At 37.8% G+C, this 279436-nt stretch overlaps 1 protein-coding gene across 3 annotated transcripts; it reads right to left on the reverse strand.

The window, feature by feature from the left end:
* Positions 1–25554: 25554 nt before the first annotated feature.
* LOC149559894 (GTP-binding protein Era-like protein) lies at positions 25555–240602 on the reverse strand. 3 transcript variants are annotated; one of them, XM_089824352.1, is made up of 10 exons: positions 239904–240427; positions 209521–209666; positions 147736–147876; positions 147536–147661; positions 147209–147334; positions 108829–108927; positions 108403–108504; positions 86110–86190; positions 77459–77530; positions 25555–25965 (listed from the first exon to the last, which is right to left on the reverse strand). In XM_089824352.1, exons 1-10 carry the CDS (start codon positions 240253–240255, stop codon positions 25882–25884), a joined length of 1329 nt encoding a protein of 442 aa, XP_089680478.1. In that variant the 5' UTR covers positions 240256–240427; the 3' UTR covers positions 25555–25881. The 3 variants fall into 3 exon arrangements, with proteins under 3 accessions (XP_089680478.1, XP_089680480.1, XP_089680479.1); XM_089824354.1 differs by having other exon boundaries at positions 209521–209674; positions 239904–240413; XM_089824353.1 differs by lacking the exon at positions 77459–77530 and having other exon boundaries at positions 239904–240602.
* Positions 240603–279436: the final 38834 nt, after the last annotated feature.

Below are 279436 nucleotides of genomic sequence, written 5' to 3' on the forward strand. Positions count from 1 at the left end.
CACATGCAGCAACAACTCTAGCACAAGTAGCAACTATTGGGCCAGAGAGGATCGAGGCCATTATATCCTAAAGTAAATTTGTGCACTAAATGTGGAATGATAAACAGTGAGGTAGAAAGAGCTCATACGCAAACTGTACAAACCCTAGTAGAGCACATTTCACAGTTATTATTTGAAAGTTTTAATGTAGAATGCTTTCAATAAATGTAAAAAAATTGGACTAATCAAGAAGTGCTTAACTTGCTTTTTTATAGGAGGAACTACACAAGAGGATGAAGCATTAGGCACATGAAAAAATTGTTGACAGCCACCTTATAAAACTACAAAATGTGCATTCGAGACATTGCATAAATGATGCATTGTTATCTATTTATCATAAAATAGAATGTGAAGTATTTGAAAAGAAATGTGATTAATGGAATCTTTAAACAATTAAAATGTTAAATAGCTTTAAACAAACACCATGGTTGTATTAGAAACTTGCAAAAAAATGTAATTAATGCATATAAAAACAATCTATACTAACCATTTGATGGAATGTCTAAGACACCAACCATATGTAACAAAGATTGGTTTTAAAATGTCTCCACAAACCTGCAAGAAAAATAGAATTTCTTGCTTGCAAATGTAAACAAAATGTTTTTTACTTGGTGAAAATCAAACTAATAAAAGAAGAAAGAGGTGTTGAATTGGGCATGCCATATGTACACATGGAGGACAAATAAAGTAAACATATGCATACAAATTTTTGAGATTTTAATTCTAAATTTTGAAATTTCAACTCTAAGAGCACTGTGCACAAGAGGCTATGTAGAAAAAATAGATTTAGAAGTAGTGATTTGCACAAATCCATCTCTCATGACAATAAACTAGTACAGATATCTTAAATAAATCTATCTAAAGAAATGTCAATAGATATCCACTACAAAATAATTATAATTTAATTTACTACATCTAAAATTATTTATATTTCATTTATCTCTATTTATTTAATTTTTTACTAATTTAAGCTTTTTATTTTAAGCTCTTAAAAAATAGATGATTTATATCTACAAATATTCTTTTAAATGGATATTTTATGTTCTATTTATTAAATTATTATTAAAAGTATATTCTATTTATAATAAGATTTAAACTTTTGACATGTAGATGGTTGTCAAATTTAACCTAGAAGAATAAAAGTTAACATTAACATGCTCACACCATCCCACTCCCTATTCTACCATTGTAGAATGCCTATCAACATTAATGAAATACTTATAGTTATTCTTAAATAGAAAAAAAAAATTGTAAGGGACGTGAGATAAAGAAGGTAGTTGAAAATTATTTTATTTGGCATTTGATAAGTGGTTGAAATAGGTGGGTGAAAGAATTATAAATGGAGAAGTATGGCACATGAAAAATGTTTTCAATTTAGTTTATGATTTTAAGTAGATGAAGTACAATAAAAGTATGGGACAATTCATCAAAAAAAGTAGATGAAGTAAATAAAATGAGTTTAGTAAAAACAACCTATTTAGTGAATTATTTAAATTAATTATGATATCTGTTTAATTACTAGAAAAAAATGATTGATTATAAGGACATTTTCATGTATCTACACCAACAAGAACTATTGTGTCATTACTAATATTTTGAAACATGTTTAATATTTATTGTTTCAACAAAATGTAGTTCTACCATACATTTGATATTTCCAATTCATATAAGATGCAAACACATAGGAGAGTTAATTGAATATAACAACTATTTTCTCCAATAATAAACTTATGGAGGATTTGGGCTTAATGACATAAAGGTTCAAAGATATGATTCAACCTCTAAATGGACTTTTAATGCTATGAACATTAATGAGCCTTGAAAATTACTAATTAGAAATAATTTAGCTTTATCTAAGGCTAGTAACGCTACATATCTATGACATCATTTTTGGTTGAGGTTAGAATATTTGGTTTAGTTGTATTTAGCACTCTTTGGAAGGTTTGGTGTAAGGTTAGACAGTTACAAATGGAAAAACCATATGTTATTCTCTTCCATATTATATTGCTAACAAATCATTTTGGTGGAATATTTCTCTTAAGGGGAAGCCCTTGGCCTTATCTCAAGGATTTCTTTGTAGATTTTTGTGTTCCTTATTGGTTGAGATCGAGAATATTCAAGATGTTTTGGAAAATGACAAACTAATATATTGGGAATAACTATGGTCATGATATCCATATCTCTCAAGAAAACATATTCAATGTTACTCAAAGGGTTGGGAGACGGTTTACCTCGTAAAAATATTTTAATTGCAAATCATTTTGATTCAATAAGATGGAAAGATGGCTCTAAATTTTTTGATATACCCATGGATTAGATTTACATGATGTTTGTTACACAGGAGAGGTTTGTAAATGTCTTAGCCTATCTTGGAACTTGAATTGGTTAGAAAACATGTGGACCTATAGACCATCACATATTTGGCATCATTTTATTGAGCCTAAGAAATATAATTTTTGTTGGTTGCTCATTCTCAAAAAAATTTATCCAAGTCATGTGTTGCTTAAAATGACCTTTGTTTTAGAACCTGTAATGCCCCTCTTATATGAGCTTAGTCACTACTTATAAATTCACAATTCAACAAATATACAACAATTGTTATGTTATTCCTCATGGGAAAGTCTAATGATAGTTATCTACTTTTCAAAATAATTTTTAAATGACTAATGATAAAATTATAATAAATAAATAAAAAGAATATTCATAAGACATCATAGTCAAGAATTAACAACAACAATAATGACAACATTAAAATGAACAAATATATAGGGTGCATTAATTCAATAAAATATCAAAAGGTAATCAGCATCCATAAACACTAAGATGTACTAATAAACATTAGATGGGAGCTACAGTAGTGTTACAAACTCAAAACTCATCCCTAAACTATAGACATCACTACAATTGTGTATGTCAAGGCATGAAATCAAAATGAATTAAGAGTTGAAAAAGTAAACATATTTGTAAGATGAAGGGAGATCTAATAAGCTAGTAATAGAAGAGAGAAGATATTATTTTAACATCAACTACTTTCATACTATGAAGACTAAAATTATATTGGGGAATTGATCCATTATTACCATCACCAAAGACCAAAGGTAAGACAAATATGAGGTAGACAAATTAGTGTTTCTCATAAGAACTAAATAACATGATCATTGATCCCAAATAATTAGAGGACACTAATTAATTTTTCTTATTGTAAAGTAGTTAATGGTTTAGTGACTTATAAGATAAACAATTATCAATAACAATGTTGGAGATCCTAGCCATAAAAGAAAACATGTCTATACTTATCACTATCAAAGACTACTAATATGATCACTCAATGAGAAAGTAAGAAGTAGAGTAGCAAAAATAACAATAGTTCATACAGAGATTGACAAACAAGTGGTGAAATACTAATCATCATGTCTACTAATCATACTAACTAATATGATTATTCCCCCATACCCATAATGGTCAAAACACACTAATGAAGGGACACTAATGAAATGTTATCTTTCCTATATAATGGGCAACATGTGAATATGCAAGTCATTTTTGTATGTAGGCTATATAGTGGAACAAAATGTACCAGGGTTGTTGATATTATTATGCTTTGAATAATGGGACTCTGAATTATTTTTAATATAAATATGCTTCAAGTACATGATGTCATACCTTATTGATCTTTATGGAACTTACATCAATGATTGTCCAAGGCAACAAAGCTTTAAATATAGTGGTCCACAAAGGATATGATTTTTACTATATTCTTCTATTCAATACCTTTACCAAATGATGTGATCTTTAAAAAATATATGAACGATAAAAGGAAGAGAAGCATATAGAAAAGTCATATCTTATTACCATAATAATCATAATGATTATTAAGATAGTCAAATATTATTGATTATGCCATTAATCATGCTTCTAGTTGTTAGTTTGTGGTGACTGATCAGGGAAGTATAGTACATACTTCATAATTCTTTGGGGTTTGGGGCATTGGCCCAAAAAAAAAATTGGGCCCTATTTTGTGGAGCCTATTTTATTGCTAATATTTTATCGATCGTTTTGGGCCGACATATTTTAATTAACTATAACTGTAAAGAAGCAAAAATACTTTTATAAAAGGGCATAGGGTTAGGGATTTTTCATAAGGTATGATGCAAAAATTACTTCATACGGTAGTATTGAGTTGTAACAGATTATGGATTGTAGTTAGGTTCTAATCACTGGATCATATCAATATTGGACTTGTTTTTTGGTGGACGTAGCCCAGGGTTTGAGTGAACCACGTTAAATCTTGGTGTCTTTTGTTCTCTTCAGTGTGATTTATTATTTTCTAATATTGTTTATATTTGCATGTAATTGTTATTTCTGTTTGAGGTTAATCCTAACAAGTGTTATCAAAGCGAGGTTGTTTTCTTAAGCTATCCTCTGTAGGAAAGTCTCATGGTTGAGTGGGAGTCTCATAGTTGAGTAAGAGTGATGGCAGATGAGGGTATGCTAAAGTTTGACAAGTTTAATGGGTAGAACATTTAGTTATGGAAGATGCAAATGGAAGACTATCTTTATCAGAAGGATTTATGGAAGTCATTGGAAGGAAAAACCAAGAACCAAGGAACTATGTCAAATGAGGACTGGGATCTTTTAGATAGAAAGGCACTTGGAAGCATTCAATTATGGTTGGCACCATCAGTAACATTTAACATTACAAAAGTGAAGATGAAAAAATAGTTGATGAAAACCCTACCAACACTATATGAAAAGCCCTCCGCTTCAAATAACATATTTCTCATGAAGTGTTTATTTTATATGAAAATGGAAGAAGGTGGATCTATTACAGATAATTTAAATGAGTTTAATACTATTACTAGTCAGTTATCTTCTATGGGTATTAATTTTTATGAAGAAATTAGGGCTCTCTTCATTTTGTGTTCTTTCCTAAAAGTTGGAATGGCTTGGTAATGGTTGTGAGTAATTCTAACTCTAGATCTAATACCCTACAATATGATGATGCGATCAGTGTTATTTTGAGTGAGGAAACTCATAAGAAAACCTTAGGTGGATCTACATTAGGAGTTCTTTGGATGCACAAAGAAAAAGAAAAATGACTAAGGAGGAAATAATTCTAAAAATTGTGGGAAATCAAGAGGAAATTCGAAGGAAAAGAGGTCTCAATCTAGAGGACCAAGAGATTATTAGTACTATGGGAAACTAGGGCATAAGAAGAAATATTGTTGAAATCAAAAGAATGATGAAGGAGATAAACAAGAAGGGAACAAGGAGGAAAATGAGGTAAGTAACAAATTCAAAGCAGATGGTTTGCTTCTTTCTTTAGAAAGAGTTGATGATTTATAGGTTTTAGATTATGGTGCTTCATTTCATGCTATACCTCATAAAAGTTATTTCATTGATTATGTCTAAGGAGATTTTGGGCTTGTTTATTTGGAGGATAATGAACCCTCTCAAATTGTTGGAAAGAGAAAAGTTAAGATTATGTTATAGAATGGGAATCATCGGCTACTACATGAGGTAAGACATGTTCCAAGGGCTACTACATGAGGTAAGACATGTTCCAAGGCTAAGCGGGAATTTAATTTTCATAGGACAACTCGGTGATGAGGGTTGTGTAATTACTTTTAATGATGAAAATTGGAAGGTTTCAAAAGGTTACTTTATAGTAGAAAAAGGTGTGAAAGTATGCACCTTATATCTTTGTACAAGTCATATTGTTCCTTCTACTTTGATTGTTTCAGAGAAAAATAAATGTTCAGGAATAGTTGTTGTAGTTGAGCAAGGAGAACAATTAGTTTTTGTAGATTTTGACATAGTGTTGTGGCACATGAGTGAGAAAGGTTTGAAATTACTTCATTCAAAAAAAATTTTACTAGGTTTGAAATGTGTTAATATGAATTTCTATGAAATTTGTGTGTATGAAAAACAAAACAGGGTGAGCTTTGTGAAGACTAGAAATGAAAATAAAAGTGAGAGATTAGACATTGTGCATACAGATATATGTGGACTAGCTTATGTATCTTCCCTTGGTGGCTCTCATTAGTATGTTACATTTATTGATGATGCAACTAGAAAAATATGGATTTATTTTCTTAGACAAAAATCTGGTGTATTTCAAACTTTTAAGAAATTGAAATGCTTGGTTGAAAATGAGACTAGTAAGAAATTAAAATGTCTTAGATCTGATAATGGTGGTGAGTATTGCAGTCATGAATTTGAAGATTATTGCTCCACTAATGGTATTCATAGACATAAAACTATTCCAAGGACTCCATAAAAAAATGGAGTGGCTGAATGCATGAACAAGACAATAATGGAGTGTGCAAGGAGCATGAGGTTACATGATGGGTTGCCCTTAAACACGTGGGTGGAGGCTATCAATACTATTGTATATTTGATTAATAAAGGTCCCTCTACTCCATGGACTAGTAAGAAGGTGAGTATTATTTTCTTAGAACCTTCAATTGTGAAGCATTTACACATGTTGATTCTAAAAATATAACCAAGCTAGAAGCTAAGTCAAACAACTGTATATTTGTTGGATATGACATTGATAAATTTGGTTATAGGATTTGGGATTTCAAAATTTTTAAAATTGTAAGAAGCAGAGATGTCATATTCAATGAGAAAGTGTTGTACAAAGATCTGTTATAGCAACATGAGAAGAAAGAAGATGATTATGTAGTGTTGGATGATACTCCAAAAGATGATGTTCTAGCACTTCCTTATGATTTGAAACAACTACAAAAAAAATACCACATACACCAGCGAATGCTAGATAACCAACGAGGCTAAGTAGAGCTCCAAAAATATTTTCTCCCTCTTTGTATTCTATTTTACTTACTGATGCTTTTGAACTGAAATGTTATGATGAAGCTATGTAGGTGGATACTAAGATTCAGGGGAGTCTCCAATGGTAGATGAAATGGACTCCTTGCTAAAATATAAGACATGGAATTTATGCAATTTTCCTGCAGGTAAACAGGCTTTACAAAATAAAAGCATTTACAAGTTGAAAGAAGATGATGGAGGTAAGAAAATATTTGAAGCTAGGTTAGTGGTAAAGGGATTTGTACAAAAAGAAGGCATTGATGTTGATGACATATTCTCTCATGTTGTAATAATGACTTCTTTTCATACTATTTTAAGCATTGTAGCTACTGAAGATTTGCATTTGGAGTATCTTGATGTTAAAACAACCTTCATTCATGGTGATTTGGATGAAGATATATATATCGAATAGCCACAGGGATTTGAGGTCAACGGTAAGGAGAACTTAGTGTGCAGATTGAAGAAAAGTTTATATGGCTTAAAGCAAGCACCTCGGTAATAGTATCTAAAATTTGACAATTTTATGCATAAGCATGGATATAGTAGGTGTCATTCAGATCATTATATTTATTTTAAGAGGTTGGATGATGACAACTACATTATTTTATGTTTATAGTTGATGATATGCTTATAGTTGGGTCTAACATGGATCACATTAAGGGGTTGATATGCTAGTAAGCACATGCATTTGCTATGAAGGATTTGGGGGCAGCAAACCAAATCCTTGGTATGAAGATTTCCAGAGATGGGAAGAATAGGAAACTGGCGTTATCTCAGGCTGATTATATTACAAAGGTGTTGAAATGTTTCTCTATGGAAAATGCTAAAGCTATCAATACACTTTTACCTAGTCATTTGAAGTTGACCAAGGTGATGTCTCCAAAGACACAAGAAGAGGAGGATAAGATGTACAAGGTAGCTTATGATTCATTTTTAGGAAGCTTGATGTATGCTATGGTATGTACAAGGCTAGATATTGCACATGTAGTGGGATTCGTAAGCAGCTATATGAGTCATCTAGGGCTTGAGCATTGGAATGCATTTAAATGGATTCTCAGATATTTGAAGGAAACATTCAGTAAATGTCTACATTTGGGGGCTCTAATACTAATTTATAAGGATATATTGACTCAAATTTGGTAGGGGATATTGATACCAGGAGAAGTACTATAGGTTATGTATTTACTATTGGTGGGGCATCGGTGCACTAGGTTTCTAGGTTACAGAAGGTGAATGCTTTATCTACTATACAAGCAGAGTATGTTATTGCTACATAGGCAACCAAGGAGATGATATGGCTTTAGTTCTTCTTGAAAGAATTGGGACACCCTCAGAAGGATAATTATTTATTTATAGATAGTTAGAGTTTCATTCATCTTTTAAAGAATTCATTTCTGCATTTAAAGACAAAATACATATAGTTGTGATACCATTTCATTCGGTTAGGTTTGGATGATGGATTGTTAACGTTGGACAAGATACATACAAATGACAATCCAATAGATATGTTTACTAAGGTAGTGACAAGGGAGAATTTGAATTCCTCTTCAACTTTGGTTGGTCTTCTAGACTAAACAGAATAAAAGAACAGTTGAGTCCAAGATGGTTTGATCTAGTGGGAGCCCCATGTGGTAGCAGTATTGCTACAGGATTAGTCTCCAGGTGGGAGATTGTTGTCTAATGTGGAGCCTGATTAGTCCCCAAGTGGTAGATTGTTATTTTGTGGTGACTAATCATGGAAACACTATACATACTTCATATTTCTTTGGGGTAAAAAAAATTGGACCCTATTTTATCAAGGCCTATTTTATCACTAATATTGTATTGGTCATTTTGGGCTGACATATTGTAATTAACTATAACCCTAAAGTGACATAAATGCTTGTATAATAGGGCTAAGGGTTGGGAAACTTTTCATAAGGTGTGATATGAAAATTGCTTCTTGTAGCAATATTGAGTTGTACAAGATTATGGATTGTAATCGAGTTGTAATCTTTGGATCGTAATAATATTGGACTTGTTTGGTGGATGTAGCCCAGGGTTTGGGTGAACCACGTTAAATCTTGGTGTCTTGTGTTCTCTTCTATGTGATTTATTATTTCCTGATATTGTTTATATTTGCATGTAATTGTTATTTCTGTTTGAGGTTAATCATAACACTAGTTATGAAATTTGAGATGACTGCAAGCATAGTGTGATCTTTATAAATAATATGCTAAATGTGTATGCAATATGAATATGATAATATGATGCTTGGTGATTCAAATGTTTATGTGTTTATGATGTAACTCTAGCATGGTGCAGTCATATGCATCCTAGTCAATGACCAATATGAGTGTAATGGTGTGATAATATGTTATGAATCCAATCACATGATTTTGGATGTATTTATGTATGCCATGATTACACTACTATTTAATTTGTATGTAGGTTGTGATAATTGCAATGCATGTGTGCATGGAAAATATATGATGGTGTTATGGATGGATGCATGTAGGATGATGGAATTTATATATGTAACTTTACTAACTAAATGTAATGTATATGATAATGGTGATTACAAGATGATGGCTTCTATAACTAATTATCAATTCATCAGTCCATTAAACAACCAATGTGCTATGGTGGTGCTTACAAGCAATACGTTTTGGTCACTTGTTGATAACATCATAGCCATGTTGTTTGCATGGGGGATGGATTTCTAGGTGTTTTCCAAGCTCCATCTAACATCACATGTTTATTTATTTTCTATAAAAATGTAGATTATGTAAAAATGCAAGGTATGTCCACTCCTTGCCGAAACTATTTATTTCATCATAGTGGGATATCACATAATATGATTTATGTCATAAGCCTAAAAATTTTGTAACATTTTCTTTGATTGTAAATATGCTATCCATATATGTTTTTTGTTTTTTGATCAACTTGTGAAGAGGAAAGACAAGACAGGTATTTATTGGTAATGGTATTCAAGCTCATTGTGCTTTTTTTTATTAATGTTAAAACAAGCTTTGATGGGAGCCCAAAACCTAGTACAATAAATAATAAAAGATAATCCTTTAAAGCTCACTACATGAAATGAGAGAAAGCCTAAAATAGGGGGTTCTTACAAATAGGCTCCCTCAACCTGAAACAACAATTGCACATAGAACCTACATTCAACCAAAAGCCTAAGAAGGCCCACTAAGAAATAAGATTTCCCTTTAGACAGATTATTTTGGAAATTTAGGGTCATACCAAAGAAAGCAAAGAAGAATTTGACTTTTTTCCTTTCCTCGTAGTCTAGTCCTCTTCCACCTTAGCAGCTACAACTTGCCAAACTAGCAAGTCCAACCCTAAAATCCCAACACATAAGGGATCAAAGCAATGGAAACCAACACAAGGATGCCAACATCTCTAGAAAGAGGGCCAATGGAAGCCTAAGAACATCTAGGGGCAACAACATCTTGAGACAAAGTAGGGGATTGACTAGCAACAACTTGAGAGACAAGACTGGGAATAGAAAGAAACAACACCAACAACATCAGTCATATCAGTGGGAATAAGAAATTCTAAAGTAAAACACACCCCACCAAGAACCACATAATAATATGAGTAACCAACAGAGTGGAGGTCTTAGAGGAACCATTGTCAGATGCCAGACTAGCAATAGGAGACACAAGGAAATCCTAGGCAGCAACCTGTAAGAAGCTTTGATGGAAGAGTGTTGTGATATGGAGACTAATTAGACTCAAAGGTTTATTTGGTGTAGATTTCTACCCATATTATTTCTCAAGTTTGGGGGCAAAGCCAAAAATGCCCTTATATTCTAAAAGGCATTGGCTACTATTTTTCTATTATTCTAGCCCTAATTTTGTAAGTGGCAAAAGCTTGTATAAAAAGGCTTAGGGTTAGGGATTTCATGATGAATGGTGATATTGTAGCTTCTTGCGATAGTATTGAGCTATAAGGGATTACAGATCGTAATCAATTTGTAATCACTGGATAATAATAATATTGGACTTGTTGTTGGTGGACGTAGCCCAGGGATTGGGTGAAATGCGTTAAATCTTAGTGCCTTGTGTTCTCTTTTATGTGATCTACTATTTTCTAGTATTGGTTATATATGCATGTAATTGTTATTTCTATCTGAGGTTAATCCTAACAAGTGGTATCAAAGCTAGACGATCACCTTTTTTTTAGTGATCTTTCGCAAGAAGGTCTCACAGTTGAGTGGGAGTCTCACAGTTGGGTGGGAGAAATGGTAGATGAGGGTAAGCTAAGGGTTGACAAGTTTTACGAGAAAAACTTTCAGTTATGGAAGACTATTTTATCAAAAAGATTTATGGAAGCTGTTGGAAGGAAAAACTAAAAATTAGGGATCTATGTCAAATGATGAATGGGATCATTTAGACAAAAAGGTACTTGAAAGCATTTGATTATGTCTAGCACCATCAGTGACCTTTAATGTTACAAAAGTGAAGATGACGAAAGAATTGATGGAAAAACCCTAGCAAAATTGTATGAAAAGACCTCTGCTTCAAATAAGGTATTTCTCATGAAGCATTTATTTAATATAAAAATGGCAAAAGGTGGATCTGTTGTACATCATTTAAATGAGTTTAATACTATTACTAGTCAGTTATCTTTTGTGGGTACTAAGTTTGATGAAGAAATTAGGGCTCTCTTGATTTTGTGTTATTTACCTGAAAGTTGGAATGGCTTGGTAATGGTTGTAAGTAATTCTCTTTCTGGATCTAATATCCTAAAATATGATGATGTGAACGGTGTTATTTTGAGTGAGAAAACTTGTAGGAAAACCTCAGTTGGATCTACATCAGGAAGTGCTTTGAACGTACAAAGCAAAAGCAAAATGACTGAGAGAAGAAATAATTTTTCAAATTGTGGAAAATCAAGAGGAAATTCAAAGGGGAAGAGGTCTCAATCTAAAGGACAAAGAGATTGTTGGTATTGTGGAGGATTAGGGCATAAGAAAAAATATTGTCAAACTCGAAAGAACAATAAAGGAGATAAACCAGAAGGGAACAAGGAGGCAAATGTGGTAAGTAACAAATCCAAAGAGAATTTTTTGCTTTTGTCTTTAGAAAGTATTGATTATTCATGGGTTTTAGATTCTGGTGCTTCATTTCATACTACACCTCATAGAGGTTATTTCATTGATTATGTCCAAGGGGAATTTTGGGCTTGTTTATTTGGGGATAATGAACCCTGTCAGATTGCTGGAAAGGGAAAAGTTAAGATTAAGTTGCTGAATTGGAATCATTGACTACTACATGAGGTAAGACATGTTCTAAGGCTGAGTAGGAATTTAATTTTAGCAAGGCAACTCGGTGATGAGGGTTGTGTAGTTACTTTTAATGATAAAAATTGGCAGGTTTCAAAAGGTTTTGTTGTAGTAGAAAAAGGTGTGAAAGTAGGCACCTTATATCTTTGTACAGATCATATTGTTTTCTACTTTGATTGTTTCAGAGAAAAATGAATGTTCAGGAATAGTTGCTACAATTGAGCAAGGAGAACAAATAGCTGTTGTAGATTCTGATACAACATTGTGACACAACAAACTTTGGCATATGAGTGAGAAAGGTATGAGAGTACTTCATTCAAAGAAATTTTATCTCATCTGAAATGTGTTAATATGGATTTATGTGAAATTTGTATGGAAAACAAAGAGAGTGAGTTTTTTGAAGACTGGGAAGGAAAATAAGAGTGAGAAATTAGAGCTTGTGCATACAAATGTGTGGGGACCAACTTAGGTATCTTTCCTTGGTGGATCTCATTATTATGTTACATTTATTGATGATGCAACTAGAAAAGTATGAGTTTATTTCCTTAGACAAAAATTTGATGTATTCCAAACTTTTAAGAAATGGAAATGCTTGGTTGAAAATGAGATTGCATAGAAATTAAAATGTCTCAGATCCGATGTGGTGAGTATTATAGTCATGAATTTAAAGATTATTGCTCTGTTGATGGTATTCATAGATAGAAAATTGTTCCAAGGACTCCATGGGAAAATGGAGTGGTTGAACACATGACAAGACTATAATAGAGTGTGCAAGAAGCATGAGGTTGCATGCAGGGTTGCCCTAAACATGTGGTTGGAGGCTATTAATACTGTTGTATATTTGATTAATAGAGGTCCCTCTACTCCCTTGCATTGTGGTATTCTAGAGGAAACATGGATTGGTAAGAAGATGAGTTATTCTTTTCTCAAAACCTTTGGTTGTGAAACATTTGTTCATATAGAATCTAGAAATAGAACCAAGTTGAAAGCTAAGTCAAAGAAATGTGTATTTATTGGATATGGCATTAATGAATTTGGTTATAGGCTTTGGGATTTTAAAAATCGTATAATTATAAGAAGCAAGGATGTCATATTCAATGAGAAAGTGTTGTACAAAGATTTATTGTAGTAACATGAGAAGAAAGAAAATGATTATGTATTGTTGGATAATACTCCAAAAGCTGATGTTCTAGCAATTCCTCATAATGTGCAACAACTGCAACAAAAAATACCACACACCCCACTGAATGTTAGACGGTCAACAAGGATGAGTAGACCTCTAGAAAGATTTTCTCCTTCCTTGTATTCTATTTTACTTACTGATGCTATTGAACCTAAATGTTATGATGAAGTTGTACAGGTGGATACAAAGATTTAGTGGGAGTCTGCAATGAAAGAAAAAATGGACTCTTTGCTGAAAAATAAGACATGGGATTTATGTAAGTTGCCTACAGGTAAAAAGGCTTTACAGAATAAATAGGTTTATAGGTTGAAAGAAGAGGATGGAGGTAAGAAAATATCTAAATTCAGGTTAGTTGTAAAAGGATTTGCATAGAAAGAGGGCATTGATTTTGATAAGATATTCTCTCTTGTTGTTAAAATGACTTCTATTTGCACTATTTTAAGTATTGTAGCTACTAAAGATTTGCATTTGGAGTAACATAATGTTAAAACAACCTTCCTTCATGGTGATTTGGATGAAGAGATGCATATGGCACAGCCATAGGGATTTGAGGTCAAAGGTAAGGAGCACTTAGTTTGCAGATTGAAAAAAAGTTTGTATGGCTTGAAGCAAGCACCACGACAATGGTATTTGAAATTTGACATGTTTATGCATGAGCATAGATATAGTAGGTGTCATTTAGATCATTATGTTTATTTTAAGAGGTTGGATGATGAAAGCTACATTATTTTAGTTAGGAATAAGGTGTCTCAACCTTGGGTAATTCTTATTCTTATTATTTGTTTTGTAAATGTATTTTTTGCAAATAATGCAATTAAGTATGAGTGTACATGTCTAGTTGGCATGTTGATGTCTCACTCCACTTGCATGTCTTAGCATCTTGAACTATGATAGATTCCTATGACATGTAAGAGCTATCTTTGGAATATTTATTTGTGTGTAAGGAGATAATGACTAAAAATGGTTATGATGGATTCCTATGATGCATAAGAACTATCTTTGAAAGATTTGATTGTGTGTAAGGAAATAATGACTGAAACGGTTATGACGGATTCTTATGATACAGAAGAGCTATCTTTGGAAGATATCCTAAAAATGGAAAGCGCATTACATAAACAGTTTGAGGGCTATAGATATTGAGGAGGTGTGTGATTAGTGTATTGTTGGTTGCTACTGGATAAGTCTTCCATGTCTAGAAAGAGCTTGCACTGCAAGTATGTTGTAACCTTTGAGTTGAAGATAATACATTGTGCAAGTTTTGGAGGGGTGGGGTTGTTTTACTAAAAGGTTTTTCCCCACTGGCATATCTCTGTGCTTGTGTTTTATTTCTCTATCTGTTTTCTATATTCATGGTTGAATGCAAAATTATTGTCTACATAATATTGAATATATAATTGTAAGGATTTTAAAAGAATTTGCACAATACTTTCCTTAAGAGATTAGTGTATGAAGTTGTTTCCGCACCTAAATTTCCTTACAAGTGGTATCCGAGCTTGATCAACTTTTGATCCTTGTTGTTGGGTAGGGTTTTTTGAGCTAATCTCAAGTTTGAGTGGGAGTTTTATGCAGAGCATTCTAAGTCTTATTTGTAGATTGAGATGGCTAGTTCATCATACGAAAAAATGGAGGTGTAGAAATTTAATGTCAGTAATTTTGAGTGAAGATCATGATCTATGGGAGGTGACTTCACTTGATGTGAGACCCATAAGAATATCTTAGGCAGATTGGGATCTCAAGGATCAAAAAGCTAAGGGTCTCATTAGACTCTATCTAGCTAATTTAGTTCTCCTGAATGTTCTTGAGGAGAAGACCACAAATAGTACAGGGCAAATCTCTAGTGAATAGTTGTTCCTAAGGAAGTTGTATTCTCTAAGAATGGAGGAAGGATCGTTTCTTATAGATCATCTAAATGCTTTTAATTTACTAATTGCATAATTGACATCATCTAGTGTCAAGATAGAGGAGGAGGATTGATGTATGACCCTGTTATGTTCCTTGCCGAATTCATGGAACCATCTTGTGATGGCTCTTGGAAGTATTTTAGTCACTTTCAAAATGGATGATGTGGTGTCTTCGCTGTTATCTGAGGAGACACCCGAGAAAGCCTTCAAATTTGGCTAAAGAAGCTCTTGCTATTCATGGTAGATTTAATGACAGAGGGAAGCAAAATGACAAGAAGTTTGGAAAGGGTAGATCCAAATCCCGTGGAAAATCAAAGACTACTGGAAACTCCAAGGCGAAACACTGGAACTATGGTAAGACTGGACATTTCTATAAAGACTGTAAAGAGCCAAAGAAGAAGAAGAAGAAGGCCTCATATTCAAGTTCAGAAAAATCTCAAGAAAATGGTGATGCTTTCATTGCAGCCTTGGCAAGGCATGCATCTGATGATGTGTGGTTGATAGACTTAGGTGCTTCTTTCTACATGACCTCTCATTGAAGCTAGTTCTCAAAGTATGAATTTTTTGATGGTGGAAAGGTGTACTTGAGTGATGAGTCTCACCTAAAGATAGTTGGATGAGGATGGGTCACTATTAGATTCCCTGATGGACAAGTAAAGGGTATCAACGAGGTAATGCGCATCCCTGGTTCGGCACAAAACCTATTATCTATAAGTATGTTGAATGATGTAGGTGTGCAAGTTGTTTTTTCTAAAGATGGATGTAAGATGATGAGAGGAGCTATGGTGCTAGGAGAGGTACTCTATTTCAGCTTGATGCATGCATTTTGCAGTGCAATAGTTCTTCTTTTTCAAAGAAGAGAATAACTATCACTTCATCCCCACCATTTGAATGAGCAATAAAGAAGACTATAATTATTGATTCTGATGGTAGTGCAACATGTGTACCTAAGGGTGCAAACACATTAGAAGGAAAGCTTCCTACAGAAAAGACAATGTTGTGGCATATGAGATTTGGCCACATTGGTGAAAAGGGTCTCAGAACCCCAAAGAACAAGAACCTCATTGAGGGGTTAAATGATTGTAATCTTGAGTTCAAATTTTGTGAACATCATGTCTACAATAAACAAAATTGTGTTCAATTTTACTCTAGTTCTCACAAATCTTCTGGTGTATTTGGTCCTGTAAAACTTCCTTCAATCTCCACGTTTGTATTTTTTGTGTCTTTCATAGATGATTATAGTAGAAGGACATAGATTAATTTCTTGAAAAGTATGACACAAGTCTTTAGTCAGTTCAAGGAATTTAAAGCCCTTGTAGAGAATTAGACTAGTAAGAAGATTAAGTGTGTGAGAACTGACAATGGTGGTGAGTTTTGCTCAACAAAGTTTGAATAGTTCTATAAAGAACAAGGTATCAAGAGGCATAAGACAACTTTTTATACCCCATAGCAAAATGGAGTTGTAGAAAGAATGAATAGGACACTAATGGAGAAGGCTAGGAGTATGCTTAGTGGAGCTGGTCTTGAACAAATTTTTTGAGCTAAAGCTATGGCCATTGCTTGCTATCCGGTTAACAAATCTCCTACATCAGCTCTTGTTGGTAAGACACCCATGGAGGTGTGGTTTGGTAAGAAGCCTTCAATAAGACATCTTCTTGTTTTTGGTTGTGAAGCTTATGCACATGTTCCAAAGGAGAAAAGATCTAAGTTGGAAAACAAAGTTGTCAAATGTATTTTCATCAGATACGCTGTTGGTATGAAAGGATGCAAGCTTTGGGACCCTGTGACTACTAAGGTGTTGTATAGTAGAAATGTTATTTTTAGAGAGCTAAAATCTTCTCATATTGTGCTACAACCAGATGAAAAAGAAAAAGAAGGAACATATTGTTCAGTTTCCTCCTACCCCTAAGAAGACTGAACAGAAAGACCATGTTGGGTCTAGTGATGAGGAGAGCTCTAATAACTCTAACAATTCAGAAGAAGAGGAAGAACAATCTCAATCTCAGCCCTTGAGGAGATCCACAAGAGTAAGGAAGCAGCCAAAAAGGTTTGGTTATTCTATGCTAGATTCCAGTTGTGCCTTTGCTTTGATTACTAACACTAATGAGCCTAGATTTGTGAAAGAGGTTTTGGATATGGAAGATGCAGGTTCTTGCATTGAGGCCATGGATGATGAGATGGCTTGATTGGATAAAAATAAAACTTGGGACCTTGTACCTTTTCCTAAAGGACAAAAACCTATTGGTAGCAAATGGGTGGTCAAGAAGAAATTTTGTGCAGATGGTAGTGTTGAAAGGTACAAAGCTAGATTGGTTGCGAAGCAGTATTCATAGGTAGAGGGAATAGATTATGGTGAAATATTCTCTCCTATTGCAAAGTTGACATCCTTTAGATTTTTGTTATCTCTTGCTGCATCATATGATTAGAGATAGAACAGATGGATGTAAAGATAGCTTTCGTTCATGGTGATTTAGAGGAGATTTATATGTCATAGCCTAAGCACTACATTATTAAAGGTAAAGAATCTTTAGTTTGCATATTAAAGAAGTCTTTGTATGGTTTGAAACAATCTCCTAGGATGTGGTACCTTAAGTTTGATGCCTTTGTGTTGTCAATTGGATTTGTAAGATCGAAATCAGATCATTGTGTTTACTTCAAAGTTGAAAATGATCACCTCCTTATTGTTGCATTATATACTAATGATATGTTGTTGTTTGGGAAAGGTAAGGGTATGATTTTTGATTTTAAATATCAGTTGTTAGCATAGTTTGAGATGAAAGATCTTGGGGCAGAAGGTACATCTTGGGTATGGAAATTAGTAGAGATAGGTCTAATAGAAAACTTTGGTTGAGTCAGAGTAAGTATGTGAAGTCTGTGTTGGAAAGGTTTAGCATGGCAGATTGTAGACCATTGTGTGTTCCTATTTCTATGGGAACAAAGTTATATGTAGTTGATTGTCCAAAATCTCCTAGTGAGGTAGAGGACATGAATAGAGTACCTTATGCTAGTGTAGTTGGCAGTCTTATGTATGCTATGGTCTATACTAGACTAGACATTTCCCAAGAAATGGGAGTTTTGAGCCGATTTATGGCTAATCCTGGACAGGTACCCTGAGATGCAGTTAAACAAGTATTCAGATATTTGAGGGGTACATCAGATTACTCCATTTTTTATCATGGTAACTCTTTTGGAGCTCCGCATTCAGTTTGTATTCGTGGGTTTGTGGATTTAGATTGGGCAGATGATATTGACAGCAGGAGATGTGTTCACTATGTTTGGTGGTGCCATCAGTTGGATGAGTAAGTGACAACCTATGGTTGCTCTATCCAATATAGAAGTTGAGTACATGGCTACTGCTCATGCTTGTAAGGAAACCATTTGGCTTAGGAGATAGTGTTCTATTATTGGTGTTGATGCAGGACATATTATGACTTGTGACAATCAAAGTGCTATTTCCCTTGTAAAGAATCCAGCTTTCCATGCCAGAGCAAAGCATATTGATGTGCAATTTCACTTTGTGAGAGATATGGTGGAAGATGGAAAGGTAAATTTGGAGAAGGTAGATACTATAAAGAATGTTCTAGATGCATTGACGAAACTAGTAGGCACAGAGAAGTTCAAATGGTGTTTGAAGTCTATGGGCCTTTCGACCTATAGCAGTTAGTTCTTGTTATGTTCATGTTGCTCTTACAAGGTGTTCGACAAGTGGGAGAATGTTAGGAATAAGGTGTCTCAACCTTGGATAATTCCTATTCTTATTATTTTTTTTGTAAATGTATTTTTTACAAATAATGTAATTAAGTGTGAGTGTACATGTCTAGTTGGCATGTTGATGTGTCACTTCACTTGCATGTGTAGGCATCTTGAACTATGATGGATTCCTATGATGCATAAGAGCTATCTTTGGAATATTTAATTGTGTGTAAGGAGATCATGACTAAAAATGGTTATGATAGGTTCCTATGACATGTAAGAACTATCTTTGGAAGATTTAATTGTGTGTAAGAAAATCATGACTGAAACGGTTATGACGGATTTCTATTATGTGTAAGAGCTATCTTTGGAAGATGTCCTAAAAATGGAAAGCGCATTATATAAGCACTTTGAGGGTTGTAGATTGTGAGGTGTGTGAGTAGTGTATTGTTGGTCACTACTAAATAAGTCTTCCATGTCTTGAATGAGCTTGCACTGCAAGTGTGTTATAACCTTTGAGTTGAAGATAATACAATGTGTAGGTTTTGGAGGGGTGGGGTTGGTTTACCGAAAGGTTTTTTCCCACCAACATATCTTTGTGTTTGTGTTTTATTTCTCTATCTATTTTTTGTATTCATGGTTGATTGCAATATTATTGTCTACATAATATTGAATCTGTAATTGCAAGGATTTTAAAAGAATTTTTACAATATTTTCCTTAAGAAATTAGTGTAGGAAGTTGTTTCTGCACCTGAGTTTCCTTACAATTTTATGTTTATATGTTGATGATATACTTGTAGTTGGGTCTAACATAGATCACATTAATGGGTTAAAGGAACAATTAGCACATTCATTTGCTATGAAGGATTTGGGAGCATCAAAACAAATCCTTGGTATGAAGATTTACAAAGATAGGAAGAACAAGAAATTGACATTATCTTAGGCTGATTATATTGCAAAGGTGTTGCAATGTTTTTCTATGGAGAATGCTAAAGCTGTCAACACACATTTACCTGGTCATTTGAAGTTGACTAAGGAGATGGGTCCCAAGACACAAGAAGAAGAGCACAAGATGTTTAAGGTACCTTATGCTTCAGCTATAATAAGCTTGATGTATGCCATGGTAAGTACTAGGCTAGATATTGCATATGCAGTGGGAGTTGTTAGCAGGTATATGAGTCATCTAGGAATTGAGCACTGGAATGTAGTAAAATGGATTCTTAGATATTTGAGAGGTGCATCTAGTAAGTGTTTACACTTTGGGGGCTCTACTACTAATTTACAAGGCTATGTTGACTCGGATTTGGCAGGGGATATTGATATGAGGCGAAGTACTATAGGTTATGTATTTACTGTCGGTGGGGCAACTGTGAGCTGGGTTTCTAGATTACAGAAGGTTAATGCTTTATCAACTACAGACGTAGAGTATGTTGTTGCTACAGAGGTAGCCAAGGAGATGATATGGCTTCAGTTCTTCTTGGAAGAATTGGGACATCCACAGAAGGATAATTATTCATTTGCAGATAACCAAAGTGTCCTTCATCTTGCAAAGAATTCAGCTCTGCATCTAAAGATGAAACTCATTCAGTTGCGATACCATTTTCATTCGGTCAGTTTTGGATGATGGACAATTAAAGCTAGAGAAGATACATACAAATGACAATCCAACGGATATGTTTACAAAGCTAGTGATAAGGGAGAAGTTGAATTCCTCTTCAACTTCAATTGGTCTTCTCGACTGAACAGAATAAACGAACAACAAAGTCTAGGGTGGTTTGCTATATTCTAGTGAGAGCTACAGGTTTAGCAGTGCTATGATCAATATCCAAGTGGGAGGTTATTGTTGTGGAGTCTAATCAGTCTCCAAGTGGGAGATTTTTGTGAAATGGAGCCCAATCAAACTTTGAAGTTTATTCGGTGTAGTTTTCTCTCCATATTATTTCTACAGGGGTTTGGGGAGACGAGGTCCTGGGGTAGTGCCCTAAGTGTGCTCCTTGTTGTAGTATAGGGTGGGGTTGAGGGGAAACACCCCCACGAGGGTTTTCATGGGCAGTGCCCCTGAAGCCAAAAATGCCCTTATATTGTAAAAGGCATTGGCTACTATTTTTTAAAAAAATTCTAGCCCTAATTTTGTAAGTGGCAAAAGCTTGTATAAAAAGGCTTAGGGTTAGGGATTTCATGATGAATGGTGATATTGTAACTTCTTGTGATGGTATTGAGCTGTAAGAGATTACGGATTGTAATCAAGTTGTAATCATTGGATAATAATAATACTGGACTTGTTGGTGGACGTAGCCCAGGGAGTGGGTGAGCCACATTAAATATTGGTGCCTTGTGTTCTCTTTTATGTGATATGTTATTTTCTGGTATTGGTTATATTTGCATGTAACTGTTATTTCTCTCTGAGGTTAATCCTAAGAAAGAGGACTTCTCCACTATATAATGTTGCAAAGAACCACCATTCCACAATGAGGTAGATATATTTATTTTCTGAAGCTCATATTATTCTTCTACATGACCAATTCTAAAGCATCTTCTACACCTGAAGGGAATCCCTTCATAATCCAACTATCAGGTCCAACCACCCTTACAAGAACTAAGTTTAGTCTTCATTGGTAGCCCCTTAGAAACATCATCTTCCACTAAGATATAGGAAAATGTGAAATGAAACACATCAAAAGAGTCCTTGTCCACCATCATTATGTCCTGGATAGCATTACCCAAAATCTTAAGAAGGGTGCCAACCCAAAGATAAGGGGGAGATTAGGGAACCTAACCAAAATAGGCATCTTCTTGGAAGATTCCAAAAGGGGGAAGAAATCAAGATGCCATGGTTTCATCATTAGCATGAAATGATCATACCAGCTAGAACAAATGATTACACAAAATCACATTTCCATCCACATCATTTTGAAAATTAGCTACAAAGAATCCCTTAGCCATAGGAAAGATATGAGTTGTACTAGTGATGTTGTGCTCCCAGTGTTGGAAGATCGAAGAGTCAAGCTACGGTAAGCTAGGCTGAAACCCCCAAAATCTATAAATCAAACAATGGGAAGAGAAGACATAAGCAACACCTTCAATTTTGGCTATCATCCTCTCATCCAAATCCACACCAATATGATTATGGATACGATAGGCGCCACATGCCATAGTTTCCTACACGTCAACATTGTATACTCCTACCAACAGGCATCGACGTACATCAATGTAGCAAGATGAGAGATGACAGAACAATCACCACAAGATAAGTACATCAATATAGAAGCAATCATACTAGCATGCAGCTTAGAAACCTCTGACACAATCTCAAAAACTGATTGAGGAGGTTGGGCCACACCCCACCTAGTAGCTTACATTGAAAATGCTATGGTAGAAGTGTTAGTAATCAAAGTCCACACCTCACAATTGAGAGGGAAGGTGAAACAATTGTGAGTAATAATTATAAATTTCAAATCTCTTAAACTAATCGCCAATCACAAATATAAAAATGCATAACAATATGAAAGCCAACACTATAACACAAGGATTTTTGTTCTCGAGGAAAAACCTATCAAGGGAAAGGCCCTAGTGGGATTGATGCCCATAAGATCATGCACTAGTATGAAAAATGTCCCTTTTAGAGGACCTCACCCTCTTAAGAGACAAGACAATACATTTAGTACATTTGTCCCTATTAGAGGACTAAGCCCCTATTATCAGGAGTTGATGAGAACAAAAGAACAAATGGCTTACTATAATAGCACACTGCTTAAAGAGAAAAGATTTAATCCACCTTCAAGAAGACTCGTTATCTAAGATATGAACGTTAAAGCCACCCTCAAGAATTAACAAATCTTAATGATGAACTAACTAATGACAACACATTTGTCTTAACACTTCTAATGAAGCATATTATGAATGATGCCAAATTCCACTCATACATCTTTTGAAAGCATCTAACAATCCTTTAACTCTACTCATATATTTAACATACAGGTTTGCACATTTAATAATCATTCCATACTATACCATACAAGAAAATTGTTTTCCTTTATATAAGTTACAACCAAGCAATTAGGTCAACATATTATGACTTCCCCAATGCACAAATAAATAAAGAGACCCATGTTAAGGCTTACATGCTTTCTAAAACAAATATATGATAGCATAAATCAAAGTACATGCCATGATTTATAAATAATGCTTACTACATTAATCAACACTCTACACCATCTTGTAAGCTACCAAAACAATATTAAACATGCTATATGCTAGCAATCATTCCAACATAAACCAAATAATCCAAAAATCCCAGAACATTTACCAATCCAAATCTTTTGTCATGTATTATGCTCACAAACCTTAACTCCAACTCACCAACATGTTATACCCAAAATACAACAACTACCTCTGGCATAGTTATATGTCACTAGCGTGCAACCAATCTTCATTAAACCAACTATACCTTCCTCGAACCAACACATAAAGAGTTGTGACCATAGTTATAAGGTCTACACTCATCCTACAACATATATCTAAGCTGACATACAAAATAATGACGTGCATGTCTGTATTGCCTTGATCAATAGCTTGTAACACACAAACTCTAGTCTGTCTAACTTCATTATGATATTATAGAACATATGTTGACATCAATGACAAATCATACGATCAAATCATCATGTCAACAACAATTCCAAGTTAACAATACTCAACAATCTTCCATATCGCTAACAAGAAGCACTAACCACAAGGCTCGAAGGAGTAACCACCTCAAACACAAAAAGTCTAACAAGCACAACAATAAACAATGACATTGAAACAATCGACACAAAGTGAGAACATTTGGCAAGAGCGGACGGATTTCAAATTATAGTAGGGGCAGGAGCCATCTTTGTTTTGTCTACTATGTGCTATAAAAATTGGAAGTTGATTGTGTTTTAGCTCATTATGTTGATGCATTTTATTATGAGTTGAGTAAATTTGGTTGGATAATTTTACTAATGAGATTTTGTGGTGGTTTTAGTAAAAGAGGAATGATGAGATATTCCAAGGCAAGAGGAGACATCTTACTGAGTTGAATAGAAAACTCATGTATTTGACCATTATGTTTCAAGTCTCAACTATATTGAGAATTCCTAAAAGATAGATTCATGATCATGTTGAAGGAGGGTGTAACACTACTTCATTAAACACATTAAATTATCTCACAAAGAGATGAAGCTCCTTGAGCAAATACTTGCAAGATAAGATCACCAAACTTGTGGAAGATAGATGTCAAAAAGGCATCAAATTGACATACAATTTGTCCCTATGGAGATTTATCCTTACTTAATAGTGCTGCCTTTAAGCACTTGTCCATTTGACAATGCAAAATGCAGTAACAACACTATAGTATCTTGGGACTAGTTGTCAATTTAACAAAATAATGTATTCTTGTATTTGATGTAAAATAATACTCGTTCTTTTTGCTTTTCATTATTCAGTGATCTATCTAAGCATCTTAAGAAGCATCTCTATATAACATATCTCTATTTTATAAACTGTTTATAATAGATTAAAGAAACGTTATTTCCTAGGATCCAAAAAAAAATAAACACAACACACTAATATTGTAAAGTAAGGTCCTTATTCTCTATATTCTATCATTTGTAAAATACACATATAATTCTTCCAATTATATTAATCTTCAACTAATTTGGAATTTTCAGTTCTGTTCGTCTAATAATATATTTTCCCAATACACGAAATTACCTTGAAGTTTTCCATACCCAAACACAACTTAAGATTACTTATTCTTATGTGGAATCTATCATCACTTATTATACTTTGTTTCTTTCTCATAAAAATCAAATACAATGCAAGAAGGAATATAAAATGATTTAACTTAATTAAATGTTGCTAAAATAAAATGTGTTTAATTTAGGATGTGATTGTGATTGTTGTTTCTATCATTTGGAAGCTAAGCTTTACATGATCTTTCTCGACTCTTTACTCCTCTCACTTTGTTCTAATTCTGTTTTTCATTCAAAATGTAACGAACAAAAATTTCCGGTAAGCCACAAGGAAGCTGCAATACTTTAAAAACTTTGGCAAAACTTGCTTACTATAATTACTATTTCCAAATTCAATAAATGAATTAATCTGTTTGTACTCTTTAGGTAGCAGGAATTGGACGGGAATAGGAAAATCTAAATACCCACATTCGTAAATTTGACTTTTGTTTGTAAAATACAAACTGGAATTAGAATTCTTCTCTCCTAATTTTACCCAAAAATGGGCATAGCGCTGTTCCCACAAAAAGGTGGAATAAGAATAGCTTATTCTTACTTCACTTTTTAATAAACCCAATTTGATGGGTTGTCGGGTCTTCAGCTTACAACTGACTTTGCCGTGGTGATTGCATTTTGGGAGGCTTACTCGGCCATATTTCCTCCGTTATTCAGTTGGTCAATCTTCCATTCCAGTTTTGCAGAGCATGAATCCTCACCTTGTTTTGGTTGCAGAGTACATATTTTTCTGCTTGTTAAGAAGCCCATTTGAACCATTTGAAATTTATTGGGACTTTTTATTTTCTGAATCTGATGGAATTGGGGTTTTCTATATAATGCAGGAAACTCAAAAGTCGAGACATTAACTTATTTTGTAAAGTATTGAAGTTTACTACCATTAAACACTCTGTGAATGCATTACATTCGCATTTCTTACTCACACACAAAATTTCAATATGATGAGATACTGAAATACAAGAGCTTTTGCACAAACTTTTACTTTTGGTAATTCATACAATACAAATTCCTATTAACTTGCTCTTTACATGAAGAAAATAGGACTGATAACGAAACCTTTTGGTTAGTAGAAAACCAAATCTCTTTTCTTCTCCACCTATTGTTCCTATATCTGATAGGACTAGATTTTACAATCTTCTCTGTACATATCTTGTAATGAGTTTTGGTAACTCCTCACTATGCTCTAATATTTCCACCATAGCCACACTCTTCCAATAACTCTTTATCCTGGCGCCAGTTCGATTTCACTTTGACACTGACCTGTCAAAACAAGCCACAAATTTTATTTGCAAAAGGATCATCTTTGAAACTGAACAAACACGAATGCATGATGACATTGAAATTAAATTTGAAACATAGGTGAACTGGTTCTGCATTAGCTTTTTGCATTAAATTTGAAAAATATAATATTTGTGTTGCATGTAATAAATGGAGAATTGGGAGAGGAAAAGTTCCCCTTGATGTAATACAGTGCCTAGTACAGAAGGCTGGCTCATCCTAACATCGTATAATCTATAATTTTATCCTCTACACAAATGACATATGCCCACCAAATATCATAACATTACTTTAAAAGCAGCAAGCTTTATGTAGGCAAACACAGTTTGTTATATAATATTATACAGTTAGAGCTAGTAACACACGTACAACTGTGTACACAAATCAAATGTTGGCTTCTTTTCTAAAATCTTATGCAAGAGACATGCCTAAATAGTGAATTCTCTTCTACAGTCAACAAAAAAAAAAAAATTATGGGAATGATGCCTACCTGATAATATTAAAATAGACAGCATTTTACCTGTTTCTAGAATTGTAAATAACTTCATATTTATTTTGTTAAAATCTAAAATACTCGCATAAATATATTTGAACAATTCAAAGAGCCTTAAACCATTGCTTGAACCCACTAAATGTTATAAGCATGGACCTGTCAGTCTAACAAAACAAGTAATCAAATAAAACAACCAGACTAATAGTAGTTGACCCTCTACCCTGTGAGATATAACCCAAGATTGTGTAACTTGGTGTACATGGGAGATATACAAAACCCGAAACTGTTACAGTTTATCTCAAGCAGCAATAGCAAGCGAACATTATTTGACTTGACTGTGATACAAATGATATTATTGTGGCATTCAAATACATGATTAATAGGATAATATTAGTAATTAAAATAAGAGAATCCTATACACAGTGATGGATTGTTGTAGGTTCCTATTTAATAGGTTGAATATTTCAACATACCCTATATTTTGGTTTCATATCTCTTCTCAACTACGAGCTCTGTATGAGAATAACATAAATAAGATTGACTTGCTGTGGAAAATATCTCCTACTTATCAATAGATAAGATTCGTTTGAAGAATTTAAACCAAATGCTTACCAGCCCCTTATTAATTTATTCATTTACCACACCATAATGCTTTCGATCCTATATTCCCAAGTTCTAACATTCTCCATCTCATTACATCATCTAAGACTTGGAGAGAAGAGTCTTCACATGTGGAATGGGGTATACACCGTTCCACATGCTTAGATCAAATTCATGAATTTAGACACACTAAAACTTAATCAGAAAATATCCATAATGCCTAAACCGAGATGCATCACAATTTATCAACACACCTTGTCAAGATGCGTAATTGTTCACTACAAAAGAACTCAGAGTACAAATAGGGGCTGCAACTATTTGCGCTAAGCAATACCAGAAATGACTTAACTACTTATCTTTGGGTGGGAATGAGCCCCACCTTGACTACTTTGAGTAGACTGGACATCACCAAATAGTGACGAAAACACTAGTAATGAGATGGTCACTTTCTTTGGCCTTAGTCTCTTTTTTTGTTATCTTTCGACTGTAAATAGTGAGCTCAAAACTAAAAGTTGTACTCTGACCTCCAAACTTTGTCATTCAGACAGGTTTATCCAAAGGGTCTTGTAAACCACAAAATGCAACAGCTCTGAGAGTTGATGTACCAGTGATTTCCATGGCAACTACAAAATACTTTTGATGCTTGGATCAGTGAGTCACCTTTTTACCCCCTTGTCAAAATGTCTATTTGAGTGTCAAGTTTCACTGATGATGCTCCCAGTTAAAGAAATAAAAGGAAATGGAAAATTCCAATTTGATTTGTTCATTGTAACAAAATTCTGGATCAAAGTTATGAATATAATATTTATAGAAACACTAACATTTTAGCTCTCTAAAACCATAGAAGCTGGTGCAGAATCTTTTTACAATGTACTTCACAGTGACTGGGTCACTGGACAATCTTTTAGAAAACTTTGTAAACAAGCTCAACCCAATTAATTAAGATTAGTTTGATCTCAGACTCCCTAGCGAAGTAAATTCTCTAGAAACCACATACACTCTTTATCTTAATTGCTTTATAAACTTTGTTAATTTTTAAGAAGGCCAAAAACTAAATTTTAATAAAACTATAACTATTCAAACTTAATAATCACAGATCAATGATATATGTCAATTTTCTCGAATTCCAATTGCTGAGCCCTTCCTTATTCTGCTTGCAGCTGCATTTTCCAAGTTCAAAACCACAGTTACAAAGTCTTCCCAGTCCCAAGGTGGACAGTGCTAGCCGAGGCTGGAGGCCTGGGAATTGAGTAATCAGTGAGTCTGGTCAGACTTGCTGCCAGGTTTGCCAAACTCAGGAAGTCCTCCTAGGAAGATTCAACCCCTTGGCAATAATGTCAAAATCAGCCAAAAACAATTGAATTTAAGCAAAAACTAGCAAACTGAGTGAATGCAGCCAGAGCAGATTAGTATCAATCATCTTGTTGAAGTTAGCTTCAGGAGGCTTACATATCTAATTCACAATGATGTCTCAAGTAATACGAAGTATTATTTGAGACATTATATTATAATTTATCTGATACTGAAAATATAATTAAATTATAAATAATAATTATATTATATAATTACCATATTAGTAATTATATTATATTATATTCATTATTGATAATATAATTATTATACCATAATATGATTATTATGGAAAAGTGGTGTCTCTTGTTGAAGGGGCACCAACCACATATATGAAGGAATGGGTCCTCCTCCAAGGATTGAATAAAGAATTATAAAAATTATAAAATAATCTGAAATTTAACCAATCTATGCATCTAAAGAAGTATATGATGCATTTGAAAGACCTTGCAATTACATGGAGCAAGCCACAATCAATTTGAGGCTAATTTGATGAATCATTTTCCTATTTTCAATCTTTTTTTTCTTCATTTCTTCTCTTCTTTTTTTCCATTTCACATATTTTATTCATCTACCTTTGTTGTTCATTACATTTTAGATTCAAGGAACAAGAAAATAAAAGAATTGTCATTCCACTATAAAAAAATTTGTATTTTCTCTCTTTTTATGACCAAACTCCTAGCTGTTTTTTTCTTAATGTTTTATATATGTTTTGCCAAGTTTTCCTAGAAAACCTTATATTCATTTTGCCCTATTCTTGTTCCCTTATGTAGTTTTTCTATTCTTTTCTCTTTTTATGAACATACCCTAGCTGTTTTCTGATTTATATCTTTTTTTTAGTTGCAAGTCCTTCGTTTTTTCTAATTTTGTATCTATATTTTAGTTGGAAACTTTTAAAAAATACTAATTTCTAATCTTAGTTTTTTTAAAAATACTAATTTCTAATCTTAGTTTGTTAAAAACCTTATTTAGTTTTCCTTGATTTCTAATTGTGTCATACTTCAAATTTATAAATTGTTGTATGTCAAGTATGGAAAAGACCCCTATTGGAAACAAAATAAATGGGAGTTGGTTTACAAATATTGCATAATGGAAATTAGTAGGGGAAGAATTAATTGATTGAAATATCACCTCAAACAAAAGCGATGCCAAGATATTACTTCAAGTACAATTACACCTCTTGATGTTATGTGCATGATACAAAGTCAACTACAGACTTTTGAGCAACAAAAAGAACTAAAAAGGAGCAAAGAAAAGAGACAATATCCACTCATGCAGAGTCTCAATTGTTATTTTCATTGGTCTGTTAGTTGTGTGTATAAAAATGGATAATTAAGTAGAAGATTTACTCTTCCTTTATACCTATCGGTGGTGACCCTTCACCAAGGGTTGCAATGAATTGGCTCATATAAATATACAATAATCATATTATTAATATAATTAATATATTATTAATATAATTATACTATCACAATCTTTGTGTTATCTATGTCGACCTGAAAGAATCTAACTACAAATACAATAACATTAACACTCCCTCTTAGCTAGGGAGGAATCATTCTCGATATCTAAGTTACGTAGTGATATCCATCATGGCTACAATCAGGATGGGTCTATCATGGCTACTCCCATGAATGGAAATGCAAATGAATGCAAATAGGCATCATGGAATCACTCAGTGTGATATTGTCATCTCATCATGATGTTCGCCATGGCTACTCCCACAGGATGAACGAACACAAGTGCAAAGTCATGGATTCTCTCACATGACATCCACCATGGCTACTCCTCGAGGGTGGGACAAGGACTTTCACCTCAAACTTCTACCTCAAAAAGAAAAATGCATTAACAAGGGTTTACACCTCAAACTTCTCCCTCACATAGAAAAATGTATTAACAAGAGTTTGTTCCTCAAACTTATCCCTCACAAAGAAGAATGCATTACAGTACAACTCAAGAATTCACTAATGTTGAGACTCCCTCTTAGCAAGGGCTTTGCTATCCATAATTCCACACTTGTCTCAAAAATGCACAAACTTCACTCTAGCAAGGGGCTTGGTGAAAATATCATTTGTTTGATCATTATTGTTAATGTACTGCAACTGAATAGCATTCCTTTACACCATATCTCTAACAATGTTGGATCTCCATATGCTTTGATCATGAAATACAAGGCTGGAGTCTATATCACTCTTGATGAATACCAGGTTCACCAAGTGCCTTCCAACCTACATAGATGGGACTCTATCCCATGAATCATAGTCCTCAAATTGCTACAGTTTTCTACTCACTAGAGTAACTATATCAAAATGGTCTACTCTCTCTAAACCAATATACCAAGATCCTTGGAAATTAACTAAAGAAAATCATCCAATCACTCCATCTGTCACGGAAGCATACCATGCTCACATAGTCCCCAATCATGGAAGATATCTTGCTCCAAAAGACTATTATCATCTGGCAAGATCCACATACTGTTGAAAGTGCTAGATATAAGACCACCTTGGACATCATGTTGTAAAGATCAAGCCCTAGACCAAACACGAATATTACCATCCTGATATTGAACAAAATCCCCTTGCAGTCTTCTCCCTCTCACTAAGAGAGCCCTTTTGTCTCAACTTTCTTTTGTAATCCTATATGCTATCATCACCTGCACAAATGCCAAGACAACACATCATTCTTCTTTTCCTCACACCGATACTCTCTTCTACTAACAAATGTTTGTGAAACACTAATGCGATAAGAAGGCATGCAAGAAACATTACCACTTTTCATGGTTGCTTCTTCTAACTTATCAAGCCTTCTGCATTCAAGTGCAATTTCCAGATCCTGTTGAATCTTGTCATCCATTTGTCCAACATCCTTTCTACGATCAACTCTAGAAGCAGCTCTACAATTGTAAGCCCAATGGATTCATTGAAAATTCCTGTTGCATAGTGTAACATTGTATATCCATGTAACAACCAATTCCCAAGCCTTTGCTAACAACTATCATAATATTGACATAGTTAATTTCCAGATTCATGATCATGAGAAGACAGTAATAACAATTATTTTACATGTTCATATGAAAGAGATTAATGGTTAAAATCAATTTAACTGAAATATCTTAACTAAAAATTGAAGGAGTATTCAATCAACAAATATTATGAATATAATTGTTGTCATAACCAACTATTACTTAATGGTAAGAGAGACCTTTTCTACTAATAAAGATACATACCTTTCGTAATCACATGAAGACAGTTTTACAAATATTTTACAGATTTAGATGGAAGAGAACCAACCGCTATAACCATAGTTACACTGCCCTACGAGACAGGGGGACAACGGGACGGGGGGACAAGTTTCCAAGACAGGGGGACAAAGGGGCCTTGATTTGGGGACAGCGGGGTGACAGGGGGAGCAAGGGTGTATATACTATACATATGGTACTTAAAATTCTAGTTATGAAAATATGTACTACAATTATACAATATAACTTGATATAATCATATAAAGATGTAAAAAACAGTAAACTTAAACAATAAAAATTGAACATTGAACATTGCATTGAAGTTTTGAACTAGAACATCATGATTCATGATCAAATGACAAACAAACAATGAACATTGACATTGAACATCAGCAAATATTAGTCTATATATTAGTCTTCAGATCAATAGTATGAGTATCTAAATTCTACTATCTAAAAGTAATCAATGATCATATGAGTCATGACATAAAGATGATTACAATAAGTAGCATGTGTCATGAATCATGATATCAAAATAAGTATATAATATTATAATGCAAACAAACACTACAAGTCTCCCCGCACCCACAATAAAGGAGACTCTATCATGTCCCCCCGCAATAAAGGAGACTTTGTCGCATCCCCCACACCCACACACAAGAGACGTCTCATCGTCTCCGGCAAAGGTGGCCCTCTAAGTGGCGCCGCCCGAAATGTCAAGATGTTGTCCCCCCATCTTGGGGATGTCCCCATCTCCGAGATGGCCCAGTTTTTTTTTTTGGGGAGGGGGGGCATCCCCAGGTTACACTAGCTATAACCAAATAACTAAGAAGAAGATAACTAATTAAATGGTATCAACCATCTAATATATCTTGAACTTGACAATGCAAATTCATAAAGTAAAATACCCGTTATTAGAAGGTATTTGAATGCAGATCATATCTCTGTCTTGTGCAAGTCTTGGCACTTGGTGGAGAGGAGAAGCATTGCCAAGGGCTTAACCTCCCAACTGTGGACCCTTGAGTATCCCCACACCTAAGTCACAAGGTTCAAGTTCGAGTTCGAGTTCGATGACTATGAAGTTTGACAAGTCAAAAAAAAAAAAAAAAAATTGACATTAAATTCGCCTTATGTAATTTAAAAATATATATATTATTCTTATATGTTTGAGTTTCATTCAAAGAACTTTTCACTACAAAACTACAAGATAAAACATCTCTCCATATCCAACAATATATCCAATAAATAATCAAAATAGTTTGACATTACAAAATAGAGATAAATAATCATAATAATATTTATAGTTCACAAAAAAAAGACTAATAAATATTTTCAATTTAAAAATTATAAAATTTCAGTATATAATAATAAATATGTATCGTTTAGTATGTGGAAAAAGTAACAATTTTAAAATTCACAAAATTAAAAATAATATATAAAATTTGTATAATGTTTTAAAGTTTACAAAATAAAAATATATATATAATTTATATTATAACAAATTAAATTGAAGTAACATAATTAATCAGAAATGATAACATAAATTAAAATGTCTATAGATCTTATGGAAATATTTTGATTGTAATAATTTTATAAATCAAATAACAATAACGTAAATGAAAATGAATTATATTCATATTTTAAAAATAAAAAATAAAACAAAATGACAATCTTATTAAAATAAAACCTAAACCTAAAAACACATATAAGTTTATAATTAATAAAATCCCAATACAAGACAAAGGCGAAAGAAAGGAAGTTGCAAAGACAAGTCGCTACAGCAGATTGAGGAGTTGCAAAGACAATGGATCCAAAAATAGAGACACAATTTTGGCAAACAACCAAGCACAGCTGAAAGAGTTGTTGTCAATGCTAAGAAAACACAGATGAAGTCTAGGCACCGTTGCTCACCAAAGCATAGTCTAAAGCCCTAGCCATCGCTGCTCACGAAATCAAAGACAAAAGCCCTAGCCGTCGCTATCTGTAAACTATTGGTGCATTCTCAGTATGCACATGGCTTTATTTATAATGAAAAATTGATCAAAAATCCTAATCATGGGGTGATAAAATACTATTTTTGTAAGACGACATCATTTTACCTGTCCGTACGAATTTTGGACAAACTTTAATGAATTTCTTTTGGTTTTGTGGGGTTCGCCGAATTTCGAATTTGAAGCCAAAAATTCAGCGAACCCTGTGGCTTAGCCCCACACAATCTCTACAAAGAAAGGCCCTCCCTACCCTAGAATTAGGCCTAGGACACTATTATCTAAACACTGATGTAATGTTCTGAAGGCGATCTCTTTCAGGAGGTGATCTTCATCTAGAGGTGTTTTTGTCCGGAGGTTTCTTCTGTCTGTAGGTGTTTCTGTCCGAAGGTGTTTTCTATTTGGAGGTGACTTATGTCCGAAGGTGTTTTCATCTGGAGATGTCTTCTGTTCGAAGGTGACTTCTGTCCAAAGATGTTTTCATCTGGAGGTGTCTTCGGTCTAGAGGTGATTTCTATCCAAAGGTGTTTTCTTTTGTCTTGAGGTGAGGCAGCTTGTATTGTCTGTATGGTATAAATGCAACAATGTTGTATGGTGCACAAAATGGGAGGTGTTGCATGGAGAATGGAAAGAGAATACAAACTTATATGCAAATAATATTAGAAAACCAAATTCGTCAAATAAATGCCAAGCATGAAGAGATATTGAATATAGAGAACCTCCAATTAATACTCACAGACAAAGATGATTCTCCAATTTGCCAGATCCAAGCAAAGTATTACAAGCGACGAAATAGGGTGAGGGTTGAACCCCACTGAAAGCGAAATAGCCAAGTAGGGTGTAATATTCCTCAAGGTAGACTTTCCTTTTGAAAGTCAAAAAGGCAAAATAAAAATTAATTATTTTATATTAGTTTCAATTCATAAATCTATTGAACATGTATAAAATAATTAATAATTAATTACCCTTAGTAAGTATTTAATAACATTAAGTTTATTTTATAATAAGCTTTTTAATGAATAATCCAACTAAATTAGTTGACTATTTACGGGATTTCCATTGTTTAAATAAGGCAATGGCTTTTGGAGGATCATCGAAGACTTGGATGAGAAGAATTTAATTAATTGTTGTGATCAATAGAACTAAGTTCCTTTCCTCAGGACAACCAGCCTGGCCTAGTGGAAGCATAGGGAATAATTGTTGAATGTCGGGTTTGAAGTTGATGGACATGATGAAAAACAAATAGTAGTCGTAGTTCCAGTTTAATACGGCTATTGTAGATTGGGGAAGAAATTACGGCAACTATTTTGTCTAGTGTGACTAGAGACATCAGGATACCCGAGTATATCATTGGTTAGAAGTTACAAGGAAAACTCAAAGGTGGAAAATGCACGCTACAGAGAACACACGAAAATCATCTTTATTAGCCAGATTCATGGGCCGGAGGCAAAACAAATTATGGATACAGTTGAAGTTATTTGTAACAATTTAGGCACCATCCAAATAAGTCACATGTCTGCTTGAACATCCAAATCCAGCGGTGGTAATGGAAAGCCAACATTGAAAACTTAGAGCATGGCAAGGAAGCAGTAATTCACTATATTCGGGGCAAATCTTTTATAAATGAAGCAACTTCTTTAGTTCTGAATTACTATTCACTGTACAAGTGCAATACTAATTTGAATATTTTCCAATAATTTCTGATATTATATTTTACCAAGTTATGATGCTTTTGTTATACGCTTGAAGCATTCAATAGAGGCAAAGAATTTTCCTGGCTATAATTTACTTCAACAGTAAACTAGAAGCATTCAGAATAAAATATTGGTAATTTTTGTATGTCTACATAGCTGTTTATTTTCAAATATATGCTCGGGTTTTTTACATAGGGAAGATCTTCCCCTCCTGAAATGGAAAACAATCCAAAACTCCAACAAGAATTTGCAAATACAAAGAAATAATCCAAATTACATACTAACAACTGTTGAAGTACAACGACTGGAATGAGATCAAACCAGGCAAGTTCAAAATTAAATGGGTCGGGTCGTACCAGATTCGGGAACTGGGCGATAATGGAGCAATAAAACAATGGATGCTAGACAGAAAGGAAGTATTTGATGTAGTGAATAGGTCAAAGTTGAATGTCTGCCATGAAAGAAGTAACGCACCTCCGTGGACGAACAACTGAGAGAAGAAGACTGTAAGTGTTGTATATATGTAAATATTGTACATAGTTGTTAAAAAAGTGAAAAAAAAAAGAGTGAGAAGTCACCGTACGGACTTCCCAGGCCCGTACGGCTTTTACCAACTCTCCACCATACGGATTTTATCATATTGATGCACTGTACGATTTCTTTAGAAGGCTACCGTACGGTTTTAACAGAAGGATGCCACTATACGATTTTTAAAGGTGCCACCATACGGTTCTAAGAGACAATTGCTACGTAGTCCTATACGGATTTGTGGAGACATTGTACGATTTTCTAACAGCGTACGGATTTCTTGTTAGTAGGCATCGTACGGATTTCGGGTTCTAGCCACTGTACGGATTTTCAGTATAACTTTGTGTACAGGTTATGAGGTCATCATGGTGTACGGATTTTGCATATCATGGCATATGATTTTTGCATAATACGGTGTACGAGTTTTGCATAAATGATAAATATGGCATATGGATTTAGCATACGGCTTCTACATGACATTGCATTTGGATTTTGAAGTTAGAGGATATTGCGTACAGACTTTGAAGGTTATTGTTGCTATCACAGTGCGGATTTAGAGATTAAGCTGAAGAATAAGTAGTCTTAGTACAGATTCGAAGGATAAGTAAGAACAAGAAATACTTGATGTGTCCGACTTCTCCTGTAGCTTGGATAGGCAGCGCAGAAGAAAGGTGAGAGGAGGTTTTCTCCAAAAAAAAAAAACATCAACAAATCAAGAATGCTCAGAATGAATGATGGATGATGCCAAAGGAAAGAGGAAGCATTAGTAGTTGCTAGAAAGAGTGTAGAATCAGAAGTAAATCACAGAAATAGTGTGTTCCATGCAGTTTTGTGTGGGTTTCAGAGTGCTAATTTGGTCTTGGCGGTGAGGGGCACTGCCCCTTGACCTCGCCGGGGGCGTTGCCCCCTAGACTCTCAGTCGTTGCGGATATCAATCGTGGGAAGTGTGACCAGTTGATGAGACTTGGACTTGCTGCAAGCATAGTGTGCCAAAGGTGAAAAGATCTACGGAACAAGCATTTCGAGAGGGGTGTTACACTTGGAGTAGGTGTTGGCTATGAAGTTGTCTTAGTGGATGCAGGGAGAGCTCGGGAGGAGTTGATCATCAAGTTGAAGGCAGTACAGCGACACTTGGCTCAGGGTACCTAAGAGTTGGAAGCAGAGAAAGAAACACAGGTGGCTATCAAGGTCAGTTTGATTAATGGACAGTCTTGTGTTAGCAGAGGCTATAGATGCATATGGGTTGGAGACCAGTTTGCTGCAGGCACAGAACGAATGTGAAAGTGATGTGACAGAAGCAGATTTATCTTGTTGTAGTTAGTCAGTTAATGTATTTTGTTTTGTAATTGTCATCCGGAGACGACTTTTTCTTTGGGGGGGATGATGTCGTAGGTAAATAGTGTGTAGTCGACGGGTCTCGTTAGGAAGGTTCTTGTTATGTAGCCGACAGACCCCTTCGGGAAGGTTCTTGTATGTAGCCGACGAGTCCCTTCAAAAAGGTTTTTGTTATGTAGCTGACGGACCCCTTCGGGAAGGTTCTTCGGAAAGTATTTATACACCCTTCGGAATTATTGTAAATCATCATTCAAGCATAATGTAATGTCTTTGACAAATGCAAATAATCTAAAGAATTTTGCTATTCGTATTCCATTGTCTGTATGCGTTCATTTATTTTACCTGTACGGTAAACAACTACTTAAATGTTGCACATAAATCCCCCTTCTAATAAAACTCTTGAGGATTTACAAAAGAGTGCTGACACGGCCAACACCTATGGATAATTAATAAACAATGGGCCTCTTTATTAAATAATTAAAGGCCCAAATAATATTATTTAAATTTTTGGACCGTTAATTATTTAAAGTTTTTTATTGAAATTGGGGACATTACAACTGAGCATCCTGGGGTTAGAGTGTCAACCCACCACTCAACTTGACAACAAGACTTATATAGTGGACTGCCATGAGCTGACTCAGTTGATCTAGATTGATTACATTCTTTTCTTGTTTACTGATTCTATTCTCTTTGTCATGCAGGGTTAGCCTGCTTATTAATGGTTACAGATTCACTCCCTTCATCTTGATCTTACTAGTAATCCTTGATGAATCTCTATGCATAAAGATCAAAGCATAGTTTTATCACAGCCATTTACATCCTCCCAATCTAGGCTTATGACTTTTCAAAAAGATTCATGTTATCTGCAACTTAATTGCTAGTTCTCCTTGAGAGTGTTGTCCCTTATCTCAGAGACATATGGGGAATGTCCCTGTATAAGCTTGCACTGGAATGGAATTCCGTATGAAACACGGTTCTAATATGAAATCAGTAGTATGAAATTAATATTCTCCAATGAAATTAGCATTCTGATATGAAATCAGTATTCAAATATGATATCAATATTCTGATATGATATGAGAGCAATATTCTACTATGAATTCAGTATTCTGATAGGATAGTAGTCTTCAAATATGAAAATCAATATTTAAAAAATAAAAATCAACAGTTTAGGTTGGAACTTGATCTTCAATACTTATACTAATGTACAACCATCATGAGGAACAAAAGATACATCTTTCAGATTCAGTTTAAAGATTTCCCTTTTTCATTTCAGAAAAAAAATGCACAACCTAGCAATGATCACCGCCTCCTGGCTGTGCAATCATTTACTTGCACTTGCAGACTTTGAACTCGCAATAGTGGATACTCACAACACTTGCAGCTAATAAATACGCTTCTGTAAAGAGAGGTTATTGCACAATGTAATTATGGAATAGGGTTGCGATCAATGCAAATCACAAAGCTATTGTGGCCGAAAATTGGATGCAATAACAGAGCTATCACGACTGGGAAAATGAATGTGATAATAAAAATATCATGGCTGGGAAAATGAATGCAACAACAGAGCTATCGTGGTTGGGAAAGATGGCAACTCAGAGCTTCAATGCTTGGTAATTAATGTGGTATTGAGGGTGCCTTTGGTAATGAACTCACTGCATATATATTTGCTTCTTCAGCATACTTGGTTATGGTAAGAACAATGAAAGGGTGGTTGAGAGAGTTACAAATGAGAGAATAAGTCATCGGCACATGCGGCACATATAATATTAATCTTAGTCATTGTGGTGACATAAGGCTTGATGAGACAATTGGCAAAGTGGCCGCTCATGACATAATATTAAGAACATAGCCAAGGTTCAATGTTGAATCCAGAGCTCTATTACCATAAACCCCTTTTCCCGGGCCTTAGCTAACAACTATCATAACATTGACATAGTCACTTTCCAGATTCATGATCATGAGAAGGCAATTATATCAGATACTTTAAATGTTCATATGAAAGAGATTAATGTTTGTTAAAATCAGTTTAACTAAAATATCTTAATTAACAATTGAAGGAGTATTCAATCAACAAATATGATGAATCTAACTGCCATCATAACCAAACATTATTTTATGGTAAAAGAGACCTTCTCTGCTAATAAAGATACGTACCTATTATAATCACATGAAGACAGTTTTACAGCTGCTGTACATATTTAGATGGAAGAGAACCAATGGCTATAACTGAATAACTAATTAAACGATATGAACCATCTAATATATCTTCAACTTAAAATTGCAAATTCATAAAGTTAAATGTCCATTATTAGAAGCTATTTGAATGCAGATCATAATTTTGTCTAGTGCAAGTCTTGGCACCTTGTGGAGAGGAGAAGCATTGCCAAGGGCTTAACCTCCCAACCGTAGACCCTTAAGTATACCCGCACAATCTCTACTGAAAAGGCCCTCCCTACCCTGGGATTAGCCCTGGGACACCACTGTCCAGCCACTAAGCATGCTAATGCTAGAATGTCAACCCACTACTTGACTTGACTACAAGACCTACACAATGGACTACCATGAGCTGACTCAGTTGATCTAGATTGATTATATTCTTTTCTTGTTTAGGGATTCCATTCTCTTTGTCATCCAGGGTTCGCCTGCTTATTAATGGTTACCAATTCACTCCCTTCATCTCGACCTTACTAGTCATCCTTGATGAATCTCTGGGCATGACATTCTAGGCATTGTTTTATCACAGCCACTTACATCTCTGCGCAATCTGGGCTTATGACTTTCCAAGAAGATTCATGTTAGTTGTAACTTAATTACTAGTTCTCCATAAGAGTGTTGTCCCTTATCTCGGAGACATGTGGGGAATGTCTCGGTATAAGCTTCCACTGGAATGGAATTATTTATGAAACACAGTTCTAATATGAAATTAGTGTTATGAAATTAATATTCTACAAAGAAATTAGCACTCTTTAGGTTTGTCGAAAGTTTATTGGAAAAGTGAGATACTGAGAGGGGAGGGGGTGAATTAGGATCACTTAAACTTTTATCCTACAAAGCAAATAACAACTCAACTGCATTCACCACTTAATCCATCTCATATCTAGATGATGAATAGCATAACCTTAAACCTGAAATACTGAAATAAATCTAACTATTCATCACATCTATAACCTTAAAATTAAACACATAGCACAAGATTTTGGTTACCCAGCAACCCTCCAAGGTGAAGATAAAACTGAGGTGGGGATGACACCCACAAATCTTCACTACTGATTAACAAAGTTCGCTTATTAGGGCTACAAATTTGATCACTTCTAATGATCTACCTTGTGAGGAGTATGCCTTATTAAGAGCTTTACAAGACTATTAAATCTACCTTGATTAAAGGATTCAAAACTTACAATGAAGTAACCACTCTGTTAGGAGATTTACTTAGGCCTATTCGGACCACTCTGTTAAGAGATTTACCTAGATTCACTTGCTAAAATGTATCAATACCTGATCCTTTGGTTTGCACTCACAATGTTGATTACGGATCTTCTCTTTCCACTCCCTAATCTGATCTCCTATCTGATATATCTTTTCCCCGCTCTTCAGTCGGTCACTATGCTCTGTTACTTCAAAACTTCGCTTGTAGCCTCCAAAATGCAATTCCTTCACATATTCATTCACAACACTTCACATTATCTTGAAATAAGGTTTGGATCTGCCCGAAAATAGACATCAATAGAGTCTTCTAGAATATAATCAACAATCTGAATGCTTTCCTTTTGCCTCTTAATCTGATTGGTTAACTTTCCTTCATAGGGATCTGTGATCCATGCCACAACGCATAACAAACTTTGTAACAAACTCTACAATCATTAAATGTGGTTTACATGTTGTCCTAAAACGGTTTACCTCATAATTTATGCCATTTCAAACATTCTTGTTTAAACAGTGTTACTCGGCTAATACAATTTCTGATGCTCAGTATTAACTATTATGCTTGCTGACACTCTGCCTCAACTAGCTCAGCTCCTTCTATATGACCCAACACATTCACTCTACTTTACTCAGCATTCACTGAAGTCGGCTTCCATAGGGATACTTGGTGACCATAGACTTGCTTTGCTCATATAGAGTTCGGCATATACAAGATTATTTACAACTCTAGCAAATGCATAACTTGGCCTATATAGTGACTCGATCACAGTGATGATCGACCAACTCTGTCTTCTATGTGACTAATTGTATGACACTAATAGACAACAAAATTAAAGAGATCAACAATGAAATTAATATTCAGTAATGAAATTAGCACTCTCATATGAAATCAGTATTTGAATATGATATCTATATTTGATATGGGTTCATTATCTTGATATGAAAGCAATATTCTGCTATGAATTCACTATTTTGATAAGATATTAGTATTCAAATATGAAAATCAATTTTCAACAAAAATAAATTCAACCGTACACATTGTAACTTGATCTCCAATACTTACACTAGTGTACAACCATCATGAGGAACAAATTATATATCGTTCAGATTTATTTTGAAGATTTCCCTTTTTCATTTCAGAATTCAACGTCCTTTTATTTAATTGGAAGACCATTAAAAAAAAATGCATAACCTAGCAATGATCACCGCCTCCTGGTTGTGCAATCATTTCCTTGCACTTGCAGATTTGAACTCCCAACAGTGGAGACTAATGACACTTGCAATTAATAAATATGCTTCTATAAACAAAGGTTCTTGCACAATGTAACTATGGAATAGGGTTACGATCAATGCAAAATCACAAAGCTATTGTGGCCGAAAATTGGATGCAATAACAGAGCTATCGTAACTGGAAAAATGAATGCAATCAAAGAGCTATCATGGCTGGGAAAATGAATGCAGTAACATAGCTATCGTGGCTGGGAAAGATGGCATTTCAAATCTTCAATGCTTGGTAATTACTGTGGTATCGAGGGTGGCTTTGGTAATGAGATCACAACATATATATTATGCTTGGTTATTTTTTGAAGTCGAAACTACCATAGCATATAATCATCATAACAATTGACCAATATTCCATTTTTCATGAAATCATATCAAATAACCAACTCTTCATTTTCTTATGAAACGATAAGGAATAACTAATTTAACCAATCATTCAACTTCGCATGAAACCTCAACGACTATAAAGGAACATTTAAAATTGAGCCAAGAATTGGGATATAACAATCCATTTTTACAATTTGTTGCAGAGGGCCATACACCTCTATATGAGCCATTGAAACAAATTACATCGTCTACCGCTCAAACAAGACAGGCACTTAAAATATCAGGCTTGTCTTACAGTCGAGTAGGTGAAACCCTAAAATCTCATCAAATCACTTTAAATTGGAATGTAATTTTCCCAAGATGATCTTAGCCCAAAGGCAATGTCAGTCTGAAAAGGATCTCAATCTGAAGGGAAACTTGACCCGAAGGAGAACTTGATCCGAGGGAAAACTCGGCCCAAAAAGAACTCCGTCTGAAGGAGAACTCGATCCGAAGGAGAACTTTGTCTGAAGGAGAACCCGATCCGAAGGAGAACTCTGTCTGGAGGAGAAATCAATCCAAAGGAGGACTTGGTTCGAAGGAGGACTCCATCCAAAGGAGAACCCGGTCCAAAGGAGAACTCTATCCGAAGGAGAACCTATGCCAAGGGAGAGTTCAGTCCGAAGGAGAACTCGAATTGAAGGAAATTACTCGAGGGACAGCACCCCAGGGAAAGTACCCAAGGGAACGTACCCAAGGGAAAGTGCTTGAGGGAAAGTACCCAAGGGAACATATCTGAGGAGAACACCTAAGTGGCTGACGGAAAGCTCTGTTGCCACAGTACTATTTGAGGAATGTGTTGAAGGGAGTGATTTGGAGATGCCGAGGGATGATATGATTCACTAAATGCACCACATAATAGTCAGACATGGAAGCACACGCCAACACAGAGATGTAACAATTTATAGCCAAAACCCAAAATATTATATTTGCAAAACAAAGATGGTGCTCCAAATGTGTCTAATCCAAAGCAAAGAAATACAATGAATGGAATAGGGTGAGGGTCGATTCCCATGGAAACTGCAAGAGCCAAGTAGGGAAGATCTCTCACTTCTAAAATGGCGAACAACACGGAACTCCAATAGGAATTCGCATACAATAAAATAATCCAAATCGCATACCTAAAACAACCTATACAGTGGCCTTAAAATGGACTTTAGGGAAGCTTCCCGAAAGATTACAAAAATGTCGACAGGCTGACAAGTTACTAAAAATATAAAATAAAGAGTGGCCCCATTTATTAAGTAAATCGATTAATTAAATAAGTCCTTGTGATATTATTTTATTTTTAGGACCATTTAATTAATTAAACCTAATTATATATTTTATTAAAAAATTGGGATATTACAAATCCTCGTCATCCAAAGATTGCTTCTACTCAAGCAATTCGCTATCCAATCCACACCATCAATTCCTAGATCCCAAATCAAATGCACACATAGAGCATGTGAGTTGACATCAAACCTCTGTTGCAACACACACTCATCCAACTTTCACTACATCACTCTGATGTAAACATTGTCGTATTCTTCGCTATGATGCCAATGATGCTAATCAATGACATCCTTTACGTTGTCATGTTCAAAAATCAATCTTGGTATGGTCATAAGCACAAACGTTGATGCTGGCACAAACTTAACCACTAACACGACCATAGTAACCACTATTATACTCTTAATGGCAAATGCCCTTTGGATAAATTGTGTTGAATATTCCAAACGGATAAAGCCTCAACGAAGAGTACGTCAACAAAGGGAGCCTCAGGCGAGAGTATGTCGATGAAGGGGTCCTCGGTCATGCATGCCTTGGCAATAGGAGCGGTGAAGGGTGCCTCGTCGAAGGGGGCTTCAACAAAGAGTGACTCGACAAAGGGAATCTTGGCCTGAGTACCTCGGCAAATAGAGCCTCCACAACGCACATCTCCTCAGTGATGTACATGGTGAGAGAAGTAGCCACTACGATGGACGTAGCCATAAAGACAGACATACAATGGTGACAAAGACAACCACGATGACAACAGGCACAACTATGACTACGATAACTATGACAAACATAGCCATAGTGACGATAATGAACACAATGACAACAATGGAGATAGACTTGATGATGATGATGGACACAATGACAGTAATAAACACTTAGTGATGAACATAGTGATGATAATGGATACAATGACATTGATAGACACGGACTTGGCGACTGACATGTTGATGAACATAACTATGGCGATAGACATAGACTTGACAAAAGACACAAACTCAACGACGATGCCGAACACAATGACGACGACGGACACAACAATAGAAACAAACATAGACACGACAATGTACACAGCAACAAACACAATAATGGTGACAGATACACAACCTTGGTGATGGACATGACCAGGAAGATGGACATAGCTTCGGTGATAGACACATAGCCTTGACAACAAACACAACCTTCACACTTGATAGTGCCTTGAAGACGAGCACAACCAAAGGATAAACTCCATATTCAATCAATTGTGATTTCTCTTGCAAGGAATCATTTGTAGCATCTCCATGAACTTTAACAATTGCTAGTAGAGCTTGCTCCTTCTAAGGATCATCAATAGGGCCCGAATTTTCATTGAGTTGATCCACAAGTGCTAGTTTGATGAAATTAGTGCAAGCAACTTCTTCACCATTTTTGTCATCTTGAAGTTTTAGGTGCTTTCCACTCGTAGGCATAGCAACAGATTCTTGTGAATTGTCATGTGACTCCTCATTTTCCTCATATGCTTGTATGACTTCATCCTATAGAAACTTACCAACCTCCCACTTTAGACCATTGTTGAAGAGTTTATTGCACTGAGATGATGGATACTTCATTCACAATTCTATATAATCCTTTAGAAATATGTCTCTCTCCCATCCACCAATCACCCAATCTTGCTTGCTTTTCTTCAACATCTCAACCAACACATCACTCGGCACCATGATTTGAACTCAATACCCGATAGGCTGGCAAGATCACTAGTTCTGATACCACTATAATGTTCCCAAGATGGTCTTGGTTGTAGGCGATCTTACCCCAAAGACACTCTCAATCCGAAAAGGATCTCAATCTGAAAGGAAACTCAACCCAAAGGAGAACTTGATCCAAGGGAAAACTCCATTTGAAGGAAAACTCGACCAGAAGGAGAACTCTGTCTAAAGGAGAAGTCAGTCCAAAGGAGAACTCCTTCTGAAGGAGAACTCAATCCAAAGGAGAACTCTATTCAGTGGAGAAACCGGTCCGAAAGAGAACTCTGTATGAAGGAGAACCCGATCCAAGGGAGAACTTCGTCTGAAGGAGAGTACTCGAGAGACTGTACCTAAGGGAAAGTTCCTAAGGGGAAGTGCTTGAGAAAAACCCCTGAGGAAAAGTGGCTGAGGTAAAATTTTGTTGCCACGATACTATTTGAGGAATGTGTTGAAGAGAGCGATCTAGAGATGCCAAGGGAATGATATGATTCACTGAATGCACCACATATTAGTCAGAACAAAAGCACATACCAATACAAAGACCTAACAATTTATTGCCAAAACCCAAAATATTATATTTGCAAAACAAAGATGGCGCTCCAAATGTGCCAGATCCGAAGCAAAGAAATACAATGGATGAAATAGGGTGAGGATTGATTCCCACCGAAACCACAAGAGCCATGTAGGGAAGATCTCTCAATTCTAAAATGGTGAACAACACAGAACCTCAATAGGAATTTGCATACAATAAAATAATCCTAATTGCATACCTAAAACAACCTACAAGATGGCCTTATAAAGGACTTCGGGGGAGCTTCCCGAAGGATTACAAAAAAGCCGACAGGTCGACAAGTTATGAAAATATAAAATAAAGTGTGGGCCCTTGTATTAATTAAATCAATTAATTAAATAAGTCCTTGCGTTATTATTTGATTTTTAGGACCATTTAATTAATTAATCTAATTAAATATATCATTAAAAATTGGGGACATTACATGGCATTGACCTCTTTTGTTGTTGTCACTATTTCTTTTTGAATTTTCCCTAGGAAAACGTAGATGTAGTGAATCAGATTTGACTAAGATGAATCAAAATGCATCACCATAGTGTAGAAGATATTTGCCAAGCCATGTTTTCAGCCACAACATAAACCATTTAAGCAAAGAAATACAATGGATGGAATAGGGTGAGGGTTGATTCTCACCAAAACCGTAAGAGCGAAGTAGGGAAGATCTCTCACTTCCGAAATGGCGAACAACACAGAACTCCAATAGGAATTCGCATACAATAAAATAATCTTAATCGAATACCTAAAACAACCTACAAGATGGCCTTATAAAGGACTCCAGGGAAGCTTCCCGAAGGATTACAATAATGCCAATAGGCCAACAAGTTACGAAAATATAAAATAAAGACCCCTTTATTAATTAAATCAATTAATTAAATAAGTCCTTGTGATATTATTTGATTTTTAGGACCATTTAACTAATTAACCCAATTAAATATTTTATTAAAAATTGGGGCCATTACATGGCATTGACCTCTTTTGTTTTCGTTATTTCTTTTTGAGTTTTCCTAAGAAAACGTAGATGCGGTGAATCAGATTTGACAGAGATGAATCAAAATAAATCACCATAGTGTAGAATATATTTGCCAAGCCTTGTTTTCAACCACAACATCATAAACCATTAACGCAACCTTCAGTCCAAAGTCTTAAAACATCTCGGAATTCACTCTCAGGTCAACTTCATGGTTGATTTCTTTCAGAATCCCATCTTTAATCTTTCCTTGCTCTGGATTCATCCAAGGTTCTGCCAAAAAGCCTTTTCTCTACCACACCTGACCAAGGTTGTGTTACATTTTTTGTAAATAAGGCACCAAGAAGTGTGGTTACCAATGTCAATATCGCAAGCCTTTAAACAAGAAGTCGGGGAAAATGCAAAGGAATACTTCTAACAAACTTGGAAAAGGAATGTCTCTGAACAATATTGTAAACTACAAAGGAATATCAATGAACAACACTATAAACTCTTTTCATTGAAGAATCCATCACTTAATACTTTCCACTAAACAAGCTTAGGAAATATTCTACATCCTTTAGTTGCAACAAAGGATCATTAGGCCCGAGTTTTCTAACTTTCTTTCATAGCATCAGAGCCATTCAACCTACTGGCCACAAGTTTGTTTCATTCTCTACACACTTTTATCTCATCCGGACTCCATAATTACACCCAATGAGCAACACAAATAAATACTTGTTTCAACTTCTCATCATTTGGACCATGTCCATACATTCAAGTATGAGGCACAACACATATTCTTCCAATAAGAGCATAAGCCCATCCACGAACATTTATATCATTTATAGGCACAACATGGTATTCCTTCAACAGAAACTCAAGACCCACTGTGAGAAGGCAGTCATTAATACAAATTGCGATTTCTTCCTCTTTCGAATTTTTTCTATTTTAGAGATTTGTTATCTTTTAAAATCTAATATTTAAACTCAAAGATGTGCTGCAGTAATACTACCAACACCTTCAAATAGTGTTCCAGTAATTGCATAAGCATAAATTATATGGGAAACAGTTCAAATGCACATTCTTCCAAAAGGAAGTGCAATATTTAGGGGATAACATATCTTCAAAAGAAATAGCAGTAGACCTTTCAAAGATAAGAGGCCACAATCCATGAACTACAAAGTTTTATGGGATTGACAAGCTATTGTGAGAAAATTGTTATGATTTTTTCCCAGATAGTTTACCCTATCACCTCACTTCAAAGAAAGGAAAAGAGATTCGAGTGGACAGATAGTCAAATGATTCTCCCCTATCACCTCAATGATGCTTCCCCCTCTGGCAGATAATCAGATGTACTTGGAAATGCCTGAACAAGATTCAAAATTGTATCAAGTTTCTATCTTCACCTCAGTAGTTGCATTTATTATGACTATCAGTAGCAATAGTGATAAAAGTATGTTTCAAGTTAAAATTCTTATGAGTTGCTGCAATTATGAAATGTTGCTTAGTAAAAGTTTATAAGCTAATACACTTACTCTCTTTTTGAAACAATCGCTATTGCTTTCTATGTAGATTTAATTTACAGGTAATGCTGAGTTATATATTTTTGCATAGTAGTTCCATGTTACATTGAAGGTACCACCAACAATGAGCATCCTTCTTAAACCTTACAAAAAGAGTCGCCATTTAGACTTGTATATTAACAAAATCTATGAGCTCATTAGCAATGTCCCTTAATAATACTGAACCCAAAGTCTGCTACTTCTTCCCTCTTTAACATTTTGTCAAATGGTTTGCTTGCTTGTGATGCTGAATATGGTTTCAGTTTGCAGTGAACTGTTAATGTAATGTGTTCATAGATTTATACAATGAACTTTTTAAAATCACAAACAGTTCTGGACATTGCTTTCATAACCAAATTACATGGAGCAAATATCCCACTAAAAATGAAGCCTGATAAAAAAGACATGTACAAAAACTAAAATCAGACAAAGGCAGCAACAAATATATAGGGTAAAGGACACGAACACTGCAAGGGTGAGACTTCCAGCTTCCACATCATTCACAGAGATAAAGTAAAGAATGAGGGTCATCAACATATAAGGCGCCATGCAAGTAAGAACTACAACATCCTAATGTCAAACACAATGGCGATAATGATACTCGATACTAGTGACAGAGTCATAAAGAGTCACAAATCAACAGAACCACAATGGTCTTAAATATGATAGAGGCATGATGATACTATTGTTGTCGGCAAAGTCTAAACACAGCTGACGGGATTAGTTAGTAATCGAAAGGTTGTGTGACAGTTGAGTCACTCCCTCAGGAGATATATGTATATCGTCTGATTGAACTATGGATCATCATCATTGTACTCGTGATTGTATACTCTACTGATATGAATAAAGTACTATCTTGTTTTGTGTCATACTCTAGTCTCTTAATGCAATAACTATCTGTTTACCCTGTATGGTAAACATTTGGCATTGTTCCCTATCAAACCTGGTATCAAAGATGTCTTCCGAAGATTAATGTCGAACTTGCTCAATAAAGATCGAAATAAAATAAAATAAAAGGATGATGTGCGCACAGCACAGGAATCATTTATCCTCATGCAACAGGCAGAACGAAGGCAGAAATTTCAACAAATCACCAACAAGCACTAAGGTGGTGCCACAAGAGCACTGACTGATGAAGTGCATTCGCCTAATCAACCGAGAAGTATCGAGGACTTGCTCGAGGAGACACATAAAAGATTGAATTTGGTTGAAGAGACGAGGGAGGAGTTTTTAAAACTTGTATATGCCAAGGGAAGAGAATCCGAACGGAAGAGAAAGAACTAGCCTAGCTCGAGGTGCCGAAGAAGCACAAGCATGTGGTGAACTCTTCGTCCTCGATACACCAAACAAATAGATACAATTCGATAATCGAACAACCTTGCTTCTAGAAGAACTCTTCACACCACAGAGTAACATGGTTGTGCACAATAACGCAAGTACGCAAAACAATGCAGGTGCACAACAAACAAGGCAGAAGTTAACAATAGCAGAGCCAAAGGAGAAACTACCTAAATTTAATGGAGATAGGACAGTCGATCGAGTTCAACACTATAAAATGTGTGAAACGATATGGACTGCGAATGGCATAACGGACGAAAATAACTGGACCCATCAATTTCCAACTACCTAAGAGGTGTAGCAATCGATTGGTTTTCAAACATCAACCAGAAGAAGCTAGCCACATGGACGGAACTCAAGAAAGAATTTAAAGCAGAATTTTGACTATGGAAGGATAACAATGAGATCATAGCAGAAATTTACAATACAAAGCAGCGGAAGAATGAAACAGTTCGTGGGTACGCGAGACTAAAGGAGCTAGTGGGAAAGATGGAAAGCCCACAAGCTGATACATTGAAAAAAGATGGTTTGTCAAAGGGCTACGACCACCATTGCAAAAAAAGATGAAAATAGTACCTCCGGCATCGTACATTGATTCATATAACCACGCAATGGACATAGAGAGTGGACACAAAACTGGGAAAAAGAAGAAAGTCAAATCTTCGGATTCAAAAGACTCATCCTCCGACAGTAGTAATGAGGAATCAAATAAAAAGGTTCAAGCATTACAAAAAGATATGTTGCATATCATGAAAGAATTTTAAAATATGAAGAGGAACCCTAGCCAAAACAGAGAAGGGCAACTATGGTGTAAGGACTGCAAGGAGGGCCACACAAAGGGCTCTTGCCCTAAGAACCAATTTTGCGATATCTACTAGATTGCGGGACATTCCACCAAAGAATGCCCATTCAATATGAAAACAAAAGGTCACCAACAAGTACTACTAATGCAAGAAGTGTCCACCTCAGGAGCTACAAGAACAAATACAAACAATGAGGTATCAAAACAACAATCTACGTAGAAGAGGAGGCAACAACAATAACGAGGGTCATAGTTCAATACAATACGATCCAACCGGACGGCCAATGATACAATACTGCGCGTGCAACCTATGGGACCATTTTGCCAGGGATTGTACTACAACGGGAACACCACAACTATTGTGCAGATGGTGTGGTCCTGAAGACCACGATGACTTGAAATGCCCTAAGCCCAAGGTGAACCTGTTGAGTATAGAAAGATGTGAGGAGAAACATTAGCAATCACTCGTGCACAAGCAAAAAAGGCAACATACCCAGATCCTAAAGAGAAGAAGAAAAGGATGCAACAGGCAAAAGCAAAAATAGAAAAAGAGATGGTGGCTGAAAGAACGCAAATGAAGGACGCTGAGGGTAATGCAAGCTGAGGTTCCTATGAAATTAAATGGCAGGTAACGCAAGCTGAGGTTCCTATGAAATTAAATGAACTCCTTGCAATCCCTCAACTATGAACAGCAATCTTGAATATGATACCATCCTCAACGGCGGTGGATGAGCTAGAGAAGAACACCCACGGCAGAATCAAAGCTACCACGACAGACCCAATGCTACTCACACTAAACAAATGAAGACAACCTGCAATAGTTCATATGGGTATCTTCGAAACCATCCTAATGGACACCATCGTAGACGGAGGGTCGGACGTAAATGCATTACTTGAGGAAATGTCGAAGAAGTTGGGACAACAAACTCTAAGGGCACCTACATTCCAACTTCTTAGCATAGACCAACACGGAATCAAACCTCTTGGGACTTCAATGGTGCAAACTGTAACAATTGGGACACAACCCTTCCTACTTGACTTTGTGGTCATTCTGCTGAAAAGGAAAGATTACAATGCCATCCTCAGAAGGGACTGGCTGGTATAGGCAAAGGTGAAACATGACTGGAAAAGGAACACTCTTTCCATGGAAAGAGGGGGTCGCATGTTCATAATTGACCTACATATCCAGATGGTGGGAGAAGATGTGGCATCATCAGACTTCGAAAGCGAAGAAGGAAATGATAAAGGAAAGAAAAGGATGGAACCCAACGAAGAAGGAATACTGAAACTAGGAGGATCCAACAATGACTACTTAGACTCAGTGAATGGCCTACTCCATTGACAAATGGAGGACTATGAACTCTTCCCGAGTTGTCACATGCTAGGGGTGGAAGAAGGAAGGAAGATGAAAAGAACAAATTTCCAACCGAATACAAAGACGTCAATGAAGGGGAGGCACCAATACATGAAACATCTAAGCATACATTCAGTGATGAGAAACCTATTCAATATGAAGAACCCATGGTGAAGACTGTGAAATTAGGAGAGGAGGCCAACCCTAAAAACATTTTTGTGGGAGATGACTGGAATCCTATACCGAAAGCAGCAACTTTTAGTATATTCATGGAGTACAAGGATGTTTTCGCATCGATGTACAAAGACCTAAAGGGAATGCCACCAGAATTATGTGTCCACCAAATCCCACTGATACAACGAGTGGTGTTTGTACGGAAGTGACCATACCGCATGAATAAAAACTAAGTTGCATGGGTCACAAACAAGATTAACCGAATGCTCAATGCAAGCATTATCTTTCAAGTACAGACATGTGAGTGGGTGTCTCCACTTGTGATATCACTGAAAAAGGATAACACTCAAATAAGAATTTGCGTGGATTTTCGTTGTTTGAGCACAATAACAATCAAGGATCCATTCCCAATAACATTTACTAACAATATTTTGGAGGAAGTTGTCAGGGACAAAATATACTCATTCATGGACGGATTTTTTGGCTACAATCAGATATCCATCGCTAAGGAAGATAAGCTCAAAACAACCTTTGTGGTGGAAGATGGAGTCTACGCCTACAACTGGATGACGTTCGGTCTATGCAACACCCTGACAACATTTCAAAGAATCATATTGCACATCTTCGACAAGATGTCAGTAGGAAACTTCAAAGCTTTCCTGAACAATTAGTCAATTTTCAGCGTAGAGGACAAGCACTAGACTACACTCAAGTGTATGGAAAGATGCAAACGAGCACAACTAGCACTAAACCCTAAGAAGTGCAGATTCATGGTGCCCCAGGGAAAACTATTGGGACACATCGTGTGCAATGCAACCTTGAAGATAGACCCGGATAAGGTCCGAGTGATACTGGAAATGCCACCTTTGACAGATGTGACCGAAGTAAAATCATTTCTAGGACACGTTGGGTACTACAAAAGGTTCATGAAGAATTTTGCTAAAATATCTTACCCTCGACAAACTAACTTGTAAGGGAGAACCCTATAAGTGGGAAACAGAGCAAGATGAAGCCTTCCAGGGGTTGAAAACACAACTACCCACAACACCTATTTTGGCTTACCCCAATTGGTACAAGGAGTTCCACATACATGTTAATGCATCAAATTTCGCCATTGGAGCAACATTGGCACATACAGGTGATTATGGATTAGACCACTCGCTTTACTTTGCAAGTAGATTATCGTCAAAAGCCAAAAAGAACTACAGCATGACTGAGAGGGAAGCTCTTGGAATGGTATATGTTGTGCAAATGTTTAGGCACTACTTACTAGCAACTACATTCATGTTTTATGTAGACTATTAGGCTTTGCTATATTTGATGAACAAACCAATCATTCAGGGAAGGATAAGTAGAAGGTTACTTCTTCTATAGGAATTCACATTTAAGATTGTGGTATGGCTCGAGAAAAGCCATGTGAACGCAAACCACCTCTCCAGAATCAAGTCAAGGTAATCACCTGAGGGAGTCAATGATGACTTTCTAGACGCACAGCTGTTTTAGATTGTCGTACTTCCATCGTGGTACACAAGTATTGAAGAGTATCTTTCAACAGATCAGCTCCCTAGGGAAATGGAACCAAGTGAAAGACAAACTCATACTGAGAAGCCCAACATTCCAATTGATCAACGAGCTACTATACAGGGTGGGACCTGACCAAATCCTCTAGTGATGTGTCTTCGAGGAGGAAATATCGAGAGTATTGAAGGAAGCACATTAAGGGCCAGCAAGCGGACTTATGGGGCCAAACACAACTGCACGCAAGATACTTCTCGCAAGATTGTGGTGGCCTACTGTTCACAACGACACCAAGGAGTAGGTCAATGGATGTGACACATGTCAAAGAGTTGAGAAACCATTGAAAAGAGATTTTATGCCCCTAGAACCCTCACATGCACAGGAATTGTTCGAACGGTGTGGATTGGACTTTGTTAGACCCCTAAAGGTAAGAAAAGCCTGCAGATGTCAATACATGTCGTACCAACGAAGTACATCACAAAGTGGGTAGAGGCACAGGCCCTACCAAATAACTCCACTCAATACGGCAAGGTTCATCTATGAACAAATCATTACAAGGTACAACATACCAATTCAACTGACAATCAACCGCAGAAGGCACTTTGTCAACCATGTAATCAGAGTACTTACCACGGAATTTAAAATCTACCACTCACTTTCAAGCTCGTACTACCCGAGAGCGAATAAATAGGCAAAATCAACAAACAAAATCTTGGTTTCAGTGCTCTGTAAATTGTGCGGCGTTGAAGTGTAAATTGTGCAGTGTTGAAGGTGAAGATTCGGAAGAGAAGTTGCCATCAGTGTTATGGGCTTACTGTACCTCCTACAAGGTCACCACGGGACACACTCCATTTCAATTTAATGTAGAGTCAAGAGGTTGTAATTCCAACAAAGTTTATGGTACCGAGCTTACAAGAAGCAACTTAAAAAAAGTTGGGAGACATGGAGAGTCTCAGGGAACGGTTATATAACCTGAATAGGCTCGATGAATGGAGACTACAAGCACAATGGGCCACAGAGGTTTCACAGCTTAGGCGCAAGGTCTGGCATGACAAGCATTTAATACTAAGCAAATTTCAACCAAGCCAATTAGTATTAAAATATAACAGGCGTAATGGGAATAAATCGGGTAAATTCAAAATAAAGTGGTTGGACCATACAAGATCCATGAAGTTGGTGATAATGGATCGATCAAGCTCTGGACATTAGACAAGAAGTGGCTGACCCAGTCAATGGTTCGAAGTTAAAAATTTACCATCAAAGGAATGAAGCACGAGAAGATGGTGACATTTGGATGAACGATTCAGATAGAATTTAATGTGTAAAAAAAAATATTCAAATTTCTTTTTTTTTTTAAATAATATTAAGAAACACAAAATATTGCCAAGTCATAGGCAATGAAAATGAGAAAAAGATAGACGAATAAAGGGAGTAAAAATCAAATTACCAAATGATGATATATTGAAACAATATAAAGAGTTAGGCAGAAGGGAAAAGCATATGGCCCAGGCAAGACACCATACAGCCCTTCAAGTTACCGCACCATATGACCCTTTCAAGTATTGTATGGACTTTCAAGGCATTGTACCTCTGGAACACGGCCAAGGTAGGATATAGGAAGAGACCGTAGGGATCCATAGAAGGAAAGCACAAAGATTTGTGTTGTATCACCAAAGGAAAACATAGAGCTTTTCTCTATACAACTTATAAAAATAGTCCATACAATCCTAAGACACCCAAAGACGTTAGAACAAGCGTACGGACTTGTCACCAAGGGAAGAAAGAGGAGCTCGTGCAATCTCAAGCATAAACCATGTCGTACAATTGTACAATCAATTCTCAACACCTTACAGTCAGTCCTCAACATTGTGCGGTCACGAACTAGGAAGCCCGTAGGAAGCAAGTATCACACGGGGAGGAAAAGAAAAGACATTTTTTAAGCACCAAAACGCACTACCATATGATCTATGACGTTCCAAGATGAAGCATGAAAAGGGAAACCGTACAGCCATACGACATTACCATACAGTAATTAGGAACTAAAAACCCCATGTTCACCATATGGTGATGATCAAAGTAAGAGTTGTTGCATTGATGCCCAAAAGCAAGACATATGCTACAAGGGATGTAAGTTCATTGTAATTAAGTGAAAAGAGGGTTTCAATTGTGGGAGTCCAATTTCGCCATAGCCGTACGAGAAGGATTCGTACACAGTGAAATTAACACGAGTCCAAGAAGGGGACACAACTTGTTGCTTACACAAATCACTTAGATAAAATCTTGGCTGCACGTAAGCAGGTACAACCACAAATCTTGACAAAATTGCGCAATGCTTCGGAGGTAGTTGAGTACGGTAGTTTTGGAACCTAACGAATTTTCTTTCCATTTCTCTAAACCAAGAAGAGTGGTTATGAAGTCCGCTAGAAAGAGAGCCTAGCAAAAGAAATTGGAGGACTCAGCAACCAGTAAGAGAATGCATCGAAATGTGAAGACATTGTCTTCAGGCATCCAAGTTGCAGGAGGCATAAGCACGAGCAAAAAGAAGGGCAAACAACCAACACGAGCAATGGCTACAACAGTGTAGCTCACACCTCAAAATATACCTATTGAAAGGCCTAAAATTGGTTAGAGTGCAAGAAATGGTGGCATGATACCCCAGATAATCACCCGATAAAGAATACTATAAGAAAAGCACAGGTCAAATGGCCAATTTGAATGCCAGTCTTTTGCATTCAAGAGTATGAGGGCTTTTTGCGCACCAAGATCGACACTTGTGACAAGTTTTCTTGAACCCGCTCATTTTCCTACCTAGTGCGAGACTTGGTAGTTTCCTTCAGAGAAGCAGACTTCACTAGGGTATTTGGCATACTCGACCATGCACAGGGAGGCAAGAAGATCGATCGCAAACCGAAGAAATTGAGTCTCGAGGCGAAGGTGTGCCTAATACAGCTCATGTGCTGTAAATTGTCTCAGCCAGAAAAAGAAGCATGGATGGACAATTCTAAAGGCAAAGGGCTAAAAATGTCTAACATTCAGGAAGGACAATGGCACTACCTCGTGGACTTTATTAAGAGTAGGCTCACAATATCGAGCCGCATGTCAGATATTTCCTTCCTACAGGTAGTAATGATGAATGGGATCATGAATGGGAAGGTGTATGACTGGGCCGCATTACTTGCGGAATGCATGTACGAGTTTATGACTCTACAATTCAAGACATTTTACATGCCCCATTACGCCACTGGATTGTTCCATAATGGTACAGCATGAATGATCCCCCTTGCAAGCTGGAGGTCAAGTTTGGCCCACTCACTCCCACTCACTCTAGGTGAGCCTCCTATCATGCAGTGGAAGCATCTAGACACACCAAGCAGGCAGAAGGCCATAGTCGGGCAGAAGCAAACCAGGCAGGAGTTGGACGTAGGCTTGAAATATGGGAATACAGATAGCGGTCGATAGGAGACCGCATTTAATGAGACCAGTAAGATGGACGAAGAGGAAGAAGATATGGAGGATGACAAAGAGGTTGAATTCATTACCACGACACCGCTACTATTCCCATGACCTACCCTCTCAACGAGATCTCATTTGGCCCCTGTAGGTACACATATTTTAGGTTTTGGACAGTGCAAGCAGCCCGTAGTGATGACCCTGTCAAAGTAGCGGCTCAGCCAATACCCACAAGGATCACTGTCGTTCTGGAGGCAGTGGCTACATTATCGACAAATTTTCACCCATCACCACCTATAGCCTTACCAGACGAGGCGAGGGAGACACCAGCGTAGGAGGTACCTGAGAGTTCGAGGGCACCCCAGGTTCAACTAGAGATAGTTGTTTCAAATGTTGTGGTCACTATAGATACTGTGTTAATGGCTACCAGTGAGGGTACTAGTAGGGCAAGTACAATGCAGGACTTGAGCGCGTATTCGAGTTGGAAGTTTGGCATCAGACTGGTAGCGTCCGCATCTAGTATTCTCTCACCTATGAGAGAAGTATCCCAAGAGATGGATCCTATAAATCCACAGAAGGACGAAAGTCAACCCACTAATACAGTTGAGCTACCACCTCCACCTCCGTCGGACAACATTGTTGAGAGGATATTAGAGGCAGCGGAGACGATGATGGCCACACAAGAGCAGCACACATCAAGCTCCTCAACAGCCATGGGGGAGGATGTAGAGGCATACTTGGCTATCATGGTGACTCAAGGTCGCCAAGTGGTGATTTTGGTGCAGACACAAACACTAGAGACAAACAATGGTGCAGGAGTTGGAGTAGGTTCTCTCATTCATGCAAATTAGTTGTCCAACTACCTTTACAGTATGCTTTGAGGCATGGGGGTGGCCTAATATAGAGACTCCAAAGATGAGGCAGGAGTGGACTGCTAGAGAACCTGCAGTCGAGAGCCAAGTGGAGAACTTGACTCCGGAGATAGTACAAGTGTATCAGGATGCATACTATGCTCTACAGAAGAGTCAGGAAGAAAAGGTAGTAGCAGAGAGGGCTTGGGAGGAGACAGCTACAAGATTAGTGGCAGTAGAAGCCAGTTTGGCTACGCTGCAGTCAACTTGGGAGTCAGAGTGGGCACCGCTCATTGACCAGTTGGAGGTAGTTAAAAAGGAAAGGGAATCAGAGAAGGCCACATTCTTATCTCAAATGGAGGAAGCAAAGAAAACCAACAATCGACTACAGATGGAGTTGGATGCAAAAGAGGTGGAGCTCCAAAACATAGTAGAGATGATGAAGAGAGCCTTAGAGATTCAGATGCAGGCTAAGGCGGATCTGAACACTACAACCTAGCAGGTGCACGAACTACGGCACAATTGAAGGCTATTACACCCACACCACCAAGGATGCATCGTTCTTCTTAGTCTTGTTTTTGATGTACTTAGTTGTCTCTATTTTGTCGTCCGGAGACGACTTTTCTTTTGTGGGCAATGATGTTGTCAGCAAAGTCTAAACATAGTGTTGTGAGGTTTTCACACATCGCCCCAAAATCTTGGGTACCCCCTTTTTAATCGCCTTTAGGGCCAGTGGAGAAGGTTAGATGTATTTTTCACCCGGTTTCAACTTGATTTTCCAGAGCCATCAGTTCTATCCTCAGGCCGAATAAGTTCAAAATTGATTTCAACTTGGCAGGATAAGATTGTGAATTTTGTACTTAGACGATTTCTTTTGAAAATTTGGATTTAATTGTAAATTTGAATGATTTTCAAATAAGGAAATTTTTCGTTAGACTTAGGTTCTTGGAAAATCTTATTTTTTTTGGTGAAATAGAATTTAATTTTGTAAGATGAAGTTAAATTGCAAAATCGATTTTTACTCTAGAGGCAATTTTATTTTTTGTCATAAAATTTTAATTATTTAGCAAAATCGATTTAGAGGAAAATTGCAAAAATTGGCTTTAATAGATTAAATTTGCCTTGAAAGCTTTTGGTATTTAATGAAATTGGTAAATTAATATTAAGAAATGGCTTTTGGTTAGCCAAAATTCAACTTCAAGGATGTATTAATTAGCAAACCCTCATTAAATAGAAATTTCTAGCATCCCCAAGGCACCATTCAATTTCGTTTTGCAATTTGTGGTTAATTAGTAAATTAAAAGTGCAGTTTTCATTTTAGAAAATTAAAATTTTGGCAAAGTATTTAAAGTGGGCCACTAACTTAACTTTAATTTTGGTTTTTTTTTCCTCTATAGGACCAAGTCGGCCAGCCTGGGAGGAAGGTGAAAGCTGCTATAAAGGGAGTCCCCTCCCATTTCATTTTCATCAATTCATTTGCTCCTCATGCTTGGGCGAATTTGAAGCAAGGGCAGATTTCCAAACTTGGGCGAAATTGGTGGAAGGCAGTTTTTTGGCGATTTTTGGGCAATTTCTCCATTGCCATTGTTGGGCGATTTGTCTAAGGGCCAGATTTTTTGCGTTTTTGGGGATTTTTGCTCCACTTTGTGGGCTGCGATTTGTGCCCTAGGTGGCAGATTTTACAGATTTTGCTCCTTTGCTTGGGCGAATTTTGTGGAAGGACAGATTTTTTTTTTTTTTTTTTTGCTTGGCCGAATTTTGTGGGAGCCGAATTTTGTGGGGGCCGAAATTTGTGGAAGACAAAATTCTGATTTTCTAGAGGGGCTGCAATTTTTATATCAGATTTGGGCAAATTTGTTGGGAGAAGAGATACATATGAAAGTTTGATTTTTGCATAGAAGGCAAGTGTTGGATAAGCTTAGAGGCTTTGTTTCTAATTTGCAAAGGGATTTGTAATTCTTTGATGTCATATCCCGGGTTCCGAAAAGTTGCTGTAAGATTATTAGTTAAGGTGAAAGTCATCATCTAGAGTTGCAAGGAGTGCTTAAGCTGACATCCATTCTTTCGCTCTTTTCTAAGAATTGCACTACTTGGTTCTTCTTGCCTTTTGGTCCACCACTCTACCATCCCGTAATAGGGCGACAAGCATGGAGGATGATAGTGCAAGTAAGAATCCCAAGCGGGCAAACGCTAAGAAAGACAAAGAGGATATGACGCCCAAAACTTCCTTCTTCTCGAAAATGAAGAAAATAACCGATACTAATATTGCTACAGTGGACATGATACGGATGAGGGATAGACTAAAGGAAAGACAATCCCCCTTGGCAAAGAGGATATACAAGAGCGGAATTGTACATGCAGCAGCTTTTCCTCCTAATTTGCCTTGTCCGGAATTGATTATGGAGTGTGCATCCAGATTTGATCTAGACAGTAAATCCATCATTTTTGGCGAAGGGAAGAGAGTGTTGGCCAACATTGGCGAACAAGCAATTGAAGAGACATTTAATATTCCCCAGAGCAAGGGCATGACAGTTGTAATGATGGATCAGGCGGCCAAATCATTTCAAAGTAACCAAGAGGCCTACTTCTCACATCTAAAGCGGAATTGGATACACGAAGGGAGGAAAGGAGTTAACAAATCAACAAGGCTTACAGTGGCAGATTTCAAGCCGGAATATGGCGATCTCATTGTTCTTCTCAGCCGGATCATGGGCCTAGCTCAAGCTATGCAATTCGAAAACTGGATGTACTTCTTCATTGATGAAATTGAAAAGGGAAAAGGAAAATTTGATTGGGCTAGGATCATAAGTGAAAATTTAGAGTTGCAACTTAGAACAGTTCAAAACCAAAGGCAATTCTACATGGGATCCTATCTGTTTTACTTAATTGCTAGATTGTATGAGAGTCCGGGACTTAAGGCCTTAGGAGAGATTGGTAATGGGCCGGGGCAATATTTGGTGCATGAATGCTATCCGCAGCTTCATTTGCACAATAACAAGGATTACAAGATGTTTTGCGATGCATTCGCCATGAAGACAGTAAGGGTATTACAAGGGGCGCCTGCTAAGAGACTTTCATCGGAAGCAGAAGCAAGGATTAAGAAGTTTGGGAGTTGGTTCATCCAATTCCCGCAATTCACATACATTAGAGTGGTAGGAAGTACAGTTTGTCCCAAGAGGCTTCCAAGATACCCGCTCGACAAGGTAGTTTTGATGGAATTGGCTAGGCAGCTTGAGCACTATGATAGAGTAATGAGGAATGAGGGGAAAACAGGCGTTTCCTTCTCAATTATAATTGGCAATGATAGTTGCCCAAATCGGGCCGCCTTTGAGGCTGCGGAAAAGGAATTGGAGTGGTATCATCTAGGATGGTACAGAGCAAGGCAAGGATTCGACCCTGTTGGTCTTATCAAGGCATCTCATGGAAGCGAATTTAAGCATGTTCCCACTATAGAGGACTTTTGGGCCAATGCAAAGGATGATTTTCACGTGAGAAAGCTAGCTTTCTCGAGATTGTCGGTGAATATGATGAGAGATATCAGATGGAGAGGCCTTGATATTCCCGATCAATTGGAGGATGATCGTAGTGTGTTGAGAGAAGACTATGAGACAGTAGTTGGAACAGAGTTGAATCCAGTGGATTGGGACGATCATCAGGATCCTTCCTTGGAGGCAGTCACAAGGACAGTAGATTTGCATACCGAGTCGTGGTATAATGCCAAGTTGAGAAAGCTACAAAGACAAAAGGTTCTCCTTACTTATGAGATGATGAAACCGAAGGAAGGTCTAGTAGAATCAATCGGACAGAAGGGTGAAGGAAGTGGCCGGCAATCAGAGACAGTTAGAAATAGCAAGAAGAGGGCTTTGGAGGTAGAGAAAAGCCAAGAACGTTCGGAACCTCCAACCAAGAGACAGTGGGCAGCGCCGTCAAGGGAGAGTATAACTAAGGCTAGAAGCCAAGAGGTCAATTCGAGTGATAAAGGGGCCGCAGTGGAGGTGAGCTCTGATTCGGAATCAAGTGGCTACAGTGAAAGTATGGAGTACTCCCCTCTCTCGGAGAACCAGCAAGGAAATATGGCAGAAACTAGTAGAGAAGAAGATGGGCCGATTGATATTGAAGAGATAAGTCAGGCGTCTAAGGCCGTTGGTGATGCTTTGTTGGTCGAACCGAATCCGGATTTGGGGAGATGCACTGCACCACTATGGTTAAGGCAAATGCTTATGCCGAGAGGCGAGGTGGTAATGGCTCATGCAGTTGATGATATCCAAGGACTAATAGAAAAGGATGATAGCGAGAACCAAAAAAAGATGGCAAATACGGTGGCAAGGGTAAGCAGAAGCGACAGTGATGGTCACCGAAGGGTTCAGATTGCTATACCAACAGTCAATAAAGCAGCGGATGAGATTGCAGCCCAGGAGTACGAAATAGTAGAACATAATTTGGGAAGAAATACAGATGATATGGAATGTGAGGAGGTTCAGGAAGGTATAGCATCAATCAGAGAAAGATTGAGGAAGGCAAACGAAAAGATAGTAAAGTTGGAGGCCGAAAACAAATATTGGAGAGATTGCCAGCCAATCCAACAGCTGCATCAGGCAGCCCTTCCTCAAGATAGCGGGAGCAATTCAGAAGAGGTATCAGCTCAGTTACATGAAGTAAGGGGTTGGATCTATGATACAATCCAAGATGGGCGAAATTTCTTGCCCTCCTTCATCTCAACATTCCAGTCATTGGTGACTGTTAGAAACAAATTCAGATTATTTGAAGAGGAATGGAAGAATTTTCTTCCCATCAAGGATTTGGTTATTCCTAAGCTGCAGGCGTTCATTAGGCTACCGGAGGCATATTTGGAAAGAGCCCGGTTGGTTGATGAGAGAGGATTGAGCATAGCTGAATCTTGGTATGTCGCATTGACTACCAGATTCAGAACACTTGAAGAAATTCATGATGAGATTGCACAACACGGCCCAAGCGTCGACACTTCCATTTCGACCATGATGAGCGACGTTGGGGTGGCGCTTGATTTTGAGGGTATTAGAGAGGAGGATGTCAGTGAGACAGGATTTGGATCGAGATTGGATGAGTTAGGAAAGGCTGCCGTCAAAAGGAAACATCTGAACACCCTTTCCTCACTCAATGCTTTTATTGGGTTTGCAAAGGAATATGAGAAGGATCACGAAAGGATACTACAAGCAGCAAACAGCGTGGCAAAGTCAGCAGAACTCCGAGCGAAGCACACACCTTGTCCTCCTATGGAAGAAGTTAACGAAAGGCTAGCTAAGTTCATTGCCTTAGCTAAAAGAACAAAAGAAAAAGGAAGAATTATATTAGAAGATCATCTTATGTAAGCCCAAGTGGCAACTTTCTCTTTCTTCTAGAATAGGACAAGTGTTTGTTTCTGATTGGCCACCATTTTGGTGTCTTCTCATTTGTTGCCACTTTTGCACTTCTTTCATTGGTCCATTGATGAGGTGGCATCTTCTCATTGGCCGATGGGGTGGCAACCCTAATTAGGGTTTTTGGATCCAATCTGGATCGTCGATCTTGTTTTGATCTCTACCGTCCATTGTATTTTGGACCTCTATATAAGGCCATTGGCTCTCATTTGTAAAGGAGGGGTTGGAGAAATTGTTGCGAAAATAATACCAAAGTGCTCTCTTTTTCATTGCATGTTGACTAAGAACATTGGGTGTTATTGCATGTTTTCTACTTCCACATAGTTAAATTTTCTTTTCAAGTTGAAGCAATTTCATTTCCAAGTTGTTAGAGTAAAGAGTAAAATAAAATGGATAGTTGCATGGTAGCTTTGGTAGATGTTTGATAGGGGTCAACACTAGGCCACTAGCATCCTAGCGGCTGGTTGGGAGGCTTTGTGTGGTGATCTAGTTTACTTTCCTTTGAAGCGTTGCATCTATGGGGGTAGGGCCGCTGGTTAGCCTTCATTAGATTCGATCCCCGTCCATCTGCTAACCTTCCATTCTTAGGAGTAGGAGTAGTTGAGTAGCCAAATTTCATGCTTAGAAGAGGTTAGTTAGAGAAGTAAACCAAAACATCGGCATTCTCACCTTCCATCGCCATTCACCCTACATTGCCATCGTCGCGCCATCAACATCATCTAGCATTCACACCGAACCACCATCTCCATTTTCTCACCAAGATCCAAATTTTTCTCAAACAAGAAAACGTAAGGTCGCCTACGTGATTACCAGCAAATCACATTGATAAAACTGAGCGAGTATCCAACGGTGTAAGGAACATTGGAGTTATACTCATGTCCCATGAGAGATAACTTTTCAAGAGAGGAATTGTGTATTTGATATTCTGTATCAAGCATCCAATTACTAATATGTTATGTAGTGACACAAAACTCGCATCAAATCATAACCAATGGGATTAGTTAGTAATCGAAAGTTTGCATAATGGTTGAGTCACTCCTTCGGGATATATATGTATCTCGTCCAATTAAACTATGGATCATCATCATTGTACTCATGATTGTATACTCTACTTATATGAATAAAGTACTATCTTGTTCTATGTCATATTCTAGTCTCTTAATGCAATAACTATCCATTTACCCTGTACGGTAAACAACTAGACCATCACACAGTGATAAAGACAACAATATATGTGTTAGTGTACAGTATTCAATCTGTTGGTGTAAATAAGTATTTACTTATTACACTTACTTAAGTTTACTTAGGTTAATACATTATTTTATTATTTTTATTTGTGAGACACTTAGGAGTTTGCACACCTTTTGAGTTGTCATGTTGACAACACAGGAGTACGCTACTCTATTTTAGAACATGGTGTCTACAACACTGTTTTGCGTGTCACACCCTTGTAGGCTTATCCTCTCATCACTGCACTTACTTCCGTGCTTAATGGAGGATAACCCATATCTGGTGCACATGTGCTTGGTTGTATGACACATCATGGTGTTGATTACGAGGCATTCTAGATGTATCTCAGAGGCCTTTATATTCAGGCACTCCTAGTGTACTTGAAAACCAGTTATTGAATGAATATTGTCATTCTAATCATACTCTGTCTACTTTGGTCTACTGTGTGCTTGTGTTTGAATTCTTAGTTCTTGGGTGAATTTTGCCCTTAGGCAAATTCTTACACAATGTAATCATATAAACAGCATGAGCCCAATGAAAGATAGAGCCCTGATGAAAGCATAAACAACATTCTGTAGGAAGGGTCGTGATGAACGAGAAACATCATAAATAGTGACAGTGATGATATAATATTCAAAACAAGTAACATAACGACTATATGCAAAGAAAGTGCCAATGGAAATAAAAAGGCAAAGCAAGTGTGAGTTACTTAAAAAGAATGTTAAACTTCATCTCAGTCAGCATATGTAAGACAAGGGAGGAAGCACATCAGCCTGGAAGCAATGCAAGTCACAAATAATAAAATATTGATTGTGTTTGAAAAACAAAAGACAACAATGGACTACATTTCTCTTCTTAGTGTGCACCCATGATATATGTAGTAATAATACAATTATAAAAAACAGGCAATGTGTATATTAGTGATTGAAGAATATCCAATCAACAATTTAAAACCAATAGAGTAAAACCGAAAGCCAAATTTACAGGAGGAAAAGAAATATTTTTCATAAGACCACAAAGAGCGGCGTTCATACCACTGTATATTATAAGTGCAATAACTATGGACATATAGCAAAATATTGCAGACTTAAGATTGGAGAAACTCATAGAGATGACAAGAGGCAAGATGCCAAACATAATCACAAAGGAAAAAATATAGAAATTTGGATAAGGAAGATAACTCAAGGAAAGGAAGATAACTCAAGGAAAAGAAGAGACAGATGCAAGTGCAATTTGCAGTTCATACCAGTGTTACGGGACTTGAACTCGCCTTTGACTCAAAAAGTCAAAATTGGGCTCGGACTTGGTGACCAAACTCGGCAAGGACTCAAAAAATTGAAAAACCCAAGAAATTCAAAGATTTTTAATGATCTTAAGATTTTTTCATGCATCTTTTAGTCAATTAACATCAAATACACAATAATGAGATAAATAGAAGCTACTTAATACACATACGCATAGATCACATAAGTATAAAAGCGAATTTCTTTAGGAAAAAAAACTGAATAGCACAATATAAAGTAATAAGCACAGTGTCACTGCAGTGTCAAATGTCTACAATATCCATGGATTACGAAATTCATGGTATCTAAAGTTCAAAACATATATCAAAATAACTAAGGTGTAGAAGACTAAGGCTCATACTAGTCTATGTCCTCCATGAGTACGCCTAAGATAAGTCATGGAAGATTGTAGAGCCATCCTCTCTCCCTCTGTCTGAGGCTGAACCTCAGAGACTGTAATGTCCCCATTTTGAAGGTAATTTGATTTAATTAATTTAATTAATTAAGTTGTCCAAAATACTGAATATTTTATGAAGATGACTAATTAATTATTTTAATAAAATAGTGGTATTAAGTTAATTATTTATAAAGTTATCAAATAAATAAATATTAAAAGCTAACTTTATATTTAATTAATTTAATAAAGTGACTTGAATTATAAAATATTTTATAAAGTCACTTAATAAATAAAATAATGTTCTAGAAGTTTCTGGAGAAAGTGGAGAAAAAAGAATAAATACGCATGTTGGGCTTCATTCTCAGCAGGCAGATTTGTTGTTGTTGATGTTGATGTTTGATGTTTGTGGAGCCTAGGGTTTTTGCAGTTGTCTTTGGCCATTGAGAATGAAAACTCTCAATTGGTGAGCAATTTTGAGGGTGTGAAATATCACTTGAATTATTGTAGCTGGGAGGAAGATACTTCAGTCTTCTATTTGTGCTACATTGAGAAAAATATTTGAGTACAATAGCTGATGTATTATTGTACTTTCTGAATAAAGGGTTTAAAGGTTATTACTTGTATATCAGATTCAGTGTTGGCTGCTACAATACCCGTGAATAGTGTCCGCTACAGTGTTCGCTACAGTAACTTGGTGCATCATTCAAAGCATTCTCAGCCTAGGCATAATTTTGGAGAAGCATTACACTCTTCCTTGGCATCAACTATTGAAAAGGAGGTGGTCTGATATTATTTTCAGATTCTGAAAATAAAAACTCAAGTCACATTAGGGATGCTTGTGGAGACCACGATTTTGTTTGTTACTCCTTCATCTTGGTTTGATTTCCCTTCCTACCTTGGGCGCACTAAATAGGTGGATTATTCGATGAAGCTGATTGCATTTTGGAACCCATAACAGCTGGGGATTATTTTATAATAATCTTTTATATCAGAACAGGGGTGGCTGCTTCAGAGATTTGCATTGGGCATTTGAGGCCATCACTCTTTGAGACATTGCTTGCATCTTCATTGGAGAATCAAGGCAACTTCAAGAACCAAGTTCCTTTGTTCAATTCATGCTATTATATGTCATCTAGTTGCATTTTAGGAGGTACTGCTGTAGGTGAAAGCTCATATCAGATTTAATGCATATGTATGTAAGCCAAGAGTCTTGGCGTCTCATCTCATTGCCATTGTAGAATTGTTGCATTGTCAATAATATATCTGAAGTTGGAAATTCTCTATTTGAGTTATTGTCTATTTGAAAGTTTAAAAGATATGTATGCCAATTATTTGATATAATGACTGTAGGCTGTAGCTGCACATTTAGGTCAAGATACTTCATCTATTGCATTTGAAAATACAAAAAGAAAGCTCCATTGCTCTTATTAGTCCAACCATCAATCATGATGGTGCAACCCTTAGTCTTCCACACCTCACGCTACTCCTTAATTGCACCTTCTACATCAGCCACCCTTTGGGTCAAAATAGGGCCTCCTAGCTCGTCAGCACTAGGGCCTTTGAACCCCAGACCACAAACAGTAACAACATCAATTGCAATTTGCCAATAAGGGGACCTAAAACAAATTAAATAAAATTTAAACAAACTAGTATATTATTGTTATCTACCAAAATTGCACCTTATTAAGTTTGTAGAAAACTTAACCTTTTGGAGTAACATGGAAACATTCCAAGGTTGTGGGTAAATTGTGGCTAGAATGAATCTCTGGATTCTAGGCTGGCTTCTTATCTGGTAAATCACTCTATACTACCTGAAACTGATCCTTTTTTATGGAGGAAAAGGGGAGAAGGATAACAGAAAATGAAATCTAAATCCTAAGGGTGATGCACCAGAAAAAGTATCTTTAAGATCCAATAGATAACCAGCACATAATAAAAATAGTAACAACGAAACTCCTTTGCACAACTCAATAATCAGAATCCTTGCATTAATAACTAATAAGAAGGCTAAAATAACAGTTTCGAAAAGGAGAATAAATTACTCACAATCCAAAACTGCACTGTAACACAACTTTCAACCTACAAAAGACTGAAACAATCTTGTAGAAGGCATCAACATGACACACAAACACAGAAAAAGAGAAGGCACAAGCTGAAATTCTTGTCCAAAAGTGCTGCAAATCTGTATATCTCTCTGAATAATGGGTTACAAAAAGGTCTTTGCTCCTATCAGGAAGTTTGAAGAACTTACAAAAAACAGCAAGGCAGAGAAGAAAAAGAACCTCCTACAAAATGAGCCTTCAACTCATACTTATGCCCTCTCCATCAAACTGCATTTTGAAAGCCATTAATATTAGGTCGGATTCAGCCCTTAAGGCCAAACTTGAGTCTTTGAAAAGACTTCAAAAAGGTGTACAAAATAGCCCAAAAGGCATGGTCTGATAATATCATCAACAGCCCCTCAAAAATGTAGTTATATCTCCAAGCAGACTCCCAAAAGTCTCAAAAATGCAATAACTTCTCTTTAAAGAAAAAATCCTCACCTTTGACTCAACACTTAGTCATAATGATTTGCAAAATATCTAACTTTTTAAAAGGAAATTAAATATTTATTTTTTTGCATAATAATATTTATTAAATGATTTATATTTCGAAAATAAAATATAAAGTATTTAATATTTATTAATTAATAACTTATTATAATATTATTTATTTATTTTTATTTTAATAAATATCAATTATTATATATAAAATATTAAGTGATAAAAATTAATCACTTAATGTTTTATCAGAATAATTGATATTTATTAAAATAACAAAAAATATATATATAAATTATATTATAATAAAATACTATTGAAAGGAAACATATTTAATTTTAAACCTTTTAAAATAATTAAATAAAAACAAAACTTTGCAATAATTAAAATGCTAAGTGTTGCTCTAAGGGTAAGAAAAGTGTCTTTGTTTTTTAAAACATACAAACCCATAGCATGGGCGACAAAGCTTGCAAATATTGTGAAATTTAAACAATAAGGTAAAACCCCTTCCTTAGACATGTCATGGATATAGGGCATTTTGAACCCTAAAAGCATGTCATATCTTTCATTTGGCCTTCTTGCTGGCTGAAAAGAAAAGAGTTGTGGCTATGAAGAAAATGAGGATTTGAGAGGAAAATCAGACGCCTCAATATGCGCTCTTTCATCCTCTTTCTCTACATTTTTGCTGGGTCTTCTTTTGTGCATTCGGATTTGTTGAGTCTTCTGATTATGGCCGCTGATACAAAATTTGGAAGGTATGCTGCTCCATACATTTCAATTTCAAAATGCTGACATATGGGTTTTGCCTTTTTTGTGGAAGTTGTATCTATATTATTCTTTACCCAAAACCCAAGTGGGGTTTCCTCTATGTAATTTCATGATGCATTTCTCATTTACAGCCATCCTTATATTGTTGGAGCCTCTTTGAAGGGTTTACTGTTCCCTTTTTGCTGACGCCATGAGGGTTTGCTGTTGTTCTTTCCGTATGTTCTCAGCATTTAATATTTATTCCTTTGGGTTTCATCCTTGGTTCAGCATGTACCATTTAGAAACTACACCCCATTTTTCAAAACCCAGGGGATTCTTGCTGGTATTTTGAGTATTTGCTTTCTTAAAAGGAAATCGTGCCACCAATCTTCCCTGCTGCAGCCTTTGACAAAGGATGTTAATAAATTCTGGAAGGAACCTTAACGGCAGTGGTGAGATGTATAAGCCTTTTCTTGGATGTGTCTGTAGAGGGCCTTTGAAACTGATTGCCCTTGGGTAGTCATTACTCCCTTTGTAGTATGAAAGAAGCTCCCATCCACTGATTAAAAAGAGTTGCACACATTTAAAGATATTCAGTCTCAAGTTTTATAATCTCACAAATCTCACAGTTCCCACAGTTTAGTTTACAATTTCTTTTATTGCTGGCTGGAATAAATTGCAAACCAGTTCCAAATATACTTTCTGATGCATGCACTCAGGCATTTAAAATACAATCAGCTTTGATATGTGAACTTGCTGCACTATGTCGGCATTTTGCTTCCACAAAACAATCTCCAGCAACTAATTGTATAAACTCTTGAAGACTCAGTTTTCTAACTGTTATAATGGACATTTCATGGATTCCACTGGTGTCTTATCGAAACTGTATTCTGATTATTTATGGCATTTAGCAGATGATTTCCTTGCACTAGATCCTCATATGATTTTCCCTCATACTCTTCGTCATTAGATATTAATCCTTTAAATTTAGCAACTCTAGTTAATAATGAGTCTTTTTCAAGCTTCTCAACAAGTTCCTTTATTGCTATTTCCAGTTTGAGAAAAAACATCCTCAGGTCCTACAAACACAAGCTGATTCTGCATTTTGTTCAACTCTAATTGTCTGCAATGAATTTTATTGTGGAATGGCAAACTGTACATCCTTCTCTGATATTTTGTAGAGCGTTGACAATATTCTCCTCTGTTCTTATCCTATTCTGTGATTTTTTTAAAGAGTATTCCATTAGGTTCAAGCACGGGCTCGTGACACTCGTAAATTATCTTTCTGTAATCTGCATCGGGATACTTAGGATACACATAATATTTTTATATGTATTCAGAATAGGGAAAATAAAAATGCATGTGTGGGTACATAGTCATAGATAATCAGTCATTGCTCAGATCTTTAAAAGATCTAACCCCGCTTTTTCCCGTGCAGGAGAATGAAGACTTGGAGTCTGTCAGATCGAGAGCTGGACGAGGAGTGGCAACAAAGAACATCTAACCAGTCAAAGGCTGAAAGGCAATGACTAGTTACCTCTGACTCTACCTCCTTGTGCTATGTTTTTCTTATTTTCAATATGTATAAAAGTAGTAGTCAGACTCACAGCTTCTGTGAGATTTTCATTTCCAGCATTTTATATTCATTTCACTCTTTTGTAAAATATCAATTGTATATTCAAGGAATGAAAAAATAAAAGGACATTTATATTCTCTTGGCACACAATGAATAACACTTATGCATTTTTGATTACTTGTCTTCGTACTAAAATTTTCCAAGTGTGCAAAATTTTAGTAACAATTATATTATTACTATTAAATTTGAAAATAAATTAAAATAAACAAAATAAGCATATTATTGTCTCTTAAAACTTGAAAGCGAGCGAAGTAAGACATAAATTAAATAAATAAGTACCTTGTTGCATTGAATGAAATGTTGTTGTAGATGAAGAAGTCTCCAAGTGCCAATTTTGCATTATCATGCTTCTCCTTGTTCCAACTCATGCTCTCAAGTGATGGTTGTGCACCTGGAGCCGTGTGTGGAACAAAGATGGAATCAAGTGTCAATCTTTTCTAACGAATGCAAAGCCCAATGGTCACACTCGTAGAAGCAGTAGCAGTAGTAGGTGGAGTAGGGGATAATGAAGAGTGAAAAACTAGAAGATCCCTCTTGAGCTAGTTGTGCCATTTCTTCTTGTTGCTTGTTTTTCATTTCTTTTTTTCCATTTTTTCCTCTAGAAGACCTTGCATGTCTCATATAACATCTTGGGGTACTTCTTTGCATTTTTTAGCATCACACCTAGGTATATGTGCTAGGTGATACTTCAATCTATTTATGCCTCCCCTGTTATATGTACACCACAATACCAACCTGTAACAACTCCCTTTTTGTGGCCCGGGATGGCATGTTTCCAAGCCCTATCCCTTGCTATTGCAGTTGGAACTGCATCAGGGTTACATGCAACCCTAGTTCCACTTCCACAAAGCTCACCCAGAGGCATGATGTCAATGTGGGTGTGTGATGAACCTCCTTATAGCAATATCGTGAGAATGCTCGAAATAACAGAATACAAAGTGATAGCAGAACTCAGAATGAATCTACTGATCGCAGGCCACTTCGAGGGGGTAACCTCCTTTGAGCAAGCTCAATACAATAAATTCGTCCGTGCCCATCAAGGGCCTCAACCTATTCTTATATACTGAGTACGATCTAGAAAAGTAATACTACCTATGCATGTGGGATAATAAAATATACTCACGGGACGACTTACAAAGCATATGCGTCCAACAACACTACTCTAACAAAATAAACAGAAGGAACACACAGGTTCCTAACAGGGTGCTGCGGCAATATGAATATATTATAAATAGAAAAAAGTTAGCATCAAATCAGATTTTTAAACTTTAGGGCCTTCTTATTCTTACTTATCAAGTTTGTCGTCGAGATAAGTTAGAAAAAATCTAAATAGTAGCTACTAAAAGTAGAGACTAAAACAAATGTAAATAAAAAGTAAAGTAAAATATATGAATGTAAAACAATTTACAAAACAACACAAAGAAATGCAACTTGTTGCTTACCTCTTCAAATTTACACAAACAATGGAAATGAAAGTTTGTAGAAGCCTCCTCCAAATGCTTCCTTAAGCTCCTCTCAATGCTTAAATACAAACTACAAAGTTGCACAAACCATCAGCAATCGACATGGGAGAGCCAACTGATTTGCTAATTTCTCTGTCAAAACCCCAATACTCTTTCCTCTCTAACTCTTTCCTCTCTATCACAAGCATTAGTAAAGGGTGGAATGACCTTTTTAGGTCAAATGGATGTTATGCAAAGCAAAACAAAAAAACTTAACCTTTTCTTTTAGTTTATTTTTTCTCTTTATGGTTTCAACCGCCAACAAGAGTTTTGAGCTCGGGACTCGGAAAGTCCACATGGACTTTGCCAAGTCTGAGTCCAGAGGCCATTTGTCTCACAAATATGGACTATGGCTTGGACTCATAGAGTCTCGTAACTATGGTTCATACTACCTCCTAGTTGTGAGGAGAAGCATGAATTCAAGGGAAGATAAATATGAGATCCATCATCCTTTGGAGAAAATATTGAGATACTTGATCTATCAAAGATTGAAAACCTAATCATATTCATGTCAAAGTTTGCAAGAGGAACGTTTAAAGAGGATAATGCAGCAATGAAAGCAATAGAGCATGCAAAAGCATTGAAGAATTTTTCTTAGGGGAAGTGTGAGTGAACCTTCATAAGGGGAGCATATGATGACTAGTTTTGTTGGTTATCCCTTGTCTATTTATGTCAAAGGGGGAGAAATATAGAAAAGGAGAGAGCGAGAAGAAATGAGGAAGTATTGCCATCAATGACAAAGGGGGAGATGATGCAAAAAAATTAGGGTATCCCTTTGTATAATGATGATAAGATTTCATTTCCTATCCATTTGCTCAAGTACATGAACAACTAGAATGCTTGAAAACAGAGGCCAGAAGATGAAAGCACCATCATGGATGGAGGAAGATTAGAAAGATGGTGATAGCCATGAGACAAAGTTGAAGCTTATCAAAGGTGATTTACTAAGAAACACTGAAATGCATATACATATGGGATCATCACTAGGTCCTAGTGCAGGTCTTGAGCAAAGAGAACATGGTAGCATGTAACAAATGGAAGGGCAGGGAAATCAAATTGCAAGTCCACAAGTAGGAGTCTTGGGCAAAGGTGTTTCATTGTTTCACTTAGAAAATGGTGTTGTAAGGGTTGTTCTAGTTAGGATTGCAGTTGTACCTACAACTAATACTGGTACCATTTACAAAAGTTGTATACATTGAAAAATCAGACTTCAGATTGAAGGATTCAAAGGATTACTATGGCCTGGCCCCTAGGAAAATAGTTTTGTTGAGGCCTGCATTTCTTATCAAATGTACAAAAGTAATTTTTGCAAATAACGGAGAAACTATTATTAAACTACGTGCAGAATATGATCCAACAAATAATGTAAAAACAAAGAGTGTTCTCCACTAGGTTACTTAACCATCTCCTGGAGCGGATCCTTTTAAAGTAGAAGTCGGCTTATTTGATAAGCTATTTCTATTAGAGAATCCAAGTGAGCTAGACGATTGGTTTTCTGATCTAAATCCTAAGTCAAAAGAAGTGATAACAAAAGTCCCGACTTGAACAAGGCTAAATTTGGTGACAAGTTTCAGTTTGAAAGGATGGAATACTTCTCAATTGATCAAGATTCAATTGCAAATAAGATCATTTTTTACCAAACTGATACTGAAACATCCAGATTTTCCAGGTCTAAATTAACATCTAAGATATGCATAGAATACGGTTATAACTTCGATTTCATAAGAAGGCAATTACATCATTCATGTTCATGTGAAGAAGATTTACCGTTAAAGTCAGTTAAACAAAAATTTCTTATTTTAAATACTTGAAATACCTTTTAATGAAATTACTTCAGAAATTGAATACACATACCTCGAAAAAACTAAGACTGAAAATCATCTAAGTATGCTTCTGCAACCACCCGGGTTAGTCCACAAATACACTATAACAATTTCTCAAATCGACTGCTATCTCAAAAATCATTTGATGAATACCACTAAATACCAATATAACTTAAATTAGGGCATCACATATCATCTTATCAATTAGGGCATCAATTACCATCGATTTATTTAGGGCTTCTGGTACTGCTTTACCACTTAGGGCTTCCGCGACCACGGATTCAATTTAGGGCTTCTGCGACAACAGATTTTATCTAGGGTTTCCGCGACAACGGATTCAATTTAGGGCTTCCGCAACCACGAATTCAACTAGGGCTTTCAATACCATGGATTCAGTTAGGGCTTCCAATACCACCATATCAATTAAGGTTCTAGCTGTCACACAATCAATTTAGGGCTTCGGATTTCTTTTCCTTCCAATTACTTATCTATGGCAGTAACTCAAGATTAGAAATATACTTATATTTGATATCCATATAAATGAAAAACATTCCACGATTCTAAAATCTTGTATCTAACAATAACAATAAATTAGCTCAAACTTTATCTAACCTCCTCATAAATAAAAATGATATTACCTGTTTCCGATAACAATTGGAAGCACAGCTATCTCTGTCTGACACATGTTCGACATAATGAGAGAGGTGGAACATTGTCAAGGGCTTTACCACCTAACCTCGGACCTCAATATAACCCCACACAATCTCTAATGAGAAAGGCCCTCCCTACCCAGAATTGACAGGGAACATCATTCCATCCACTGGGCATCATGATATATAACACACCATACGACTTGGCAGTAGGAGATCACCATAACAGAAATGTGCATGAGCTAATATATATTAGTTTGTTTATGTATGAAAGTATAGGTTACTGATTTCATTCTTGTATTTCTTTTTCATAGGTTCATCTACACCTCCTCACCATAATCAGACCATCAGGCCGGTGATTCCTTGGTGCTAGAACATGTAGCCTTTACTGATATGACATGTACCTTGTTCGCCCTAATCTGGCTCTTAGCCTAGCAATTTTCATTGGTACTCTAGTCCATTGACTTATCTCATTATCAATCATTAATTCAAATTTGAATATTAAATTTGCCTATGAAGGAAAAGCCATCCAAGTACGATTACTGCCTTATGGCATCTTTTGTTATAATTATAAATTGATTCAGACTCAAATCATTATGGCAATCGATTTGATCGTTCATGATTAGAATTGTTCTATGACAGACGGCTTCAACCATTTATTTACAAATCAGATGAAACATGAATTCACAGACATATTGTTTCTATGGAAATGACAAAGGATTATGTTAGACTTTTCACAAGACGGACGGCATGCTTTTTACATTAATCTCAATTTCAGTTATCTAAATTCATAACACGATGTAAGAGATTTTACTTGAAAAGATAACTTTCTTTGAAAGAAATTTAGAGAAATTTCATAATCAGATATAAGAAGGAGATGTCAGATTTAAGTATAAATCATTGCAGTGTTTTGAATAAGGCAAACCTTCATAGAACATGACAACTTTTAGAAGGATAAATAACAGGATTCAAGCCTTTACCACAGTCATATACCATAGGGAAAAGAAACGATAATCCTTGCAATGAAAAATGGTGGTCTTACATACAAATGAGGTTTACTTCCACGCACTAACATTATATGAAATTATGTATGATTTGTCGGCACAAGATTTAAACTCAGCAAGAAAACGACAAACTTATGCAATAAGCAATGTCTCAAGAAAAACCAAAAACTGCATAGCAATATCATATCATCGACGACTTAAGGAATAATCTCTATGATCAATCTTAACAGTAAAGGAGTATGAAAGAGGGTTCACGGGTTTTGTGCCATGTATACTACTGTAGAACTTCAACAATTAGCAACACAAATAAAGTAGCAAAGACATAACTGATTGTTCAAATCCAATGATTAAGCACCATTTAATCATAGGCAACCCAAAATAATAAGCAGGACAAACCTCTTAACAAACATGTTCAAGCAAATAATATGTGAAATATAAGACATATTCATGCATAGAAACGTTCATGTTTTATCCTTAGCTATAAATAACATATTCCATTTCAAATCCAAAGTACGTGTACAAGTATTTTACTTAGCTCAAACAAATACACAATCTCAAAATAAACTAATGCGCTACTTCCCTGAATAAGATGCATTTCATTTGGTGGCCCAAAAACAGTCATTCCTTACTGCCCGAAAGTCTAACTGAAGCTTTAGCGTTCGGAAAGAATTCTACCAACCGGCTCTAAGATCCGCTTAATTGATGAGCACTGTATGTTATCAGCTAACTCTGCAATATATAGGGACATCTAACAAAGGGGTTCGATTGCCAAAAGAAATGAAAGTTGAAGGAGAAAACATGGAATAATCATCCTCCCGGCTTCTCTCGCGGCTTCCTTTAAAAGAAGAGCAAACATGACTCCTAGGCTCCCACCAGTTACAACAAGATTAATTACCTATTCGAAAGCATCACAATTATAAAAATATATGAAAAAAAAACAAGGAAAAAGAATAAAGAACCCGACTTTATGGCTTCTATTCATTACAAGAAACTATACGAATTCCAATCATAAATTCGATGTAAAGCAAGAGCATGAAGTTAAAAGATTACAATGGATTCTAATTTCCAATTATTTAATCGATTAAAAACAAGGAAAGCATAAAAGAATAGAAAGAGAGTTTGAAAGATTATAACTCGAAAATAATAATTCAAATGTTGTTAAAAATACGAACATTATTAAAATCTTATATGTACAAACAACATTACTTTATTAATTAAATATAATGGTGCCAAATCATTTATACATATATAAACGTTTATAAATATTAATTAAAATAATATGGTGAAAGATATATTAAAATCCTTAGAGATATGTTTATATATTTTAACCCAATTATTTAATTAAATTATTTATTTAAATAACTTGTGCAGTTCCACAGATGTATCCTACTTCAAATCGCTAGGTCCTCTACCTGTCTGCCCAGTGACGGTGATGCCCTGCCTAATTCTTTTCTGACAATGCTTCCACCCTTTTGACATGCTCCCTGCAAGGAATTTCTCTATAATTAAATTATAAATTATATAACCATAAATAATCATAACAATTAGCCTTTCATCCTAATTTCATGAATTCACGATTAACGATCAACTAACATGTCATCTGCACTTGAAAATCATAACGACTAACTAACTTACCATTTCGCCAAATTATATCAAATTAAACTGCCAATCCGACTTCATGTGAACCTCAACGTCTATATTTCAAGCTAGGTCGAAAATTGGGATGTAACAAATACTTTACATGATTCCTGAGCTAATGTGGCCAACAAATATAATCAGCTTAGATGATATTGAATTGACAAAGAGCATTTTCTAGATGCTTAGCATACATCTCGTGAATCAATGAAGTCATTTTGTATGGTATTGCATTCTAATCATTGATAATTGTCTCAAAGACTTTCCAAGCAAAAATATGCCCCAAGAAATTCTTACACTTAAAGATGGAGATGTAAGTCTATTTGGTACTCAAGGGAGAGTCATGAGAGATCACCCAAATAAAGAAAAGTTTGAACTTAATCAGGGGTTGAATCCAACATTGAACCTGGCATTGGTTGGAGCAGATTGGCAACCCGCAATAAGCTTAAGGGAACAATATTGAGAGTAAATTATTATCATGCCCTTTGATGAAACAAGACCATGTAAAAACCCTGTCTAGTTATATCTAACTTAAACAACAACTTCTTTCTACTAATTTATGAATTTGATATTTCATCAAACACTTGGCAAGCTTCCTGGATATCACAGAATATAAAGTTTCAAATTCAAGCTAGGTAATGCAATCAATGCTCACAAAAATTAGATGAATGCCAATTATCCCCTATGCAAATAAATAATCTTTTGGAATGACAAGGGTCTCCTATTTAACTTCTAAGTTTATTCACTAATATACTATGCTTAAACAATATGCAACAATAATTATTTATTTAATGATAAGAACCTGGCATTTATATCTCAGTCAAAAGGACTCCAATTAACCCCCACATTGCTTCTTAGAATGAACATGTAGATGCCAGAAATTGACGATGATGGAGTGTAGATTCCACTTCAAGTCTGTTACGTATAGTGACAGTAGCCAATAGACATTCAGTGCAGTTTGTATACTAGCAGCAGACTTAGAACTAAACACCCAGACTGTGAATATTGGCAGCCTGTAGATGTCAGCAGGTGGCGTCACAAAACATAAGTAAATTTGCCCTAGACAGGGTCGATATGAATGATTTCAACCCTCCAATATTTCCTTGAATATGCTGTGTCTGAGTGCAGATAGTCAAGCAGTATGTTTACCAATACCCAGGCCCGATACTTGACTGGAAATTATGCTTGAACAGTGCTTGGTGTTTGCCAGAAACTCACGCCACAACCTAGGATATTGGATGCTGAATATAATTATCTTTTGGCATTCCCTTTCAGAACTTGCAACACAAAATTCCTACACTAGACATATTTTTCACCCAGTTACAGTTTCACATATTACCAATCACTGCTCAATTATGCCTCCAAAAAATACAGTGAACACAGAATTGGAGGATAACAACCCAGATTCGATTATCAATTCAATTCAAGTACTTCTCAGTCACAATTATGCAGTTGAGAAGACTCCAAATTTCAAATTGCAAAACAATACAACACCACTTTACCTCAGCAGTGGTTCTATGCACTTCTCAGAACTCAAGACCCTTATACCTCAGCAAGGGCATAAATATTAGAACCTTAGGAAAAGCCACAAAGGCAACAAAGCAAATAAAATATCCAAGCATCCATTTTGCAATGAAATGAGCTCCTATTTATAATCCCTTGTTGGCCAAAGTTTCAGAAATTGTGGAAGTTTCCCAAAAGAACTCTAACACTTGAAACTTTCCAACACACTTTTCAGAAATATCTCTTTATGTCATTATTATAATAATATTAATATTATTATAATAATGCAACTTAATAATTAATGAATAAATAAAAGCTCATCCAATTATCAATCTTATTTACTACAGGTGATGACCAACTGCCATAACCGCCCAATGCACTATCAAAAATAGACTTAATAAAAAAATAAGTCCACAACTAGGACCCCCAAAACACCCTGTCAGCTCACGAGGGTCGCTATGATGAGCTAACTCCATCAACTACACAAACTTGCCAAAAACGGGGACACCACAGTCCTCCGCCCCCGAAATTGCTTGCCCTCAAGCAATCCGGCACATACAAAAACCTCCACTGGGATCCCATAAGAAGCTAGTGATGTCCTTGTCCACACTGAACCAACTGAACACCACTACCATCACCAGAACCAATAACATGACCTGCAACATAGCACCAAATACTTGTCCTAGTGATGTAAAAGTTGAAACATCACTAACAAACAGATCCATATATCTCAACACACTCTCCTTCATTATACCTACCCACTCATCCTGCAGACAATCTAGCTTAGGCTCAAACCAACTCAATGCCCGATGCAGATCCTGAACATGTGAGTCAAATACCAAACTATAAATACTCATCACAATATAAACTCTATCATTAGTATGATCGTCTCCATCGACATCCTCATGCTAGTATGACGACTCATCCTCAATCATGTCAGTGTAAACCCACATACCACGATTCGTTGCTCCCTTCGGCCTTAACGCACAAGTATGACCTTTAGAGAAAGGCCCCTTGCACCAATAGCAAAGTTGACGCCTCCTCAAATCCTCTCTAGAAATATCATCAGACCTCCCCACTAACTTACCCTTGTCCTCAACAACTAATGGGGGCTCATCATTGGGTGAAAGAGTAGAAGATTGTGAAGCATTTTTCCTTCGAGAAGAGGAATCCAAGTCTCATGTCTTCCTCATCGCTACCTATAGAGAAGATGGGTCCAATGACTTCACCCATCCACGAAGTGGCTCAATTGATCCCTCCATAAATAACATCACTCGTCTATGCTCCGAAATATCACATACTATAACTGAAAGCCTCTAGAACTCACTGATGTAACTCTCCAATCCACCAGACTGCTTCAGCTGAACCAACTCACGAAAGTACACCTCTGAATCCTTCCTATCAAATCTCTCGATCAGGTGATCTACGAACTCCTGATAGAAAGTGATTTGATCATGTTGCAAAGAAACTAAGCCATGGTACCACTAGTCATGGGCAACTCCATCCAGATTTAGCACTCCAAATCTAATAGCGTCCACCTTTGACATAGGATGCAAAGCCAAATGTGTCAAGCTTATGAATCCAAGCTCGAGTTGTAACTCTCCCAGTACCATCAAAGTGCTCCAACATCATCTTACTAGCAACTTGTTGTAACTCAATTTGTTGAGGCCGTTGTCTCTCAGGTGTCAATTTGAGTCAGGAACCTAAATGATCTTTAATACCCTATGGTAAAGCATCCCACTCTGTAAAATGTGCCACCACATCATCAACAAAAAGAGCAGCCTTAGGCTCAATATTGACCACATCCACCTTAGGTCTCAGAAATGTGGGTCTCTACGGTCTGTCATGAGTGCCCGTATGTATGTCAACTCTGTCAGCCAATCCACCACAACCCTCAACTCGAACAGGATCTGCATCTCTATACCTATCACCACTTGAGATCTATGAGAACTAACAAAAACATCTCAAGCTCTATCCCTACTCCGTCCTCAAGTGTTATCTGTTGTAGAGTATTAGACAACTGTTACAGTACACCTGTCATCTGTTGTTGTCCAACTACCAGGTTCCTAAATGTTTGCATAGTCTCTCTATCAACATCAACATCTCTAACTCCAGACCCACCTGAACTGTCTGGACTATCAACAGAACCAAACTGTACCCTAGGTTCACCTTCCCTAGGTGGATTTGCACATCCTCTTCGAGTATAGTGCATACCCAACACAAATCTCCTATCATCAACCATGATACTGAATAGAAAATAATGTATCAAATACTGACTACAATTCTAACCAAGCACTAACCACTATAATTTGATTCGGAGCCCAATTCTTGCCAGCTGGCAGAAAATTTCTCTGATACCACTGTAAAACCCCTATCTAGTTATATCTAACTTAAACAACTTCTTCCTGTTAATTTATGAATCTGATATTTCATCAAACACTTGGCAAGCTTCGCGGATATCACAAAATATAAAGTTTCGAATTCAAGCTAGGTAATGCAATCAATGCTCACAAAAAATTAGATGAATGCCAATTATCGATATACGATTCTGCCCTATGCAAATAAATAATCTTTTGGAATGACAAGGGTTTCACATATAAACTTCTAAGTTTATTCACTAATATACTATGCTTCAACAATATGCAACAACAATTATTTATTTTATGTTAAGAGCCTAGCATTTGTATCTCAGTCAAAAGGACTTCAATTAACTCATGCGCTGCTTCTTAGAATGAACATGTAGATGCCAGAAATTGACGACGTTGGAATACTTAGCAGTAGTACTAGGATGGGTGACCTCCCATGGAGGAAACTTCATAGTTAAGCATGCTCAATCTGCAATAGTACAAGGATGGGTGACCTCCCAAGAAGTCTCAATGCTTTAGGTTTGTGAGAATCACTAGATCCAATGAGTGCTACACTACTAAGTATTCCATTTATTCTCATGAGAGATGGATTCGTGTGAATCACTACTCATGAATCATGGGTCAATGAGTTTGACTAAAAAACAACACAATTAAATCTTGACAGCAATATCAATCGAGAGTTTCATTGATGTTTGAGTCTCAAGGGTTGGCCAGCTACAGAGACTCTTGAGATGATGGAAAGTTGGGATCTTTAGAGGGTTGGAGCGATTCCTGGAGTAGGGAGAGTCGAGTTCAAGCTCTACTCTTTATTGTGGAATAAGCATTCAAAGAGGGTTATTGGAGTTCTAATGGACTCAACACATAGCCACTGGGGCTCAAGCTCAATGATTTGGCATCTCAACTGATTGAGAACAACACAAACAAGAGTTGGCATCTCGCTTTCAGCTGATTAAGGAATAACATAGACAAGTGTTGGCTTAGGAGAGGGTTGCATGAGCAGTTGAGAGGGAGGACATGTTTAAAGAGGAGGCAGCCATGACAACTCTTTTGAAGGAGGATATGAACAAAGATGGCTATGCTTGAGAGTCACCTTGCTAGTTCCCTGGAAGCAATAGAAAAGAAAGACAAGGAGGTTCTTGAGGCTTCCTTTTATGGTGAAGATGGCCATGGGGTGACAAAAGTTGGCTAAGTGGGATTTTAAGTTGAGGGCAGATCAAGTGTATGAGTTGAGAGCTCATCTGGCAGCACCTACACCACCACCGGTGCCCTCTTCATCAGGGCCACTCAGCACCCTCACTCATGATCTCTTGTAACATTGCATAGTGTCTCATTTTTGTTGTATTGGTACAATTAGTAGTTAACATGTAATTAGTATGTCCAAAGGGATAGGCAGTTCTGGCAGTTGGACAGTTCATAATCGCAACCCTTTAGTACTTTATATTCTATGTACTTGTATCCAATCATCATCATTATGAATGAAGTAATGTTGTCTTTGTGATGAATACATGGATGTACCCATTTCCTTCAAATAGTAAAGAAGTTGGCATGCTCTCTAATATTGTGTTGTGTTGCATCATATTACTTTCTTTGCTATATGTTCTATATGCATTAAAAACTATTACCGAGAGTAGTAAACAATGTTATACATCACACCCCTAGCATTTCCAACAGAATCTCCACCTCCTAGATGCAGTTTTGTAATATCAACATATTTCCACAAACGAAAACATGGAATTATTTTATGTTCATTTGTGTCTATGGAGGAAGGAGTAGATGACATTCTAGTTCCTATGGCAAAAATTGTTTACACATTCAAAACAAAAACAAGAAATTTGGGGGAAAATGGTAGATCTTATGCACAATTATAGAGAAATGGAAAAAAACCCTAAACAATAATAAACTAAAATGAAGTAAAAAAACTTACCTCTTTCGGCCTATGAAAGCGTGAAAAGGAGTAAGAATGAAGCTAAAACAATTGATCAAGCTTGAAAAATCCATCTTCCAACTCCCTCTTGCTCAACAAGGAGAAAACAAGTTGTTACACTACAAAAGAGCAATAACAACCAACTTAAGTCTTTTTGAAAACTTTCTAGGGTTGTGGACTTCAAAAAACAATTAAAGTTGCAAAACAAAAAAAAAAAAAAAGGTTGTGTTTTCAATGCCTTGCTCCATTGGGTTCGTACTTGATCTTCCTAGATTTGCCTAGGCTCGAGTCTAGTTCATCTTGAGTGAACCAGCCTACCCAGGAATGGTCCCTAGCCAAACCCACAAATAGACCAAACAAGGACAACACCTTAGGCTTACATGTGTCCAACAACCTAAAACAAGAAGATTCCAAGCGGTAACTGTAACTCAATCTTTACATGAGCTCTTTTACCATTGTTGGTGAAACAGTTCCATCTCTTAGGGGTAATTTATAAATAGCATTAAGAAGACAAATATTACAAGTATTTACAAGGTTGATGTCCAATAAATCCTAAGTGGACTCCTATATGCCAACCTGTTGCAAAAACAAGGAAACAAATAAGCTACCATCAGATCTTATTCTCTGTAAATGCTCTTATTTTGTTGTTCATTTGCTGATGTCACACTTGTGCATTGCAGAGCTATGTCTTCATTTTTTAAGTCAAGAACAACTCTTATTTTTCATAGTAGGAATAATTTTCATTTTATGTTTAATTATTAATCTTACCCTGCTATCCCTAACTAAACCCATTTGAGAGGTCACTTGATCTACAAACTATGACTATATACAGGGAACATCATCCATAATATGACGTAATGTCCCCCTCACGTACAGTTACTATGCAACTATAATTTAGGACCACAGGGGAGAGGACCCAGTAGCTGCCCATATACCAACAGCCGCTCACATTTTGCACAACTGAGCTCCCATTGGATTCTTTACAAATAACCGATACATGAAAAGTTAAAAGCCTACTAAAATATTCCACATGTGCCAATAGTTGTCCATTTGTGTATGTGCAATTAACCATTCGATACTAATTGGTGTTGTGCAACATTTTCTGGTGGCCATTATAGACAGTAGCTAGGACAATGGCTAAAACTATTTTTATAAGAATATGTATTGAGCAAGGGTCTAATGAAGGGGCCTTGAGCTCTATTTTTGGAAAAGAGGGTGGTCCCATGAACTAAATTTTGTTTGGCAATGGGACTACATCTTCTCCAGAATAGGAGCTCCTACTGTTTAGTGCTGCATATTTAGGCAAGTGAAAAACTGGTGGGGCTAAAAATTGCCCCGCCAACTTAAGAATGCTTTTTGCCACTTGTCAAACTTTAAATTTCGGAATTTTCTTTTAAAATGATATTAGAGGGAAAATTAAATTTTGACTTTATTAATTTTATGCACAAAATATGGAAGGCAAACTTATTGTATTCATGACACCAATAGCTTCCTTATATGTCAGCATTTAAATTTTTAAGTTGAGCTAAACTATAAAATTCATGGAACTGCCACCTCAAAATTATTCCAATAAAGTAGCAAGCAACTCCAGCTCTATTTTGTAGGAAGCCCCCTTCCATGGGACCCCAGCCTTAGACAAGTTGTGCTAAAAACATTTGGTGGTTGCAATGCATGGTTGTTGGGATATCTAGTTATAGGCACTGGTCGACACTTCCAAATAACTACTTTTGGGCCTCTGTGCAAATAACCATTCATCTCGTTATCTTTGAATCTACTAGAAGATGAAACAATAACTTTAAACTTTATTGTAACATAAGGAGAAATTTTTTTATATTGTAAAAAAACAATGCATCATTTGAGAGCTTGGGATGCACTAAGTTGGTGTGGGCAGCTACTAGGCCATGTCCCCTACTACAAATTTACAATATATAAGTTTTATCTCAAAAGTAATTATTCATAATATTACACTGAAAATATAAGGGAGGGAATGCCTCCCCAAATCCCATCTTTGAGCAAGAGGCACTTGCATATTCCAATAGATAGGACGCTAGCATCCCAGGCAAGACTGGGGGTTTTCTTCCCCGTTCTTTTTCCCACAGTGCCTGCACTTAGAAGGGGGTTAAAAAAAAAATAATTGATTAGTTTCAAAATTAATCAAATTATGGCAAATGCCTTTTATTAATCAAAACAAAAAATATTACACTGAAAAGATGTGCAAAAACAACATAACTTACATTGACAAAAAATAGAATAATAAAATAAAAATATAGAAGATTGCTCACAATATTCATCATCCTGAGATGGATGATTATTATCCTCAAATTATTTCACCTCGCCTCAATCAGTTCAGTGTGGGTCCATTTTTATCATGCATCAATGTCTTATTATATTAAGTATTTACAATCAGTTACCTCTTAGAAGTTATCCTATGATGGCAAGGTAGGCAATTAGAATGCCACATTATTAAGGTGCTGTACCATTTGTAGTATTTTTCACTTAATTGCAAATATCTTACCTCAGAAACCATGGGAAGGTGGTAAGGAACCCCAACTAAATAATGCATTGGAAGATCAAAGATTTGAATGCTGTGTATTAAAATGCCAAGATCTTTTATGAAATTACAAATACTCTATACCTCCAAGTAGACTTTCTTTCGTAAAAAGTCCTCAATGTCAAGGCGCGCAGCTGTAGCTAGAATTTTAAGTGACCTTCCTTCCTGCAAGTTGAAAGATTCTACAATAATTAGCATAAAGTTGAAGAAACAAAAACCTACAATAAGTATAAGCATCATCAGTATATCGCAGTGACATGTATATAGTCTCAGATTAAAACTGACATAACACATGACAGGCAGCCATGCTACAGTGCTGCAATTCAAAACCAAAACCAGTCTACATATCATCCTGATGATGGATCACAGTGTGATCTGAAAAATTGATACAAAAATTGTCACACAATCTGCCCAGAAATCATACAGCAAAGATTTCTAATGGATTGTGGAAAACTAATATCTACAACCAGTCTACATATCAACTATGAGAAGAAAATTGCTGCATAGAAAGTCTAATGATAAAGCTAAGACCTAAACAGACAAAGCTGACCAAACTTCCTATATACTAACAAGCAATAACTTTTAAAATTATACGGAAATCAACTGTTCTATGTATTTCTAATGCTTTAAAAAAAATTGAAATATTGAGCACAATTCATTTTGCAATGATAAAATCTAAATGTAAAAACTATACTAATTCATTTGACTCTATACACATGAGCAACAAACTGCAATAATATAGAAAAGTTATAGAAGTTCACATGCATGATCTAATTGTATCTTACAATGCAACCCAATAGTTTTCGGCTGATTCAACATGCATCATTATTTTAAGAGAAAAAAATTAAGATATATTAACTACATATTTAAAATAATTAAATTGCTTGCAAATTGTAATAGGATTGATGCAAAGCAACCAACTAAAGAAGCTAACAATAAATCAACATAATTTAGGATGAACACCAAATACTGCCATGTGCAGGCATGAAAAATGATGGCATGGTAATTTTTATTAGTATGAGATCAATAAATGATTATGAATAAGCTCATGGAATTAGATGCTCAAATAGATAGAGTAAAACAGATCCAGCACAATTCCCAGTTTGACACACTTTGGGAAGGAAAGTTACTTTTCATAGGATTTGCCCACAAAAAGGGACAATCTGTGTGCAAGGAAATATACTCTACAAATAGACTGAAATAACTAAGAAATCAACCCAAAAACATAGATCAAAGCAACATATCAAGACAGTGCAAAAGAAGATCAATACAACATTAAAAATAAACAAGAATGGATATGTTGATCTTATCTATGAGCTTATATGTCCAAGATAGTCAATTTCGATGTTTGCTCACAATTTGGGCAACACAACTGCACTTCATGCAAAATCGGTGAGGTCTTGAGATGGAAATAGCTAAATGTTCAATAAATAGGTTGAGGGATGAAAAGAGATGGATGGTAGAGATTTGATTATGAGGATCAACAGTGGGGAATGATTTGAGAATAAAAGGAATTAAAAATTCCTTATTTGGATACTTCAATAGACAAGACCCATGGGTAGTGGCTAAATAGCCAGCTAAAATGTAAAATATATAAGGCACTTGAAATAAAAACTAAGTACCCCCCTTGGTAAGATTCACGTGCGTGTTAGCTGTTCCGATGTTGCCAGACCCATGTGCTTGTGTAAGAAGCCCCAGTTTTTGATGTGATGGGAGGGTTGACCACACTTAGTCAAGGATTGTGTGCACATGCCTAAAGAGGGGATTAGTGGAGAATAGGATTAGGATTACATTTACAATGCAAGTGGGAATGCAGGACGAAGCGACATGTGAGGGGATAAATTAAATGACATTATTTAATTATTTGAAAGAAGGGGACTAAAGAGGGGTGAATTAAAGGTAATTATTTACCTAGGGTTGGGACTTACCAAGAATAAAGGAAAATAGGCAAAATACTAATGAAATAATAGAGTATTATTTTATTAGTAAAAACAATGAGGAATTACATGAAATAGCAATAAATTGATTGAAGGTGATCAGTTTTAGGTGTCTATGTTTTGCCCCCCTTTGTGATGGTGTTTAAAAGTAGCATCTTGTCAAAGACAATTAAATCAGGGCTTGGAAGAAAATAGTTGATTTCTTAGGGAGAGTCATCAAGGAAAAGAATGTGAAGTGCAAGGGTAACAAAAATAGAATGATGTCAAGAGGATGCAAATGGTTGGCATGAGCAACGGGATTTTCAAGCAAGCAAGAAGTAATCATATCACAAAATCAAATGGCGTAAATAGAGTTGTGTATTGAAGAAACAATGACGAAGTAACAAAGTAGCCTAAATGGATAGGTGTCATGAATCAATGCACTCGTAAAAATTCATTTGCTTGCCCTAACTCAAGCTATTTACATGGGGTAGCATGGATGTTGTGAGGAACAATGGATTAGGGCAACGGTGCCACATAGTGATAAAATTATATAAGATAAGATAAATTTATTAAAGTCCAACAAGAGACCACAAACGGGTTTAAGCGACTAAAAAGCATACAAACAAGGCCACAACCAACACAAGGAGCCTCAAACAATGTCCACGGAAAGAACAAAACAAGAAAGCGAAAAGACAAAACCAAGATTGCCTTGGTACTCCTCACAAGTGAGTAGTCCACAACTAAAGGATATAGTCCAAGGCAAACGTGTGTGAGAGCCCCAAGCTGTCTCAAGGAGTTGTTGAAGGTAAAGTGATGTTGTCAAGTGAATGCTTTGCGAGGTCTCATACATCTAGTATGACCTGAAGAAAAGCCAAGTGACCTCTTCAACCCTCAGGCAGGAAACCCAAGAGTGAAGAAAGCAAAAGAAAACATAACATAAATTTTCCAAGGAAAAGTTATGCATTGACCTTGGAAAAGTATATTTTCACCATGGAATGGAATATGAAAATAGCTAGTAATAAGAATTGGTAATGGTGCAAAGCAAAGAAGATGACTCTCCCATTTCTGAGAAAACAATGATGGAAAAATTATTGTGAGGGATGACCGTGATAGAAACAAAAATATGCCTTAAAATTTTCAAATAGATTTTGAATCATCCCTCGTAGTGCAATTATATCGCAGTTAACTATTGTAACATAGAATAAGCTTCAACAAAGAAAAGGCATTGAGATGATGTGCATGATGAAACAGTGCAACTCATGGATATTAATTAGATAATAGAAAAATATGAATGATCTTATAACGATTTGAATAGATGAAACATGAGACATTTCCATGCATGCGATAAAAAGGAGTCCTTGCAGACAAACACTGGCAAGTTGTTAGTGTATGTCGACTCCAGGAATAACATTTTCCCCCAAGACTTGAAGTCTGAGAGGCTCCCAAGGATCTAATCACCAAAATCCAAAGGTTCAAATCCTAACAACGCCCACATCTCAAAATCTGCAGCCCAAAAAATATTTGTCTTGAAGTCTACCAAACCTTTAAGTTTGAGATAGCAAACAATTTGTGAGGATCAAAGGTCCAGCAAGTAATTGGAATGTAAAAAGGTAAAATCCAGGTGCGAAGCATGTCATGTCCAAATCGAACATTAGGTTTCAATTAAAATCTCAAAACTTAGTCCTATAAAACTAAATGATGAGATGAAGGCAATTTCTAGAAAGCACTTGGCCCTTTTTTACCTTTTGGAAAAAATTGGTGAAATTTCAATTGAATTGTTTCACGATTATAATGTTTATAGTTATTATTATTGAAATGTTTTGAAAAGTTACCTAGCATTTTGCAGAGCACTAGAAGGATGGGTCCATCACTCTACATCGGAGGAAGGTTATGTGGATGAGAAGGTAACGGATCTTTCCTTGAATGACATGAAATTCTACAAGGACTATAAGTACTTTGAGATTGCAATGCAAGAAATTTTGTAAGACTGGGGAAGAATGCAAAAACTATAAGAAAAAATCACTAAGCTGCTACAACACTATAATTGTCAAACTCATCTAGAGGCTAGCTTGAAGCTAATTGTGGAATACCTCACTTGATGGTCCTTCACTAAGGCCTTTGGCCTTGTTGAACCATTTTAGGCACCACACTAGGGTTTCTCTACCCTATTATTTGTCATCTTCTCTTTCCACGGGTTTTAACGATTATAGGAAAAACCGAAAAAGTACCCTATTTTACATGAAGCTTTATTGGTTTTGGTTGATGACTAGTTCAAGTTTCTCCTTGCTCCTACATTTGGAGGGGGAGGATACAAGAGTTGGTAAGTCTAGTGGGGAGTAGGAAGGGGATCGGTATACTAAAACCGTGGAGGAGTTTACCCTTGGTAAAAACCCGAGGAGGCTAATGATGAAAGGTGCTCCCATTAATACCACAAACACAATAGAAATAGAGAGAACAAAATATGGCTTCTTATTATCTCCACATATGTGGAATTACAGAATTTTGAAATACAATATGCCAACCCACATGGGTGCCTTCCTTACAATAATCTGCAAGACAAACTTGTGAACTATCACCCAGAACTGTTCTAGACAACCTAAGGGCCTTCCTTATATGGGCAATTTTCCACTTCCTAAGAATGTTCTAGACATTTAGCCCTAACCCTTGAGGCTGACCACCCCTAAAATCACACATAGAGTTGGCCCAAAACAATTACAAATGCTATTTTGAGATTATCAAGTAGCCCAACTTCTGAAGAGCATAACATGTGAACCATTGAGTTGATTGGCTATTATTACCCCATTCCTGAATCGTTGTCTCTTGTTCTACACTTGAAACAAGCTCCTATCACCTGAGTTTTAGGCCCCATCTGAGGCCTCTAAGGCTTTCAAAACTAAGCTCAAAGTTAGTAGACCGAAAATTCATACCAAAAATCCGCAATAACTTAACAAATACACATGATATAGCAGTGAGCCTCAATCGATAGGCTGATATATCCAAGATGAACCTCTAACTCTAAAATTAAAACATTCTGAGCTCGTATGACTGACTTCCAAGTAGCAAGCTTCCACAACCAACAACTTTGCACTGAGACAAACCTTATTCAAGAGATAGAGGGGATATATTTTTGGGTGATTTCTCTTACACCCAGGATACTCCTACATCAACTAATCTGAAACATACAGTTAAAAGCCCTACTATAAAAGGTAAGGATAAGAGGAAAAGGGTGGTTTCTTCCTCTTCCACTTCTTCTGCCAATACGAAGGACACAAGTAATCCCCCCCTCCCCAATACCCAAGTTATTGGTATGGGTAAAGGAAAATGTGTTGTGCAATTTTTTGAGATGATTGTGCATCCCTCTCCACCCCCCATGATTATGGACAACATAATCCCACCAATTCCCCTACCTCCAACACACACATTTTAGGGGATATGGGTGTCGATGGAGCTAAATCACCTTAGTACCTCAATATTGATCTCCTTGGTGCTAAGCATGAGCAATTGTTAGATGTCCTTGGGATGTCTAGAAACAATGCCTTAGACTCCTTCAATATGTTCAAATGGGTTTTTCATGATCTTAAGGAATTGCAAGCCAAGTAGAGAACAATGGGAACTAATTTTTAGCTAATAAGGTCTACGGTACAGACTAACAACAAGGACCAAGGAAAAGAAAATTTTGGTTAATGATTGTCTGAAAAGAACTCTAGAGGCCATTGAGAAACTCAAGAAAAACTATAGGGCTAGGTTTGCAAAGTTTGACGATATCAAAGGCACTTAAGTTTCTCTATAGACAAGAATGAATCACAACCACATGAATATTAAGAACACTATAAAAAGCATGGATTATGGTGGACAACTCGAACAAAGTGAGGTAGGAGAAAATGATTGTTGTAGCGAGTAAAAGTCGCATTTAAGTAATTAAGTAGTTGTTAGGAAAAAAGTTGTACCAAGAGTCACGTCCATTGGTAATAGTAACCAACTTATGCACTATATGTATTACCCACATCGAATAGTATGGTGGAAATTCAACAAATTTTGTTTCCTGATAAGTACATCCTCTTGTCAATCAACAAGGCATTGATGCAATCAGCATTTGGTATCCCTGTCCAAGAGCAGTATTCTGATATTGATTTTGGGTCCTCCACGTTCATGTTTAATGAGAAAAAGACCCTCAGATAGGAGGACATGAAAAGGACCTAGTTCGAGACTGCTCGCTCGAAGAAGAGCAAAATGCCGAAAACTTTGTTTGGCACGAACCTAAAGCAAGAGATCATGGATATCCTCGCACTCCTCAAATTGAAGGGAAGGGAGGAGATTTTGGAGTTCATCGAACATCACTTTTCCTAGTGCAAGCAATCTGTGCTAAGAATATGAGGATCGATTGGGCACAAATCACCTGTCATGAGCTCGCTTCCTGGTTGAATTCTGCCAAAGGATTCAAGCAGTAATATATGTCCTCCTACTTGATTTATGCTTTGGCAACACACCATTTGTGGTCTGGTCTCCCGACCATCCCAAACTATGATGAGCGCACCAAGGTCTATGAGTTCTATTTGCATCTACAATTGTAGAGGAGCTATGAAGAGTATATTGTTGTCAATTGATGCCCTTATGATTAGATTATGCCGAGAATTGCAAGGTTGCCCTGAAAGGAGATTCTCACCTAAGGAAATTTCAGCTATAAGCCAATTTGGTTGTTCATTCATTCAGTTCTGGAGCTTCTACTTGCGAATAGGAGCCTATGATGGATTTCCCAAGAGATTGCTTAGATATTCCGAGGACAAGGTAGTTCTAGTCGAACTATGTCGACGAATTTTGGAGGTGAACACCTTGTGTTCAAATATTAAGAAAATTGTCGGGATTCCATTCCCTATTATGGTAGGCCCGTATTCATGTGCCTCCAAATTAGATGCCCAGAACCTGGTAAAAAGTTTTTAAGGCAAGATCAAGAAATTAGATTATGAGGTGCTCAGGCCTCAATATGATCTAGTAAATTTTGTAAAGGATCATCTGAAGTTGGGGTATGCGTATAGGCATGTCCCAGATATTCAAGATTTCTGGTCTGGGTGTCTCAACGAGTACCAAACTCAGGAGAGATTTTGGTCAAGGTTAACTATTAATGAAATAAAATTGTATAACGATTCTGTTGATGTCTCTGATCTTGCAGATGATGGAGCCTACATGCACCCTACGTCTTATGAGAAGATCAAGAACACACCAATTCTGTCTACTCCATTTGCTGAGCTAGTCATTGATACGATGGAAGCTCTCATTCAAGGGATAATCAAAAGAACAGACAAATGGGTAGAGTGGACCCGTGCGAGGAAGAAAAGGACTGGAGCTACTAGTTCAACAAATGGAGTGTCAACTGGAGCCTAGGCGTCAACTGCAGCTATGACCACGACGGCCACTACAACATCTGTTGGGCCATCATAATCCATTGGCCAAGGAGGAGACCAGCCCCCAGAAATGAATGTGCCACTTACTCCCACCTGCTAAGCTGGCCCTCTTCTGAACATTGGGAAGTCAAGGGAGAAGGAAGATGACAAGGATAAGGGAAAGGAACAAGAGAAATCAGTGGCTAAGCCATCCTCCCCTATTAAAGTTATCAATTTGGATGGTGATATGAATCCTATGGATGGCTAGGAATAGGAAGCATCTCAACAAGGGGATACATCAGCCCTTTTGTTAACCAAGGTAGTTGTCTTCCCTATTGCTTCCCAGAGCAAGCCAACCCCATTAATTCTGAGGAAGTTGTTCAATCCTTCTGCACTACAATCTACTATCAATGTGCTTTCTATAGAGCCTTGGCTCGAGGAGACCATTGATAGAAAGAAGAGGAGATATGAGGACGTTGCCCCATCAAAAGACTTGATCACACAAGTCACCTCCTCTCAGCCATCAAAGAAGACTAAGAAACAGAAGACAATCGTTGCATTGTCTACAGATTCGGCAACTGGCCATATGCTGGTTGAGATTGTAGAGCCTCAAAAAGAAGGAAGATTTCATGAGCTCTCAAAAGATGATTTCCAAATCAAAACATTAGATCTTGGCATTCCAGTTCAAGACTCCATGGTGAACATGTAGATGTCCACCAATGAAAAGACTGAGGACAAGTTGGAGGAGCTAAGAGCAAAAAAGGAGATATTGAAGACCTCCAACAGAGAGCTGGTAGAGTACATAAAGCCCGCACTTGGGAGTACCTCTTCCAATCAATTTGACCCAAATGCGGAAGAAAACAAGAACTAACTGCTCAAGCTGCAACAAGAGAGACAATTCGGGCAAGCAGGTCGAGCATGGATAGATCAAATAAAAGCCCAAAGTCCTCCACTGGTTGAGAATCTAGGAAGCTTAGTAATAGACGTTCACAAGCTTAGGGAGGCTGCCTCAAATCATCAATCAACCATCCAGAAGGCAGCAGACAAGCTAACAAAGCAATTGGCCCTTCTGCGGGAAATGATAGATATGAAGACCAATGTGGCCACTGCTCAATGGATCCTAAAGACTGGTCAAGAGTCTTTGTTCCACTGGAAGCAATCCCTAGAGTTTCTCATTGAAAATTCTGTGAGATCTGCAAGTGAACTCAAGGATGTGCACGACCTAGTGCAAAAGATCATTGACAAATTGTTTCAATATTTGAAGATCTTGAACACAGAGTCCTTTGTGTCTACTAATGGGAAACTAGTAGACATCGAAAGAATGAAGTCCAAGTTCTTGGAATTCATTGATGAAGTTGTTGACCCAAGTAACTTCTAGGTGGCCAAGATCTAGGAACTATTAGCAGCTAATGCAGTCATAAAGAGGGTTATGGAGAAGTTCCAATCAAGGGTGGCCAAAATTGATAAACTTACTAAAATGCATGATTATTGGATGATCAAAGCCGACATCCTCATTCCAGGTGTCGAAGAGTTGTATAAAGTAACCTAAGCAATGAAAGCATATAGGGCTAAATCAGTTACTTCTACGAAGGCATGATGATTCTGATGCTTCTCCAAACATCTGTCATTCTTCCCCTATTCCTTCTTTTTTCGTCTTGGCATTTTGCTAAATCTCTGTAACAGACAATGATTCGAGCTTGTTCTATTTTTAGATTATTTTGTTCAAAGATGCTCTACTAAGCAATCATCCTATGTAACTGGCCATTTTAAGAAGGCCTATAAATGTAACCTTTTAAGATGTAAATAAGATTGGCAAAATTTATTTTGGGCAAACCCCTATAGCTGGGACTATTGTATGAGACTCTGAGTCCAATTTAAGTTTTGTTGTTCATTTAGTGTAAGTGGAGTTTTTTAAAATGTATGAGTTAATGCTGAAAGTTGAATGAATGTGAATGTAATTGGCTTTATTTCCTTCGTTCAATAGATTGTATGCTTTACTCTCATTAGCATAAGCTTGTCTTCTTTTCGTTTTCATCTATTTGTTTAGTTTAGTTCTTTGCACAAGGAAGTTGGAAGTTGGTGTGGAAGCAGCTGAGGAACAAACAATTTGGGTATTGTCAAAGCATTAGCTTACTCTGTAATCCGGGAATTACTAATTTCGCTATCTTTCCTTTCTTTCTACTATCATATAGCTAGTTTTGCATGTTCCTATCTATCTGCCTTGTTAGTTTGAATAGATTGCGTATTGTGAGATAGTCCCCCTTCTTTGCCTAGGTTGTTTAAGGTGTTGAGCAACTTGGTTTTTGCCTCTTCTGCCCTCTGGTTAAGAGCATACCGCCCAAAACCCGAAAGACAAATTCATTGTACATCTTGCACTCATAAGGGAGTTGTACCTTTCAATTTAGGGGTCTTTGATAGATTTCTACACTAACCCATTCTGTTGTTAACTTTTGTGCTTTCCATAAGACTTTGGACATATAAAGAGTCAAGGTATAAACCAATATATCGAGGAAGACAAACTGTTAACCAACACATTGGTAGTTATTGTTCAACCAAAGAGAGAATCAGAGCTAAAGCACTACTTTCTAAATAGCAAGATGTTTTTGCATGGGGTTATGAAAACCTGAAAACCTTCAGGGATGGTGAATTTAAGCATCAAATCCCCCTTCAGCCAGATGTTGTTCTTTTTAGGCAAAAGCAACGCAACTACAACCCAATGATTTCAAATGTCATCTTCAAAGAAATTCATAAAATGTGAGAAGCCACGATTATCTACCCCATACACCATTCAACATGGATAGCTAATGTTGTCCCTACCAGGAAGAAAAATGCAGAGATCGAAATCTGTGTTGATTTTAGAAATCTAAACCAAGTATCTCTCAAAGACAACTACGCTCTCCCCAACATGGATCATTTGTTGCAATCTGTGCAAGTTCTAAAATGATGTCTATGTTGGATGGTTTCTCCACCTTCTATCATATTGAAGTAGACCCAGATGATCAGTTTAAAACAGCATTCACCACTCCTTGGGGAACTTTCGCTTACAACAGAATGCCCTTTGGGCTAATTAATGCTGGAACCACCTTTCAAAGAGCCATAAATTCATCCTTTGCAGATTTGATGGACAAAATCATTGTTGTCTACCTGGACGACTTGACAGTTTTCTATAAAAGATGAGAAGATCATTTGATAGATTTGGAGGAAGTGTTGAATGTAATGTTCCGCATGGTTTCGGTAGTGTTCCCAAAAGTTTCGAAGATGCTCCCGAAAGATTTCGGTAATGTTCCCAAAAGTTTCGGAGATTTCCCGAATGGTTTCGGAGATGCTCTCCAAATGGTTTCTGCTCTGATACCACTGTAATATTTCGTTCTAGAGTTTCCTTATGAAGTCCCGTAGTATGCTTTAGGTAGTCTTGTCGTGTGCTTAGGTAGTCTTGTTGTGTGCTCCAAGCAGTATCCCTTAGTGCTTCGGGTGGCCAATGCTTCAGGTCAATACTTCAAGTAGTTCTCCCTTAGTGCTTCAGGTGGACAATGCTTTAGGTTAGTACTTCGAGTCAATGCTTCAGGTGGCCAGTGCTTCAGGTCAGTGCTTCGAGTGGCCAGTGCTTCAGGTCAATGCTTTGGTCAGTGCTTCGAGTGGCCAGTACTTTAGGTCAATGCTTCAAGTCAGTACTTTGGGTCCGTGCTTCAGGTAGTTCTCCTTCAATGCTTTAGGTGGCTAGTGCTTTATAAGTCTGATGGACACCAGAAAACTAGAATAATGCATATACTAGTCCTGGTAGACCGTACAGTAGGCACAGGAGAGGTACAACAAATTGAGGGCCAGAGAGTTGTATGTGCGGTGGTGGGAGAGCAATTGTACGGTGCTTGCAGGAAGGTCGTACGGTAAATGCAGGTCATAACGGTGTGTCCTGGGAGGTTGTACTGTGACTTCAGAGGGCTTACAGAAGGCTGGTGATCGTACAGTGGGAAGAGGCCTCCGTGGAGCAAGGGTAACTGGTTGTATGGTATATAGTACAGGTCGTACGGTGTCAGAGTTAGTACACAAGCAGGCCATACGTTGTTAACAAGGGGGCCGTATGGACAAGAACACAAGGGTGCCTAAAGACGGAAAGATGAATGGTTCATGGATGGAGGGAAAACTCAATAATGTAATCCAACGTAAAGATCCAAATTTATCAGATAGAACCAAACAAGAATGGAGATCGAACACGAATATCCTTCAATTAATATTTGCAATAAGATGGTGCTCTAAATTACCAAATCTGAGCAAAGTATTACATGCAACGAAATAGGGTGAGGGTTGGATCCTACCGAAACCGAATAAGCCAAGTAGGGAAGATCTTTCACTTCCGAAATGGCTAACAATAGAGAATCCCAATGGGAATTTGCAATGCAAAATAAATAATAAGAATGCATACCTACAACTACATACAAGTGCTTAAATACTCGTTGGGGAAAACCTTTCCGAGGTGTACAAAGATAGCTGACGGGAAAAGTTACCAACAGAAACTAAAATAAAAATAGGTCTGAGATATATTAAATCAATCAGAACCACAAATACAAATAATAACTTGGGCCCCTATTAATTAATTAAAGTAACTAATTAAAGATCCTTTTATTATATTATTTAAATTATGGGACCAGTTAATTAATTAATTTAATTTAATTATTATATTCAAATTTGGGGACATGACATTGAAGAGATGTAGGGAACATTGAATCTCCCTCAACCCTAAAAAGTTTGTCTTTTGTGTAACAGAAGGCAAGTTGTTGGGTCACATAGTGTCTCAGGAAGGCATCAAAATTAACCCTAACCACGTCAAAGCTATATAGCAGCTCAACATACCAGCAAACAAAATTGGAGTTAAATCATTCTTTGGTCAGGTAAATTTCTTAAGGCGTTTTGTTCCTAATTTTTCTAAAACTACAACATGCATAATAGACATGATGAAGGGCAGTCAGAATTTTAAGTGGAGTGACTCTGGAAGAAAGGCCTTCAATGAAATCAAAACTACTATAGCTCATGCCCCTGTCCTAGTTCATCTAGATTATACCAAAGAGTTTATTTTATATTGCTACACATCAACCCATACATTGCCTGCGATACTCATGCAAGAAAACAAGAAAGGCATCCAAGCACCTATTGCTTTTATGAGCACACCTCTCAAGGAACATGAACTGAGGTACTCCCAAAAGGAGAAACATGCCTATTCTATGGTCAGAGCCCTTAAGAACTTCAGATTCTATGTTCTACATTCATATTCAATCATTGATGTTCCTAATTCAGCAGTCAAGAGTATCTTAAGTCAGCAAGAAATAGGACGCAAATCCAGAGGAGCCTAGATAGCCAAAGTCCAAGAGTCTGACATTGAGCTAAAACCTACGAAGTTGAAAGTGGCAATGGTTTCTACAAAGCAATTATAGAAAATCCAAAGGTAAGCGAAGAGGAACAATTCTCAAGAGTCCTAATGGTAAGCCTCCAAGACCCTTGGTTTTAAAATATTGCTTATTTCCTCACTTATGGAGAATGCCCCAATGGACTGACCTATAAGCAGAGAAGTGATGCAGAGTGCTCACACCAAAAGCCTAGTGAGACCACAAACTACAGCACCTTAAGGTAACTCTACCTTGTCAACTCCTTCTAGAGCCCTCTAAGACTCCTTTCAAGAACCTATCAAAAGGTTTTCAACTTCTATCCAATCTTCCAACCTTCAAAGCAACTTTTCCCCTTTAGTGACTCTAGGGATCAACAATGGGAAAATGGGCTAAAACTAGGAAATGACCTTAAACCTATTCCTTGGACCAAACTACCACTTGGAACATTCCAAGGGACACTCAAGGATTAGACTTCTATAGTTATTTGGCTTCCCTAACTCCTGCTATACAAACTTGCTCTTAATAGGCCTAATTCCCTTGTAGCCTTTTTTGCTGGTTTTAGGGCAGTAACTTGGACTTTTCCCACAGAACTTGGTAAACAAACTAGGGTTTCAGATACCCTTTTAGAAGTTCCTTCGATCCCCCAAACATCAACTCACCAACCTAATTGGCCAAATCAAGCATGGTATACCTAGTAATGAACAAAGATGGGTACTTAGGTATAGTTTGTTGTTGCAAAAGGTCCTACCTCACTTATTTCACCAAGAAATGACCACTAACCAAGTTCTATGGCCTCATTCCAAGTCCTACCCACGAAATCAACACATTCTTGACTAAATATATTGCCATATTCAACCTAGGGCACGTTCATGGACCCTTGAATCACCTAAGCAAAATACACCACTTTGGAATCTTAAAGAACATGCCCTAACCTTACAAATTTCAGAAGGCCATGAAAAAACAACCGTGGAATTGCAGGTTAGGACCACATCTTCCTTGAAACCCTTTATTTAATGGTTTGTAAACCTCCTTGCAATAAAACTGATGTAACTAGCTTCAAACTAAACCAATCAAAATGAAATCAAGTGCACTGTAATCTAGACTCAAAAACCTACAAATTCATGGAACTAGATTTGGTCTCCCAATCAGTATAGTTCCGTACAAGAGAGAAATGCTCAGAAAATCTGTATATTTCTTACGAAAAACTTGTTGAGCGTTCACCACCTTACACCTCTAACTTCACAGAGGGTATTAGCATCCAAATACATCCTTTTCAACTGATACTTGGGTGGTTGGAGTAGTTACAAGACTAGTTGTAACATTTCTGCAAAACTTGTCAAAACTGACAAAAAGTTGTGATATTGCTATCAGGATTTAACTGTGTGATTTTTTAGTCAAACTCATCGACCCATGTTTCATGAGTAGTAATTCAACATGAATCCATCTCTCATGAGAATAAATGGAACACTTAGCACTCATCGGATCTAGGTGATGCTCACAGGGGTGAAGATCGGGACTTCCCGGGAGGTCACGCATCCCAGTACTACTCCAGCCTGACTTGTCGTGGTAATTATTTCCTACTTGACAAAAAGTTGTCAGCAACTTTTCTTGCAAAATGCAATTTTTCAACTATTGCTTCATAGAACTTAATCACCTAGACATTTGCAACACTTAGGACCTTCATAGGGTGTAATGACTCATAAAACACACCTAAAGTCAGTTTATTAGCTAAAACAACCAAAAAGCAAGATCCTTAGGACTAAGTGAACTTAGGCTTATATAGGTACCTTAAGTTCCTTTACCTCACAAACGGATCAACCTTACTACAATAAGCAAAAAGCCATCATATTAATGAGGTGGATCATCACCTCATGTTGTTCCATCACAAGCCTCCTTCAAGTGGATTGGCAACCTCATTATGTCACCTAGGTGCCCTATACCAAGAAGAGATCTTAAGATCAAGTCTACTAAGTATGTCATTTATGATGATCAATTGTACAAAAGGGCGATTGATGGCACATTCCTGAGATGTATAGATAAGCCTCAGCAAAAGGGCTTGCTTAAAGCATTCCATGATGAAGCTTGTGGTGAGCATTACTCTTCTACAGTCACAACATATAAAATTTTGAGGAAATGTTATTACTAGCTAGGTATGTTTAAGGATGCCTAGAAATGGTAGCCCAATGTGAAAAGTGCAAATTGTTTGCTAGCAAACCTCAATTGGCTGCCTTGCCTATAAGACCAATAGTCATAGAGGACCCCTTTCAGCAATGGGGAATTGATTTTATTGGGTCAGTTAACCCTCTTCATCTATAGGACATTTATGCATCATCACTGCTACAGATTACTTTACTCTATGGGTAGAAGCCAAGCCTATTAAAAAAACCACCTCTCAAGTTGTTTGTGAATTCATTACAGGAAATATCCTCGTAAGATTTGGTGTCCCATTGAAGTTGGTTATGGACAATGCTACATATTTTTCTTCAGCGGAAATTGTTGAATTCTACTATGATAACAATATCCACCTCAGTCATTCTTCATATTATTTCTCTAAGGTAAATGGTCAAGCAAAATCAAGCAACAAAAATTTGGTCAATATCATGAGAAAGCTTGTCTCTGACAACCAGAAGGACTGGCACAAGAGGCTACATGAAGCTCTTTGGGCAAATAGAGTAACACCTAAGACGGCCATTGGTATTTCCCCATTTGAGCTAGTACATGGAGTTGAGGCCAATCTTCCCCTTCCCTTGGAATTATCAGTCTGCAACTTGCAAAAAACAATTGAAGATCCTGTATTACAGACTGCTCTGGAAAAGCGAATAATGTACCTAACCAAGCTGGAAGAGGAGCATGAAAAGTTGGTTGACCACATTAGAGAACACCAAAAGCATCTGAAGAGCTTCTTTGACAAAAGAGCAAGGCTGAGAAAATTAGTAGAAAATGCTCTGTTCCTACTATGGGATAAGAGACATGAACCCAAAGGTATGCATCACAAATTTGACTCGCTTTGGAAAGGTCCTTTCAGAATAGTGAGAGTAAATCGAAACAACTCCTTCATACTAGCCTATCCCACTGGTGAAGTTCAGCCAATTTCCTACAGAGGCTACGACCTAAAGTTATATCAGCCTGGCAATTGAAAGCAGGTAACCCCTGCAATTAGAGTTAGCTTAGATTGTTTTCCTTTCCGCCTCGTGCGCTAGTTTAGTTTTATGCTTTCCTAGTGCAATTTCCTTTATGTTCTGTGTTTTGCTTTGTTGTTGTCCCCCTAAGGTTTGTCGTTTCGGCTTTATGAAACCAAAGATGCTATAGGTCCCTTCTTAGACATGTGCATCTCTAAGTCTCTAGTCAGAGCCAGTTGTTGCCAAATTTCAGTCCCTCCATTTTAAAGCTTCTAGCTTGGTCAGTTTTCATTGCATATATGTTTGAGTCCTTGTCTAGGTATCCCCTAAGTGGCTCCCATCTCATCAAGCATCCTTGACGCTTGCCTTTTGTGTCTTTTAGGGTTTTCCTTGCTTTGCTTCCCTCGACACCTCTATGCAGGATTCTTGCTTTTTCCTTGCATCAAGGTCTTAGGTAATCTAGGTTTGGGTGGGTTTCCGTCTGAGTGTTTTCCCAAAGAGAAGGAAGCCTATTTTGACTCTGCAATTAACTCCTAAAGCTAGCGTGGTGTTCCTTTCGGATTCCGGCCAGTGCTATCGAATCCTCGTTGCTAGCGCATTTCATCGGTTAGCATCCCGAAGAACAAAGTATGTTGACATCTCTAGGTGCATTTAAAGGTTAATTAATGATGAGAGGATTAGAAGAACAAGGATCCACAACCATAGAACTCTCACAGTACCAATCCGAGGTCGAAGTCTATTTTTGTCTAGAGGAATGAACTTCCATCAAGCTGAGTGCTTGCCCCTTGGAAGCGAATGTCTTCGAGTTCATTTCCAAAGCAATGTTAGGAAAATGAGAGAAATACTTCTAATTGTTCAAATCCCCGGAAAGCATATGCTTCGATGATACTTTCCGTCTAAAAGAAATTACGAAGCCTCTATATAAAATGTGGAAATACTAAATACGGATGCAAGGACATTCTTTGGAAAAACCACAAAGTTGTTTCCAATGGAATAATTCATGAAGTGAAAACCCGAATAAAGTAATCCAAGCCCTCAAAGCGGAAAGTTCATTTTGCGGCTTCTCTAAGGAATGAGATAAAATACAAAGGAAAGCGTAGCAAAAAAGAAAGCAATAGGTTAGCCAAGGCACTGAAGAAGTATTGCTCATGATGCAATCCTAAATCAAAGGAAAACACAAGCTTACGAAAAGATAAGTTTATGCTTCCTTCAATGCACATAAAGAATTGTGGTGCAAAGTTGCAAACCCTTGTTCCAGTTTCCGAAGTTTAAAGTGTAGCTTTCGTTAAAGCCAAAACCAATCAATTCGGTAACTGAATAATCTTGCTACTATAGGAGATTTAAGTAAATTTTATGTTCATCGGATTTATGAATCATGATATGGGTAGAAATAAAATGTTTTAAAGAGTCATTAGTCTATCTGGTTTATTGCAAATCCAAACATTACGACCGTTAGTTGAGTTATTTTGTGTGGCGCCAACATTCGAATTTTCGAGTTTATATGATCGGATTTTCCCCAAACGGAGCTCTTCATGTCGTAACGGCTATTTTATCAAAGTAATTTGTCTTCTCTGACAAAGTATAACGTAATGGCAATCAAAGAAGCAAGGTATAATCGCCTGATTGGATTGGAGTGTGAATTGAAGAACTTTTCTGAGACTTCCATCAAATTTTACGACCTGGGTGATCTACACAAAAGACTCAATACCCAGCCCATCCATCCAATTACTTAGAAATTGAAACAAAGTGAATTAGTTGAGGTTGTTGGGTTCCCCATGGCCATGTAAGTGCTAGAATTGGTAAAGGAATGTATTGAAGATACAATCCAAAGACAAAGCAGATATTGTTGCATGCTCAATCTATTCTACTTTCCGTGAACAAGGAATTGACGCAATCTGCATTCGGAATCTTAGGTAAAGGAAGAGTATAGCGACATCAATTTTCCTTCCTTTGCATCAATGTTCAATGAGAAGAAAACTCTAAGGAGAGAAGACATGCAGAGAACATGGTTCCAAACTCCTCATAGCAAAAAGAGTAAGATGCCAAGGACTCTTTTTAGAACTAACCTAAAGAGGGAAGTCGTTGATATCTTGGCACTTTTGCTAAGATTAAAGGGAAAGGAGGATATCCTAGATTTCATTGAGCATCACTTCTACTTAGTCCAAGCCATTTGTACTGAGGGACTACAAATCGAGTGGGCTCAAATTATCTGTGAAGAGCTTGCCTCCTAGCTAAATTCGGCAAAGGCATTCACGTAGCTCTTTGTCTTCATATTTGATATATGCCTTAGCCACACATCATCTTTGGCCTGGTCTTCCCAGTATTGAAGACTACGATGAAAACACCAAGGTGTGTGAATTCTACCCTCACCTATAATTGCAAAGGAGTTTTGAGGCGTATGTAAAGGTAAATGACGCCTTCACAATGAGCTCGTGTCGGGAATTGCAAGGGTGCCTTAAGTGGAGATTTTCACCAAAATCCATATCAGCGATCAGCTAGTTCAGGATTTATTTCATCCAATTTCCATCTTTCTCCTACCTGAAGATTGGTGCATTTGATGGCTTCCACAAGAGGCTCCCCAAATATCCTGAAGATAAGGTAGTTCTTGTTGAATTGTGTAGGCAAATACTAGAGGTAAACACCTTATGTTCCAATGTGAAGAAAATAGTCGGGATTCCTTTTCCAATAGTAGTTGGAACCTATTCATGTTCCTCAAGATCTAATGCCCGGAATTTAGTTAAAGCTTTTGAGAGCAGGATTAAATTGATTGATTATGAGGTGATAAGACCCCAGTATGACCCCATTAACTTTGTAAAATATCGTTTGAAGCTAGGGTACCCTTATTGGCATGTTCTGGATATTGAAGACTACTAGGTAAGGTGTTATGATGAATACCAAACTAGAGAAAGGTACTGGTCCAGATTGACAATAGATGAAATTAAGTTGTATAATGACATTGTTGATGTTAGTGATCTTACAGATGATAGCTCCTACATGCATCCCTCAACTTACAAGCAAATCAAGAACACTCCTATAGTGTCAACTCTGCCTAAAGATCTTGTTATCGACACAATGGAAGTCCTGATGTGCAGTATCATCAAGAGGACGAATAAATGGGTGGAGAGTACCAAAGCAAGGAAGAAGAGAACTGGAACTACAAGTTCTACTGGTAGAGTAGTTTTTGGAACAGCCCAGTCTACTATTGTACATCAACATCAACCGGACCAGCACAATCTGTTGGTGGAGGAGACCAACCTCCTAAGAAGAATGTTCAAATTACTCCAACCTATGGTGGAGGATCTCTGCCAGATATGAGAAAGGTTGGAGATGAAGAGAAAGACAAAGAAAGGGAAAAGGAGAAGGAGAAATTAGTAGCCAAACCCTCCTCCCATGTGCAAGTCATCAACCTTGATGGTAACAATAACCCTCCGGATGACCAAGAGCAGGAAGCATCCCAGCAAGGTGACACTCTAGCTCTCTTTGTTACCAAGGTAACTGCCTTCCCTACTGCTAGCCAAAGAAAAGTAACACCACCAGTTGCGAGGAAGCTTTTTGATCCTACAGCCTTGCAGTCAGCAATCAATATCCTTTCAACGAATCATGGTTAGAAGAGACTACCAATCGAAAGAAGAGAAGATGTGAGGAAAGTGCTCCATCTAAGGACATTATTGTACAAGCAACTTCAGCCCAGACAACATCAAAGCAGGCGAAGAAGCAAAAGACTACAGCAACATTGGCCACGAATTCTTCTGCTGGTCACATGCTAGTACAAATTGCAGAACCTCAAAAGGAGGGAAAATTTCATGAACTAACTCCCAATGATTTCCAGATTAGATCGGATGACATAGGCATTCTAGCGCACGATTCTATGGTCAACATCTGAAAATCAACAAATGTGAAGATTGAGGATAGACTGAAGGAGTTAAGGTCTAAAAAGAGGTACTCAAAGCCTCAAACAAGGAGTTGATGGATTACATCAGAGTTGCACTTGGAAGTACCTCTACAAGCACATTCGACCCAAGTACAAAGAAGAACAAGAATTTGCTACTTAAGTTACAACAGGAGAGGCAATTTGCTCAAATTAGTCATGCCTGGATTGATGAAATAAAGACCCAATGTCCCCCTCTCATTAAGAACCTTGGGAATCTGTTGTTAGACACTAGCCGATTGAGAGAAGTAGTGTCAAGCCACCAGACTTCAATGCACAAAGCATCAGAGAGCCTAACAGAGCAATTGGCCATGTTGCAGGAAGTGATTGACATGAAGACTAATGTTGCTTTGACCCATAGGATACTCAAATCAGGCCAAGAACCATTGCTTCATTGGAAGCAATCATTGGAATTTAAAATTGAGATCTCAGTGAAGTATGAGCATGAGCTGAAGGATGTATATGACTTAGTGAAGAAAGTAATGGACAAGATATTCGAACATTTAAAGGTTCTGCACACTAAATCATATGTCGCCAATAATGGTCAATTGGTAGACATCGAACGAATGAATACTAAGTTTCTGGCATTCGTTGAAGAGGCTACTAATCCATCAAACTTCCAAGTGGCAAAGATTCAGGAACTCTCAGCAGTGGATTGTGTTCTAAAGCATGCAGCGGAGAAGCTTCAATCAAAGATCTCCAAAGTTGAAGAATTAACAGAAATACATGATTATTAGCTGATTAGAGCTGACAACATTCCCATTATAAGTGTCCACAAGCTGAAGAGTGTAACTGATGCGATGAAGGCATACAGAGCCAAGGCCGTAACTCCAAAGAAAAAATAGATGCTCTAATAGAGGATTACACTCTCCCTACAAACATATGACAAGAGTCACCTCTCTCTCTATCTCTCTCACTTTCTGACATTGTAGCCATATTTGGCATTCTCCTCATAGGCTAAACTTTTGTAACAGGTGACTAGCCAGTCAATCCTATTTTTAGAATGATTCAAAGATGCTATGTTGAGTAATCATGAAATGTAACTAGCCATTTTTAAAAGGGCCTATAAATGTAACTTTTTAAGAAGTAAAGAGTATCGGCAAATTTTTGATGTGGGCAAACCCTTGTAGCTGGGACTATTGTGTGAGATTCAATGTCCATGTTTTGATTTTGTCGTTCATGTTAGTCTAGTTTTAGTTCTTGTATGGTGGTTGGAATGATATGTGTTGTTGGTGAAAATAGTGGGATTGTAAATGAACTGGGTTTTGTTTCTTTCTTTTTAGTGGTTATAAGCTTTATTTCCATTATTATTAGTATTATCTCATTTCCTCTATTTTATACAAGTTAGTTCATGTGTATCTTCATAGCTGTGTGGGAAGTTCAGAATTGGTTAATGCAAGCTGCTGAGTGAGAAGCAAAAGATTGTTGTGCAACCTCATTAACTTGTACAATCTAGGCATTACTTATTCAATCATTCTCTCTTTTCTTATACGGCATGCATTCTTAGTTAGTGTTCCATCATTGTATCTTGCATTCGGTAAGCAGGGTAGATTGCATTTAGAAGTTGGAAAACTGAAAATGACTCACATGCATTTATAGTTGTGGAGCTTTGTGAGTCAGCATCTCAAAACGGCCTGGTTTGTTTAAAGTCTTTTAGGCAGTCTGGTCATACCTCTTCTGCTCTCTGGTCAAGAGCATACCCCTAAATCTTGTTGATCACTAAAAACAACATTCATTGCAAATCTTTACATATAAGGAAGCTGTACCTTTTCAATTTAGGGGTCCTTAATAGAACACCTACATTAACCCATTTTGTTGCTAAGAACTCTGTCTTTCACTACATAGGGCACATTAAGAGTATGGGCACAAACCAAACCAAGGAAAACAAATTGTTAACCAACATATAGATATCTTAAATAAATCTATCTAGAGAAATGCCGAAAGATATCCATTATAAAATGATTAAAATTTAATTTACTACACCCAAAAATATTAATATTTTCTTATATTTTCATTTGTTTTTTTCACTCACTTATGTTTTTTATTTTGATTTCTAAGAAAATTGATTATTTCCTTGTATTTTCACCAAAGCTTATAATTATAGCAAATATTTTGTGTGGTGTTTATTAAATTATTTTGAAAGGTATATTTTGTTTATAATAGATATTTCAATTTTGACATCTAGCTGATTGTAAAATTTAACCTAAAAAGGTAGATGTTAACATTAACACACTCACACCATCCCACTCCACCCTTTCTGCCACTGTAGAATGCCTCTCAGCATTAATGAAAGTACTACTTTTATGAGATAAAGCAGTAAACATGCATTGCAATAAAAGTTGGACTAGACAGCACATTGTCCCTTCTATTCGATACTAAATGATCTCTAACAAGAGCACTTGGATGTGAGATAAAGAAAGCAAAAGGGCAGTTCACACACAAATTCTATCAATTGAATTAACTCAACTTAGGATGGAAAGTGTTGATTTGTAAACAGTACTAGAAAATGCAATTATAGATTGCTAGAAAACTTAATTGTAGTTGTGGCCGAAATAAAGTCATGGATAAGAATATTTTAAGTAGGCAGCATGTTTCGGTTATTATTGAAGTGCATAACTCATTTTTAATCACCATACAAAGTTCGAATTTCCTTACTTTCCCAATCAAAATGATCTTTTGAGCCTCCTTTTCAACGAGAATTTCAACCTCAATAAAATGCTTGGATGTTGGCCGAGCAATATACCTGACTACATTTACCTGCATTGGCCCAAGATAGGTAAGTGTTTACAAATAAAGCATTATAATTTATTAAAAAATGTTTTTGTTAGTCATTGACACTGAATTAGCATAAACTATTAAAACTTAAAAGCCATACTCATGGTTTACACTCGAGGTTCTTTTCCAAATAAAAGAGTTGCAAAGTAAACTGCTATGATTAAATAGCCATAAGCATGCTTTGCACTTGTAGAATTTTTCTGATTTTTTTCTGAATAAAAAATCTGCTGATTGATTGAAGTTAAACACCAAGAATTACTTGCATATTTCAGCATAAGATGTAACAAAAGCTCCAAAAGCACATACCTGGCAGGCATAAGGAATTTCTTGCCGATACTGCATGAAAATCTTTTCACGTACTATCTCCGCAACAAAGAACCTTTCTGGATGTTCGCTGATGATGTCCTAAAACCAAATGGAGAAATCAAAACTTTCAAAATTTTGAACACCAGACAGATGTCATGTATGCGTACTGCTTTAAAGACAATAAAAACACATCCACATTCTAACCTAAACTATGCCAATAAACAAAGAAATGTTCCACAACATCTAACACATTGAGAATCATTAGATGGTTAGTAATACATGAGATGCAATAATAAAGTATCTCTACTACTTTAAAAACAATAAAAACGCATCTACTATCTACACTTAACCAAACAATTAAACAAAGAAATTCACCACAGCATTTAACATCATCAGAAACATTGGAGGGCTAGAAACACCTGAGATGCAATGATCAATATGACTTTAGCAAATATCTCTTAACAAAAAAAATTATTTAACATGTTTAAACTTTATCACAAATGCAATTACCAAAAAGAAATCAGATAGAACATGCAAGCTAATTCACAAGACCCAATGCCTCTTGTACGAATGTAATACTTTCAAGATAACTAGTGATTTACTAAGGAATCGTAAGACAACAAAAATGATATTTCCCTAGAAAAATGATATTTCCAAAAAAAAAAACTTGCCCACATCCCGTATCCGCTTCCAAAATCTGCTGCGAAATCCGCATCCAAATCGGTAACTTATGTTTAGTGCATAAAATTCAGCTAGTGCTGCAGTACATACTTTGTTTACCATACAGGGTAAATAGTTTATTAATGCATTCAGGTAATACACAAGAACATGTAACACAGAAGTATTCATTTTATTATTCGCATGTATACAAAAGATACTACAATATTCGATATGATTGATTACAATGATGATCCAAAGTCCAATTCGAATAGTGTACATATACCTTTCCAAAGGGGTGTCTCAACTATCATGCACCCGTTCGGATACAATTCTACCCGTCGGCTACAATATAGATTTTACCGACAACACACTTTGAGATTTTGCCTTTTTTGGCAACAACGTATGAACTTCAATATCTTCACTTCCCTATTTAACAGTACCAAGGCAAGCTGATAGTCTAGGTTTTGACACATAACATCCCAGAGGCATAAATTTACTAATGTAAATATGCTCTGAGGGCAGGTCTTCTTTAACATCGATGGCAACAGTAAATACAAATCAAAATTTGAACACACACTAAACAGGGATGTACACATGAACAGAACAATAAACTATAAATTGACAATAGAAAGTGATGATATTCAAGATAACTTCAAGCTCGTACAAGCATTCAAAATATATGTCACCATATGTAGTGAGACGGGTCTCTTTGGTGGTCTAATCTCAAATAAGGTATCAAAGATGTTTACGAAAGCAATTTGTCAGCTTTATATATTGATTTAGAGCCTGCAACATGTAATGTCCCTATTTTGGAGGTAATTTGATTTAATTAATTTAATTAATTAAGTTGTCCAAAATAATGAATATTTTATGAGGATGACCAATTAATTATTTTAATTAAATAAATAAGTGGTATTACGTTAATTATTTATAAAATTATCAAATAAATAAATATTAAAAGGTAACTTTATATTTAATTAATTTAATAAAGTGACTAGAATTATGAAATATTTATAAAGTCACTTAATAAATAAAATAATGTTCTAGAAGTTTCTGGAGAAAGTGGAGAAAAAAGAATTAAATAGGCATCCTGGGCTTCACTCTCAGCATGCAGATTTGTTGTTGTTGATGTTGGTGTTTGAGGTGGGACCAAATTGGTCTTTAGATAGTTAGTTGATCTTTGGGGAACGGAGTCTCCCTTGGATTGGCATAACTAAGGGGGTGAGATATCCTCTGAAGGGTTGCTCTTTGGAAGTAACATTCAGTTGCTTCAAGCTGTGCTGATTTGGATTTCCAATTGTGATTACTTGGGTGAATTGTCAGTTATCTGATGCTTCTCCTTTCAGCTGGGGCTTTGTGATCAGAAGTTTGCTTCATTCACATCATTAGTTCGTAGAGGAAAGGGAGGCCAATGCTGTGTTGGTAGTTTTTGTAGGGTTCGATCCTTTCAAGCAGAGCCATATTCCAATTCGAAGCTCCCAGTATATGTAGCGATTTTGGTTGTAGATTCAGGCGCTGCAATCCTTCAGCCCAGGCGCCCATTTTTTTAATGCATTTTCATCATTGCTTGGAGGTTCAGAAATTTAATTAAAAATTCGCAGGGTTTACTTGAGATTTTTCGCAGCCCAAACCTGGAAGCCATTCCTTCCAGGCCTGCGTCAGCCATATAGGCATTTTCGGCAGGGTTAGAAAATTGCAAAAATATTGCAATTAAAATCGCAGCTATCTGTGGTATATGTGATTCACTTCCAGCTGTTTTGGTAGTTCCCAAGCAAGACAAAAAAATCACAGGGTCAAGCTTTATCATCAGGCTCTACGGCTCAGTAATAAATTCCAGACTTCTCCAAGCACTTGCAATTCAGTTACAGTCAGCACCCAGGCATTACGAAATCATTCTTCCAGGTTCTTGTATTTTTGCATTTGATAGAAAAAGGAGGAAATGATAGTTTTGATAAATGATTGTAAGATGAGCTTTGATATTGAATGACTAAAGTTTATGGTTCGGTTTGCATCCTTGTTAGCTGAAGTTATTTCATTGAATACATTTTCAGTTTGACAGTTTAGTAAAATCTGAGTTCATTCTTTCAGCTATATCCTACATTGCTTGCCAACTGATTGTAAAATCGTCTCAGATTAATTTAGTACAATTTTGGCGTCATTTTTACATCAGCTTGTGTTTGGATTTGTTGCACAACAATAATTTATGTTCAGCATTACTTCTCAGCAGTGGTATGCCAAGTGTTTGACGAAATTACTAAGTCTAGCGTTAGTAGTTTTAGTGACCTATTAGTAAGGGACACTACACAACCAGACTAGTTGTCATTAAGAAAGATGAATATGCATATCATTCTAGTAATGTTAGAAATTGTGATGAGGTTATAATTTTCATAATTAACATGTGGAATTCCCTTAAGCATTTTGTTCAGGGATTTTTTCTGAACAAAATATCCACATTATGAAACACCATAGGAGATCACACAAGGAGCCTCAAGCCTACCCTTCAAGCCTAGGACCATTGAATGACACCTACCATTTGGACCCCACTCAGAGTTACTCTACTCAAATGGACCCTTATGCTACGTATATTCCTTGTATGTATATTTTCCCCTCCATAATGACACAGCAGATTTGGCTGTAAGCTTTAAAGGAATCTTCATCATCATTAATTATATATATATAAGAAGCAGTAGATTATCTGAAAATATATTCCTACTGCCTATTAAATGGAGGACAAATAACAAAATTAACTAGATCAAAATGCCATATGTCTATCCATTATTCCAAATGCTTGAACAATATGTAATATTAATGTCTAGTTTATTCCTGGTAATACTGAAAGTCTATTGCTGAATTCAATGCCTTATTACTCTGCTTAGATCTTACTCATTCGTTGTGTATAATGACTAATGATCGCTGCTTTAATGATAACCACTCTATTGTATGTTTGTCATTGCTTGCTGCCTGTTAACTTGCTTTTCTTATGGTTTTTCTCTACTTATGTCTGTTATTATACCCAGAATATTTTCTTGATGGTTTCATCTATATTTGATTGTATTCACTTCATTCCTTCTTGTTGTAAGGTTTTCACACCATTGCAAATGGGGACCCACTCCTTTTTTCAAAGTTTAGATGGTAGAGCAATTTTGGCAATGAATCAAGAATTTTGCAAGCCTTACAAAAGCTGAGTTGGAAAAGGAAAAATTGGTAAATTTTTGGTAAGTGTCAAAAAGTGAGAAAAGGGGAAAAATATGGCAATCTGTGGAAAGCTTGAAATTTGGTAAAAATTGGCTTTAAAAATTTGGAAAAAAGTGGTAAATTTTGGTGGTGTAAAATATTTAGAAATTAAAATTAAACAGAGCCAAAAATGCATGCACTTGCCTAGGTACATGGTGATTTCCATTGCACACTACATGCATTTGCCTAAGTGCATGGTGATTTCAACCGCACATTGGTTGCACTTGCCTAAGTCGCACATTTGTTGCACTTGCAAATACTGAATTTATAAGGTTTTCCTGAACTTTTGTTTGACTAAAATGCATCTTTGAAAACCTTGTGGTGACGAGATGGGCATGAGAGCCTAGGTCAGATGAATGGGAAAAATGGATTCCCTAATCTTTATAGATGATTGGCGAGCATGCCTACATGATCTACCTACCCAACGAGAACCCTATGTTAGATATCACTTATGACCAACTTGTTTCAGATAATTATGATCAATTTATGATCTAAAGATGAGTTGAGTTAAGAAATTTAAGCTTAACAGTAATGTTTTTCAATATGGAACTTGATTGAATTACGAAGAACATACAAATAGTTTACTTGCATCTTAATTATGTCCTAATTGCTATAAGATGATTCAACTAAATTAGTATGCACATAGGTGCACAGATTGGAAATGCAATGTATGAAATAAACAAGATTTACGACATAAGTTGATGTCATGGACCCTCATGGGAAGATGGAATTTGTGGAAATACATCTCTATGAACCTTTCTATGATGAAACATGCTTTATCAAAGCATATTATTATGAACTTGATGGATAAGCGAGGGGATTTCTATAGGTAGAATCCCATGGAAATGTAAGTTTTGTGGATAGATCATACAAGCATCTTGGCCACATCCCTATCTTAGGAATTGCATGTGGGCATGTAGTCCAAGGGCTTAGGAGACTAGGATACAGATAGTGTAGTACCATGTTTACCATAACCTTTATGATCTTGATTGGATGTATGATGATCTTTCATTATACATTAGGATTTACCCTTTGACACAATGTAATACATGTATAATACACATGCGGTATTGATTTTATATTGTAATGAAATATCAAGACATACTGAGCTCTTTTATATTGTCTTAGAGATGAAATATATTTCTATCATGAAATGATTATTCTAATGAAATATTATTGTGATAAAATGGGCATGACAGCCCAGGTTACATAAATGCAAACATGGATCCTCTAACCATTTCAGGTGATTTGTGAGCTTACAAGGACGATCTACTCATTTAATGAGTACCAAATACCAAATGGTATGTATGAGTGGTTTAATATTTGTGATCAAGTTATGATATAGAGCATGTTAGTTGAGGAATTACAGATTTTTAAATATCTTATTCTTGATTATTGAACACTGAAAACTCTTACACGAGATATTAGTATGAGAATTGACCTAAAAATAATGTCTCTCCATGAGTATGACAAGAATATGAAATAGAATATCCTAAAACATGATCAATTCAAAGTGATGCTCAAGTGGACATAGCTATGGTAAGGTAAACACAGGTGAGTGTATGTTTCACTTTTTATGATATCATGTAAGCACTTTTCTGAAAGCATTGAGATAAGGAAATGATATACCTTGATTTTGATCATGGCTTAGATTGTGTTTCAAATTTGAAATGAGATGATTTCTTGATGCTATATATTTATCTTGTAATCGTAATATTCTTTTAGTGTTTAAAAATTTCAAAGTTCATCGAGGACAATGAAACACAAGGGGGAGGGTACGTTATGTCCCAAATTTCGGCTCAATTCAAAATGTTCATATAACTGTTGAGGTTTCATGTGAAATCAGTTGACAGATAAGATTTGTTATGATCATGTGAAATGGTAAGATGGTTAATTGTTATAATTTCATATGAAGATAACATGTTAGTTAATCGTTATTATGTTTTTATAATGTTACCCTGAAATCTTGGAAAGTTGGTTATCCATCATGAATTCATGGGAAGTGAAATGGTGGTTAGCCGTTAAGATGGTTTGCGAATGATAACTTGTTATAGTAATTGTGATTATATTGAGGAAAATGATATTATCGTGGAGAATTTCTTCCTTATAGGAGCACACTAAAAGGGGGGAAGCATTGCCAGAAAGGAATTGGGCACGGGGGAACCACCTACCATTGAGCAACTAGGTAGGAGTCTTAAACCACCACAACCAAGGAAAACAGCTAGGCAAGCAAGGGTATACAAAGGAACAACCACGACCTAACAGTTCCAACATATATAATGTAATAATTACTCAAGCTTAAATCAAATTGAGAACAATAGTTACCTTTAAGCAATATTATTTTATGTTTTAATATTATCTTATGTTACTGACCTCTATATCTTATGTTTAATACTATTTTATGCTCTAATATTATTATTATCATTCTTGGCTATAGTTCTTTATTTCACCTTGAGCGGCCACATTTCTATAATGTTCTCATCGACCTTATATTATTTTGTTTGTGGGTGCCCATAGTATTTTTATTATTTTAATTGCCACTTTCAACTAATGGCCAAGAATCTTGTAACTCTTGCCACCCTTGCATCTTACTTGTAACTAAGCCGAGAAGGCTACGTTTTGCTTGATAGCTCTTGATCAAACATTATATCTTTTCTTCTTGGCAAACAAGTCACTACCTCATTTTTGATCTCTGCTACTACTCTCGATATTTTTCTGCAACTTGATACACTTCGCTACAGGCGTTTGCAGTCAACGTATTCATACTTCAGTACTTAGTCAACCATATTGCAGTTAAAGCCTCTTGGAGTTGTGCATTAACAAGTGCTACTCATACCATGCAAGTTAACCAATGATCAGGTCATGTTGTTACCTTTGTTCATGTATAAATGTATTTTGCAAATAGATCATAAGATATGGCAAAAGTCATTTAAAGATCTCCAATGCTATTTTTATTGATTATGAATGAAACGATATTTGTTCCTTATGTACGACATGATTGTGTCGAACTATAATGTCACCCTATTAAGGAAAGTTCTTACTTAAATATAATCAACGCAAATGCGACTTATACAGGAGTATTTGCAATATACTTCCTATGAGTGAAGATTCAGATTTGTAAAAGATCAAACTTCTTTAAAAATGTGTAATGGCAAAGCCAGAATGGTTGATTACTTGGAGAATTAAAGGAAACTATCTATATGTTGTCAACACAAGAATGACAGATATACTGGCTGTTATACATGTTAGTAAACAGATTTGTCCTCTTGAAAATACCTTTACAAACGACCCTTAAATGCCCAAAATGAGAAGACAAATGGAACTCATAGTCATGTTGTGAGGTTCTCACACCATCGCCCCAAAATTTTTGGGGACCCCCTTTTTTTTAGTTGCCTTGGCGAATTATTGGATTGTCAAACAATTTTTCAATTTTTCGAGATTTTTGAGCCTTGGACACCTTCAGGCCAGTGGGATAGACTTAGCTTATTTTCACCCGGTTCCGCTTGATTTTCCAGAGCAACCAATTCTATCCTTGGGCTGAGCAATATTTAACAGGATAAAATTGTAAATTTGTACTTTGACGTTTTCATTTGAAAATCTGGATATAAATATGAAAATTTGAATAATCATTCAAAAGAAAAATTTTGTTAGACTTGAGATTTGGAAAATCTCAAATTTTGCTTTGGTGAAAATTTTAATTTTGTAGGAATGGGGCAAAATTGCAAAAATCAATTTTTGGCTCTAGGAGCAATTTTATTTTATTTTTGTCAAAAAATTTCTAATGGGCATAGCAAAATCGATTTGGGTAAAAATTGTAAAAAATTGGCTTTAATAGATTAAAATTGCCTTGAAAACTTTTGCCTTTAATGAAATTGGTAATTTAATATTGAAAAATGGCTTTTGGTTAGCCAAAATCCAATTTTAATGACATATTAATTATTAAATCCTCATTAAATGGAAATATTTAACATCTCCAAGGCACCATTTAATTTCTTTTTGCAATTTGGAACTAATTGGCAATTTAAAAGTGCAATTTTCCCTTTGACAAAATTTAATTTTAAACTAAGTATTTAATTGTGGGTCTTGATTTTGATTTAATTTTTTTTTTTCTCCTCCAGGACCAAGTCGGCTGGCTTAGAGGGAGTGAGAAGTTCGGTATAAGAGGAGGCCTCTCTCCCATTTCTTCCTCACATTTCATTTTTTCCTCTGCATGCTTAGGCAAATTTTATTAAGGAGCAAACTTTTGGTGTTTGGCGAATTTGTTCAAGGCAGATTTCCTCAATTCCTTGGCAATTTTCCTCTTGGGACAGAATTCTCATTATTTGAAGACTTTGCAAAGGGCAAATTTCCTCCATTGTTTGGCAATTTCTGCTAGGGCAGATCTGATTTATGTGCCATGAGCGATTTGTGTGAAGGTCTGATTTTCTCCATTTAGGGCTGCACTTTTTATATTAGACTTAGGCGATTTTTGTTGGGAGAAAGGATACATGAGAAAGTCTGAATTTTGCTTTGTGGACAAGTGGTGGATAGCTTTAGATATTTAAATTTCTAATTTGCAAAGGGTTTGAAGTTTTTGAGGTCTAGTCCTAATTCCGAAAAGTCGCTGTACGATTATTGGTTAAGGTGAATTTTCATCATTTAGAGTTGCAAGGGGTCCTTAAGCTGACATCCTTCTTTCGTTCTAGTCTAAGGATTGCTTCCCTTGGTTCTACTTGCCTTTTGGTCCACCACTCTACCATCCCGTAATAGGGCGACAAGTATGGAGGATGTTAGTGCAAGTAAGAATCCCAAGCGGACAGACACTAAGAAAGACAAAGAGGATATGATGCCCAAAACACCCTTCTCGAAAATGAAAAGAATAACCGACACCAATATCGATACAGTGGACATGATACGAATGAAGGAAAGACTAAAGGAAGGACAATTCCCCTTGGCAAAGAGGATATTCAGAAGTGGAATTGTACATGCAACAGCTTTTCCTCCTACATTGCCGTGTCCGGAATTGATTATGGAGTGTGCATCCAGATTTGATTTAAACAGTAAATCCATTATTTTTGGTGAAGGGAAGAAAGTGTTGGCCAACATCAGCGAATAAGCAATCGAAGAAACATTCAAACATTCCCCAATACAAAGGCATGACAGTTGTGATGATGGATCAGGCAACCAAATCGTTTCAAGATAACCAAGAGGCCTATTTCACGCATCTAAAGCAGAATTGGATTCATGAGGGAAAAAAAGGTGTTAGCAGATCATCAAGGTTCACAATGGCAGATTTCAAACCAGAATATGACGATCTTGTTGTTCTTCTCAGCCAAATCATGGGCTTAGCTCAAGGGATGCAATTTGAAAACTGGATGTACTTCTTCATTGATGAGATTGAAAAGGGGAATAGAAGATTTGATTGGGCCAAGATCATAAGCAAGAACTTAAAATTGCAACTCAGAACCATACAAAACCAAAGGCAATTCTACATGGGCTCCTATTTGTTCTACCTAATTGCTACATTGTACAAGAGTCCAGGACTTAGGGCCTTAGGAGAAGTTGGTAGTGGGCTGGGGCAATATTTGGGGCATGAATGCTATCCGCAACTCCATTTGCATAACAATAAGGATTACAAGATATTTTGTGATGCCTTCGCCATGAAGACAGTAAGGGTATTACAAGGGACACCTGCTAAGAGACTTTCACCGGAAGCAGAAGCAAGAATTAGGAAGTATGGGAGTTGGTTCATCCAATTTCCGCAATTTACATACATTAGAGTGGCAGAAAGTACAGTTTCTCCCAAGAGGCTTCCAAGGGACCCACCCAACAAGGTAGTTTTAATGGAATTGGCTAGGCAACTTGAGCACTATGATAGAATTATGAGAAACGAAGGAAAAACAGGCGTTACATTCTCAATCATAATTGGCAATGATAGTTGCCCAAATCAGGCCTCCTTTGAAGTTGTGGAAAAGGAATTGGAATGGTATCATCTAGGATGGTACAAAGCAAGGCAAGGATTTGATCCTAATGGTCTTATCAATGTATCTCATGGAAATGAATTCAAGCATGTTCCCACCATAAAAGACTTTCGGGCCAACACCAAAGATGACTTTCATGTGAGAAAGCTAGCTTTCTCAACACTATCGGTGAACATGACTTTGGCATGTCCAATTCCAACTAAGATTGCACCTGATGAGTCTCCTCAGGACTATCCTCAGTGTCAGTGTTAGGTATCTCCTCATCACCAAACTCAGATGTCACCTCAATCAAATGAACCTTTCCCTTCCCCATGCAACGATGCCCGAGCTCCCAAGGTTCTTTGCGTGAGAAGCATAGTTTCTTCCTCCTCAAATCATTCCGTGTCTATGGGTCCATCCTAGGAGGTCTAGTTGACTGACCATCCCCAGGCTGTGAGGTGTTAGCCTTCTGTGGAGGTTGTGAATCTCTAAATAGCCTTTTATTCGATGGATAAGTAGAAGTGGTGTCCAATCTAAATGTCACATCAATAGCATCCTTAAGAGTGGTCGACTAGAAAGCATGAACCAAACCCTTAAGCTTGTCCTACAATCCCTCAATGAATAGCATCACACTACATTTCTGGGGCATATCAGATACCATAACTGCAATGCGTTGGAACTCATTAACATACGCCTATACATGTCCAGTCTGTCTAAGATGCGCCAACACCCTATAGTAGAGTTCGGTGTCCTTTCAGTCAAACCGAGTGATTAGCCACTCAGTGAACTCAGCATAGGAATCAATCAAGGCATGATCCTAGGTAACCAAACCATGGTGTCACCAATCATAGGCAACCCCATCTAAATGCAATATGGCAAACTGTATAGCCTCTCTCTCTAGCATGGGTCATAAGGATAAATAAATGTCTAGCTTGTGAACCCAAGCTCGTGCACTCGAATTACTAGTGCCATCATAAGTAGCCAATGAAATCTTACCAGTAGCTCTACTAAGATCATTTTTTTGTTGTGGCCTATTACCTTTGTCTCCTCTGAACCTGGCAATATCCCTGCACTGTGAACAATACTGGGGAAGAGGGAAAACATCCCTAACCTTTGGGGGTAGAGCTCTCCACTCAACTATGGTTGCCATGACGGATTCCCAGAATCCCATCTCGGCTGAATCAACGTGTGTTGGCCACTCACCAAGTAAAAACTGTGGAAGCAAGGGTCTATCTGTAGCAAGTATACGAGGACGTTCCTGTCTTTGGGAGTGAAGGAGATCCCAACAGATGTATGGGATCTATGACTTCTAACAACTAACACAGATCTACTACGTCCCCGCCTGCCTCTTCGCATATCAAACTCAATCCGCTCCAAATTTTCCTATAGCCTCTCAACCATATGGACTATTATAGGTTGAGTATTGATGACAGTCCTCAATAATTCTTTTTCATACTCATCAGTGGTGTTTTGTTTATTTCTTCGCTATTCATCTGCCATAGTATTTCCCTGTTCAATTCCAAAACCTTGCTCAAGTTGAGCTCTCCTGTGTGTATACAATCTATGTATCTCAGCTCTTGGATGCATAGATTTGTAATCAAATCCACAAGCTAGCAAGATCAGGCTCTGATACCACTGAAATATCCCAAGTGGATATTTACTCTACTACTGCTATAAATTTTATTTAAATAATTATGTTCTCCTGTAATTGTTTTAATTATCTTGCAGAACTAGATGGAAGTTGCAGAAAGAATGATTTTATTTGATATTTTCAGAATAACTTGGTACATTGTAAAGGTAGTAACAGTAGCAAACAGATAACAATAACAATAGCTTGATACAAGCATATGAAATTCTGAAAATGCTTTTATCTGTACCAATAAGTTTGATATCAAAACTTATAAAGTTTGGTACCTCAAATACAATAAGCATCTGAAATAAGAAGCTACTAACAGCTGCAATCTTCAATAATTATGCCCACAAAATCCAACACCCAGCTGGTATAGAGCTGCTCACAATGATCAATGCCCAGAATGATGCAATCTGCGGAATGCTGCAAAGATAGTCTTCACTTTCCCACACCAATGATATTAACTGCTGTAGGAACTCCAAGAATATTGAAACCTTGTGCAAGAATCAGCAAATCTGATCTAGTTGAGGGCCACGTCTCAAATCAATCAACTCAGCCTAGGGTTTGACGTCCTGGTGAGGGAATGCTCAAATCAAAGCCAAATGCCAAATTATGTTTTCTAAAATGTTCAAAGATACTTTTCCTTTCATTGGGCCTATATCATCCTCTCATGTAATTTGATCCCTAAAAGGAACCCTAAAAGTAATACTTGAGAACTTTATAATATAAAGTTATATTCTTTAATAATTGGTGCCCAAGTGCCTGAAAATCATTATTTCACCAATAAGAATAGTTCCAAGTGTCAAACAAGTCCCTGAAGAAGATAATTAAATAAAAGAGGCCGAGCTCTTTCCAACAAACTATCACATGATAGCAAAACTCACCAGATGGAGCCAAAAAACTCCTTATTACTCCCTAGTGGCTAAAAACATAGCCTTATTTAAATTATTAAAATGCTTGCTTAGGAGAATATTTAAATATATTAAAATATTTCTCAAATAGTGAATCGATAGCCAAAACACCTCTACAAGGTGAAACTGAACTCGTCACCTCCTGTGACTGATGTTGGATAATCTGAAAACTGGCAGCCTCATCCCTCAAAAATAGGGTTGCTCCTAAAAAATAGGAACATCTCTGAATCTCCCAAAATTGAAACCATAGAATGATCTGGTAGAGACTCAGGACTATAACCCATCTCCACCTCCTAAAATGTAGGAAACTCCTCCTACAACTTAGGAATTTCTCTCAATTGTCCTCCTACTGTCTAAAACTCTAAATCCGAACATTATATATCACGACTGAGTCTCTAAACACCACTGCCAGCCTACGAGACCCCATAATAGGCTAACTCTCATGTCACTACTAGATAGAGCTAAAGAGGAGACATGACATCGACAAATGCAAATGTCGCACCCACGACACATGTTTCTTTTAGTCCGGGATTGATGTGCTATATTATCCCATTCCATATATCGGATCGAAGCACAATTTGCAATAGTAGGCATGTCGCACCGTTGGAAATACAAAGGCTTTCCATTTTTTACTTTTGGACATAAGTATAATAATCACCTTCATATTTTGCATGAAAAGAGTATTAATGAGTTTCTCTTTTCATGGTACAAGCCCCAATTCTAATTGTGTTTCTACACTTGACCAAAGGCATCTCCCATATCCCGTGACTTCATTGTCATTGGCAGAGAACGGTATCTTCTAGTTCCCTCACAACAGAATTCTCTCCATCAGTTTGGATGATGTTATATTTGCTCATCAATCGGGTTCATTGTCATTTCTTTCAGCGCCCCTGTTTCATATATATCCAAGTCACAACCGGCAAATCAAATAACTACATTGATATTTCATTAATTTTGTGGAGGAGTCACAGGATGACTTCCTGAGTGAGTGTCATTGAGCATTCCCTCTATGGTGCTTGGTAATGAAATCCACAATAAAGACATATGGCAAACCCCATACATAAGGACATAAGGCTGATTAGGAAGCAGTTGGATTTTTGCCAAATGAATTGCACACATTGTCTGTGCTTCATATATTGGTTTTTTATCACAATCAACATTGATTTCAAACCAATAGACCTCACAGGTTACACAAACCTAGAGCTTCACATTTGTGCAAGATATGTTCCTCTTGGGAAAGAAAGTAGAAAAATCGATTTCCTTTTGAAAAATGGTATTCATAGCAAGCCTTATGCTTTCATAAATGTATTGATCTCTCTTTCAATCAACTTCTTTTCATTCTTTAAAAGCTTTTTTGCATGTAATACCCAGTTCAAGGCAATTGGGAATGACTCATGTTAGTTTGAAAACATCAAAACCTCCCCATACATTTGAGTTTGCACAATCTCACAATATTGGGACTTGGTGATGATTTTGGTCGAAAAGGGTATCCATAGCTCTAGAAATGTCATTTCCCTTTTATTGACACCTACGGTCTCTTACATGGCATTCCAAGCTTTTTACCAAATTGAGAGTCCTCATTACCTTAATGCATCAGGCATTCACAACTTTGGATCTTGGAGTTTGGGTTTTGGGCCATTGAAGTTGCATCATCTAAACCACTGAAACTGAACTTGAATCTGCCTTTGGAACTTTTGAACTTTGAACCTTGATCATTCATCTTGAACCTTTGACCTTTGAACCTCGAACTTTGTGGTTCAAAGTTCAACAAAATCTTGGAACACTCCATCTTCACAAATGAAGCTTTACAAAAGCATTGTCAGTGATAAAAACCCATAAGAAACTAAAATAATTTAGGAATCCTTTTCATGGGACTGATTCTCAAAGGTTTGGAACTTGGTCGTTGAAGTCAAGACAACAATACGAATGCTTAATCATTTTCAGTTTTCCTTTTGAAATGCCAACGCTAGAATGGCAGGAGAATTCGTCGTGCATAATATGATTTTAAATTCAGAATTTTCTTTTTCAAGCCAAAGCTAGTTAGGCAGATCTATTGGTTGTGATTACAATCATTTATGCATCCACCTAATGAATCAACCAGAAACACTAGCATGGTCAAGATGAAGGATGTGAGGAAGAAAGTTATCAAATAAAGGATACCCCTTGTATAATAAAAAGAAAGAATCATCAGTAACTAAACCAAACAATGTGTTTTGATTAAGAATATGTGTCAGCTCATGGTAGTCTAAGTACAAGTCTGTTGTATAGTTGAGCGGTGGTTGGCTACTCCAACATCAGGATGCCTAGTGGTTGGATGCTAGTGCCCAAGCTTAATTCCCAAGGTAGGGAGGCCTTTGTTTACCCTCGTGGGGTAATAGAGACTAGTTGCATACAGAAAGTAAAGTACTCAACATGAAATGTAAAGAGAGATAATATATTCGTTCATTGATCACCGTACACAAATGTACTCCATAACATCTCTCAAATAAGGAAATGATGCATACATATAGTGTCTGAGGGGGCCACAAGGCAGACCGTCACAACCGTGTAACTCCCTTGGATGGGCCAACTATTTAACTACCCAATAACCCGACAACATCAACCCCCCCAAAAGAAAAGTCCTCTCCTGGCGACTCATAACTAACAAAATACGAGACAACTATCTATATACATCAAGAAAAAACAAAGACAAAGGGGGAGGTTGTGTCCCTGGAGTGTTCAACAATCGACACAATTCATAGACCTGATCCATGCAGATGTACAAAATCCTTTTGTGTCCTTGTGTTGACCTCCACAGCATCCTTTAGTAAAAGTGTTGCCTCCATGGGTTGGGCTTCCTTCTTGCACATGGTGCTTTACCCTTTGCTAGTCCCCTTTCAGCTTGTTCCTTATCCTGTAAGAGCATTGCTCACTCTGCCACCCAAGCTACCTGTTGGCTAGCCAAGTGAGTGGCTAGCTCCTCCAAGGCCTTCGCCTCCACCTCTCGAGACCTCTCAGCTACAACTTTGTCTGCCTCCGCGCACCACTGACCATAGTAGGTGTCTTTATACACCACTACTATCTCATGTGCGAGCCTCTCCATGGTGGTGGTGACTGGTCCCGATTCAGGATCTGTAGCCCAGTCTACCAGCATCTCTAGCATATCTACTACTACCCACCCTCTTGCCTCAAAGAAAGAGTAGAACCGTTTGGGGGCACGTTCACCATATGTAGGCTTGGATCAAATACATTTCTCTCGTTCTGGTCAAGGCATTATGCCCAAATACCCGAACTCTTTCTAGCACATTCTCCAAAGCCCTAATGTATGTCATGGATCTCTCTTCATTCAACCCATAGGAGAACCTCTACTCATCTCCTACTCATCTTGTTGGTCCATATCTATCTCCATACCACTTGCGACAGCCACTTCCACCTTTGGTGCAGCCTCCTCATCTCGTAGCGAATCCTCGGACAGTCGAATCCCCGTCTCCTGTGGTGGTGTTGGTGTTCTAATCAAAACCTCCTCTCGTCTTGGGAACTGAATGGAGGGACTGATGTCTACAAGTGTGAGTCAAAACTGTTGTCGCAAGAACAAACTCGCCATGTCCATCACCTGGATCTCCTCAGCCTCTGGTTGTGCCGACTACAACATGCTCACTCGTTTGGCCAACAAGGTAAAAGCAATGGTGACAATGAGCTCTACGCTAATTACCTCTAATTTCACCTAAGGCTCGGGTGTTGTACTCTCGTCTGCCTCTGTCTCCTGGTGCATCTCCGTCACACCTTTGTTGGAACTACATCCACTACATCTAGGCTAGTCTGATCCAGGGCAACTTCCACTATCTGACTCTTGGTGGTCATCTCTGGAAAGACTACTTCCCTTTCCTCTGTCACCTACTTATTTACCACTACGATGGTCTCCATCATCGTCGAGGTTGGTCTCATAACAATCGGTGGTCTCTTTTGGCCGAATGGTGGGATCGAAGGAGTGGAAGTGGTGGGTACCAAGTGTCCCAATGTGGGTAATAGAGGCAATACAAACGGTGACTTAAGTAGACACACTAGTTGGGTCACATCCGCATTGTCCTTCGCCTGAGAACTATCGCTTTTCGAAGCAGTCTCATTACTTTTTGAAGTATCTTCTCGGCCACTGTCTATTGTTCATGTCACTGGTGCTCAATTCCTACATCGCCCTCTTCTGGCCAGCCATCATGCCACCTGTCTCTAAGTGTCCACGATAAAATACAGGGAGTTCTCCCTATGCCAACTTGCCTTTCGACAATACCTCAAATACATCAGCAAGAATTTGATAAAGCGCAGCTTCTAAAAATAACCCGATGGCGTAGTGGAGCATGTAAAATGGCGGTGCTACAAAGTCATAAACTCCTCCATTCGATCGGCCAATATAGATGCCCAATCATACACCACCTCGTTCATGATTCTATTCATGAAAATCTGTGGTAAGGTAATATTGGAAGCCCTACTTGCTCCTATTAATCGGCTCTTCATCACATCCATGATACACCGCCAAGGTCCTTGCTTGAAAAAGTTACATCTCAACCCTCTACTCCTGGTGCCCTTATGACAAAATCAAGTTCCTCGGCCATAAGTTCCCGACCCACCAGCTTAACCCAATATTCCTTCCAGTCCTGTGGGAGCTTTTGATTTTTGGTTACCACCTTGCGGCATCCCTATCTTGGAATACCAAGAACTCTGGTAAAATCACGAGCTTTGAACAATATAGTCATATGATGGTTTTGTATTCAAATGAGCTCTTCCTGTTATGTCTGCCATACAATTCAATCATGGTTCTCAATACCTACTCAAATAGTCGGATGGAAAATAATGGTATTTCGATGGCCCAATGCACCTACACATGCACCAGTATCTACTTGACAAGGTTGGTATCCGAGGTCTATTGCCAACATCGCCTACATTCACTGTCATTCAAGCCTTCAAACTAAACTGTACGATGTGAAATGTCTGCCTTGTGAGAAGTTTGTTGTACTTTCAAACGCACGTTTTGTTTCTTACTACTAGACAGGGCTTCAAGTCCTGCAACACGAACACCTGAGGCCAAGACTCTTGCATTTCAGTCCATATTAGAACTATCTTGCCTCCAACTGGTCATTCCATTGTCGCCTCTTGCCTGTCGACTGCATAGTAATGGTCCCTTGTTTTGTCTTATTATGAAAAACGATTAAGGTTCGGATACGGTGCCTACCACACACGTAAATGTCCTTTTCCACCACAAATACCTCTCTGCGATTATTGTTGCGTGCAAACGGTTATTTGATTCCACTCCTTCGAGTATGTCCACGGCAAATATTTTTACGGCACTTTGTGTTGGTTGTCGTGGCTCTAGCTTCGTTCAGTTTCCCCTATTCTCCGTCCTCAGTGGCTCTAACTTCCTTGAAGTTTCCCTTGACAACATGCTCCTCCAGCTTTGCTATGAACTTCTCCTTTCCATCCGTGGGGCTCTATCCCTATCGCTTCTACTCAACCTTGTCTATGGCCTCTATGTTGTCTAACTTGGCCGCAGCGTGGTGTATTTATGGTGTGACCGCAGGGGTTGTGGTGTGATTGTGGGGTTAAGGTGTCTCCATGGGGTTTGGTGTCTGCACAGGAGCTGACTGATTCTATAGAACTGTTTTGGGTAACTTGTGAACTTGTCAGAGGGTAAAGAAAATCTCATTAATGAGGTTTCTTGGTTGGACTATGGTCATCGCGGAATGCAAGTTTGGCATTCTACTCCTGGATTAGATCCATTTCAGTTATAGGATTTTCTGCAGCTAGACCCGAAGTTGGAATTAGAATGTAAGAGTTATCCTGTGGGGCTCCCAAGTGTTGGTGTTGTAGTCGATACTTCGTAATGCATTTTTTTCAGCATGCACAGATCTTCCTTGTTTTAAACCTGCTCTTCAAGCTTAGACAATTTTGCATTAAATGCTATGCCACCTACCAGAGAGACAAAGTAAAGGAGGCCTTAGGTTTGGCATGACTATCAGCCCACAAACCTCACTTTTCACACTATTTAGAGTGATTGTTTTTCGTTTTTTTCAATGCAGATATATCCACAGAACATAGTGTCCACCGGACCTTGTTTACTGCATAGGGTAAGAAGTTTAACACATGTATAACACGACTCAGTGCAGAACAGGTACTTTATTTATGTATGCACTTGCCGATTACAATCCGATTACAATGACTACAATGATCAATGATGATTCCAAAGTCCATCTCGGACGTGTCCATATACCTTTCCGAAGGGGTGACTCAAGCGTCACGCGCCCGTTCGGATACTACTCTACCCGTCGGCTACATTATACATTTTACCGACAACAAACCTATCTGCGAGGCACACGCCCGTTGGACAGTGTCCATGGGACACATGTCCACGAACGTTACCGCCAAGCTTTTTTTTATTATTATTTTTTTTTTCTTTTCCTTTTTTCTTTTTTTCTTTCTTTTTTTAAATTATTTCTCATAGCTAATTGACTTCATGGGTCGCTCCGACCTTCATGCTATTTGTGATAGACTTTGAGTTTGGAACCATTAACTAAATCTACTATCTCCTGTCCATTGAGAGTCCACAGCTTAATGGCTCCATTGTTGCCAACTTCTCATACCTTGTAAGGTCCTAGCCATTTCACCTTGAAATTTCCGGATTTGATCTCATTACACACATTGTACCTTAGCACCAACTGTCCAGGTTAGAGCCTTGTCCACTTCAAATGTTTATCGTGCCACGCTTTACGACAAGTTTGCGCTACCTCAGTTGCCCATTGCAATTAGTCGTCACTCATCTAGCTTGTTTAGCCTATACAAACTCTCCCTAAGACATTCCATATCACCAAGTCTATTGTCAATTGCTATCTGGAGGCTTGGGACCATAAAATCTGCCGACACGACCGCTTCTTGCCCAAACATGACTTGGAATGGCATTTGTCCTGTCGTGACTTTGTAGGTTGTGCGATACGCCTAGAGTGTTGATGGTAGCTTCTCTTCCCAATCGGCTTGCTCCACCCTGCATGACTTAGAAATCATAGACACTAAAATTTAGTTTGTTGCTTCCACCTGGCCGTTGGCCCTTGGATAGTACGGGCTCGACAAGGAGTGAAAAATTTTGAACTCGGTTGTAAGCATTTGGATCACATGATTGACGAAGTGACCTCCCCTATTACTGGTCAATTGGATAGGGATGCCATAACGCATGATTATCTGCTCATAAATGAACTCTGTTGTACTTATTACCGAGTTATCGGGCAATGCTCTTGCCTCCACCCACTTTGTGCGATACTCTGTTGCTACCACGATGTAGCGACATCTACAAGCTCGACTTGACTTCAAGGGTCCCACAAAATCTAAACCCCATCGTTCAAACAACTATTGTGCATGTAATGGATTGAGCAGCATAAAATCCCATTTCAAGGGTTTACCTGTGCGCTGACAAGTGTCGTAGTTGACCACCCACTCTCTAGCATCATTGTATAGCTAGGCCACCATAGCCCCGCCAGAAGTACTTTCCTTGCCGTCGTGTTCGGTCCCATATGCCCTCCTACCAAGCCTTCATGGGCTTCCCAAAAGGCGCTTTGGACTTCTTCCTCCATGACACATCTTCTCAATACTTGGTCTGGCCCCATTTTATACTACAAACCATTGATCAATGAAAACATTTTGCTCCTTAATGCCAACTTCCATCGTTCATCGGGTGGCATCTCGTCGGGAATTGTGAAGTGGATAGATATCTGCCGATGCTTTTATACCATTTTGGAAGGATGGCTATACAAAATAAATGTGCATTTGAGAAGTCATCATTAACTCCTTTCGGCAGCTCCCTTGACCTAATCTAAGATAGTTGATCAGCTATGATGTGGCTCTTCCTTGGTCGCACCATGATGGTGAAGGTAAATTCCTTTGGTACCAACAACCATCTACTCATCCTCTCCTAAATGATGGATTTATTTACCAAGTAGATCAACGCCTAGTGGTCTACGTAGAATGTGAAGGGCATTGCCAACAAATAGTGTCTGAACTTTTGTACAACATACGCCATTCCTAGAGCCTCCTCCTCCGGCATGTTGTAGTTCTCCGCCTTTGACAACAATCTGCTAGCAAAGTAGATAGGATGATCAAGGCCATGATCACCCATTTGTGCAAGAGTTGTGCCAATTGCAAACTTAGACGCGTCCACGTGCACATGAAATTCTTTGTCCCAATTTAGATACACCAAAATTGGTACCCCTAGCAAACTCATCTTTAGTTTATTAAAGGAGGTTTCTTGCTCCGTATCCCAAACACAGGATTCCTTTTTCTTGTCAACCTGTCGAGGGGGCATGAAACTTGAGCAAAGTTCTTTATGAACCCAATGCAATATCCAATATGCCCTGAGAATGATTTGACTCCACTGACATCGATCAGCGCTTCCATCTCCACGATCACGCGTATCTTGTCGAGGTCTATTTTGAGGTTCGTCTTACGTACAATGTACCCCAACAGCTTACCCTGAGGTACCATGAATTTGCATTTCTACGGGTTCAACGCCAACTTGGTCCAACAACACCTTTCCATGCATTCCCTTAGTGTTTCCAAATGCGTGTCTTGTCCACTAAAGATAGTCAAACCATCCAAGAATGCACAAAAGTTCCCTACGGACATTTTATCAAAGATATGGAAAATTATTCTTTGGAAGGTCACTAGTGCATTGCACAAGCCGAAGGCCATCCAATTATATGCATAGATGACATCTTCTACCATGAAAGTGGTCTTCGGCTTATCTTCATCCACTATTGATATCTGGTTATAACCGTAAAACCCGTCCACAAATGAGTACATTTCATACCGAGCAACTTCTTCAAGTATTGTATCCATTAAGGGGATAGGGAAGGGGTCTTTTATAGTGACAACATTCAAGCAACAGAAATCGACTCAAATTCTAATCTGGTTTGCCTCCTTTTTCAATGATATCACAATGGGCGAGACCCATTCACTCGTTTCAACTTGAAATATGATTCCTACCTCCAACATGCGTTGGATCTCTTCGCCAACTCTAGCTGCATAATTCTTGTTCATTCTATACGGTCTCTCCCGCACGAGTACCGTGCTAGGCACTAGGGGTATTCGATGTACACAACTCTGGCAGTACACCCTTCAATTCCTTGTAACTCCAGGCAAACATATCTTTTTACTCCATGAAGATTTTGAATGCAGTCGCCTTCAACACAGGATTCCAATCATCACCAACCAAGATGTTGCGCGGACTGTCTTCATTCCCGAGGTTCATGACACTTACGGATGGCTCTTTGTATTTGATTGGTTTCCCTGCATCAAAGTTGTGAGCAGGGCTTTCATTCACGAGGGCTTCTTCTTTGTACTCTCCGAACTCTGGTGGAAAAATCTCCTCTTTAGCATCCATTCCTTCTACTCCTAGCATGTTGCAGCTCAGAATTAACTCGCAATCTTCCATTTGCCAATGGAAAAGCTTGTTCAAGGAATCTAAGTCATCTTCCAAACATCTTTCAAGTTCCAGCACGCCTTCATCATTAGGATCCCTCTACTCTCGTCCCTCATCCCTTACCCCAAATTCTCCATCAGACTCAAATTTCGATACCATCTCCTCACCATATGTGTCTAGAGGTCGGTAATGAACTTCCTTCTGTCACCCTCCAATGAAAGTGTATTTCTCTTTAATTGTGGTTTTCCCTTGCTGTTATCATCCATCCCCTTCCGAGAATACAATCATATCCCTTCTTCTTCAATGGAATCACGACAAAATCTAGTACGAATGGTTGGGTTCCAATGGTGACTTGATGAGCCATCACAATGTTCCCAAAGGTTTGATTCCATGCTGGTCTACACCGAGTAAGTTGAAGGTGGAGTACGCTGAAGGTGGAGGGCCACAAGGTAGGTTTCCCAAGTTTTTTCCATGTCTCCTCCGAAAGCACATTTACCCCCAACCCACCATCAACTATGGTATCAGTGAGGATTGTCCCAAGGATACCCATCTCCACTACTACAGGGTACCATCCACTATTCAGTGCAAGCAGCATAGGGTCTACCGCTGATCCTCCCAAAATGGTTGCTTGTTGTATGGTGTTGACGCTTGGTTGTGTGGTGTAGGTGTTTCGTAATGTCGTCTTCAACTGGGGTAAGGTGTGGAGGAGGTCTTGTACTTCAATTGGAACCTCCATTTGCAATATCCGCCCTATTATGTTATTCTCAGCCTTTGTTCATCCTGAGGTACTTGTAGCCACAAGTGTATCCCCCTTCGCTTTCAGTGCCTTCTCTATATAATCTTTTGCAGCTCGTACTCTCTATTTCTCTATATGAGGATCAAGGTTCATGGCTTGTTTCGCTTGGTTACGAGTGACTACCAATATTTCTTCCTCAATGTTGAGTAAGTTCACTCGAGGCTTCGAGCAATTGGCTTCTTCATGTTCTCCGAGACCACACCATCGACACAACTTCTGTGGTGTGTCACTCTTGTCACAGTCTTGGGCGAAGTGGCCCCACTGGTTGCACGCTCGACATTGAATCATCAGCCAACCCTTCGAATCATATTGTATCTAGCTTCTATTTTCGTTACCTCTTCCTCCTTAGCGGTTATTTCGGAATCCGCCAGATCACACATTGTTTAATTGTTGGTTGGCGGCCCCAGAGGTAGATGGTTGTTCCTGAGTGAAAAGGACTTGTGGCCCTCTTGTATTTAAGTTATACCGTCATTCCTTCGTGGAATGGCCCATCACCTGGCATAGTCACATAGTGCCTTTTTGGGACACTCCTTTTGATTATCTACTCTCTTTGCATTTCGTGCACCACGTTTCCCCTTTGTCATTCTGCCCTGTGCCTCCTTTCATTGTTTTAAACTCCTGCACCATGCGTTCCATATCCTTTTGTAACTCTTGTACCTTTTTATTAGATTCAACCTCACTGCTACTATCCTCGTCCAAGGATTCGTCGCTCTCAGATGATGACTTGCTTTTCTTTTTCTTCTTTAAAGTTTTGTTTTCACTTTCCAAATTCATCACTCTATCGTACACATCAATGTACAATGTTAGTGGTACAATCCTCATTTTTCTTCTCAGGGATGTATTTAATCCGTCAACGAACCATCTTTTTTTTATTTCATCCACCAGTTAGGTTTCCATCTTTCCGAGCAATTCCTTCAACCTTCTATTGTATGCGCGGACAGTTTCCTTCTTTCCTTGCTTAGCACTGTAAATCTCTATGACAATCTCATTATCATCTCGAAGTAGTTTAAATTTTGCTTGGAATTCTTTCCTGAGATCGTCCCATGTATTTATTTTTGCTTTCTCCATGTCTAAATACCAATCAATGGCAACACCCCATAGTGTTCATGAAACTGTTTGACCCATTCATCTTTGTTGGTAACAGCATTTGCGACCTAGATAGTTTCACACGTACGGCAATGTCTAATAGGATCTTCCTTCCTATCAATAATAAACTTGGGTAATTTCTATTTCGGTCCTGCCATAACAAGTGGTTGTTGTGGTGCTATAGGTGGTTGTGGTGCTATAAGTGGTTGTTGTGTCCATAATTGTAAAAACACCCCAGCTGGTTAAAGCTTAAACAACATTGATTTCCTCCACTAATCAAAAGTTTGGCATTTAATCAAACACTTGGCAGGTTTCCTAGATATCACAGAATATATAGTTTCAAATTCAATGCAATCAATGCTCATAAGACATTAGATGAATGCCAATTTTGATATATGTTTCTGCCCTAAAAATTCTTGCAAATTAATAATCTTTGGAATGGCAAGAAAATGCTATAGCTAAATACACTATTTCAAAATTACTCAAAGAATTATTGATAAAAGGAAACACTGAGTTTAACAATTTGACAGAATAGAAGGAGTTGTGTTCCAATATTTTAATAAACAATGGAACCTAATTCACCGCATATCCCTTGCGCTGGTTTTTGAATTGAGGAATTTCCAGAATACATAAAACGCTGACTTGAAGATGAACGCAGCTTCTTTACAATGCATTCACCACCTCTCAATTCCAATGCAAGCTAGGGAGCTTGTCCTCACAAATCTGGAACTGATTATATCATTCAAATTGCTGAATGCAGGCAATATAACAATGACGCCAGGCCTCCAAATAAAATCGCAAGATGCCCAATCAGAACACAGAGTTGTATTCTATGTGCTATGGTTGTAATAAATGTCCTCCAACCTCAGTGCGGATCAAATTAATCCTGCCCCACTTGGATAAATTGGCGTCCAATCTAATACAATTCACCAGGCATTACAAATCCTCATGTTGCTTCAAAATTGCAAACAGCAATCACCACACCCTCAATCGAATTCCACTTTGTTGCTTTGTTTGACGAAAAATCGCAATCAACCTTCTTCAATATAACAATCTCCTTAGCCACAATAGTTACAGTTGGAGAATTCGACAATTGTTTACCTTAGCACAATTGCCTATACAAGACTCAGAAATTCTCAGAATTATAAATCCTATCTCCCAAACACAGAAATTGACAGTTAGGGGATTTGACTAGTAAAGCCACTATACCTCAGCAAAGACTTCGAACATCAGAAACTCAAAGACCCTTATACTTCAGCAAAGGCTCACAATTTCAGAGTACAAGAAAAAACCACAAAGGCAACAAAAGCAATTATATTTTAAAGTGTGTCTTTCCCAATGAAATGAGCTCTCATTTATAAGTTTTCGTTGGCCAAAGTTTCCTTAAAAAACTCCATTTCAAAAATTGTGGAAGTTTCCCAAAAGAACTCAACACTAGAAACTTTCCAACTCGCTTTTTAGAAATATCTCTTAAAGTGATTATTATAATAATATAAACATTATTATAATAATGCAACTCAATGATTAATAAATAAATAAGAGTTCATGCAATTATCACTTTATTAACTTTAGGTGATGACCAACTGCTGAAGCCACCCATTGCACTGCCAAAAATAGACTTACTAAAAATAGTAAGTCCAAAACTAATATCCCAAAAACACCTTGTCAGCTCACGAGGGTTGCTATGATGAACTAACTCCATCAACTGAGTAGACCTGCCAAAAACAGGGACATTACAACAACAATTGTTGTTGTTAGGCGTGCGCTTATGCCTGTGTGCACTGCGGTGTGATAACTTCTACAAAGATGCATGGTCTACTATCCAACCATACTCACTCGAATAGTGAATCTAGGACAAAGTAATCATCGTGTGCTTGTGTTCCTTCAACACCTTGAGCCACACTGATTCCCTCTTTACTTCTGTCCAAGTTCACCTGTGGCGTATGTAAGTTCAGAAACTCCTCCCTCGTCTCCACCAAATTCAACCTTTGTCGCGTCTCTTCAAGTAATTCCTGCGTACTTCTCATTCATAGATGGTTAGGAAAACCATTCTCTCCGTTTAGTGCACCTCTTCTAGCACCGAAGTCACCCTCCGTGACCCCACCATCGTACCTGTCAGCAAGTTGTCGGAGCCTTTGTCATCGCTCGACTTGTGGTACAAGGATCAAAGCTCTATGTGCAGCGTGAATATCATCATTATTTTGTTTATTTCTATTTTTATTTCAATTGAATTGGCATTAATCCTCAAAAAACATCATAGTTAACAAGAGCACTTTTATTTAACTCTTCGTACATCATTATGGTCGTCTTTGTGACCCTTTACAGAGGTTAGTGCTCTTTTTCACTCACAGTCTACTCACATTCCCATGGCTTACGGCTCATGGGTGGGACCTTCGGCTATTTTCATCACGCTCTTATGTTTCCTGACAGTTGCGTTTTTGGAAGTTCCAAAGGGTTTTCTAACTTCGTTGTTCCCGCTCGATCTCCTCGCATTGTCATCTCTGTGCCAAAAAGGCTTGTGCAAACACTTTGGGAAACTAATGCAACAGTCGGTTAGCAGTGGAGCTCACATTCGGTGAGTCCCAGACAGTGTCCTCCAAAACTTCTTCACATATGGCTTCTCTCCAAATGAAGGTTTCAATACTCGAGCAGAACAAAATGTGGAAGTTTTCTGTCAGTTTGTGTGACCCCTCGATCAGCTTGAGAATTCTATTTTCATTCACTCTCACATTCTCCTCCAGAGGTATTCCCATTTACTCTATTTGCAGTATGCCATTGGCCGCATTGCTTTCCCCAAATTCGAAACAGCAACGACGCCAAATGTTTACCCTCGTGGGTGACAAAGACTAATTGCGTACAAAAAGTAAAGTACTCAACATGACATGTAAAGAGAAATAATATATTCATTCATTGATCACTGTACACAAAAGTACTCCATACCAACATGCCTCAAATAAGGAAATGATGCATACATATAGTCTCTAAGGGGTCGCGAGGCGAACCATTGCGAACGTGTAACTCCCACGGATGGGCCAACTGTCTAACTACCTAATAACCCAACAAAAGCCTTTCTCGGTAGAGATTGTGTGGGGGTACTTAGAGGCCAGCAGTTGAGAGGTTGAGCCCAATGGCAATGCTTCACCTCTCCACAAGATGCCAAGGCTTACACAAGATAGAGAGATGATATGCATTCAAATATCTGCTAATAATAAGTATTTTACTTCTATGAATTTGTGAATTTTCAAGTTGAAGACATGTTAGATGGTTAATATCATTTAATCATTTATTTTCTTCGGTTATAGTCATTGGCTCTCTTCCATATGAATATGTAAAGTAGTTGGGAAAGTGTCTTCATGTGATTATGCAAAGTAGCATATCTTTATTAGTAAAAAAAATCTCTCTTCCATTAAGTAACGGTTGGTTACGATGGCAATTATATTCACCAATTTGTTGAATGAATACTCCTTCAATTGTTAGTTAAGATATTTCAATTAAACTGATTTTAACCAGTAACCTCTGTCATATGAACATGTAATATAGCTTCTATAACTGCCTTCTCATGCTCATGAATATGAAATAGTAACTATCAATGATATGATAGTTGTTAACCAAGGCCCGGGAAAAGGGGATGTTACACTTAATGGTTGATGTGATTCATTTTTAATCATGAGAGGTCTTATGTTTGTGTATTGAGGTTGACTTCAAACCATACCAAATGGGGAGCTATTGGAAGATGTGGCAGTAAAGTACTGGTTTTGAGGTTTTCATAGAAAATAGGCAAAAAGCAAAGGGAAAGGGTTCAAGAATTCTGCTCTAATCCTAAGGGCAATGACAACAATGGGTAGTACTTTGGTGGACAAATTCCAAAATAACCGAGCTCTGCTTTGCCAAGTTACAACTACATGAGAACTGGTGCAATCTTCAAAGTGTTATGCAGATGATTTTAATATCACAACAAATACCATCAAAACGAACAATATGTGTTGAATGATAGAATTTAAGCATAAATAAAGGTGAGGTTCAAGCTAACTTTGCACAATGACTTACAATCAATAAACTATTTAAAGTATCAAGCACAGAATTCCTTGACACACCATCACATTCTCCATTGATATCAAAACACTTTGTCGAACTATCTAATCTAAATGAGGGACTATGAAACTAAGAAAGCCTTAAGACACATCAAATGATCACCAAACTTCAATGAAATGTTTTTAGTCTTAGCTCTTAGCAACAATCTCAGAATTTCACTACTTGTAAATAAGAAATGAGGCCTTTCTATAGGTTCCCTTTTATGAGTGGTCTAGATCAAAACAAGAACCGATGGCCCAAATTTTCCCACCTAAACCCTAATCAGGGTCAGGGCAAGAAAAGAGAATCTACATTAATGAAAGGAATTACATTGACCAATCAACAAGAAGCCACCATCTTAGTGAGTAATAAATGCCCACTACGCATGCCCATTCAAGAAGAGAGGGGTGAAATGAATGTCCACTATGCTTGCCCACAATCCATTAGATACATCTTTTCCTAGAATAGTCTATATTTGACTTTGTTATTTCGATGTCTAGAATCTATCCATCACTCTCTCCAAATCATCCACACTAACACTTGGTGTTGATTCCTGTTAGTATTCCAAGACTCCTATCGCCCTTTCAGATTTACAAAAGTTATCCTCCCAATTTGGTAACAAATCCTGAGTTGTGTGCATGGTATTTGAGAAAATGGAGTTCTCAAAATCATCCCTATTGAAGTAATTCATTTCAAAGAACGCCTCCAGTTTCCTCTTTAGGCTATCTACTATTATTTCATCCTCCACCAACAACTGCCATAACAAAGACGCAATGGATAATTCATTGTTAGCTTTTCATGGTGAATATCTTAATATTGCTTTAAACTATTGCATGGTTTCCTCAATCTTTCACTTAAGAGTAGATTTATTTTCATGTTGAGATGGTTTAGTTGGATTAAAGTAATTGTGCATTTTTACTTGCTTGACTCGACAAATTTGAGCCACTGGCCTCTTGCTTATTGTAATTGTGCCTTGTGTGGTGAGTTGATGAAAGCAATTAACTTCAATTGATATTCAGTCTTTAGTTCGCATCAATTTGATGGGATTAAAGAGTAGCTATTTATGTGAAAACCATTTGATTATTCCTTAGAAGCTTGTACTAGGCGGGTGCATTCACTAATCAAGCTCCATCTAGTAGAGTCCAAGTAAGTCCATGATTCCTTGCATTCATAATTAGAAGTAGTAGTACAAGTTTAAGTTGAAGTGGAAGTTAGAAAAATTGAAGTTATATTTCCACTGCACACAGTAAAGCTATATCTTTAGAAGTGCAAATAGTTGATATCCATCGACTTAATACCGCAAGTGCCCTAAGTGATTACCAAAAAATCATATTATTTCAATGAGTGAGTATCCACAATGGAAGGAACCTTGAAGTCATTTCATGATCCTACTTTGCAAGCTTAGCATGAGAGATGACCCCATATCAAGAGAGGATTAAGTATTTGGTGCTCCATCTCGAAACATTGAGCATTTTGATTCTTCATGTTGTAGTGGAATAAAACATGCATTAGCAAGTAGGAGATGAGACTTGGTGAAATTGTTGCGATAATGGTATCAAAGTAATTGATGATTCATTGTTGGTACTTGTGGTGCAAAACTTAATGTCTCTTTGAAGTATTCCATGGTTTCTTCAATTCCTCACATTAGATTTCATTTCATATTAAGTACAAGTAGAAGTCAATGAATAGAAGATCTTGTTGAATGGTGATTAATAGTGAAGCTATCGTGCATACCTATAACTCTAAGTAGCAATGCAAGGTTAGATATGGGCCTACATTGCAAGTGTCTAACTATTGTTGGAAATATTTATTTAAATTGCGCCTTCACAAGGTATATGGATGAATATGACAATGTGAAAAGCATTCCTGCATTCTTGAGACGCTAGCACCCTCCTATGCCTAGTTCATTTGGAAAAGAAAGGATTGGTCAAAGGCTTAACCTATCATTAACATTGTCTTACATTCTTAGAGTTGGACCAATTTTATTTTGTTGCAATTTATTTAGTTGGAACTGATTGAAGTCATTAATGTCAAATTGCTATCCATTGAATGAATAGCATTAGTCCCCTTGTCATAACTAGCATATCATTATTATAATGCAATGTGAGAGTCCAAGATTAAGAAGGAACCTTGAGGTTGTCTCATTTTATCACAAAATCCAACACATTTTTAAGCATTTGAGCATCTTTATTCAAGAAGAGTTTGATATTTTCTTCTTGGAATACTAAGTGTTTGATTTTGTATGTTGTAGTGGAACAAAACTCACATCAACAACAAGGAAGAGCACGTAAGGAGATTCTACCCTGTAGCACCACTTATAATAGGCTAAAAAGGTAGAATGTCTAACAAGTGTGTTTAAGGAATTAGGGTTTGTCAAGAAATGAGGGGATTTGCACTCTCTGAAACTCCAAACAAATTATAAAGCAAAGTGGAGAGTCCACGATTAAGAAGGAACCTTGAGGTTGTCTCATTTCATTACACAATCCAAACACATTTTTTAGCATTTCAGCATCTTTAGTCAAGAAGTGTTTGATATTTGGTGTTTCTTCTTGGAATACTAAGTATTTGATTTTGTATGTTGTAGTGGAACAAAACTTGCATCAAAAGCAAGGAAGAGTACATAAGGAGATTCTATCCTATAGCACCACTTATAATAGGCTAAAAGGTAGAATGTGTAACAAGTGTGTTTAAGGAATTAGGGTTTGTCAAGGAGTGAGGGGATTTGCAGACTCCGAAACTCCAAACAAATGCATTGCAGGCGCAAGCCAAATTCCACAACAATGGCTTGTATCATTTCAACTATACAAGTAAGGGATTTGTGAAACAAAGCATGGCCATCCATCAAAGGCATGACAAATCGCGTGAAATATATTGTGCGCCTCAAAAGCGCACGATCTCATAATACCATGGTTGTAGACTCTCAAAATAGATTTGGTGAATGGTTTAAAAAACTTTGAGTGAATGCAATCGATGCATGTAAAGCTAAATCCACAACCGTTTTCCATGGTCCTCTCTACACATGCTAGGCTAGGAGCTAGAAATAGGGTAGGGAATACATCAAACATAAAAGTCAAGCATTTTGTTTTTTATATTGATTTGGAATGACAAGGCAGATTTGTGTGTGCTGTGTGGAAGTATAGACTCTAATGTGAACATTTGCTACTATGCCCTAAAGAAATATGGTATTAGAATATGCCCAAACCATAGGCTCTGCATAATGGATTTCGTGAAATGGCTTTAGAAACCCCAATCAGATGGACAATGTATGTATAAAAATAAATCCACAATCTTTCCCAATGGCATCTCTACCTATAAATGAGTGCCAAAAAATAGGGTATGGCTACTCATTGGAGCTTTGGAACAAAGTGTGGTAGTGATTTGACAGATCCCTAAAAAAGATGCCATCTCATGGCCATGACATTTGTAGAATATACAGAGTGGATTTGGTGTAAACACGGTCTTTGAACTTTAAAATCAATGCAGATCTGCAAATGTAAATAACAGTTCAATAACCTTTGCTAATTTCTTCTTAGCGTGCTAATATGGGAGATTTGAAACTGGAAATGGTGCCCAAATTTGGGGCAGTGATAAATGAAGGAAGGCTGGGCACAAAAATGCTTCTACTATTTGTTTCAACAATATGGTGTTTCTACTAAGAAGGTGAAAATGGTTTCACCCAAGTGTGGAAATGTTTTTACAAATGTTATATCTGGGTGAAATTGCATATGGGAATGTTGGTGTAAATAATTATTCATTGTTTACACTTACATAAGTTTACTTAGGTTAACGCATTTTTTAATATTTATTTATTAGTCACCTAGGAGTATGCATACTCTTGTGAGTTCTCATGTTGACAACATAGGAGTTTGCACCTCTTTTATGCACATGGTGTCTACAACACAGGAGTTAGCACACTAATTAAGCACATGGTCTCTACAACATCTCCACTTGAAATACACCTCGTCATCATTATCCTATCATCTAAAATGATGGATAAGATGTGTGCTTAGTTGTCATGCTTATCTTATCTCCTGGCTCTTTCTAGAGACATTCTAGGTGCTTCCTAAGAGGCCTTTATATACAGCCACTCCTAGTGTGGTTGTACATAAAATACAGAGAAATGTATGAGGACAACTCTGATATATTGATCACACTCTTTTTTGGTCTACAGTTGTGCTTGTGTTCGAGTTCTTCGATCTTGCGTGAATTTGCCCTAAGACAAATTCTTACATGGTATCAGAGCTCTTGGAGAATTTCTCTTCACATAGCCGTTCGAGACCATTTTCTTGCTTCAACACCTCGACCCGAATCCGGAGTATCACTATAATTGGGAGTGTTTAAAGCTAGATCTAACCTCGCCATTGCATCCAAAATGTCAATTTGGTGAAATTTGACTATAATTTTGCCTACCCTAGGCATAATCAAAATTGAGGCAATTTTTTTTGCAAACCGGCACCTGAAGGACCGATTTGCAGAATTGGTATGCTAATTTCAGATCTATAAATTTAATTTTCAGATCTGCATTTTTTTCATCTACATCTCTAAAAAAAAATTCGGATCGACATTATTTTTTCTAGAAAAAATTGCCATCAAGCCTATAAGAGAGATTTTTTTGCAGGTGAAGATTGAAGCTTGTTGGTGCAAATTAGATATTTGCATCACATTCCAAAGGTCAAAAAAACCCCAAATTGGATTTTGCTTCATCCAAATCAAACATCTGAGGCAAAATCTAGAGCCATTTGATTTTTGGGGGTGCGACGGTGGCAATTCAGAAAAAATAATAGCAGCAGTGATTTTCAAACAGCAATATCTCCCTCATACAGACTCCTTTTTGTGAGCAATTCTTTTGTTTTGGGGTAAAATTTTGTGATCTACACACGGGTGCAAGTGGTTTGAGATCTTTGTTCCTGAATTTTTTTGCAACTCGCAAATCCCAATTTTTGCCACTTAAAATGCTTAGTACGGGCTCATTTGGACTCCAAATCAAGTTCCGTTTTTTTGAAAGTGCATTTTTTTTTGTCTACTTTCCAATTTTGTAATCATATTATAGGTTTTGCAAACAGAAACATTGCTTTCAGAAATAGACCCTAAATTGGCAAGTAGCTACCAAGTGCCTAAATCATACATTTCTTTGATTTATTTTACATTTTGGAAGGTTACATTAGTCCATCATGGAAGAGGAAGATTTGATTATCTTGACACCAAAAAACTATCAAGAATGGAGTATATTGGTTATCCCATATCTTAGTCAACATAATCCACTACCATATGCAAGAGGGTTTTTATACGATGAGGACACATGTTCCATCCTTTGTCGTGCGCTCTTTCTATTTATGGATATGAAGGTTATGGATTCACTTGATGACTTGTAGTCAAAAGATTTATATGATATTTGAATCTATCTTTGGGAGCTTTATGGAGATCCACAAATTCATCCATTCCCAAAAGATCTTCTACCTCTAGTTGCAGTTGCATCCTCTTCAGATGAGATCACACCTCCAGATGCTCATGTTGCTCCTACTGATCCTATTTCAGCCACAGATGCTTCGGATTCAGTGCAGCAGGACATTTCATGTCTTCCTACTTTACCTTCATACGACGACTTCCTTCCCACCACTGCAAACCTGTTCATGAAGTCTCACATTGAAGATGTGGGAGACATCCTAGATGATATTCGTCTTCTCTTTGAGTTGAATTCTTCATCTATTGCCACAGTGACCGATTCATGTACTTCACCAGAGCAGGGTACACTTTGTCTTCCAGTTCTAGCCTCAGGTGATGACTTCTTGACTGACATTTCAGGTTTGTTCATGGAGTCACACATAGCAAACTTGGGAGACTTCTTTGATGATATTCCACTTCTCTTTGATGAGGACAATCCTTCTATAGTTGTTGCAAGGGCTCACTCTGACCCTCATGTCCATTCTCTACATGATCGATCTTCACAAGTTGGTGTGATTGTGGATACTTATGTGCAACACTTGTCGGAGGTCTCTTTATCATTTGAGGAGATAGATTGTTCTTTGAAACAGGTTCTACATCACTCCTTGTTGGATCAGCACTTCTTCTCAACAATTTTGGACAGATCCACCATCAGTATCGACACAGGGACAATTGAGCAAGTTTTAGAGACACCTTTCATCATCGAGATTCTTTCTACATACAAGGGAAGCATCTCACAGGTACCCTTGCCATTGTTTCTTCCAAAGTGGAGGAACATCATTCAGCGGTCATGGATCAGCTTCTACATTGGAGCATTTCTCACTGATTGGTACACTACCTTTAGTGGGGGGGACTACCTTGTCTTCTCCTTCTTCTTCTTTTTTAGGGGGGGGGGGGGGGGGGGGGGCCTTTTTCCTCTTAAAGGGTTTTGTCCTTCTCATTCTCTCTTGTATAAACTTGATGTATGTCGTAATGGGGGGTCTTGATTACTCCATCCATCCATGCATCTAGTCTTTTCATCTCTCTTTTTGGGGGAGGGTTTTTCCCATGAGGTTTTCCCTCTTTCTCCACTTTATGAGGGATTGCATTTCATTGTGAACATGGGTACCTAACATAGTCTAGTAGCCAGGACCCATTATGCATTTCATCATAATTCTTGTGAACTTGAGTGCATTCCCCTAAGTTGCACTTAAGGGGGGGTGTTGGTGTAAATAATTATTCACTATTTACACTTACTTAAGTTTACTTAAGTTAATGCATTATTTTAATATTTATTTATTAGTCACCTAGGAGTATGCGTACTCTTGTGAGTTCTCATGTTGACAACATAGGAGTTCGCACCTCTTTTATGCACATGGTGTCTACAACACAGGAGTTAGCACACTAATTAAGCACATGGTGTCTACAACATCTCCACTTGAGATACACCTCATCATCGTTATCCTATCATCTAGAATGATGGATAAGATGTGTGCTTAGTTGTCATGCTTATCTTATCTCCTGGCTCTTTCTAGAAACATTCTAAGTGCTTCCTAAGAGGCCTTTATATATAGGCACTCCTAGTGTGTTTGTACACAAAATACAGAGCAATGTATGAGGACATACTCTGATATACTGATCATAATCTTTTTGGTCTACAGTTGTGCTTGTGTTTGAGTTCTTCGATCTTAGGTGAATTTGTTCTAAGACAAATTCTTACATGGTATCAGAGCTATACCAAATTCTTCCAGAGAATAATATGTAAAGGGCAAACAAGTAAGCATGTTTCTACTCAAAGGGAAGAATCAAATAAAAAAAAATCAGTTGCAAGTGAAGTGGAAGGGCACGAGATGGTAACTAGGTGAATCTGAAATATAACTGCAAATACGTAAAAACATGAGGGTAGTCAACAAAAGTGGAGTCAATTTGAAATAATAAAGTGCATATATGGAATGATTACTCCAAAATGTAGAACATTTTCATGTTAACGTTGAAATGACATATTTTACGTATAATAATAAATATATTCTAATAGGAGAATGTGAAAAAGGGGAATCATTTTTTACCCAAGAAGTGAAATTGTACTGACAAGAAATATTATATGAGGAAGAACCAAATAATTCAGTTTAGAAAAAATGGCTGAAGCATGGGATCAATTCAGAAAATATGCTTCACATGAGCATCAAGGGAAATTTATTAGAATATTTTTAGCATCTCAGGTTCTTGCTAAATTTAGCTCATATTTCTAGAACCTTAGTTAATGGTCATTTAGACTTATTTTTAGTTTTTTTAATTTGGTCTATCTTTTAATGATGTCTTTATTTAGACAACCTTGCATTTTATACACACTATTTTTAGCATCCGTAAAACTCTATTTGTGCATTGTTAATACCATTATTCAATTCTGTTTTTCCAAGTTTCATGGCAGCAGAAATGGAGCCAGTCTGGGTATGACTCCCTTATAGTAGGGTTTTAATAATTTTTAGTAGCTACAATGTACTGTCTTCTGCAGGGTAGTTGATAGAATGATCATTACGAGAGGGTATTTGATTATTTTTAGTATCTTAGGTTCTCACTGTATTTAGTGCATTATTCTAGAACCTTAATTAATGGTCCTTTAGGCCATTTTTAAGATTTCTTACTATCATCTATTTTTTGATGTCTTTATTTAGACCTTTCTTTTTGGTTATTTTTAGCGTCTGTAAAACTCTGTCTGTGCATTTTTAATACACTTATTCAATTCCATTTTTTAAATTTCAGAATTGTTGTTTCTTTCACCAGTGAAAATGTTTACTCAAAAGTCAAGATATTTTCACATGATTTGCAAATTGATTAGGATCTGTGGTTAAAGGTATAAGTGAATGCACTTAGCCAAGAAGTGAAATAACAACTTGTGGCATGCCTATTATTTGATTATGAAAGCATGAAAAGGACAGAATGTAACTTAAGGTGAATTTTTTAGATTTTATAATGCAGATTTAAAAAGAAAGTGGAATATTCTCCAGTTGCAAGCAAAGCAGATTGCCCAGGAGGCAAATCAAAGAGAATCGGACATTTTCAGCATAGGACAAGAATGTTCTATTTTGAAAATCAGATTTTACAAGGACAGTGACAGCATTAGAGGGAATATGGAGTTCTTCTCTTTTCATCTTCATTGTAAAGGTTCTGGAGTTCAGATCTGGAAAATAGAACAGGTAAGTGTACAGTATAGGGCTAGATATTTGTCTATAAGAAATAAGCATGTAAATCCTACAGTGATATTAATCAGTATGAGACTATGAGTAGATTGAAAAAATTATTGTAAGATTACCTCCATGTTGTGTTATCAAACAGCATATGAATCAAATACATTAGCGGTGTTTAGGTTTGCCATTGCAATTTTTTCGTATCTGTATGATCTGTGTATGGGCTTCTTCAAAGAACAATTAAATTCTAGACAGCAGGTTATTGTGAGTTTCAAAAAGCAAGATGGATCTACAAGAATGACTTTGGAATATTGTAATAGAGTGCACTAATGTCAGGCGTTAGTGTGAAAAGTTCACTGATTTTTAAATGTCTAATATTCAATTTTTTATTCATGACCTTGGATTTGACTCTATTGCCAAATAGCTAGGCATTGATCTATGATATTTTTTAAGATTTGGTGTAGAAACAATCAATTGAATCAAATAATTTTCCTTTTCTGTTTGTAGGAGCATAGTTAATTAGAGATTCTAATCTCAGGTGTATGTAAATTGTATGTGAAGTCAAAATAGAACCAATTCTGAACCAATTTGTATGTTTTCTGGTTTATTTTACGGGGCTATCTGTTTGTGCAATATTTGTCATTAATTGTTTCAGATTCATAAATATTGCATGAGGGTCACTGCCTAGCTCCCACAGAGCCTGAAGAGTAGGAGATTGCAGTCTTGTGACTGAATCTTGTTAATTGGCAACTGATCTAAAATATTTGTCGATAGGAGAGGGAAAACCGTTAGAAGTATTTTAAAAATCAGTTGGAAGAACCAACAGAACTCATTGCAAAGCACTTAACCTCAACTGCTTCATACTCATTGACTTGTATACTTTATAGTTTTGATGTGTATAAGCAATTTGAAAATCATCCACACACCATTGGAAGATAGCACTGTCTTTTGTGTAGTTGTTTAAGTTGGCCAAGCAAAGATTTGTTTCATTTCACTTAGTCATCAACAAGCTCTTGCATTCCTAGTGTCAGCTTAGATTTCTAAACCCATTATATTTTACATTTTATTTCAAAGTCTTCTTTAGAAGTAATTGAAGAGCTCAAATCTCCAAGCCATTTGAACAAGTTGATACATCATTGGATAAATAGTGTAAGTGCCCTCATTATTATCAGCAAATCACATCATGAAACTGAGTTGTGTCCAGCACCAAAATTTTTGGTACGCATTATATACCTTGGGGTCATTTCAGTTGATCACACAAGTCAGATTGTTTAGCACCTAAGGTTTTCTTGTTCAAGAGTGTAGAATAATTAGGGTTTTATCCTACATGCTGAGGTGGTCACAAAACTCACATCAAGAACTTTCTCGAGCAATAATATTTGACTTATTTCCACCGTGACTGGCAGTTCTGATTATTTAAAATAATAATTATAGAACTCGTGAAATTATGCTTATAAACCATGATTGAAAACCCCAAAAATGTGGAACTTTAAATTACTTAGTTCATACACAATCCCCATTAATATAATTTTGGAGCATTTACATCAGAAATTATTTTCCTTTCAAGAAAAATGCCAAGAACTTTACTCTATTAAACTAAGTTGGAATAGTTTTAAAAAAAGTCACAAATGAGAAGATGTAAAACTGTTTGCTTTAAAAGAAAAAGGCACTGAAAAAGGAGTATGTATAAGACTGTTCAAACCTTTAGAAGATGCAAAAAGAAAAATGTTTTTTATCTGAACTCATCCCCAAACAACGTTTTGATTGAACCAGGACCAGTAAATTAGGTTGAATTCATAGAGATGGATGGAACATTATATGTATAATATCTGAGACAGTTAGTGTCAAGCAACAATAAAGAAAAATATCAAATCTTTACAGACCTAATAAATTCCTATGTTGTGTTGTTGGTTTATCTCTGAAAAAAATGATTGCAAAATTTAAATGAATCAAAATTATCAAATTGCATTCAAAGGTAAGCAATATGAAGACTGCTTCTGAAAGATTTTCCTACCTTAGGGTAATATGGTGGTCCATGTGGCAGCTTGGAAACAATCCAATTCTTTACATCCTCTACACCATTTCCGTATTTGGCACTAATAGGCAGAACATGATCTGCACCACCAAACTTTCCATACCACTGCAAACCACATGACAATGAGTTGGAAAAGCACTTCATTTGTCGGTTACAACATATGGACAGTATTTTTGTAAATAAAATGGAAAAAGTACAGATCACCTCAAAGAAGTTCACATCTTTGGAGATGAACATGAAATTTGCAAATTACAGAGGTACAGTTTGTGTTTGTAACTTTTTACCACTGCCAGCATAGATGTTTACCTCGACTTTCTTTGCAATTTCACCAGGTTTAACAAGGTCCTTCTTGTTCAATACCAGCAATGTTGGCACTTTCTCCTTGGTCTGAGAAATATCTTCTTCTAACAGGTTATCAATCTCCATGGAAACCTTCAAATCAATTTAAAATCAACATCAAGACACACTTTATTTTAACTATGCCAACATAAACAATGAAAGCATACCTTTTCTGGAATCTTGCAAGCATCAACAACAATCAAGACACATTCTGCATCTACAGTTGCCATATGCACATTCTTCATCATCATTGAATCTAATTTGTGCATTTTCTTTTGTATCACTCCAGGAGTATCATATAAAATCATCTGCAGAGTTGCGAATTCAAGTTCAGAAATTGAAATAATCAAATTTGTAACAATTTGTTAGTCTTACAAAATGTAAACATGTATCACATAAACAAATTTTTTTTTATAGTCATAGATGCATACAACTGCCCATGATTTGAAGAAACTAAAATACATGAACCTTTGGACTAAATGATTTCAAAAATGTTTTAGCTTACTACAGGTAAAACTTACTAAAATGACACAACTGATCATTCCCTTTCTTACCAATAGCAGGTCCACTCATGTGTCATAAAATTGAAAATCAATATACACTAATATGCTGACAAATTAATCAATATACAAGTTTGTGACTAGACATTTCTGCAGGGCTTCAGCTAGAGACAGTACCAATGAAAGAGCACCTTACTTATAACTCTTAGCAGTCAATGCACTCAGATACTCTTCAAAAGTTGTGAAGCTTCTGCTACACATAAAAAGTGATTGCGGCACGTATGGCTTCAATTTTATTCATGCACTAAAACCTTCAAAGATGCACAACAACTCAAATACAATAAAAGATCCCACGGTTCAAGGGTCAAGAGTTTTGCCACCCCAATAAGGGTTTCATTTCACAGCTTCTATCAACAGGGTTCAGAATATCATGTTTTGTATATAACCTATCGCGAATCAATAGTGTTGTTTACCGTATAGGGTAAACAGATACTTATCGCATGTAGTACAGTAAGATATAACACAGAACAGAAACTTTATTCATATACGCAATATGCACTCCAATGCTTACAATAATGATTATGATTGTTAGTAAACAGTTTTTTCCATTTTAAATTTCTCAAAGAAAGAAAAACTCTTGATAAACTAATAGATTGAAATTCCCTTAATGAGTAAGGAATTCTCCGCTTAGTACTACTTCACAATACTATAAGGTGCAGCAACCAGTTTGAAAAGATGCTCATTAATTCCTCCTTTGAGGGAAAACCTTTCCAACGAGTATTTTAAAGAAAATACTAAAAAAGCTTAAACAATCAATTCATAAAAATGAAAAGAATGTGCAGATTGAAAAACCATTTAAATTTTATAACCAAGATCATCCACATGATTAATTCCTATAGATGAAAATGATTTAAAGTTCATTTTTACCACTATCTATTCGAATTCTCTCAACCTCAACAGCAAGATTATAAATTGCAATAAAACAATGTAAACCTTTTCATAAATGACCAATCTCCTCAAGGATACAAATCATTACAGAATAGACAATATTATCTATTCCAGAAAAAGCTTCAGAACATAAAACTGCAGAAGCTTATATTTCCTTATCACAGCCAAAATTTTGCATTAAAGTTTTCTTTTCAGAATGCAGATATCAAATCCAAAAATATTTCTAGTTTCGCATCCATCGAGAGAGAGAGACTTTTTGAAAACAATTATTACATAAATATACCCTTCGGGGCTAGATAACAAAATCCAAAATTACCTCGCCAAGAGTAGATAGTTATTTGGTTACTTAATCAAGCTAACCGACTAAAACAAAATAGATAAAATAAAAACCAGAAGGCATGCAACTAAGAAATTCCAGGTGTCACATGGGTTTGTCCACGCCAACAGTAATCATTCCAACTTTCCAGCTTTCATAAGTGGCAATAAAGGATGAGATGACTGATTGATGTGGTACACCGAGAAAAGCGATCCTCTACTTCCAGACTTCTTTTTCCCTCTTCAACTCCGCTATCTTTCCTCCGTGCATCTCTAGGTGCTTCTAATTGATTATCAACATGGCGTCGACATGGGCGGTGTTCGAAAAATCTTGTTTCACAGGTGATTTCTTTTCTTGAAGCTCCAAGAACCTCTTCTGTACTTATTTGATGCTATCTTCTGTGGGTAAGATAGAGTCACTTTCTCCTTCTGCACACTACTTATAAAACCACTTCAGGTCGCCATGAATTATATCATCTATGACCCCAAGCTCAGATAACGTTTCTTTGACTTCAGCTATACCTTGCGCAATTGCTTCATTTCTGCATACAATGCACTCTCGGATCACGTGGAAAGTTTTATCGTCAAGACCAATGACAAGACATTCGAAAGAAATTTCTGTAGGCCATGCCCTTGTATTTCGTCAATCCACAATATCACTTTCGTCCAATTATTTTTCTCCTTCTCATATCCCTCGATATTTGATTTAACCTTCTTAGTGACAATCGAAGTTTCTTTACGAGTATCACTCAAGAGATTCACTTGTATTACTGCTTAAGTTCGCACAGTCTAGACCCATTCTTCAAATGCCTTAGCTGTGGCTTTACACTCTTGCAAATTATCCAAGAATTGTGGATTAGCTGGAGACTTGACATCAACAATGGCTAACATTTCATTGATTGGCTTTGTTTCAAGATGAAGAATTGCATTGATATATTGGGCCATACTTCCCATAGCTTCCTTTATACTTTGCTTATCTTTAGCATCTTTCCATACTCGGTCTACAATATTCTTGTTAGACACTTCAAATATTTTCGTGTCCACGGCTTTGCTGCCTTTACCCAAATCTACTTTTGACACCTGATAATCTTGAGGCATGAGTTATTCCTCAAGTTTATCTTGTGGAGATATGGCAATTTCTGCCAACCATCCTCCTGTCTCTTTCTCAAAATTGAGCCGAGACTTCGTTTTTGCTTTCTTAACTTTAGAAGACCTTCCAAGGCATCTACTCACCAAGTCGTCCACTGGCATGGAGAGTGGTACCATTCTTCTTTTCTTTACTACAGAGGTCTCCAACCACTTAGGTGTCGAAGGCTCTTGTCCAAGCATGGCATTACTGTCAATCAAAGCCAGAGTACTTATTGATGCACTATCACCTTCTGTCGTTTTCTGCTAGACTTCTATTGAGTCAAACATATCAGGGGCAATGATCTGTTTTGTTACCTCTTCAGTTTCTGGGGAATCCAAGTTTATCCCAATCCCACTCTCTACTCTGTTTTGCACAATCCTCTTGCTTCGGGTGGACGAACGAGTAGTTCTTTTAGTGCTCGCTATTTGAAGTTGAACTTGAAGTTGAACCGGAGGAACAGATACTTAAACTTCAGCTTCGTTTTGACCTACAACAAAATCACGAATATCAACATTAGAGGGCACAGTCAGCTTTCTTAAAGGCTTCTTTTTTTAGCTCTTGAATGCTTTTTGGGCTTTTCTCGAATTGATGCTTGATCCATCTTTTGAGCTAACCAATTTTCTATACTCTTCAAAACTCCTGTCATGCAAGAATACAAATCATTTTCTTCTCTCTTGTTCCAATTTAGCTCAGGGATAAGGAGATGTTCGATTTGTTCAATATACAGAGGATCAACCACTTCCTCATTATCATTTTCTTTTATCTCACTGATGTCAAGTTGAACTTCAAATGCTTGTATTTGGCTTATGGTCAATCTCGACCACAATCTTTCTCACTTCAAACTCATCAGAGCAATTGGCCTAGTAGTCTTCTAAGGGAGGGATGTGCCTGATGGAGGACGCATATTTTAGATTTTCCTTGGCAAATCCTACATAATCGAAGTTCTCTCTAGCAAGGTAGGGCTTGAGGCACAATTTAGACATTGCTGAATCTATCAACATAACCTGTTTGACATTAGGACATCTATAGTGGCCGATCTCTATAGGAAATAGGGCAGCACGAGTCTTTTTGATATTTTCAGACAAATGAGTGACATGTAGGAGTTGCCTACAGATTTCAGAAAGGACAATATCATCAAGACAATAGCGAGGCAACTTAAGAGGTTCTCCAGTGAAATACTTGACTCTGATGTAGGTGAATCTAGAGAATTGTATATAAAAACAACCATAAACCTTAATAACTTACATAGATTCTTCAAAGATCCTACAATTCTCTTGGCCTCGGAGCTCAAAAACTAGTCTCCCTAGGAACACATCATTAATCCTCTAGAACTCCTTGTAGGGCTCTTTTGCTTGTGGACTGCCATAATACTGATATATAGTCATGTCTTATGTCCAGGGTTCAAGTGGTAGCCCTTCCCATTCTTTTGACATAGCCAAGATGTAAACCAAAAAGGAGGACATGAAAAAAGGGCTGAAGTTATTCAAACCTATAGTGCGAACCTTAAACTATCAAATCTGCCTAGTCAATGAATTTTTGTCCTTCAATTTTCTTAATGAACCAATACATCCTGTCATCCCAGTAAAGGGCATGCTCATTTCCTTTTACTCGATGGAGTAGAAAAACTATGTCGGTGATCTCTTTAATGAAATGCTCAATAGTTAGTGATTTGGGTAACCTTGAGCCTCCTAGTGTTGGCTTTAAAAGCCAGGTTTGTGCCACAATAGAATCATAATCTTTCTTTTTCTTTTCATACAAGCATCCAGTTTCTTCAAAAGTCCATGGCTCATAGGGTTCTTTATGAGGTATCCTTAAGGAGGAACTGATTGTAACTCTATCAATTCTGGCCAGCACTTCACCTATGACCTTTATACATCTAGTATGAGGATCATAATGATTCGCACACTCAACAATCAACTCTGGACACCCTATGGCAATTGAAAAAGTAGCGGCTTCTATCAAACCACCACTGATGAGTTTCTAGTAAATGGGTCCAACTTGTGCATTCTTTACTCTCTCTACGAGTCAGGTTAGGTCTACATTGACTAGAAAAGTATCTCGAATCTCAAACAAAGAGCTTAACAAACAAGGTTTCTCAAGTTTGGGAAGCTTAGGTCGGAAAAGTCATGGCTGATTTGACAGGAAATCAGAAACTTAAAATGCTTAAAAAGAAAGCTTTAATCCAGAGAAACAGGAGTAAGAAAACAAAATATGTAGTGGAAACCGAAATGTGCACTCACCGGTTTTTTGCTAAGTCAAGCACTTCCAATGTTGTTCTTACCAACTTGATGTTTTGGGCTCTGACATAGCAAGATAGGCAATTAAGCCAGAAAAGGAAGGATTTTAAAGCACAAGATTTCGGAAAATCAAGGACATATGGAGTGTGCGAAATCATTAATATCAACATGTGAATTTATTTGACAGGACTTTCTAGTCGTTCATCGTTGCTCACCTCCATCACATCAACATGCGAACTCATTTTAATGATGCCAAATAATCATTACTTTTACTTTCCCAGAAAGAACTGATACTTTTGACACATGCCACTTACCTGTCATATTTATTGCCTTTTCCATCTTTGACACAAGCCAAGGAAGTGGGGCCTCCTTCAAGTAAAACGTACATGCTTTGTTTAATTAAATACCCACGAGAAGAAAACAAGTGCAATCGTTAGAAATAAAAGAGATGAAGTTGAAGTTGAAATTGCCTTTTCTTACTTCAACTTCAACTCCCTCTTTGCATGAGATCTATTGGACTGACGGGAAACAAGAAAGAAGGATTCAGTGTTTGCGCGAAAGATACCGACTTGAACTAGAAGTTGAAATAAATGGGTACTAGATTCAAGTTCAACTTCATTTTAGCAAAATTTTGTATATCAGTATCTACAATCGGCAACACAAATATGGGGCTAACAAATGATGATGATCAATAGTCCCTATGGATGATGTACATATACTTTCCCGAAGAGGTGACTCAATCGTCACGCACCCTTTCGGACACAATTCTACCCATCGGCTACACTATTAATTTTACCGACATCATCCCCCCCAAAAAGTAAAGTCATCTCCGAACAACAATTACAAAATATCCGAAACAAATTAACAAAATGGAATACATAACAGTGACTAACAAAATAGATCTTTTTCTATCACATCACATTCACATTCCTCCCGTGCTTGCACCAAATTAGTCTCCAAAACACGTTGCATCTATAGCCTTTGCTAACATGATACTATCTTCTTAGCCAATCTAACCTGATAACTCCTGGGTACACTCAGCCAAGTGTCGCTCTATTGCCTCTAATTGGATGGTCAGCTCCACCAGAGTTCTCTATGCATCCACCAAGACAACCTCACATCCAACACCTACTCCGAGTGCCTCAAAGCATAGCACACCTCTCAAAAGGCTTGCTCCAGTGCTCTCTCCACCTCTGGCAGACAAACACTCCATGCTTGCAGCAGCTTCAGGTCTCATCAACTGATTACACTTCTCAAGACTAATAACTAAACTAACCAAGGGTCTAGGGGGCTAGGAGGCAATGCCCCTGCCGCCAAGACCAAATTAGCACCCTCAAACCCACACAAAAGTCCATGGAACACACCATTTTTGTGATTCTCTTACAATCCCATACTCTTTCTGCCAACCTCTTATGTTTTCTTCACTACCTGTTTATGTCTTTCCCTTCGATACCATACATTATTCATTGTGAACTGTTTTGATTTGTCATCATTTTTTTTGTTTTTTTTAGAACCTCCTATCACCCTTCTTTTGTGTCTGTACGGTGGTCGTCCATTGTATCAATTTATGTCATACGGCCGTGCAATGATGTTTTATAACTTCTGTGTTGACCGTATGATGTATGGAAAACTCCTTCCCTTCAAGTGATTTCGTACAATGAACTTTTGCTAGCTGATGGCCATACGGTATCAATTTCTATCTGATAGTCGTGCAATGTATCATATACCTACTCTGCAATCCATACAGTGATCCTACTCCATATCCATACATTGCCCTCCTTGTCCGTACAAGATTCACTCCTCTCCTAATAGCCGTATGGTGTACGGTAGCCTTCCAAACCGTACAGTACTATAACCTCTCCTTCAGACAGACCTGTTCTTCTTCTTGCTCATCCGTACGGGTCGTACAGCATCTGCCAACCACGTACAATATGCTCACGCTTGGTTTATGCTCAACATACCAAGCCATACGGTGGTCTTCCATCTTGGCTTGCCTTCACGTCTATACAGTATCAACTTCTCATGCTTCCCTTCGTCCATACGGTGATCTCTTTTGGCTTCCTTGACACCCTGTTTTTATAAAGACCGTACAATGCCAAATGCTTCTTATATATCCATACAGTATGTCTTTCCTTCCAATGATGACAATAGATATATTCTTCCCTCCAAGTAATGGTCATATGATATCATTTTCTTTCCATTTGCTAGTTGTACAGTACCTTTTCCTTATCTTACTAACAATACGGTACTTTTCCTTGACATTATCTCATTGTTCTATTAGCATGTTATGATTTTCCACTTTAGTATTTACTTGTTTGCTTTCTCCTCAACAGTCATACAATGAAAAAATTTTACTTATAAATTATTTACACTTATTTTTTTTACATATATGCATTATTTATTCTCTCAATTGTTTGTTGGTGGAGGGGCATTGTTTCTTTCATGATAGATTTTCAACTTTGACCCATTCACTGCATCAGGCACTTCCTTCCTGTCGAGCGTCCATAATTTTATTGCTCCGTTATCGCCCACTTCACGGATTTTATATGGCCCAACCCACTTTATTTTAAATTTGTCTGGTTTGATCTCGTTGCGTCCATTATACTTCAACACTAGTTAGCCTGGTTGAGATCTGTTCAACTTCAAGTGCTTGTCATGCCATGCCTTACGCCTGTTCTGTGTAATGTTTGTGACCCATTGTACTTGCAGATCGTCGCTCATCAAGTTTATTTAAATTATATAATCTTTCCCTCAGGCTTTCCATATCTCCTGGCTTGTTTTCGATCGTGATTCTTAAACTTGGTACCATGAATTCCATCGGTTGCCACTCCTTGTCAATAACTGTATTCTTGATTCTAGAACCTTCACTCTGTACTACTAAAGTTTTTATTTAAACCTTCCTCTTTGTTACAATGTGTTTTCCTTGCTGTCGACACCTTTCTACTAAATCTGTGGTGCGATGTAACCTTTTCTTTCTGCGAGGTCCATTCACCGTGTACCGTACAATGAAATCTTTCCTTTTGTTGGATTCGTACAATATGCTCTTCCTCTTGTACTAGCCATACGGTATGTTCTTCCTCTTGTACTGGCCATACGGTATGTTCTTTCCTTCAACTTCACCCATAACCGTCATTCCTTCTTTCGCTTCTCTGTATTCCTTTGGACATTCATTTTCCTCTCCTTTATTACCTTCGTTGACCCTTAACATATTACAGTCCGGAAAGAGCTCATAGTCCTCCATCTGCCAATGGAGTAGGTCGTTCACCAAGTCCAAGTCATCAACGTTAGACCCTCTCAATCTCAATACTACCTCTTCATTAGGTTCAATTCTCTTCTTCCCCTCATCATCCCCTCCACCTTCGCCTTCGAAATCCGACGACGTTGCCTCCTCACCTATCATCTGTGTGTAAGTCAAATCTTCGGCCTCCACGTTCCATGGACAAGGTATTTCATTTCCAATCATGTTTCACCTTCGCCTGTACCAACCAGCTCCGTCCAAGGACGGTGTCATACCCATTTCTTTTTAACGAAATGACCACAAAATCCAATAAAAATGGTTGTGTCCCAATGGTTACAAGCTACACCATCAAGGTCCCTAAGGGCTTGATTCTGTGTTGATTGGCAGTGAGAAGTCGAAATGTAGGTGGCCACAACGTAGATTGTCCCAACTTTTTCCATACATCATCCAGTAGTATGTTTACTCCTGACCCTTCATCAACAATAGTGTCCGTGAGTATGGTTCCCACGATACCCATCTCTACTACTGTAGGATGTCTTCCCGTAGTGAGTGCCAATAGCATTGAATCTGTTGCAGTCACTCCGCTGCCATCCTTTCCTGTCTCATCCATTGCTTTCAAGAGTGGTGTCATGTTCAATATCATCGTCCGCAATTGAGGCATTGTAAAAAGGTCATTTAATTTCATAGGAACTTCCATTTGCATTATCTATCTTGTAATATTTTGTTCTGCCAGGGTCCTCTTCGAGGTGTTGGCAGTGTCCTTTTCTTGTAATTTTTTCATTTCCATTTGTTTTTCCAACTCCGTTCGTGCTTGTTGCAACCTCTTATTTCCTTCCTCTGCATCTAGGTACATTGCCTTCTTTGCTTGTTCGCGAGTGATGGCTAGTATGTCATCACATGTTTCGATGTTTAACAAGTTCAACCCTTGCTTAGGGCATTTTGAATCCCCGTGGTCTCCCGGACTGCACCATCTGCATAACAGCTACCGCGCTTCCTTCGTGGTTCAGTCTCCGACGAAGTGCCCCTAGAGGTTGCATGCATGGCATTGTATTATTGGCCATCCACTCAAGTCATACTATATCCGACTTCGGCCTCCATTGTTATTTTTATTATTATTACCGCCTCGTCCATGCCGGTTATTGTTCCGGTATCCTCTTGAGGTTGCATCATTGTCCGTTCCTGCTCCTATGGTAAATACTTCCTATGTTAGTAACACTTGTTGGTGTCCCTTCGTCTTCATATTGAACAAGCATTCCTTTGTGGAATGTCCCGCAATCTTGTAGATATTGCAAAATTGTTTTTTTGAGCTAGAGCCCTTGGTGTGGCCCTCCTCCTTAGAGTCCGTACACCACAATTCCCCTTTCACCGAATCAGGATTTTTTTTCAAATATTTAAATTCCTTCATCATCTGTAACATATCCTTCTATAACGCTCAAACTTTCTTACTTGATTCTTCGTCGTTATTGCTACTTTTGGAAGATGAATCATCTGAGTCCGACGAGTTGTGTTTCTTCTTTTTGCTCGTTTTCTGCTCACTCTCTAGAACCATCGCCTGATTATAAGCACCTATGTATGATGCTGGAGATACAATTTTCATCTTTTTCTTTAGTGTTGACCGTACCCCTTCAACAAACCATCTTTTCTTTAATCTGTCAGCTGGTTGGCTCTCTATTTTCCCCACCAACTCCTTCAGCCTTTTTGCATATACACGCATCATTTCATTCTTTCCCTGCTTCGTACTGTGTATTTTTTGCCACAATTTCATTATCATCCCTAAGTAGTCAGAACTCTACTATGAATTCCTTCCTAACTTCTATCCTTGTAAATTTTTACGGATCGGCATCCGAAAACCAATCAATCACTACACCCCGTAGGGTTGCCAGGAACTGTCGTACCCAATCATCCTGGTCTGTTACATCATTCATCGTCCATATTGTTTCGCATGTTTTGCAGTGTCTAATCAGATCTGTCATCCCATCACCATTGAACTTCAGCAATTTTTCCTTTGGTCCTGCCATTGCTACTTTCTTCTGATTCTGTGGTACTTGTTGCGTACCCGCGCTATTCTAGGTACTCGTGTTGTTCTGAGTACCCGCGTCATTCTGAGCACTTGCATTGTTCTGCACAACTGCGCTACTTCAGACAACTACCCTACTTTGGACAACCACATTACTCGGTGAGAAAAGATCTTCCTCAAGCGAAGTTGTTCGATTCTCTGCCTATATCCATTCGTCGGGTGTATCGGGAACGAAGAGTTCACTCCATACTCATGCTCCTTCGACACTTCGACCAATGCGAGTTACTTCCCTTCTATTCAGATTCTCTACCCTCAACTTATACAAGTTAAGGAACTCCTCCCTTGTCTCTTCCACCAAATTCAATTGCTGTCAAGTCTCTTCTAGCAATTCCTTAGCACTCTTCCGTCTACTAGGTGAATGCAATCCCTCCGTCTATGCTCCTTCACCCCCTCGGTGTCTGTCGGTAAGCCGTTGAAGCTTCTATCTTAGCTTCGCCTATTGTGCTAAAATTAATACTTCCTGTGTTGTTCGTATCTCATCCATATCTTTTATCTTATTCCTACCTTTATTAAACAGATTCGGCATTAATCTTCATAACATTTCTTTTTTCCAAGTTCGACTAGCAACGGCGCCAAATGTTTACCGTAAAGGGTAAACGGATACTTATTGCATGTTGTACAGTAAGATATAACACAGAACAGATACTTTACTCATATACGCAATATGCACTCCAATGCTTACAATAATGACTATGATGATGATCAATAGTCCTTACGGACGATATACATATACTTTCCTGAAGGGGTTGACTCAACTGTCATGTGCCCTTTCAGATACAATTCTACCCGTCGGCTACACTAAAGATTTTACAAAACAACAAGTGCCCCATTTGCATTTCCCTTGCCCCATTTGCATTTCCCTTGTCAACCATTTTACTATGCCCCTTCACCTCTAAGCATATCTTCAGGCTATTATTTTGCATCAACATATCAGAATCTAGGTGACTCTACCTAGGACTGCAATGGTCAATGTTTTTAGCACTTTATTTCCCATTAGGATTGCATCTTGGGGTGCCTCCAGGTGTCAATATTAGTGGTACTCCAAGATCAGCGCAGGCCTTAAACCTATAGACACATCTTTGATCTGCTTCCCCCATTAAGATGCTTTAGATGCTCCTCTTCAGTTTCTTCCTTGAATGTCATTAATAAAATTTCACAAGGATATAAAAGTAGTGCATTCAAGTCACAACGGCACCATAATTCCATTTTCCTCTCTCCAACTTGATTAGAAAGTGGAAGCTCAAAATGTAATGTCACCTTTCTGAAATAGGATCTAAAAGTAAATAACAATAATAATAAAATTCAAATTAAATAAATAATAAATAATAATATAATATTAAATTACAAGTTAATTAAGTCTAATAAAAGTATTAAAACAATCTTTATGTTTCTTTTTAATGCTCACTATTGTATCTTATTATATCTCTGTAAATATTAGAATGTTTATAATATTTAGGTGTAGTCTAGAATAGAATGTTTCTATTCTATTCGACTCTCCTCTTTGTATATATAGATTATTTTGATCTCTACTTAATAAGAAAGTATTCTGCCATTTACATTTGTAACATGGTATCAGAGCCAATGCTTCAAATTTTTCCGAAAAAAATCTAATTTCTATTGAAATTATTTGTTAAAGATTTTTCAGAATTATTTCTGATCGTTCACAAAAAAAACCGTCTAGGGTTTCTGTTTTTTATCATTTGTTTGAATCATGGCGATTTGTAACCAAAAATCGCACCTGTAATTTCAGCTCAAGTTTCAGCTAAGGTTTTTTTAGAGACACATATCACCAAATTTGTCTGCAACTCAAATGCTCCTTGGTTCGTGGTTCATTGATGCAAAGTTTCGGCCATTTGACTGCATCCAGAGTGCATCCCGAGCGATTTTCTGCTACCCACAACTGAGAAGGAAAAAAACAGTGTCAAATCTCTGCATCTACACGATTTTTTCCAAATCGTGTTTATTTTTTGGCGCAATTTTTGCAAATTGTGTCTAGTTTTTTGGCGTCGTATTTTTGTGGTATATGGCAGCTTGTGACTTTGCATATATTCGTTGTTTTCCCAAATAAAGTTGCACCTGTTACACAGCCTATTGCCTTTCAAATCCGATTGGTTCTTGGTTGTTTTCTTCAATTTTTTGCCCAAATCTGCCATAGTTGAAGCTTTCTTTACAACTGGGTAAGGTTTTTGTTCGAAAACGCTAATTTTTTGGCTTGTAAAAAATTTTTGATCACATATTCTTGGTGGGTTTTTTGAGATCTCAAATGGGTCTTCATCAAATTTTTGTGGGTGCCTCCATTTTTGTGCCTCGATTTTTGAGCCAACAAATTCGAATTCCGACAACATATTATTTTTGGATTTTCCGAGCTCCCTTCTGGGTACTCTGATTTTTCTGGGGCTTTCATTTTCTCACCTTGAAGTTTGTACTATTTGAGATATTCACATATTATGAGCATCTGTATCAACAGCATCAAAAGTCAAACTGAATTAAAAAAAAGCCAATGTTGCCCAACACTTAGAGAAGAAAGAATCTATCTACCATGCCTTTATGGCCAGCATACCTGCAAATGATGTGAAATCTTCTACCTCGTATATAGATTCCGATGCCTCCCGACATTTCACTCACAGGCATGATTGGTTTGTTGAATTCACTCCCTATTCTAACTCAGTAATCTTTGGAGGTGGCAAAGAATAAAATATTGTTGGCAAGGGCAATGTTCAGATTCAATTCAGAGGAAGAAGAGTCATGTCCCTCAATTTATGTTATGTTCCTGGCATGAAACATAATCTTTTGTCTATCAGTCAAATTATAAAGCACTCCCCTCAACTGGATGTCATTTTCAGTGGAAATAAGTGTTCGATTATTGATCGTGCTTCTCGCACTACACTTGTTGTCAGTCTTGAGGATCATGGTATTTATAGGCTTGTAGATTCAGGCGATTCCCTTCAGCATGCCTTCATCGCCAAATCATCTGCTCTCAGTAGTCTCTGGCATCAACGATACAGTCACTTGAACATTCAATATCTAGCACAACTTGCTCGGGATAATTTAGTCCATGGCCTACTTGATATCCAAAACCAGAACCATCATGTTTGCGAAGCTTGTCAAGCTAGGAAGCAACAAAGGACACCATTTAAGGATGGTGAATCATGGCGGGCATCTAAAGTACTCCAGCTGGTCCACGTTGATGTATGTGGTCTTATGAATACTCTTGTTTCTGGGAACAGGTACTTCTTACTCTTTGTGGATGATTTCAGTTGCAAAATGTAAGCAAAAATCAGATGCTTTTCCTGTATTTCAGGAGTTTAAAGCGAGTAGAGAAAGAGTTTGGTTCCCCCCTCCGTACTCTTAGGACCCATAATGGGGGGGAATTTTGTTCTTCTACTTTCTCTGCCTTCTATACTACTCATGGCATTAGACGTCAGTTCACCACACCTCACACCCCTCAGAAAAACAGTGTTGTACAGCGTCAAAACCGTACCATCACAGAAATGGCTAGGGCTATGCTAGAACATAGAAATGTTCCCAGAAAATATTGGGGAGAAGCAGTATCCACAGCTGTCTACCTTCTTAACCGGTCACCCACCCTTGCAGTTAATCATAAGACTCCTAAGGAACCTTGGTCTAGTCGCAAACCAAGGATCAACCATTTAAAAGTTTTTGGCTCTCTAGCATATATATGGATTCCTGATGCCAAACGCACTAAGTTGGATTCCAAAAGCCAGAAACTCATATTTAAAAGATACAGTCACACACATAAGGCCTACAGGCTGATTGATGTAAGTATTGATCGTTTAATCTTCAGTCGTGATGTTGTGTTTAATGAGGAACTCGGACCATTTCCGCTCTCTGCCTCCCCACCGCATTCCGAGATTCAGTCTTCAGCAATCTCTGACTTGGGTTCTTCTATTTTATATGAGTCATCTAATGCTACTGATACACCACCTCAACCACTTCCAGATAATATAGCTCCTACTTTTGCTCCTCATCCAGCTATTCCGACAACATTTGATATTGGCGCCTCGACCCTTCGGCCAAAATGGTGGGCTCAAACGATCAATGATCTTCATCCTGATGAACTAATTGAGGGTAGAACCTCCAGAAATAAGAGCATTCAGCACAACACAGTTAATATAGCTCTTATGGCCAACATCCACAGTATCCCTGAGCCCCAGACATATGCAATTCCAAAATGGGAATAGGCAATGGATGCCGAGCTTCAGTCTTCAAAAAAACCACACTTGGATTCTTTCAGATCTCCCTCCTGGGAAGAAACCCATTAGCTGTAAATGGATCTATAAGGTCAAGTACCATACAGATGGTACCTTGGACAAATACAAAGCCAGACTTGTTGCTCGAGGATTCACCCAGTGCGAAGGCATTGACTATGAGGAGACATTTTCTCCGACAGCCAAGATGAGCACTATTCGCATTCTTCTTGCCATTGCAGCTCAATATGGTTGGAAAGTTCATCAAATGGATGTGAAGAGTGTTTTTCTCAATGGTGAATTACAGGAACAAGTCTACATGACGTAGCCCCCAAGTTTCAAGGTTATCGGTTCAGAACCAAAAGTATGTAGACTCCAGAAGGCCCTCTATGGTCTTAAACAAGCCCATTGGGCTTGGTACATAAAGATTGATCAATACTTGGTTGCTCAGGGATTTCAACGTAGCCCATCAGATAGTAATCTGTATATTAAACACTCTGGTAATGATATTCTTTTTCTTGTTGTCTGTGGATGATTTGATCATTACTGAGAGTTCAGAACATTTGATTTCAAAAATCAAACAGGATCTATGCAAAACATTTGATATGACAGATCTCGGATTGCTTCATTATTGTTTAGGTATTGAGGTTTGGCAGACTGACAATGGTATTTTTTTGTCTCAGTCCAAGTATGCCAGAAATTTGCTTGATAGGTTTCAAATGTAGGATTGCAAACCTGCCTCCATAGCAACCTGCCTTCGCTCCTACGGAGACTGGTCTGAAATTGTCCGCACAATCTGTTTCTCCTCCTATAGATGAAACACTCTTCAGGAAGCTAGTAGGTAGTCTCATCTACCTTACAACTACTAGACCTGATCTCAATTTTGCAGTCAGCTACATCTCACAGTTCATGACAAACCCGAAGACTGATCATTGGATTGCAGCTAAACGTGTGTTACGCTATGTACATGGTACTTTAGATTATGGTCTTCTTTACACAAGGAGTACTACTCCTCAGCTCAGTGGATTCACCGATTCCGATTGGGCCGGCTCAGTTGATGACAGGAAATCTATTTCTGGCTATGTGTTCAGAATTGGATCTGCAACAATTACCTGGACCAGTAAGAAGCAACAGGCACATGCACTCTCCTCTATAGAAGCAAAATATAGAGGAGCTGTCCAGGCAGCTTGTGAAGCATTTTGGCTCCGTTAGATGCTTGCAGATATGCATATTCCTCAAGCAGGTCCAACTTCTTTGTTTTCAAACAATCAAGGAGTACTCAAACTTGCCAAGAACCCAGTGTTTCATGAACGAACCAAGCACATTGAGCTTCATTGCCATTACATCCGACAATTACTAGAAGATGGATCCATTCAGTTACTCTATTCCCTACCTCAAAGCAATCAGCAAATATTTTCACAAAACCCCTTGGTCCTGACAAGTTTGTTAAATTCAGGGGATCTATTGGTGTAGTAAATAGATTGAGCATTAAGGAGGGGTATTAAAATAATCTTTATGTTTCATTTTAATACTCACTATTGTATCTTATTATATCTCTGTAAATATTAGAATGTTTCTAATATTTAGGTGTAGTCTAGAATAGAATGTTTCTATTCTATTCGACTCTCCTCTTTGTATATATAGATCATTTTGATCTCTAATTAATAAGAAAGTATTCTGTCATTTACGTTTGTAACAAAAAGATCAAGAGGCATGAAATGAAGAATTGTGACTCCCTCAACATTACAAATAAATAGGAGGAAGAGTTCATTTGTAAAGGGGCATGGCAGAGTGAGAATATAAGATGGGAATCAAGAGAGAATTAAATGAAGAGAAGAGAAAAATTTAGATATATATGAAGTTGACCCCTAGAAAAAACCGTAATGAAGGGTTGCAACTCATCAAAAAGGTGGTAATTATAAAAAGGCAACAATGATGAAGGGTCGTGACTCGTCCAAAGAGTGGAAACTATGAAAGGTTGTGACAATTGCAAAGGGACAGACATGGTGAAGAGTTGTGACTTCTTCCTCACATTTGAAGATACAAAGGGGAGAAGGTTTCATTTCAGGAGTTCGCAAGGAAGATCAATTTAGAGAACAATATATTATTCTCAAAGGCAACAATGAGAAGCGGTGACTCAACTCTTATGAAAGGTGGTGACCCTTTCACCAATAAAAGACAAATCATTCCAAGCATTCAAGGAATCACTCACCATATATCAAATCAGCACTCAGCCAATCATCTATCATCACTCTATGAATTCCACGTTCATTCAATCATCATCCACTAATAGATCAAATCATCAATCAAAGGAAATCATTCAATCATTACTACTACGGCATCACAATGAAACTAGCGTTCATGCCTTTTCGTATTACTTGATGTTCATTTATTTACATAGTTTTGATTTTGATTAGCATAAGTAGTTTATGATAAGATAAATTTATTGATGTCCAACAAGAGAGCACAAAGAGTCTAAAGGACTATCGAGAGACAACAAGAGAGTCCGGCCAACAATAAATGCATCATATGGAGTGCGGGGAAAAGTAGAACAAAGAACATAAAGAGGCGGAAGCAGCAACTAGCCACAAGCTAGTTGCAAACCACCACAGAGATGAAATCAATAACCGAATGATGTGACCTTGGAAGAGTGGAGGTCTTGTGTTGTCTTTGAATACAACTAGTAGCAATGACCTACTTCCTCGTATAGCTCCTATGAGGCCTCACGGATCTGACATGCCTGGTCGAAGGAGGTCCAAGCAACCTCTCGGTACCCCAAGAAAAAGGAGACGAGTTGAGCAGTGATCTATCTCAAGGCAGGTTGGATATGCATAGTACAATCCCGAAGCCCCATAGATTCCTAAAGATAGAGCCCAGACACAGTTGATCGATGCAACCAAAGAAAGCAGATAAAGACCAACATCCCCTAAAAAAGCAATTAAACCTCCCTTTGATATAGTAATAGATGGGGCAACGGATAAAAAATGTACCTTGGACTCAACCTCCCCCAAGTCACAAAGCTAGCAAATCCGAAATTCTCTGTCAATATGGTAGTTGGATTGAATACAGAACCAATGCAACCCCACCCTAAAAGAGCCTAAGGAAATGTGAAGCACATGAGTCTAATACCGAGAAAGATATGAGGGGTGCATAATGACCCCATCTTGGATATCTAAAAACTGCTCAAACCAGAAGGCTATCCACAGTCAAAGACCCTCCGAGATAAGAAGATACTATCAATAAATGACCATCCAGACGTGGTTGTTCAACTCTTGTCAAGAATAAGGAGATGAGCAGGGATGTCTAGGGAGTACTGAAAAGGAGGGAGCCAGTCAATATCAATCCCCACAGTCCTCCGAAGAGTAGTAGCCTGTGCAAACCAACTATAGGCCCGCCTCATGGAGTTGTCCCCCACAATCACTTCAAAGGAGCAATAAGCCAAATAGGAGTACCTATATCATCCATCTCTTGAGTCTGCAAAGCGCCAACAACAATGTAGAAACCAAAGCATATCGAAGATGGTCCCAAGCCTAAAAATATGAGCCCCAAACTCGGCCAAGATGATACTAAGAGGAGAAGACGAGTGGTGCCTGATAAAGCACCTAAGAAGGACGGTCTAGACTCTCTCCACCGAAGCCCAATCCAACTCCAATAGAGAGGGCCCCCAAACCACCGAACCATAAAGAATCGTCACTCTGACCAAGCTATCCAAGAGAGCCAACTTCGACGTGGTGTCCAAGAAGTGATGACCTTACTGAGCGTTGTTGATTTGGTGAAGCAAAAATTGGTTTGTTCTCACCACAACTTTAACAATGTCTTGCATTAGGAGAAGAATTAGAGGTAACTTTGTTTACCCTCACGGGTAACAAGAACTAGTGCATAGATACAGAGCAAGGTATTTAATATAGGAAATGCAGAGAACTCAGAAACAACTCATATTCATTACTCATTGGACACAAGGTTAAATTCGCAATGCACAACATGTCTTTGCTTATGAAGAAAGTACATACATATAGTCTCTGAAGGGGTGCGAGGCAAAATATCACACCCGTGCAACTGCCTCGGTTATGCCAAACTGCCTAACTACCAAGTATCCTGACAACATCATCCCCCCAAAAAAGAAAGTCGTCTTTGGACGACAACATCAAAAATATTCGAGACGGAAACACAAAATGGGAATGATACAATTATAGAACATGAGCTAAGAAGAAGGCATAGAAAGCATCCTTAGAGTTGATTGGTATGCGGAGGATGGCGACATCTTCCAAAGCTAGTACACTTGTTGGGTCCAGATATCCAAATCTACTTGGATCTTGGAGTTTGCTTCGACTACCTCCTTTAACATGAGGGCAACATCCTGCAATTCAACCTCTATTTTGTCACATGCTTCCTTTGCTTCAATTAACTAGGTCCCTACCATACACTTCTATATAATTGTTGCCAACTGTGTCTCTACCAGACACTTCTCCTATGTAACTGCTGCCAATTGTGCCTCTACCAAACACTTTTACTGTGTAACGGCTGCCAGTTGCTCTCCACCAAACTCTTACCCTGTGTGGTTGCATCTAACCGCACCATGAGTGTTACACACTCCTAAGCCCAAGCCACTTGCTAAGTGGCTAGCTAGGTAGCCATCTGGCCCATCTCCTCCCGAGATCTCTATACAACTACCCTAACTCTCTCCCTAGCCTCCTCACACTACGCCACAAACATGCCCTACACAATGGGCATGTCTCTATCCATTACAGCAATAAGAGTGTCAATATATGTTTCAAGATCTTCATCCAATGTATCATCTATTGGCTCTTCCTCTTCCTTGGTTGTTTGTACCCCAACCTCAACCAGTGCCTCGCCTGGAAGGCATCCCTCCTTAGTGACATCAATTACAACCACAGAAGTCATCTTCTTGCCACCTCTGATGCCCTCTAACTCGAGGATTGGAACAGTCAGTGCTGCCCTAGGCAACGTCTTATCGAAAAGAAAAAATTTGTTCATCAGAGACTCAACAGTAGCACTTCAAGTCAAAGGTGCAATCTGAAACCGTTTCAACAAGTAATCATTGCCCATCACCGGGGTAGTGTAATGTTCCTTTCCTAGAATGATCAAGGGTGTCCTTTCTTTGTGCCTAAATTTGCTCTGAAATCAACTACCACAGCGCCTAGGGGTGACTTCCAGAGTTCATACGAAGAGAGAATAATGGAGGTTGTGCGGTGTAGTAGATTAATAGGACTATACAGTGGGGAGATTTGAATAGTAGGGTCGTACGGTAGAAGATGGATGTCCAGTCGTACGGTATTAAAGGTCAAGTCATATGGTGGGAGCAAGGGGAGGTATTGCAGTGGTCGTACAGTATTAAAGACAAGGTCGTATGATGGGAGTAAGGGAAGGTATTGCAGGGGGCCGTCCAAACAATGGTGCAAGTCGTACGGTTGTGCTTGGGGGAGTTGTACAGTGGAGCAAAGAAGATGTCTTGCAGTGTTGGAGGTGTAGGGTAGGGTGTAAGGGGTCGTATGGTGACGAAAGAGATGCAGCACGAGGTCGCTTCTCCAATTTGCTAATGGTAAGACTTCCAGAATAGGATTGATAACTTGGAGTGAAATGTATAGAAGACACCAAAGTATATTGGGATGGTAACATATAAATATAGTCTGGACAAGAATGGTGTTCTGGATTTGCCAGATCCAAAGCAAAGAAGTACAACGGATGGAATAGGGTGAGGGTTGATTCCCAACAAAACCGCAAGAGCCAAGTAGGGAAGATCTTTCACTTCCGAAATGGTGAACAACAGAGCATTCCAACTATAATTCACAGTACAAAGAAATAATCCAAATCGCATACCAACAACTACCTACAAGTCGTGCTTAAATACCCATCGGGAAAACCTTTTCGAGGGTGTACAAAGATAGCCAACGGCTACACCTACCTACGGAAACAAAAATAAAAATGGGTCCAAGATATACTAAACCAATCATCCCATTAATAAAGGTTTGATTAAATATTTATTTAATGACAAGAACGTTACAGTCCTTCCGTCCCAAAGTCTACTTGTCCTCAAGCAAATGCAAATCCAATTCTTGGAAACCATCTGTAATCAACTTCTTCAGTTTTGAGTCAGGTACCCAGTAGATCTTATCGTCATAGTAAATGATATCATCAATAACTCTGTATCTTTCATCATGTATATAGCCATCCATCAACTGACATGCAAAATGGTTCTTGGAGTACTCGACCAATAGATGGGCCCACCAATTATCCAAGGAATGGGGCAAGGTGTTCATTGTTATGTTTTTACTTGCAACGGTTGGGCTATTATCATGTTTAAAAATGGCCTCCATCTTCTTGATTGTGACTTCCCTCGATCCTTTATTTGACATTCCTCTTAGCAACACCTTCTTGCCATCCATCTCGAATGAAAAGTCCATCATCTTGAAACTTTGAATGTACTAGTCAAAGGTCTCCATCCACTAGATGCCCAATATGATACCAGTATCGACCAAATCTATGACAAAGAAATCATTTGTCAAGGTATAGTTTCCCATGGAAATTTGTAGCCGTGGGATCACATGAGTGTAGGCTAACAAGGTTCCTCCAGCAACCTTAACCTCAAATCCTCCATACTCTACTACATGCAAGCCCTTACTAGTGACCAAAGATGTATTGATGAAATTGAGTCTAGTGCCACTATCAATCATGACTTTGACTCGTTTCCCGTGAAGTGTGCCACAAACCCTGAAGATACTACTTCTAGCCATTGTAGTGAGGGTAGCAATGGAACCCCCTTTTTGTATTAAGGCACTTATTCTCTCCTATTGGTTACTTTCTTCACCAATCACTATAGGTACTTGTCCTTCGTCGTCATCAGGAAACACCTCAATGTAATGAATCTTTCCCTTCCCAAGGTAGCGATGACCTAGTCCCCATGGTTCCTTGCACGTGAAACTAAGCTTTTTCCTTCGAAGCTCTTGCGAAGAGTATTCATCCAACGGAAGTTTTTCCTGAATTGGCTCGTTGTCTGTCTTCTTGTGGGGATGGTGTTGGCATAGCTGCGTGAGTTTTGGAGGAAGATGCAACCATGCCACACACCTTAATAGCCTCGTTGAGTATGCACGGATTGAACCCTTTGATCCAGCCTCCAAGGCTCTTTCAGCCCATCAATGAATAACACGATTCAACATCTTTCAAAGATGTTTGTGACTAATACTGACAACCTTTGGAACTTAGTGATGTAATTGTCTACCATACCTATTTGCTTTGGCTAAGCTAGATCTTTGAAGTTTAGTTTAGGATCCTTCCCATTGAAATGGTCAATGACTCTCTCAGTGAACTCGACATAAGAGTTTACTTGGTCGTGGCCAAGAGTAACCAATCCATGGTGCCAACATTCTTGCACTCCTTCCAGATGGAGTGCTACGAACTTGATTGCTTCATCTTCGGGCATCGGGTTGAGTTGGAAATAGTTGTCCGCCTTTAAAACCCATGCCTGTGCAATGATGGCTCCAGATCCATCAATCGTGATGAGTTTACTTTTCCGATCTTTCTCCTAAGATCATCATTAATATAACCACAATTTCCCCCACTTGAATATCTCATTCTTAGATCAACATAATCTCTATAAGATATATCACCTTCCATATTCGCGTTCCACCAATCATCTCGAAATTTTTCTTGCATTTCCTGAAAAGTGTGCTCTCTTTCTTTGTGTGGTGCTTCCGTCCTTGGAAGGAAGATGGGTATCGAGAGTCGACAGGGAGAGGGTTGAAAATTTGTCCTTCCCAAAACAAAATCGTCGCTATGCCCATTTTGTTCTCCTATTGTCTTTCTCTCGGCCAATTTTTGTAGTGTTTCCTGCATAAGCCTTTAGGTTTCATTGATTTGCATTTGGTTTCTGTAGAGCTCTCTTAAAAGATTCATGAGTTCTGTCATAGGATCCTGATTATCTAACATTCTACCAACAAGGTTATTTTGCCTTCTCCTTCGGGTATAAACTTCCATTCACTTCCACAAGCTAGCAGAATCACTGGCTCTAATACCAATGTAATGTTCCTTTCTTGGATTGACCAAAGGTGTCCTTTCTCTGTCATGTCCCCTTTCTAGTGACATGATTCCTACAATAGATTTGTCTATCATTGACTCTCGTAGGCAAATGATTTTGGAGAGAGAGTCATCCTGTTGCCAAATGATTGCATATTGCTCTCGGAGAGTTATAATTGAGCCTACATCCAGTAAGTGGGGCCTACATGTTCTAATTTTGAATTTAGATTGCACTTTTAATTTTATAAAGTTATTTATTTAATTTTATAAAGTTATTTAATAATAAAGTGCATTATAATAAGATTTTATAAAAGATGTTTCTAGAAGCTCCTAGTAACTTCTTAAAAAGGTGAATAAATAGAGGGTGGGAGGCACCCATTTAGACAAGCGATTTCGTGGATTTAACTTCTATTCATATTGGAGCAATTTGTAGTCTTTGGTCTGCAAATTTCCATTAGGTCTTTGGGAACGAAAACTCCCTTGGATCTGCATAACTGAGGAAGTGAGATATCTTCCGAAGGGCTGCACATTGGAGGTGGTCTTCAGCCATTTCATGTTGGGCTTATTTGCGTATTCAGATTGTTTGAAGGGTGACGACTTCTTGGAGACCTGTGGTGGGATACTTGTATCATTCTTCATCGGAGGACTTGCAAGAGGTAAATTTAAGTTGTCAACTACACATAGATGATACAGAACTGAAGAATTCGAAGGGAAGCTGGGAAGCACTTTTTGGATACTAGTCCCTCATATCCGCTCCAAACTTCATGCTGTTTAATGCGTTACCATCCTAGAACTCAAGCGATTCAGCTTCTACCAAAAAAGTCACTGTTTTTGCAAGCTGGAAATTATAATAAAAAATCGCACAAAGCCATACAAGTACAGCAGTATGGGCAGGCAGGTCTAGAACAGAACTAAGGTCCAAATTTCAATCATCCTCAGAGCAGGGTTGTGGTGATTCAGTTCCGGCCAGTTTCGTCATTTCCAGGCAGCAATTGTGAGAAGCAATTGAAGCATCCTTGCACAGGTCCGTACGGCAGTTCATTATTACTTCAGCGGCATCAGCATTTACCCAGGCTGTGAAGGGGAGACTAAGAACAGACCTGAGTTTCAATTGGTCACCATTCATTCAAATCAGCAGGGTCTACAGTTAGGCTGGGGAAGGTGCGGTCTTGGGACTACATACACATGACAACCAATGGGGGCGGCAATTCCAGGTTATTGATGTTGCTTTAATTGTATATGTTCAGTTCTTACAGTCCTGACGCTGTTATTCATCTATCTTTAATTGGATTACTATAAAACATTGAAAGGACTTGCTATTATCATTAGAACTTGTAACAGATCTGTCCTTAAATGCAAATTACAATAAGATTTTCTGAATATTGTTGGTGCTACTATTATTCATTGCAATTGTTACATCCATCTTATTTGGCGAATTTGTTTGAAACATTACAACCTTACTCATTTAACGGTTGCATGCCAAGTATTTGACGAATTGCCACCATTCAGTATTGTTTTGTTTTAGTGGCCTTATAATAAGGGTCATCTCATTCTCTGTGCCCAAATTTGCACTCCGAAATTGACTACCGCGGCACCTAGGGGTGACTTCCGGAGTCCGTACGGAGAGAGAATAATGGAGGTCATACGGTGTAGCAGATTAACAGGACTGTATGGTGGGGAGAGGTGAGTAGTAGGGTCATACGGTAGGAGATGGATGTGCAGCTCTACGGTATTAAAGGCCAAGTCGTAAGGTGGGAGCAAGGGGAGGTATTGCAGTGGTTGTACGGTATTAAAGACAAGGTCGTACAATGGGAGTAGGGGAAGGTATTACAGGGTGTCGTACAGTCAATGATGCAAGTCGTACAATTGTGCTTGGGGCAATTGTACGGTGGAGGAAAGAAGATGTCATGCAGTGCTGGAGGTGTAAGGGGTCGTACGATGAGGAAAGAGATGCAATACGAGGTCGCTTCTCCAATTTGCTAACGCTAAAACTTCCAGAATGGGATTGATAACTTGGAGTGAAACGCATAGAAGACACCGACATATATTGGGCTAGTAACATATAAATATATTCCAGACAAGAATGGTGTCCCAGGTTTGTCAAATCCGAAATAAAGAAGTACAACGGAAGGAATACAGTGAGGGTTGATTCCCACCGAAACCACGAAAGCCAAGTAGGGAAGATCTTTCACTTCCGAAATGGCGAACAACAGAGAATCCCAACTATAATTCACAGTAATAGAAATAATCCAAATTGCATACCAAAGACTATCTACAAGCCATGCTTGAATACCCGTTGGGGAAACCTTTTTGAGGGTGCACAAAAATAGCTGACGACTACACCTACCTACAGAAATAAAAATAAAAATGGGTCCCAGATATACTAGACCAATTGGCTCATTAACAAAGGTTTGATTAAATATTTATTTAATGACGGGAACATTATAGGGAGTGAATCAACTATTACTACAACATCTGATCTCACTACATCAAGTCTGACCTAGGGCGTTTGCAACATGCTATTTCCTATCTCCTGAGTCTCCATCACCTCCACCACTTTAGTGACCGCTCTGGTGGGGACTGGTGTGTCTCTGTATCTCCTCTTGAAGATACTTCAAGGGCTACTGGGGCTTCTTTCATGACAAGTAACACCTCATGGGATCTCTCTATGGTCCCTATAGGCTGAGTTACGATTGGCGGAGTCCTAACCATGGGGGCCCTAATGTGGCCAAATGCAAGGACGAAAACAGTGTTGGAAATAGGTAGCATGTGTGTAGTGGAAGACGATATCAATCATGCAATTAATGACTAGGGCTCAAACACTACTGCCACCTCGTCCTCCGACTACTATCTGAACACTCTCACTGTCAGAAGTATCCTATCGGCCACTACCAATGTCCCCATGTTCTAGGCTTGGATCATGCTCCTGTCCAGCTCATTTCTGTCCTACTCCTGCCTTCTGCCCACCAGGCATGTCCAAGTGTCACCATCTCATAATAGGAGGCTCACCTGGTGCTAATTGTCCTATCTAGATCTCCTTCGATCGAAGGTCATGCAGTATCTATTCCACCATGACGTCCAACAACAAGCCTATGGCGTAATTTGGCATGTAGAAAGTCCTGTCCTGGAGAGTCATAAACTCATATGTTTGCTCTGCCAATACAGTAGCCTAATCATGCATCTTGTTGCCCAGTAGAAGGTTCATCGAAGAGACCTGTGCAAAAGAGATATTGGAGGCATGGTTGGAACCTGTCAACTGGCTCTTCACGACATCCACAAGACACCTCCAATGCCCTTCCTGGACAAACGTATTCTTGATTCCCCTGTTGTGGGACGACCTTCAAAGGGACTCCTCTACAGTAGTGAAGTCCTCCCTACAACCCATCCTATCTAAAAATCCTTATTCTCCTAGGTCATTTTCTGGGGCTTCAAATCAACCTTGACCACCTTTGTCGACAACCTGAACACCCTTCGGAATTCTGTCATTGTGAACGAAACTATCACCCATAGGTTCATGTAAAGTTACGGGGCTCTGCTTTGAAAATTTGTCAAAGGATTCAATCCTCCCCCACAATGGGCCTTCACAATCCCTGATGCAAAAGATGGGCATTTGAATAACCCATTGCACCTGTGCTCTCCGTAAGTTATCTTTGACAAGCAAATTATCTGGGGTATCAACACTCTCAAACCACCTTCTGCAATCCAAACAATTCACACCTTCAAAAGTGATGGTCTAGGCTGTGATAGACTCTCTGTGCACTTGTTGATGCCATATGTTGTCCTTGTATTCTTGGCCTTATTTTCTTTTTCGTTCCTCCTATAACTCTCACACCTAAGGACAAGGTTCGACGTGCTTACTTGGATTCATACTTATGTTACTCAAATCACCTACCTACAACTTTGTTTTGCAACTCCTTTTCCTAGCCGACTCCAAAATTGTTTTGCTCTTTGTCTTTTGTGCACGAAACGATTAGGGTTGTGTGCAGCTGCAAAAATCATTAGCATTATTCGTATTATGGCTGTATGGTTGGAGACCCTTATCTATGCGTGCAGCTCTTCTCATGTGTCTCTAGATTGCTTTCAATCCTTAACCTATACGTCGGCTTTGCCTTTGTGATTCAATTCCTTCCCTTCTAATGTCATTTCAAACCTAAGGCCGAATATTTGTGCGTTGCAGCTGGTATCCTACTTCCTTCGTCTTGATGTTTGCAATCCACATACATTGACTTCATCCTTGCTTCTGATTAATGTTGTGTCCATCCTTGCCAAGTATACCATACAATATGGTGACGCTCTTCTCCACTTCGTCTCCTACTGAAAATGCCAATCACTAGACAATGTGTAGCATTTTATATCGCATGGTAAAGTATTGGGTCATACACACAACACTTGGTGTCTTCGGGTGTATGGTTGTTGCTTTCGTTGCATGCAAATCAATGAAACATAGGTGTGCGCACCCTCGTCAAAACCATGAAGCACCAGGTGCACGTACATCACCGATGCACGTACGTCCCTGGTGTAGGTGCATCGCGCACCCGAGTACCACCACCAGTCAAAAAAGCGTGGCCGCACTGCAGACGCACTAGTCAAGCACCCGAGTGGGACGCAAGACGCAGGTGTGTCGCAGGTGCTCGAGTGCGGGGGTGCGCACTTGTGTGCGGCCAGCACATTAAGTCAAAAAAAAAAACTTTTGCCATTTGTTTTTCTATTGGTTTTTTATGCAAGGGAACCCTATTTCAGTGTGGGTCCCATGTGGTCTATTCCAAAGTTTAATAAGGCCAATACACCTCATTTTTATTTCACCATTTCATTTCATTGTTTTGGAGCAGCAAGGAGCAAAGTGAGCAAAAGAGTTTGGAGGAATTTGTGAGAGCTTAGTGGGTGATTTTGCAAGGGATTGCAAGATCAAGAAGAGCAAGAGGAGTAAGAAGATTTGATTTGACAAGTGTCTCATCAAGTTCAAGGTAGGTATTTTTCATTTAACAACATTTTTTGGTTTTAGAAATCAATTTATAAAATTATAATTTAGTATTTACTTTCAGCTTTGAATTTTTGAATTTTCATTCTTGAATCTTGTTGATAATAGATAGTTGATAGTTCTATGATTTTTATTATCTATATTAATGTTTTGTTCTTAAAATATGCTGAAACGTATTTAGCTTCCTTTTCTTTATATTTCTAAATACTAAATAGTAAAGTTTTAAGTAGGCTGAAACTAGTTTGTTATAATGTATTTTAAATAATTATTAATTAATTGGCCTGAAATGTATCATGATTCATAATCATTTTTATAATTTTATTTTGTCAAATGCACTTTTATAAATGGCATCTAGATCCGGCCAAAGTGAGAAGATGTAGAAATTAATGAGGGAAGTGCATTTGATTATGAGCCTGAGCCCGAGGGAAGTGATCATGGAGCTAATGTAGATGGTTAATCTGAGGAAGAGCCTCCTTATGTTGCACCAAGGGTGCCTTCTATTGATTGCCCTTCAAAGATTTTGGCACAATTTGCTAAGGGTCCTTATGATCCAAAGTCCCCTCTAAAACAATTTGCTATGAAAATTACACACTCTACACCTACAAGTGGTGGCACACATAAATGGAAGTGTAAAATATGTGTTGCAAAATGGTTTGGCAGCATTACAAGAGCTAATGCACACCCTTTTTGGACTGGTTATGGTGTGAGCTCATGCATATTCTTGGCAAGTCATAAGAATGTGAAATACAAAATTGAAGTGAACAAACTATGGGGCATTTATGATGATATTGAAGTCTCAGTGCCTAGATCTTCGGCTGTTAGGAAACAAGTACAAAGTATACATCAGTTACAGGGGCAGCGAGATACATCTACTCGTATCTTGCATCAGAGAGCAGGGACTATGTCACTTACACTATCCTTTTCCTCACCTACACACAGTTCAGCAAGGAATAGTAGTAGGGGGAAACGGAAAGCAACTACAAGTCATAGTGGTAGTAACCCCATTGCTCATTTATTTAAAATGCACGCAAGGGAGCGGTTAGATGATGTTGTTGGTGATTTCTTCTTTTCCAATGGCATCCCTACACATATAGCTCGATCTCCCTATTTTGTGAGGATGATGTCCATGGTAGTGAAAGAGGGAGAGCCATTATATGTGCCACTAGGTGACCACACGTTGAGGACCACAGTGTTGGATGGAGCTTATGACAAGGTTGGGATCTTGATGGAGCAAATGAAGGCATGTTGGATGGATTCAAGCAGTAGCATTATCTTGGATGGGTGGACAGACATTAGTCATCATCCATTCATCAACATTAAGGTTACATGCACCAAGGGCCCATACTTTTTTAAGCCAGTTGATTGTTCAGGGCATCGTAAAGATTCTGAATTTTAGTTTCATGTGCTCAGGGAAGCCATTGAGGAGGTTAGGCCACAAAATGTGGTCCAAATTGTGACAGATGTAGCACGTGTGCAAAGCTGCAGGGAGGCTTGCTGAGGCAGCCTATAGGCATATTTGGTGGACTCCATGTTATGTGCATGCCATGAACAATGCACTCAAAGGCATGGGGAAAATTGACAAGATTAGACAGGTGGTTAACGGCAGGAGAGAGGTGCAAATGTTTATCTGCAATCACCATACATCACATACACTTTTCAAGATCTTCGCAAAGAAGCAATTCCTGAACCCAGTTGAGACCAAGTACACATCATATTATATTCTCTTGGAGGGAATGATTGAGTTGCAAGAACCATTGCAACTCATGGCTATGACACAAGAATGGAATCAATGGCCTAAGTCCAGAACAAAGAAAAGGAAGAGGCTAAAGGAGACAGTGAAGAGTGATCAGTTTTGGAGTGATGCAAAATACATAGTCTCCATCTTACTCCAGTGTTTTAGGTGATTAGCTATGGAGATGCAAATTCACCAAGCCTTGGAGAAGTTCATGAGTGCATTGATTCCACGCTGGGGCACATGAGGGCTGTTGTGCGTGAGAGAGACCCCACTCTACCATTCTATACAAAGCACATTGAGCCTATCATTCACCACAGGTGAGAGAAGTTGAACACTCCTTTGCACATGGCTGCCTATGCATTGAACCCGAAGTGGTACATACCTAGGCCTGGTAAAGTCACACCACTTCAGGATGATAAGGTGAAGAATGGGTTCATTTGATGCATTGCCAAGATGTATGATATTGAGACTGCTAGTGAGATTCGCATTGAGTGGTCCGAATTTTCTAGTCTTTCAGGTAATCCTTAAATATTGATTTAGTGCTCTAAACTCTTTATAATTATAAGTTCTCTTAATTGTTACTTATAACTTTATTTAAGTTATTTTAATATTATGTTGTAAACTTGCAACTTGTAGGAAACTCGGATATTGAAAAGGTGGATCTCAAAACTATGGCACAAAAGAATCCCATTTTGTGGTGGAAATGTCATGGGTCACAAAAGTCAAAGATCACCTCACTAGCCATCCGACTACTTTCTCAAGTTTGTAATTTCACCCCTTTATAATCTTAACTTTAAGAGTTTTACTTTACTGATTTTAATTTATGATTTACTAATTCCATGATATACCATTTATCATTTGTTACAAATTGTATGAATGTTTGTTTGTAAGTTGTAACTTTCAACTTTGTTATCTCAAGTGTCTAGCTCCTCAGCTACAGAGAGGAATTGGTCCACCTAAAGCTTCATCCACTATGTTAAGAGGAACAGAATTACCTCTAAGAGAGTGGAGAAGTTTGTTGATGTACATGGTTTCTTGTGGCTCAAAGATCACAAGACACGCGAGTACAAGGTGAGCCCTGCAGCACGATGGGATGTGGAGCCAGAGGATCTAGCTCAGATTGATAAGGATAATGATGTAGCAGAAGCCAATGTAGGGCTAGTTGGTGTTCCTTTAGAGGATCAAGATCTTACCCACGAGGAGTCTAGTAGTTCCAGTGATGAGGACTTCGGTATAGGGGATGATTAGAGAGCACTTGTGATGATTCCATTCTCATTATTGACATTTTGTCATTTTATTGATTGTACTCACTTTGATCATTTGATATGGCTATTATACATTGTTTCATTTCACTGTTTCATACTACTCGGCTCATTGTCATCATGAGCATCTTTATGACACATGATATTCATATTTGAACGATGAATTTTGAATCTTGCATCTTTGTCATTTGATAAATTATAGTCAATGGTTGACTTACATCATACATGGTACTATGTGTGGTTTGTATTCTTCATTTATCATTATCATTATTATGTTTAGAAGTTTTAGTATTTTAGTATTTTTAAATTTTACTAAGTTAAATGGTCATTGATAATGGTTATGAAGTTTCAAGTTTCAAGTTTGAACTTATGGTTTGTGAATCGCGTTTCAATTTTCTCTATTCAACTATATTTGGTATGTTATATAATATATTGAAGTATCATTTTATAATTAGCATTTTTGGTCATATATACATACATATATATATACTATGCAACCCCCCTTCCCCCCCCCCCCAACCCCTGCCACCACACCCTCACCATCCCCAAATTGAGGCCCTTTTTTCCCGCACTCGAAACTCGTCCCAACGTCCCCCCGCACCCGGCACCAATATAACACTGATGCAAATTGTCCCTCTAATCACATGTATGGCACCTCCAAAGTTGGTTTTGTACAACATGAATGCCTTCCTTCTATTCATGGCACTTGAACTCCTCCAATGGATCACTTCTAGTAGTTTGGTTATTGGAGACCATACAATGTTGATAATCCATCAATTTTTGTCAATATCTCACACGCTGCCCAACCTACTTGAATCTGTACATCTATACGGTGGCATAGTTGAATAGTTTGGTGTGTTTGGATGTGTCGTACGATGCTCTCAAGTGTTTGCAATTGTCTTATGGTGCGTTCAAATTAAACTGTGCTCTGACATTCACCTATACTGCACAGTAACATTTCGTTCCCTGCTTGTTCTTAGGAAGGCGTATGGTAACCTTTTTGCTCGCCTAGATGTTGAATAGCACAATTTTCGCCCACACCTGACGTTGCCAAATATGTCATGACATTCTAAACTCCCTTTGGATTTTATGTCGTACGGTACAACTTTATTTACTTTCAATTTTTCCAATTATCTTTTTTTTTTAAGTCTGTCTTGAGTCTAAGTCATTATGTCTTCTCAAGTCCTCGTGTCACAAATGGTAAATCTTCAACTTCGAACCATTAACTAGGTACATGATCTCACATCCACCAAGAATCCTCAACTTGATTGACCCATTATCACCAACTTCCCATATTTTGTATGGTCCTAACCATTTCATTTTGAACATACCAAGTTTAATCTCATTACAGCCATTCCACTTGAGCACTAGCTATCCTAGTTGAAACCTCGTTTGCTTCAAATGTTTATCGTGCCATACTTTATGACGAGTTTCTGCCACTTTCGTTTTGCATTGGGCTATTAGACTTCACTCATCCAACGTGTTAAATCTAAATATCCTTTCCCGAAGGCTTTCAATATCACCAAGTCTATTCTCAATTGCTATCTAGAGGCTTAGAACCATTAATTCTGTCGGTACTACCGCTTATCCAAACATTAATTGGAATGGTGTTTGTCCAATTGTCACCTTATACGTCATGCGGTCAGCCCATAATGCTGACGATAACTTCTCCTCCCAATCAGTCTACTTTACCACACAACTTATAAATTACAGATACAAGGATCTTATTTGTTGTCTGTTTGGCCATTAGCTAACAGGTAGTACGTACTCAAGAGAGTGAAAAATTTCAAACTTGGTTGTAAGCAATTGAATGACATGATTGACAAATTGACCTCCCCTATCACTCGTCAATTGGATAGGGATGTCATAAGGTGTGATGATCTGCTCATAAATAAAAACTTCCGTACTTACGGACGAGTTGTTTGGTAATGCCCTTCCTTCCACCCATTTAGTGAGATACTCTGTTGCTACCACCACATACCGACATCTCCAAGTCTTGCTGACCTTTAGTGGTCCAACAAAGTCCAAGCCCCATCATTCAAACAGTTCCTGAGCTTATGAGGGGTTAAGCAACATAAAATCTCATTTTAGTGGTTTTTCCGCTCACTGGCAAGTATCACAACTGATCACCCATTCCCTGGCATCATTGTATAGTGTAGGCCACCATAGTCCTACTAAGAGACTTTTCGTGTTGTCATATCTGGTCCCATATGTCCCCTTCTCAGACCTTCATGCACTTCTCGTAAGACATTGTGCACTTCCTCTTCCATCACGCACCTTCACAATACTTGGTCTTGGCCCATTTTGTATAGGAGTCTGTTGATAAATTGGAATATTCTGCTTCATAGCACAAGCTTTCATCACTCTCCTGGTAGCACCTCCCTTGGAAACTGTGAAGTGGATAGATATTCCCCCATACTTTTGTAACACTCCAAAAGGATGGCAATACGAAATAGACGTACATCTGGAAAGTCATCATTGATGCCTTCTAGTGGCTCTCCTGAGTTGATTCAAGAAAGTCAATCTGCGATAACATGGCTCTAACCTAGCCTTACTACAATGGTGAAAGCAAACTCCTGTAGCAGTAGCATCCATCTACTTATCGTGCCTTGTATAATGGATTTGTTTACCAAGTACATTAATGCCTAGTAGTCCACGTAAAATGTAAACAACATGGCCAACAGATAGTGTCTGAACTTTTCTACTGTGTATACCATTCCTAGGGCTTCTCAATCCGTCATGTTGTAGTTCTTCTCAGCCCTAGACAATGGCCTTCTTGTGAAATAGATAGGATGGTGCAGATCATGATCGCATGTCTATGCAAGAGTTGCACCTATTGCAAAATTGGATGCATCCACATGCATGTGAAATTCTTTATCCCAATTAGGGTATGCCAAGATTAGGGCTCCTAGCAAGCGGGTCTTCAACTCCCAAAAAGAAGTTTCTTGCTTCTTACCCCAAACATAGGGTTCCCCTTTTCTTATCCATTGTTCAAGAGGGAAGGAATCTTGGGCGAAATTCTTATGAATCCTCTGTAATAGTTGATATGCCCGAGGAAGGATTTAACTCCGCTCAAATCAGTCAGAGCCTCCATTTCAACTATCACGCATACCTTATTTGGATTGGTTTTCAGTCCCGTCTTGCACACGATGTGCCCCAACATCTTGCCTTGAGGGACTTTTGAATCTGCACTTCTTCGGGTTAAGTGCTAAACTGGCCCATCAAAACCTTTCCATACACTCCCCCAGTGTTGCTAATGTGTATCTTCCCCGCTGAAAACAGACAAATTGTCCAAAAATGCTCAAATGTTCTTGGAGGACATTTTGTCAAAGATATGGAGAACTATTCTTTGGAAGGTTATTGGCTTGTTACATAATCCAAAGGGTATCCAGTTATACGTGTAGAGTCCATCTTCTACCACGAATGTGATTTTTTACTTGTCTTCATCTGCAATCGATATTTGGCTATAACTAGAAAACTTGTCCATAAATGAATACATTTCATGCCCGGCAACCTCTTCCAATATTGTTTGTGAACAGGATGAGAAGGGATACTTTATAGTGACTGTATTCAAGCACCAAAAATTGACACACATTTGGATTTGGTTCAAGTCTTTTTTAAATGATATTACAATGGGCGAGACAAATTCACATGTCTAGATCTTGAATATGATCCCTGCCTCAAGCATACATTGGATCTATTCATCAACCTTGGCGGCATAATTTTTATTCATTCTGTACAGCCTTTTCCACATAGGTATGGCTCCTGCTACCAAGGGTATGCGATATACACACATCTTTGGTGGTACGCCCTTTAGATCCTTATAAGTCCAAGCAAGCACATCTTTATATTTTGTGAAGATTTTATATGTTGCCGCTTTCAATACAAGATCCTAATCATCACCAACCAATATGTTATACAGGTCCTTCGTGTCGCCGAGATTAGCAACCCATGCAGATGGTTCCTCATACTTGATTGGCTTCATTGACATTAAATTTGTGAGCAAGACTCTCATTTACCTAAGCTTCTCCTTTATATTCTTCAAACTTTGGCAGAAACACATCCTTCTCAGCACCTTGGTCGAACTCCTCCACCCCAAGCATATAACTATGAAAAAACTTGTAGTCCTCCATCTGCTAGTGGAAGTTTGTTCATTGAACTTACATCATCCTCTGAGCACTCTTCTACTTCCACTATACCCTCATCATTGGGCTCCATCTGACTCAAACTCCAAAGAAAAGGCAATCTCCTCACCATTTGTGTACGAAGGTCAATAACAAACTTTCGTCCTCCACTTTCCATCGAGAGGGTATTCCTCTTCCAATTGTGGTTTGCCTTCGCTATCACCAGCCATCCCTTGCCAAGAATGGTGTCATACCCCTTCTTCAACAAGATCATGACGAAGTCCAGAACAAACAGTTGTGTCCCGATGGTTACTTGTAAAGCCATGAGTGTCCCAAGGGGTTTTGTTCCCTATTGATTTGCACCAAGTAGGTTGAAGGTAGGTGGCCATAGGGTAGACTTCCCAAGCATTTTCCATGTCTCCTTTGGTAGGACATTTACTGCTAACCCATCATCAACTATGGTATCTGTTAGAATAGTTCTTAGAATCCCTATTTCAACTATAGCTGGGTGTTGGCCATTGTTTACTACCAATAGCATGGGGCTCATTGCCGACCCTCCTAGAATATAGGTCTTTGGTGCGAGACTGGTTTGAGAAGTGGTGCCCAGTTGTGGTGCAAGTGTTCAATAGTGTTGTCTTTAGTTTAGGCATAGTCAGGGGAAGGTCTTGGATTTTGACTAGCACCTTTGTTTATAACATTTGTTGCAGTATGTTGTTTTTGGCCTCTGTCTGCTCGGAGGTACTTCTGGCCACCTATATCCTTCCTTTCATGGCCTTCTTGATTTCTTCTTTTGCTTCACATACCCTTTGCTTCTCTATACAACGATCCAGGTATACAACCTGTTTCGCCTGGTTCTGAGTGATGACAAGTACATTCTCTTCCTCAATGTTGAGTAAATTTACACCTGACTTTGGACACTTGACGTCTTCAAGGTCTCTAGGACCACACCATTGAGACAACTTCTAAGGTGTGTCACTCCTTGTATAATTTCTGGCAAAGTGGCTCCATTCGCTGCATGGCCGACACTTAATCATTGGCCGACCATTCAAGTCATACTGTATTCGGCTTCTAGTCTCATTCCCTCCTCTACCTCCCGGACAGTTGTTACGGTATCCACTAGATATGCATTGTTGGTTTGTTGTTTTGATTGCTCGCCTCAGAGGTAGACAGTTGCTCCTAAGTAAAGAGCACTTGCTGACTACAAGTCTTCATGTTGTATGGGCATTCCTTGGGGCATTCCTTGGTGGAATGGCCCATCACCTAGCAAACATCACACATTAACATTTTTGGGCATGACCCCATCGTGTGCCCGTTCTCTTTACACTCTATGCACCACATCTCGCCTTCGTCATTATGGCCTACACTCCCTTTCATCATTTTGAACTCCTTAAACATTCTATTCATGTTCTTCTGGAGTGCCTGAATCTTTTTATTTGGTCCGTCTTCGCTTCCATGATTGCTTCCCTCTCCAAACAATTCGTCACTTCCTAATGAGGACTTGCTTCGTTCTTCTTTTTCTTCAATGTTTTCTCATCACTCTCCAAGTTCATGGCTCAGTCATAGGCATCAGAGTATGATGTTGGTTGTACTATCTTCATTTTACTCTATGGTAAGACGTTCAATCCTTCGACAAACCACCTCTTCTTTAGTTTGTCTGTCGACTAACTGGCCAATCTCCTAAGTAATTCTTTGAACCTTTAGTTATAGGCTCATATGATCTCCTTCTTCCCCTGCCTCGAACTATAGATCTCTGCTACTACTTCCTTGTCGTACCGAAGTAGTCTCAACTCTACCTAGAACTCTTTTCTAGCATCGTCCCATCAACTTATTTTGCTTTTATCTATGTTCGAGTACCAATCCACAACAATTCCTCGCAGACTGACTGGAAATTGTTCTACCCATTCGTCCTTGTTTGTAACTACATGAGTTGTCCATATTGTTTCACTCGTACAGTAGTGTCTGACACGATCTTCCTTCCTGTCTCTAATAAATTTTGGTAATTTTTGTTTCTAGGACATGTTTCTTCTGGTTGTCTAATGTGGAACAGTTGATTGTGTACCAATTGATTGGGTTCCCGAACTGTTAGGATTACATCCCAACGGGTTGCTTTGACCACCGTGCTGTTGTGTCCCTCCGACACTTGTACCTATCCTTGTGCCTTGAGCTTCCCTCACCTCTTCTCCTCGGTCTGTAGTTTCCTCCCTCTGCAACATGCGAGATAAGTTTTGAATTCTTCTCGCATCTCTTTGATCAAGTTCAACCTTTGCCATGTCTCCTCAAGCAAATTCTTTGTTGCTTCTCACTCATCAGTGTTTCGACAAATCGTGGCCTCTGCTTTCGATGGTTCCTGCGCCTCTTGTGGCACCACCATGATCACTCTCTGTAACAACTTCTAGGTCCCCTTCGAACAACCCCTCAATCAGTTGTCCCTCGACGAGTTACCTTAACCTCCGTCTTCATTCGACTTGTGCAAGAATTAAAGCTCCATGTGTGGTTTGCACATCATTCGTTTTCTCCTTTCTATTTCTATTTTTATTTAGTGAATTGGCCATTAATTTAAACAACCATCATAAGTAGTAAACTGAACACTTTATTTATTTATATCTCTGTACACATGGCTCAACTATACGACCATTGTAGATTTACAAGTGTTCATTTCATTTGTCACTCCCAAGGCTTAAATCTCATGGGTTTGTCCTTCGTCGGGCTTCATCACGTTCGTCCTCCCGACGGTTATTTCCAGCAAAGTTCCTCAAGATCTGTTGGCAATGGTGTTCCTTCCCTTCGCCTCATTTGTGTGAGAAATGCTTGCGCGAACAAATAGGTAAACTAATGCAAGAGCCTATTTGCCATGGAGCGCACTTTCAAAGATGGTGTCTGCAAGAATTTCCTCACATGTTGCCTATCTCTATACAAATGTTTCAATAGTCGCTCGAAATAGAATGTGGAAGTTCTTCATTAAAGCAAGTTTGCCTTCAAAGTGCTTCGCACTTCATCCTCATTGGTTATAATATTTTCGGGGACGAGTATTCCCATTTATATTTCGAGTTCCATCAAGTGTGTTGTTCCTAGATTCAAGCAGCAATAGCACCAAATGTTTACCCTTGTGGGTAAAATGAACTAGTACATGAATACAAAGCAAGGTATTCAATATAAGAAATGTAGAGAACTCAGAAACAACTCATTTACTCATTGCTCATTGAACACAAGGTTACATTCGCAATGCACAACATGCCTTTGCTTATGAAAAAGTACATACATATAGTCTCTAAGGGGGTGCGAGGCAACTCGTCGGACCCGTGTAACTACCTTGGTTATGCCAAACTACCTAACTACCAAGTTTCTCAACAACAAACTTAGGTCTTTAAACCCTCATACTATTTCTATATTTTTTAAACTGTAGTCAAAAGTAGTTCAAAGAGCTCAATATCAATATCATTTGCACTTAAGAAAATGATAGATCTATTAGAATAATCTTTAATGCTCACTATTGTAGCTTATTGTAAATATTAGAATGTTTCTAATATTTAGGTGTAGTCTAGAATAGAATGTTTCTATTCTATTCGAATCTCCTTTTTTATATATTGATCGTTTTGATCTCTGTTTAATCAATCAAGTATTCTTCCATTTACATTTGTAACATGGTATCAGAGCAAATCCTGGTCTTTTCGAAAAATCTTTAATGTCTCTTTAAAATTACTGGTTAAAGATTTTCGAATGATTTGCCCAGAATGTTCAAATTTGCATTTTTTCTCTAAACCCGTCTAGGGTTTCTGGCATATTTTCTTCTGCAAATCGCGACCTTTTCCATGGTGACTTCTGCAACGCGGGTCTATTTTTCAGTTGTGGAAACCCATGGTTATTGACATGGGCCTGTATTCTCCAACGCTGGAAACCCGTGGTTTCTTTCTACTCACGTTTTCTGCTCCATGATCGCGATTTCTTGCATCTACAGTGCCGTCTTTTTTGCAGACTTCACTTGTAAATCCGCACGACATTGGGAGACTTAACACCATTTTTTTGGTGTTTGTTCTTGTCCACACTGACAAATGACTGTCTCAGTGGTGGTACAGCTGCCGTCAACTGTCATTTTTTAAAGAAAACTGTTGTTTTCTGCATTTTTCTTCATTAATGGCCGCCGACTAGGGTTTTGTTCAAAAACCCTAGTTTTTGAACTTGAAAAAAATTTCTGATCACATATTCTTGGTGGGTTTTTCGTGATCTCAAATGGGTCTTCATCAATTTTTTGTGGGTGCCTTGTTTCCATGCTTCGATTTTTGAGCCAGCGAATCCAGATTCCGACAACATTTTATTTCTGAGTTTTTTGAGCTCTTTTCTGGGTACTCTATTTTTTCTAGGTCTTTCATTTTCTCACCTTGAAGTTTGTGCCATTTGAGATATTCACATATTATGCGCATTTGTATCAGCAGCATCAGAAGTTAGACTCAATTCAACAGCAAGCCAATGCTGCCCAACACTTAGAGCAGAAAGAATCTATCTATCATGCCTTTATGGCCAGCATACCTGAAAACCATGTGAAATCTTCTGCCTGGTACATCGATTCTGGTGTCTCCCGACATTTCACTCATAGGCGTGATTGGTTTGTTGAATTCACTCCCTATTCTAATTCAGTAATCTTTGGAGGCGGCGAAGAATACAATATTGTCGGCAAGGGCAATGTTCAGATTCAGTCTGGAGGAAGAAAACTCATGTTCCTCAATGTATGTTATGTTCTTGGCATGAAACATAATCTTCTGTCTGTTAGTCAAATTATGAAGCACTCTCCTCAATTGGATGTCGTTTTCAGTGGAAATAAGTGTTCAATTATTGATCGTGCTTCTTGCACTACCCTTGTTGTCGGTCTTGAGGATCACGGTATTTATAGGCTTGTAGATTCAAGAGATTCCCTTGAGCATGCCTTCATCGCCAAATCATCTGCTCTCAGCAGCCTCTGGCATCAGCGATACGGTCATCTGAACATTCAATATCTAGCACAACTTGCTCGGGATAATTTAGTCCATGGCCTACCTAATATCCAAACCCAGAACCATCGCGCTTGCGGAGCTTGCCAAGCAAGGAAGCAACATAGGACACCATTTAAGAATGGCGAATTATAGCGGGCATCTAGAGTGCTCCAGCTGGCCCACGCTGATGTATGTGGTCCTATGAATACTCCTTCTATTACTGGGAACAAGTACTTCTTACTCTTTGTGGATGATTTCAGTCGCAAAATCTTAAGCAAAAATCAGATGCATTTCCTGTATTTCAGCAGTTCAAAGCTCTAGTAGAAAAAGAGTCTAGTTTCTCCATCCGTACTCTTGGGACCGATAATGGGGGGGAATTCTATTCTTCTGCTTTCTTTGCTTTCTGTACTACTCATGACATTAAACGTCAGTTCACCACACCTCACACCCCTCAGCAAAACGATGTTGTAAAGCATCAAAACTGTACCATCACAGAAATGGCTAGGGCTATGCTAGAACATAGAAATGTTCCTAGAAAATATTGGGCAGAAGCAGTATCGACATCTATCTACCTTCTTAACCAGTCACCCACCGTTGCAATTAATCATAAGACTCCTGCGGAAGCTTGGTCTAGTCGCAAACCTAGGATCAACCATTTGAAAGTTTTTGGCTCTCTGGCATATGTATGGATTCCTGATGCCAAACGCACTAAGTTGGATTCCAAAAGCCAAAAACTTATGTTTACAAGATACAGTCACACACATAAGGCTTACAGATTGATTGATGTAAATACTGATCGTTTAATCTTCAGTCGTGATGTTGTGTTTGATGAGGAACTCAGACCATTTCCGCTCTCTGACTCCCCACCCCATTCCAAGATTCAGTCTTCAACAATCTCTGACTTGGGTTCTTCTATTTTACATGAGTCATCTGATGCTACTGATACACCACCTCAACCACTTCCTGATAATACGGCTTCTGCTCCTGCTCCTCATCCAACTATTCCAACAGCATTTGATATTGGCTCCTCGACTCTTCGGCCAAAATGGTGGGCTCAAACAATTAGTGATCTTCGTCCTGATGAACTCATTGAGGGTAGAACTTCCAGAAATAAGAGCATTCAGCACAACACAGTTAATATAGCTCTTATGGCCAACATCCATAGTATCCCTAAGCCCCAAACATATGCAGAGGCCAAAGGAATTCCAAAATGGGAACAGGCAATGGATGCTGAGCTTCAGAGTCTTCAAAAGAACCACACCTGGGTTCTTTCAGATCTCCCTCTTGGGAAGAAACCCATTAGCTGTAAATGGGTCTATAAGGTCAAGTACCATGCAGATGGTACTTTGGACAAATACAAAGCTAGACTTGTTGCTCAAGGATTCATCCAGCGCGAAGGCATTGACTATGAAGAGACATTTGCTCCGACAACCAAGATGAGCACTATTCGCATTCTTCTTGCCATTGCAGCTCAATATGGTTGGAAAGTTCATCAGATGGATGTGAAGAGTGTTTTTCTCAATGGTGAATTACAGGAACAAGTCTACATGACACAGTCCCTAGGTTTTAAGGTTGCCGGTTCAGAACCAAAAGTATGTAGACTCCAGAAGGCAATCTATGGTCTTAATCAAGCTCCTAGGGCTTGGTACATAAAGATTGATCAGTACTTGGTTAATCAAGGATTTCAGCGCAGCCCGTCATATAGTAATTAGTATATTAAACACTCTGGTAATGATATTCTTTTTCTTGTTGTCTATGTGGATGATCTGATCATTACTGGGAGTTCAGAACATTTGATTTCAGATATCAAACAGGATCTATGCAGAACTTTTGATATGACCGATCTTGGATTGCTTCATTATTGTTTAGGTATTGAGGTTTGGCAGACTGACAACAATTTTTTTTTTCTCAGTCCAAGTATGCCAGAAATTTGCTTGATAGGTTTCGAATGCAGGATTGCAAACCTGCCTCCACTCCTATGGAGACTGGTCTGAAATTGTCCACACAATCTAATTCTCCTCCTGTAGATAAAACACTCTTCAGGCAGCTAATAGGTAGTCTCATCTACCTTACTACTACTAGACCTGATCTCAGTTTTGCAGTGAGCTACATCTCACGGTTCATGACGAACCCCAAGACTGATCATTGGATTACAGCGAAACATGTGTTACGCTATGTACATGGTACTTCAAATTATGGTCTTCTTTACACAAGGAGTACTACTCCTCAGCTTAGAGGATTCACCGATTCCGATTGGGCCGACTCAGTTGATGATAGGAAATCTACTTCTGGTTATGTGTTCAGTATCGGATCTGCAGTAGTTACCTAGACCAATAAGAAGCAATAGGCATATGCACTCTCCTCTGCAAAAGCAGAATATAGCGGAGCTGTCAAGGCAGCTTGTGAAGCAGTTTGGCTCTGTCAGATGCTTGCAAATATGCATATTTCTCAAGCAGGTCCAACTTCTTTATTTTCAGACAATCAGGCAGTACTCAAACTTGCCAAAAACCCAGTGTTTCGTGAAAGAACCAAGCACATAGAGCTTCATTGCCATTATATCCGACAGTTAGTAGAAGATGGATCTATTCAGTTACTCTATGTCCCTACCTCAGAGCAACCAGCAGATATTTTCACAAAACCCCTTGGTCCTGACAAGTTTGTTAAATTCAGGGGATCTATTGGTGTAGTAAATAGATTGAGCATTAAGGGGGGGTATTAGAATAATCTTTAATGCTCACCATTGTAGCTTATTGTAAATATTAGAATGTTTCTAATATTTAGGTGTAGTCTAGAATAGAATGTTTCTATTCTATTCGAATCTCCTTTTGTATATATTGATCATTTTGATCTCTGTTTAATCAATCAAGTATTCTGCCATTTACATTTGTAACAAGATCCTCAACAAAACAAATATGAAAGTTTCCAAGTGATTATGTCATGGGCCCTAACTGGCCTATGAACAATATTCCAATAACACTCTTGTAAAACAACTTGCCAGAACATGGAGGAAGCCATTAGAAAGGCAATAAGGTTGAGTCTAATGGACCTAAGGAAAAACCCAAGAGCTCAACATTCAAAACATCTTATCATGATAAAGATCAATAAGGGATCACCAAGAAAGATCATGCTACATGTGCAAAGAACCTTGGAGCAAGGAACATTAATGTAAACAAAGAGAGGAGTTAGTCGAGAAAAAAATATGCTGTAGATGTAGTGAACCTTGGAAGAATGGACATTGATATATGATAAGACTCCCAACAAAAAGGCAAGATTCGAGGAACAAGAACATGGGACATTGGTTGTCACTACTCAAGAGAATGAGAATTGTCCCTTTCGAATCAAGGGAGCACTCTAAAAGAAAAGGAGTCATTCAATCTAAATCACTATGGAGATTATTGCTTGAGCACAAGTAAAATTGTAAAGGGCGGACTGTCATGAGCCCTAATTGGCATACGAACAATATAATATATGTTTCAAATATATATATATATATAAACGTTGCATAGGTACACGTACGAGGTATTGGTACCTATATCTCGTACTAGGTATTTTCCTTGCTATGTACTCTACAGTTGGAAATGTCACATCAACTTACAAATTTTACCCCGTGCAAAATGTAAAAAGCCACACAACTTAAGATGTCTAGTTTTTGTTTCAGTTTTCATTTGCATATCAATTTGTTGTTCATCAAGCTTAATTCTATATGTAATCAATTTGAAACTTTGATATAACATTGATTAGCAATAAGCTACTAAACTTTTTATGCTTTTCACTGTTCAAGTTAGAACTAGAAGTTTATCATTTATGATCGTCTTGTTCATATTTAAAGTTTGCCTTCTTTATTAAGCATCTAAAGTTTAAACATTCAACATATATATTATGACTCGTGACTCATATTTTAAGAATTTCTATAAAATATCAAAATTACATTAAACAAAATGTAGACATACCCACGTACCCCCATCCCCTATTTTGGAAGATACCCATACCCATACCTAAAGTACTCAAGTACCCCGTAGTCATACAAACTTGATATATATATATATATAGACACACACACACACAATGTTAAGTATTTCTCTAAATACTCAAGCCCCTATCATAATGTACTAATTAATTAAACTATATATTATAGATTATGGATAATAATTAATATATATAGTGTTAGTAAACAATTTTGTCCTTCCAAAATTAAATACAAAGAATGACTCAAAATGCCCAAATAGAAGAACAACTGCCACTAACGGTTGGAAATACTATCATGAGATTCATAGCTTTCCTCTAAATTGAGAAGTACAGCTCCCTCTTAGAAAGATATTCAAAGAATTTTAATAGCTGGTTATGCCTTTTACCAGAAGACACCAAGGCTTTCTAACATCCACTCATCAACATGAGATGAACGCGATAATAAAGTTAATAAGTTGATAATGAGAGAAAAACCAGCAAATAGCCATAGGACTATCTACCAAGTCTTTCACATTACAGAGAAAATTGAAAGAGAGAAAGCTGTAAATATCTTTATGCAAAAGCGTGAATACATAACCACAAGACTACGTATATCACATTCAACATGGTAATAAAGTACTGTATCTAAAACAGAAATAAAAGGACTCGGAATCTTTCCAGATCAGAAACACAACTGTATATAACTACAAAATCAAACACAGTCATATCTCTCTTTATTTCAGAACATGATGAAAAAATAATAGTATTGTTCAATCCCCTTATCACAGTCAATTTGCATAAAGAAAAATTGTTTTCCCTGTTACAAAAACAGAACTATCTTCTCCCTGTAGCAGCAGCTATAGAACTCCCACCCCCTAGAAAAGAAGAACCCCCACTACATCTAAATCTTGCAATAAATAACATTTTTGGGTTGTCTTTTGGTTTCCATAACCATTTCTTGAAAAATCAGTTTAATCATTCTCATCACTCATCTTCTTCTTACCCCTTTGGAATTTTAATAGCTGAACCACTTTAAAGTTTCATAAATTTTAACAAATCTTTTTACCAAATTTAAAATGAATCCCTTGTGCATTCTTGGACAAATGGCATGTGCTAGTTACAGATTGCAATCATGATCTTGTAACTGTCATTAATATACTGCTGCACTTAAATAGTCATAACTTTTGATCCATCAGGAATCTTGCAAAACAGCTTGGAGAGGATTTAGATAACTAGGTTTCCTCAAACATATCCGGAATTCAGCTCAATCCAACGGTCAAATTAAAACCTGTGGGCCCCGCAACATGACTGTTTTTCTGACTGCAGAATATTTGCATTTGCTGGTGCGTTGACAGACCTGCATACAGTCCATTATAACATTTGACTTTGGCCAACTTTTGAAGATCGCTTCGGTGAAGATGTAGAAAACTTGATTTTGAGCAACATATCCAAAATTAAATCAGATCCAACGATGGAGCTAAAAGTTATGCCCCCTGCATTGTGACTATTATTTTAATGCTGACAAAAATCTGTGATTACAGGCTGTATTAAAAGTTTAAAACTAATAACAATATATAAACCAATACCTGCACATTAATCACATGTTGGAATTTACTTGTTGTACATCTCATTATCCATCACCCTCTTCTGGCCTTGGATCTTGGACCTTTGAGCTTGAAGTAACTCGATTTTGAATTTCGAACTAAATTCCTGAATATTAAACCACAAACCTTGTTGAACTTTGAACTTGAAGTTGAAGTTACCTGAAGGTTCAACTTCAACTTCAACTTAGGTACTTCCGAGTAAGAGCAACATATCTTTGACTTTGTCAACATTGACAACTTCCAGATCGATGCCTATCCTTAACTTCAATATTCTTCCATACAATTTGATTCAAGTTGGATTGTGGATTTGAGTCGGTTGGCTGATTGCAATTTTATGTATTGAATCTGTGTCTTCAGGACTCACAACCAATGAAATTACATTTCTGAATGTCTGAACCTATGAAACTTGAATCACCAAACTTGAATATTTGAGCCTTGATTCTGCAAACTTGAACATGAAGTCGAACTCGAACTTGAAGTTAAACTCGGTAACATTCAAGTTCAAGTTCAAATTTTACATATCATCGACTAAAATACTATTATCATAAAGACCACAACCTCGAACAGAACTTGAACTTGAATTTGAACTTAGGAAACTTCAACTTCAACTATAACTTCAACTTTTACCTAGAAGAAATAACTGACCTTAAGAGTAAAGAATAATGTAAGTGTAACACATAGCAATAGTCCACTTCTAATCAATATTGATAAGTAGTCCATTTATAATCAGGATTCAATACAAACATGTAATATCCCTTTCCGGATATTTTACCAAAAACTCTTGATATAAATGTGCAATTTTCAAAAGCGAACAGAAAACCAATACTTGATACAATTTCCAGAACTTAAGTAGATTTATACCTAGCAGATTTGAATACAAGAAAACTCAAAAAGTTCCTTTATTTCTTCCAATATTCAGAAATACATATATGCACCAGGAATTAACACAACAATCCGCCAAAATATGTTACTGTATTATATAACAGCAATACAATAACATGCAACAATCCAAGTAATCCAATCTTATAAACAGAAATAACAGTCAAATTGGCAATGTAGATTAAACCTGTAAGAAGGCTAGGTTTGCATCCAACCTTCAAATATTTCTTCAAGTGTTTGCATCCTAGAAGAAATAACCAACAACTATTTCTAGCTCCCGGATTAATATTTGTTTGAATAATATAATCTTCATATATCATCCCCTGTGGAGTCCGTTGTACCTTTATTACTTTTCCCAATGTGATGCACGCTCTTTTAAGCAATGTGGGATAAAGCACATTTTTTGACGTTTAGTCACTTAAGTGATATAGTAACTTTTTAAAATAAAGTGACAAGTTAAATGACTTTAATAGTCACTTAGTTAGGAAACCATATAATCATCAGGCATTAAAATAGCTGACCAAATGAACTCAGATAATCACAAGCAATAGCTCATTGGAAAGCTCTCGACAAGATGCTTCCAAACCAACACTGAGGTACCGAAAATACTGTGCTCTGTTTACTTACTAAAAATAGTAAGTGTCCGGACAACCTACCAAAACTGCTCCGATGGGTATGACGCTGGAAATGCCTAGGCCAAACCTCGAACTACCCCTATAAAGAACCTTTCCGCCCCTAAAACCTAGGCGAAGCGAGCCAGCACACAGAATTATAATGTCCTAGAAAAATGGGACATTACAAAGCCTCCCTTCTCAAAGATTGCTTGCCCTCAAGCAATCCGCTCAAAACTACAAAAACCAAATGTCAGGATCCCATACTCGCCTTGAGAAGGAAACTCTACTCCTTAGTCGATGTAACCCGGCATGCATCATCCCAAATCTTGAATAGCGAAACAATAAAATAGTAATCGATGTGCCAAATAACTGAATGCCAAGATCCCAAGTCTCACCATAAAGGGACACCAACTACCATGTACTGTTGCCTTGTGTGCCAAAACCCTCAGTCAGCATGAAGGCCTCACTCCATGAGTGACTCTGCGAGTCTTGATTGTCAACTGAAGATGGGAGCTCAACAATATACCAATATCCACCCCAAGACGATAACAACCAAACTCTCCTCCTAGCTCCTCGATGAAAAGCAATACCTAGGGATACTCCACCTGGATCCCAAGTGAGGACTCATGCGCTGTCTGAGATACCACTGACCAGTTCCTGAAATATCAGTACCACTGTATCATTGTACCACTCCTGTAATATCTATTCCGATGTCAATGATAGATCCAGCCAATCCGACTCCACCACCATATCACTCTAGTGAAGGAGTAATCCTAATCTCTGAAACTATGATATGTCAGAAAGCTGAAACACACAAATCATAATCATGTGACTACGTAGCAACATAGCATAATCCGCCAGATGTAAGATATAACACCTAGATTCCCGACTACCCAAGCAACATGATCTTGGGTAAATGAAAGAGTGGTGGGTGAATCACCAACATCATGAGTGCTAACACTGTCTTCAATACCCTGCTGAAATAAAAATGTAGACACCTCATGTGGGATGTAGGGTAATGTGTGATCTCCCCACTCACCTATAAATAACTCATTGAACCCTGAAGGCCAAATAGAATCAGTGAATATACTACTAACATCCACAGGCAAGTCACTGATAGCTGGAATATACCAACAAGAAAAATCAACAATCAACAAGTAGATCATGGGCATCACGTAAGAACTGGGTGATAAAAACTCTGGGCAAGCTGAAGATTCCCTCCGAGCATGCTAAGGATAAATTTAAACTTCCTACTCCACCATGAGTACTCTCGCTTATGTCAAAGTCTTCTTAAAAGGATGGTTCACCATTAGCTGAATTCTCTGAATTATCCTCACTTGTGGTATCACTAACCATGTTCTCATGTGAAGATGTACAGCTGCTGTCATAAAAATCAGAATATTCAAACTCATCAACTTGTTGATCCATAAAAATTTTCTCACCATAGGAAGTCTAAAATGGGGAACATGTGATTGAATCACATTGTTTGCCTTCACATCTACCCACTTAATGAATTCCTTCAATGATTTGCGTGATTTCTTGTGCCCTTAAACCCCAGTTATCTTCTTCATAAGTGGCTGCTCCACTTGTTTGATTTTCAGCTTTGTGGATGGAAAAATGTGTTAAGCTCAATTGAAGGCATAGCTCATCTACCTCACTCCCCTTGTCCCTTCCAAATTTTATTGCTAGATCTCTATCCATTAGTAGTTGCAAGTACTCATATTTTATCATTTTTAAAGTTTCAAAAATAGTATGTAAAAGAGGACTTGTGACCCCACATACACTACCATGTCTCTCTTCTATCACAACCTTCCGCATGAGATCCTCAACTAATTTGGAAGAATCATCAATTCTTGTCAACACTTGAATAATTTTGTCCTCTTTGACCAAAAGCATATCCAATAAGTCAAGGAGCGAAAATGGTTTTTGACCATCTCCTTCAAACACAAGTGGGCTGCTCTCCATAGAATTTTCTGATTTTTCAGCACCTTGGGAAACAACATTTTCAGATATATCTTCTAACTCAACGTGTGCTAGATCATCTGTCTTGCCAAAATCGCTATCCATTTGCTCCTCAAAATTTGAAATAATTTCCAACCTGGTGTCACCATAAAATTCATCCAAGTTAATTTCCATGTCACCAAATAAGATGTTGGAGTTGCCAACATTGACGGTTTGGTCAACTCTACTGCATGGGCCATTAACTTGCTCATCAGAAGGACTAGTGTAAATAGCTCCATAAGATACTTTTGTCTCCCAATTACCTATTAGTATACTTGTGTCATTATTAGTGCTACTATCAGGTTGATTGATATCTTCCCTATGCAAATCTCTGTAACTATCCTCTGCAAGGAGATCTTGAGCTAATTCATAATATTTGTTTTTCATCATATCCGTCTTGTTTTGCAGTTCTAGTTGAAAGTCAACATAGTCCGTGAAAGGTAATTCTTTCTGAATCTATGGAGGAAATTCATGGTAATCATCATATATGGCCATTATTTCAATCCTCATATCGGATTAGAAATTTCGGGCTAACTGTTTATGCAATTTAATAAGATCTTTTTCCAAACTGTGCATCTCTCCCATAGCTTCTCTCTTAAGATTCTAAAGTCTGATGTGTTGGGACCTAACTTCTTATTAAAATCAATGTTTGGTTTTAGCAGTCTTAGACTTCCTAAATTTTTGATTTGCTACAATTCCTGTTAATTTGAATCCTCAAAAGTCATATGCTCTGCAAAACCCTACAAAAGAATAACACCATGCTGCAAGAGTCCTATATCTCTAAATGGTGATGATAACCACTAGTTCCAACCAAACTCTTGATCTAGATTTAAAACTAATGATTCACTAGGAAAAGGCCTTGGTGTTAAAACTGTCAGAACTATGTAAGTCACTAGGAACTCTAAATTTCTGGTGTAAATTCTAGTATGATAAAATGCGTAGTTTGCAGACCTCCAACCTCACATCCCTTATTCCAAACTTAAACTCCCAACTGACCTATATGTGCTAGCTTGGAGCATACCACTGTAATATTCTCTGCCCAAGTTATGACCAAAATGCTAGAATAATAAAATAATTGTAACCACACTTTCCTTCAACACCAGCCTCCCTTTCAGCAATCAAGCTATCTCTGATTTGCAATTAAAATTACAAGCAACACATATGTCTCAACAACAGATGTATAAAACCGAACTCTACTACAAGATGAACATTAGCCACCCAAAATTTGCACGATTAGCTCCAAACTCAAACCACAGGTCTGCAATTAATAGTTACTTCCTTTCCAATATTATCTGCAGGAATCTTATCCTTTGTCTGCCTCCTATCAAAAACTACCTCAAAACAATTGGGAGATCATTTATCACATTAAAAAGTCGTTTCTTATCATTGTAGTTAAGCCTGGCACCATGGTAGAAAGCAACAGCAAGCAACCAAGAATCACTGTGCACAGCAACCAAGGAAAGCCAATCCTTTCGTTGCATACCATCTCTTGCAAAAATCTAGTCCGACTCTTCCAATCAAGCAAACACGATAGTCCTGTATATCCGACTCACACCCAACATAAATTATAAGTTTATTCGACGAATAGAAACAAAGAATTGATTTATGCACCTGTTAATGGAGTAACTCGACTATCCTCACCCTAGTGCCTACCGTAGTGTGATTTCTACTTGTTTACCGTACTGGTAAAGAATTCAACACATACAAACAATGGAACACGAACACGAACGCAAAATTATATTTGCATATGCCAGACATACATTATGCTTCATAAGATGAGTAATAGAAGATGATTGATGATTTACAATGATCCCAGACGGGATATAAATACTATCCACTGAACCTTCCCGGAGGAGTCCGCCGGCCACAAACATTATGTCCGCTACAAACTATTTACCCGTTGGCTACAAAATACAAAACACCGACGACAATCATTCCGTCGGCTACAAAAACACCGCCGGGACCATCCAATCAGCTGACACCATCCCCCCCAAAAAGAAAAGTTGTCTCCGGACGACAATTACAAAATATCTGAGGCAAATTAACAAACAAAATACATTATCAGAGTGACTACAACAAGAAAAATCTGCTTCTGTCCCATCACTTCCACATTCATCTCGTGCCTGTAGCCTCTGCTAACACAACGCTGCCTCCTTAATGAAGCTGACCTTGATAGCCACCTGTGCTGCTTTCTCTGTTTTCAATTCCTCGGTACCCTAAGCCAAGTGTCGATGCACTGCCTCCAACTGGATATCCACCAAGATAGCCTCCCGGCCAACACCTACTCCCAGTGCCTCTGGTACACAGAAAGTCCATGCCTGTAGCAACTTCAACTCTTCTCAACTAGTCAGACTCCCATGACTGATATCCGCAATGACTGGGGGTCCAAGGGGCAATGCCCCTGGCGGAGTCAAGGGGCAGCACCCCCGCGGGGTCCTGGGGCGCTACCCCAAGTACGCTCCCTATCGCAGTACAGGGCGAGGTCGAGGGGTAGCACCCCTCGCCGCCAAGACCAAATTAGCACTTCGCAACCCACACAAAAATACACGGAGCACACCATCTTTGTCATTTTCTCCCAATTCTACACTCTTTCTAGCAACCACTGATGCTTCCCCTTCCCTTTGGCATTATCTGTCACTCATTTTGAACAACTTGAATCTGTTGTCGTTTTTTTTTTTTTTAATAGAAAACCCCGCACACCCATCTTCTACACAGACTCAATCTCTCCTCCACAAATGAGAAACAAAACTCCAACAATCTTTCGTTGAAACCACTCCTTCGGCAATGAGAAGCTCAACAATTCTTCCGGCAATGAAAACAGACAAATAGATCATGCTGCGGAAGACCTCCCGCAGGACAGTCCGCAAACATCTGCCGCAAGACAGTCCGCGGACAGCTACCCGCGGGAGCCACCGCTGGACAATCCGCGGACAGCCACCCGCAGGACATGTCTGCGGGAGCCACCCGCGGGACAGTCCACAGACAGCTGCATCTACCCGCGGGACTTTTACTCTTTTTTTCTTTTTTTTTCAATTTCTTTTTTTTTTTTTTTTTGACAAAATTAAAATAAAATAGAAAGACAGCACCTCAATTTTGCCTCCAGGTGTCGCCATTCTGCAACGACGACAGAGTCAGCTGGCCATTCTGTGACAGCGACAGAGTCTTCCTGGCATCATATATTTGCAATTTAAATCCGTTGACTACCAGAGGCACCTCTTGCTCATCCAATGTCTCCAATTTTATCACCCGATTGTCGCCGACCTCCCGGGTCTGATATGGTCCAACCCATCTTGCCTTAAACCTTTCCTGTTTGATTTCATCCCGACCGTCGTACTTGAGTACCAACTGCCCCGGCGGAAACCTACTGAGTTTTTCATGCCACGCCTTATGTCTGTTCTGTGTTACCTCCGTCGCCCACTGTGCTTGCAGTCGTCGCGCATCTAGCTTATTTCCTTGCTTTCGGCACCCTTCAAGTAATTTTACAGTACGATGCATTCTTTTCTTCCTGTGCGGTCTGTTCACCGTGTACCGGACAGGAGAATTTTTCTTTTTTTTGGGTTTGGACTGTATGTTCTTCCCCTCAGCTTCAAGCGTAACCGCCTTTCCTTCTTCCACTGCTCTGTATTCCTTCAGACACTCATTTTCCTCTTTTTTCTCACCTTCGTCGACCCTTAGCATATTACAACTCGGAAACAATTCGTAGTCTTGTATCTGCCAATGGTAAAGGCCATTCATCAAGTCTAGGTCGTCATCATTTAATCCTTCGTCAAGTCTCAATACTCCTCCTTCGTCCGGTTCCATTCTCCTCTTTCCTTTGTCATCACTCTCGCCTTCACTTTTAGAATCTGACGATGCTGCCTCCTCGCCGACCATTTGCGTTTGCAGATCAATTGTGAATCTTTTGCCTCCGCCCTCCATTGATAGGGTATTTCGTTTCCAATCATGTTTTACTTTTGCTTGCACCAACCAATCCCATCCCAGAATAGCATCATATCCTTTTCTTTTCAATGGAATAACCACAAAATCCAATAAAAATGGTTGTGTTCCAATAGTTACCTGTTGCGCCTTCAAAATTCCCAACAGTTTGATTCCATGTTGGTCTACCGTGAGCAACTGAAATGTAGGTGGCCACAGCGTTGGCTTTCCCAACTTCTTCCAAGTATCCTCCGGCAACACATTCACGCCGGACCCTCCATCGACAATTGTGTCTGTCAAAACATTTTCCAAAATCCCCATCTCAACGACCGCCGGATGCCGTCTGGAGGTGAGTGCCAACAGCATTGGGTCTGTTGTCATCACTTCCCTATTGTCCCTTCCTCTATCCTCCGTTCCTTTTGAAAACGGTGTATGATTCAGAATGGTTGTCCATAACTAGGGCATTGTGAGAAGGTCACTTATCTTGACCGGTACCTCCATTTGTAAGATTTTTCGTACAATGTTTTGTTCTGCGAAGTTCCTTGCCAAGATGCTGGTGATGTCCTTCAACTGAGATGTCCCCGCTGATGATGCCTTTACAATTTCTGCCTGCGCTTCCCCCAATTTTCGCTTTTCCTCCGCTTGCCTCCGTGTAATTGCCAGAACCTCCTCTACATCTGTGCCAACAGTGATCAAGTTTACTCCAAACTTTGGACACTTGGAATCTTCGTGATCGCTGAGTCCGCACCATCTGCACAGTAGTTTGGGTGTGTTTGCCGTTGTACAATTCTGCGCAAAATGACCCCACAAATTACATGCTCGGCATTGAACGATCGGTCGTCCGTTTGCATCATACTGAGTTCGACTTCGGCTCCCATTATTATTGTTATTGTTCGCATTGTTGTTATTTTGCCCTCTATTATTATTCCTGTACCCTCCGGATGTGGCACCTGCGCTATTCGTATTTCCACTACTGCCCGACAGGGAAGCCTCCTGTGTAAGAAGCAGCTGCGGGGATCCTCTTGTCTTCATGTTAAAGGGGCACTCCTTTGTCAAATGGCCCGTGATTTGACAAATGTCGCAAAATTGATTCTTTGGACAGGATCTTTAGTATGACCGTCGGTCTTGCACTCCGTGCACCACAGCTCACTACTTTTTGGCTCCTTCTACATGTTTTTTAACTCTATCATGCAGATCATGTCCTTCTGTAGGGCACGAACCTTCTTACTGTTTCCTTCATCGTCGCTGCTATCACCTCCGGCAGGCTCGTCATCCGAATCAGATGAGCTAGTGTTCTTCTTCTTTGTTTTCTGCTCACTTTCGAGGTCCAATGCTCTGTTATAAGCTTCCGTGTATGACGATGGCACAATTTTCATTTTCCTCCGCAACTTCGAGCGTAGGCCTTCCACGAACCATCTTTTCTGAAGTCCGTCTACCGGCTTACTTTCCATTTTGTTTATCAAGTCTTTTAATCTCCTGGCATAGACGCGAACAGTCTCATTCTTCCCTTGCTTGGTATTGAAAATCTCTGCTATGATTTCATTATCATCCCGCAACAGTTTAAATTCTGCCAGAAACTCCTTTTTAATGTTATCCCAACTGTTTAGCTTTTGTGGATCTATATCAGTGAACCAATCAATTGCTACGCCTCGTAGGGTGGCTAAAAATTGCCTCATCCAGTCGTCTTCATCAGTTATCCCATTTGCCTTCCAAATTGTTTCACATGTTTTGCAATGTCGAATGGGATCGGCCGTACCATCGCCATTGAACTTCGACAGCTTTTCTTTGGGTCCTGCCATCACTCCTAGATTTTGTGCATGAGCGTTGTTTGTTCCTGCAACACTGGCATTGTTCACTCCCGCACGGGCAGTCTGCACTCCCGCACCGGCGGTCTGCACTCCCACACCAGCGGTCTGAACTCCCACACTGCAGGTCTGGACTCCCACACCGGTGGTCTGAACTCCTACACCGGAGGTCTGCACTCCCACACCGGTGGTCTGAACTCCCACACCGGAGGTCTGAACTCCCACACCGGAGGTCTCAACAGCTGCAAACCTTGGTGAAGAAGAAGGATCTTCTGAAGTTGTCTCCTGCGGAAGTGTATCCCGGACGAACAGGTCACCCCATGCTCGTGCTCCCTCGGCACTCTGAGCCGTGCGAGTCGATGCTCTTCCGTCTAAATTCTCTTCCCTCGGTGAACACAAATTCAAGAACGCTTCCTGTGCTTCTTCCACCAACTCCACCCGCTGTCAAGTCTCCTCCAACAATTCCTCCGCAGTTCGGTTTCCGTCGGCAATCTTCTAGAATCTCCTCCGGCACTTTGCCTGCTGTGCCAGAATTAAATTAGCTTGAGCTACGCGAATCTCATCTTTATCCTTCACTGTGTTCTTATTTTTATTCAACAGATTCGGTACTTAATTTCCATCTGCCTGCCTGTGTACCAGGTCCATCGGGCAACAGCGCCAAATTTTTACCATACTGGTAAAGAATTCAACACATACAGACAATGGAACACGAACACGAACAGCAGAATTGTATTCGCATATGCCAGGCATACATTATGCTTCATAAGATGAGTAATAGAAGATGATTGATGATTTACAATGATCCCAGACGGGATATAAATACTATCCGCCGAACCTTCCTGGAGGAGTCCGTCGGCCACAAACATTATGTCCGCTACAAACTATTTACCCGTCGGCTACAAAATACAAAACACTGACGACAATCATTCCGTCGGCTACAGAAACAGCGCTGGGACCATCCAGTCGGCTGACACTACTGACGCTGAGGTCAAAATGTTGTAAATGATCTAAACTTGCCAATCTGTGATCAAAGTGTTGTACCTTTCAATGTATTACCATATAGCAATATTTCCAAACAAACCACCGCTTTCCAGTTGATCAACAATGCCATAGTATCCACTCTGTAATTTTATAGGCTGATTCTAATCAAGAAGTTCCGAGCTGAAACTGGTATTATAACAAACAGTTATCCCTCGACCATTGTATCTTCAGAACAAAACCTTGAACCATCTGAACAAAGTGGAATGTAAGCCATGTCTGCTGGTTCCATAAATTGAGAACCCTGTCTATGCACCGGAGTGTTGTCCTTTCTTATAACTTGACGTGATCCTTGAATGCATGTGAATTTAAAACCCAATTCCGTAACTAATAATGTCGCATGTGAGTTCAATTGCACTCGGCCTGCCAACACACCATCTCTTCACTATAACCCAATCGGCAAACTCTCCCGTTGGCCGTATGAAGTCTGAACCTGTGGGGCAGTTGGACTGTGATATGCCACCTAGACAGGGGTTATTAACCTAGTCGGCCTACTTATTCACATTAACGATTAACTTTATATATGCAAACCCGTACTCAGTAACTTCTTTGTACAAGGCTTCCTTAACACACTCGGGTTCCCCCCTCAAAACCGTGACTAATTTCCCAAACACATTATGATGCAGAGCCACACCTTGGAAAAATTAGGAGGAATTAGTCACTCAACTGAGTTGCTTCAAGGAGCATCTACAACCTTCAGGAACACACACTAAAATTAGATTCAATAAACAAAACTTTGAAAATAAAATCCCCCAAAATATCTTCTTGCTGCCTTCGGATAGACCCGCACTCAGACATAAATAACTTTCGAACCAGAAAATATTTACTCAATCCAACCGTTGATATTTGGCGTAACTAGGTTTCAAACAACATATAAAAATTTGAGAGAAATCCAACGGTTCAAACCCGAGATATTGACCCCGCATCAGAGTACATTTTTCTGCAATTGTTATTCCCTAAACTGATTGCCATGAGAAATATATGAAGCATAACAGTAGAACCATAATCTTGAAAAAAAAACACAGGAGAGCAAAAGAGACATAAAACTTCACATTCCTCCCCAAGTTCGAATCATTTTTTACATAAAAGATTGGCTTTTCAATAACCAAAGTCTGACTGGCCTTGCTGTCCAGTAGTAATAAAAACGTTTTCTTTTCCATCTAAGAATAGGAATCTGAAAGATGCTTTACCATCAATACCATGCAGCAATCATGGATATTCTTGTAACTGCTAAGAATAGGAATCTGAAAGATGCTTTACCATCAATACCATGCAGCAATCATAGATATTCTTGTAACTGCTAAGAATAGGAATCTGAAAGATGCTTTACCATCAATACCATGCAGCAATCATGGATATTCTTGTAACTACTAAGAATAGGATTGGCTTTTTAAAGAAAACCGACTTTCCTCCAAATAGAAGGAATATGAAATGGTTTCTTTTATTCCATAGCCATTTTTTCGTCATTATGAACACTCTTAAAATTGCCACCAACTTTCTGATGAGATTCTTTTAATTATTGACCACATGGCATTTCTATTACTAATTTTATCCTTTCCAAAACTGACACTAACATCATTAACCCTTTCTTCTAACTCTCTAACATATCCAACTAAAAACTATAACATTTATTTAATAAAACACCTAATTCTATCCACTAAGACATAATCCTAAATTATTAAAATTGACCATTTAAAATATATGGAGAATCTTGGACCTTTGAAATGATTTAGTAATGAGATGCGCCTACATCACATTACTATGACAAACACTAAAACTACTGAAGTGTTCCAGTCATGAGTACTGATTTCCACTTCACGTCTGCTAACACCCGACCCGAAACTGGGCGTCCACTCCTGTTCTCTCAGTGTTCCGACTATATGACGCCGACCCTAACATGTTTCGGTTTTAATGACTGTTGTGTGGCCCCCTTTTTCCCGTCCAAGTTCAAATACCTGCTGTCGTAGTCATGGGACCCGAGAGAATGCTCCTAGTATCTCCCACGTTGAGTATCAACACAATGCATCGCAACTTGCAAACATGACGACACTACTATGAGCTGAAAAACATGGTCCTTCCACTGGTATTTCCGAATCTACACAAGGCTCTCCCTTGAGTGCTACATTCAGACGCTACCTCTTCAAATAAGCAGCTCCACTGCTAGAAAGTTCAAAGTCATGGGGATCTCAGATTAAGAAATTTGATAGCCGGCTAGAATGCTCATACCTCCATATGTTTCAGTAATTCCCATTTTTTGCCAGGTTTGCAACTCATTTTCAATGGTTATACACTCCTTTTGCTACCGACTAGAAAGCCTAAATTGACAACTCACAAGTGCTCCTACAGGATGATCCCAGCTAGATGCATTTCTAAATCTTCCTTCTCAAGCCAGCCAAGATGGTCCTCCTCCACTTTTTAAAGCATTCAGAAACCTATACTTCAAAGGATTCTTCTTTCTAAATAAACTTCCACAAGATGGCAGGATCTCAAGCTCTGATACCACTGTAATATCCCTTTGTGTATATTTTACCAAAAACCCTTGATATAAATGTGCAGTTTTCAAAAGCGAACAGAAAACCAATACTTGATACAATTTCCAAAACTTAAATAGATTTATACCGAACAGATTTGAATACAAGAAAACTCAAAAAGTTCATTTATTTCTTCCAATATTCAAAAATACATATATGCACCAAGAATTAATACAACAATCCACCAAAATATGTTACTGTATTATATAATAGTAATACAATAACATGCAACAATCCAAGTAATCCAATCTTATAAACAAAAATAACAGTCAGATTGGCAATATAGATTAAACCTATAAGAAGGCTAGGTTTGCATCCAACCTTCAAATACTTCTTCAAGGGTTTGCGTCCTAGAAGAAATAACCAGCAACTATTTCCAACTCCCAAATTAATATTTGTTTGAATAATATAATCTTCATATATCATCCCATGTAGAGTCTGATGTACCTTTATTACTTTTCCCAATGTGAAGCACACTCTTTTAAGCAATGTGGGGTAAAGCACCTTTTTTGTCCTTTAGTCACTTAAGTGAACATAGTAACTTTTTAAAATAAAGTGACAAGTTAAATGACTTTAATAGTCACTTAGTCAAGAAACCATATAATCATCAGGCATTAAAATAGCTGACCAAATGAACTCAGATAATCACATGCAATAGCTCGTTGGAAAGCTCTCGATGAGACGCTTCCAAACCAACACTAAGGTACTGAAATACTATGCTCTGTTTACTTACTATAAATAGTAAGTGTCCGAACACCTGCCAAAACTGCTCCGATGGGTCTGAAGCTGGAAATGCTTAGGCCAAACCTCGAACTAAACCCTGTAAAGAACCTTTCCGCCCTTGAAACCAAGGCAAAGCGAGCCAGCACACAGAATTATAATGTCCCAAAAAAAGGGGACATTACAAAACAAAAATTGTTCATGGATAAACAATATAGATTAATGGATCAATAATCAAACGTTAATCACTATTAATCCATATATGTTAATCAATTATATACCAATTATTATAGTTGATAATCCTAGTCTAAAACAATAAATTAATTAATTAATATTTACAAACTTATCAAATGTACAAGTCACGACCCATGACCCCTACTTGCACTCCATATATTAATCAAGCATCATATAATTATGGGGAACAAAATAAGGATTAAAATGACAATTGGAATTTGACCGTCAGCAAACAATTACCTACAAATGATATTGCAGTTAGAGGATGATCGAATAAGGGGAGAGGAGCATCAATTAAAATAAGGGAGACCATTCCCTCTAGAGTTGAGAGATAAGCCATAAAACCTAACATAATGGTGGATAGAAGAACTAAAGAAGTGTATTGAGGAAGCACGATAGAAAGGGGATAATACCAAATAAAGGCCAATCAACAACTTTGAGATTATTGACTATAAGCAGTTGCTATAGGGAGATGATACATGATAGAAAGCAGGAATGATAAGAGACATTCTTATCGACTCATTGCAAAGTACAACAAAATTAGAGGTGGAAAAGTAAGTATCAAAGTCAACATACAAATAATAAGAAACTACATTGCATTAATAATAATAATAATAAGCATTGCAAGATAAGTGAAATGGCATTCTCATGTGAAGGTTAAGTTAAAAATGAAGGTGACTATCAGCCCCGAATGAGCATAAATGAGCTTTATTTTATTACTTGTGTGATGTGATAGTATTTATAAGATGTAGAGGATATATAAATGAGTAGATTATTATTAATCTAAAAACAATAACAATTGGATGAATATTTAAGAATCTAAGTTGCCGATTCGGGTTCGGGTTCGGGGTTCGGTTCGTGGATTCGGGCAATTTTTTATTTCCCCATTTGGGTTCGTGGGTGGGTTCGTTAGTGTATATATATATATATATATATATAAACACACACACACAAGAGAAACATGCATAGTTGCAAAACAAAGTCATTTCACAATATGAACAATTGTTGCTTGATCATTGATCAATGCCAAATGCCAAAGGGTTTCAGGTCCCTTCAAAACCTGTTTTTACTTGAATCTAAAAGCATTAAATACTCGCTCATTAATCTATCTTCATGATTGTAAAGAAAATTATACATTGAATTACTAAATTGCAAAACATGCACTAGTTCATCAAATAATACATTGAATTACTAAATTGCAAAAGAAAGACTAGTTCATCAAGTAATAAAGATTGAAACATGATGATAGATGACAAGTTTTAAGTAGTTTATCAATAATCATAGTATCAAATGCCCTTCAAGGGTCAAACGGATCATCACAAAATGAGGGATCAATGGCTTCATCCCCAACTGAAACTATATCTAGATCTTCATCATTGGAACCCAAACTGGTTCCACTAGTCCCATATGCTGCTATATCATCGTCCTCCTCCTTGACATAAGGGATTAGATGAGTGAAATGTTTTTTATTAAGTTCCTTTGAGAGTTGCATAAGAAAACAATTAAAAAAAACACTCTTTAATGTTGTTTTAGCCTTGGGTTTGCTTCAGCAAGGACCCGGACGAATCCACAGTCAAAACTATGGACCCTGCCCGAACCCGAACCGAACCCAGGGACGAATCCGGACCCGTACAAACCCGAACCCGAATCCAGGCAGCAGGGGACGAATCCGGCAACTAAGTTAAGAATTGATATTGTGTCCATTAAATGAATCTAAAGAAATAAAGGATCAAGTCTCATAGTGTCAGTGTAGGGGTTGAGCTCATCTCTATATGAAAGGCTACGTGCCAATGTAGAGATTGGGGTCATCTCTATACGAATGGCTAAAAGGGGACTAATCGAAATTCCCACAATGGCAATGTAAGGACTGAACAGAGCTCTAGATGAATGGTTGTATGAACAGAGCTCTAGATGAATGGTTGTATGCCAATGTAGGGTTTGGGGTCATCTCTATATGAATGGCTAAGATGGGATAATGGAACCTCATAGTGACAGTGCAAGAGGGTAGTAGAATTCTTGTATGAATGGCTAATAGTGCCACTGCGAGAGATTAGTACAACCCCGTATGAATGGGTGTGAGAGATTAGCACAGCCCCATATGAATGGCTAAGATGAGTGCCTAAATATTCTGATGATGTCAGCATATACATATGTGATTGGCCTTGAATAGAGGGCGTCTTGTCCAACAAGAAATTTTAATGGGTGAACACCAAAAAGAATGGTAGAACAAATATGGATTAGGAAACCTGATCTAGAGACGTTCTTAAGGTTTGGGTTTAGAATTGGGGTAGAACTTTATAGTTCGACTTGTTATTTGATATTAACATTTCTTTTGAAAGTATTACTTGTCCCAAGCTAACCCTAATAGTGGGGACATTACAGATTACCAGCAAATCACGTCACAGAACTGAGTTAAGTCCAATATTACAAAAAACCTTGGGCTTGTCTTAGTTGAACACACACGTCACATGTTTAGCATCTATAACTTCCTTGTTGAAGAAAGGATTGGATATTTCAATTTGGTGTTCTATCCTAGGATACTAATAAGTGTTTAGTCTTGCATGTTGGAGTAATCACCAAACTCACATCAACAATTAAGACCATCTTGTTTGTCCATATTCAATTGCCTGAAATGCACAGGTCTTTGTATTATCCTTTGCAATTCACTGCCTCCATTCTGTCTCTTGCAGGCATGTCTAAAAAGACTTATGCAATTATACTATTTATCTGTAAAGTAAGAAGTAATTCCTACAATGAATTAGGTAAAGCTTTGATTAGATAAATGCAAATTAAGTCCTCAGATATTCCAGATCACATTCTAGCAGATTTCTGAAATACGTTATTGACATCTATAATGTTGCAGAAACTGAAAATAAATATAATGATTTGAAGCCGGTTGAAATTTATGTTCTTCAAATACCTGATAATCAGGAGCAGAACACAGCCCAAGGATACGATGCCGTGTAGTTTGAGGTTTATCTGTAACTATTGAAATCTTCTGTCCAATCATTTCATTCATAAGTGTACTCTTCCCAACATTTGGTTTGCCGATGACAGCCACATAACCTGCATGACTAGTCATGTTTGGTGGAAAAATCAGCAGGTTAAAATTTGCAAACTTAAGATTATTGTTTCAATCAACACAGACTCATCTTAATGCTGATTAACAATATTTTCCTATTTATAGGGCCTATAGCTACTAGTTGAAAATGGATATATTTAATCATACTAGAACGCTATAAATCATAAGCATGCCTTAATGATTGATCATCCAGGGATAGGTTAAACTCTAAGAAACCATAAATTTTAAGAGGTACAGATATCTTGACCAATCATTTTAAACAGTAAACTCAAAATATGCTGTATTTGAAAAAAAATTTAACTTTTTTCTAAAACAATATTTTTGACCATGGGACCTGCAAAAAGCATAGATTTTTTTACACTCAAAAGTTAAAACCTTTAAGAGACATGTATCTATCCTCCGGGGATGGAGAAAATTTCCAGAAACCATAAAATTTTCAAATTTAGGAATCCTGACCATCCATTTTCAAAACTCATGCCCCAATATGTTTCATTTAACAATCATCAATCAGGGGGAAAAAATTAAAATCTCGCACAACATTGCAATTGATGGATATCAGTCACTTCAATATAATGAAACAAAAAAATAAACAGAATATAATGACAAAAAAAAATACATAAATCCACAATGTGATACTTGGAAGTCTTTCTCTTTCTGTTCTAAAAATGGAAAAAAGCAAAAACAATTTGAAAAAAATTCAAAGTAATTTTTTTTAAAAATGAATTTGAATTGATTAAAAAAACCATCCTAGACATTTTACATTTTCAAAAATATCTGGCAATACTTTCTAACAGTGGATATAAGCCATTTCAAGTGTCCATATCTAGGCAATTGGCCACAATCCGATGAGATAAAAAAAAATTTGCACGCTCACTTTCCAGGTAAAGTTATAAATATAACAAATGGCCTAACAGAATATAGTGAAAGAAAAATAAATACATAATTCCACAAAGTGACATTCAAATGTCTTTCTCAATCTTGTTTGCTGCACTAAAAATGGGAACAAGTAAAAAACAAATGAAAAGATTCCAAAGTAATCAAAAAAAGTAAAAAATGAATTTGAATTGGTTAAGAAAACATACCAGACATTGTTGAACTTTCTTCTACATTTCTTTTTTTATTCATATTTTGGGAGGACAGCTTAAGCAAATAAAGTAAGGAGCATTATAACCATAGAGAGCTTTAAAGGAAGTCATACCAGTGGACATATGATGAGTTGTGTTGTAGCAATATTCCATTACAAGCAACCACTTGTTCTATATTGTATGCTGCCCAATGACACAGTTCCTTAAATAGCCTTATATCCACTTGTTCACAATCTCCATTTGTCCATCACTTACAAGATGATACTAGTGCTTGATCTCAATTTGGAAGATTTTTTGCCAAAACAAACTGAGAAACATATCACTTGCAATGCTCTTTGGCAACCAATTGAAGTCTCAAAATTTCCCTAAAAAAAGGTCTGTCATTTGATGTGGCTTAAAATATGAAGATATGGCATGAAATTGTGCGAGCCTTTGGCAACCCCATGATGAAATACACAGAGGCACTGTCCCACAATTGACAAAGGATAGGTAGAAGCAGCAACAAACCATCTGGGAAAAAAATCCATACAATCTCTTACATGCTGCAACACATCATTCTTAAGTCTTTTCCATTTAAAACGCTTCCGTACATGTTTGTATGTCTTGTAAAAGCCCAGATGACCAGCAAATGGTGTACCATGACATGCTCTACAAATCCTCTGCATCTTGATTTGGGGAAGATATACACTCAATCTTTGTAAGGAAAGAGCTCATTCACTAGTTTGAACATGTCATCTTGCATATTCAGTCTTTGTAAAGGATAAGCTCATTGCCTAAACTTGAACCTATCATCTTGCACTTTCCCTTCCAAAATTCCATTAACAAACAAATCCTTAACATAGTCAACTATTAACAAAGACTTCCAAACACTAGATGTATCTCTTACAGAATGAAGATGAGGCTTCCTACAAAATGCATTAGCCACCACATTGTTATTTCCCTCAAAATGTTCGATATCTGAATCATAGACTTAAATTTTACTTACCCATTTTTGCTACCTATTTGTCCAAACCCTTTGGTTAAGGAAAAACTTCACACTACTGTGATTTGTTTTTAACTGCAAACTTCCCACAAACCATATATTTTCAGAACTTAGCTAGAGCATGCATTATGGCCAGCATTTCTTTATCATAAATTGAGAAATTCTGTTCAGCCTCCCTGAGTTTTCTGCTCTCATCACTATGGGATATCTATTCTGCATGAAGACAGCATCTATGTCTTCTTCTAAAGCATCACATTCTAAGACAGAAGGAAGTGAAAAATCTGGAGTTCCCAAAATCGCACATGAACTCATTACCTCTTTGAGTTTGTCCAAAGCTTGCTACATTGTTGGACTCCATGTGAATACCCCCTTCCTTGTTAAATTTGTTAAAGGGGAAACAAGTTGTAAGAATCCCTTCACACAATTTCTATAGTAGTTGCATAGACCTACACATGCTCTTAGTGGTGTCAAACTCCTTGGATCAGGCCAATCTTGGATTTGCTTTGGTCTTCTCTTCATACACACTAACACCTTGTGCACTGAACTTGAATCTTGAGTACAAAGTTTCAGTTAGCCTAAATTCAATCTTAGAGACTTCGGCATAAAAAGAGTGCAACTCAAGTATACCTAGCAACCCATCTAAATAATTCAAATGATCCTCCCATGTCTTACTATAGAATGTCATGAAAGAAAATCAAAACAAATTTTCTCAATTGTAGTGCATTGATAAAGTCAAAAGGCATGACCAAGGACTCATAATGCCCACAATGACACCTAAATGTTGTTTTGTACAAATTTTCATCTCTTAGCTTAATTTGGTGGTCCGCAAGCACAAATCAACTTTGAAACACACTTGGCTCCATGAAGCTCATCAATTTTTGGTATGGGGATGCAATTCTTAATTGATCTTTTATTGACTGCTCTATAATTAATAGACATTCTCATGGTCCCATCTTTCTTCTGGACTTGCACTACAGATTATGCAAATGGGCTAGAGCTACGCCTTATATGCCCCATGTCTAATGGTTCATTGATTGTCTTCTCAATCTCTTATATACACCGTAAGAAAACGGTCTGGAGTAACCATGACTGGTTTTGCTCCTTCCTCAAGATCAATTATATGTAAAAAAAACCCCTTTCAAGAAGAAGCCCAACACGAATGTCTTTGAATACCTTGCAATGCTTATCCAAAATAGACTTAAAGTTTAACATCATAGGATCCCCCTTCCTTTGAAGGCCGTGTGTTTGAAATGAAACACTCAACTGCCCATGCTACTTGATCCTTGCAAAAAGCTTGCTGCATCGTCTTGGCTTAAACTTCCATAGGCCCCTTGTTAAACAAGCCATGTAGAACTATCTTCTTTCCATTGTGTTGAAATTTGATCTGCGTAGTTTGGTAGCTTTGCTCATATTTATCAATCAAGAATAGCCATTGGAATCCTAAAACCACTTCCATATCCATGTTGATAATATAGAAGTCTATCCTTCATTTTATAATGTGCCATAGTCAACTCCATTTTAGGAATTTTCTTGGTACAAGGAAGAATTGTTCTACTACAAACCTTAACATCAAGCCCTTCAAACTCTTCTTCCTTTAAGCCCAATCTATTCACTAGTCTATCAATAAGAATTGTTACCTTTTGTCCTTCCAAAAGTTAAAAAGCATTATATCATGGTGTTCCAAAAAGTGCTTCAAGAGTACCCCCTTTATGATCTTCGCCTTGGTGCTCATACTCCATTTCTTCTATCTCTTTTTCAGGTTCAGCTTCATTCACTTTCTACATCATCATCTGAAACTACCTCTATCTAATGAGTTTGCCCTTTCCCCAGCACCTACGCCTAAGTTGCCAAGGCTCTCTGCATCTAAAGCATAGCTTCTTCCTTCATAGCTCATTCTTGGGTACCTCTGTTTAACTAGGCTTGGAGACTGATACCTAGGCAGTTGGTATGTTCTTCTGAAAAGACCTCTTGGGCAGAATACAAGATGTTGCCTTCTTGGAACTAAAACCATCCTTAACCACTGAATCTTCTGAGTTAAGGGCTCTTGTGATGGTTTCTTGCAGTGCATGTGGGTTAAAAGCTCTTACTTTGAGAGGTTCATCCAAGCCCTCTACAAATAGGACTATAAGTCTTCTTTCAACTACATCACGAACCATTATTACGTCTTTGAAATTCTGCTACAAAGTCCTCCAGTTTACCTTCTTGCTTTAGCTGTGCCAAATCACTTGACTTTCCGGATCGTCCTTATTAAATCTTTCAGTCAACTGAAAGGAGCCAACTAAGGGATTGACTGGAAACTTTGAGTTTCACTGTGTGTTCAAAATACTTGTCTGTGGAGAGCGAGATGTAATTTGTTTGGGTTTTCCAAAATACTGATTTTTTTGTGCCTTTGTGTTTTTTGGGAGTTTTGGTAGTTTTACAACATACATAAATGCAATAAACAAACTGACTCAAACCCAACTAAATTATTAAGTCTCAGACAATCTGAAAATAATTTGTCCTACTGATTGTCATACGAAATGCAACATACAGGGCACCCTACCAGAGATTTAAAAGAAGGGATAGGCAATGACAACTACAACCAGTTCACAATCTTGTCAGGTACAGATAATGCAATTCTGGGCATATAATGTGATCAATCTGCAACACAAAACCTCTGAAAAATATGACATCAACTATTGCTGTAGCAGTACGGCTGCCCTGGGAGAATAACATCAGCTTACAGGAGGTGTACGGCCTGTGCTGGAGCTAATGGGTGGCAATGGTAGCTCTGTTTTTTCAGTCCCACTGACTGCCCTACCCTGCAAACTGATTTTAAACTGAAACCCTTCCTAAAATTGAACCTCTTACGCAATTTTCAGTCTTCCTGCAGTTGTATGGCTCTAGGCATTTGCCAGCAAATACCAAGACTGTTGAATCCAACCAATCTATCTACCAATGTTACTATTATGATAATTTGATATGAGAATTTTACCTCCTTCACACACAATAATTACCATAACAATTGTTCACCCAAAGTACTCTAATCACCTGATGATTCAATGTAAGTCCTCTCTACAGGCAAGCTGGAGCAACATCCAACCTGATATCTTCAAGAGTTTCTGTTCTTGAAGGGAAATACTGCTGCAACACTAATAAGAAGAGCTCCACACAATTCTAAAAATGAGATCATAAACACAATTCTAAAAATGAGATCATAAACCTGGATGTGTAAAATGACATCCCAAATGCAATTTTTAGGGTTCCCATCATTTCCCCTTGTTACTTTCAGTAAAATATGTTTTCATGTAAACATTGATCCCTTAGGGGTTATATACATATTCTATCATTATAATGTTTTCCCCTTCTTATTACAACATTAAACACCTACGAAAAGGGGGTCAACTTATTATAAGTTAATTCAATATAAAGTGATTATAATATCACTTTAATATAAGTTATTTAAATCCATAACTAAGGAAATATTATAATTATTTATTCATATTATGTGAATCTGGGCACAGATTTGAATTCCATCTGAAGTGCCGTGATCACTGATGAAGGCTGAACCCTACAAGGCTAACTGGTAGTTTTTGCCCAAAAATCTAGGGATGCTCCTTAAAAGTAGGACACTGGGCCTGTCAACCCCAAACTGAGACCCTATGAATCCCCTTTGTTGTATGTACCTCTGGAGCCACTGCTACTGAATTGAGAGTTCCTCCTAACAAAGTTCATTCATGAGCAAATCAGCAAGAATGAGCTTTCAAAGTTATATTTGAGATAAAAGATCTCTCTCAAAGTGAAAAATCTGGATAAAAACATGGAAAAGTTGAAAATTACAAAAAGAAAAGGTTTCTCAATGGACAGGCAGGTTGATGTTCTACCAAATTTATTAAACTTGAACAAGCAGTTACATCCACATGGACTATCTCAACTTGCAATGTCAAAACAATGTAGAATACAATACATGACACCAGCGAGCATAAGGAGATGCATTGTATGGTATTTCTTTTAAGGGTAAAGAGTTGGCATTTAAATAAAGGATTTCTTAATTAGAAGTGCACAAACCAATGGTACTTGTCAAATCAGAATCAGTGTTCCGTGAATTTAGAGTGAAGATTTAGAGGAAATGAAGAAACAAATATGGAGGAAGTACTTGGCACCATTGGTGTAGTGTACATGACCTATTTCATTCAGAATCTACTAGTCCATCATGTCAAGATAACATCAACCTAGTCAAGTTTCAAATGGGGTTGTATGAGGAATTGTTAAAGGAAGCAACAAGGATTACATTCAGCATTCAAGTTGGACACTAAAAGATGAGTGTATTGCATCCTCATTTGCTGAAGAAGAAAATAACATGCAAGAATATGGCCTCGATGAACTCAATGGGCAAGACATACAAGAGGAAGATGTACTTTCATGCATTACACAAGAAGGGGAAAGTGTTGAGAAGGAAATCAAGGAAGGAATAGAATACATTCGAGGAAGAGGAATGAAGGCAAGAGATTATTAGCATTGGGAATGTGAAGAACTCCAACTAAATCATTATGAATTCAAAGGGGAGGAGGAAATCCTTCATGAGATTTCATCCATGATCAAGTAGAGGTTTTAAAAGATAATTTACAAATGGTTTTGAATACCCTTGGTGTGGAAGGCAATCAAGTGGACAAACTGAGCATGGAATTATAAGATATTACAAGTGAATTCAGATATGAATAACAGTTTGACAAGGCACTGCGGGACATCATATGCACTATATTCTTTGGGGGTGCTAAACGATCTCAAGGAAGAAATATCATTGCCAAAGGCATCTTGGGACAGATAAGTTGTTGCATCTGGCATGATTCACCATCAATGCAGACCTCTATAGACATTGCCATTTGAGAAACTATTTGATGATCCACTTATGAAAGTGTTTAATGATCCTCATATCAGTTTTGAAAAAACAATGACTAATGAGATTAAATGTGAAGAATTGAAAGATGTTCCTAAAAAAGATTCATTCAGCAATCTCATGGAAGATAAAGATGAAGATGAAGAACAGTTTGGATAGGTGATAAAATTTGATATTGCATTCAAACAACTTGGGGAGATGTTTGAAGGAGAAATCATCAAGAAACCCTGTAGTTTTGAAGATGCACTCATGCATACTCCCAAGGATGCATGGTTCATGTTACACAAAGACAAGCCTCCGAGAGCTATATTCTGTAGGCTTGATTCGAGACTGGTCCTGACTTGATCATACATGAGTTTGATGTTGATGCCGGTGGGAGGATCCATCACCTACTTTTGTTGGATATTTACCCAGAAAATCAAAGATAATCAGCAATAAAGAGAAGCCAAAAGAGATGCAAGAGACAAACAGAAATATCCTAGGAAAACCCTTCGAGAATGAAGGGAAAAACCTAGTCACACACAACAAAGGATCATTTAATTGATAATGAAATTCAAGTGCACAATGTCTTTCGCTTGATGTGATATAAGTAAAATAGAGACTCTTCACATTCCAACCGAAGGTCTCTTCAATAACTCTTTATTTTAAGTACAACTCTTCACATTTCCATGCCTCAACGCATGTTGAATGACACGTGTCTTTATATTAATATTACAATTTAATCATAAATGTCCTCTTCAGCTGAAGGTAACCATAACGATAATAATGTCCATATTTCTAGAGATGAAAATCTCTATCGCAGCTACAATCTCCAATACTCCCTCTTAGCCAAAGAGAGATCTTTAGCTGAACAATCACACAAGGCTGCAACAAACATGTCAGTGATAAAATCTGATCATATAGATCCTATGAAAACCTTGCAAGAAACACAACCAACCTTTACCATGATGTTGTCATGGAATCTCTCAATATGACACTAAGAGAAGAATATACTTATTGTTAATAATCATGGAATCACTCAACATGGTAGTCCTGTAACAATTACTCATAATCATGGAATCACTCGACATGACAGACTTGTAAGAATCACAACTAAGCCTTTAATCACGGATTCTCTCAACGTGAATTGTCATGGAATCTCTCAACATTATATCTAAGTCCCATCATGGAATCTCTCAACATGATGTCATCATGGACTCTCTCAAACTGATGTTCACTTTCCAGAGTGAAAGAGTTATCATAGTTGATTCTTACAATCTTATTTATTCATAAATAAATAGAAATAGGCATATAAAAAACAAGACTTAGTTCCATTTAAGTCTCAAATTTTACAAACACCACAAACATTACAAGCATATATGAGAATGAAGGGGATTCCATAAGCATTCCCTCTTAATTATGAAGCCTCCCTCAGAAACTATAATCTCCCTCTAAAGCTCAACATCTCTCTCTGGAGCTATAATCCTTATCTTGTTGCATCCTACAACCAAGAGAGATAAACCTAATAATAATCCATTATATAAAAATGCATATATTAGTTTATAATCAATATCAAAACTTATCTTTTGATTCCATATGATTCCTTGTTGATAGTAGTCTCTATCAGATTTGGTATAAACATTCACCTCTCACAGGAGAACAAGAATCTGCTAGGTCAACACCATAGATGTCCATGAGATGAAAATCAGATTCCTATGCCAATGCTCAAACAATATTGATTTATCAAAAAAAATTCTAAACCTCTGCTAAATAGAAGTAAAACCCGATAATCTACTCCATCTACATCTCATGAAGAGATAAATACAAGAACAGAAGAAATCTGAGTATGAACAGACAAGATCTCAAGAACATCACTATTCCATAATTGTTAAGGACAAAACTCAACAACCTCTAGTGACTATTGCCTTGGATTTATACGACAACAAAATAAAAAAATATTCATGATCATAGTAAAAGATGGCACGTATCTCCTGAGGACTTGCTTGTCGGTGACCATTGTTCCTTTAAATAGACTTGCAACAATGGTGGCCCCAAAAACGAACCCTTGCAGATGATAGTTGAACTTACTGCCAATAGAAGCCTTATTAATTCAAGCTTCAAGGATATCTCCAATTTTCCGACCTACGCCAACACTTGAAGTGACACCCGAAAAATACAACTAAGCTGAAAGGAAATACCCTTCACTCCTTCGAGTAGTTGAGATTTGATACTATGCTTCCATGTCTTAAAAACTTTCTCGAACAATATGAGGATGCAAAATTGTGATCTCCAATTGTCCCAAACTCATCCTTACACATTGCAACGAAATCTGCAACAATAGAAAAGCCAAGAAAGAATAGATAATAGAATGTGCTAATTCTGATAGTTTCCACAAATTTGTGAAGATTTCGATCCATTTAGAAAACAAACCCATCGAATGATTCCAAAAAAAAAATGGTAATGGGCGATCAACACTCGTTGTCCACTACTCACCTTCATACATGCATTTCCAACTAACACTTCTCTCTTTATCAACATGACTATCATCTACACTCTTTCTTCTAAGACTCTTGTCATGTGTGAACAACTACCCAAACATCTCTTCGGTCATTGAGATGCAAGTGCACACATTTCCAATCTTATGCATTATGTTAAAGCCAAATCCTAAGTGTCCTTTCGACAAAGCTAAAGATGTCTCAGCAAATTGTATATGAAAAAATCTTTGCATATTTTTTGGAATCCGTTACATAACATTCACCATTAGGAAAACAATAATCGCACCAAGACAAAGTATAATGCCTAAAATCAATAACACTTCAAGAATAAGAAAAGTCCACCAAATTCATGATAAGATGGAAAAAGTGTAATGTCCCCATCTTTTTAGCCTCTTAATGGAGTTCTTAGCCTTTACATTCTCTAAGGCTAAGTGAAGGAATAAGAGAAATTGATTAAATTAATTTCTTATTAAGTCATTAAATAAATTAAAATTATAAGGTGACTTTATATTTAATTAATTTAATTAAAAGTGACTTAAGTTAATTAAATAAATTAAAGGATTCTTCTAGAAGGAGGAATTAAATATTATTTTATGTCTTCTAGAAGGAGGAATTAAATAATATTTTATTTCTTCTAGGAGGAGGTCCATCTATTGGAGGAAAAGAATAAATAGGGAGGGCAGCCTCATTGTTGAGCATCGAATGTGTTGCTTTCTACTCTTCTAGATAACTTGTGGAGACGAGGGTTTCGGCAGTTGTTACATTAATTGTTGGGAACAAACAATCACATTGATTTGCATAACTGAGGTGGTGAAATATCTTCCAAAGGGTTGCGACTATTGGAGAAAACAAATCGATCTTTTCATTGTGCCAAATTTGTAGCCTAGGGCCAGATTTGTGGAGAAGGAATAAATTGGATATTACTACAAGAACTCTGCTATAGTATCGCTGCTACGGTCACTTTGCTACAGTGATGCTGCTACAGTGTCGTCACTACAGTAATTCGCTACAATGCAATTGCTGCTATTGGAACCTGCTACAAGAAAAATCCAGATTCTCTTGGGCAATTTTCTAAGTTCCTATCTATTTCATTTGTAATGCATGGAGTATAGATTTGAATATTTTAGGACGTGAAGAATTTAGAGATCATCTGTAATCTGATTTATATCAGAATTGTTGCCCTAATGTCTTATTAATGTAGATGCATATTTTCTCATTCATAGTCAATGCTCTATGTTTCAAAAAAATTACAAAAACATTTGTTGTTGGTTGTTTGGAGTTTTGCAAGCGTATCAATTAAAGTTTGGCATTTAGAAAGTAATCAGACTTTAGATCTGCAATCTATATATCCCTTGTGTGCAAAGTGTTGTTGATGCGAGTTTTATATCACTTACATAACATATTAGCAATTGAACATTTGACACGAAATGTCAAACATACAATTCCTCTCTTGAAAATTTATTACCTATGAAGACATAAGCAATAGCTCCAATGTTCCTTACACCGTTGGATACTCACTTAGTTTTATCGATGTGATTTGTTGGTAATCACGTAGGCGGCCTTACGCTATTCATTCAAGGATGACTTGGACTTTGGTGGAATGATGGAGATGATGATGGGTTTGTGAAATATGCGATTGGCAGATAATGTTGATGGTGGTGGTGATGAAGGATGTGTTTGCCAGGGATGATGTTGATGGGAAAGTGATGGTGGTGGAAGGTGAGTGGATGTGTTCTAATGCTTGACCTACTCCTTCTAACTTGCTTCTCTAAGCTTCGACTATCTAGCTACTTACTATTCTACTCCTACTCCTATGAATGGAAGGTTAGCAAATGGACGGAGATCGAACCTAATGAGAGCTGACTAGCGGCCTCACTTCCACAGGTGCAATGATTTAAAAGAATAATAAACTAGTTTACCACACACAGCTTCCCAACCAGCTGCTAGGATGCTAGTGGCCTAGTATTGATCCCCATCAAACATTTACCAATGCTACCATACAACTATCCATCTACTTCACTCCTACTTAGCAACTTGAAATGAAACCAACTTTAACAACTTGAAAGAAAATCTAAGTGGAAGTAGAAAACATGCAATAACACCCAATGTTCTTAATCAACATGCAAATCGCAACAATGAAGAAGAGAGCATTTTGGTATTATCTTCGCAACAATTTTTCCAACACTTTACAAATGAGAGCAAATGGCCTTTTATAGGGGCCAAAAATACAACCGACGGTGGAGATCAAAACAAGATCAACGATCCAGATTGGATCTTCAAAACCCTAATTAGGGTTGCCACCCCATCGGCCAATGAGAAGCTGCCACCTCATCAATGGACCAATGAAAAAAGTGGAAAAAGTGGCAACCAATGAGAAGGCACCAAAATGGTGGCCAATCAGAAATTGTAATGTCCCCATTTTAGCAGTTGACCAAGTGTGTGTGCGTTAGCCTTGTTCTACATGGTCCCGAGGGCTAACGAAGGGTTTAATGGGATCCTGGAGTGTTTTGGCCTAGTCATTTCCAGTTTGGGTCAACACAAAGTTGATTTAGTCAATTTCAGGCATACTATTTTTAGTAAGTCGGCAGGACACAATGCAGGTCAATTTTGGTGATTGGATTTGATACTACTCGGTGAGAGCTTTCCGATGAGCTATCACTCGCATTATTCGGAGTTCGATTGCTAATACATTTTAATGCCTGAAGTTTTATTAAAGTAACGTCTAATTTAATTGTAAAATATTAAAGTGTTACTTTAATATTTATTTTATAGGGATGTGTACCCAAGGGAGACATAAGGGGTATTTTAATATATGTTTTATATATTACACATCTTTTATCCCACATTGCCCATATGAGTTGAGCGGACCCTTGGAAATAGAATAAAAGGAAGCATTTGTGGCTTCATTAGACAGGTTGAATATGAGAAGAAATTGGTGTGTGAGTTGCAGCTCCGTTCTTGGCATTTGAGGACGTTTATCCTCTCTTGTAACATTCTAGACGTCATTCCCTTGGGGTTTGGCCTTTGGAATTCTTTGTTATCGGCTTCATTATCAGGCAGTTTAGTTGCATTTCCAGCTACGGGCAGATTTGGTATTTTGCTCATATCTTCTTCACTACTTGTCCGACGCTTATGCCGCTTTGAGGGAATGATATTACGAAAGTAGTGCACTGATTGAAGGACAAAGTACTGTAGTAGCACTGTTCATGCGGCACTATTCACGCAACACTATTCAAGCGGCACTATTCACGCGGCATTATAGCAGCAAGTTCGAAAGCATGGGCTGGAGTATTATGTCAATAATGCTGAAGTAATTAGTGAGTTGATAAATCTGCCACGTGTTTGGTTTTATGAATTCTGAAAATAACATTTTATTGGCAGCAGTTCATTTCCACTTTGCATATTATTGTAGTTTCTTTCTTGTTTATGTTGTATGATACCAATTCCATGCACAAAACACAACAAACAAATAAACGTTTGATTTCTGGAGTTATAAGAGGTTTAAAACATTAAACGGAGAAATAAGAGGTTGAACGCAAACTGTTTGACATAATTCCTTTCAGCAATTTGGTTTAGTTTTTTGGAACATTCAGGGGTGCCCTTTACAGAAATAGACACTTGTCCTATTCTAGAAGAAAGGGAAATTGCCACTTGGGCTTACATCAAATGATCTTCTAATATAAATCTTCCCTTTTCTTTCATTTTCTTAGCTAAGGCAATGAACTTAGCTAGCATTTCATTAACTTCTCCCATAGGAGGACAGGGTGTGTGCTTTGCCCTAAGTTATCCTTCTCATATTCTTTCTCAAATCTGATAAAAGCATTGAGAGAGGAAAGGGTGTCCAAATGCTTTTTCTTGATAGCAACCTTTCCCAACTCATCCAACTTCGATCCAAAATCTGTCTCGTTGACATCTTCTTTTCCAAGGGGCATTGTCCTTCCTTCAGTCTGTCCCTCATCCGTATCATGTCCACTGTACAGATATTGGTGTTGCTTATTCACTTCATTTTCGAGAAGAAGGAAGTTTTGGGCGTCATATCCTCTGTCTTTCTTAGTGTTCGCCCGCTTGGGATTCTTACTTGCACTATCATCCTCCATGCTCGTCGCCCTATTACGGGATGGTAGAGTGGTGGACCAAAAGGCAAGAAGAACCAAGCGGAGCAATCCTTAGACTAAAACGAAAGATGGATGTCAGCTTAAGCACTCCTTGCAACTCTAGATGATGAAAATTCACCTTAACCAGTAAACTTACAGCGACTTTTCGGAACCTAGGATATGACTTTCAAGAAGTTCAAATCCCTTTGCAAATTAGAAATTTATCATGCAATTCACCTCCATATAAAATTTCCCAACCTAGGGCAAAAATCGCAGCCACTTGCAAAAATCAGAATTTTATCTCCCACAAATTTTGGCTCCCACAAATTTCAGCTCTCACAAAATTCGGCCTCCACAAATTTCAGCTCCCACAAATTTCGGCTCCCACAAATTTCGCCCTCCACAAAATTCACCAAGCAAGAAAAGTGCAGATCTGCTCTTGCAAAATCACCAACGCCTTGAGAAGGAGAAGTGAGAAGTGAGGAAGAAATGGGAGAGAGGCCTCCTCTTATACCCAACTTTCGTCTTGGACCCTGGGAGAAAGAAAAACAAATAATTAATGCAAAATTATGGCCCATAATTAAATACTTAACCAAAATTAATTTTGCCATGATGAAAATTAACTTTTAAAATTGCCAATTAGTTCTAAATTGCAAAAAGAAATTAAATGGTGCCTTGGAGATGTTATATATTTCCATTTAATGAGGATTTAGTAATTAATACGTCATTAAAATAGGATTTTGGCTAACCAAAAGCCATTTTTCAATATTAAATTACCAATTTTATTAAAGGCAAAAAGTTTTCAAGACAATTTTAATCTATTAAAATCAATTTTTTGCAATTTCTTACCCAAATCGATTTTGCTATGCCAATAAATTTATTTATTTATTTATTTATTTTGACAAAAATAAAATGTCTTCTAAAGCCAAAAATCGATTTTTGCAATTTTATTTCACCATCACAAAAATTAATCTTTTTCACCGAAAGTAATCAAAGATTTTCCAAAAGACCAAATTTAACAAAATTTTCATTTTTGAAAATTATCCAAATTTTCAAAAGAAAAATGTCTAAGTACAAAATTTACAATTTTATCTTACCGAGTGTTGCTCTTTAAAATTTGTTCAGCTCAAGGATGAAATTGGTGGCTCTAGAAAATCAAGTTGAAACCAGGTGAAAATAAATCTAACCTTCTCCCCACTGGCCCTAAAGGTGTCCAAGGCTCAAAATTTTCAAAACTCAAAATTGTTGGACAATCCAAAAACTTGCCAAGGCAATTAGAAAAAAGGGGGTCCCCAAAATTTTGGGGCGATGGTGTGAAAACCTCACAAGTGTTTGACGAAATTCTCAAGTTAACAATCAGGAAATAAAAATCAGAATCACATAGAATATTACAGTGGTATAAGAGCTTGCTTGCAAAGTGTTTGATGAAATGTCAAAAAACTAAATTAATAAAGAATTTGGTGTTTGTTGAAGTTATAACCGGTTGGAGTTATTACAGTGGTATCAGAGCTTGCTTGCAAAGTGTTTGACGAAATGTCAAACAACTAAATTAGAGAAGAAATTGGTGTTTGACAAAGTTATAACTGGTTGGGGTTATTACAAAAAAGAAGACGACCGTGACACACATGAGCACACAATGGAAGGTAAGAAGTTTGTCGTGACAAATATATGAGATGGCTAAGAAATGAACTGACGCCTCATAAAGAGTCATGAGCAATCACAAACAACAGAGAATAGAAACCTAACGATGCATGAACATGAGTGCCTCTAGCATATTGGCCCAATCAATCCAAGCAGCTCCACAAGGGAATGCAACAATCAAAATTTAAAGAAATATCTCATTACAATTTTGATTGAAGCATGTAGGCTGGAAATAGGAGAATGTGGAGAAACGGAGTGCAAAAGTCAACTTTATCTCAGACAAAGGATAGTTGCAAGCATCAAAATTGCCTCAAAAATGATAACTTCTAATGACTCTATCAAGAGGGGTTATGCAAGTGAGAGATCATAAATACAACTAAGAGCATCATACAAAAGCAACAGATAATTGCTCATACACAGAGCATTCAAAAATAGAGGATCATGACCATAGCTTGAACAATAACCAAGAGAGGAAGATTCCCTTATTGCTGATATCAAACCATGCTCTGATACCATGTTGCATATTTACCTAGAAAATCAAAGATAACCAGCAATAAAGAGAAGCCAAAATAGATGTAAGAGACACAAAAATATCATAGGAAACCCCTTCAAGAATGAAGGAAAAAACTCAGCCACAAGCAACAAAGATCATTTTTTGATAATGAAATTCAAGTGTGCAATGCCTTTCGCTTGATGTGATATAAATAACATAAAAGGGACTCTTCACAGTCCAACCGGAGGTCTCTTCAATAACTCTTTATTTTAAATACAACTCTTACCCCATCTCCACTGCTACTCAGAGATGGACCCAAACCCCAGGTCGCTCTAAGCCTTACACTTCGGTGTTGGATTTCTTTTTACCGAGAAAGGATATCTAATCCTTCTCTCGCTTGTTGTATTTCCCTTTCTTTGCTTTACTTTGTTCGTTCTTTCCCGGACACCATTTGGTGCTCCTGCTTGGCTGTTCTTTTTTCTCTTCACTATTGTAATCTTTCAGTCCCTTAGACCCTTTGTTGGTCTCTTGTTGGACATTAATATCATCTTATCTTATCATCATATTTCCATGCCTCAACACATGTTGAATGACAAGTCTCTTTATATAAATATTACAATTTAATCATAAATGTCCTCTTCAACTAAAGGTGACCATAACGATAATATTGTCCATATTTCTAGAGATGAAGATCTCTATTGCAGCTACAATCTCCAACAACTTTAACCTCCTGAAGTTATGGCTAATCAACAAGAATTGTCATTTGAAGCATGCCAAGTTGTATCTTTCCCTGCTTTTATTCTTGAAAGTGAGGTAGTGAAATATTTTTCGAAATACAAGGATAAGGTAGTCAGATTGCAGACCATCACTCGTGTCTTGTTGCTCATGAACATTCTGAGAAACCATGTTAGCTCAAGCAACTATATAACTCTTTCGAGTGTTATCTTTTTTGAGTCTTGTACAAAGTTAGAGAAGGCTTTTCTTGGTCCACTTGGTTCAAGAAGGGGTAGGATAGGTTTCCTTTCTGTCAATTAATTTTGTTGTCTTAGGATCTAGGAGAGTAATTTGCCTTGAGTCAGTTACCTTGAAATTTGTTTCAGTGGCTCAGTCAAGTGTAGTTTAGTTTTCTTTAGGGGGTTAGTTTAGTGATTTAGTAGTTGTAGTTTATGTTTCCTTGCTTTAGTAGGTTAGGTTGGAGAGGGATCCCGTTTGTGACAAAGGTGATACATTCTTAATGCATAATCTAGTGTTCTTTTGATAGTTGTGTTCAGAACTTCGGATTATTTCCTGGATATCTCTTTGCGAGGATCTCTTGAATTTAAAATTTTTTTTAATAACTTGTCTTTCGAAAAGGATTTATGCTAAATTTGGAATGGAGTCATTCATTGTCTCTAGGATACCTAATTCTTCTAGTTACAACATTTTTCTCACACTTAATTGCTCTAAGTTCTTAAGAAGTTCTCCAGGTGAAGTTGAAATTAGTGGAAATTATACACCTACTTCAATGTCACTGTGGTTTCTCCAAACCCATTATAAGCTTCATTGCTTATAGCCAAAATGAAATTTGAAAGGAAAAGAAAAGCAATATCAAAAGAAAAAAAGAAAAAGAAAAGAAAAGTGAACCATGTTGGCTCTAGGTGTGTGAATATCTCTACTAGTGCTATTCAATAAAATCACTAAAAGTAGAGCAATGATCATGGTGGAACCACAGCGATAACCTCGTTGGGGCTATGGACGCCTAACTGACAGCAAGGCTCTGTACACGATGCATTTGGAGTACGAATATAAAAATAGCTTATTACAATGGGTCTACCCAGCTGATTTATGCTGATTAAAGGCCCGAGCTGCAATTATATTCAGATCTCTGACTGCTGTAAGCAATTTTAAGAGTAAATCTGCCTGTAATGAAGACATATGATACACAACTGGAAACCCTTAGTAGCTTACTTCCAATGCTGACCTGGGTTTTCATCTGATTCACTATTCTCCAAGGGTTTTCCTCCTTAGAAAATCTGATTAGCTGCTGAAAACTAATTTCTGCTGTAAAAAATAAATTATAGAAAGCTCAAAATGATCGTCCCAATGTTACTTTATTCTCCCCAAACCCTAGTTGTACCTTTTTAGGGCTTCCCATAATTTATTTTCTAGTCTTCACAAAAAAAAAATAATCTCCCATACAAATTGACTTATTGAGGTTCTTATTCTCATTAATAAAGTGACCACCTTTCAGTAATAAGTGTGTCATAGAGGGGGCCGCTTTATATTTTATTATTTTCCTAGGTTACCCCATAACTTTTAATAATAAAATATTTAAACAAATACTTTAATATTTCCAAAAAAATCATAAATTTGTCATCTAACCACCAAATTCAAAACCAAAGTTGCTACAAGTACCAAGGTGATGTTTGAATGTAGCAATGCAACTAGCAATTTTACCCTAAAAAATAGGAGACTATCTCAAATCAACAATAAACACACTTAGGCCACTCTACTATGCTCCATAGCCCTTCGGGTGGTTAGACAGTCAACTGGAAAGTCTCGTCCTAAAAATAGGGACCTTCCCTAAAAATAAGAATTGCAACGCAAAACCTCCAAAATGATCCTTGAGCTCCCTGATGCTTCCCAATCAATTCGCACTCAATCCACAAAAAATAGGAACACCTCATAAAATCTAAGAAATTGCCTCAGAATGTCCAAAATGACCTATAAAGCCCCTATGTAGCTCTACAAGCCTCAATATGGGTCTCCTTTCCACTCCACTGGCCTATCAGAACCTAATGATAGGCCAATCCCTACTCAACTCCCTGTCACCTAAGGAGGCATTACACAGACCTACTCATTTGCATCCTTACCATAGACGAACATGTGATTAGACATCAAACTCGCCTTTCTTACCCTAGGTCTATAATTCAAAAATGACCCTAGTGCAAATTAAGCTTGATGTCTAACTCTATTTTGTATCCGAACATTGTTCTTCAACACCGAAATGAACTTGATATAGACACCTTTGCAATGGCACCAAGGATATGAGTAACTCTCTCCATTCCAAAGTAATATATGCATAGCATTTATGATTGTAGAAGCCCTCCCTATGTTTGCAAACTCCTAGCAGTTGTGTGTCGCTCCTTTCCTAACATTACACTCCAACAATCAAATGAGGATTTGTACTTAAGAGTGTGACTTATTCCTAGAAAAATAGAACCAATGATAACATGAAAGTTTGAAAAGTTTGCTATCAGAACTTATAAGGAGATCACTTCTTGCCTTGCAGTTTTGATCGACATCGTCTCTATTAGTAAATGGAGGAGCAGGAGACGGGGTGTGAATCAGAGAAGATGAGTGTCAAAGGAGTATCGAAGGAAGAAGCAAGGTTATATCAATTCACGGGATTAATATTATTCTTGTATAGTGTAACTTTCAACTTATGGTCTTTCGTTGTCCTTGAGAAAGGCAGTCTGGATATTGTTCATAACCGACGTCTGTTTATGACTGTGCTTCCATCATTTTGTTTTTTGCTTTGCTTTGACATGTTGGTTCTATCCTTTCATTGGTTTTTGAGACTCCATATGTTGTGTGGCTGTGTTTGCTTTTAATTTTTTAAGTCTTCTCAACATTCATGTGTCCGTTGATATCCTATGTAACGGCATAGCATTTATGTTCCTTATTCATCGGTAAAGAAATGTTTCTATAAACATGCCTATTTTTGGTATCCATTTCATTGGAGGAGGTTTTTTCTATGGAGCTTTGATTTTTATGTTATTTTTGGTTATCATGTGGATTATGATCATAAATGTTATGCATTGGCAAAGTCATCAAAAAGATCTTTCTGTCTGAGTTTCACTATCTTCATGGGTCATTTATCTCTTGTATTTTGGATGATCGTATCTATTGCTCATTTCTTGTCTCAATTCTTGAGGGTCAGTTCCTAATTTTTAATTGTAGCAGTTGGAAGTCGAGAGCTATAGGAATGTCATAGCATGCATGTGTGACTTGTGTGTTAATTGATTGAAAGTATCTTTCTGTGTGGCCTTTTGTCAGGGCCCTGATCAATAAGCATTCTGGGGCATTCAGATCGTGAAAAGAAAATTGAAGATAAACTGTCCAGAGATTATCCTTCATGTGTGACATCTGCTATATAATAGAATAGGTATCCAAGTGTTGTATACCAAACAAGTGAGCATTAGGTGTATGTAGTTGGAGTTAAGACCATGATGTCAGTACTATTAATCGATTCTTCCTATGGTATTTTTCTGATTTTTATATGTTATGCTTGTAATATTCAAGCAACTAGAGATAAGTCTTTTGTTTTATTGAATCTTATTTCATTATTGGAAATAGCATAGAGCATTGATCTCTATTTGATTTTATGAGTTATTTAATTGCGAATTGCATTGAGATAATGCAAACTGCATGAGGATGTTGTTTAGTAAATGATACATATTTCTGTTCAGATATGAATTTCATTATTAATAAATTGATATTTTATCTCTCATCGTTGCAGGATGTAACAACAAAGGCTATAGACCTTGCTTAATTAAGAGGAAGATCTTAGCTTCAGAGGGAGGCTTCATAATTAAGAGGCAGTGCTTATAGAATCCTCTTCATTATCATATATGCTTGTGATGCTTGTGGTATTTGTAAAATTTGAGACTTAAATGGAAGTAAGTCTTGTCATGCCTATTTCTATTCTTGTGTGAATAAATGAGATTGTAAGATCAGCTATGATAACTCTTTCACTATGCGATAGTGAACATCATTTTGAGAGAGTCCATGATGTCATCACGTTGAGAGATTCCATAATAGGAGTTGGATGTCATGTTGAGAGATTCCATGACAATTCACGTTGAGAGAGTCCGTGAACAAAGTCTTAGCTATGAGTCTTGTAAATCTTTTCATGTTGAGTGATTCTATGAATATGATTGATTGTTACAGATTTTCATGTTGAGTGATTCCATGAATATGATTGATTGTTACAAGTTTTCATGTTGAGTGATTCCATGAATATGATTGATTGTTTCATGTTTTCATAGGATATATGAGATGAGAATTTATCATTGACATTTTTTTTGGTTGCAGCTTTATGTGACTGTTCAGCCTAAAGATCTCTCTCTTGCTAAGAGGGAGTGTTAAAGTTTGTAGCTACGATAGAGATCTTTATCTCTCAAAATCTGGACGTTATTACTGTTATTACTATCTTTAGCTAAAAAGGAAACTTAAGTTTAATTTGTAATATTAAATGTATATGACATGTGTCATTCTCATGCATTGAGGCATGAATATTCGAAGAGTTATTATTAATATTATTAATTATAGGATTTATAGGAATCTCAAGAGACCTTTCAGTTATAATGTGAAGAATCTCTCCTATTGTTATATATTTGCATCAAGCAAAGGACACTGAACACTTGAACTTTTATTATCAATAAAGATATATTTTTGTTGTGTGGCTGGGTTTTTACCTTCATTCTAGAAGGGTTTTCCCAGGATATTTTTGGTGTTCCTTATTTCAGTTTTGTCTTCTTTTATTGCTGGTTATCTTTATAGATTTTTGGGCTGTAGATTTAATAGTCTTAACTTAATTGATGAAAACGGATTAGAAAGCCAAAGATTGCACTTAGAGGCTGAAATGGAGAGGCAAAAATTGACGGCAACATCACCTTCTATTCAGTCACAATCATCTAGGCATGTCATCCACCATTAGTACTAGTGGAAGCCCCTACTGAGTCTAGAGGGAAGAGGAAGATGACTAGCGGTGAGAAGGGCTCCGTGGAAAGTATGTTTAATGCACAGGCAAAGGAAAAGTGTGAAGCATCTATTAGTAGATTCTTTGTTGATGGTATCCCATATCATGCATCTCGTTTCACTTATTTTAAACAAATGGTGAAAGATATAGTGAATATGAATCCCTCATTTGTACCCCCTAGTGAGCATAAGCTACTAACCACCATCCTTAGATGAAGAGTACTCTAGGGTTGCTTTGTTGTTCGAGGATATGAAATGTACTTGGGTTAGGACGGGCTGCTCTATTGTGATGGATGGGTGGACTGATGTTAGACATTGGCCACTCATCAATATAATTGTCACATCCCTTACTGGCTCTTATTTTTTGAAAGCCATAGATTGTTCGGGAAAGAAGGATGCAGAATTCCAATTCACCATTTTAAGAGATTCCATAGAGGAGGTTGGGTCAGCTAGTGTAGTACAAGTTATCACAGATTCAGCATTTGTGTGCAAATCAGCCAATTTGATGATACAGGGTGCTTATAGGCACATCTTTGGACCCTTTGTTGTGCTCATGCCTTGAACAATGCATTGAAGGAGATAGAGAAGATTCAATGGGTGAGACAAGTGGTGTTAGAAGCTAGAGAAGTGTGTTGCCAAGTTTTAGTCTTACCCTTAAAAGCTTGAAGTTATTGGTATTTAAGTGAGTTTGTGTTTGAGTGTGGTGTCTAAGTATCCTTTAGGTTACTTAGTTCTCATCTTCCCCGAGTCCCTCACTTTCTTTGTTCTCTGGATCTCCCTTGCATTACCTTTACCTATTTCTTCTATGCGGGGTTCTATTTTCCAATGCGCACGGAGTCTAGGTGATCTAGGTATGGTTGGGATGTTTTCTAGCATCCTCCCAATGAGAAGTAAGTTATCCGTGTTTTACCATTTTCTATCTTGCCCCATCATTCTTTTTCTTACGGATTCCGAGCAATCAAGCTAGTTTTCCCCTTCAATGAACAAAATGAAGTGCGTATCCGAAAAGAGTAAGCCATGAAAATAATCTAGAAGCTATGTATACGATTATGGCATAATGGCAAGACCTATGAAGCTGTAGATCTAGGTCAGGAAGAAGGCCATTCATATTGCAGAGATAAAATTTTACCTTCAAAAGGAAAAGAGCAGATCTATGAGTTTCCTACTGCACACTAACGGAAGCGAAGGTGTTTTGTTCTACTTCCAACGCCACAGTAATTTGTGTGATGTCCAAGGCTTTACAATGTTTACATACAAGCAACAAAAGGCACAATGTTGAATGAACTGTTGCGAGCTCTTTATCAGTGGGGCATGCTCGAGATCTAGCTTTGAGGCCATCAGATTGAGGTTAAAGGATGAAGTGTTGTAAGCTTTTCTTCGTTCCAGAAAATGTTGTTGAGAATGGGGTTTTCCATCCCCAAGTAATGAAAAAGGCTACTTCTCCGAAAGCTTTGAAAATAAAAAGACAAGTCTCCTTAAAGTGTGAATCTTCTTCGAAGATGCTCAAAAGATACTTCCAGAAAAGTTAGTAGTGAGAATGCGACCCCAATATAAAGGAAATACAGTGTTAAATGCTTAAGGCGGAAAGTGAAAGAATGAAGTGTGCAAGCTAACAAAGGATCACTCCCCGTGCTGCATTTCCAAATAGAAGGAAAGTTGGTTTGCAGAAAAGCTAAGTTTCTCTTTCTCCCCCACAGAACTTAAAGACTTGTTTTAAGTGATTTTTAGTATTATTACTTTACTCTAAGTAAACTAATAGAGCTTCCGGAAGTTTAAGTTTTTATACACAAGAGAACGGAAAGTTCAAATAGCCATTGATCATGGAATTAAATGCAAATCTTGCCGTTATAACCATTGGCCAAACTTAACTTTGTTCGTATGGCACCAACATTCAGATTCCTATACCTTTCTCACCGGAATTGTTGGAAATTGATTTCCCCAAGTATTTTAAATTAGCTATTTATCGAGAACTACATCCTATGCAATCATAGCAAATGGCAATCAGAGTTGCTGGTTAATATAACTAGAGAGTGAATTAAAAGAGCTACAAACACATCTTTCAAATTCTATGATTTGGGTGATCTTCATAGAAGACTCAATTCTCAGTCAATTCACCCAATCATTCAAAAGCCATAAGAAAGTGGACTAGATGAGGCACTTGATTTTCCAATGGCAGTACATGCACCGGAGCTTGTGAGGGAATGTACCGAGAGATACAACTCGGAGACAAAGCAGATTTTGTTTCCTGACCAATCCATCCTCATCTCGATCAACACGGCACTGATGTAGTCCACATTCAGCATTCCCATAAAAGAGTAGTATTGTGATGTTGATTTTGGCTCTTCCACATCTATGTTCAATGAGAAGAAGACCCTCAGACAAGAGACAAGCAAAGGACATGGTTTCAGATTGCTCACTCGAAGAAGAGCAAAATGCCCAAGACCCTATTCGGCACAAATTTGAAAAAAAAGATAGTGGATATCATTGCTCTTCTCCTCAGACTAAAAGGAAAAGAGGAGATATTGGAGTTCATCGAGCACCATTTCTTCCTAGTGCAAGCAATATGTGTTGAGGATATGCAGATTGACTAGGCACAGATTATCTGCGATGAGCTCGGTTGAATTTGGCCAGAGGATTTAAGCAACTTTACATGTCCTCCTATTTAAATTATGCCTTGGCTACTCACCACTTGTGGCCTGGCCTCCCTAGCATCCAGAACTATGACGAGCGCACTAAAGTATATGAGTTCTATCCACATCTACAGCTACACAGAAGTTTTGAGGAGTATGTGGCTGTAAATGATGCCTTCACAATGAGGCTATGCCGAAAACTGCAAGGATGCCTTGAAAGGAGGTTCTCACTAGAAGCAATCTCGACTATTAGCCAATTCGGATGCTCATTCATCTAGTTTTTGAGTTCCTCTTATTTGTAGATAGGAGCTTACGACGGCTTTCCTAAGAGGCTTCCAAGGTATCTAGAAGCCAAGGTGATTCTAGTCAAACTATGTCAACAGATCCTTGAAGTGAATACCTTATGTTCTAATTAAAGAAAATAGCCAGGACTCCCTTCCCTATAGTGGTTGGACCATATTCACGTGCTTCCAAATCCGATGCTTGGAATCTGGTGAAGAGCTTCGAAAACAAAATCAAATTGGTAGACTATGAGGTACTCAAGCCTCAATACAATCCAGTCAACTTTGTCAAGGATCACTCAAAGTTGGGATATGCCTATAGGCATGCTGTAGATATTGAAGACTTCTGGTCTGAGTGTCTCAACGAGTACCAAACCCGAGAGAAATATTGGTCACGACTAACAATTAATGAGATCAAGTTATATAACAACTTTGTTGATATTTCTGACCTTACAGATGATGGAGCCTATATGCAACCCACATCCTACGAGAAGATCAAAGGCACCCCAATTCTGTCTACCACACCTGCAGGTCCTGTCATAGACACTATGGAGGTTCTTATGCAAGGAATAATCAAAAGAACAAATAAGTGGGTGGAGTGGACCCGAGTGAGGAAGAAAAGGATCGGGAGCACTGGTTCAACGAGTGGAGTATCTTCTGTAGCCCCCCAATCAACTGCAGTAGCGACCACCACAGCTACTACTTCAACATCTATAGGGCCATTATAGTCCATTGGCCAAGGTGGAGACCAGCCTCTAGAGAAGAATGTGGCAATCACTCCTACCTACAGAGGTGGCTCTCTTCCGAACACCGGGAAAGTTGGGGAGAAGGAGGGAGAAAAGGACAAAGGAAAAGAACAAGAGAAATCAGTGACCAAGGCATCTTCCCCTGTCCAAGTCATCAATTTGGATGGCAACACCAATCCCATGGATGGCCAAGAACAAGATGCATCTCAGCAAAGGGGCACCTTAGCCCTCTCGATGACTAAGGTCGTCGCCTTCCCTATTGTTTCCCAGAGCAAGCAAACTCCCCTAATTCCAAGAAAGCTATTAGATCCTGCTGCCCTGCAGTCGCCTATCAATGTGCTCTCTACAGAGTCATGGCTCGAAGAGACCAATGATAGGAAGATGAGGAGATACGAAGAAGCGGCTCCATCGAGGGACTTGATCACACAAGTCACCTCTTCTCAACCATCCAAGAAGACGAAGAAGCAGAAGACAATTGTTGCATTGGCTACTGATTCAACTACTAGCCACATGTTGGTAGAGATTGCTGAGCCACAAAAGGAAGGCAAATTTCATGAGCTTTCCAAAGATGACTTCCAGATCAAAACCGTGGATCTTGGTATCCCTGTTCATGACTCCATGGTGAACATGTGAAAGTCCACCAAAGAGAAAATTGAAGATAAGTTGGAAGAGCTTAGAGCAGAAAAGGAAATCCTAAAGGCCTCGAACAGAAATTTGATGGAGTACATAAGGTCTGCACTCGAGAGTACTTCATCAAGCCAATTCGACCCAAATGCAAAGGAGAACAAAAATCTACTCCTAAAGCTACAACAAGAAAGGCAATTTGGGCAGGTTGGCCGAGCATGGGTAGACCAGATGAAGGCTCAAGGTCCCCCATTAATTGAAAATTTGGGAGGTCTAGTGCTAGACGCTCACAAGCTAAGGGAGGCAGCTTCAAATCATTAGACCACCACACAAAAGGCAACAGATGGATGAACAAAGCAATTGGTCCTACTACAAGAGGTTATTGACATGAAAACTAATACTGCCATTACCCATGGGATCCTCAAGACAAGCAAGGAGTCATTGTTTCACTAGAAACAATCCTTGGAATTTATCATAGAAAGCTCCATGAGGTCTGCAAACGAGCTCAAGGATGTCTATGACCTGGTGCAGAAGGTCATTGAGAAATTATTTCAATATCTCAAGATACTACATACAGAGTCTTTTGTCTCTGCTAATGGTAAGCTCGTGGATATTGAGACGATGAAGTCAAAGTTCTTGGCACTTGTTGACGAAGCCATTGACCCACTCAACTTCCAAATGTCCAAGATTCAAGAACTCTCTATAACAAACTCAATCATAAGGAGAGAATTGGAGAAGTTCCAATCAAGGGTTGCCAGAATTGATGAATTGACTGAGATGCACGTATATTGAATGATTCAAGCTGATAATATTATCATTCCAAATGTCGACGAACTGGACAAAGTAACCGATGCCATGAAAGCTTACAAAGCCAAAGCAATTACTTCTAAAAAGGCATGATGTTCTGATGTTCTTCTAGACATCTGTCACTCTCTCTCTTCTCTCTTTTTGTAGCCATTCATGGCATTTTGTCAATCTCTGTAACGAACAATGATTCAAGCTTGTCCCATTTTGAGCTTAATTTGTTCAGAGATGCTTTGCGCATGCAATCGTCTAGTATAACCAGCCACTTTGAGAAGGCCTATATATGTAACTTTTTGATAAGTTAATAAGATCGACAAAATTACCTTTGGGTAAACCCCTATAGCTGGGCCTACTATGTGTGACTCTGAGTCCATTTCTAGTTTTGTTGTTCATTTAGTTGCAGTATAGTGTATGGAATGAATGTGCTATTGTTGATAATTGAATGAATGTAAATGAACTTGGTTTTGTTTCCTTCGTTCAATAGATTGTATGTCTTACTTTCTTCGGCATGAGTATCTCATTTGTTCTCTCTGTTCTACGTCATAGTTTATATGTGTAGTGTAGTTAGTTGCATAAGAGGTCCGGAGATTGGTTAATGGAGTAGTTGAGAAATAGACAATCTGGGTATTGTCAAGACGCCAATTACTTAGTGATCTAGGGATTACCTGTTTTCCTATCTTTCCCTACTCTCTCATTGTTAAAGTTAGTCAAGCTTGTTTCCCTTTTCTGCATTCATCTTAGAATAGATTGCATTCAGTGAGTTTTTCCCCATCTTTCACTTGCCTAGATTGTTTAAAGTGTTGAGCAATCTGGTATTTGCCTCTTCTGCTCTCCGGTTAAGAGCATGACCCTAAAACCCAAAAGACAAATTCATTGCATATCTTGAATTCAAAAAGGAGTTGTACCTTTCAATTCAGGGGTCCTTGATAGATTACTACATTGACCCATTCTGTTGTTAACTTCTTTGTTCTTCACAAGACATTGGGTTGTTTAAGAGTCAAGGTATGAACCAAAAAGATAAGGAGACAAATTGTTAACCAACAAAGTGCAAATGTTTATCTGCAACCATCACATTTCACTTGCTCTATTAAGGTCCTTCTCTAAGGAGTTCCTCAAACTAGCCGAGACAAGGTATGTAAATTTTAATCATAGTTTTCTTTTAGTTTTCTTTAAATTTATTTTTATTTATGATTGTTGCAAACTTACATGTGATGTTTTTAATCATTAATGTTAAACTTTATTTTAATTTATAATTGTCTCTATACGTATTGCACATACTTCATCTTGATGAAGAGGAAGATTGAGATGTATAAGACCCTCTGGTGAATCTAGAGTGCGGACAATGGTCCAATTCTAAGTCCTCTGAAGGAAAAGCGGTGAAGCAAAGGGTCGTTGACAAGAGTTGGTGGTCCACAATGAGGTAAGTTGTTGATTTTTGAATTTAATGTTAGTCTTTTGCTTGCTGATTTTCATACTAACAATCGTAAAACTTTTAAATTTCTGATTCTGATTTTAATTTTTGTTTGCATCTTGCAGATATATTTTCTCTGTCATACCACCCATTGTAGATGTCATTAAATATGTTGATAATGATGCTCCTAGTTTGGGAGAGATATATGAGACTATTGACAGCATGTTGGGGAAGATGAAGAGAATTGTTGCAGCAAAATATCCTACACTGGGGTTTTGGGAGGAGTATATTAGGCCTATTGTGACGTGGAGGTGGACCATAATGAATACCCCGCTTCATATGGCAACCTTTGCTCTAAATCTCAAATGGTATGCATGGTTGGGTGGAAGGGGCCTACCATGTGATGATCCCAAGGTATTGGATGGCTTCACAAGAGCCTTTGATAAGATGTATTCAGCTCAAGAGACCTCTACTCTTGGTGCACATTTCTTTCACTTCACCAACTTTCGTGGCCCAAACTTGGGTAAGCCACAAGCGATGTTGGATAGAGTGGTTTGGCACAGAGAGATCCTATTGGATGGTGAACCTGGCATGGGAGATACACCTGAGTTAAAAGCACTTGCCACTTGCCTCGTTACACAGGTTGTTGGTTCCTTAGCTATAGAGAGGAATTGGTCCACATATTCATTTATCCACTCCGTCAAGAGGAACAAACTTACCTCTAAACGAGCAGAGAAGCTAGTGACAGTACATCATGCTCTTCGTCTTGTGGATCGTCAGACTCCAAAGTATAGGCAGACACCAGCTTTGCGGTGGAATGTTGACCCTGAGGATGTAGCCCAGATAGATGAGGATCAGACACTGCCAGGATTGATTGGAATTCTATAAGATGAGACTACACTTCCTGTGGAGGATGATAGTGAGGAGTCTGATTTTGATGTCATGGTGGCAAAGGCAAAATAGGAGCAGCAGTCTGCTTCACTTTTTTATATTTTGTTTTCTATGTTGAACTTGAACATGATGATGATACTTTATAGCAGCCCTCTAGCCTTTGAAGTTTGGGCATATTTAGATTTTTAGATTTTTATGATATCGTTCATTGCTAAACTTATATTTAAATATTTTTGTTCACATATTGTTATGCATATTGACAATTGAGTACTGAAATCAGTTATTATTTCATAGATGGCATTCAAATGGTGTATGTTAAGGTTCTATAATTTTTTAAAAATTAAATGACATGCTTTGTGCTTAGTTTCATATGAATGACATGTATATTTGCAAATTTCAGTGTATATTTTGAAATTTTACTATATATATAGTCGTCCCCGTTTATCGCCCCCCCCCCCCCCAACCCCCCACCCCAAAATCACCAATAAAATTTGCCATCCCGGAAACCCATCCCGGCATCCCCGTCCTAGAAACTTGGGGGAACATACATATTTTCATGTCCTTAGTTTAATTATGCGTTTGTCCCTTTCTCTAGATTGGTTTGATCCTTGGGTCTATATATTGTGCCTCATCCATTATAATTGAGGGATTAAAAAATCACCAACAGATCCTACTAATGTTTTTATTGTTGCACTTACTAATCACTCTAACCAAGTGGTTATAACAAATTTTTAAACAGGTTCTACAAATTGATTTAAAGCATCTTTTGCATGAATTTTGCCCCCAAAGCTAATAATTTTTTCTACTGTACTACTGTATTGGAGGAAATTTTATTAAGAATTATCATCAAATTTCAAACGGGATTAGGGAAATTGACATTATTTGCACTTTCTAAGACCATGAATTGCATTGGCAACTTGAACCATAAAAATAGCAGCAGCCCTCTAAGAGGAACACTTGCCTGATCCGTGGTCCTCTCAACTGGGTGTTCCTATGTATGGTCACGAGCCCAAAGAGGGTCTAAAGGATTCCTAAGATATTTCAGCAGATGCTGGACAGAAAAAATCGGAACTCGGCCACAACGAGATCATGATGTCAAAATTACTAGTAAGCATGAAACACCGCCCATGACAAAACTAAGGGAAGCAACAAACTAGGGTATCCAAGAAACCTATTAAAAAATTCCTCTTAACCTTTATACCAAAACATTTCCCGAAATCGAACATTTCAAATACATTTAAGATACTAATGAATTACTCTTCGTGCAACCCGGACTTGAAACTGGGTATTTCTCAAAAGAAACATGTTCTTTCTATAATTTCACTGAATTTCCTTTTCGCGTCCCTGTTCCATGCATCTGAAGTCCTGAATCTTACAATATTTTCCAAAAGAGAACAAAAGAGGGGAAAGGCATATTAAAGAAAATCAGAAGTCTTAGAAATCTAACCGCTTCGATGATCAGGACCGTAGCTGAAATCGTCACGGCCAATATCTTCATTATCATCTTCGTCGTCCCTAATTATTCTGTCCGGCTTTCCACTTAGCGAGAGTACATTGTAATCTTCTGAGCTTTGAGCGCGCTGTGAAAAAACCCTAACTTCATTTTTCAACTCTGATTTTGAAAACAATGTTGCAGGTTGAGCGAAGCTCTTGTTTCTGCTCACAAAATATTGCATTCTACATATTGAAGTTTGCGAAATGTGCTTTACTGATATTGTCTGCACCGTTTGGTAAGTGGGGAGAAAATTGTTTGATAGTATCGTAGAGGAATTGAAACCAAGTTGCACTGTGAGCTCCATGGAGGAGCGTCGAAGAGGCTAACTGTTATTGAATCCACTGTTATTATTATCATTATCCGTTGAATGGCATGTAGACAAAATATTTTGTCTTCAAAATTTTATTTTGTTTCATAATCATCTCGTAATCTAAAATGGGTTGAGTTCAAGCTGGTTCAGTCGCTAGATAAATTTCAACATCTTACAATATATATTTTTACTTAAAGACAGCAAGATGAAATTTTAACGTCTACGAGGCTAAGCATAATCTATAGGACAGCCTTCCCACTAATAAACCAACTTAAGTATTTCGGTTCTTTTATGTGCAAGTTGATGATGAGCCCACCCAATTGTCCAACATTCTCCTTGCTCAATAAGTCATGCCAAGAACTGTTAGATATAATATTTGCAAATTCGACTCTGTTGTCCCTATATGCATCACATTCTAAAATAAAGTGTTGTTCGGTTTCTACCTTCCCAGAATTGCAAAACATGCAAAAGTGTTGTTCGGTTTTTACCTTCCCAAAATTGCAAAATGTGCAAACTCTCTCTTCCCAAGGCTCTTTTGGCCTCTTCCACCATCTGGTCTCACATCAGAGTTGATAAGAGTTGGTTCTAAGCTGAGCAATAAGAATTTTAGCTCTCCAAGAAATGTTAGCCTCTATGTATGCCTTTTGGAGTTGATTGCATGTAGGGTTGAACTTGCTGATATAATAAGTATTTTTCCTATTAAAGAGAACAAATTTCCACAATCCATTCTATTGTACTGATACATTTCTGGATTCGATTGTGTTAAGATTTTTACCATCAACGTTTCGAATCACACTACGTGATCCATCATCAGGATGAAGAGCAAGAGATGCAAGAAACAATATGTTGCAGATAATGGATGACCCAAAAAGATAAAAGGAATAGGCAAGAAGGAAAGCACACACCTCGAGGTTGAAAAATGAAAATAAAATAAATAAAATAAGAAACATTAAAAAGGGTTAGACAGAAGGACAAGGGGCCAAAAAGGGAACACTCCCAAGGACAGACTAGAAAATAAATAAAGGTGTCAAAAGGAGAATTAATGAGAATAGACAAGTGAAGAAATAAAAAAATAGAAGAAACAAATGAATAAGATATAACTAAGAGCGCGCCTAAAATTTTTACATAGACGAAATATAACAAGAATATAAAAGAAAACAATCAAATACACAAAAGCAGGAAACATGCAATGGTCAAAGATGATAAATACAAACTTGTTAATATATATGCGACTAAATATATATGTTAGAGAGACAAAACAAATAGGTGTGTGTATAATATTATGCGCAAATGTGTGTGTTTATATTTTGAATGGGTTATATATATATATATAACATGTAAGTATATTAATATTCAAATACATACATAATCATATATAAATTTAAATACCTAGATATTTGAACATTAATATATATAAATACACACATATTCATATATATATATATATATATATATATATATATATATATATATATATATATATATATATATATATATATATATATATATGTACATATATATTCATATGTATGTATGTATATATATATAATATATATGTATATGTGTATATGTATACATATGTACATATATATATATATATACATGTGTGTGTGTGTGTGTGTGTGTGTGTGTGTGTGTGTGTGTGTGTGTGTATAACAATGCATTATTATATAACATGAGTGTGTGCGAAAGAGAATGTGAATATATACATGAGAAACTATATAAAGTAGACATAAAAATAAACCAACTAAAAATATAAAAATAAATAAGAAATAAATATGTGCGAGAGTGGATATATATATATATATATAAGAATAAACCATATAAGAATAAAAATAAATAAGAAAAAAGAAATAAATGTGTGAGAGTGGATGTATCTATAAATAAGAATGAATATATGCGTATGCGTACACAGTAATATACATGAATACCCAAGCCGAATGAGAGGAACACCACAAAGAGACAAAGGCGAGGCAAGGAAACAAGGAGGAAATGAAAAGAATGAAACAAACAAGAAAGGAAACACAAACCAATGAGACCTAGACACTAGAAGAACACTAAGCCCGAGCCAACCAAAAGGTGGTGTACGAGAAGTGTACTCCTAGGAGCTAAAGCTGTTGCTAAGTGACCACCAGGACCTAGACACCTAGAAAGACCACTACAACAAGATCACAGAGAGCCAAGCCAAAAGCAAGAACCAACGAGAAAAGAGGAAACCCAAAGGAACAACCACCAACAACAAGGCAGAAGGAGAGGGGAGACCTACTTGGAGCACAAGGAGAGAAGAACAAAGAGGGAGTAGGAGACCACTCGGGGGGAGGGGAGCAAGCAAGCAGGAGGGAGAGGGGGGGAGAAAGAGGAAGGTCAACCAGCGTGAAGTTGGTCTCTATCACAAGCAGCCAGCATTGGCTGCCAAGAGGGGTTAAGGTTCCAACCATCATCACGATTAAGGTTTATGGGGTGTTTGTAGATCTCGACAGCTTCTTTGAGTTTCCTTTTAAAGAAGTTGTCTTCCTTGGCAAGGACCAGAGTGTCTTCCAAGCAAATGTGATGCTTGGTCGTGAAGGAGTGCTTAGCTAAGGTAGATTTGCACACTCTATCGTGTCTAATGTCAGCGACGTACTCTTTGATCCGGGCGTGGAATGAGTGGCCCGTTTCACCAATATAAGGTGTGCCACAGGAGCAGACCACTTTGTAGACCCCTGAGTTATAAAAAGTGTCTCTAGAGTCCTTGATGGGAGGAACAAGGTCTCTAAGCTTGGAGAGGGGTTTGAAGGCTACACGCAGGCCTTTCTTGGTTAGGATCTTGGCGATTTTGTGGGAAAGGCCTTCTACAAAGGGGAGAGAGGCATTCAACACCAGAGGGGGAAGAGAGGGGTTGGGAATAGAGAGGGAATGGTGGACGGACTTAGCTTGGTTGAGAGCCCTGGATATTTGTTTAGGGGAATATCCATTGAGCTCAAAGACTTTGCGAAGGTGGTCGAGCTCAAGGCTTAAGTAATCACTATCACAAATTCTAAAGGCTCTCAGAGCAAGGGTCTTGAGAATGCCCAATTTTTGGCTAGGATGGTGGTGGGAGGAGGAGTGAATGTACAAGTCTGTGTGAGTCACCTTTCTAAACACACGACGACCCAGAGAGCCATCAGGTTTTTTGATGAGGAGAACATCAAGGAAAGGCAATTGATTATCAGACTCAAGCTCCTTGGTGAAGGAGATGCTAGGCGCTAAGTTATTGATGTGTTGTTGGAACTCCTCTAATCTGTCAAGCCCATGAGGCCAACATACATTAGTATCATCAACAAAACGCTTCCACCACTTAGGTTGAAGAGGGAACAATCGGAGGGCCAATTCTTCAAAATGTTCCATATAAAGGTTGGCAATGACTGGGGAGAGAGGGGAACCCATGGCCACACCATCAACATGGTACATATATATATATATATATTCAAATATGTAGGCATGTAAATTTATATATGATTATGTATGTATTTGAATATTAATATACTTACATGTTATTGTAGAATAAGATTTAGTATGCAAAGAACATTAACAAATAAAGTAAACATTCACAAACCAAAAACTAAATTCACATATATGCTTAGACAAAGAAAGCAAACAAGAAGTGCAAACCTCACAAGAGAAAACACTCCATGCTTTCTGGATTCTGTAGATGTGTCCTTTTGTTGTGGATGTATGCTCAAGATGCTCAAAAGCTGCTTCAATGGAGATGGGTAATGGCAAATTGGTAGCTTTGTGAGCTCTCAATTTGGCATTATAAGGGTAAGATTGATGGCTTTGGTTCTAAAAATAGCATGATAACTTTAGCTCAAAGATTGTTGATGAAATGGCTTGGGATGGGATTCAATTTATAGGCTAAGGGGTAGAGGGATGGAGGGCTTAGATGCAAGAATGGATGAAGGCTTAAGGAGGGTTAAGATGCACTCAAAGGGGAGCACATGGATTGTGCTTGTTTAGCACCAATGGGAAGGTGACACTTGTCACAAGGAGGATGAGTGTGAGAGGGTAGGGTAAAGGCTTGGTTAAAGGCATGATGAGTGGGGTTGAGTATGCAAGAGGGATGTAAGAGGAATGAGTGTGGAAGAGGGAAGAGTGTGGAAGATGGGTGTAAGAGTCATGAGTGAGCTTGTAAGAGTCTTTTATGTTTTGTAAGAGCACTCATGACTTAGTGGTTGGGCTTTTTGAGGGGGGACTTTGGTTTGGATTAGGAAAGTCTTAAACTTGTTTAAGGAATGTGACAACATTAGGAGGTGGATTAGGCTTGGGTTTAGGATTAGATTAGGGATGTTAGAGATGTGCAAGTGGATGGCATTAATGAGGGTGGGTGAGTTAGTGGCTAAGCTTGGTTAGTATGGGTGGATGGGGTGGATTAGGCTAAATGGAGGATTAGAGATAGGTTAGGGGTTTTTGAATTTGAGGATTTCATTTATCAAATAGATTTATTTAATAAATGGGGATTTTTGGAATTAGATAGGAGAAAAGGATTTAATTGATAAATAATAGATTATTTGATTTATCAATTAGGACTATAGATGATTAATTAAATTAATCAACTAGGGATGGCAAAGGATTAATTAAATAAGAATTTAATTAATGATGCCTTTAGAGATGGTTAAATTAGATTACCAAAGCAGTGTAATCAAATTTAGGTGTCTACATTTTGCCCCTCTTTGACATAGTGTTGAGACAACACTATTTCAAAGAAGTTCGAATGAAGATGACACGAGGAAGATGTTTTAGCAACAAGGTTGCCCCAGTCTCGGATAAGAAGAGGAGAGACTAGACTTAGATGATGCCCCCCTCAAGAAGGCGGTGGGGAGAGAAATGAGGCTCGACGACTTCTTGAAAAGTACAAGAAATTGAGACGAGCTGAGACGTAGGTTGGCGAAGAGAAGGGGCTGAATTAGCTCAAACTCTCACTACGGGAGAATGATAAAGGGAAATTAGAGGCACAATAGTAAAGCAAGCTTAAGACTTTCCAGGATTGGGGGGGGGAGATGGAGGAGCGGAGCGCTATAAAAGGAATCCATGGTAGGGAGATGGATGATAGAATGATAAAGCTGATGCAACAGGATTTCAAAGAGTCAGACTGGCGGAAGATGGGTTTCGGAGATCCCTAGGACTAGGATTGTGGATACCTAAAGCTAAGCGTGAGGAGTGATTCAAAGAGATACTGATGCATAAGCTGGGGTAGGAGCGACAGATGTAGGATATGGATGGGGGATAATGGAGATGAAGGGAATCCATTGAAGCTTTTTGAGGGGGGGGATACTTCAAAGAGAAGTACCACCATGTAGTTGAGCACTAGATTTGCTATAGGACTATTGGTTAATTGCCAAGGTTACCAAGAACATCAAGGCTTTTTCACCAACCGTCCAAAGGACTGATGAACTGACTCAAAACAAACAAACAAGGATTGCCCCAGTATCACACATGAATCCCACAGGAAGCAGCGTGGAAACGACACTAGGTAACCCACAAGCAGAAAAAGAAACAAGCAAAAGACTTGATCAAGACCTTACGCTCTAATTACCCCATTCGCAGCATACCATGATATGGAAGATCGTGGCAACCTTGAGCAGGGAACAAGGAGATTGCTTGGAAAAGATATTTCAAGACCCAAAAGGGAAGATCCCAAATCAAAAGAAAGCGAAAATCCAAAAGAGAACTGTTTGCCAACGAGATGGATAGGACGAGGTACTAACGGACCAAGATCAGACATGAGGAAAGCTATATCCTGCAAGGATCTATCAGAGAGCACCTAAGCTGATGGATCTGGATGAGTGATGCATCTGGCAAGCTGAACTAAGAAGGATAACACTTTGGTGATAGGAGATCTAGCTAAAGGATGCATTGGAATATCTAACCAAAGTGTGCGATGTGTGCAAGATGTTGACCAAGGATGAACTAACACGAAAGCCGGATAGATACAATGATACTAAGCTAAAGAGGATGTAAGAGCTGACAGACCAAGATATGTTACAAATGTACAAGTTTGTTCATGTTTTGGTTTTTTGTGAGATGGAATGTTTGTGAAGGATGGGATGTCTATAATAGTTGATAGTTGGATAGGTAGATGGTTTGTGAAAAGCTTAAGGAAAATGGGATTCTGTGTGTGCATGTGATAGGATACAGGCTAGGATACAAGATTATTTACAAGCTGGAATATGGTACAAGCTTTGGACAAAATTCGAATATATACAAGGTATGGTACAAGATTTACAAGGTATAATACAAGCTTTGGTACAAGATTTACAAGCTGTACAGGAGGTATTGACAAGCTCCATCAGATTTTGGATATTTGATTGGAACACCAAGGGAACAAGCAGGTGTTTTATGGGATGGTGGGTGGATGGATGAGGGATAGGATAGTGATAGATAATGGATTAGTCTTTAGCACACAAGGCGCCTAAATTACCAGGTTTTCACCAAGGTACCTATCCAAGGCGCTTGAATTGCCAAGTTTTCACCATTGGACGCTTATTTCTCTTTACTATTTTTTTTTTTTTTTTTTTGTATTTTTCAAAAGCTGGGTATACCAAGGATCTTCAAGCATAGAACTTCTTGAGATGAATGATGTTAGTGGGATCATTCAAGAGTTCTCCTTCTGGTGTAGATAATTGATAGGCTCCGGAGCCAAAGGAGGCAGTAACCACATAGGGACCAAGCCATGTAGGTTCAAACTTGCCTTTCTTTTCTCGATCTGCTTGGACTTTCATATTTTCTTTGAGGACCATGTCACCTGGCTGAAAGTGTCGTGGGAGCACCTTCTTGTTGAAATTCCTTTTGAGATGAGTTTGATAGACTATGAGATGGTCATAGGCTTGTTGTCTCTTCTCGTCTAAGAGATCTAGCTGGGTGAGTCGAGCTACTCTGTATTGTTCATCTGAGATTTGCCCTCGCAAAGATATGCGTAGTGAGGGAAGTTCAACTTCTATAGGTAATACCGCTTCGGCACCATAGACTAGGGAGTATGGAGTTGTGCCTGTGGATGTACGGAAGGAAGTTCGATAGGCCCATAGAGCTGGATTTATTTGAAGGTGCCAATCATGGCTGGAATCATTGACAACTTTCTTTAGGATTTTGAGGAGGGTTTTATTAGTCGCCTCTGCCTGGCCGTTACCTTGTGGGAAATATGGGCTAGAAAAGCGGTGATGGATGCGGAGGGAAGTGCATAATTCTTCCATGTTGAGATTTTCAAAGTTACCTCCGTGGTCAGTGAAGATGGTGGATGGGATGCCGAAGCGGCAAACAATGTGGTACAAGATGAACTTGGAGACTTGAACTCCTGTAGCTGAGACTAGGGGGACTGCTTCCACCCACTTAGTGAAATAGTCTGTAGCTGTTATTATCCATTTATGTCCATCAGATGAGAGAGGTGTGATAGTTCCAACTAGATCAAGGCCCCAACAAGAAAAAGGCCAAGGTGGTGCAATAGGTTGTAGATCCTGTGCTGGAGCGTGCACAAGATTTGCATGCTGCTGACATGGGAGACACTTTCTGACAAAGTCACAAGAGTCTTCTTCAATGGTAGGCCAATAGTAGCCTGCTCTAAGGATTTGTTGTGCTAGGACAATACCACTCGTGTGGGCACCGCAAAGTCCAGAATGTACTTCTTTTAATGCCATCGCGGCCTCATTTTCATCTAAACATCGAGAGAGAGTATCGTGATAACCCCGACGATATAGGGTATTGGCTATGATAACATAGCGGGATGATTTTCGGATGAGGTTCTGGCGTTGGGTACGTGTGAGGTGAGGGGATATGATACCATCGTTAAGCTAAGCGTGAATTTCATGGTACCAAGGGGATTGGGGACCAACCAAGATACAAACACGGTTTGAATCCTCATTCACATAGGCAGGTGTGAGGAGCTGCTCAACTAAAAACTCATACTGCATAGCTTCTTGGGGAATTTCCAAGAGCGAGCCGATAGTGGCCATGGCATCTGCTGCCTTGTTTTGCATTCGAGGCACTTGTGTAAATTGAAGCTTTGTAAAATGTTGGGTCAACTGATCAACTAGCTCTTTGTAGGGTAATAGCTTTTCATCTTTGGTTTAAAATTCATTTAAGACTTGTTTGATGATGAGTTGGGAATCACCAAAGACTTGTAACTCAGTGATATTCCATTCTGCAGCTATCTTTAATCCTGCTACAAGAGCTTCATATTCTACTATATTGTTGGTGCTAGGGAATTGTAGCTTGAAGGCTTTTGGAATGTAATCTCCTTGAGGTGTAACTAATAATATTCCTGCCCCTGATCCATGAGAGGTGTATGAGCCATCAAAATAAAGCTTCCATGGGGGCTGTTCTTCAATTAGGCAAATATGCTCATCTGGAAATTTCGTGAGCAAAGGATATGCATCTACTAGAGGTGCATCAGCTAGGTGATCTGCTATAGCTTGCCCTTTGATTGCCTTTCTGTCCACATACTGGATGTCAAACTCACTTAGTAGCATAACCCATTTGGCCAAACGGCCTGTAAGTGCTGTTCTGGATGGCATATACTTGAGAGGGTCAATCTTGGAGACTAGTTGGATGGTATGACTTAGCATGTAGTGGCGAAGCTTTTGAGTTGAGAAAACAACTGCCAAACAAGCTTTTTCCATAGGAGTGTAATTGAGTTCATAACCAACTAGGGTTCTACTGATATAGTAGATGGCTCTCCCTCTGCTATAATCATCATGTTGTGCTAGAAGTGCCCCTAGAGCAGTAGGTGTTGCTGATATTTACAAGATCAAGGGACGACCAGGAACTAGTGGAATCAAGATAGGGGGATTGGTGAGGTACTGCTTGAGCTGATCGAAGTTGCGCTGACATAAAAGATCCCACTTGAAGTTCTCATTCTTCTTTAGCAAGTGTGAAAACGGTGTACACTTATCTGCAAGTTGGGAGATGAAGCGTCGGATAGATTGAAGTTTTCCCTGAAGAGAGCGAAGCTGTCGCAGTGTCTGGGGAGGAGGCATGTTTAAGATAGCCTTGACCTTTTTGGGGTCGATCTCTATACCTCATTTAGAAACTATGAAGCCTAGAAGCTTGCCAGATGTGACCCCAAAGACACACTTCTTGGGATTTAGCATGAGATGATATTGGGCCAACCTATCAAAGACTTTCTCCAAGTCAGCAAGATGATCCATGAAGGTGTGAGATTTGACTAGGATATCGTCCACATAATCCTCCAAAATGCTATGGATAAGATCATGGAAAATGGCTGTCATAGCTCTTTGATAGGTAGCCCCAGCATTCTTTAGGCCAAAAGGCATCATGGTGTAGCAAAAGGTTCCCCAAGGGGTAGTGAATGTTGTCTTATGTTGGTCCTCTTCTGCAATCTTGATCTGATTATACCCAGAAAATCCATCCATAAGGGACAGAATTTCATGTCCAGCTATAAGATCTACAATCATATCTATGTTGGGCAAGGGAAAATCATCCTTTGGACAAGCTTTGTTAAGATCTCTAAAATCAGTGCAGATTCTGATGTCACCGGAAGGCTTAGTGACAGGGACCATGTTGGAGATCCATTCTAAGTAGTCGATAGGTCAGATAACCTTAGCAGCTAACATTCTTTCTAGTTCAGCTTTGACTAGTAATGCCACCTTGGGGTGCATTTTTCTAAGCTTTTGTCTGACGGGCTTGATCTTTGGATCGACTGCAAGATGATGAACTACAAGCTTTGGATCAAGTCCTGGCATGTCCTCATATGACCATGCAAATCGGCCAATGTTCTCTCGTAAAACCTCAAAGAGGAGGTCAGCTTGGTCTTGTGATAGGGATGCAGCAATGTGAACAATTCTAGGGATCTCTGAAGAACCAATGTTGACTTCTCTAGTATCCTCTATTAGAATAGAAGACACCTCTGGTCGATTATCTTGAGGAGGCAATACTAAATCCTCATGTTCTGCTTGTGGCTCTAGATTTTCTTGCTGAGGGGTTCTCTTCGCTGCCTTAGCTAGTCCCAGATTTACCTTAGTTCCAGTTTTGGGTGTATCGAAACTACGTTGGGGATTTTCTCCAAAATACCCCTTGGGATCTAGCTTGTAGATGTAGGCAGAATCTAGCTTTGTCTTCTTATGAGGAGTTTCAGCTCCCATGAATCTTAGAAGCGCTTCCTCTGATGCGAACTCATCAATATGTATGACACTTGGTTGGTCCCAATCTATGAGTTGTGGATGAGCAAGTGGTAGGTCAATGAGATGGATGGATAGTTCTCGGAGAACAGAGTCTCCTAGGAAGATTTGGTCTGGGATATCGTCGTAGGCTCTCTTTTCAACTTCCTCAGGAATGTCTTCGATTTCAACAAGGTCGTGGTGGATGTTCGAAAAAGCGTGACCGTTCTCGTTGGTGCCGCCAGTTGTGGGTATGCCAAAGCCAAGACCTGACTTTATTTCCCAATTATGTGCTTCGATGGGACATTGCATGCCCCTTTCTTCTGGTCCTAGTCCACCTCCTTGATAGTTCCATTTTTCAGTGATGAGCTTATGTTGTTGGGGATACTTCTAGCTGAAGTGATCAAGGTGTGCTTGATTTCTTGGAGGTGTATCCTTATGTAGCCAATTGTTGATATCTGGAGTGAGCTCCTCATGAAGAGGGGTTTTTGAGGACACAAAGGTGGTTGGACCAAACTGTTTGTATCGAGGAGGTTGAATCTCCTTAGCTTTGTGATATGTTGGCCGTCCATGGGTATGTGGATCAAGTGGGATTGCTCTGACAACAAATGCATTTGATAGACTATATTCTCCACAACCTTTGTTGTTGATCTTTACAGTAGATAGGGTGGAGGCAAGGATGGTTTCTGCGTCATTACAAGTGTGGGATGAGCTGGCGATGGCTATGTCGATGTCTATTCTAGGGCAATGGTTTGTATATGAAGCTTCAACCGCATTGCAGTAAGCAAAGGGTTCTAGATCGGCATGGATGGTTACCTCAGTGCCCTAATGCGAAAATTTGATGCACTGATGGTAGGTGGATGGAACGGCCTTCATAGCATGAATCCATGGGCGACCGAGGAGGATGTTAAATGGTAGGTTTAGATCAACAACATGGCAAACTGTCTCTTGAATGACTGGCCCAACCTTGATTGGTAGCAAAATAGTCCCTTCTGTGGTCCTTTCCAAGTTGTCATAAGCTTTGATGGTGATAACCTCACTGATCATATCTGCCTCAGTATACCCAGCTTGTTTTATGAATTTTAGGGTGCAAATGTTCAAGGCTGATCCATTATCTATCATTACTCTTTTCACGGCAAAATTGGATACCATGATGGCTATGCGAAGCGGAAGGGTGTGATTTGGCTCAACCGCGGGTATGTCGGTGGGTTTGAAAGATAGGGCACATGAGGATGAAAGGTGTCCAACAAGATTACGAAAATCAGTAGCATTGATATCAGAAGGGACGCGGGATTCTATGAGAGCACTGTCAAGGATGTCTTTGTACACGGGACTAGTGCGGAGAAGGTCTAAAATGGATATTTGGGCTGGCATGTTCCCAAGGTGTTCCAAGATATTGTACCGGCTTTTTGATGGAGCTGATGGTGTTGATGAAACTGGTGGGCCTGCGATGTTAAATCGCGCTCTTCGAGTGGTGACTGCACACTCATTGTCTGGTCCTCGGATATTGATAACATTGACAGAAGGCTCTTTCTCAGATATACAACCTATAAGGCTACCATAGTCTATATAGGATGAAGTGTGGTCATTGTTCTTCCCATGCTGTTGGTTTGGTTGGCGGTTGTTGGTGTTGTTTTGGATAGGTGCTTTTCCAGGATTTTGGTTGTTGTGTGGAGGAAAAGCATTTTGATAAATCTGTAAGCCTGCATTGGGAGAGGTTTGGGCACCAATAGTGATTTCCTTCCGATCAATGAGGTCCTGCACATAGTCTTTCAGTTTCATGCATCTGAGGGTGGTGTGACTGTTTACCCTATGGAACTTGCAATACCCATTGTCCTTGTACCATGTAGCTTTGGATTGGCTTGGATCAATTTGCTGGGTAGGAGGAAATTTGATGAGGTTTTCCTTAGCCAATTTCTCAAAAATAACATCCAATGGCTCACCAAGGGGTGTATAGTTTCTAGGTGCAGGTTGGAATCTGGGCTTTTGCCCTGCAGCTACATTGATGGCATTAGCTTGATTGTTAGACCCTTGAAAATTGGGTCTTGTATTGTGGTTTTGATAGCTTTGGTTATTTCATTGTTGGTAATTGATAGCTTGTTGGTTGTTTGTTTGATATGGTGGGTTAGACTGGTTTTGAGAAGGACCAACGATATTCACATGTCTGGTGTCAGTAACCCCATCTGTTGCAACATGCTTGTTTTTGTTCCAATACCTAGACTTGTCATTGGAATGTGATTGATTTTGGTTGGCCTCTTTGTAAATCTTTACCACACCATCTTTGACGAGTCCTTGCTCAAGGATCATTCCTTTCTCTTTGATATCCTTATAGGTCTGCAAACAATTCATGGTCATGTGGTGAGCCAAGCTGGGATGTGCATTATCAATAAACATTTTCACCACATGGCGTTCTGGCAAGGTGCATGATATGCGGGTGGTAAGAGTTTGCCATCTTTGCAGGTATTCGGCAAGGCTTTCTCCACCTTTTTGCTTGGTGTGGACAAGATCAACTATTGATAGCTCTGTTTCAACAAGATGGGCATATTGGGCTACAAATGCCTCAGATAATTCAGCAAAGTTTTTAATTGTGCCATAGGGGATTCTATAAAACCATTCAAGAGCTGGTCCAGCCAAGCTTTTGGGAAAAAGGTGCAAGAGGAAGACATCATTGTATGCCACATCCTGGCAATGCATGTAAAATTCTTTGATATGTGTGATAGGGTCTCCTTTTCCTCTGAATTTGTCAAATTTAGGTACCTCAAAGTGTTCGGGAAATGGTGTCGTGGTAATGGCTCGGTCAAATGGGTAAGGACACACATTCTCAAACTTGAATGTCTTTGGATCATTCCCTTCTTGGATGGCTTTCAGAGCTGTCTTCATTTTCTCCCACTCTGAATTGATAGGTGATGGTTGGGGTGCCCCCAATGTAGGAGTGCCTTGAGGTAGGTATGTGCTGGATGGGGCCACTGAATATGGATGGCTGTGAGGGATTTGCTGATAGGGATTGTACATTGTTTGGGCAGCTGCATGGTGGATGACAGGTTGTTGAGGGGGAGGTGGCGCATATTGCTGCATGTGCTGCGAGGCTTGCTGTTGATATGGGATTTGAGGTTGGGATTGAGGAACATAAGCTGGCTATGGGATAAATGGATTGCTTTGTGGAGGTAAGGTATAAGATGGTTGTGAGGCTTGGGGAAAGGATCAGAGGGCTTGTGGGGTTTGACCAATATATGTGGGTTGTGCCCCCATTTGGGATGGTATTTGCAAATAATTGGTGGTTGGCTGGGGTGGTGGATTACCTCCTAGAAGTGGCATTGAAAAGTAGTTGGTAATTGGAGGTAATGGATTAGTTGGTGGTGGAGGTGGTGGGAATTGAAAGCTTGGGAATGGAACTGATGGGGTTTGATAGCTTTGTGGCTGGATTTGGAAGCTTGGTAGAGTGGTGGTGGGAGCTGGGGTCACTTTGGAGCTTGGTAGAAGATTGGCAGTAGGTTGTGGGTTTTGATAGCTTTGTGGAGTGAAGGTAGTAGCTTGTGGATTTGTGGCTGGTGGTATTGAGCTCCCAAGACTTAATGGAAATGATGGGATTGTACTTTGGGCTGTGGTGAACAAGCTGGGGGCGATGAAAGGTTGATTACTTGGCCCCATGGGTGGCATCCCTGTTGTATATAGCTGAGGTTGGCCAAAGATGCTAGCACTAATTTGGGAGATGGGTGGATTTGGAAGGCTAGGTGTGGGAGCAGCAGCAATAGTGAAGGGGGTGAACGGTGAGGTGTTTTGAGTAAAGGGGGTTTGGAGCGGAGAGGTATGAACCAAGGATGGAGTGGTGGTGGCTGGGTTGGCTTGCGGCATGGAGATTTCAACTTGGGTGGATGATGGTATGTTTGGGTCTGTTGGGTCATATGGATTGGCTGGAGGCTCTTCTTTTGGAATATATTGAGGATAATTTGGATCATAAGAGCCTATGGGTGGTGGCAGCTTCCCAAACAACGGGTGAGATGGATCTGATAATGGAGGGGGTCTTCCAAAGTCAAAGGTTCCTACATTGTCCCTTCGAAAACTAGCCATGATTGTCTCTTTGTTTTTGTCTATAATGGTGTTTACCAATACTGCATTTCCTGGTTGGTTCATGAAAGCTTCAATGTCAGTAGGTGATGGCATAGCTTGCTCTAGGCTGAAGGATGGCTGAGTGGTCAAGGGGGGTGAGGCTGTTCGATCCAAATGATAGGGCTCCATTGTTTCTTTCTTCTTGGCTAAGCGAGTGACGGGTGGCATGAAAAATGTTCCTAGGGATGAGATGCAATAATGCTGATGGATGCAAAAGGGGGAAGGCTTTTCTATGCAAATGATTTCCTAGGTTGAGGCAAAGCTATATGACAAAACCTAAGGAGGATTGGGTTGGGGATTCTAACTTCAAAGATATGTTGTCAAAGCACAAAAGGTCTGCTTTCCTATGTGCAAGCTTGGTGGTGATTGTGTCAACTTAAGGATAGACTGATGATCCTTTAGGAAGAACACGAGATTGACCACTTGCGAATCCCAACCTTTAGCTCAAGGTGATGAGGGATAACAAGTGACAAAGCTAGATTACCCTAGACAAAGCTCTGTCAAAGGGATAACCTTGGTGAGATTGGTGGATTTGGAAGATTTTAGGAATGGCAAACTTTTAGCAAGGTGACAACAATTTTGAAAGCTTAGATGTGCAAATTTTCGATTACTAGCTAGATGGTATGATTCTAAATGAGATGGATGAGCTAATAATGCTTAAGGGGATAACCTAAGATGGCTGGCTTTTCTACAAAGATGACTCTAAAGTGAAGCTTATTCAAGAAGATATGGAGAAACAAGGGTGTCTAATCATAGAAATCATGCCTAGTTGGTAAGGCATAAGCAGGATTAACTCCTGGATGTTGGCTAAATTTGATGGTGCGCTCTAACCAGGCCTCTTGAAGTGCTTCATCGGTAGCTTTGTCCTCTGCTTTGTGGAGTTTGGCAATTCGTGGGCTTGGTGTTATTTCTTTTCTCTTGGCTGAAAGTTCTTGGTATGCTAGAGATGGCTTGAGTTTGACCTTGTGAAACTTTCGTTTGGGTTTGGGTTGTTCCGACATAAATTCCTGAATTTGCTTGGCTTTGGGAAAAATCTCAGTTGTTAATTTTCCAAGCAATTCAAAATATAAACACACACATTTGTGCATAATATTATACACACACCTATTTGTTTTGTCTCTCTAACATATATATTTAGTCGCATATATATTAGCAAGTTTGTATTTATCATCTTTGACCATTGCATGTTTCCTGCTTTTGTGTATTTGATTGTTTTCTTTTATATTCTTGTTATGTTTTGTCTATGTAAAAATTTTAGGTGCGCTCTTAGTTATATCTTATTCATTGGTTTCTTCTATTTTTTATTTCTTCACTTGTCTATTCTCATTAATTCTCCTTTTGACACCTTTATTTATTTTCTAGTCTGTCCTTGGGAGTGTTCCCTTTTTGGCCCCTTGTCCTTCTGTCTAACCCTTTTTAATGTTTCTTATTTTATTTATTTTATTTTCATTCTTCAACCTCAGGGTGTGTGCTTTCCTTCTTGCCTATTCCCTTTATCTTTTTGGGTCATCCATTATTTGCAACATATTGTTTCTTGCATCTCTTGCTCTTCATCCTGATGATGGATCACGTAGTGTGATTCGAAACGTTGATGGTAAAAATCTTAACACAATCAAATCCAAAAACATATCAGTACAAGTATTTTTCCTTCTGAGCCCTTTCCCCAATTACTCTTATAGAATTTTTCCATAACAAAGGTCTTAATTTATTTATTGTCGGTGGCACACATATTAAAAAGAATATTATATTTCTTCATCCACTTGATGTTTTGTTGCATCCATGTCTTTTTGCGTTTGCACAAAGAAAAATACCATCAAAGACCACTTTAGGCCACCTACTCGCACACATTTTTTCAATTCTTTTAAGATAGCTAATGAGGTGAACCATAACAAGAGCCTCGATAGGGGCAGCTCCCACTTCACTAAGCACGATATCATATGAGACTATTTTTTATCTTGAACTTGCTTTAAAAAATAATAATAAATTATTTTTGACTATTTAATAGAATTAAACAATTTTTTGAAATCTTAGGTTTTTAAAAATGAATAAATATTATTTATTTAGAATCTTATTGGTTACTATGGAAAATGGTAAGGAGAAAAATATTTTTTCTCAATTTAAAATTATAGAAAATTTGAAATTGATATCGTCATAGAGATAGAGACCATTGACACAAATTTTAATAATATTAGAATCAATCTTGTATTAATGCAATAGAGGCCTTGTTTCGTTCTTCTTTGATTTATGCAAAGGACAAGGAAGCCTCTAAAATGCTCAAAAGCCCAAACCCAAATGCCCAAATTTCTTGAGAATTCTCTTTTACAAACTCAAATGTCTAAGCCCAAATGCCTAAATTTTCTAAACAAATGACAATGAAGCCTCCAGAAATGCCCTAAGAGATTTTACAAATTATTTGTTTAGTGAGTTTTTAACTTTTTTGACATTTAACCCCATTTCTTTAGCTTAGAAGTTTTTTCTACTTAGTGGGCTTTTTTTTTGGCATGTAACCCTATTGAATTAGCTTTGAAGTTTTACTAATTAATTTTCTAATTTCTTGTTTTTTTGTCTTGTGACCACAATGGTTGGCTCAAAATGAAAATGAAAATGCCCAAATTGTGCATCACGCTCTTATTTGGTTTGTGCAGAGAACAATGAAGCCTCCAAAATACTCAACAAGCCCAAATGCCCTCAGAAGTTATAAAAAAATTCTACTTAGTGGGTATTTAATTTTTTGACCTGTAATCTCATTGCTTTAGCTTAGAATTTTTTTGCTTGGTTTTTTTTTTTCTTGGCATGTAACCACATTGCTTTAGCTCATATCCTTTACTAAAATGTATGGAGTTTTCATGGGTTTTGGAAATATTGTTGCATATCATGGTTCTCAATTAGTAAGCTCTCACAATTTTCTCTGGCCAATCTAGGTCTATTTTTATTGCTACCTCATGAAATCACCAAATGATAGACCAATATATATTTGTGTTTTATTTCATGATTTACATCCATTTCAAAAACTTTGAGGGTTTTGTTTATTTTTCCAGCCATGAAATACTAGTTGAATGGGGTATGCAACTGATGAAATTATCTTTCACTCATTGTGGCCAAGAATAAGGTTTTTGCCTCTTAATTTTGGGCATTTAGGATAAGTATTCAATATTGTGGACAAGACATATTGATTGCTTGAGGGACCATTGCAGATTGCATATTCACTAGAATTGATTTGCATTACAACTTTTGGAAAACTTACCTACCTAGGAAAATATGCCTATAAGATATAATATAGATAATTCTCTTTTCTAACTACTTTTGTGCCTTTTATTGAACCTACGTAGCAAGATTTTGCGGACCTACTAGAATGCTACACGAAACGATTTTAAATGAAGTTTGAAGCCCAAGAATATAAATTTGTGAACTCAAGGATCTTTAATTTCTTTTCCAATATTTCTTGAAAATATTTTAGCATTTGTTTATGTTTATAATTGTTCTTATTGATTTTTTTAGATTAGCTATTTACTTTGACATCCTTGTTTATATGGATTTCATATATTGTTTTGAGAGCCTTTAAAAATAAAGATATACAGAAAAGTCTCTAAGAGATAAAAATAAATATGACTAGTTGTGAATTCTACAATGCCAACTAGTTAAAATCAATTTGCATCTATAGGAAACATTTTTGCTCTGTGTCTCCTTGCCTTCTCAAAATATCAAATATTGCATCCCTATAATTGGAAAAGTACACCAAAACCTAAAGAATCAGCCATGCCCTGCATATGTTTAAATCCCAACTCCCAACACTATTCAAAATGTCATACGAAACCCAAACAAATTTTCGAAACACAGATCTAACAAAAATTAGAACCAAAAAATTCAAACTCATTGCTGAAATTTATTAAGATCCATTCAAATGACAATAATGATCTTCACAAGATATTATAGACTTCAATCTCCTCTAACTAAAAAAGTACACCTAAAGACGAAGGATTAGTGAGGCTCTGCATATGCTTAAATCATAACAAACCACATTCCCAACACTATTGAAACTATTATATGAAACCCAAATAAATTTGGAAACACAAGTCTAACAAAAATTAAAACCAAAGACTTCAATACCCTTGTGGGGACATCTCAACTAGTACTATCTTTAGCAGCTTACTTACAAAGATATGGCCAAAGGTCTACCTACGATCAAGTTTCTTGATAATGGTTTTGTAAGTTATTCTAGGTGTATGCATCTAGAAGAGTAGTTTGAAAAAGGGAGGTCTTGGGGAGCATCATTTTTTCTTGAGTTGGTTCATAGAGATGTAGCATGCCCTTTTTTATTGTCATCATTCAATCGGGCTCACTATATCATTGCCTTAATTTGTGACTATTCTTGCAGTACATGGGTATACTTTCTTAGTCACAAGAGTGAAGTTTTTGATGAGTTTCTTACCTTCACATCTAGTATTGTGAAGCAATAAGGGAAAGCCATCAAGGTTCTATGTACAAATAATGGAAGGGAATGTGTGAACCCAAGACTTATGGACTTTTGTACACATGAGGAAATGGATCCTTAGAATTTAGACACATTAAATTTGCATCAAGATGGTGTTGTAGAAAGGAAGAGAATAAATCCTAAGGAAATGTCTTGCTACATGATTTAGGTTAAGTCTCTCCATCCATCGCTTTTGGTAGAATCTATAAGTTGTGTCAATCACATCCAGAATCGAGTTCCTCATAAACCCTTGGATGAAATATCTCCTTTGAGGTTTGGTGTGGTGGAAAACTAGTTGTGGAATACTTCAAAGTCTTTGGTTGTCTATCTTGGACATGCATACCTCCATAAAAATGTAAGGCATTAAAACCTCAACTTAGACCTTGTATATTTATTGGATACCCTAAAGGTGTTAGGGCATTTAGCCTTGTGGGTGCTAACACACGTGAGATACTTGTAGAGAGGAGTGTTTATTTTTAGAGAAATTGTCCTAGCTTATTGTTGTCACAAAAGTTTGCACCAACATCCAAAGTTTTTACTTAAGGACAACCTTGTGAAACATGGAAACAACCTCCAAGCTGTGGGACTTGAACTGTGAGGTTGAGTCTCCGGAGAAGGCCAGCTTCCTTTACTATCAGGGTGCACCTAACTACTCTTGGAGAGGAAAAGGGAGAAGGAATGCATGAAAGCAAATCTACCTATTCTAATCTAAGGGGGTGATGCACCAAAATAGAGTGTTCAAACCAATCTCTGCCCATATGTGCACTATTGGACCAACATGACACCAAAGATATACACATCCAGACTTGCTTTAGTCTAACAATCACATGCATATCAGAAAACCCAAATGAATGACACAAGGAAAGAGAGGATTCACTTATATACCATTCATAGGCCAAAAGCGATACAATCATGCAAGATTGCAGATCTCTACAACACACCAATGAGAGGCAAATAGTTCTTGCACTTTACATCAATGGCTGAAGGAGATAAGGTAGAATGTCATGCAGTTCAGAGGCAAAGGGAATTTACACATGAAATTGTAAAGCAATATCAAATAAGTCAGAGAAGAGTCAACCTTTTCAAAATCTACAAAATTTTCCTTTATAGCTCAGGCATAGCTAAGAAATTTTCCAACTGAAATTGCTCTACAACCACTGCCATTAAGCCCTGGAGAGGATAATCATGGAGATCTGAAGAAAATCTGATTTGAGCACAAATCCAGATGTAATGATATCTGATCTTTGTTGGAACAGGGCCCTAAGAAGACAGAAACGATGCCATTAAACCATTCTGACCAAGGTAGATAGATAAACTGGGGAGGTGGAGTGTTTTCCCGCATTCACTAAGTTCAACATTAATCCAAGAGTGGTTGGCATTGATCACAGGGATCAGATCACACAGGGAAAATTTGATCTCTCTTTGTCTCTGGCTCATTAGTCAGCAAAATCAGCAAGTCAACTAAGCTCTGCCACCGGGATGAGTCACGTGGGCCAGTAGTCTCATTTCATTTTGCCACCCCACAAAGTCTTCCCAAGTTTGACCACGTCTTCTTTACTAACTATGCCACCTCCTCAAACCCTTGACTGTGATATCTCATAACTGTCAGCCTTTCTGTTAATACCCTAGTCGTAATGTATCTCCTTGGGCTCGCAAAGACACGTGCCCCTCAGGCACTTCCCCACATTGCTTAATTTCCTCGCATCTTCATCTTGCAAGAAAGCACCCACTATAGATCTAGGCAAGATCTAATGGTGCAGAAAGTTGTGGGAAAGAAGAAGGTTTAATCATTTTATTTATTTTTTTATTTCTTGGGCATTTTAAATACTATTAAAAATGGAAGGTGACTGTTGGGTGGGGTTTGCATTCAAAGTTCAAATTTTGACGGGAAGCAAAATGGGTAACATTTCTGGCGACTCAGAGGGGACACAAGCCAGCTATGCGTATGACCAGTGGCCTTATGCATCCATTGGGCTACAGAGTCATAAAAACTATGGATCTCATGCGTAATGAAACCCTAACCCTACCTCTGTGAGAACAAAACCCTGGAAAAACTTGGCCTTTGTCTTTATAACTGGAACCAAAGACCAAAAAACCTTTGCAACCTTCAAAACTTCAAAAAATTGGCTATCTCACAGAGAGAAGCTTGTGCTCGTGCACTTCTTGGAAAGCAGGAAACCAACAGAAAGAAAACTACTCTAATATATACAAATATTTACAAAGAGAGGGGTCAAACAAACCCATTGACTGGTTTGTTGAAATAGCTGTCCTTCCTTATCAACTAGTTTCTTGTTCCATGCATAATGGCAGTTAGGTGAATCAACAAGTATGACAAGCAAACTGCTACATGGAACACCTCCTTCCCAATGTTGAAAATAGTGAAGCTTTCCAACACTAGGGTGTTTCCTTGTGGAGCAAAACATACCTACTCCTCTTTGTGATAATCTTCCTCATGCTTTGGAGTGAGTATGACTGGGGGAAACTTGTAGATTTTTTGTAGAGCTAGATACCTTATGGGGCAACCCCTTGATGGTATAGGGCTAGAGGAATCATGCTTGACCACTTGACTATACTCTACAATGGTAGTCTTCAACTAGTTTGGAAGTGGCTCCTCCTCTTATTTTTTTTCCACATCTTGTTCATGTTGCCCATGAACCACTTCCTTTGGATCTACTAGTATGGTGTGACCTTCCACCTTTTGTTGTTGTGGAACATGCTCCTCACATATAGAAGATACGTATTCATTATCCACGGAAGAGTAGAGAGCATCCAACTCATCCAAAAGATCATCCTCATCATTGATCTCCTCCATTGCAGTTTCAAAGATATGCATAGGTTGTGGGGCAACCTCATGCAGGTTAGCATATTCCTTCTTAAGGAAAAAGCTATCCTTGAGACCTTCTTGTCCATCCTGCACATCATAGAGGGTTGTCTACTGCAACAAATGATCCTCTTCCTTCTCTAGCAGCAGATCCTCATTCACTGGCAAGGGCTCAAAAGCCATGACTTGTTCCTTAAGGGGAGGAACAACCTTATTATCTCCTTCTTCTTCCTTAACAAAAGAGGGAAGCTCTTCAGATAAGAGGGTTGGGTCCTCTTCCTTTGGCTCAGCAGTCTCCTCTTTGTTCTCCTCAGCAGACTGCAACTCCTCACATGGAATCTTTGTGAGTTAGGACTCACTCTCCTGAAACTCCATATTTGGTCCATCAAGAGTCCATACAACTGGCCCACCTGGAAATAGGGAAATAGTGATAGGTCCACGGGGTTCATGACTAGTCCAACTCTCTCTTACAGGGGTGGAGGGGCTACAATAGCATGCTCTTGTGAGGGAGGGGGCTTCTTAAAGCTTGGGATGACATATCTTGGAGAGGGAGGGGCATCTTCCTCCTTGGCTTGAAAATGAGCTGGCCAGAGCCTCATTTCCTCCTCTCTCGCTACAACAACTCGCCTTGCAAGGTTCTCCTCAGAATGTCTCTATCTCTCCCTCTCTTCTTCTTCTCATTGGAGATAGGCCTGGTAGGCCATCTCCTCCTGTTGTCTCCCAAGTTCTTGTTGCCTTACAACCTCATCAAGTTGCCTATCAAGGTCCAACAATAGCTCATCTCGTTCACATAGCCTCTGGTCTATTCTCATACTCCTCTCTTGGAGTTTGCAGTCATTCTGCCTTTGTAACTCCAACATCATATCTTTAAGCTTCTCATATGAGGATGTTGGGACTAGTGGAGTAGATATAGGAAGAGAGTAATAGTTTTGAGTGGCTTGGCTATAAGCAACTTGGGGTTGAGATTGAAATTGGCAATATGAAGGCTGAGGAATAAAATTTTCATGATATGGGGGGGAATAATAACTATTTCTATGAATTGTATCCATGGACAAAGCTTCATAAAATGTTTCAATCTCATAGAAAACTAGAAAATCACAAAAAGATCAAAGATTATCTTTACATACCAGCACTGTTTCTGCTTGAAACCAGTAGATTTGTACTAGAGTCACCATGGTGTTTGATTGGATGCCTCCAAAGGCTAATGGCACTAAGAATAACACCCAAATTCTTAGTGTATCAGGATCAACTAGCTAACCAACAAACTTATATAGTTGAATCTTCTTTGTCCCACCGGGTGTGCCAAAAACTATTGTTACAAAAGTTTGCACCCACGTCCAAAGTTTTAACCTAAGGACAACCTTGTGAAACATGAAAACAACCTCCAAATTGTGGGACTTGAACTGTGAGGTTGAGTCTTCGGAGAAGGCTGGCTTCCTTTACTATCAGGGTGCACCTAACTACTCTTGGAGAGGAAAAGGGAGAAGGAATGCATGAAAGCAAATCTACCTATTCTAATCTAAGGGGGTGATGCACCAAAATAGAGTGTTCAAACCAATCTCTGCCATACCTGCACTATTGGACCAACATGACACCAAAGATATACACATCTAGACTTGCTTTAATCTAACAATCACATGCAAATCAGAAAACCCAAATGAATGACACAAGGAAAGAGAGGATACTCTTATATACCATTCATAGGCCAAAAGAGATATAGTCATGCAAGATTGCAGATCTCTACAACACACCAATGAGAGGCAAATAGTTCTTGCACTTTACATCAATGGTTGAAGGAGATAAGGTAGAATGTCATGCAGTTAAGAGGCAAAGGGAATTTACATATGAAATTTTAGAGCAATATTAGAGAAGTCAGAGAAGATTCAACCTTTTCAAAATCTACAAAATTTGCCTTTATAGCTCAGGCATAACTAAGAGATTTTCCAACTGAAATTACTCTACAACCACTGCCATTAATCCCTATAGAGGATAATCATGGAGATCTAAAGAAAATATGATCTGAGCACAGATCCAGATGCAATGATATCTGATCTTTTTTGGAACAAGGCCCTAAGAAGACAGAAATGATGCCACTAAACCATTCTTACCAAGGTAGATAGATAAACTGGGGAGGTGGAGTGTTTTCCCATGTTCACTGAGTTCAACATTCATCCAAGAGTGATTGGCATTGATCACAGGGATCAGATCGCATGGGAAAAATTGATCTCTCTTCGTCTCTAGCTCATCAGTCAGCAAAATTAGCAAGTCAACTGAGCTTTGCCACCAAGATGAGTCATGTGGGCCAATAGTCTCATTTCATTTTTCCACCTTGCAAAGTCTTCTTGAGTTTGACCACGTCTTCTTTACTAACTGTGCCACCTCCTCAAAACCCTGACCATGATGTCTCATAACTGTCAGCCTTTTCGTTAATACCCTAGCCATAATGTATCTCCTCGGGCCCACAAAGACACGTGTCACTTAGGTGCTTCCCCGCATTGCTTAATTTCCTCACATCTTCATCTTGCGAGAAAGTGCCCACCATAGATCTAGGCAAGATCTGACGGTGCAAAAAGTTGCGAGAAAGAAGAAGGTTTGATTGTTTTATTTATTTTTTTATTTCCCAAGCATTTTAAATACTATTAAAAATGGAAGGTGACTGTTGGGTGGGGTTTGCATTCAAAGTTCAAATTTTGGTGGGAAGCAAAATGGGTAACACTTATCTTTTGCACCTCTTACTTCAAACATTCTAGAGAGTGACATTAGTTACTCATAGGGTGATTCAACCTCAACCTCAAATCACTATATTACATGCCCTTGCTTGGTTTAGTTATAATAAAGGATAAATATTCTTCAACTTCTTCCACTAGACCTCATTGAGCTCAGCAAACTCTTGATTGAGTAGGTTCACATGCAGGGTATCCTTCAGATAGTCAAAGGAAAAGGTCATAACATAAAAAACTTTTGCATGCATACATTGCTACAATGATAGATCTATGTAATTCAACACAACTAGGTACACCTTGCCTTCTAGACATAGCTTCAAGTGATGGTTACTTGATAGACTTTACATGTTTGTTTGTAGAATCCTACATTGTAAATATGGGATACATTATTAATGACATATATTTTGTCTTTGATGAGGATGATTCTTTTTTTAGTGTTGCAAGGGAACACAATAAACCTCTTGTCCATTCTCCACACAATTAGTCTTTTAAGGTTGATGTGATTGTGATTTTTTATGCACATTAGTTGGAAGAGATATCTTTATCTTCTCTTTGCAATATGTTCTACTTCAATCCTCAATATTAGATCTTGACCTATTATTTTTAATAGTTTTGGAAGGGCTAGCCTTTGGTATTGACATGAATAGGGTTTAGTATCTTTCAAACACACTATACATATTGATGTTTCTTCCTACATATTCAATGGTGCATCTCTTGTGAACTTATGGTATTGTTTCTTTCTTAAGGGGAGGAACATTGTTCACTAACCATAATAAAATTTCTACAAATTCATCTTGAAGAATCTATCATTGATGTACATTCCATATTGAGGGGGAGTATTTTGTCTCTCTTCTTCACTCTGATGGACATTTCTTTGATATTTCTCTTATGTATTCATCTCTCCTTTTTAGTAAGGATTTTTTTCCCATGAGGTTTCTCCCTTTCTTTTCTTTACAAGATATTACTTTGCCTTTTCACTTGCATAATGTGCAGGAGTACCTAACATGGTCTTGTAGCTAGGACCTATCTTGCATCGTTATCTAGCATTGTGAGTTTAAGTTCATTCCCTTAAGTTGCACTTATTACACTATCATCATCATATTATTGCATATTTTTACACCTACTTTATTGTACAATAGAGAATGAACCACCTTTGGCGGGCAATATGTGATTCCACCTAGTGTGGGTAATAGGATAACACTTACTCATTTCCTAGTTATCATGCCTTGTCCATATATATAGCCGCATGTACATTATACTTATGCATTATTGATTTATTATTATTTAATTATTTATCATATATATCATCAAATTCTATCAATTAATTGATCATATAATTTTTTCTATCTTGCATGTGCTTATGATTATGGTTAGGATTAGAAATATGATCATTGTTAGGCTTAAGGATTAAGATTATATTCAAAATTTGAAATAGTAAGGATTAACATCATGATTAGGGCTAGGATTAGGCTTTGGGTTATGAATAGGATTGGAGTTAAAATTATGGTTAGGTTTGGGGTTATGGTTACAATTATTGTCCAGGTTAGGGTTCGTGTCATAGTTAGGGCTAGAGTTTGTATAAGGGTTAGGATTATTATTAGTGATAGGGTTTAAGCTTATGGTTATTATTGATGGTTATGATTAGGGTTTATATCATGTTAGCAATGAAGTTATAGTCTAGGTCAACATTAGGATTACATTTAGACTTATTGTTTAGGATCAAGTATGGGGTTATGGTTAGGGTTAAGGTTGATAGCAAGGTTTGGAGTATCATTGGAATGAGGGTTATAACTATGGTTAGGGTTGGGAAATATGGTTAGAATTAAAGTTTAGGGTTAGGTTTGGGATTATTGAACTAAGGTTAGGATTAGGGTTTAGGGTATAGTTAGGTTGAGGGCTAAAATTATTGTTAGGGTTATAATTATGATTAGGTTTACTATTTGTTTTAGGGTCCTATTTAGGTTCAAATAAGAGTTAGTTATAGGGAAGGTTAGTGTGAGGGTTAGGATAATATTCATAGTTAGAGTTTTTAGAAATGTTTAAGATAACTAAGAGGGGGGTGAATTAGCTACTCAAGGTCAATATGTACCATTAAACAATAAACACTTCATTGTTCTGCTTATCCTGTTGTTGCTTGGTCTATACTCTAAAACTATCATAAACATAACTGGCATTGCATAATGAAAAAATTATCAAATTTAAGCACACATAAAGCATTCATCACAATTTTGACACTAGGATTTTACATGGAACCCTAATTTGGGAAAAACCACTAGCAACATGTCACTCTTTTTCACTCTTTCGAAGTGAGCTCTGTTAGGAGCCAACCCTATTAAAGGTTACAAAACACACTGTTAAATGAGATTTGGTTAGAGGATTTATTCACCGTGTTAGAAGTGGCCTTGTAAGAGGACCTTGTTCATTCCATTTAGAATGTCACCTAGTTAAAGGATTTACACAGATTGTTACATCTTCAAATGTCTATTAGGTCAACCTCTATTAGAAGGATTTCAATACAAATTGTTTACAATGACTAGAAAGAAAATAGTAGGTTATGATCTGTGTGATTACAACTCACTTTTGTAGTTTTAGATCTTTGTTTGGTCCTTATGTTGGTATATTGATAAGCCTTCCATTGACATCTCTAATCTTGATTTTCTTGGACACCCTTTGAGAAATCAGTCCACTGTTCTCATCAACACTTAAGTTTTCTGATCTAATGCACTTATCAATAACAACATCATATCTATAAGCTTTATTTATTAGCTTTGCATCCACTCACATTGTTGTGCATTTCTGATCAACCTTGCTATGTATGTCTCTCTTCACATATAAGCTTCGCACATACACACTCACATGCACTGCGCACACACTCACACTCTTTGCTTGTTTGGTTTTGTATCTCTTTAAATAGGAAATTTGTGTTTTATCATTTTCTACATCCACCATACATCTTAGGGTTTACAATCAAGTTTAGCTTGATTCACTATATTTGTCCATCTTCTTGATCTTCTTCTAAAAATTGATGTGACCACTAGCCTTACTCTTACCCTATCTTCCTCTAGGGCCACCTTAGGTCTTCCACTAGACCTAAATAGGGTTTCTAATTACCCCAATCTCTTTAGGAACTTGACCACAAGGTCCTAGACCATTCAACTAGTGCACATCAATCAGTAAACTTACCAACTCTTCCACACCACAATCAACTCCAAATGCCCAAATGACACCTCAATGGCTAAATGGTCATCTAGGAAGGTATTTGGACTTCCTTCAAGGTCCTCTATCATAGTTAAGCTTGAAACCCTAATCAAGTTCCAACAATCAAGCAAGAATGCACTCAAATGCTTGTAATAGGGCTACAAGCAATTATCCCTCCAAATGCAATAAAAACCAAATATCTTGAAAAAATCCTTAACAAGGGGTCAAACAAACCACCAATCTAGAAACTCTTTTCATGGACCTTAAGGATTTAGGTGCTTTAGGATCCCTAACTTGTCTGTATAGTACGAGCACAATTTAGCCTTAAAATAAGGGTTTTAAGGCTTTAGCAAGTTGTCTGATGAAAAGATTGTTTTGCCTTCCATAGGACTTCCACCATGTCTTCCCATTGAGGTTGGAATTTCATTACACATTTCAAGCTTTCATTAAAGTACCATGCACATTTAATCACCCAAAAAACCTATGCACCTGACTGTGATCCTTAGCCATGCATCTTTGGCTCACCTAGGGCATCACCAATAAAATGCTTGCTTTTCTTTCCAAGGTCCCTCCTTTGTTGTACAATATGTACAAGGCGTCATCTCCCAAATCTCAAGAGGTCACTCAGTCCGTACACCAAAATTCTCTCCAAGTTCCCACCCTACCAAGAAGTTGAGGATGGCATTATAAACACATCCCCACACCTATCCCGACTACTTCAAATAGTTACAAAGCTCCAACTAAAAAGTTGCTTGATTGCAAGAAAAGTTGTCAATGACAAAATTGACAATTTTTGAGCAATTTTTTGCATATTTGAGCACTTGACTCTCAAACTTTCCCAATTGATGTCCAACCTTGCCAAAGGCCTTAAATGGTTATAAAACATATAATAAGGCCCTTCAAGCACTTTTTTGACCATTCTAGCCTCCAAAAAACAAAAATGCTCTAAATAGCCTAGTTGAGCAACTAGGAGCAACTATGAGCAACTTACCCTGAACAACCTCACCTTAGGACTAGGCTAGCCCTGTTATTCACCTAGTGGTGTAGCTAGCACCACTACAAGACAAAATACCCTAGGAGCCCTAGGTATTTCACAAGCCTACCTAGGTGCCCCTGCACCATACTCCCCTACAAAAGAAAACTATGTCACTCCTATGGACAAGAGGACTTGAGGATTACCTCCCTTCTTGAAATCTGCTTCAGCACCCAAGTTGCTTCTGACTCAGGTTTTCCCTTCTACTTGATGAGGTGCTCCATGTACACATGGTATCTTGTTGCCTTCTTAACTCTGGAATCCAACACTTGTTTAACTTCTAACTTGCTTGGTGTAGGTACTACTACAGGCTCCAAATTAGTAGTGACCTCATGACTACTCTAAGGTAGTGTACCTTTAAACTCAGCCAAATCCTACACATTGAAGTTAGGGGAGATGCCTAAATTTAATGGCAAATCAATTTTATAGGAATTGGCCCCATATTTGGTTAGGATTTTGCAAGGTCCCTCTCTTATCATTTGTAGCTTGGTTGGCATACCCTTTTGTAACCTAGACTTGTTCAAATGCACCATGACATAGTCACCAACAACAAATTGAATGTCTTTCCTTATTTCATCCACCTTGGCCTTTAGTTTTTGTGTATTGTCTTGAATAGTCTTCTTGACTTGTTCTAGGATTTCTTTCATGGTTTGGGAAAAATCCTCAGCATGCCCACTTCTATGCTCCGTTCCTCCAAGATTCCTCAACTCACACATACCTCTAGGATGCATTCCATAGACAATTTCAGAGGGGCTTTTACCTATGGTTCTATTCCTACTATCATTGTAGGCATACTCTGCTTGGGGAATGATGACATCCCAAGTTTACTCATACTACTTAGTTAGGCACCTCAAGAGATTACCTAGTACTCTGTTAACCACTTCGGTCTGACCATTTGTTTGGGGATGGTAGGCTGATCCAAATGACAAGTTTGTGCCAAGTCTACTCCACAAAGTTTTCCAAAAGTGGCTCATGAATTTTACATCCCTATCTAAAACTATGCTCAATGGAATCCCATGAATCCTCACAACCTCTTTTTACAAAAAATGTGCAATGTGGCTTACATCATTAGTAGTTTTGCATGGAATGAAGTGCCCCTTCTTTCTGAACTTGTCAACAACTACATAGACACTATCATAACCCTATTTTGTCTTGGGCAGTCCCACTATGAAGTTCATGTTTGCACACTCCCATGGCCTATTTGGGATTGGTGAAGGATGGTAGAGGCCCACATTACTCATCCCCCCTTTAGCTTTCATACACACCATGCATTATTCCACATATTTAGTCACATCTCTAACTAGTTTAGGCCAATTGTAGAATCTTTGGACCAATTCTAAGATTTTTCTCACACCGAAATGCCCACTCAGACTTCCATTATGCTTCTCTTGTATTAGGTTCTCCCTAATTGAACCTCTTGGTACACACAACTAATTACTCTTAAAGAGAAATCCATTCTACAATGTAAACTTAGAGAATTTTCCATGAAAATGATTTGCAAAGTTAGAACATACCTTGTATGCCTCTACAAAATCTTCATCCTCATTATAGAGACTCTTGAAGCTCTCTATCCCAATGCTATGCAATTGTACCTCTTGAACTGTTAGTAACCTTCTACTCAATGCATTTGCCACTTTATTCATTTGCCCTTTCTTATGCTTCACTATGAAGGTGAAAGCTTGCAAGTACTCCATCCACTTCAAATCCCTATTACTCAACTTTTCTTGTGTGTTAATGTAGTTAAGAGCTTGATTTTATGTAAAAATAAAAAATTCTTTGGGTAATAGGTAGTGTCTCTACTTCCTAAGAGACTGAACTAAGGCATAGAGTTCTAGGTCATAGGATGAATAATTATTTTTGGCCTCATTAAGTTTTTCACTAAAGAAGGCTACTGGCCTACCTTCTCGACCTAACACTCCACCTACTACTAGGCCACTTGCATCACACTCTATAGTGAAAAGTTTCTCAAAACTAGGTAGTTGCAAAATAGGTTGGGTAGCTACTTGCTCCTTCAACACTTTAAAGGATTTCTCAGCTTCTAAGGTCCATTTGAACTTAGACTTGACCCCACCCTTTATGGTATCTAGCAAAGGTGCACATATGCCACTAAAATTCCTAATGAATTTCCTATAGAATTGAGCTAGACCATGAAAACTCCTTATCTTAGTAAATGTAGCATGTGGTGGCCAATTGAGGATTGCAACAACTTTCTCTTGATCCATCTTCAAAGATCCTTTAGACATCACAAAACCCAAGTATAATAGTTCTTGCTTGAACAAGTCACACTTCTTAAGGTTTATAGCAAGCTTTTCCTCATGAAATCTTTGCAATACTACTTCCACATGCTTGATGTGTTCCTCCTTGGTCTTGCTGAAAATGAGTACATCATCTAGATATACCACCACAAATCTTCTAGTGAAGTCCTTACGAAATTTATTCATGAGCCTAATGAATGTGATAGGAGCATTTGAGAGACCAAATGGCATCACAAGCCATTCATAAAGCCCATCTATTGTCTTAAATGTTGTTTTGCACTCATTTCCCTCCTCAATCCTGATTTGGTAGTATCCACTCTTCAAATCCAATTTGGTGAAGTACATAGCTCCTCCAAGATAATCCATGAGATCCTTAATCCTAGGTATGGGAAACCTATACCTAATTGTGATCCTATTTATGGCCCTTGATTCCATACATAGTCTCCATTTTCCTCCTTTCTTGGATGCTAGCACAATAGGGACTGCACATGGGCTTATGCTCTTTTTTATTAGACCTTGGTCCATCAGTTCTTGCATATGTTATCCTATTTATGGTCCTTGAGTCCGTACACAGTCTCCATTTTCCTCCTTTCTTGGATGCTAGCACAATAGTGACTACACATGGGCTTATGATCTTTTTTATTAGACCTTGGTCCATCAGTTCTTGCACCTATCTTACCACTTGCAACTTTTTTTTTCCGTAGTGAGTTTGTATTTTGCTTTATTAGGTAGGGATGCACCAGGAAAAAAGTCCATTTGGTGGCTTATGACTCTTCTAGGAGGTAGGGTGGTAGGAGTGCAATCACTCACAATGTCCTTGTACTTCTCAAGTAATGCTTGCACTTCTGTTGGTAATGGCTCCTTCAATGTTTTGTCTCCTCCATTGGACATAAACACCACTGCATAACCTTGACTCTCTTCATCTTTAAGGTCCTTAAAAAATTCCTTCCCACTGCATAGCAGCACACTAGGTACCTTAGATTGTGGTTCTTTACCCTCCAACAAAGATTGGATTTTAAATGTTCTACCTCCTTTCTTGAATGATATGGAATTTGCCTTGCCATCATAGATTACCTCTCTGTCATACGACCAAGGTCTATCTAGTAGTAGATGGCAAGCATCCATGGAAAAAATATCACACAATAATCTATCCTTATAGCCTGTTGTGAAGAAGTCCACCCAAGTTTGTTCATCAACCAATATACTCTGTACTTTATTGAGACAAGTCACCTTATATGGGTTTAGATGTTTTATTTTAGCTAACTTAAGCTTCTTAGCTGCCTCCTTTGATATAATATTATCAGTAGAACCTGAATCCACCACAACCTTGCAAACTTTTCCAAGGGTCTTGGATCTGATCCTAAACTAAGCTCTCCTATGCTTAGGTTCATCAAAAGTAGGTTTTTTGATTGCTATCCTTCTAAACATGAGGTTCTCACCTTTTTCAAACTCTATGTGATCCACTTCACTCTCCTTGCAACTATCCTCTTGTGCATATGCCACTCTTTTGTCATGGTTTGAAGAAGAGGACTTCTTAGGGCATCTATATGCTGGATGGCCAAGTTGACCACAATTGTAACATTTCATACTCACAAACTATGAGTTACTTCTACCTGATCCTCTACCCTTATTTGTACCTCCTTGGTTGCCTCTTCCTCTACCATATCCTCCTCTAGGCATGTTTTCAGTGGCTTGCTCTGTCAACTTGTTTTTACCTTGATTCCTCTATTCATTTCCTCTACCTTGGTAACCTCCTCTTTATCCCCTCTGATTTCTACCCTTACCTTTGTCTTTGAATTTGGAATCCCCTTTCTTCTTATTATTTTGCTCCACCTTCAAGGCTAATTGATGACACCTTTGAATAGTAGTAGGTATCCACAAGATAAGCTCCTCTTGAATATTCCACTTCAATCCTCCCAAGTACCTAGCCACCTTTATTGGCTCCTCTTCTTACTTCTTGGATCTAAGGCATAGCCTCTAAAACTCCTCTGTATAAGAGGCCATACCCAAGTCCTTCTATCTTAATCATTGTCTCCTTTTATGATACTTGGTAAGAGTTGAGAAGGAAACATGTAAAAGACTAAAATGTTTGAGATTTGACAGAGGAGGAGAATTTACATCCAATGAGTTTGAGATGTTTTGTAATGATAGAAGAATCAAAAGAAAAACATCTAAACCTAAGACCCCTCCAAAAAATGGAATTTCTGAAAGGAGGAACAAATCCTGTAATAGATTGTGCTAGGACACTCATGATGGAAAAAAAAATTGCTTTGAAATACTAGAGAGAGGCTATAAGTACAACTGTCTATACCTTGAATCGTGTACAAGTCAAGAAAGGTACTCATTCAATACCTTTTGAATTATGGTATGGATACTCACCCAATGTAAAATATTTTAAGGTATTTGGAAGCAAGTGTTATATTCTTAAATATTTTAGGAATGGTAAATTAGATGCTAAAAGTGAAGAAGGTATATTCCTTGGCTATTCCACAAGAAGTAAAGCTTATAAGTGTTTGAGTACTAACACTAAAAAAGTTGTGGAAAGTGAAAATGTGAAGTTGATGAATATATAGAGGTACATAAGGTTGAACCTATGAAGGAGCCAGAGGAATACAAATCTTTTGTATACTTTTATGAAGGTATGCCTGCTAATGAAGATGTTGTAAATCAAGTTGCAAATCAACAAGTTTTAGTGACTGCCAAGTCATATACAATGGATGTTGAGTTGCATTCAAGACCGAGCTATAGTCAAGTGCCAATTTAAAAACTAAAGCTGAGACACATTCTAATTCTATGATTGGTGTACATGAAAGAAATGTTGAGTTACCTAATAGAGAAGTACACAATGATTTAGAAGTTGACAAACCTAATGAGGAAAATAGAGTAGAACCAAGATTGTTAAAGTATGTCAAGAGACATCATCCCACTGAATAAATTATTGGAGATAGAGATGCTAGACCCATGACATGGAACAAGCTAAGAAGTGATAAATGTTTGCTAAGAATGCATGAACTTAAGTTAGTGAAGGATGCCTTAGAAAATGTGGACTAGAGTAAAGCCATGAAAGAAGAGATTGAACATATTGAGAAGAATAAGATATGGATTTTAGTTCGTAGATCATAAGATAATAATGTGATTGGAGCCAAGTGGGTGTATAGAAACAAGTTAGATGAAAATGGTGAAGTCACAAAGAATAAGGCAAGATTAGTTTGCAAAGGGTATGCACAAGAAGAAGGGATAGACTATGGAGAAACATTTGCCCATGTTGCAAGAGTGGAAGGAGTAAGAACTTTGTTTGCATACTTTGTATACAAAGATTTTAAAGTTTATCAAATGGATGTGAAATCTATAATTATGAATGGCATATTAGAAGAAGAGGTTTACATTGAATAGCTAGAAGGATTTGTTGATGTTAATATCAAGAACATGGTATGTAGACTACACAAAGCTTTATATGGTTTAAAGAGCTCCAAGAGCATGGCATGAAAGGCTTCACAATTATTTGTGAAGATTGGGTTTTAGAAGACTGATGATAACAAAAATCTATACTTAAACACAGAAGGAGGTAAAGGTATTTTACTAACTAAATTTTTTGTTAATGGTATCATATTTGGAGGTCAAGATGGATTATGTAAAGCATTTGGAAATGAAATGAAGAAAGAATTTGAGATGTCTATCTTTGGAGAGATCAAGTTCTTTGTTGGTTTGCAAGTATATTAGATTAAATATGGTATATACATCACTTACTGCAAGTATGTGAAGGAAATATTGAAAACTTTTGGATTGGAAGATTAAAAACTAGTTAGCACACCTATGGTGACAGGACACAAGTTATCAAAGAATGATGATTTAGCTAATGTGAATCAAATATTATAGAGGTCTATGATTGGCAAATTGCAATATATAGTGCATAGAAGACCTAGCATTGCATTATCTATTGGGATAGTTTCAAGATTCTCTGCTAATCTTAAGAGAGTCATTTGATGGTTGTTAAAAGAATAATGAGATATCTGAAAGGAACATTAGACTATGGTCTTTACTACAAGAAAAATGATAAGTTTGAGTTGAAAGCCTACACTGATGCTGATTGGGTTGGAAACATTGATGATAGAAAGAGCACTAGTGGAGGAGCATTTTTATTAGGAAAGAGGTTGGTCACCTAGACTAGCAAGAAACAAAATTGCATATCTTTATCTATTGCCGAGGGTGAATATGTGGATGTTGCAGTAAATTGTACAAACATTGTATGGATCAAACAACTACTCAAAGGTATGAAGGAAGAAATCACCAAACCTATGATACTTTATTGTGCCAATACAAGTGCTATAAATGTATCAAAGAACCCTATGGTGCACACAAAGACTAAGAACATTGCAATCATCATTACTTGAGAGAGTTAGTTCAAGACAAAGAGGTGAAGATGGAATATGTGAATAAAAAAGAGTAGATATCTAATATCTTCACCAAAGAATTACCTAAGGATTCTCATGCGTATCTAAGAGGTAAACTGGGGTGATAACCCTATCCAAAGCTGCTTGAGAAGCACGAGTAGTGCTTTGCATCAAATGGAGCTGAATGTTGTATCTTACACATTGATGCAAAAATATTATTTTAGGAGCTGCCTAAAGTAATGAAGGAACTAAAAAAGAAGATTAATCACAAGTAAGGTGACAGAGGGAGAAATTGAAATTGTTCATATCTACATGTTGAGATGACAAGTCTTTGGAATTGTTGTCAAAGAGGGAGAATTACATATTAGAATACCAATGAAAGAATATCTACTTAGAGGGAGATAGTGTACCTAATGTTTACTATAGAGGGAGAAATAACTAAAAGAACTACATAAGAATATCTACTTAGAGGGAGATAGCGTTCCTAATGTTTACTACAGAGGAATAAATGACTAAAAGAACTACATCTACTTAGTAAGAGGGAGATAGTGCTGAGGGGGAAATAAGAACAATGCAGAGATACTTGAATAATAGAAAGAGGGAGTGATCAAGAGGGAGTCATATGGATGATTTGACTGCATGTTGATTAGAACATAATTTTGTATCCTATACGAAAGATGAAAGTTGCTGATAGAGGGAGAGATTTCAATACAAGGAATTATTTTCTTTTTGGTATTGTTGTTGTTATGGTTTGCCATCAATGTTAAAGAGGGAGATTGTTGAGAAGAGATTGATACAAGTATGAGAATGTATTTCAATCATTATTTTGTCATTAATGTCAAACTTGCTACTTGCTGGTAAGACAACTACTTAGTTGATTTGAGTACTATCATTTATTTGATTGATAAGGAGGTTTTGCTCAAATAAGATAACAAGAACACATAGAGGAAAGGTTGAGTTATGGTATGAAAAAGGAGTACAAAGATCAATTAAGATAGTGATGATATAGTGTATCAATTATCTACTTAAGGCTACAAAGGTTGGATACGCCGATTAAGTCTAGAAGAGCAAGTAAGAAGAATTGAGTCTGTCGAACTTGACTAAGTGGATAGTAGGTGCCAAGAAAAGTTAGTGCAAGCCAAGAAAAAAATTAGTTGGAGTTGAGTAAAATGAAGATTCAGTGTATGATGAGTGAACTTAGAGTAAGCCGAGTAAAGTTTAGTTGACGTCGAGCACCAATAGACTTTAGTGTTTGCCAAGTTAACTAGTTGAAGATGAGTGGAAGAACAATATGGGTAGCCGAGTAACAACATATTGATGTCGAGTGCCAGGATTAATCTAAGCTGACTATTTTGTTTTCTTGAATTGTGTGAAGCATGTTAAAGATAACTATGATGAGTTGGTGGCACAGAATTTAAGGTAAACTATTTTGAGGTGAATTCAAAGAGGATTAAGGGAGAATTTTTTGGAGGAGCCAAATGGAAAAGTGGGTAGATTCATTGAATCCTACTTAATCCTACCTAACCCTAAAATGGACAATTGAGGTTTAACGACAAAAGATATTAAATATCTATTTATAGAGAGAGTTGGTTAGGAGAAAAGGTTGTCATGTGTGAGAACTTAAGGAAGAAAAGGAGTCTAGGGTATTGCTTCATTTAGTGGCCGAACAAAAGAGACTATTATTGGCAAGCAAAGAAAGAAGGCTTAAGAGTATGGATGCTTGAAGTGTGAACAAGCTATCCAAGGTGAAGTGTGTGAAAGCCAAGCATAATGGAGGACTAAAACATAGATCTACAATCTGCAAGTGAGTTGTAAATTGTTATTAGATCAAGCCCTACTGTTACTCTCTAATACTTGTATCAGTCTAGGGTAAATCCTTTGGATTAAGGTTGACCTAACAATCATTTGTAAATCCTTTAATCGGGTGACATTCCAAGTGAATGATCTAAAGTCCTCTAACAAGGCTCACTCCTAATAGGGTAGTTGAAATCCTCTAACCAGGTCACATTTAATAGTGTGTATTGTAACCTTTAACAAGGTTGGCCTTTCATAGGGCATCACTTCAAAAGAGTGAGAATTAGTAGCATGTTACTGCTGGTTTTTCCCAAATTGAGTTTCCACATAAAATCCATGTGCCAAATGCGTTATTGAATTTGTTGTCTTTCATGTTTACATTTCTGCAAAGTTGTTTTGACCTAGGATAGTAACCTAAAAAGTTTAAGCATTGTATGATCTAATGGATGCATGCGTATTAAGATTTTATGGCTATGGGTTCACTAAGATGTAAAAAGTTTTATTTGTAAATCTAGACCTTGGATAATTGATTCACCCCCCTCTTAGTTATTCTAAAGAATTCCAAAAATAGAGCTCTCAAAAATACAAGTTTTTATGTGCAAATGAACAGAAAGTTTAAATAGCCATTCATCATTGAATTAAATACAAATCCTATCATTATAATCATTGGCCAAACTTAACTTCATTCATGTGGCACCAATGTTCTAATTCCTATATGTGGTCTATTTCATCAAAGTTTCCTACAATTGATTTTGTCAAGTGTATTAAAATGACTATTTATCGAGAACTGTAGCCTGTGCAATCATAATGAATGACAATCATAGTTGCTAGATATGATAAGTTAATTGATCTAGAAAGCGAATTGAAAGAGCTAACAAACACATCATTTAAATTCTATGATTTGGGTGATCTCCATAGGAGACTCAATTCTCAGCCAATTCACCCAATCACTCAAAATCTTAAAGAAAGTAGACTAGTTGAGGCAACTAGTTTTTCAATGGTAGTACATGCACTAGATCTTGTGAGGGAATGTATTGAGAGATAAAAATTGGAAACAAAGTAGATCTTATTCCCTGACCAATCCATCCTTATCTTGATCAACAAGGCTCTAATGCAGTTTGCATTTGACATTCCCGTGAAAGAGGAGTACTGTGATATTGACTTTGGCTATTTTGCATCTGTGTTCAATGAGAAGAAGAGCCTCAGATAGGAAGACATGCATAGGACATGCTTCCGAACTGCTCGCTCAAAGAAGAGAAAAATGCCTAAGACCCTGTTTAAAACATTTGAAAAGAGAGATAGTGGATATTCTTTCTCTAATTCTCAGACTAAAAGGAAAAGAGGAGATCTTGGAGTTCATCGAGCACCATTTCTTCCTAGTGCAAGCTATATGTGTTGAGGATATGTAGATTGAATGGGTGCAAATTATTTTCAATGAGCTCACCTCGTGAATGAGCTTGGCCAAAAGATTTAAGCAATTTTATATTTCCTCCTATCTAATTTATGCCTTGGCTACTCACCACTTGTGGCTTGACCTTCCTAGCATCCAGAACTATGAAAAGTGCACTAAAGTATATGAGTTCTATCCACATTTGTAGCTGCAAAGAAGTTTCAATGAGTATGTGGCCATAAACAATGCCTTCACAATGAGGCTATGTTGGAAATTGCAAGGATATCCTAAAAGGAGATTCTCACCAGAAGCAATCTTGACTATTAGCCAATTCATATGCTCATTCATCTAGTTTCCTAGCTTCTCTTAGTTGCAAATAGGTGCTTACGATGGTTTTCTTAAGAGACTTCCATGGTATCCAAAAGATAAGGTGGTTCAAGTCAAATTATGTTGACAAATTTTTGAAGTAAACACCTTGTGTTCTAATGTAAAGAAAATAGTCCAGATTCCCTTCCCCATAGTGGTTGGACCCTATTTATGTGCTTCCAAATCTGATGCTCAAAATCTGGTGAAGAGCTTCGAGAACAAAATCAAATTGGTAGACTATGAGGTACTTAAAGTTCAATATGATCCAGTCAACTTTGTAAGGGATCACTTGAAGTTGGGATATGCCTACAAACATGTTCTGGATATTGAGGGCTTCTGGTCTGGTTGTCTCAATGAACACCATACTTGGGAGAAATTTTGGTCATGACTAACAATTGATGAGATTAAGTTATATAATGATTTTGTTGATGTTTTTGACCTTGTAGATGATGGAGCCTACATGTATGCCACATCTTGCAAAAAGATCAAAGGCACCCAATTT

Source organism: Cupressus sempervirens, chromosome 4, assembly GCF_028749045.1.
Source record: "Cupressus sempervirens isolate cs-2001-9-10 chromosome 4, ASM2874904v1, whole genome shotgun sequence".
NCBI classification, from domain to species: domain Eukaryota; kingdom Viridiplantae; phylum Streptophyta; class Pinopsida; order Cupressales; family Cupressaceae; genus Cupressus; species Cupressus sempervirens.

Bases quoted from the DNA above. Each gene is read 5' to 3' on its own strand.
- LOC149559894 (XM_089824352.1), bottom strand. From the start codon at position 240,255: ATGGAGCTCACAGTGCAACTTGGTTTCAATTCCTCTACGATACTATCA. The intron at 86,191-108,402 runs GTAAGGAAATTC...TTCAACTTGCAG, and splicing joins AGATCATTTTGATTGGGAAA to GAAGGAAGGTCACTTAAAAT. The intron at 25,966-77,458 runs GTAGAGGACCTA...TTGTTTTGACAG, and splicing joins CACCGTCACTGGGCAGACAG to GTCAGTGTCAAAGTGAAATC.